At 41.3% G+C, this 238552-nt stretch overlaps 5 protein-coding genes across 10 annotated transcripts; 1 reads left to right on the top strand and 4 right to left on the bottom strand.

The window, feature by feature from the left end:
* Positions 1–15401: 15401 nt before the first annotated feature.
* Positions 15402–18886, top strand: COL8A2 (collagen type VIII alpha 2 chain). The gene is made up of 2 exons (XM_030327677.1): positions 15402–15603; positions 16142–18886. Exons 1-2 carry the CDS (start codon positions 15411–15413, stop codon positions 18058–18060), a joined length of 2112 nt encoding a protein of 703 aa, XP_030183537.1. The 5' UTR covers positions 15402–15410; the 3' UTR covers positions 18061–18886.
* A 2804-nt stretch (positions 18887–21690) lies between these two features.
* Positions 21691–28283, bottom strand: ADPRS (ADP-ribosylserine hydrolase). 2 transcript variants are annotated; one of them, XM_030326497.1, is made up of 6 exons: positions 28067–28283; positions 25020–25116; positions 24526–24733; positions 24238–24422; positions 23168–23268; positions 21691–22534 (listed from the first exon to the last, which is right to left on the bottom strand). In XM_030326497.1, exons 1-6 carry the CDS (start codon positions 28275–28277, stop codon positions 22242–22244), a joined length of 1095 nt encoding a protein of 364 aa, XP_030182357.1. In that variant the 5' UTR covers positions 28278–28283; the 3' UTR covers positions 21691–22241. The 2 variants fall into 2 exon arrangements, with proteins under 2 accessions (XP_030182357.1, XP_030182356.1); XM_030326496.1 differs by having other exon boundaries at positions 24238–24356; positions 28067–28270.
* Positions 28284–29006: 723 nt separating this feature from the next.
* On the bottom strand, positions 29007–32843 carry TEKT2 (tektin 2). Its single transcript, XM_030326239.2, has 10 exons — positions 32744–32843; positions 31715–31923; positions 31507–31632; positions 31111–31316; positions 30439–30582; positions 30243–30357; positions 29980–30087; positions 29708–29851; positions 29470–29549; positions 29007–29303 (listed from the first exon to the last, which is right to left on the bottom strand). The coding sequence occupies exons 2-10, from the start codon at positions 31868–31870 to the stop codon at positions 29090–29092; spliced, it is 1293 nt and encodes a 430-aa protein (XP_030182099.1). The 5' UTR covers positions 31871–31923; positions 32744–32843; the 3' UTR covers positions 29007–29089.
* Positions 32844–53380: 20537 nt separating this feature from the next.
* AGO3 (argonaute RISC catalytic component 3) lies at positions 53381–177685 on the bottom strand. Of its 2 annotated transcripts, XM_030325783.1 has the most exons (19): positions 177397–177685; positions 149617–149788; positions 132344–132464; positions 127913–128121; positions 126963–127099; positions 97705–97839; positions 93307–93394; positions 93030–93177; positions 92297–92416; positions 89301–89423; positions 88845–88978; positions 86126–86310; positions 74960–75119; positions 73416–73506; positions 68823–69017; positions 68349–68483; positions 63455–63556; positions 55323–55522; positions 53381–54801 (listed from the first exon to the last, which is right to left on the bottom strand). In XM_030325783.1, the coding sequence occupies exons 1-19, from the start codon at positions 177413–177415 to the stop codon at positions 54693–54695; spliced, it is 2583 nt and encodes an 860-aa protein (XP_030181643.1). In that variant the 5' UTR covers positions 177416–177685; the 3' UTR covers positions 53381–54692. The 2 variants fall into 2 exon arrangements, with proteins under 2 accessions (XP_030181643.1, XP_030181644.1); XM_030325784.1 differs by lacking the exons at positions 126963–127099; positions 127913–128121; positions 132344–132464; positions 149617–149788; positions 177397–177685 and adding exons at positions 116907–116995; positions 118543–118635; positions 119646–120160.
* A 4983-nt stretch (positions 177686–182668) lies between these two features.
* AGO1 (argonaute RISC component 1) lies at positions 182669–219572 on the bottom strand. 4 transcript variants are annotated; one of them, XM_030325231.1, is made up of 19 exons: positions 219398–219572; positions 214098–214281; positions 210559–210679; positions 209942–210123; positions 209404–209540; positions 209045–209179; positions 208807–208894; positions 208050–208197; positions 204147–204266; positions 203645–203776; positions 203383–203516; positions 200123–200307; positions 193411–193570; positions 193109–193229; positions 191906–192100; positions 190116–190250; positions 189429–189530; positions 188901–189100; positions 182669–188666 (listed from the first exon to the last, which is right to left on the bottom strand). In XM_030325231.1, the coding sequence occupies exons 1-19, from the start codon at positions 219420–219422 to the stop codon at positions 188558–188560; spliced, it is 2613 nt and encodes an 870-aa protein (XP_030181091.1). In that variant the 5' UTR covers positions 219423–219572; the 3' UTR covers positions 182669–188557. The 4 variants fall into 4 exon arrangements, with proteins under 4 accessions (XP_030181091.1, XP_030181093.1, XP_030181092.1 ...); XM_030325233.1 differs by having other exon boundaries at positions 193139–193229; XM_030325232.1 differs by having other exon boundaries at positions 203654–203776; positions 219398–219571.
* Positions 219573–238552: the final 18980 nt, after the last annotated feature.

Genomic DNA, 238552 nt, shown 5'->3' with positions numbered 1-238552 from the left:
TCCAGACCCCCCAGCAGCAGGCATGGGGGGCTCCCCTTATGGGACAGTGGGGCCTCAGATGAGCGGGTCCCATCTGTGGCCCGAGGCACTTAGAGTTGGAGTGGAGAACCGGAGAGGCACAGGGGCCTGTCATATGGGGTGCAGCTGTGTCTCAAAGTGTCCGTCGAGGTACATGAGAGGGAGGCACCGTGCAAGCCAAAGTGCCGGAGGGAGGGCCTATCAAGGAGGCAACACCAAAGAGGTGACTCTGGCTAGGGCTTTCAAGGAGAATGAGAACTTTGACAGGTGCAGGTGGTGAAAAGGGGGAATGGAGGCCATCCCAGTCAGAGGGAACAGCAAGTGCAAAGGTATGGAGGTGGGAAGGTTCTCTTAGGGGACAGTGAGCAATTGGTGGATCACACAGAAGGGGAATGAGTGGGAGGGACTGAGCACTACTTCGGGGTCAGATTTCCAAGAGCCCTGACCAGAGAAAGGGTGTGAGCCACAGAGTGATGCAGTCTGGGAATCACTGTGGTTGCTCCTGGGGCAAGGATAAAAAGGCATCTTATAGGCAAGGAAATCACTGAGGAGGCTGGGCCCATTTGAGGGTGAATGCAATGGCTGCCGAGGTGTGTGGCTGGCATGGGGATGGGATGAAGGACTAAGGGGAGAGACTGGTCAGGCCTCGGTGATTGGCTGTGGGGGTGAGGACAGGGTCAGCCAGAACCCTTCTACTGGGTGATTGTGGCCTGTCTCTAGTGGAGGCAGGTGAAGGAGAGATATGGATTTGGACCCTGGAGTCTGGTATGCTGAGATAGCGAGGGACTGGGTGTTGAGTGTGGTCATGAGTTTGGGGGTGTAGTGTCTGGGAGGCCTGGGGTGTGTACAGAAGCCCGAGTAGGGGTGTGAGGCCATATGTGTATACACAGGTGCCCAGACATCAGCCAGGGAAGTCACACTCTCAGAAAGGGAATTCCGGATCCACTCTGTTCTGTGGGCATTTCCAGGGTCCTGGGGTGTGGGCAGTGGGTCTTGAGTGAAGGCAGTGTGTGCAGTGAGCGGAAGAGGTGGCCTTGGGAGTTAGACAGACCTGGGTTCCTTTCCATGTGACCCTGGGTAAGCGGCTTCCTCTGTTTCCTCATCTATAAAATGAGAATGCTAATGCTTGTCTCCAGGGGTCATTTTACCTGCAGAGAGGTAAGGAGTGGTCCCAAGTCACACGTGTCATCAAGGTGTAGCACCTGGGACTTTCCCCCACACTGCTGATCAGTGTTGGTTGCACCTCTCTGGGCGGATCCTGGGAAGGGACGTGGGAGGACTTGGTCCTGCTTCCAGATTCTTGGAAAGGTCCGAATTGGGAGGCGACTGTGCCCGTGCCACCTGGATTGGCTGAGATTCCTGGCTCTTGGAGGGCAGAAGGGGGTGGTAGAGGGTTAGTGCTTCATGGGGGGAGCCATGCCGGCTTTATCATCTCAGGGGTGGACTCAAGGAGACTCAAAGAGGAACTTGCCTGAGGTCACACAGCAGCCAGTAGCAGAATTGAGACCAGAGGCCAGGATCCTGGCCTCAAGCCTCCCTTCCTTCCAGAGGCCGCTCCACTAGCAGGAACCATCAAGGACCTGGGGTGGAAGGAACTTTATCACCTGAGTTTCTCTAACATCAGTTCTTACTGTCCCCTTGGGGGAGGGTAATAGTAAGAGTTTATTGGGTGCCTACTGTGTGCCCGTTCCTATGTTCACATGTCTCATTTAGTCTTTGTAACAGTGCTGCAAGGCAAGAATCAGCGGCCCATTTAACAGAGGGGAAAGTGGAGGTTCAGAGAGGTCAATAATCTGGCCAAGTGTCAACTTGTTGAGTGCTGAGCTGGGATTCACTCCCAAGTCTGTGAGGATGCCTGACTCATGTGCTTCCCACCAACCTCCCGGGTCACTGCCCTCTCTGGGGCCTGATTTGGTGGAGAAAGGGATGGAAACTTAACTGTTGAGCATCCACAGTGCCCCCAGACATTTTCACAGCACAAGGCGCTTTTTGTGGGGTGGGGAACATGGGGTGTAGCAGGCATGAGAAGGTCAGGCCCAGAGAGCCCGGAAGAGAGGGGCCTAGGATGGTGTTTTCTAGTGCCTAAGAGCCCACAGTGGTTCTGGTGGACCCTACAAGGGAGGGAAGCTTCTGGAAGGAAGGGGTCCTGGTTTTGGGTCTCAGTTCTGCCACTGGCTGCTGTGTGATCTCAGGTGACTTCTCCTCTGGGGCCCCATATCCCATTTATGAGATGGGCCACTGATGCTACCCTGGCTCTCCTTAGAGCCTGTGCCGAGGAGCGATGTAGACTGGGGGGTGGAGGGGTCATTTCTCCTCTCCGGAAAATCAATCCGTGGAGGCTGACTCTGTGGTGCGCATCCCTGCCCTGCGGCCACAGCCCTCACTCCCCAGAAGCTTTCTCTGTGTCTAGCTTTGTTCCCTCCCACCACGGCTGGTGCTGGCCGCGATGCAGCCCTGCGTGGGCCCTTCAGGCCGCGCTCCTCTGACAGGCGACCACGGCTCAGCTCGTGGCAAACATTCTTTTCATAGTTCCGGGAGCACAGCAAATCCGGCCGCTTAGCCAGGAATGCAGAGTCCCCTCCTGCGGCGGCAGCAGGGACGGCAGCAGGGACTTGGGCAGGGGGGAGCTCCTGGGGGTCAGGCAGGAAGGGCTGAGGGGACCCCCTTCTCCCCGCCCCCACTGTGCCTCTGCTCCAGGGGGCTGCGAAGCTGTCCTCATCATCTGTGGGCTCCCTCAGCTTAGGTGCAGACTCTGGGGCTATCCACCACTAACTGGCTGAGTGACCTGGGGAAAGTGCTCCCTGAGCCTCGGTTTCTTCATCTGTAAAATAGGGTTTATAATACTAACCTCACAGGGCTTTGGGGAGGGGTTGTGGTGATGATAATTATAATAATAATAGCAGACATTTATTGAACGTTCCTATATGCCAAATACCACGAGAAGTTCGTTATATGAAATTAACTCATGGAATCCTTACATGTGCTCCATGAATAGGAATTGATCCCATGTCACTGATGGAGCAGCTGAGGCACAGAGGAGTGAGGTCACATGCTAGTAAGAGGTAGGGCTGGGAGACGAATCCATGCAGTTGGGCTCTTAACCCATCATGATTTTTCTTTTTTTCTTTAAAAAAAATTTTTTTTAATGTTTATTTTTGAGAGAGAAAAAGAGCACAAGCAGGGGAGGGGCAGAGACAGAGAGGGAGACACAGAATCTGAAACAGGCTCCAGGCTCTGAGCTGTCAGCACAGAGCCCAATGCGGGGCTCGAACTCGGGATAGTGAGATCATGACCTGAGCTGCAGTTGGACGCTTAACCGACTGAGCCACCCAGGTGCCCCACCCATCATGATTTTTCAAGCAAGACTCTCAGTCTGGGCCTGCTTGGAAAATGGGGACTTCTTCCATGAGCCCATCTCCAGGACAGGCGGATCATTTGCCGATCAGCACCTCAGTTTGGAAAGTTAGGATGGGGATGGGGGCCTGGGACCCTGGCCAGCCTCCTTGGGAGCCCTTTGCAGAGAAGCTGGCAGGGGGCTGGGGGGTGCAGATTATCCCACCCACATCTGGCCTGGGATTTAGCTGGCGACAGGCTCCGTGCAAAGAGGAGATGTCGCCAGGGGAGGGGCTCAAGGAGGAGATTAGGAAAGGCAGCTGTGGGTGGAGGTTAAGAACAGAGTCCCATTGAAGTAGGCCCGGGCACTGCCCTGGCACACCCACCCGCCCCTGCTTCCTATTTTGTAGGACTGAGGGAGCCTTGATCAACTGGAGAAGGTTCCTGAGGCCCTTGACAGTAGCTGCCCATCCTACTCCCAGCCTTGCCTGTCCCCATTGCCATCTGGGTTGAGGCAGCACAGGTGCCGTGGAGGAGAAGTGGGGAGAAAGACCCATGGCTGAGGTCTCCAGGAACCCCAACTATATAGGGGTTTGGCCATTTGGGGGTTGGGCAAGCACCAAAGTTAAGATCTGGCCCCTGTGTTTCCCAGTCCTGTAACCTTGCAGAATGGATGTCACCCCTCTGGATCTTAGCGGTCCTCCTCAGAATGGGACAATTCCCACCTTCCAGGGTTACATGAAAATTGATGACATAGTGCCAGGAACATGCCTAGTGCCATGTCCAAGGCATAAAATGTACTTGGGGTTTAGAGACCATTGTCCATAAATGCTAACGTGGGAGGGGTGGGGAGCCAGCTTTAGGCTGGGCCCAGGGTCTCTGATTCTGATGTTCTCAGGCTGACACCAGCTAGCCCTTCTCATTTCCAATCATCTGTATAATGCGGAGGTTAAGAGCCCCTTTGGAGACAACAGCCTCGGTTCCAATTCAGTCTCCATCCCTCATGAGCTGTGTGTCCTTGGGCCAGTTATTTAACCTCTCTGTCCCTGGTTTCCCCCTCTGTAAGAAGGGAAGGCAAAGTACCCTGCTTCGTGAAATGAGATCATCCACGACAGGAACCCAGAGCCAGGCACATAATAGGTGCACAATAAATGTTAGTTATGATCGGTTAGTTCTTTTGTTTGTTTTTTTCCATCCTCTGGATACGTTTAGGGCTTTCACACCTCCACACCCTCACACGTACTGTTCCCTCGGCCTGGAGTTATCACCTGTCCCCGCCACCCCCCCATTAAATGCATGTTCATCCTTCAAAGCCCAGATTTGACATAAATCACTCCTCCTCCCTGAGCCTCATGGTGGGGCTGGGGGCTGTGGCCAGAGAGGCTAGGGTTGAGTTGGGCAGTGAGGACCTCCCACTCAACCTCATTGGCTGGGCGGGGCTCTCGGAGAGTAGCCTCACGACCCATGTGAAGGGTCATGGCGTTCAGTGGCGGAGACTGAGGCAGGTCTTAGCTGAGTCAGAGGGAAGGCCTAGGAGGTGCTGGCTCTGGCATCTCGCTGCTTGTGCAGCAAGAGACGGGGCTGGGAGGTCAGAGTTTCCATGGGAGCAGGCAGAGGCAAGCAAGCAGCTGGAGGAGAAAGTGACGCTGCTGCTGGCCTCCCTGCCAGGTAGGCTGGCTAGGTGTCCCCTCCCTATCCACCCCAGAGTTACAGCTGGGCCTGGACTACAGCCTCGGCTCCCTTGTGTCCAGCTGTGTGACATGAACTAGACATGATTGATGGAGGCGGAAATGGGGACCTGGCCATCCAGGGCTCTGACCACATCTCCTTCCCACTCAACAACCTTCTGTGGCTCCCCACTGCCTTCCAAAGAAATGCAAGCATGGCATTCAAGGCTCCTCACTTTGTTGCCCTGGTCTTCTCAGCTCCTACTTGTCCTCTCCAGCCCACGGCACTTCTGGACCTTCCCTGTATCTGCCAAGCAGCTTCCTAGTGCCTGAAGTTCCTTTTCTTACTCTGCCTTTCAGACTCCTACTCTCCCTTCAGGATCCAGTTCCAGAGTCCCTTCCTACATGAAGCCTCTGGGGAAACTCAAGGTGGAGGCAATGTTCCCTGCTTTGTGCTCCCCCAACCCAGAGATCTTAGCCAACTGTGTGATGGTCACTTGTCTGATGCCTCCAGATAATTTAGGGTAGGGAAGTGCATGGGGCTGAGCCATTTCTGTGCCCCCAAGGCCCAGCCTCGGTTCCCCACATAGAAGGAGCTTCCTCAGGCAGGAACTGTAGCCTCTAGTAGGGGCCACCCTAGCCCAGGGCGTGGCAGAGAGTAGGGACATCTCCAGCATGGATCCTGGCACACAGAGAAGCTTCCTCAGCCTGGGCCCTAGGGCAGGAGGGACTCCATCAAGCCAGGGCCAGGCACCCCATGGGCATTGCCAAGTGTGCTGGGAACAGATGAAGGCAGACAGTGATTGTGGGGCACTCATCCTGGCTCCCTGAGATGAGGGGCTGAGACTGGGGCCAATTTCCAGCAGAGGCTCCCGGTAAGAGGCCTGCGGTGGGCACTGGGTGGCTGAGCCAGGGCAGGAGGCTTCCCGGCTCCTGGCATCTTCCTCACTGTTTCTCTTTCATCCTCAGGCCTTGCCTTTGCTGGGACCTTCAGAGGCCCCTCTGACCTGAGAGGTAAGCTAGATTTGGGGGCAGGGCTCGCTGATAGCCCCAGCCGGATGAGGCCTGTGCTTGCTGCTATCTAACTTCGCTCCCGCCTGCTGCAGCAGAAGCCCCTCCCAGGCTCAGGGTGTCCTAGCGGGCAGCCCCTCTTGCAGGTGACCTCAGCTCCCTGCGGCCTGGGCTTTTAAAACCCCAGCCCAACTCGGAAGCAGCTTTTTCTCATTTGTGAACTATTTCGCCCCGGCTCCTTGGCGCAGCCTGTGTTTGCTTGGCCTGCCCGGGTGCAGTGGCCTGGCTGTGCTCCTGCCGGGCCCCCTCCCAGCCCAGCCCGACTCCTCCTGCCGCCGCCGCTGCCGCCACCGAGCGGGGAAGCCGCGAAGGCTCAGGAATCTTGGCAGGCGTGAGGCGGCAGCGGGCGGCGGGTGGCGCTCCGGAAAAGGCTGCAAATGTGAACCAGAAGGCGAGGGATTGGCTGCCGTGAAGGCCCTGCCTGGCCCGGCCTGGGCCTTGGGCACAGCTGGGTCTGGGGGGGACATTTCCATGTTCAGTCCTGGTCAGAAGTTCAAGGCCTCTGCTGGGAAGTGAGCGATGTCAGCAGCTGAGGCCTGAGCCCCTTGGCAGGGCAGGGCCAGTCTGAGGACACATACTGCCCTGAGTCCTGCCCACTGCAGGCCTCTTCTGGTTCTTCTGCCCCCAGATGGCTGTTCCTACCTCCCGGACACATTTTTGCCCCAAGATGCTCCTCACCAGGGTAGTGGTGGGACTTCTCCTCTCAGAGATGGGCAGAGGCTGGAGGCCTGAGAGGTGGACCTAACCCCTGGCAGGAGGGAGAGTCAGCCCAAGCACCCTACACCCCAGAGGTGAAAAGGATTCTGGAAGAACCACGAAGAATGGCCTGGAGCTGGAGCACCCAGGCTGCAGACTGTACTGAGCGCATACTGTGTGCCAAGCCTAGTCAGGTAGGGGTGGAGGAAGAGGGACGCAGGGGTAGCTGTTTTGCCTGAGGGAGGCAGGGAAGGCTGCTCGGAGGAGGCGGCATTTGAGCTGTCTTAAATAAGGAATAACATGTTTGCTTGAAGGAGAAAGAAAGGGAATTCTGGGCGGAGAAGGCTGTGTGGCAAAGGTAGGCAGGCGGGTAGAGGAAAACACTAGGTTTGGGGTGCCTGGATGTGAGGGTGCTGGGGCGCCCAGGACTGGAGCGGGCTCCTCTCACTCCCAAGTGTGTTTTCCCCAACGGGGAGTCTGCAGCCCTCGTCCAGGCTACAGCAACCTGGCTGGTGAAGCCCTATTTTTATCTCCAGTCTGTGTCTTGCTCTGTCCAATTCCAGACGTGCAGTTCTCTGCCTCTGGGGTGCCCCCACCCGAGAGGTCCCCTATTCTTCTTTGCCCAGATGTTCTCAGCTCTGCGCTCAGTTTGGAATGTTCCACCATTACTCCTATGGACCTTAGAGCTTTGACCTGTCTCTCCAGCCTGCTTACAGTGCTGCTTCTCAGACTGAGGTCCCTGTGGTCTGGGCGACACGCCTGCAGAGGTGAGGGATATTGGGACTCTGGGCAAATTTGAAACCTGGTAGGGGACACAAGGTGGGCAGGGGCAGTGCTCCTGTCCTGCCATCAACCTGGATGATGAGGTGGCCTCCAGGCAACGCTGCCCTGGCCTGGCTACCTCCCTTCACACCCCCAAGTCCAAGATTCCACGCAGTTCTTTGGTTTTGGAGCAATCCTCATGCCTGTGCATTAAGATGTGAGGGGGGTCAGAGTCTCCTATTGATCTGCAAGCACAGAGAGCTCAGCTTATGGGGCACTGTCTCCACAAGTCTCCACCTGGGGAGGTCAGACACACACCTGATGTTAGCATGAGCACTAAGGCCATAAATGCTGGCCTTTCAGAGGGTCCCATCAAGTGACTGACAGCTAGAGATTATATTACAGAGGCTGGAACTCAGACAGGGATCGAAGTACAAGGACATAGGAGAGGAGAGAGACAAATGGGGTCACAGAGACAGGCAAAAATAGGACAGTGACACAGAGGTGGGATCAGAGAGACACCCGGAAGATGCCTGAGATGGACAGGCGGGTGAGAATCTGGGTTCAGTGACACCGAGACACGGAGGAAGGGACACAGGTGGGCATGGCACACACCCACATGGCTCCCACAGTCAGACTGTCCCGGCCTCCTCCTCCGTCGGACTCTCAGAGTGGGCGCCACCGTTGTGATCTTGGGGTTTTGCCAGGCTCACCATCAATCTCTGCCCTCTCCACCTCCTCCATCTAAATTGGTCCACATCCTGCTGGGTCTGAAGTAGGCCTCCTTCTCCAGGAAGCCACGTGAATTGCGGAATAACATGGAATTTATGAAGTTGGTACTAGGGAGCCACTGGAGAATCCAGAGCAGGGGAGGGCCATGGGCAGAGCCATGCCAAAGTGTGGTCCACACACGGTCAGCATCACCTCACCTGGGAGCTGGTTAGAAATGCAGACGGTGGGTCCTATTCCACACCTACTGAATCAGGATCCCTTGGGGGGGGGTGGCCCCGGAACCTGTGTTTTAACAAACCATCTGATGCACACCAAAGTTCAAGAAGTGCTGTTGGAGTATCTGTGGGAAAACAGAGAAGCTGAGAGTGAGTGTGGGAGAGAGGCTGCTATGATAATGCAGGCGAGGATCTGGCAACTTTATATAACAAACCTTTACTAAATGGTTGGAATGTGTCGGGGCTGTGTGTTGGGAGAGTACAGGGTCTGTGTTAGGACACAGATTATGGGGAATAAGGGAAAGGAATAGAAGTGAGAGAAACAGAGGAGGCAGTCTACAGGATTGGACTGGGGGTGTAAGGGTAAAGGCAATGTACAGTTGTGCATGTTGGTTACTATACAAGAGCACCCGGGAAAGGCAATGAGAGCATCTGAGTCTGCTGGAAGTAGGGCCAGCCTTTTCTAATTGTGGGAAGGCGTTGTACAGGCTAGATTCCTCACTGCCCTGTAAAGAAGGAAGGATCAGAAGTGGTGTCCAGATATCTGGCCTGGGCCTGTGGGAGAGGCAAGGATGTCAGCAATGGGGAGAAGATAATGACAGCAGTTTGGGTGGAGGTATCTGAGGGCCAGCCAGGTGAAAAGGCTCAGCTCAGAGTTGAACACAAGAGTCAGGCTCAAAGTGAGGTTGTAGCTGGAGGCCGACGTGGGAGCCCTCGGTGGTGGGACTGGGGCTGTGGGGCTGGTGAGAGCTGGAAACTGCAGGAGGAACACCCAGAGACAAGAGGTGAGGCCCGAGCCAGCTCCTTGAGGCAAGCCTGGGTCTGCAGAGTAGGCAGGGAAGGAAGCCGAGAAGAATGTGAGGAGGAGCCTTTCCAGGCGGGAGGAGAGTTGGGCCACAGGCAGGATTTGGTGCTGGGGGGAGGAGGCACCAGGCGAAGGGTGAGGGGTAGAGATGGTCCTTTCAAGGAGCTTGGCTGAGAAGGCTGGGGAGAGGTGGGGGTGTCTGGGGCGGGGGTGGGGGGGCAGTCAGGCCCGTGTGGACAGGTGAGGGAGAGGCTGGAGATGGGGTGGGGGTGGGGGGCAGACCCAGACAGAGGCCCCGGGGAAGGGGTATGGAGGTGGCTGGGCCTTGAGTAGGTACCACCCCTTTCATGTGAGACGCAGGAAAGGAGGACTGGAAAGAGCTCCCCAGTTCCCACCCGCTGGGAAAGAGGCAGGGGGCAGAGGGGCCAGGGAGGGAGCCCTGGCTGAGTCCGGAGCTGCCCGGCTGGGTGGGGGTGGGGCGGGCATCATGCCCAGTGGGTGAGGGGGGCAGCCCCTCTGCTCCCGTCTGAGATCCATGACTCCATCCCAGCCCTGAGCAGGCTGTGGGACTCCTGGTCAGTCTCATCTCCGGAGCGGTCAGGGAAAAGGCCTGGGAGGCCAGAAAATTGACTTTGGAACTTTCACAAGGTCCTGGCCTTTGGCAGCAAGCCACCTGAGTTTTTGAAGGGTTGGAGGAGATGTTGCTTTGCAGCAAGAGAAACTGAGGTTAGACTGAAGGGAGAACTTCCTGGCCATCAGGGCAGCAGGACAGAACAGCACACCTGGAGGGGCCAGTGACTCAGATCGCCTCAGTTAATCCTTTCACATGTGAGGACACTGAGGCTCAGAGAGATTAAGTCACTTGCTCAAGATCACACATCTCATAAGTGGCTGTGCTGGAATGGGAGTCCAGGGGCTGCCAGAACCTAGGAGAGCTTTAGGGGTCCCCAGGGCTGGACCCCTGAGAGAGAGAGCCTGAGCAAGAAACGCTGCTCACCTGTTGAGGTGGCAGAGACAGGGCTGGAGAGAGAGACAGAGAGAAATGAGTCCGGGCCAGAGACCCAGGGAGAGAGTAGAGAGGGAGGCTGGGTGAGTGGGGAGACAGGAGGTACTAGGGGAGCGAGCGGGGCAGCCGGATCCCGCAGAAATGTCTCCACAACAGGAAGCGTCTCATAACATACCTGTGGTTTGGCCAGGCCCCGGGGCTGCCTGAGCGCTCCCCGAGCTCCCCGCCCGCTGCAGCCGCCTGCCGCTGCAGCCCGTCTGGGGTGGGGGGCTTGGAGCGTAGGAACCTGTGCAGGGCTGAGCTCCATCCACCCCCAACCCCGGGAGGGGGGCTGCCAGGGCCACACTAGCCCCACCCCTGCATGGTCCATTAGGAGCCTTCTCCCTCAGCCCCCCTTTTTATCTGAACCTCTGGTAGCTCATCTGTGAAGTGGGATGGGGAGTGCGCAGGCCTTTACATTACGTAGGATCGCCCGGGTCCCCTCTGCTGGTCACCCCTGGGACCAGACCCTCTGAGAGAGGGGACTGGTGGGGAGGGGTCACTGTTAGCTGAGGTCTCTTCCCTTCCTGCAGCCATGTCCAGGAAAGAGGGGTCTATATTTGTGCCACTTCTTCCTGCCGGCACCCGGTCCTTCCCCCCCCAACCCCGCATTGGTCTGAAAGACCCTGGAGCACTCTGCACTCCCAGCCAGCTTCCTTGGCCGCCCCGGGAGGAGGCCCAGGCTGCCACAAAACGCTGACTTGGACAAAACGCTGTTTTACGGGGATTTGTTGAAAAGGGGGAAATCCCCGCTAAGGACTTGCAGCTGTCCAAACACCGCGTCTACCCTGCTGCCGCCACCACTCAATCCCCTGAATCAGCGTCTCCTTATGCACCCCACCTCCCGCCCCTGCCAGCCCAGCCTCTTCCCATCTGCCCTGACTCCTGTGTTCCCCCAGAGAGGGTGATGGCTTGCCCAAGGTCACACAGCAGAGCCGGCCTTGAGCCTCAGAGCCCTCCCCTGAACCCCGACACTCCTAGCAAATGAATCGTTCTTTTCTCTGCACCTCTGTTCCCTGTGCAGGCTGTTCTTAGCTGAAGTCCTTTGGGACAATGTGAGTGTTCCCATTTCTTCCCAATCTAGCCTACCTGCACCCCTCTAGCCTGGGGAGGGGGCTCCCAGGGCAGTGTGACAGGTACAAAGTCTGAGGAAAGGACTGAGTGAGTTATTGGCACGGTCTTTAAACTTGATGGTGACTTGAGGTCATCCAACTTTTATGGAGTGTCACTGTGTACCAGCCAAGTCCGGTGCTGGGCATGGAGTGGGGAGAATGTGGCGGGGACAGAGAGTGAAAAGGCCAGAGAGGAACACAGAGCCGGGACCAGGGCAGGCATCCGATAGGCTCCCTGGATGTCCAAGGATAAGTAAAAATCTGGAGACTCGAGTGTTCAGGAGCCACAGAGCTTCAGGGAGCCTGTGGCACGGGAGGGGGGCGAGGGGCAAGAAAGGGGTGCTGGTGGAAAGGAGGCAGGGGGCTTGGAGGCACCCGGGCACCCCTGGGTCTGATGGTGGCTGGGTTGGGGGCAGTCTGTCCCACGAGGTTGCCGCAATGTGCCACTCCAGGGGCATCATTTCTCTCTGCAGCCCTGAGAACAGGCTCAGCACACCCCTTCTTAAGGTCATGGGCTTGCTTCCACTCCCCGGCCCCCCCTGGACTGGCAGAAGCCAGCCTCCCCTCCAGGAGCTGGAGTGATGTTCTCTCCCCAAACCCACAGGCAGTCTGGAGCCTCTCTGTCTGTCTGTCTAGGGGCTGCCCTCTCCTGTCTGCCTCCCCCTGCTGGTTCTCACAGACCTCTGCTCAAATTCTCAGGCTCCCTATCTCCAGAAAGAAGAGTGGGGGGGGGGGGCTCTTCCTTCCCAGGGGCCTTGTGGGAATGAAATCATTTATTTATTTATTTTTAAATGTTTATTTATTTAGAGTGCAAGCGGCGAGGGTGGGGGGGTGGGGGTGGCGGGGGAGCAGCAGAGAGAAAGGAAGAGAGAATCCCAAGCAGGCTCCGTGTTGTCAGTGAAGAGCAAGACACAGGGCTCGATCCCACAAACCCTGATCATGACCTGAGCCAAAATCAAGTAGGATGCTTAACAGACTGAGCCCCCCAGGCGCCCCCCGGGGAATGAAATCATTCATTGAACAAAGCACTAGGCTGGAGGTCTGCTTGCAGTGAGCTGTCATCCTCACTCAGCGCCGGCTCACTCTAGAGGAGACATCAGCTCTGGGGTCCTGCAGCACACCTATCACCCTCAGTGGAGGGGGCACAGTGCAGGAGGTGCTGGGACAGGGCGAGTTTAGGAAGCCACAGGGTGTGAGGCGGGGACGCTTCCCAGAGATCCGCATTGCCAAGGAGGTTGTAAGGTGGGGACTTGGGACTTTTGCCTCGGTGTCCTGCCTGCCTGTGCTCCCGCACAGTCCTTTGCCTTAAGCATCTTTCCAGCTAAACCCGAGGCTGCCTCACCCTCCATCACCCCCTACCCCAGTGAGGCCTCAGCTCAGCATGGGAAGAGGGTGAGGGCTCCCAGAACCAGGGCTGTGCTGACTCCTCCTGTGACAGTGCCATGACCGTGGCCTCTGGCCTACCAGGCCAGAACGGCCCCCTTGCCTCCCCCTGCTTCTTGTTACAAGCTCTGCCCCCTCTGCCTGCTCCCTCACACCCCTGCCCACCCACCAGGCAGAACATTCTGGCTGTGCGCATGGGTGAGCACCCCCACTCCAGGGCCCCTGCCCGGTGCAGGTGGCCTGTGCAGGAGGGCCCTTATTCCGTGCCAGAGAGGTGGGACAATACTGTGGTTAGGGGCTGGGGCTCCAGGTTTAGGTTCGGACCGCACGTGCTTCCTCATGTGGAAAACAGGACCAGCAAGCCTCTCAGGGCTGAAACGTTAGGGCAGTGCCAGCCGGAGCCTCCATCAGCGGGACTTACCTGAGGGCCGGGCCCAGAGGCTGCAGCCTCAGTCCTGGCATCAATCGTGGTGCAGACAGAACAGGTGGCCTGTGTGGAGGGCTGTATCCTGGGCAGGATTCTTCTAGTCCAAGCTTCTGTTTCTACATCTATAAAATGGGGATAATAACTGTATGAGCCCCAGGGGTCACTGAGAGGATCCTGTGAGACGGAGCCTGCAGAGCTCTGGGCTGGGGAGCCCCACAGGTGGTGGACGTTACTGTTACTGTTCTGGGGCTCAGGGGAGCTTGAGGGACCTACGGGCCCAATGTTACAAAACCGGTTGATGGCAGAGCTGGGTTGGCAGCTTCACCGGCCTTCTCCTGAGCTCTGCATCCATTCCTGTGAAGCTCTGTGTGATACCGAGCACCTCTAGACTCAGCCCAGCACCAGGGAGGGCTCTGCTCCCCACACGCATCCTGGATGTACATAACCCACCCCCAAACCCCTCGTGCACTCAGGCACATGTGTGGAGAGGCCCCTGGGGGTGAGAGGAGCCCAGAGCAGGGAGGCAGGGGAGGGACTTGCCTCGCATGTGCAAAATGCTGAGTAATCTCTCCTTCCAACATTGATGGGTGCCCACTGAGAGGCAGGTACAGTATCGCCTCTCATCACGGCAGCCCTGAGAAGCGGGTTGTTAGTCCAGCGTTTTAAAATAACGTCTTTGGCACGCCTGGGTGGTACAGCTGGTTGAGCGTACAACCCTTGATTTTGGCTCAGGTCATGATCACGGGGTCGTGGGATCAAGCCTCACGTGGGGCTCCACCCTGAGCATGAAACCTACTTGAGATTCTCTCTTCCTCTGCCCCTCTCCCCGCTGCTCATGCGCATGCTGTCTCTAAAATAATGAAATAAAAATAACATCTTTATTGAGATACAATTCACACATCGTAACAGTTGGCCCATTTAAAGTGTCCGATTCAATGGTTTTTTTTTAAACGTATTTGCCCTTGGCAGCCTTTACCACAGTTAATTTTAGAATGCTCTCATCACTCCTACCGGAAACCCTGTACCCATCATTGTGGTCACTCCCTTTCCCCCTTCCAGCAGCCCTCAGCAACTACTAGCCCACTTTCGTCTCTTTACATTTACCTATTCTGGGCATTTCATATAAATGGAATCATATACAATTTGTGACTGGCTTCCTCACTTAGCATGATGTTGTCAGGGTTTTCCTGTAATGTGACACGTAGCAGTATTTTACTTTTATTGCTGAATAATACTCCGTCGTATGGTCATGCCATCATCTGTCCAGTGCACATCTGTGCTATTTCTACTTTGTGGCTGTTATGAATAATGTCGCCATGAACGTTTGGGTATGTGTTTTTGTGTGGACATCTTGTCCCATGAGGAAAGTGAGGTTCACAGAGTGGAAACTCTAGCTGGCGAGTGGAAAACGCAGGCTGGGTGTCCACATCTTGTTGGACAGGCCTTGTTCTCAGAGCTGAGCTAAGTGCTGTGACAGGGCTAGGTTAGGACGCAAAGGAGTGAGGGGTTAACTTTATAGAAGAAGGGGTGACGGCTTCCCAAAGGCCTTAAAGGATGAGTAGGAAATTGAAAGAACATCGCAGGTGGAGAAACAGCAGGGGCAAAGGCCCAGAAGTGCGAGGCTGCCTCATGTCTGGGGCAAAGGTATGGTGGAGAGGAGGAGGAGAGACAGGGGTGGTAGGTGATAGGGTCGGAGCCACAGGCACAGACTAGATTTAAAAGGGTCTTGAATGCCATGCCAGACACCACAGAGGATCCTGAAGGCAGAGGGGAGCCCCAGAAGGGCACCATCAACATAATGTGAAGTCAGACAGACCTTAGCCCCCAGTTCTGCTGACCTTTGCTTTAGTTTTGTCATCTGGAAAATGGGGATGACTATAATAATAACTTGTTAAAGTATTGAGAGCATTAAGTGAGTTCCTGTCTCTGGAGCACTCAGCCCAGTACCTGGCAGAAAGCCAGCCCAGCACATGGTAGTGGGTGTTATCAAAGGGTTTTTAGCAGGGGTGTGCCGAGGTCAGATGGGTGCTCTGGAAGGTGTACATTCTGATCTTTTTGTGAGCCCCTGGGTCTGGTGCTAAGCCACCCGGGGGCTGGCTCGATGGCCCGTCTCGGTTCTTCACTGCAGCACGCCCGCGGACGCCATGCGGGGGGCTCTGACGCCCCTATCTTCGCTGCTGCCACTGCTGTCGCTGCTGCTGCTGGGGTGCGGACCGCGGGCGGCTACCGGAGGCGGGGCCGGCGGGGCAGCGGGCTACGCGCCGGTGAAGTACGTGCAGCCCATGCACAAAGGACCCGTGGGGCCGCCCTTCCGCGAGGGCAAGGGCCAGTACCTGGGTGAGCGCCTCCCCGCCCCGCAGGGCCTCAGACAGCTCCTGACACCCACCGGCTCCTCCCTGGCCCTCAGCCACAGCCCCTCCGTCTCCACCAGAGAGACCTTCTCCACTTCCCTTTTCTTCCTGACGCCGGTCTGGGGATTCGGCTCTCCGAGGGGCCGGAAGTAGGCGGCTGGCAGAGGTGATCTTCAGGTGGGGTGGGGAGGGGGAGGGACGGAAGTAGGGGCGCCCCGCTGCAACTGGTTCTAAGGAGGGCTGCTGGCGCCACCTGGCGGCCATTTCTCCCCCTCCAGGTCTTGCGGGGATGAGAGTCACCCAAGTTTTTGGGAAGGATCGAGACCTGGGTAGGTTGGGTGCTAGGAGCCCCCAAGGTGGCCACTGGACCATCCCTAAACTCCATCATCCATGTACACACGAAGGGGAGACGGGGTGTGGCCTTTATGAGCAGATGTAGTGTACCCCATGGGGGAGTGGGTAGAAGGGTCCAACCGTTTCCACTGGCCAGGCCCCTGACTGCCCCTTCTCTCTCTCTCCCTCAGAAATGCCTCTACCGTTGCTGCCAATGGACCTGAAAGGCGAGCCTGGTCCACCTGGGAAGCCTGGGCCTCGGGGGCCCCCTGGCCCTCCTGGCTTCCCAGGAAAACCAGGCACTGGAAAGCCAGGGCTACATGGACAGCCTGGCCCTGCTGGGCCCCCTGGCTTCTCCCGGATGGGCAAGGCTGGTCCCCCGGGGCTCCCGGGCAAGGCCGGACCACCAGGGCAGCCAGGGCTTCGGGGAGAGCCGGGGATACGAGGGGACCAGGGCCTCCGGGGCCCCCCAGGACCGCCTGGCCTCCCTGGACCCTCAGGCATTGCTGTCCCTGGGAAGCCAGGCCCCCAAGGAGTGCCAGGGCCCCCAGGATTCGGAGGGGAGCCAGGGCCCCAGGGGGAGCCTGGGCCCCCAGGTGATCGAGGCCTCAAGGGGGATAATGGAGTAGGCCAGCCAGGGCTACCTGGGGCCCCAGGGCAGGGAGGTGCCCCTGGACCACCTGGCCTCCCTGGTCCAGCTGGCTTGGGCAAACCGGGTTTGGATGGGCTTCCTGGGGCCCCAGGAGATAAGGGTGAGTCGGGGCCTCCTGGAGTGCCAGGACCCAGGGGGGAACCAGGGCCTCTGGGCCCAAAAGGGCCCCCAGGTGTGGATGGTGTGGGGATACCAGGGGCGGCAGGGATACCAGGGCCACAGGGCCCAGCAGGGGCCAAAGGGGAACCAGGAACCCGGGGCCCCCCTGGCCTGATAGGCCCCACTGGCTATGGGGTGCCAGGACTGCCAGGCCCTAAGGGGGACAGGGGTCCAGCTGGGGTCCCAGGACTCTTGGGGGATAGGGGTGAGCCAGGTGAGGATGGGGAGCCAGGGGAGCAGGGCCCACAAGGCCTTGGGGGCCCCCCAGGACTTCCAGGGTCTGCAGGGCTCCCTGGCAGACGGGGGCCCCCTGGGCCCAAGGGGGAGGCAGGGCCTGGAGGACCCCCAGGAGTGCCTGGTATTCGGGGTGACCAGGGGCCTAGTGGCCTGGCTGGGAAACCTGGGCTCCCAGGAGAGAGAGGACTTCCTGGGGCCCATGGACCCCCTGGACCTACTGGGCCCAAAGGTGAGCCTGGTTTCACAGGCCGCCCTGGGGGACCAGGGGTGGCAGGAGCCTTGGGGCAGAAGGGTGACTTGGGGCTTCCTGGGCAGCCCGGCCTGAGGGGCCCCTCAGGAATCCCAGGTCTCCAGGGCCCAGCAGGTCCTATTGGGCCCCAGGGACTGCCAGGCCTGAAGGGTGAACCGGGCTTGCCAGGACCCCCTGGAGAGGGGAAAGTGGGGGAACCCGGAGTGGCTGGGCCTACAGGGCCTCCTGGGGTCCCCGGTTCCCCAGGACTCACTGGCCCTCCTGGGCCTCCCGGGCCACCTGGTCCCCCTGGAGCCCCCGGGGCCTTTGATGAGACTGGCATCGCCGGCCTGCACCTGCCCAATGGTGGAGTGGAGGGCGCTGTGCTGGGCAAGGGGGGCAAGCCACAGTTTGGGCTGGGCGAGCTGTCGGCCCACACAACGCCTGCCTTCACCGCTGTGCTCACTTCGCCCTTTCCCGCCTCCGGCATGCCTGTTAAATTTGACCGGACTCTCTACAATGGCCACAGTGGCTACAACCCAGCCACTGGCATCTTCACCTGCCCTGTGGGCGGGGTCTACTACTTTGCTTACCACGTGCACGTCAAGGGCACCAACGTGTGGGTGGCCCTGTACAAGAACAACGTGCCAGCAACATACACCTACGATGAATACAAGAAGGGCTACCTGGACCAGGCATCTGGCGGGGCTGTGCTCCAGCTGCGGCCCAACGACCAGGTCTGGGTGCAGATGCCGTCGGACCAGGCCAACGGCCTCTACTCCACTGAGTATATCCACTCCTCCTTTTCAGGGTTCTTGCTCTGCCCCACATAACACCACAGGGGCCTTGCCGCCTTGGCCTCCTCCTCTTTAGTGGTAGAGAGACCTTCTCCGTTACAAGAACCTCCATTTAAAGAAAAAAACCAAAGGCTGAACAGACGCGGAAACAGAGGCGGCCGTGGCCTTGGCCCAAGGAGATGGATTCGGTTTCTCCCTCCATGCAGGCTGAGGTGGTTCCTGGAAGAGGCTGGCCTGGGTTCCTCTCCCCCAAGTGTCTGTGCAGTGCTGGGGTTGCACCCCCATTGCAGGCAGGGCCCCAGGATGCTCAGCCTGGCTGTCGGAGACCCCTGCCTCGTTGGGAGTCCTGGGCTCTGCTGGGCGGTGAAGGATGCTGCTTCTCAGAGTCGGAGCTGAGAGGGGCCCGTGCCCCCCCCCCATGCCATTTTCCCAGGGAGACATGGGCCCAAGCCCTGCCCTTCCTGCTGGCCTCTGGATGGCACCTGCTTAAGGAATGAGGCATGGCCACCCTCGGATCTTGGCTGGGGCTCTTCCAGCTCTCCCGGGACCTCCAGCAGATGACGGTGGGTCCCCTGAAGAATTTTTGCTTTCGGGGGAAAGCAAAGGGTGGGGGGCATTGAGGTGGCCAGTGTGGACACCCTGCCAGTGCTGCAATCCCAGGGTGATGCTGTGGCATCAGGCCTGTCCAGGGTGTGTGGCCCCTCCTGCAGGCTCCTGGGAATGGCCAGCCCCCTTTCTGCTCCAGCTGCCGCCACAGGAGCAGCGGTTTGTGACAGGAGGGGCATGGACCTGGGGCAGGATGGCAGCCCTTCACGTTCATCTCCAACTCCCAGCCTGCTCCCACCAACTGGCTCTGCTCAGTGTAAGGGCAGCTGCACAGGCCCTTAGGGACTGCCGCAGCAGGCACGAGGCAGGAGCGACCGTCAGTGAACACGAGTGTCCTCCCTTTCTCTCCTTTCACCTGCTGGCAGAGGGCTGATGTTTTCATACAAAACACACTTTTGTAAGGTGTCCTTGCCACACTCAGCCTGAGTGTCCCCAAGGCAGAGAGCCTCTTTTTTGGCCCTCAGAACAAGGTACACACAAGCTCTGGGATGAAGAAGGCTCCCGCCTGCTTCTCCTTAACAAGAACCATGTGGAGGGTATGTGTGTCTACCAGAGGGGTTAATCTGAGGGGGCTTCCTCTCCTTCTACCCTCTGGTTCCAATTTCCTGTTCTAAGCAGGATTAGGGCCCAGAAGGCTGAGGCTCTGAGAAAAAGGGTGCCAATAGGCCCCTTTGGGATGAGTTGACTCTGGATGTTTCTGCCATTTTCCCCAAGCAGAGCCCCCACCTGTAGGAAATAGGCAGGATTCCTGCCCCTCCCATCCCCTAGTTCAAGCTCAGTAGATAAAGCAGAGATTAGTGCTGGGACAAAGCTGGCCACTTCCCCCGGTGGCTCCAGGCCTGTCCATTCAGCTCTCCCCAGGACAGCCCATTTGTCTGTACCAAGTGTGAACCTGGGTCACCCAGTGTGGTCTCACACTGCTCCAGTACTGGCCAACGCCAGACTGTCCATGCTGAAAATGGGAGGGTGGTGGCTGACTTCTGGCTCACTGAGCTGCGGTGCCCTGGGCCCCTCGCCAGGCCTCCCTCCCCGACCCACTTCTCCCAACAAAGTAGGCCATTTGACTGCTTGCTTTGTCTTTCAAAAGAAGGGAAACCCAAAGCTGCCAAGTGACACTTGAATAGGTTTTGGCTGGGGTTTGTGGTGGATTTCTTGATCCCCCATACCCAAGAGAAGGAAGGAGTCTCAAAACAAGCTTGGTGGGGTCCCTTGCTCAGCCTCCTTCCTGAGCGGAAGCCACCACCATCTGACCAGTCAGGGAGGGGTTCTGATAGGCAGAAATTCATCAGCTCTCGGGGGTGGGGTGGGGGGCATTGCTCAGGGCCTAAGGAGGGCACTGGGGGAGCCAGAAAAAGCTATTTCATAGAGCTGAGCTTCTGCTAAATGTCATTCCTGAAGCCTTTGGGGAGGGGTGGCTGATGTTTCTGAAATGTCTATGGGATTTTAATTCCAGGTGTCCACTTAACTGACCAGCTTTGATAAACAATGCCAAGTTTTAACTATGAAAACTACAGTACCTTGGTGCATTTTTATATTCTGATTTCTAGGGTTTGTTTGTTTTTTTTTTTTTTTTTTGGTTTTTTTTTTTTAAGATTAAGGTTTAAATGTTTTCATTAGTGATTTCATTTCTAACTTGGTATATGAAGCTTAGTTCTCTACATACTTATTATGTGCCCTGTGTCACAGATTTGGGAAAAACGCACTTGGGAAAAAAAAAAAAAAAAAACAAAAAAAAAAAAAAACCAAACAAACCATAGGACTTCTTTTTGAAAAGAAAAACAGCAGTATTGACTGTATTGACACACCTCAATAAAACCTATTGTATAAAACAGTGCTGTGCAGGAACTGGCATTGATGTGGAGGCATCTCAAGCCTCTGGATTTCATAAGGCATCCAGGGAACTCTCTGGGGCTCTCATTCTATGCCTTCTCTCAAGGAGCATGCATTGCTCCCCAGGCCCCCAGCCATGGGTTCTGTCACCACATCGCAAATGCTGGATGCTCCTAAGCTGCCTAAGGCTCTGCACCAAGTAAATGCCAAGAGGCATTTTAAGCAACCAAAGCAAGGCAGTGATTGGGGTTGGAGCTGGGGGAGATGGTTTGAGCTTCCCTGGAACATTCCTGCAAGCTCTTAGGGGTGGGGGAGCATGAGAACTGGCTCAGAATCCCAAGGACCAAGTTGCAACATTTGATACAAATTATGAATGAAATTATGAACCTTTGATCCTGAGGGTGGGGCCAGTGCCAGGCCCGCTGCTGAAGGCACGACTGGAGGTGCTGTCCTGGACTGAAAGCACCTGCCCGCAGCTTCCCATGCTGAGCACTAGGCATTGGTCCCTGGCTCTAGGGATGGGGCAGCAAACCTGAAACAATCCAAGTCCTGGGAAGTCCTGTGGTTTGCCCCTGCCTGGCAGGACACAATCTTGGCTGAAAGCAGACCTGCCCATCAGTCCTCAAACCTCAGGTTAGCTGCAAAGCTGGGCATGCTTCTCTCTCCCCTGAGGCTAGAATAATCTGAAAATATCCCAGAAGTTTGAGGGGAGAGGTCTTCTCCCTTTTAAAATTTTCCTTTCCTCAAAATGGTATACAGAACCATCTTTCAAGCCAAGGCCTTTGACTGGGGCCCAAGATAACAGAATGAGGCACACAGCCTTCAGTCCACGCAGGGCACAGGCACGATGTACCCTCCTCACCCCATGGTTGGCAATCTGGTGAGAGAGACTGCCCTCTGCATCCTCCTACAGGGGTCCTGTTCTTGGGTCCTACTTGGGAAGCAACCTATGAAGAAGTCAGGCTTTGAAACCAGGGACATCTGGCTTGTCTCGCCCACTGCCTGGGCCACTTTGAGTGACCAAAGGACAAAATCATGCTCACTTTGCCCTTCCTGGATGAACCAGCTGTGCAGACAACTGGAAGAACTGGAGGAATCTGCCTGACATCTTGGCAGCCTTGTGTTCCTAGCTCCTGGCAGAGCCGATAAAGAGGCACCAGGCTTGAGAAGGTCAAGGGTGGGGTGAAGTGGACAGAATCCAGGGCACAGGAGAGATTTAGGAACCAGTGGTAGGATTTACCAACAATTTTATTGCTGGGAGTTCTGCTGGAAGCTGTTAATAAGCTCCATGACAGTCAAGGGCCAGGTATGTATCTAGATCAGCTAGATGCAAGTGCTGGTTTCCCTGATCCATGTAAACTTACTGCCCAGGGGCTCTGTCCAAAGACATGCTCTCTGGCAAACTGGCTAAATCCCAACAAGGGGAAATGACGCTACTGCTGATCACTTCTGCCCCCCACCCAACCCCATGTGTTAGATAATAAAGGAAAATGCCACAAATGCCCTTCCAAGATCAAAGCTGTCCAGATCCCTCCCGTGTGCCCGAGGAGCCGGGCTTGCCCAACGCTCTGCAGTGAGCTGGAAACCGAGCATCATGGAGGCACCAGCCCTCCACACTCACTGTCCAATGACCTCCCCCAGAGACCCCGCCCCAGAGGTATGCTCCACCCACACTGCAGGATGACGGAGGCAGCGACCTATGCTGCAGTAAGCCTCTGGGTTTCCAATCTGAGCTGTAGTTGGTCCTGCTGGACACAGTGGAGCCCCAGCAGCTGTGGCCCTCACAGACTCTTCTGGAAGAGCCGGTGCAGGCTCTGGGCCAGGACGTCTGTCTCCTCGTAGCCCTCACAGCTTTGCTGCCAGCTCTCTGGCACCTGTTCCATCCCATAGTAGGCACCAGCAATGGCCCCGGCCATGGTGGCAATGGTGTCTGTGTCCCCCCCCAGTGAGATGGAGTAGATAAGAGTCCTTTGGAGACTGTTGAAGGCAGAGGGAATCTCAGGGTCAGGCTCCATGCAGCGCAGGAAGCAGTAGATGGCGGTGGGCACAGATTCAAAGGCAGCAATGCCATTCCCTGTAGGGAAGCCAACGTATGGGGACACAGCACTCACCCACTCTTTATGTCCCCAGGCTTCTTCTGGCCACTCACCCCAAGCCAATACTCTCAGCTTCAAGCTGGGACATAATTCAGACCACGGGTTCTAGAATTAGATTACCCAGGTTCAAATCCTGGCTCTCTCTCCTATTAGCCATGGATCAGAAAAGTTCCTTAATGGCTAAGATTCCTGTTTTTGGGATTCGACATCTTGGGCAGAGAGGGAATGAAGTCAGAGACTTTCACAGGGCTAATGTGGGGGTGAAATGGGCCACAGGTAAAGTCTTCTGCAAGGTGCCCAGAACACAGGACAAGTGCCGTGTAAATAAGCATCAGTTATCAACACCAACTGTCCAAACCAGCAGCCACCTGCCATTTCTGGGGACATTTATCTGTAAGGCTGAAGGTGCTGCAGCCCTAGAGGAGCCATAGAGCAAGAAGGTGCTGTGCTTACGACCCTGCACAGGGACTGCATAGAGCTGGCTCTGCTGTCACAGCAGCCCCAGGCAAAAACACAAAAGCAGGCATGCCTCCAGGTTCCCGTCCTGTCCCCATGCCCAGGCCTAGCCCTGAGGGTGACGGCTGTGTGTGTGTGTGGGGGGGTCTACCCACCTAGCTCAGACACCACCTCCTCTCTGGTCACTGAGTCCTGCTCTAGAAGGGCTCCAATCTTCTTCAGTCGGCTGGAGTAGGGACGCTCCTCCATGCCCAACCTGTGGGTCAGGGGTGAGATTTCAGGGAGGCCGGAGCCAGCACGGTAGAGATGGAAGGCAGGGGAAGGGGTGTGGGAGGGCGAGGCGGGAGTGATCAGGCTGACACCCAGCACAGATGTCCTGACAAGAAGTGGGAGAGGGCTAGAAGTGAGTTGCTTTTTTAATTCCCTGGTACCCTAAGGGCCTCAAAGCAGAGTCAAGGCAAATGGGCTCTTCCCATCCCTCCTAAGAGTCTGCAATTCAAGAAGGGAGGTTTCAGGGGCGCCTGGGTTAAGCATCCTTTTTTTTTATGTTTATTTAGAAAGACTGAGAGAGAGAAGGTGGAGGAAGGGCAGAGAGAGAGAGAGAGAGAGGATCGAAGTGGGCTCTGCACTGACAGCAGTGAGCTCAATGTGGGGCTCAAACTCATGAACCTTAAGGTTATGACCTGAGCTGAAGTGGGATGCTTAACTGAACCACCCAGCGCCACCCCCCCACTTTTTTAAAAATATGTGAGGTGTTTTTTTTTCTCAATGTTTATTTATTTTTAGAGAGAGAAAGAGAGCAAGAGAGCATGAGCAGGGAGGGGCAGAGACAGAGGGAGAGAGAGAATCCCAAGCAGGCCCCACGATATCAGCACAGAGCCCAACGTGGGGCTCAATCTCAAAAACCATGAGGTCATGACCTGAGCCAAAATTAAGAGTTGGATGCTTAACAGACTGAGACACCCAGGCACCTCAGCACCTAACTCTTAATTTTGGCTCAGGTCATGATCTCACGATTCATGAGATCAAGCCCTGTGTTGGGCTCTGCACTGACAGCTCAGAACCTTCTTGGGATTCTCTCTCTCTCCCTTTCTCTTCTGCTCACACACACGAGTGCACTCTCTCTCAAAATAAATAAATTAACTTAAAATTGTGGCCAGAGGACCCCGCAATGCATGCATACCCATAAGCATCCTTCCAGCCTGTCTCCATCCCACATACTCACTCCCTGGCATCCGAGACAGACTGGGCGTCACTCTCCAGCTCTTCCATGTGGCCCAGGAGTTGTTGGAGGAAATGCTCACTGGATGACTCCCCCTGCAAAGCCAGGTGCACGGCCAGGGCCTGCAGGATGGCGCCATTGTAACCCAGGGAGGAGGCGTGTGTCAGCTGGGCTGAGAGCCGGGCAAACTAGGGCAGAGGCAGCAGAGGCAGAAGACTTGCTGTCACAGAACCCAACCTGCAGAGAAGAGGGAGGGAGGGGAAAGCCCAGCAACCAGCCCACCTGGATTACCTTCTGCACGTCCTGGACACTGCTATAGGCCAGCGAGATGCCGGCCACCCGCATGGCACCCCCATTGCCATAGGAGCCTTTCCCATTAAACTGGGCCCGGGCAGGCTCAAAGACATCACGGCACTTGGGGCTCAGGAGCTTCTTGAAGACAGTGACTACTCCAGCACCGTAACCCCGATCAGGGTCTTTCTTGTACTCCTGAGCAAATCTAGGGGAGAGAACGGAGACAGGATTAGGGTTGAAAAGATGCCTGTCAGGGCTGGGAGAGAATGCTGGCTGCTGGGAAAAGAAGATGGCTTAGGGACCAAAGGAGCCTGTCCCAGCAGGGCTGTCACCTCTGGCTTGGGAAGCCACAGCATTACTGTGTCCCGCTGAGGGTGGGGGTCCCAGCATGCACCGACATCATCACTCTGGCCAAGAAGCGTAGTTATTGGCCAAGAAGTGCAGTTATTCTGCCCACCTGCTTTGCCTCACCCCAGGCCTGTCCCCCTCACCTGTGAGCCATGTCCACCTCGTCGAAGGCCTCCTTGGCCAGCAGGGACTGCACCAGGGCCCTGGCCATGGCTGTGTCATCTGTGTAGTACAATGCTTCTGCAGGGACAGGGTGGGAGTGGGGGTGAGATCACACTGCAGGGCTTGAAGGTGGTGGCTTTGGCCTCCTGCCCCCCTTCTTTATTTAAAAAAAAAAATTTTTTTTAATGTTTATTTTTGAGACAGAGAGAGACAGAGCGTGAGCATGGTAGAGGCAGAGAGAGAGGGAGACACAGAATCTGAAACAGGCTCCAGGCTCTGAGCTGTCAGCACAGAGCCCGATGTGGGGCTCGAACCCACGAACTGTGAGATCATGACGTGAGCTGAAGTCTGACACTTAACTGAGCCACCCAGGCGCCATTGTTTTTTTAAAGTAACCTCTACATCCAATGTGGGGCTCAAACTCATGACCCTAAGATCAAGAGTCACATGCTCTACTGATTAAGCCAGGCGCCCCTGGCCTCCCACTTTTATTTGCCAGTTCTAGAATGCCTTAAGTCAGTCTCTCACTCCCAGCCAGTTTCCTGGGCTGCAGGCCTTGGGATTTTTAGCAATTCTTTATTCTGAGTCAGTTATGACCTGCTGACTTCCGAAGGAAAATCTGTTCCCTTCTGCCTGCCCTGACTGTAGCTCTCCTGCACCACCACCCCCACCCTCCAACCCAGCCTATATGTGCAGCAGAAAATTCTTCCTAAAAGCAGACTATCACTTTCTTCAACTCACTCTCCTGCTCCTAACGGCTGTCCGTTGCTTTCAGGATCAGGCCAAATTCACTGCCCTGGCATCTGAAGCCCTTCGTTGTAGGCCCCTTCCCTCGTCTCTCTTACATCCCACTGCTCCCCGAAACTTGGAGCCTGGGTCGACCCTCCCACCATCTGCCCCGCTTCTCCTTCTCGGTGCCCGGGAGTACGGCTCTGGCACTTCTGACTCAGCAACACTGGTTATATGATGTCTCAAGTGGGCTGTGAGCCAGCAAGACTGGGACTTGCTTTTACTGCAGGAGGAGAGGGCTACAGAGAAGGAAGCATACTCCCTGTGAGCCCCCGGCCCCACTCCACTCTGTGTATTGCCAGCCCCCCCACCCCTTTCTCCCTTTCACTCTTAAGGAGGCTCCCATCCTGGCTTCACAAGGAAGAGGAGTCAACAGCCCTCTTAGCCACAGCCACACTCTTTTGTTACCCCTTGACCAAGTGAGTCCCTCTTCTAGTCCATCTAGCCCAGCCCCTCAGGGGACGTGTTCTTCCTCTTCTCTCCTGTCCCCTCAACCCCTCCCTGTGTGGTAGAGCAACACCCATTCTCCCTTTGTGTGGTTCCTGCGCCCAGCCTGTCCCCAGGGAGCCACTTGTCTACCATCTTCAGCCCATGTGGTTAGGGCATAAGGTTCATACCACCAACAGCCTCCTCAAATAGCACACCCTACTACTCCTTTGTTCAGGGATAGATAGATGGCCAAGCCAGGCCGAGGAGACACAATCTGGGATTTCTGCTGGGGCTGCTGCAGACAGACTTCCTCTGCTGGAACTGCTGAGGTCACCCCACAGGGAGGGTCTGCCAGAGCGAATGAAGCCAACCCGGAAGAATGTGGATCTGAATAAGGAGAGGAGCTGGGTCTTGATGTGACTTGAGCCCCTGGATTTCAGCGCTGCACGAAACCAGACCTACCTCTGGACTTCTCAGTTATGTCACCCAATGAATTCTCTTTCTGCTTAGGTCGTCCTGAGTTTTCTGCTACTTGTATCCAAAAGGTCCTCAAACACCTGCTAACCTAAAATGTTGTCCCTTCATCTTAACATCAAACCAAAGATGAAATTACAAACCATCTCTCCATCTTATCTTTGCCTCAACCATGGCTCCTGGCTCTCTTTCCCATCATACTAAACCATACTCTTTTTCCTCTTTCTACTTCCTCCTAAATCCATTGAAATCTAACTTCCAGGTTTCAACATTCTACTGAAAATGCTTTTTTTTTTTTTAACGTTTATTTTTTGTTTTTCAGTGAGAGAGGGAAAGAGAACAAGCAGGGGTGGGGCAGAGAAAGAGGGAGACAGAATTCAAAGCAGGCTCCAGGATCTGAGCTGTCTGCACAGAGCCCCATGCGGGCCTCAAATCCACAAACCCCGAAATCAGATGCTTAACTGACTGATCCACCCAGGCTCCCCATCGACTGAAAATGCTTTTCGAAACCAGACTTGAACCTCTCTGTAGCATGATACCACTGACTAGTGTCCTCATTTTGAAATTCTCTTGGGCAGTGTCGATACCCATGCCCCCCTGCCTCATTTCCTATCAAACCATTTCGTTCTCTAGCTCCTTTTGCTCCTTCAGCGTTCTGAGTATGGCCCCTTTTTCTTACTGTTCTACATGCTCTCCAAGAATCATCCTCCGCTTGACCTCAGACATGATGCTGGTCAGAAATCTGGATGAGGGAGGACCTGGCTGCACAAGGAGAGCAGTGGAGGGGAGACAGGCTTTATACATACAGCACTGCAAAAGCCTGGGCTAGAGCGAGCTGGGGTGAGAGGAGCCGAGTGCAGAAGGCCAAAGGGTGGTAGAAAGTGAAACTGGAGAGTCGGGGGAGGGCCGGCCAGGTAGGTCACGTTAAAGAGTTTGTTTCTATTCTGAGGGTAAGGGAAAATCACTGCAGTGCTTCCTGCGGTGGAGGCCCCCGTCACATCTGTTTCGGAGAAGGGTTTTCCCTGATGTGTGGAGAATGTGATTCGGGAGAACTGGGTAGAAGGAGCAAAAACGGCAGCGGCGTATACACTGGAGCAGGCGCAATGCAGAAGAGATTGCGCGGCTGATTGGATGGTGTTGCCAGGCCGCGAGCTGGGGCGAGACGTGCGAAGCCGGGGCTCGAATTCCGACGCGCTGAGTCCGAGCTGCCTGCGGTTCATCCAGACCCGGCCCCCGCAGCCCCGGGCGGCCTTATCTCCGATGCCAGTCCCTCCCGCCCCGAGGCCCCCGCGGACCCCCGGCCTCCGCGTCCTCACGTGCACCCGGCCCCGCCCACCTGTCCGCGCGCTCCCCGGCGAGCCCGGGTCCGGCTCCAGGCTCTGGACGTGACGCAGGACTGACGTCAGGGTGACGGTATCGTGCGCCTCGTAGAAGGAGCCCACGCAGTCCCCGAGCAGCGCGCCGGCTAGGCAGCCTCGGAAGCGAGAGAGGGAGCGGGCCGCCCCAGCGCCCGCGCAGCCCGCCGCCGTCATCGCCGCCGCCGCCATCCGCGCGGAGGAGTCGCCACTTCCGGTACGGCCGGCGCGCGCCCCAGAGCAACGCTTCCCGCCAGCTCCACAGTGCCGCCCAGCGGCCCGGAGCCTCGGTGTCTCTCCGCGCCCACAGCGCCGCCCAGCGGCCCGGAGACGCAGCTCAGGCGTCCGGCATCACTGGTTTGGGCCTGGACTCCGCTTTTAGCTCCATAATCCCATAAACGTCACGGCCACTAAAGGGTCCCTGAGGGGAGGGCCCTGAGCCAGACCAGCGGACCACAGCAGCCCTTGAGGCCACTGTCTCCAACCCTCACCTCCCCACCCCGCTCCCGTGGCCTGCTTTTAGGAAGCCTCGCTCTGGGCCCCAGCAATCCCAGCCCTCCCCAGGGCTGTCCCAGCTCTTGGCTCCATCAGGCCTGCCCCTCCACCTCACCCCCACCCCACCCCGGGCCTCTCCTGGGCATCAGGAGGGCAGGCAAGGGTCCAGCTGGAGCAAAGCTGGTGAGCGGTCACGCTGCTAGAGCCCAGGGGATGCTGGCCTAGTCCAGAGAGGACTTCCCTGAGGAGGGAGGAGGGAAGGAATCAGATTGAGAACAAGGAGCTGGGGGGGGGGGGGGCGGGGACGGGATGATGTTCCTCAGCTTTGCTCTTCCACACACAGGAGGGCCAGGAAGCCTCTCACTCCCTGCTGGCTGCAGCACCAGAAAACCATCTGGACTGAGAACCACCACGTTTATTAGATTCATTCTCTCCACGCCACGCCCCCCCCCCCCCCCCCACCTTCCATCTCCCATCTGACCCTCCCCTCATCCCTCAGCCACCTAACACTACACCAGCTCCAGCTGGCAGCTTTTGAGTGGACTCAGGGTGCGGTTTGTGGTACGGCTGAAGGTGTCCACCTCCGGCACAAACTTCTCAGCAGGCACAGTCAGCTTCCGACGGGTGTCCATGCACTTGGTGTCCAACAGCATAGAGTTGGCCTTGCAGGCGATGTCAGCCTGCAGCCTGGCCAGGTGCTTGTAGAGAGCATCCAGAGCATCCCTAGGGAGGAGGCACAAACAACCCCTCACTCCTGCATGATCCTGGGAGGCCGGGGCAGAGCTCTCTGGCCTTCAGCCAGGAAGACATCGAGGAAGCCAGAAGGCAGCAAAAGGCCCCGTGGGTGGGCGGTGTCTCCCTCCCCCTGCTGCCCACTCCCCAAACTTACTGTGCTTGTGCCAGCTTCTGCTTCAGGGCAGCAATGGTTGCCTCTAATTGGTGAACCTCGTCAGTGAGGCCATGTTGTGCCTAGAGGCAGGGGAGTGGGTTGGGAGGCCCAGATCAGTGTACTCTCCTTGAGTTTGGGTACTGCACCAGCACCCCTGCTCCACCAGAAACATGTGCTGGGGGGTGATCCTGAGGAAGCCTTAGCAGGGACCCCGTGCCCCACTGGGGAGCCCTCGCACCTGGTCCCGGCAGAGTTCCACATTGGGACGGTAAGTTCTGGACTCCAGTCGGGTATGGCAGAGCTTCAGGTTCTGTAGCTTTCTGCGCAGATCCTCCTCTAGGTGCCGGATGTCCTCCTGCAGCTCGGCGATCTCCTCCAAGGTCTGCAGGGACAGAGTGACTGGTCTCCACCAGCTGAACCCACCATGGTGCACCCTGTCCAGGGCTTCCTGTGGGCTCTCATCCCACAGCAGGACATCCGGGCCCCAGGGACTCAACAGAGAAGGCTCACATTCTTCTCCTGCCACCTGAGCTCACTGTATACTTTCTCCATCTCCCGCAGCCGCTTCCTGAAGGCAAATTCTGTTGCAACCCTCTGGGCTTCAAGTTCATTGTTGGTCTGAAGGACAGGGGAGGCAGGGCAAGGGGAGGGTGTAAGCTCATGGCCATTGAGGAAGTTGCTCAGGTGAGGTGATGGCATGCCACATGGCCAACAGGAACAATTGGCCCACCAACTAGCTGTGGGAGAACAGGGTGTGGGGAGTGGCCAGGCACCTCGGCAATAGTTAGGGCGATGGCCTCCCTCAGCTCTACTGCTCCTTTCATCTCAGCCTCTGCCCGGTCCTTGTTGAACTGGCTGAAGTCATCCCACTGCTGCAGGCTGGAGGAGCTGTGGGTGGCAGGAGACACTGGGGTCATAAGAGTATGGCCTGTGAGGTGGGGAGGAGAAACTGGGTGACACACTTCTTACCCATTGGGAACACGCGTGGGATTAACCTTCAGAGAGATGTTTGGGGACTTGAGGTTGAGAGAGAGGCAGCCTCTGTCAATGTCCAATGTCTCCATTTTGTCCCGATGGTCAGAGTTGAGCTGCTGTCGGACTTCCTGCAGGAGGCTGGGGAAGGGCCAGATTCGATCAGGAACCATCCCCCCAAGGTCCCAGAACATAGCCCCCATTGTACTGAAGGGACATGAGGGCTGTGCCAGCTGGGCTGACAGTGGAGCTGCTGCAGCAGAGACATAGACCAGCACAGCTGGAGGGGCTCTCTACGGACAAAATGGTGACACCCACATGCTTGCACACACTCACGGGAACACATGTATGTAGCTACACCCACTGAGGCTCACACACCCACTGAGGCTCACAAGAAGGTACTTGGGAGTGGTGGAAAATAGGCTTCATCTCTCATGCTCCCAATTAGTTGGCAATGGCTGCCTAAAGCCGGGTCACGGGAAGCATTCTGAGACCGTGTCTCAGGTGGTGGAAGGAGTGCTAAAATCAGCGAGTGGTTTCTGCTGGGGGCACAGCAGGGGCAGGAGGCAGCCTGAGAGCCAGTTGCTCACTACCCACAATACATGTTTCACACGTAAGACACACAGCCTTCAAGTGCAGGGGAACATGGGAATGATACAGCTCCCTTACCAGAGCTTCTGGAAGGCCTGGCTAATCTTTTGTTGCAAGGCCTTCTTGGTGGCATCAATGACCTCCACCTCTTTGTGCAGCTCTTCCTCCACAGGATCCTTCACCACATCAATGTCACGCCGACTGTCTCGAAGGGTCAGGCACTCAATTGCCACATCCAGAGGCAGGTTCTTGGCCTGCAGGTTTTGCTCTGTTGATTCTTTCATCTAGAAGGGAGAGGGCACAGGACGCTAGTGGGGCCATCCACTGGGAAGCAGCACTCATCCCCACTTTAGCAGAGGGGCCAGTGGGTGACTCAGATGGACATGCTGCCCAGTACTCCCATAACTTTGGGTGCATGGATCCCAAAGTGAGGAGGGTGGGGAGGTCTTTGCAGCAGGGTCCCTGGCTCCCTGCCTGTGTTAGGGCATCAATCTCAGCATCTAAATCTGTCAGACACTTGTCCAGTGTCTCCTTCCAACGGTTGACCGTATCAATCCTCTCTGCCAGTCGAGTCCTATTGTCATGTTCATCCCAAATGGTCTGGAAGAGACAAAGACAGATAAAGAGGGTGTGGGATTGGGGCTCTCCCCATTGCCCACCCAACTAGGCTCTGGCCTCCAACCTGGTTGTTGGTCTCATTGCGGAGGACCCGGGCCTCTTGGCGGATCTGGTGCGAAGCATCTCGCTGCCGCTCAGCATTGGTGGACAACAGGCGGCTGTTGGTGTGCCAGTCCGGCAACTGGAAGCGTTGACTGGGCTTGACGCTTAGCGTGGCCATGGTGCTGGGATTGAAGGGTCAGAACACCCCAGGCCTGTTCCAATCACCCACCTCTGCTGGAGAAGGAAAATGAGGCTGCAGGAGACCACTCAGGGGATCCTGTTCTGGATCAAAAGCCCAAAGGACATGTTTCTGTCCTTATTGTGCCAGCCCCCTCCCTGCAGGAACCCTGCTTGGGAACAGCCTTGACTCTACTAGCTTTGTGGGAGGTATTCACCAAGTCTCCTCCCACCCATCCATCCATCCACAGGCACAAACTCCTGGACCCTGCAGGTCCTGGAAAATGGTGAAAGGGGACAATGGAATCCTTCAGGGGTGTGTGTGTGTGTGTGTGTGTGTGTGTGTGTGTGTGTGTGTTACCAAATGCTTAGTGGGGCTGGTTGGAGGGAGGGCCGTTAGCAGGAAAAATAGCCCTTAATCTATTCCACCCCTACTTCCAGCAACCAAGTTGTGTGGAACTTTCTTTTGTTTTTTCGCCCCAGCTTTGGGCCAGCACCCTGAGGCTCTAAGAGGAGAAGCCCTGTTCTCCATCCAAGGAGAGGACGACTTAGTTTTGCAGGGAACACAGGTTGGCATTAGGGAGTTGGGGCGGGCGGGGGGGGGGGGTGGCTCCCTCCCCATAAGGTCGTCCCACCTCCAACCTCCGCCTTTTGTGGGAGGAGGAAGGGAGGGTGTGTGAGGGCTCAGATTGGGAGGAGCTGGGGTCTGTCTAGGTCCCAGCCCAGCCCTCCCCCCCGCCCCCCACAGTATGTTCATCTTTGGTTTGAATTAATACCCAGGAGCAGGCATCGAGAAAGGAGGAGGCGGGGGACAGGGAGGGAACTAGGCTTGGGTGAGAGCCCTCCCTACCCGCCCCGCTACTAGTCCTCTCACCTCCAGCCCTGTTCGCACTTCCGCCTCGCGTCCCAAGCGCCTCTGTTCGGCGCCCCCGGTTGCTAGGCACCCGCCCTCCGCGCTCGCCTTACCTACACTGGCTGTTAGGTTGGCCGCCGCGGGGCGGCTCCGAGGGGCGGGAGGCTCGAGAAGTAGGACAGCGGGGCCGCAAGGCTGGGGCGGCCGGCGGGCGTCGGGGGTGGGGGGTCGAGAGGAGGGCATCACGATATCCCGTTTACTCCATTTACACGTTAAACATTTATATTTTGATAAAAGTTATGCATCGACATGGTAAAAATATATACCTATTTTATATATGTCTACAGTATGTGTGTGTGTGTATACACACACACACACACACACATACATACATACACAAACACACAGTACATAAAAAAAAGTAATCTCCAGCTCAGGCTCAATCCCCGTCAGGTACCTTCCAGAAATATATATATATTCAACATTATTGACCCACATTCATTTGGTCCTGTCTTGCCCAAGAAGTGCATCCATCTGCTTGATGGCAGAGATGGAATGATGCTTGTATTTGGAGAGGCCGCATCCATGGGGAGGTAACTGGGGTGTTAGAAGCAAAGCTCAAAATCCAGCCATTTTTTTCTTGTTTCAGGTCTTTTAGTTCCAGTATAGTTAACATACAGTGTTCTATTAATTTCAAGTGTACAATATAGTGATTCAATAATTCTAGAGGGGTGCCTGGTTGGCTCAGTAGGTTAAGTGCCTAACTCTTGATTTCAGCTCAAACCAAATCTCCTGGTTTGTTTCTGGGTTCAAGCCCTACATCAGGTTCTGCACTGACAGTGCAGAGCCTGCTTGGGATTCTTTCTCCCTCTCTCTCTCTGTCCCTCCCCCACTCGTTCTCTATCTCTCAAAATAATAATAATAACAAAAACGAAATTCTATACATTACAAAAATCCAACCTTTTTTTTTTTAATGTTTATTTTTATTTTTGGAAGAGAGAGGGAGCATGCGTGTGAGTGGGGGCGGGGGGAGAGACAGAGAGACAAGGATAGAAGGTCTGAAGCAGGCTCCACGCTGACACCAGAGACCGGCATGCAGGGTTTGAACTCACCAACCATAAGATCATGACCTGAGCCAAAGTCTATTGCTTCATCGACTGAGCCACACAGGTACGTCCAAAATCCAACCATTTTTTTTAAAAAGAGAAGGGAAAAAATTCAACCATGCCAGTACTGTTCTAGGCCTTGGGAAATGTTGACATTTAATGTTGATAACTAATAGGGGAGGTAGGCACTATCCCCGTTTTCAGAGGCAACTGGAGACTGGCACTGCAAAAGACAGGGATGGACTGGAGACTGGCACTGCAAAAGACAGGGATGGACTGGAGACTGGCACTGCAAAAGACAGGGACGGAAACTCAGGTTCACCTTCTCCCTGTTACAACTCTACACTGCCTCTAGTGGTGGCTCTGGAAATTGAGAGGGAGGCAAGGATGCTCTCTCTCCCCCATAGGCTGGCCTGGTCCTCTTCTGAGGACTATGCTGAATGATCCTAGGAGGTGGGTGCTATTACCATGTTTGTCTTACAGGCGAGAAAACTGAGGCACAGAGAAGTGAGGAACGTGCCCAGGGTCACATAACATAGTGGTAAAGCCTGGATTCAAACCCAGGCAATCTGCCCCAGAGGCCAAGTTCAGGTTTGATGTTTTTATTTTGAGAGAGAGTGTGTAAGCAGAGGAGGTGCAGAGATGGGGGTGGGGGGGAACAGAGGATCTGAAGCAGGCTCCATGCTGACAGTAGCAAGCCTGATCCTGCGCTCAAACTCAGGTACTGCGAGGTCACAATCTGAGCCAAAGTCAGATGCTCAACCGACTGAGCCACCCTCAATTATCAAACCTGAGCTGGGGCACCAAGCTCAGGTTTGACAGATGAGGGAAAGAGAGAAGTCCCAGAAGAGTCCTCAGTTTTAACACCCCAGTGATTGGTGGGATGGTGTGATAAATACCTCCACAGAGGAAAGGGGAGAACCAAGGGAGCTTGGTAGGTAAGGGGAAGATGAGGTTGGCTTTTCGGAAGTTTGGGGTGCTTGTGGTGGATCCAGGCGCTGCCTGGCAGGCAGTTAGAAATGTGAGTCTGGAGTGCTCCAGGAAGACTGAGGCTAGAACATTTCCCAAACTTCCTGACCATGGAATATATATTTTTTTCCCCACAGAGTATTTTCTAAACTCTAATATATAGCTCACAAACCAGACATGCATGGGACTTTGTGATATTGCTCTTTTACTAGGGTTAAAGAAGACAGGGAAATAAAGGTCTTGGAAAAATTAATTGCTGGAAGAAATGAAGAAATTTTAGTTTATGTTTTGAAACATTTTATAACCGAAAGCAGTAAACAAATATGGCAGAATGGTGGTGGCTTTGGCATGTATCTCTGACGATGATGGTGGCCTTGGTGTTCATGACTCATGAGGTTCCTGCACATCCTGGCCAAAGGAAGAAGGTATTAGCAGAAAAGGTCAGGCAGCTGATGGATTGGACCAAGAAAAATGGAGTGTTAAGAATGAGTGATGCCATGTTCTATCATTTTGGAAATTTTTTAACGTTTATTCATTTTTGAGAGAGAGAGACACACAGCAAGAGAGAGAGAGAGAGAGAGAGAGAGAGAGAGAGAGAGAGAGAGAGAATTAAGAGGGAGACACAGAATCCAAAGCAGGCTCCAGGCTCTGAGCTGCTAGCACAGAGCCCAACTTGGGCTCGAACTCACAGACTGTGAGATAATGACCTGAGCCAAAGTCAGACACTTAACCAACTGAGCCACCCAGCCGCCATCATTTTGTACTAGAAACACCAAAAACCACTGTTATTGTGATGTTTACCATTGCAGTTTAGATCATGTGTAATAAGCAAAACTGCTGAAGAATTTCAGATCTTGGCACAGTCCTGGCAGCACTCCAGGGCATTCAACAGAAAGGTTTTTTTTGTTTTGTTTTGTTTTGTTTTTGTGATGATGGATTATGATGAAAGCCCTGAGGCCTTCCAGATGCCCCAGCTGATGTCATTTCTAAGTGTCCATTTTTCTGCTAAGAAGAAATTTACGTCAGATGACATTTACCATTTGGAGGGAAGGGGTAATCCCAGCTGAGCAAATGGCTGCCTGGGTTGCTGAGAGAACTAAGAAAGGCCAACATCAGAGTCAGGAAGCCCACAAATTATCACGACCCCTCCAAGCAGGGGCTCTTTTTGGGGGAATTGTGCATTTATTGAAATGAAATAGGGAATTTATTTTTAACAAAATCTTGTGGGCAGCTTTAAGCTCTGTGTTTTGTGATCGTGATGATATCTAGTCTCAGGTGGACACATATAAACAGAGCCCCATATGCTCAAAGGGATCCTCGTACAGGTCTTATACATTATATCCATGCAGTGGGTTACTCTCAGTTTCTGGCAGAAATATGCATCAGTTCCCTATTTAATATGTGCATTACCCTGGGAATGCTGCTCTTAGATAAAGCAGCCACATCACGTATGAATATTATGAAGAGGAAGAAAATGAGCTTGACTGGCACATGTCTAGTTGTGGTGTTCCTCAATTGGCTGCTATTTCTCTTCAAAGTTAAAGAACCTAAGTATCCATTCAGCATTCTCATGGGTTTTAAAGGATACTAGAGATACAATGAAGGAAGACATTATTTTTAATGTGAAAAAAAAAAAAAAACAACAAACAAACCATGAAGCAGAAGACTGTTAACTTGTAAGTTTTTTTTTTTTTTTTTAAAGTGATTTGAGATTTAGCCACAGGAGACATGAAGTGGCTTGGCAACAACAAGCCATTTTCTCTCAAAATCTGTGAAGTACTATAATATGTATATTCTCTGTACTCAATTTTCTCCTTCCAGTAAATGTCAGAGACTACCTAATTTAGTGAATTCCAATGATTCAAATCCTCAGAGAGTACAACTTCTACCGAATCAGAACAATGTTCTAAAGTACTTTAATTGGGGTGCCTGGCTGGCTCAGTTGGTTAAGCATCCAACCTGGCTCAGGTCATGATCTCATGGTTCCTGACTTTGAACCCCGCATCCAGCTCTCTGCTGTTAGCACAGAACCTGCTTTGGATCCTCTGTCCCCATCTCTTTCTGCGCACCCCCTCCTGCTACTCTTGTGAGCATGCACTCTCTCTCTCAAAAATAAACTTTAAATAAAAGAATGGTCAGCTGAGCTTCTTTAAAAAAAAAAATGTTTATTTCTTTTGAGAGAGAGAGCATGAGTGGGGAGGATCAGAGAGAGAGAGACAGAGACAGAGAATCCTAACCAGGTTCTGCACTGCCAGCACAGAGCCTGACATGGGGCTCGAGCTCACCAAACTGTGAGATCATGACCTGAGCTGAAATCAAGAGTCGGACATTTAACCGACTGAGCCACCCAGGCGCCCCTGGGTGATCTTATTCTAATACGAAAAATAGCATCTCGGGGTCCCTGGGTGGCTCAGTTGGTTAAGTGTCTGACTCCTGGTTTCAGCTCAGGTCATGGTCTCACAGTTTGTGGGATCAAGCCCATGTCAGGCTCTGTGCTGTCAGTTTGGGATTCTCTCTCTCCCTCTGCCCTCTTCTGCTCACGCTCTCTCTCAAAATATACATAAGCTTGAAAAAAATCTTGATAAGGTACCCCTATAGCTACTGAATGTAACTATATTGCCTGCACAACCAGTTTTGTGTGTTGTCTTCCAAAGTGCAAGTATCTTTCCGTGGCAGGCGCTTCCAATGCCTACACACAAATACAGTATGACTTAGTACGCTTGCCCAAGCCATTCCTACTGAGGTATGCTACTATGCTGCTTGATCTTTGTAGACATTATAAACTACCTGAATGCTGGACCATAATTTCTCCATGATCATTAACTTCCTTTTCTCTGGAGAGATTTTACATAAATTATCTTTCCTTATTTTTTTCTTTCAAGTGGCCGTATCTCTAAGAAAACAGCAGTTCCTATTTTGGTGTTCACTTGAGGTTGTTTTCTATTTAATTTAAATCTAAGAGGAAAATAGATGTAAAGATAATTCACAGGGTGAATGATAATTTCATTCATCTTTTCCTATTTAGTAGCATACTAAAGTATCAGTTGTTGCCAATATGCAGAAAACCAAACTGAACATCTTAAAAGCTGTTCTGTTTTAGCCTTTCTTCCCCTCCTAAGCAGAAAAAACAAAGAACAAATTTGAAGACTTTTTTTTTTCATCTTGTTGTCATACGTAGATAATCAAAGTGAAGTCCTAAGCAGCTTACCAACATGCCTGGCAAATGACAGCAAAGACTGAAGGTGTTTACTAGTGAATTAAACTCTGGAAATCGCTGTTTTAGAATGTGGCAGCCGTGGTTGCGGGAATGTTTTTCAAGCAACAACTTGGTGTTACATTAGAAGAGTTTTGCTTTAAATTGGGACTGGGTCTGGCTATGTACGGTTAAGTAACCCTCCTTCCAAGGTCTGGTGGAAGATCTTGAGGTTTTATATAAGAGTTATTTGCCAACAGAGTTGGGTATCATTGTCCCAGAGGAAATTACTTTTTTTTTTTAAATGTAAGCTCTATGCCCAACGTGGGGCTTGAATCAGGAGTCACATACTCTTAACAACTGAGCCAGCCAGGGGCCCCCCCATCTTTCTTTTTTCTTTTTTTTTTTTTTTAACATGGAGTGGGTGGAAAGAGGTGGCCTCTTTCACTTAGGTATTTCTTTGCTTGTACATTTATTACTTACTCCAGAGGGAACCGTTTGACTCCGTTCTTCTTTCCAGTTTGCTTTTCTGCTGGTCTGGCATTTGTCCTGAGATCCTCAGGGCGGAGACTTAGGTGAGGCTAATAGTTTCGCATAGCACATTAGTCAAAAATGACTACTGGTTCCACTACAGAGCTGCTGCTGATTTGCCCTGGAGGTTGAAACAGGTTTTTGTTTTGTTTTTTCTTCCACTTGATTTTCTCTTCTTATCCTCAGAGCTCACTCTTCTTGCATAAGAAAAAAAATCTCTCGGTTAAAATGAATGGAAAGTAGCTCGCCATACTCAAGGTAAAATGTTACACTTTTGTGCAGGTTTTTTCTTTCTCTTTTTTATTTTAGAGAGAGAATAAGTGCTAGTGGGGACAGGGGCAGAGAAAAGAGAATCCCTCCCAAGCAGGTTGCACGCTCAGCACAGAGCCCGACGTGGGACCTGATCCCATGACCTGATCATGATCATGACCTGAGAAATCAAGAGTCAGATGCTCAACCAACTGAGCCACTCAGGTGCCCCCAGATTTCCAAATCAGTATCTAAAGGGCCTTAATGTAGACAATAGTCATACTTTTTGTAATTAAAGGGTTAGATAGCACCTCCTACTAGATTTTTAAAAATACAATTCAGAAGGATACCACAGATGGCCAACTTTCATAATATAAAATCTCTATGAAAGTACAAAAATAAATTAGAAAAATTAAACTCACAAAACAAAATATATAAACATGGTCAAACAACCTTGTTGGGGTGCCTGGCTGGCTCAGTCAATGGAGCATGTGATTCTTGATCTCGGGGTTGTGAGTTCAAGTGCTATGTTGGGCACAGAGATTACTTAAAAAAAAAAAAAAATCTTAAAAAAAGAACGACCTTAACGCTACATTTGTATAAGATACAAAGGACATTTTGAATGATGCCTGAATGATGGTGGTTACTGAAATCCTGTCTGGTGCAGCATCAGAACTATTCCTATGTTCCCAACCTGGGGTACCAACCCCCCGCCCCCAAATCAAAAAATGACTCCTACGTTGTTTTCAGTCTTGGTGTTTACAAGATAATGTGCAAACTCCATTTAGCAAGATATGTTACAGTAAAGACAGAGTAATAGTGTACATTTAGCAGTTTCAAATACTTTTGGGCTATTTCTAAACCATTTAGCAAGTCTGTTACACTTTGTTTTAGCTGAGAATCAGATGTCATATTAGGCTTCATAATCCTAAGCCTCTAATATGTCTGATTTGTTTATAATTATAGACACATTTTGAACTCAAGCATTATTCTTAGAGGAAGATCTTTTCATAGAGACAAGCACGAGAAAAGGGCTGCTGAGTAAAGGTGTTGCAATGATCTTTGTAAACCGTGGATACTGTAGAAGTAACAAAAGTGATGGAAGATAGGAATCCAATCATCTTCCTTCTACAGATAAGACTAAAGATTTCAGTCCTCCTTATGATAAAAACATCTTATAAAATATCATAAAAATGATCATGTCCTTTCCTGGCATTGACAGATTAACCTAGTTAATTTTCTGGAAGCATCTGCAAGGTATGCAAGTCTCAGCAACTATGAAGAATCTGTCAAGTGATCAGACAACGGAAACCACAAGAACTTAAAGTTCAAGAGGCACGACCCCCCAAAAGCAAAATCACCTTGGACTCTTGGACTGCCACCTCATTTCTGCACATGCTTAAGTGTACTGCACTGAGCACCCCTTTCTATGAAGAAAGTTCAAGCCCCTGAACTCTAATATAATTGGTTATTTGTTCTGTCCAGTTCACGTCTCCCTAAACAATCATAGCAGCAGGCCGACTGAAGTGTGCTTTGAGAACCATGCCACTTTTCTATGCCTGTCTTACATTAGAGCCTCTGTGATTTTTCAGAGCATGGTCTCTGTGTCATTGCTACACATATTTCCATTTAACTGTATGCATTTGGCTATAATTACTGATTTTTAAAAAATTTCCTATACCCGTGTAGTTACTGGGCAAAATTCCCAGTAGAGTGATTCTTTTCAACTGTCAAACTTGTTTACTGACACATACAGTGTCACCTATCAGCATTTGTTAGTAAGCTAGTTTTTTTTAGTGTTGGTAACAAGGTCCTTCAAGAACAAACAGTACTGTTAGGGTTGTACCGAGTCTGGGGACATGTAGCTGGGAGAAGACTGGAGTGAGGAAGACATAAGAGAAAGAAGGGATGTTCTGGAAGACATAAACTGGCTTAGTGGAGATTATGAAGGGACGAGGTTTTTGTTTTGTTTTGTTTTGTTTTTTAAGCTCTGCGCCCAACATGAGGCTCAAACTCATGACCCCAAGATTTCATATTTAAGCTGGACTGTTTCAAAGTAGTGAGTTAGCCGCAAGGAAGGAGCACATTGTCAGAGGGATCATCTCATTTAATGTCCCAAAAGCCCTGTTATCTTCTTCTAATGGAGGAAACTGAGATTTAAAAGCATCAAGCAACCTGTCCAGAGTGTTACACAATCATAGTTTGAACCCAGGACTTCATGACTCTTAGAGTCTCAATCGTTTTCACTGCATCACAACGGCTCCCTTTACCTAAGCTGGGAGAACTGTAATGATGACCAACACAATAAAAGTTTGGAGCAAAGCTTTTCTTTTTTATTGCAATTATTAGTGAAATTTACACTTCAAACTGAAGCTAAGCAACACTAACACCATTAATTTTTTTTAAAATTAAGGATTAAAAAACAAATACAACACAGAACCCTTCCAATATGCAGAATGCCAGAAAAAAGAGGAGTGGTTCTGTCACGGGACATTTTAGTGACAGTTTGGCTCAGGAAGAATTATGACAATTTCTTTAACATAAAATATATAAGTGACAACTGCTTAAAAAGCATCTTCTTTAAGCTTCTCAACCTCAACCCTAAGGTTTTTCTAGTAATTTTTGGGGGGAAGGTAACTTAACTCAAAGTAGAAAATTTGCTACCAAACTTTAAATACCAAAAGAAGCACTTTTGTTTAAAAACTTTATTTGCCTTCTGCTGAGCATAATTACATATAGTCTTCAAGGAATTAAAATGACAACCAAATCCAAAAGCCTGGCCCCCCAAGTACACAGTGATAGGATTCGGCATTTGGTATTTCTAATTGTACACTTATCACATATATATCGTAGTTTGCTCCCACCTCCGCTTTCCTGTTAATAAAACGTGGCAGTCAAGTTTCATTATCATTCAAGATCTTATCTAGTCCTAAAGAATGTTACAAACTCAGACTCCACTGTTTCAACTGATGTTACTGTGTAACCAAACATTAACAAAGGAAGGCTTATAGATAAACATTTTGAAATTCTGCAGTCTTTATATCGCTACAGTAAACTGTTCCTACTTATGAAAAGCCAACAAAAAATAGAAGGCCAGACCAGGTGTAAGACAGGATGGGGAAGATGAGGAAGGAGGTTTTAGAGTCCATCATTTTACCATGCTGAACCTCGGTATCAGCAGAAATATTTGGCAAGAATAGTTAGTGTGGAAAAGGAGGACGGAGAAAGAGGTTACTCTGATTTTATGTAATAATTCAGTTTCAAAACATACTGATATCAACCCCCAAAAATAGTTCACATCTGCAATACAAATAGGCACACACGGTCAAGATGGTTAAAAAGTAAAATTTAAAAGGCTATTTGTCCATCTGCAGGATATTTGCAGGTGGTCCCACCCTCCCCACATGTCTTGTATTTACATTTGACTTTTCAGAAAAGCCCCTTTAAAAAGAGTGCTATTTCCTCCTCCATTACTTAGGGTTTAAAAAAAGCAGCAATTATCTAAAGTGGGAGCAGTTAGCAATGCTTTAGGGGTGTGCATTTGTGTGTAATATAAATGTTCTCTAGAGTGAGTCGTCAGATTACACTGGAATGGTTATATTACAATTTTAGTCCCCAAAACACTAAAGAAACACATTATTTTTTTCTATATAAATTTAAGTAATACACATAGTGTTATAAACATAGTTTACACACACACACACACACACACACACACACACACCATTGCTTCTCACAGCCTATGTATGCATCCATATACTAGTCCACAAGAATGATCTTTACTCACAAGACACAGTAATACTTTTGGGTCCATAACTAAAGAGAAATATTAAAGCGACACATTACAGCAAAAATTGCTTAATTAAAAGTATTCCTGATATATCAATGTTTTTAGCTATCTCACTCAGCAAGGTGGACTTTTGTTCATTTTCCAAGCCTGAATCTCCCCAACTTTCCACTTTCAGTACCTGTAACTCTCATTATCCTATAAAACTAAGATAGATACCACCCATGTTAGTGATGAGTTGGAAAAGTCCAACTGCCACAACAGGAGAGGTCAGCATCTGTTGATTAAAATAAGTGTTGAATGCACCCATACCCTGTGTACCTAAAATGCAGCCTTTTTTTCTTAAAACAAAAAACAACAAAAACCAAGCTTGTCTGTTAAAAAAAAAAAAAAAAAAAAAAAAAAAAAAAGCAATTGCTTACACAACCTGTGATGATGTGCCCTTTGTTACTTCCTAGAAACAGGAGCCCCTTTTGTCCAGAAAAATGGGTAAGCCTGTCAAATGTGAAGGTTCTACCAATGATCTGTAAAGATAACTGGGTCAGACACCAACTACAGGCTACCTGATATCACCTGCAGATGCTCAGAACTGAATTAAAATGAAGGAGAAAACTTTTACTATATTTCAGCTTTTACAGATACATGGTGATTGGAAAGCAAGGTTCAACACTGCAAAGTGATGAATGAAATAAGCACACTTTCTTTCTTAAAACCTAACCTCTACTCCAAAAAAAGGTGCCAAAAATCTGACAAGAAACAAAGGGATAACTATCTGGTTGTACATCAGCCTCTGATGCCAACATGTAGCAAAAATGCCTGAAAGCAAAGGCAAAGTTAATTTCTGATTATCTGATAGTTTCACCACATTAATCTAATTCAAAATACAATCGCAGCTGCCATAGCACCACTAAAAGGAGTTTGGTTTTTGAAGTTACGCTTTTACCCAAGATTATTATAAAGAAAAATTTAGCCTGGATATCTGGCAGGGGAGAAACAAACAGGATTATGTTTGTAAGTGAATATCATACCAGGATAAGTCCTAAGTTTCTCTTATGCCTGTTTGATAAAATGATCCATGGTTATTAAAGATACTCATAGAGGCAAACGAAATGAACCCTTCATACAACAACGTTCTATGGTCTTGGACTTCTGAATATCGGAGAACTCAAACACTGTCACAAACTTTATCCTATTCTTACAACTTTGTGAGGTAGGTGAGGGCAGGTATTATCACTACTATGTTACAAGGAGAAAGGAGACCTGGAGAGATTGAGGAAATTGCCTAAGGACAGAGCAAGTTAGTGGTAGAGCTCTGACCAAACTCCAAGTCTCTGGCTCATGTTTAGAGCCCTTTCTACTCTAAAAGGCAACACATTTTTCAACAGTCTTTTTCCATTTGTGATCTTCTAAAAAGTTCTTGCATTCGAAAACACCTTATACTTTCTCCTTTATAGCTCAGGCTTGACTAGGAATTGGGTTAAAAAGGCTTTTTTTAAAATATAGAATTCTGCACACATCAAGAGGCATATGAGAGATATCTATGTAAATGATATGTACATTAAGGGAAAAGAACAGTCTAGTGTTCATCCAATATAATTTTTATATATTTAAGAAGACACATGTCAGAATGAAAATTACAAGCATTTTAGAGTTTAAATCAGTCTGGCTCATTCATTAAAACCAGAAGCTACATTAATTTGCCTTAAGAATATGGGGATCTCCGTTACTGAAGGTTGAAACAGTACTTTCAAGAATAATTTTCTTTTATCGCTTTAACATATTTCAGATACACATCCTGTTTACTTTATCACTCTCTAGTTGGCAAAAATTAATTTATGGCTAGAGATAATATCTGCAGCATTAACTAACACTTTCAATCTTAATTTTCACTGAACAGAGTTAGGGTTTCTTCCCATCTGTAAACTGAAGTTACGTTCTAATGATTCTCATTATTATCTTTTTGCTTTATCCCTCCCCTTTATTTTTGAGAGAGAGAGAGAGAGAGAGAGAGAGAGAGAGAGAGAGTATGGGAGAGGGTGGGGAGAGAAGAACTACACAATTCATAAATGGCATAAAACATCAATTATGTCACAAAACAGAATGATGGCACTAAAGCAAATCAAAGGATGGTCTGTTTAAAGGAAAAACCTTGTGCTCGCTTCGGCAGCACATATACTAAAAAAAAAGGAAAAACTTTGGAACCCAAACAAAAAAAAGTGCTCAGATAGTCTCTCAATCAAGCTATAATTTGTGTGTGATCCTCCTTCCCTAAGTATGTTAAAGACTCTATTATTTACTTATAGCAGAATTCTGTAAGAAATGACCTTTAAATCCTTTTTCTTTTCTTCCTTTTTTAAAGAGAAGAAAAGGGGGCACCTGGGTGGCTCAGCTGGTTAAGCACCTGACTTTGGCTCAGGTCATGGTTCTTGAGTTCAAGCCCTACATCAGGCTCTGTGCTGACAGCTCGGAACCTGGAGCCTGCTTTGGATTCTGTCTCCCTCTCTCTCTGCCCCTCCCCCACGCACACTCTGTCTCTTTCTCTCAAAAATGAATAAACATTAAAAAAATTTTTTTTAGAAAGGAGAAAGGTGTTGCACCCTGGGCTAAGAAATGAGAAAGCCCCTGAAAAACATTTGAAGAATCTTTTAGGGACAAACTATTAGAAAATTTCTCTTAGTGCTTACTATTCCTGGTTTTTGAATTAGAGAAAGAGCACATGCACATTTGGAGGGTTGTTGTCAGTAATATGAGAACATTCCCTTTCTGTGAACCAGGGAGATATGTGCAATTAATTACCACTGGAGATCCAAATCTGTACCTACCAAAACCAAAGCTTCCTTTTGTTAAGCACCCTGGGCCTAAATTGTATCCACTAACCTAGCTGAACTATGGGAGGTGAGACTTCCCCTTCATCACAATGTATCCATGTTTTCCCCAAAGCTTCTACCAAAAACATTTCCTTTACAGGAAAGGATACCTTGTTTCATTGGTGTTTTCTAAGTAAAGGAGAAAAGCCATATTGGTAGCCAAGCCATAGCTCCATTTAAGGATAAATACTTCACTTAATTTGTTATAATTCAGAAGCAACTTCCAAGACTTCTTTAACTTAACAAGAAGAGATACAGGTTGAGGTCTGGGACAACAGCAGAAAATAAATTTAGGTTACAGAGAACTCTTTCAGGTCTCTTCTGTGAGTTCAAGTCCCTCTTTTACAACGTGGTGTGAGAACCAAGGCAGATACCACAACAGCTGTAAGGTTTCTAAGGATCCCAGCAAAGAAGCCTTTCCCACATCTCACTACACACACCTCACAATCTCACCAGAGCATTTCTTTACAAAGACCTCCTGTTTCCACAGGTTCTCAGAGTAAGGATGGCCATATCTGCAACAATCAGTAGGAAGTCTTTCCTTGTTTGGTTTTTAAAAATATTAAAAGGCCAAATTAAGGAATTTTGTTTGTCCTTCCAATTAAAGCATAGAGTAAATGAGGATGGAAAGTTGCACGCATTAAATACCAGAGTAATCTCCCTCTCTAGTATCTGGCCACTGCCTTTAAACTTCAAACACAAAATTATAGTTAATTTTGGGAAATAATAAAACCAAAACCAGGAAAAAAGTTCTGATGACCAACACATGCATCTGTTTTCTACTCAAATAGGACTGTTCAAGACAGTTCTTTTTCGGGATTAACTATTACTGCACAAGTATTTCTTTCTTAGGAGGTGGACTATAAACCAGGAACAAGTCACCAAGTAACTCCACTGTGGTAATTCAGTACTGATGCCAGGTGCCCTGATTTATAGAGCCAACAGTTAAAAGAGCAAAATAAGCTCTATGTGTCAGGTTCTTATGAGTTTTTGGAAGGAAAAAAAAAAAAAAAGAAAGAAAGGACTATTTCTACTCGAGGTTGCCTTAAAAATGTTGGGGCTACAAGAATTACATGCCTGTCAATCTAGGATGATGTTGAAACATAATGAGTAAAACTATTAATATTAAAAGCATAATAAATATTAAGAGGTGGCTTATACTTGCAACAAAAATATATCTTGACTGCTTGAAACATATTTAATTTTTATTTAGTAGCAACAAATTCCTATAATCAGAGTACCAGTCTTCAATTAATACCTGATGTGGGGGTGAAGGAAGTAGCTTAGAATAGTTCATAATTAAAAAAAAACAACAACACTACTGTAACTGGCAAAAAATGCAGAAAAAGTGATACGACTAATGTCTCTATGAAATTACATGCTGATTCACTTTAAATTGTGAAATTTTACATAATATAAAAATAACATTTCCCCAATTATAATTACTTGAAACTTTCTCATTTATTCCCTCAGTGGAAAGAACAGATTACAGTACAGCAAAATGTCATACACTAAGCCCTGATAATTTTAAATTTAAAATTTGAGTTTTAAATTCTCAGAGGATGGGATAAAGTTTACTTTTTACCTACAGAAAAATGGCTTACCACACAAATTCACAGTGTAAAAATACTATGGAAGTACTTTACTTACTTAAGAGAATTCACTCTTTTCACACGGTTTTGTAAAAAGTTAGTGTGCCAAAACAAATAACCTTGATCTATTTACTAGGAAACGGGAGTGAGCATAACTGTTTGAAATTAATATCCTATAATAAATACTTTTCACTGCCTTCCAATTAATTTGCATTCATAAGCTCTTTTTAGATTTTTAATTAACTGAAATTCTGTATTACTCTGCTGCTATCACTTTTCTACCTAGCCACTTAAATTCTGTTTCTTCACTGATGCTCGGGTTGAATCAGCTTTGAAAGTATGCTAGGGAAAAGATCAAGGTAGCATATCTTTCATATAATATAAATATGGGGGTGGGGAAGGAAATCTCATTTCAAAGTCAATTATCAATGACTTCTGGATCACTTGTTATTTGCTTCCCAGGCTTATAAATATATCATAATCCTAATGCTGGGTGATGTGACCACTTAGTTTCAATGTAATTAAAGGTAAAAAAAGAAACGTAACAATCATTTAATTGACAAGTTGCCCCAAAACGGCAGATCAGGTAAAATAAATCCAATCTGTTAGTGTTAGTTTGCTACCTAAGGGAAAGAAATCTAACTCATAGAAAAGCCCCACCTCCCCCTCCACATTTAGAAATCTGTCTAAAGACTGTCTTTAATGCCCACTATATAAACAACATTAAATATTCTAAGTTAGAAAATAGTGTTAATGGTTTATTGGTAAAAATCCAAATTCTAGACTTTATGGAATTAGTAGTTTTGGTTGGTATATTAACATTCCATCTTAATCTTTGCTAATATCACAAAGAAAGAGGAAAAGCTAGAAATATCTATAAAAATAAAATACCTTAAAACCAACATCTAAGCAAAATATAAAAGTTGCACACAAGTTGCCAATAAATAGAAACATCACAATAGAAAAATTAATACTAAAAAAATAAACTCATAATTGCTATTAAGACATTATAAAAAATGAAAAAGTTTAATGTGCATGTATATTTGCAAACAGACACAGTACACTCCAAACAATCGATATAATCTTACTATCATTGTTACATAATGCAGCATACAAGGTTACTGAGGTGTGGTGTTTTTTGTTTTACGTCAATTCTTTTCTGGAGAAATGCTCACCAAATTCACAAGCAAGAACTGGTTAGGTGATCATTTACTGTTGTCTACTAGGAGAGTAAAAAGCCCAGGGGAAAACTGCTTTCTGGTAGATTACTATGTTTCTAGTAAGTATGAATGGTTCATTTTGCTTAGTTCCTCCAAAGCCCAATTTTTCATGTTGCATTTCTAATTAACTGGTCATGCCCTTTTAGATGCACTGTCATCATATTTCATAGTTGCCCCATGGTAGAAAAAAGAGGGAATCATATATTTCTTGGTGCCTAAAAAAGAAAATTTTCCTAAAGTTAGAGTTATAGTCACTTACTTTTTCTCTTAAACTAATTTCCATGATGACTTGGCTCTCCTTTACATATAAGCAGTCTTCTTTAACAAATATTAATTAGAAAAGGATGCCAAAAGATATTTACAGAAGGCTCAATCTATACTGAAAAAAAAAAAAAGGTAGCTATGACATATAGTTCCCTGGCAAGTTACCTTTCCCTTTGGGCACTTGTTACTATACCCATACTCTTGTTAAAAAGTTTAGCAGATTTGCTGTTTTATGCACCTTACAGATTACCTTCAACACAGCTGAGAACTGAAAGGGTTAATTCTATTAAAAATTTATTTTTCAAACTTGCAAAATACATTTGGTGAGCATTTACCTAGATATTTTACTGAATGAAACCTTTACTTGGTTCCTTGGACCAGATTCAGGACAACGAATAACATTATTTATATGAAACTGTCACACTCTTGGAGTTCTAAAATAATTTACCTTTTAAATTTTTAGTCTCGTGCTATTTGAAAAATAAAAATCTACAGCACCATCTTCTGAAAAGGCACTTTCTAAGAACCGCCTTGCTTTAAAAAAAGATTTAACAATTTAACTCAGCATCTACCCTGAAGAACATCTTTGCTTTACTGAGACACTAACATAGATACAACATTAGGTTTTGGTTGCTTCAGACATTGATTTCAAAAAGGAAGGGAGACCAATGGGTGGACAGATTAATTAATAGGATCTTAATTTTGTCACACTCTTTGTTACCTGATAATTCAACAGGGTTTGCTATTGGTAAATCTCAACCTTCCATATTAAAGTTATTATTTTTCTATCTTCAATCCAAATTAAAATCTTTAGCTTCTCCATACTTTAAGAGCATTAGATTCTTGAGGTTTAATGTACAATGTAAAAATCTAGAGTACTATCTTTGCTGGGTAAAGAAAAATAAAATTCAACTAGCAGTAGGTAATACTAGCACAAGCTTTGACCATTATGTTAGTTAAAAAAAAAAAAATTATTTTGACCGACAGGGAAAATTATAAACTGAAATGTACCATTTTTAAAAGCAGGAAAAAGTCAAAAAATATTTTTTTCCCTTTGAGATATATATGGTAGGGAGGAAGAGGGGGAGAGAGATTTTTTTTCCTCCTGAGAGTCAGCTTACATTTTACTAATCATGGTATTTCTAACAGTCATTGATCAAGAATGTTCTTAGTATAAGCAGGAATTTTTTAAAAAAGATTTTCTGGAGAAAACCCTTACTTTCACATTTCTGTACTAATTTTACACATCAATTCTTGGCTTATTTTTGACTCCTATAGAATCACGAAAGTGCTTTATATGATCAAATGGGAGGGGAATAGGAAAATAAAGACAGACTTTAGAGTCAGGGTTATACCACCACTCAGGGAAGCCTCACTTGATCTATCCATATCTATTATCTATAAAGCCTCCCAACTATTATTATTGAAGCTTTAAGACATCTAACAATTCTCAAAAAGAATGCAAAGGATTAAAACTCTGTATGGATAAAAAAGGCAAAATAAAGATGCCAAGCCAATGATGTCTTTTTGCAGCTTGACTGATAACTCCTAAAAGGTAATTTAAGTAGGAAGTTACTGATAGGAACAACCTGTCTTTTAAAAATACTCAATAGGAGAACATCTAAGAGAGATTTAACCAAATATTTAACTCAGGTTTAACGATCCTGAATAAAAATTATACAGAGTTTTCAGTTAAGCTTTTTGGCAAAATATTTCTATCAAGTTTGAAAAAGCAGGACTACAAAACATTCTAAGCTGAATCCAAGTGGCTAGATTCATGGATTTCATAAAAATCACCACCCTTGGCAAATATATGTTAGCCTCTGAAAACACTCATCAACTTCCTTTACCAACAGTTTCTAATTCCTGGCCTATATAATCCATCTAATTGCTTCAGATCTATTACTGCCACTCTGCTTGTTCACCTCTTCCTTAAACACTGAGATCCTCTGCCAGCCATTTCTACTGAATGGCAACTCAGATTTTATTTCCTTTAAGTCTGTCAGGACTAAGCCTGTCATGCAGTCTGTCATACTAAAATCCATTACAGAATATACAAGTAAACATTAGGCAGTGGTGGGTCATCAAAGAACCTAGTTTGGAAAACTAGTATAGGTCTTTAGAAGGCTAGGAGTCCCTATTCTAGACAGTAGAGATGAATCTTTATCTAGTGCCTTCCAAAACACCCGGTACATTCCTACTAGAATCCCTTCTAGACTCTTCTAGAAAGAGAAATAAATTAATGGATTACAAACAGGTAGATTTCCACATAAGAACTTTTTTTTTTTTCTGAGAAACTTGTTAAAAGGTAAAATATTAAGAAAAAATAAAGGGTAGCTGTACTTCTGTGAAAATATGCCAAAAACCAGTACTGAGGAGGTTGAGGTACCCTTTTGCAAAACAGCTAAAGTTAAAATCTGCATTTCTAAAACAAAGCGTATCCTGATATTAAATTGAAACTAAAATGGCAGCACCCTTTGTTACCTTATTATTTCATGTTCTTAATCTTATTTAGGAAAAAAGGGTGTGTGTCTTAACACTAGCCTCCAATCCTGCTCATCTCCTTATTGTTTAGTGCAGTAAATGTCAGACTCTACTTAATTAAATAAATATAGCAGCTATAGTATTATAAATGTATGGTCCTCAATGCCAGTAACCTGATACTGTCATAACATGTATCAGCACTTTACCCAGACACATTTGCCATCCAGAATATACATTAAACTCCCAACTCTTCTTCACATGAAAATCAATTATACCAGTGGCTGGGACTGACATTTTAAAGTAAATCTTATGCATCATAGAAAACAGCAGACCAAAATTTAGCATTCATTATACAGTTTAGTGAGCAAAGGCAGGAACAGAAAGGTCATTGTTGAGTTTCATGACCTTTAAATTCAAAACAATCTTTTTTTTTTTTTTTTAAATAAAAAAAGATCAGGAATTCTACACCAGAGTGCAATAATAATTAAAACAAATTTCAAAAAGTATTTGCCACTTAGTCTTTTATCTTAAAATTCTAAGCACAAGGTTCCTTTTAATTAAGTTTGATATACCAATTTGTTAGTAAGCAAAATAGAAATATACTATACATATTCTTTCAAGTTAACCAACCTTAAACTAGCAATGTTGAAACTGTAAGAAAGAAACCCTAAAAAAGAACTCACTTCAAAGGTAAAGCTTTATATTAAAAAACGTTTTTGTTTTTTGTTTTTCCTCAGTAAAAGTCCTTCCAAATAGATTTAAATTACGGGTTTCATTCTACCACATGGAAAACTAAGCAACTGAAAATGAAGTGAAGCACTAAACAGGCAAATGGTATCTTATAGTTCTTCCCTGGGCCCTATAGTTTCCCACATGTCTGTGTAGCTCCCATTGGTAAAGGAAGGTGTTTTACTCATACTGAGCAAGCATATAACAATCAAGGATAAACTATTTTCTTCTCTTGTTCATGTTCCTGACTATATTCAGTGAAATTTTAATGTAAAAAAAAAAAAATACATGCTTTATAGGAAATTTTTGGAGGAGAGGGGCAGGGTTGGGAGAAAAAAATGTATATACTATACAAATATTACTTCATGTAAAGAGCTTTGAAACAGTGTTGTAAATTGCATTTCAGATACTTCAGTAATAATAAACATACAAAATACAGTACTTTCTTAGTTTTCTGGCAGAGGAACAAAATATTTCATACCTGTTGGAGGACACGGGCTCAGATTATAGGCTCAAAATACAGTAAATTGGCAATAAGAGTGGATTACAGGTAAGAGAGAAACTAAAGAGCTAATCCATTTGATATCATGTGCAGATGGAACTCTGAAAGGTTTAAAATGCCCACTGGAAACAATCTGTAGTATCTACACTCTGAACCAGTGAAAAAAAAAAAAAAAAAAAAAAAAAAATTAAAATGCAATTTTCATGAGTTACAAAGTGCTAAGCTCCCCTGAATCCAATGTTACTGATGAACTTGATTTTGACAGCTCTATAATATTTTCAATACCTTAAAACAAAATCAATAAAACAGAAGTTTTGTAAAACCTTTTCCATATTTCAGTGATTTAACTCATTTAAAATGATCAGTCCTAACCTCCTTTGCCACCATAACCCTAATTTTAAAAGGAAAGTTACACTGGTGATAAATTGGCAAAAAATGTTTTAAAAATATCATTTTACATTTTCCTAATTAATTTTAGTAAATGAAAATGGGCACCTAACCAGTATGATTGTTCAATAAACATGATCTATTTTCAAAATATTAAATGTCTTCTAAATGTTAAGTTATTCACTGTCATTTTTTAAAAAGTAGGCTCCACACCTGAAGTGGCACTTGAACTCATGATCCTGAGATCAAAAGTTACATGCTCCACCAACTAAGCCCCTATTCACTGTCATTTCTTAAATCAAAGTTCAACTCTATCTCTAATATTTAAGATCAGACTCATTTAGGAAATTTAACTTCCTTCATTTTCATTAGGATTTTTAAAAGACATTCTTTAAACTTGAAAAATTACAAAACTTTCCTTCTGAAATTAAGGCTGTATTACTTTGCCCTTTTAAAATTATGGAGGTGCCTGTTTCTCCCACTATCTGTGGTAAAGAAATCAAACAGACACACCTTTCCTTTAAAACTGCTTATTGCACTAAAAGACAGCAAAACAAGTTGTCAGTTCTTAAAATAAACATGATTACATTTCTATAAAAGATGTTGCCAATACAGTTCTCTAATTATTAAAGCACTATCCTAATAAATATAAAAGGAAGCTGTACTTCAAAACATACATATATGTATATATATATATACATACATATATATAAGCATATATATGTATGTATATATATATACATATATATATATATATATATATATATGAAAATCACATTAAGGTATGAGAGGCAACAAGTAAACTAGCAAAAAAAAAAAAAATTTAAAATAAAAAAAAACCCTCAGCAACCCCTTCTCTCTCTCCACCCAATTTCAGAGGCCTCAACCCTAAAGAGTTTCAATCATTTAAAATATTTGCCCTTTATGAAAGCTGTAAGGGATTTTCATGTATAACCCATAGCAACAGAAAGCTTTAGAATACATATCAGTTATAGAGAAATTTCTGAGTTACAACTTCTGACAAAGTTTTATATTTATAGCAGCTTTAACAAACTAAAGAAAAATAATAGTTTAAGATTGCTACTGCTTATATACACATTGCACAAATGGCAAATGTTAAGTTCAGAGCAGGAGTGGGCAGACACTCTCATAGAAACTTCATATATATATATATACGTATATATATATATATATATATATATATACACACACACACACACACACATATATATATACATACATATACGTGTGTGTATATATATAATAATTTTGTTTAAGAAAGCAATATCAAGAGTTGAGGACTTAGAACTGTGTATGAGACAAGAGACAGGAGTAGGGTGTGCAAAATAAAAATAAAACTCTAGTTTGCCATGCTTCATATCCAAATGAACCAGATACACGAACATCTGAATGTCACTGGTAGCATCAGGAAAAAAAAATGTAGGTGATGAAGGCGAGGGAGGTAGAGAGAAATCAAAGTGGTGGTGGGAGGATGATAAAAGGGAAAGAAAGTTTCCCGATGGAATGAACTATAAAATACACACACAGACACATATATATCTACTGTCAGTGTAGATCCAGATATATATGCATATGAAGTATACATGTATATATTTAAAATATACACAGATACCTTTCACAAGAATACACGAATGCACACTAATTTTTTTGCACACATAATTGTGAACAATCACTTTGATTATTCATGTAAGGTGTGTGTTTTTTTTTTAAACCGTCATTTACTTTTTCTGTACTTTTTTTGCAAAGATAGTTGTGCTGCCAAGCAACTTGAGGTAAAGGCATTAAAAGGGTTAGACTACAAGAAAGTGAAAACAAAACAATGGCGATACTTCCTAAGGAGACCGCACAAAAAAGCAGTTGGCTGGTTTCATATTGCATAATGGTGCTGTGTTCCTTGATGAAGTAAACAATCTTCCTTATATTAACATAAAAATCAGACCCTGGTCCCCACACAGTGTTGGTTGCTGTATGGCTGGAGGCATTCCCACTCAACTGACTCCACTGGAAACATACGCTCTATGTCGATGCATCTTTTCAATTCTTCCTCTCAGAGAATATTCTTGGACTTTTTAAGCAAAGTACATTGTGCGTAAGGTATCTTGGTGAATCTGTACAGCCTTGGCAAGAGCTTGTGGATCTCGTCCATTGCTCTGTCCTGAAACATGACTTCCTTCAGCACTGTAAGAGAAGTGGCAATGAACACAAAAACAAACCCTATTCTGATGTAGTAATTTTAGAAAATATTACTCATAGAAAATTTCAAAACTATTTATATTAAAAAAAGAGAGGCTGGCATTATGAACATTTCTATCACCCAGATTCAATGATTATTAACCCAAGGCCAATTTTGTTTTACTTCTCTCACCTCCCCAGGATTGTTTAGAAGCAAATCTCAGACATCCCATCATTTTGTCTATTAGCAATGATCTCTCCCTTGAATTAACCTGGTAAAGCAACTAAATCACTATACCATTCTAATACTAATAAGCCTAAAGTGCACATTTTAACGGAGCCCTTATCTTGGGTAGTCAGTTCTGCCTATTGTTCCTTTTCATATGGACCACTGAGTCCTCTAACAGCTTGTGGCAGAGAGGCACATACATGGAAACACTTAAAAGAAATTTTGCAAGAAAAGCCTAACATGCTGACCCATACTTGGTTTTGGGTGAGAATCTGTATTTGTTGTGCTTTTATACTACCTGTCATGTTCTTTGTCCACGAGATGGTATCTGGCTCTGAACGCTACCAGGTGAGCATAATACGCTGGTGCAGGTATAGAAACAGATCGTGTACAGCGCACGTAAGTGTGGCAGAGCTGGTAAGTCAGCAGCTGAAGTTCATCTGCAGTAAAGCAGTTATCGTCCCATAAAACATGATAGTGTGAAGGACGGCTGGTACCCTGTAGAGAAGGCAGTGGATGTTCTGTTGGTTTTTAAACATTTAAATAAATGCTCATCACAGACCAAGTTATATTAAAAAACCAGCTTTGCACATTAGTAAAATAAAACATACTTTACTTAATTGATTCTGGGTACATAGCCAAACGAAATGAAAGCAGAGACTCAAACAGATATCTGCACACCCTTGTTCAAAGTAGTAGTATCCACAATAGCCTACAGGCAGAAGCAACTCAAGTATCCAATGATGGGAGAATGGATAGAAGGTGGTATATATATACAATGGACTATTATTCAGGCTTATAAAGAAAAGTCTAGGGGCCCCTGGGTGGCTTGGTCGGTTAAGCGTCCGACTTCGGCTCAGGTCATGATCTCACGGTCCATGAGTTCGAGCCCCACGTCAGGCTCTGTGCTGACAGAGCCTGTTTCGGATTCTGTGTCTCCCTCTCTCTCTGCTCCTCCCCTGTTCATGCTCTGTCTCTGTCTCAAAAAAATAAATAAACGTTAAAAAAAAATTAAAAAAAAAAAAGTCTAACACATGGATGAACCTTGATGACACATGCTAAATGAAATAAACCAGTCATAAAAGGACAAATACTGTATGATCCATTCATATGAGGTAACTGGAGAAGTCAAATTCAGAGAGACAGAAAGTACAGTGGTGGCTGCCAGTGGCCAGGGGTGTGGTGGGGAAGGGGAATGGAGAGTTAAGTGTTTGATGGGTATAGAGTGTCAAGGAAGATGAAAAAGTTCTGGAGATAGATGGTCTTATGGCTGCACACAATGTGAACATACTTAATGTGACAGACTGTACACTTAGAAGTAGTTAAAATGGTAAGTTGTATGTTGTATAATTTTACTATAATAAAAAAACCCAGAACATTTAGTTGAGTTCCTCTGTAACAGTTACTATGTTAGATACTGCAGATTCAAAGAAAAACAAAGTCAAAGGTTTCCTTTCTTTTGGAAAACATAATTTAGTAGAGGAGTTAATGGCATCTATAATTTAAAAGAAACTAACAAAAGCTATAGTACTACTGGCACTTAGTCCTGTATGAGAATACCAAAGGAAGTAATTATAGGGCTAAGCCATGGTTCTTCACCAAGGGGAAGGGGAGAGAGGGAGATTTTGTCATTTTTGGGCAGCCAGTGTGAGAAGACGCTAGAAAGAGTCAACAGCCTTACCAAAAGCACAGGGGGAATGGCTAATAGACCTGTGTGAGCAGAGTATGGTGCACAAGGGAAAAAAGATGAAGTCTGAAAATAAAGTTTGGAATCAGATTCAATGACATGCCTCAGAATTTGGACTTCTACCTGTAGGCAGCAGGGAAAGTACTGCATGTTGGGTTTTTTGGTTGTTTTTTAAACAAGAGAGACTTTAGTTGGGATGAGACTGGGGTTTTATTAAAGTAATAGCAATAGCATGGAGCCTGGATTAGGAATAGGAAGACTGGAGCACCTGGGTGGCTCAGTCGGTTAAGCATCCGACTCTAGATCAGGTCATGATCTCATGGTTCGTGAATTTTAGCCCTGCGTTGGGCTCTGTTCTGACTGCTCAGAGCCTGGAACCTGCCTTGGATTCTATGTCTCCCTCTTTCTCTGCTCCTCCCCCGTTCACACTCTCTCCCCCTCAAAAATAAATAAACATTAAAAAAAAAAAAAAAAAAGAAGAAACAGGAAGAGACTGAAAGCAAGGGGAACATCCAGGAGGCTGCTGCATTAGTTTGAGCACATGATGATGAAGATCTGAACTAAGGAAATGGCAGTAGCAAGAGAGAAAAGGAGAAAGATGAGTTAATACTTTAACAAGTAATTTGAGCATCATTTGTTAGATACTGCATAAGATTCTGGGGATAAAATTCAAATTACCAAATCTTAGCTCCTCCAAATTATAGGCTTATAATGCATTTATATTGTACATTCACACATTCAGTATTTACTGAACACTCACTATATGCCATGTCCCGTATTGAATGCCAGGCGCACAGTAATGCATGAAGAGGAGACATGGATGTGAGCTCTGAATGATAACAGAGGGCTTGTGAGATTGGGGGGAAGAGCATCTCAGGCACAGGGAAGAGACAGAGTAAAAACCCTAAATACATGTGACTCATTCAGTTCTATCACTGTTCTTGTCTCCATCACCATCATCTTTTGCCTGGATTATGTTAAGACTCCTAGTTGATGTCCCCTACACAACTCTTATTCCCCAGGAGAATCTGTTTTCAGTAAGAGTGAATTAAAACACACACATACACACACCATATACCTAACGATGTTCATGTCCAGCTTAAAGCCTCTTAATGGCTTTCCAATGCACTTTGACTAAAATCCAGGTGCTCATCCCTGCCTGACAAGGCCTGTATAATTCAGCCCCGGCTTGTCTCTCTAACCTACCCCCATGTTGCGGTCACAGCCTCCATTTGATTCCTTCAATGGATAATGTTTTTCTACCAAAGAGCCTGTATGTGCCTCTGGCAGGAATTTTCTTCCCCCTTCTTGGCTTAACTCCCACTTATTCCTCTTGATTTTACCTTCAATGTCATTTCTCAAATGTGATCTCCCAACCTAAATCAGTTCCCCACTAAAATCTCTCTTCCTAGCTTTACTTTTCTTTTATTATGCTTATCCCAACTTATAAGTATGGATTTGTGAGATTACTTACTTAATAGGTCTCTCCCCCCACCCCCCCAACAACCTATAAAAGTAAGGGACTGTATTTATTTGTTCTCTCTGTATACCTAGCATCAACACCTATCTTCTAGGAGGCAGACACAATAAATATCTGTTGACTGAATGAATGAGTAGTCTCTGCCTTTTGGGACTTCACAGACTAGTGTAAGGGGGAGAGAAACAGAAGCATGGTTACAACGCTGTCTAATAAATACAATAAAGAGGTATGCATAGGGTGCTCAGGCAGTGCAGAGGAGGGGCATTTGTCTTGGGGAAGGATATAAGAAAGGCTCTGGGAGGAGCTGATCCTCAAGATGAATCTTAAGGGATGAACAGGACTAAATTAGGGAAGGGGTAATTAAGGTAAGGGAGAGACATGGTCAGGAGAGTTATGAGAACTCTGTTTAGAATGGCTGTCTAGAATGGCTGTAGTCCTGTTGTGTTTCTGTGTGTTTGTGTATGTGAAAGGGAGGAGATATAGAGAGGAGGAGAAAAAGAAAGGAAAGGAGGAAGGAAGAGTAGGAGAAAAAAAGCAAAACAGACTGAGGTGTAGCAGAAGTGAAGGGAGCAGGATGCAGACATCAGGAATTGAGTATGTATGCTGTCCTAAGAAAATGAGACTTTACCTTCAATGGACATGTTAGCACGAAATAGATGAATGATAGGGTCTTATGTTTTAATTAATGAGGGAGAACAGATTAAATGGGGGCACTTAGGATCATTTTGCAATTGTACAGGAAAAGTAATAATGAGAGCTGAATCAAGCAGGGGAAGTGAGGATGAGAAGGGTCTGAGAGTGAGATGGTAAATTCTACAGGGTTGAGGGGTGGATTTGAGAAGGGTGGCAGGTGAGAGGGTGTAGTCAAAAACAACCTCAAGGTCTGGAAAAAGTTCTCTCTGTAAAGAGATTTCAAAGTCATAAATATTTAAACTTAAAAATTTAAACTAAATGAAGAACAAATGGAAAGGCAAGATGAAAAGAGAAAAATGTGTATGGAAATCAAATGGTGGATGGTTTCAACGAGTGAGTGACAACAGTATTGAATGTTGCAGAGTTCAAGAAGCAGCAGTGGAAGGCTGCTATAAATTGAAGAGGATACAGCCAATTATAGTCTCTTCTGTTAATATAAACATTTTACAGAAATATAAATACACAGAGGAAAGCACATGGACCATAAGTGTATAGGATGAGGAATGTTCACAAATACCCATGAAACCAGTACCCAAATCAAGAAGTTGAACATTAACTGCAACCAAGAAGTCCCTTTGTGCCCTTCTGTGGTCACCATCCTATCTACTCTGCCTTCAGTAACTGGACTTTTAACATTATAGGTGACATTAAAGATTGTATCTGCTTTTGAACTTTATAATAAATCACATCACTGGATCACAGTCATGTGCCCTTCGGGTATGACTTCCTTGGCTTGACACTGTGTTTGTGAAATCCATCCATATTGTTGCAGCATTCTCTTTGTTGTAGAATATTCTGTTGTATAAATATACATTATTTATTTCTCCAATCTACTGATTGTGGGCATTTGAATTGTTTGTAGTTTTTGACTATGACCAGTGCTACTCTAAGCATTAACGTACTATCTTTTGGTGAACATAGATATGCATTTTCTGTTGGGTATCTTGGAGATCCTGGGTCATAGAGTATGCATATATTTAACTTTAGTAGATAACGACAAGACAGTTTTGAAAAATGCTCATGTTAATTTATACTCACACTGGCAAAATGTAAAGTTTCAGTTGTTCTATATCCTTAATATCATTTGTCTCTTTAAATTTCAGGTGAATGTCTTTAGGCTATTGTTTTAAGAATAGTTTAGTTACAAATGGAAGAAATATACGAGAGAATAACTTGAAGGGAAATACAGGACCAAGGAACTGTAGTTTAGGATGGGGAAGTGTCAGCTAAGGGGATGAGGTCAGAAGCTTGGAAATGACTGAAGGTACAAAAAGAAGGATAACTGGTGAATTGAGACCAACTCGAGTCAGGCGAGAGCAAATTCGAACAACACTACACACTGAACCTTTCCTCCTGTGAGAAAGGGGAGAAGAAAGCAGGTGTGACTGACAGTATAGTTTCTTACTGAGGTAAAAGGAAGGGGTCATGTTCTGAGTGTCAGGGCAAGAGACCAAGGTTAGGGCCCCTTGGAAAATGGTATTAAGAGCTAACAAAAGAGGAGTTCAAGGATTGTTAAGCAATAGTGAAGGAGATCTTTGAAGTTGTGGTGATTTATATCAGGAAATTATAATTTAGGACACTGTCTGCTGTGATTCCTCAACAGGGAGCATTTATCTTTTTAGGCGAACTCCCTGTGGAGGCTCAGAGGGGTCCCAGGCTCCCTTCAGTTAACACATTTCTAATAGTATGTCAGGTGGGTTTTTTTTCCCCCCTGCTGTCCTGGAATTGCAACTAGGGTCTGAAGGAGAGGACTAAAGGTGTTAGGCACCCCACAGTCTAAAGAATTACCAATCTTTGGAGCCAGCCACCTCTCCTCAAGGGCTCACTGAGAGAAGCCAGGTTAGGACAGGTCTTACCATCAATTCCCTGGTGCTGGCCTCTTCTCACCTAATCCCCATCCTCCCAGTAGAGGAAAAGAATGATTATAGGTTTTGTGAAAACATGGAATTGCAGTTGTGAGGAAAGGTACACTCTCTCTCATGAAAATATAGTAAGAGGGACTCCAGGAGAATCCATTATAAAGATAACCTGTTGGAAAGGGAGACTTTTATCTCATGCCCCAGCTGGACACTTCCCGAGCTCAGAGCCCACAGGCCCACTCTGCCATCTCCACAGGGCTGGAATGGTAAGAATTACTATAAACAGTTTTAGGAGCCTAAAGGACTGAAAGTGAGCATAAGTGCAGGAGCTCCTAAATACTAGCAGACTGGCAGCAATATGAGATGAGTTAGAGTACCTGAAGGAGGAGGAGAAAGAGGTATCTCAGAATCAGGCCATGGTCCCCTCCTCTATTCAAAGTTACCAGGACCAAAGCTCTAGCCTGATCTGGGCAGGTAAAGGGCGGAACAGAGTAGTAGCAAGCTTTGACGTGATTTGTAAATTTAAGTTTTAAAGATGAGTGTGAATTTTACCTCAAAATAAAATGCAGAAGGGAGAAAATAATACCAACAAGACCAATAAAAAGCATTAAATGTTATGGAATTTGGCCAAAATGTTGAAGGGTCTGTTAATCACTGATAAAGTTAAAAACAATGACACAAAAAAATAATCTCTTATACTGGTTAGAAATGATTGGGTTTTTAATTTTAGCTGGTAAAAAAACAAGACTCCAACAACAACAACAAAACAAAACCCAAGACTCCTGTTTTTATCTCTGAGAAGTTTGAAAATTCTAATAAAGCTGAGAAGATGTGTAAAAAACCATCCTCAGTCCTTGTGAAATGTTCCTGGTTATTTACTGACTAAAGTTTCAATTTAGTGTTCAAAAGGAAAACTGGTCCCTAAAATTGCTGGTTAAACACAGTATGGAAGTACCTCTGCCTTTAAGATTCATAATGACCATTTGCCTATCAGTAGCATACAAAAAATCTAGAGTAAAAAATTCTGTTTAACCAGCATTTCCAGAATTCATCTGAACGAAAAATCTTTTTTTCTTTTCTATAATATTTATTGAAAAGTCACAGCAGTAGTGTTCCATGGGATACATGGACAGAAACACTCGTTTAAAAAATATGTGCTCCAATTTTACAGATTTTATCTCTGGAAGGTACTTTTAACTTTGTTTTGTTAAATGACTGTTACCACCCACAGTGGAAATGTTTGACATTGATTCACTAACTGTGAAATGGAACAGATATAAGAACACAGATAAATGAGTGGGATAATAATTTCAAAGCTGTAAGAGTGGAACAAGGGGTTAGTGTATGTGGGCCATACAAGACTTTGAGATACAGCTGTTCAGCATAGAACATCTTCCTGAAATTTGTTTTAATCAATGGCAAGTAACCTAAAATAGTTTGGTGCTACATTCTGTCAGACATCCTAGGAACAGAGGTTCACTCTGTCATTGAAAAGTTCGAGAAACACTGAATTAAGCTTATGTTCAGGGCACCTGGGTAGCTTAGTTGGTTAAGGGTCAGACTTTGGCTCAGGTCATGAACTCACAGTTTGTGAGTTCAAGCCCCACATCGGGCTCCATGCTTACAACTTGGAGCCAGCTTGGGACTCTTCCTCTCCCCCACTCTCTACCCTTCTCCTACTCAAGCTTGTACTCTCTCTCTCTCAACATACCTAACTAAATAAATAAGAGGATTCATTTAAAATAAATAAAGCTTATGTTCTACTAAGTAATAAAGCTAACAAATAATGTGATCTTATGAAAAAAGTAAGACTCTTTTAATTTTTTTTTAATGTTTATTTTTTGAGAGAGAGAGAGAGAAAGAGGGAGAGGGAGAGGGAGACAGAGAGTGAGTGGGTGAGGGGCAGAGAGAGAGGGAGACACAGAATCCAAAGCAGGCTCCAGGTTCCAAGCTGTCAGCACAGAGTCTGACAAGGGGCTCGAACCCATGAACTGTGAGATCATGACCTGAGTGAAGTCAGGCACTTAAACGACTGAGCCACCGAGGTGCCCCGGAAAGAGTAAGACTCTAAAATTATTTCACTGAAACTTAATGCTACAAATTGATAAACTCTTTCACATGCTCAGTATCTGCCAGTAAATGCCAGAGTTCTCTATGAAGTATTATTATCAAAAAGAAGCAAATGTCAAAGGAAGAATCAAGTATTTTAAAATTTTTGAAGTTTTAGGTTAAATTGAGGACCTAGTTTGGGAGATTTATTCTGTTAAACTACTTACATTCTGGTATTTTAATAGAAATAAGCCCCTCTCCCCAAGGTAAGAAAGGGAAAGAAATTTATTTACTGAAAGTTTCATCTAATTTCATGTGGAAACAATTTAGAGTGTAGAAAACAGTGTTTCTTTCAATTAAAAAAATACACATAACAGGGTGCCTGGGTGGGTCAGTCGGTTGAGTGTCTGACTTCGGCTCAGGTCATGATCTCGCTGGGTTTGTGAGTTCGGGCCCCGTGTCGGGCTCTGTGCTGACAGCTCAGAGCCTGGAGCCTCCTTCAGATTCTATGTCTCCTCCTCTCTCTGCCCTTCCCATGCTCGTGCTCTGTCTCTCTCTCTCAATAATAAATAAACGTTAAAAAAGATTAAAACAAAACAAAACAAAACACATAAGAATGGAAATTCCTGAATTAGAACATTTTGCTGAAAGTGTAGGCTTACCTGTATTCCAGCATGGCTACAGAGGTAAAAATCAAACTCATATGGGTGTGTAATGTCTGTATCAACTGTTGTTCCAGCTGGGATATTGCCACTTCTTCCAACCTAGATTTGTTCGGCCAAAGTTTAAACAAATGAGACAAAGGTAAAGAATGTATCTAAAAGCACTTTTAAAAATGTATAAATATATCAGCTGATCCTGTGTTTCACTACCTTTAACTTGAAATACTACTTGAGCAGGCATTAACCGGAAACCTTTTTCTAGTCCTGGTTCCTATTCTTACATAGTGCTGAAAGTGAGAGCTGATAAACAACAAAGAGTTACTAGTGTCTATTGGTGCTTAACTAGCAGGTGATCCCAATATGGGTGGAACACGTAAAATTTTTCTTAAAATTACTTTAGGGGTGTCTGGGTGGCTCAGTCAGGTAAGTCTCCAAGTCTTGGTTTCAGCTCTGGTCATGATCTCATCGTTTGGGAGTTCGAGCCCCATCAAGCTCTATACTGACCTTGTGGACCCTGCTTGGGATTCTCTCCCTTTTTTCCCCCTCCCCCAAAAGAAATAAAAATAAAAATAAAAACAAATCTGCTATACACGTTCCAATTTATGGTACCTGTGAACAACAGGCACTCTTGAATGTGTAATTTATGAAAACTAGCATTTTCCTTGGAAACACTGTATTTTTAGAGAGCAAGAATGCTGACAACACACAACAGTAGTAACCATTTGTTAACTATGTGCCAGGCACTTAACGTATACTATTTCTAATCCTAATAATCCTGCAAGTCAGGTGTTATTCCCTCCTGTTTGGGAAACCTAGGCTCAGGAATATGAAATAATTTGCTGTACAGCACACAATAAAGGGCTGAACTGGTAGTGAAATATGGAACTGATTGCAAAGGTCCTATTCCTTTTATTTCATACTAGTAGTTTTAACATCTTGTAAGGAAGCCAACACCATGATGGCGATGGTCTGAATGTGACTGAAATGGTTCAAAATTTCTGATAAGGAAAGGCTTATTTTTTAAAGTTTATTTGTTTATTTTTGCAAGGAGCCGAGAGAGACAGATTCTGATGCAGGCTCCGGACTCTGAGCTGTCAGCACAGAGCCTGACATGGGGCTTGAACCCATAAACTATAAGATCATGACCTGAGCTGAAGATGGACGTTCAGCCAACTGAGCTACCCAGGCGCCCCAAAAGGTTCCTAATAAAACACTTCAAAATGCATATGTATACTCACCTCTACCTCTGTATCTCTAACACATTTAAAATCAGTAATTCTAAGTCTAGGTTTATAAGGTTAGCAAATTAGAAACTATTTTACTGACTCAGACATTCTTTCTGCATGTGAGGGACCACTATCAGGTAGTGGCATGAGTTATATATAGCTATGTAGCTATATAGCTATGTAGCTTAGCCTTAACTAAGCACAAAACAAAGAAAACAGTTCATACTAAGCACAAAACAAAGAAAACAGTTCATAATCAACTAAATTATGCCTATTCTTAATACACAAATCAAATTAACACGTATAAAAAGGTTTACTTTACTTACAGAGACAGCAGAATGGGTTCATATCACAGCTTCACCGGTTTCTAGTTGTTCTATCTAGGGCATGGTATTTTAACTACCTCTCATCTATTATTAGTAATAGTATTTAGAACAAAGGTGAAAGAGAAGCTGACAAATGAAGGACTAACATGACTAAACATCAGATGCTAGTAATCATTAAATCTAACTTAGGTTTTCCTAATCTTGCTTCTGAAGAAACATTTGGTTTTTCAGGCACAAAAAAAAATTACATAGAAATTTGGGGTCAAAGGCCTTTAACAACTGGAGGCCACAATAAAAAACTAACACTACTGCCATCAGAGAGGTTAACAGTGATTATAAGCATTCTGGAGCCAGAGTGCCTGATTTGAGTCCTAGGTCTACCAACAATTAGGCTTGTAAACCTTATTCTTTAACCTCATATGCCCCAGTTTCCTTCTGTGGAAAATGATAATAATAATAAATACCTCATAGTGTTGTGATGATTAAATGAGTTAAATTTATAACAAATACCTATAACAAATACCTAGTCTGCTATGATTATTTCCTTTTCTCTATTATTTTTCTTTTTTCTTTTCCTCTATTATTACCACAATCACCACCACCCTACAACTAGCCAACCTTTATTGTGTGCTTAGCATGTATGTGCCAAGCACTGTTTTAGGTATATTACATATTTTTATTTTATTTTATTTTTTTTTAATTTTTTTTTTTTCCAACGTTTATTTATTTTTGGGACAGAGAGAGACAGAGCATGAACGGGGGGAGGGGCAGAGAGAGAGGGAGACACAGCATCGGAAACAGGCTCCAGGCTCTGAGCCATCAGCCCAGAGCCCGACGCGGGGCTTGAACTCACGGACCGCGAGATCGTGACCTGGCTGAAGTCGGATGCTTAACCGACTGCGCCACCCAGGCGCCCCTATTCTTAGGTATATTACATATTTTTATTTATTTAATCCTTTTAACAATCCAAATAAGGAAGAAATTAATATCACCCAAACCTTGCTGGGATGGAAACAGGCACAGAGACGTTAAGTTACTTGCCCAAAGTTACATGGAGAGTGTAACCAAAGACAAAATATATACCAAACCTAGCATACACTTCTCAGTCTTTTCTGTTGAACCCTTTCCCCAAGGAGACACTAACACTTGCAATTCTCAAATTTCTCTGCTCCACAGTTTGAAGGATGGGAATGGAGCAATGGAAATGACAGCAAGACTGTTACTTGCCTATGCTTCATGCAGACAAGAATACAGATTTCCCTAGGTATTTACACCTCCTCCTCTTTCTAATTATAAAAATACATAGTCATACTACAAAACATAAAAATGAATTCTGTGAGGGGTGCCTGGCTGGCTTAGTTGGTAGAGCATGAAATTCTTAATCTAGGGGTAGTGAGTTCAAGACCTACATTGGGTATAGAAATTACTTAAAAATAAAATCTTGCGGTGCCTCAGTGGTTCAGTCATTAAGTGTCCTATTCTTGATTTCAGCTCAGGTCATGATCTTGTGCTTCTTGAAATCGAGCCCTGCATTAAGCTCTGCAGAGCCTGCTTGGGATTCTCTCTCTCCCTCTCTCCCCGCTCCTTCACCGCTTGCACGTGTGTGTGTTCTCTCTCTAAATATATAAATAAACATTTAAAAAAAAAAAAAGAGGGGCGCCTGGGTGGCTCAGTCAGTTGGGCGGCCAACTACAGCTCAGGTCATGATCCCACGGTCTTTGAGTTCCAGCTCTGCATCGGGCTCTTTGCTGACAGCTCAGAGCCTGGAGCCTGCTTCTGATTCTGTGTCTCCCTCTCTCTCTGCCCCTTCCCTGCTTGCTGTCTCTTTCTCTCAAAAATAATAAACATCAAAAGAACAAAAAAAAAAAAAAAGAGAGAGAGACATTCTGGGGTGCCTGGGAAGCTCAGTCGGTTAAGTGTCTGACTCTTGGTTTCGGCTCAAGTCACGATCTCCCGGTTTGTGAGACTAAGCCCCTGTCTAGCTCCATGCTGACAGTGCAGAGCCTGCTTGGGATTCTCTCTCTCTCTCTCTGCTCCTCCCCAGTGGTGCACGCTCTCTCTCTCTCTCTCAAAATAAATAAACATTAAAAAAAAAATAGACATTAAAAAAACAAAATCTCAAAAAAACTTCTGTGAATTTTAAAGGAAGCATTATTTAAAAGTTGGTTTACATGAATTTCCACTAATCACTCTAGAAAGTCCCTAGGTGTTTTTTTAAAAATATCTATCTATCTATCTATCTATCTACCTACCTACCTACCTACCTACCTACCTACCTATCTAGTTAGAGCACGCACAAGCAGGGGAGGGGCAGAGAGGGAGAGACAGAATTCAAAGCAGGCTCCAGGCTCCAAGCTGTCAGCACAGAGCCCCATCCCGATGTGGGGCTCAAATCCACGAACTGTGAGATCATGACCTGAGCCGAAGTTGATGCTTAACCAACTGAGCCACCCAGGTGCCCCAAGTCCCTAGCTTTTAAAAAAACTAATTCTTACAAGATTATTTTAAAAAAATGAATGTACCTTATTCCCTCTGAACATTTAAGACACACAGGAATAGAAAGAATAAGTTTAAAACTATGAGCTTCAGGACACTTGGGTGGCTCAGTCAGTTAAGAGTCTGACTCTTGATTTTGGCTCAAGTCATGACCTCTGGTCACTGAGATTCAGCCCTGCTTAAGATTCTCTCTCTCCCTCTTTTTCTGCCCCTCCCCTGCTCTCTCTCTCTCAAAAAAAAGTAATAATAAATAAAATTTAAAAAATGCTTCTCCCAGGGGCGCCTGGGTGGCTCAGTTGATTAAGCATCCGATTTTGGCTCAGGTCATGATCTCATGGTCCATGAGTTCAAGCCCTGTGTCAGGCTCTGTGCTAACAGCTCAGAGCCTGGAGTCTGCTTCAGATTCTGTGTCTCCCCTCTCTCTGCCCCTCCCTAGCTCATGCTGTCTCTTGGTCTCTCTCTCTCAAAAATAAATAAATAAATAAATAAATAAATAAATAAATAAATAAATAAATAAATAAATAAAATAAACATTAAAAAAAAAAAAAGATTCTCCCATCCTTAAAAAAAAAAAAAAACAAAACAAAGAATTTCTTCACAATAACAAAAAGCATTAACAGGATTTTGAATACTTGGAGAATAGAACTTGGTTAACAGAAATTCTAGAAAATTAAAAGCAACAACCTATTTGGATGCTTTTATACTCATAATCTGCTAAATTGAAATCTGCTAGTATATATTGGGACCTCTGCTTGGCAGAGAGCCTCTGTTAAGTGTTCTATGAGCTCTGTTAAGAGCTATCTGAGGTAAGTTTGTCTTATAGCATTACAACAGATGTAAAATTACCCTTTCTGTCCTATCAGCACAAAACAATCGAGTGTGATGTCTCTTCTGAACTACAATGTAGGTTATTCCAGGTTGATAGTCTTTTTCCAAACTGATGCAGGCTTCTCGAATTGCTAGTAGTTCATAATATAATACCTAGAGGAGATGAAATGGAAACATTTGATATACTCAGTTGTTCTCTTATATATGCTTCAAACTAAGATCATAATTTAGTTTCAGGACTTCTTAATCTTATCACCTTACAGTTAAATACACTTCTTTATTCCATTTAAACTATTATCAGAGAATGATGTTAGCAATCAAGGCTTACACATCCATAGTAAGCTTTTTAGAAGGGAAAATCTAAGGAACCATCAAATTTTGACTTTTGAGAATTTTCAACCTAATTAAGGCTTCTAACTTTAGAACTAGATACCATATTATAAACCCAGTATCTGATTTAACCACAGAATGATGAGATCCCAGGCAACCAACCTGCCTAAACTGTCCCTCTGAAACACCATCCCGATAAAAGATGATACGAGTAGGTTTGAACCGAGTTGACTTATAAAATTGAATGAGAAGTTCTCGAACCATGGAAGCCAAGTCCTGGATGATCTCCTGTCGGGGTCTCTGAACTCTTACTGTGGCACAGTATCTGCTTGGGTGGGCATCCATACTACCTACAACCTAGGTTGGAAAAAGGAAAGAAAAATAGAAATTAAGACAATCAAAGCTCCATGATTATGAGTTTTACAATAAAAAAAACTGAAAATAAGCACATGGATTTCATTTAAATTTGTAATTTACTATATAACATTATTACTGTTCATTTTCAAAGTAATAAAAAATTGATAATTCCCAGTGAAGAAGAGAATAAAAGATCCAGTATAGGGTCAAAAACTATTTTCTGGGGTACTTGGCTGACTCAGTTGGTAGAATGTATATGACTCTTGATCTCAAGGTTGTGAGTTTGAACCCCACATTGGGTACAGAGATTACTTAAAAATAAAATCTTCAAAAACAAAACTATTTTCCTATGAGTAGGTTGAACTTCACATTAAAAAAAAAAAAATCAGGGCGCTCAGTTGGTTGAGCGTCCAACTTCAGCTAGGGTCATGATCTCAAGATTCATGAGTTTGAGCTCCATATCACGCTGTGTGCTGACAGCTCAGAAACTGGAGTCTGTTTCAGATTCTGTGTCCCTCTCTTGTTCTGCCCCTCCCTCACTCATGCTCTGTCTCTCTCTGAAGAATAAATAAAATATTAAAAAAATTTAAAAAATATGTTTTTAGTTTTATTTATTAAAATTTTTTTAATGTTTGTTTATTTTTGAAGGAGAGAGAGAGACAGAGTGTCGGGGATGGGGGTGGGGCAGAAGGGAGGGAGACACAGAATCCGAAGCAGGCTCCAGGCTCTGAGCTGTCAGCACAGAGCCTGATGCAGGGCTCGAACTCACAAACCATGAGATCATGACCCGAGCTGAAGTCGGTCGCTCAACTGACTGAGCCACCCAGGTGCCCCTGTTTTTAGTTTTAAACTCTACACCCAAAGTGGGGCTCAAACTCACGACACTGAGATCAAGATTAGCATGCTCAGGGGCCCTGGGTGGCTCAGTCAGTTAAGTGTCCAACTTTGGCTCAGGTCATGATCTTGCAGTTCATGAGTTTGAGCCCCACATCCGGCTCCTCACTGACAGTGTGGAGCCTGCTTGGGATTCTCTCCCTCTACCCTCCTCCCTTTCACTCCCCCATTTGCCCATGCACATGCACTCTCTCTCTCAAAATAAATAAATAAATTTAAAAAAGAAAAAAGAGGCACATGCTCTACTGACTGAGCCAACCATGCACCCCTGCACTTTACATTTAACAAGATTCTAATTTATAGATGTTGTTGGTATATATAAAGATTAGTAAGGGAAGAGAGACAAAAAGACATTCTTAAAGAGAAGAAGAGAAAGGAGGTAAGTAATAAAGAAGACCCATTCAAACGCTTCATTTTTCTTTATATCTTTTACTCACAGACCTATGAAGCATAATCTCTGGAACTCAAATATTTAAAAAAAAATGTTTATTTTGAGAGAAAGCATGCATGAGCGGGGGAGGGGTGGGGGGGGGAAGAGGGAGAGAGAGAGAGACAGAGAAAGAAAGAGAGAGAATTATAAGCAGGCTTCGTGCTGCTAGCGCAGGGCTCAAACCCGTGAATCATGAGATCATGACCTAAGCCAAAATCAAGAGTCAGACGCTTAACTGACTGAGCCACCCAGGTGCCCCTGGAACCCAAATATTTTTTAAATGTCTACACATCATTCTAATCAGAGCTGAGTCTGAGAACCAGCTGGTCACTCTGCCTCCAGCTTCTCTTTCTTCCAGTGTAGGATCTATATCAAAGCCATATTTCTAAAATGGAACTCTGTAACCCCATGTTCACTGTACATGTAGTCAAGATGTGGAAACAACGTAAGTGTCCATCAATGGATGAAAGCATTAAAAAATGTAGCATATATAAACAATGGAATATTATATTACTCAGCCATAAATAAATAAGGATGAAATCTTGCCATTTGTGCAAATATGGGTGGACTTTGAAGGCATTATACAAGTCAAAAAAGTCAGAGAGAGAAAGACAAATACCACATGATCTCACTTCTATGTGGAGTAAAGCAAAACATAACAAAATAAAACAAAAGCAACCAAGCTCATAGATGCAGTGACTGGATTGTTAGCTGCTGGAGGCAGGGGGTGGGTGATGGATGAAATGGGGAAGGGGGTTCAAAGATACAAATTTCTAGTTATAAAATAAATTCTGTCATTGAGAGGTACTGTATAGCATGCAGTATGATGACTATCATTAATAACACTGTATTGAATATTTGAAAGTTGTTAAGAGAGTAAATCTGAAAAGTTCTCATTACAAGGAAAAATTTTGTAACTATGTATGGTAACAGATGTTAATTAGACTTACTGTATACATCTTTTTACAATATATACATATATCAAATCATTACGTTGCAATTATGGGTCAATTATACTTCAATTAAAAATAATAAAAAATAGTACTTCAAAAGAGCACCTAACTTCCTGTCAGTAATTTAATGCCTTATTACTTGAAACCAAAATATGGAAAATTCTTATGTTTCTCTTCTGTGTTAGGTCAGACTAGAAAATAATCAAGAGTTTTTAAAGAAATGAACTAGAACTTGTCTACTATGTACACAGGATTTTATCTACTTTATCATCTATAGGTTAAAAAAAAAAAGAACTCTAGCCATTTCGTTCCTCTTAATGGTATCTCATTACTAACAAGTAAATCTATACCCCTTTGTGTATGGCACAAAAAGCCACACAAAAGCTTACTAGCCTCACATCTGCTATACTGCATTCCAATTTCCTACACTGCTCAACGTTCTCAACACACCAGGTTTTTGTGATCTAAATTTTAATTTATATTGCTATTAAAGTAGTATCTATTATACTATGTGGCATTTATTACTTACATTTGTTTTTCACACTGGTCTTTAAGTTCTTGGGAATAGAAGCCATATAGCAAAAAGAATTAATTAATAAATTCTATTTACAAGACCTCTGATAATAATAAAAGAAAATGGATATTTGGCAGAAATGGATTTAGTAGAAAAGGACAATGACTACCCAGAAGTCCAAAATTCAAGCTAGGTTTAAATTTTCTCGGAAAATGACTCCAAGATAGCAAATTCAAAGTAAGTCTTTTGAATTTTTTTTGAAAAAATAATTTCATCTTCTATAAGCATTTTTATGAATATCGGAAGTGGCTCAATACTACCTCTAGGACATGTAAAATGACAATTCATGCGTAACTATAAGAATAAAAAGCAGTAAAATTTACTAACAGATAAAAGCAAGTTTCCTTCACTAATAAAAATAGCTTTGGAATCTTAAGAATTTTAACATTACTATCATTTACATGGACAAATAAAATGTACCAGGTTGTTGTAACTTAAGATTTATGTAAAGTTTATTATAAAGGTAACAGAAAACATATGTAAAACGTTTTACAGTTTAATTTGTGAAATTTATCAAGTATGGATAAAATATGTTGACATTTTCAAAATGTTGGTATTTGTTAAAAATCAAGGAATTTCAAGGTGGGTAAAATATTATCTGGCTTTCTGAAGTTTATAAGAACTACACTTAAAAGAACTGACGAAACTTTACAAACATAGAGGTGGGCAGAGACATAAAAGGCAAATGTTGGGTGTCTGGGTGGCTCAGTCAGTTAAGCGACCGACTTCAGCTCAGGTCACGATCTTGCGGTCCGTGAGTTCGAGCCCCATGTTGGGTTCTGTGCTGACCACTCAGGCCCTGGAGCCTGCTTCAGATTCTGTGTCTCCCTCTCTTTATGTCCCTTCCCTTCTGGTGCGCTCTCAAAAATAAATAAACATTAAAAAAAAAAGGAAAATGTTAAAAGTAGGAACGGTAGTATTAAAACAAAGAATTCAGGTGCAAAGTATTAGACTGGACAAAGGTAGAAGAATTTTACATTGAAAAAATGCAAAGACACTACTGAAATACATAAACTCTTTAAATAAAAACTAACTGAAAATATATAATCAATAGAGAGGTCAAATAGGTAAATTAAAGTAGGAAACAAAAGACTTGAATAATACAACTAATAAGCTTGATTTAATAAATATATGTAACTTGTAGCCCCCAAACCAGAGAATAACCTTTTTTTTTTAAATTTTAAAATGTTTATTCATTTTTTGAGAGAGAGGCAGAGAGTAAGCAGGGGAAGGGCAGAGAGAGGGAGACACAGAATTTGAAGCAGGCTCCAGGCTCTGAGCTGTTGGCAGAGCCCAATGTGAGGCTCAAACTCACAAACTGCAAGATCATGACCTGAGCCGAAGTCGGAAGATTAACTGTGCTACCCAGGTGCCCCAAGGGAATGATCATCCTTTTAAAAATATCCAAAGACTATTTGAAAATTCGTTCTAGATATGTATATTTATAAAAATTGGTTTCAAAGAAAAAATGTCATTAAAATTCAAAAAGCTGAAACCAAAATGTTGATCCTCTAAACTTTAGACAAGATAAACCTAATGACACTCACAGCAGCAATAGAAGGCTTCTTCCCATCACCAGCTGGTGGATGAGTGACATCTGCTCCCAAAAAGATCACGGGTTGCTGGAACACAGAAGGTCTTAAACACATTTTTTAAAAGAGTTAGATAATTCATTTTTTCATAATGCATTTATCTGTTCATACTACTGCCACACAAATACAAGTTGCTGACACAGCACAGAGGAGATCTTACACAGACAGCTTCAAAGGCCTGAATTACTGTTTTATTCTCTTCATTCATGAATCCCTAACTCAATGAAGTAGAAGCTATCACAATAGGTCTATCCAATGTCCTATTCAGAGGAATTTTCTGCCTTAAGCATTGGTGCTGGTGGTTGCAAAGGGCAGGCATTCTTCATAAGAGGCATAAAATGATAAACTGCCTCATATTAATCCCAGTTTGTATCAATCTTTCTGTAATCTATTTACATTTAAACTATGTAATCTCTCAAGGAGAAAAAGAATCATTAACCTTTTCACTGAAAAGGATTACAGGAATCTACTACTCCCCTTCCTGTGGCCAAAAGTATAAATACTTAACAGTCATAAAGTAGTTGGTCAGTCATTTTATTTAAAAAACGATATCCTTTATGGGGTGCCTGGGTGGCTCAGTCAGTTAAGAATCTAATTCCTTATCTCGGCTCAGGTCATGATCTCATGGTTCATGAGACAGAGCCCCTCATAACGCTCTGTGCTGACAGTGCGGAGCCTGCTTGGAATTCTCCCTCTCTCTCCTGCTTGGGTTCTCTCTCAAAAAAGATAAACATTAAAGAAAACCAACAATTATATCCTTTAAGATTCAAATGATTGTCTCTTAGTTGGTGGACTTGATAGAATTCTATACCCATCTCATTTATGATTCTCATCTATTTAACAGACAGCATGGAAAAACAAAACAAAAAGGGCTTTTGTGCCAAACACACATGGGTCTATCCTTATTCTAATGCTTATCTGTGGTGCATTCTAGTCAAGATATTTTTTTAAAGCCTCAGTTGCTTCAACTATTAAAAGGAAACCTGTTGTTCAATTCTCAGTCTCTTGCCCAGCACCTGTTTCTAGGTCATTATGTCATTCTTCCTAAGAGCTCTTAGACATGATAACAATCTGACAGTAACATCTGTTGTCCCACTGAAGGTAGCAGAGGTTGACAAGGCTCACTTAAATGATTCACTTAACTGACATGCCCCACCCAAGACCCTCCATTCTTCCCTTCCCCAGATTAAAGAGGACTATCAAGTAACGAGAAAATTCTTCAAGTTGAGCTCTCCAGTGAGAAATACGTAAAGTTCTCAAATACTTTCTAGCTGGGAAAGAGATTATTTGTATATACTAAATAAAAATGGAGTTGAAAGGGGATTTTTCACAAGGGAATCTCTTAATCTTGCCTTAAATTTTTTTGCTAAAATGTCTACTTATCTCCCATGGCAGGAATTATCAAAAATGTCTCTTACACTGATTTTAGATATAGTGATATATGGAAAAATTAAGATGAAAAGTAATTAACATTTAATTAAGTGATTAGCTTATCTTACCTTTGATGAGGTACAAGAATATTATTGATCCCTCCGAGTTTAACATTTATCTTTAGGCACAAGTTTGAGAGAGTTTGAGGGGATGTTTTTATTACATTCTTGACTTGGACACACTGCGTAGCCATACCCAAAAGTGTATCTCCTACACGTTTCACTTCCGCTATGGAACAAATACAAATACCTCCAGTTAGAAAAAAGGTCAAGCTTCACTGAAAACTAAGCTACTATATTTCCCCCCTTGAAATACATCACTGGATTACAGGACTCTAAAAATTATAACAATACTAAAACAATGCTGTTATAATTTAAAGTATACTGCCTTGAAGATTAGCTTAAATATTTAGTGATAATTTTCCCATTTGTTTTCTTCTTTATGTAAGAAAGTATATTTTTGTCATCATAAAAATAATATAACCATAATAACTGAAAATCCAGAAAGAAAAATATCACACATAATCCCTTGTTAGCATTTTATTGTACTTTCTTCCAGTGATTTTCTCATTTATATTATTTTAATGCAGTTATACTCATAGTATAGTTATAGCATTCAATCTTATTTTGCAACTTTTAACTTAAAATTAGTCTTTACAGTGTATGGGGCACCTTGGCGGCTTAGTTCGTTAATTAAGTGTATGACTCTTGGTCTTGGCTCAGGTTATGATCTCACGGTTCGTGAGTTCAAGCCTTGAGTCAGGCTCTGTGCTGCCAGAGTCCACTTAGGATTCTCTCTGTCTCTCTTTTTGTACCTGCCCCCCCCCCCAAACTCTCCCATGTATGCTCCTTCTCTCAAAATAAATAAACATTTAAAAAATAAAATAAAAAGTCTTTACAATGTAAAGAATAAAAGGTCCCTGTAACTTTCCTTCTCTTTGCCATTATGACAACCATAAAGAGTTCAGTATACATACCTTCTTTTTTATAAAACACATAGAAAACGTTTCTTTTCAATGTTTATTTTGAGAGAGAGAAAGAGAGCAGGGCAGAGACAGAGAAGGAGAGAGAATCCAAAGAGGGCCCTGAGCTGTCAGCACAGATCCCGATGCAAGGCTTGAAATCACCAACCGTGAGATCATGACCAGAGCCGAAATCAAGGGCCAGATGCTTAAGCAACTGAGCCACTCAGGTGCCCCACACATGGACGGAAGGAAGGAAGGAAGGAAGGAAGGAAGGAAGGAAGGAAGGAATAAATAAATAAATTAATTAATTAATTTTAAAAGCAAACCTGCATTCTACTTTGCAAACTGGCATTTTCATTTAATAATGTAGTATATTCTGAATCTTAATATATAAATTGCTATTATTTGTAATAATAACAGTCTGTTTTTAAATGTCATAAAGAATCTAATCAGTCATACACAGATATGTTTATAGCTTGTTCCAGGTCCTCATTATTTCAAACAAAGCTACACAAATAATATCCCTGTACATTTATTTTTGTTTGGTTATGTAACTACAGCTTCAGGATACATTTCTACAAATAGAATTGAGGGGTCAGAGGTATATATATTTAACATTTTTGTAGATACTGATAAATTGCTCTCCAAAAAGGTTTATTCATTCACTCAACAAATATTTAATGTGCACCTAATACATGCTAGTACTGTGTGAGGCTCTAAATACACAATGTCTTTGAAGATGTACAAACGGCTAATAGTCACATTAAAAGATGCTCCACATCACTAATTATTAGGGAAATGCAAATCAAAACCACAACACGATACCACTTCATACCCATTAGGAGGTTATTACCAAAAAGGAAAAAAAAAAAAAAAAAAAAGAAAAGAAAATGACAAGTATTGCTGGGATATGGAAAAACTAGAACCCTGGTGCGCTACTGGTAGGAATGCAAAATGGTGCAGCTGCTATAAAAGAAGCAAATACAGTAGACTTGAACAGCATCATTAAATAACTGCAGTTAAAAGACATTTATAAAATACTTCACTTAATAACCGCAAGAATATACATTCTTCTCAAACTTATACACAACATTCAGTAAGACAGACCTCATTCTGGTCCAAAAACATAACTTAGCAAATTTAAAAGAACAGAAATCATACTAAATATGGTCTCAGACCACAGCAGAATTAAACTAGAAATCAGTAACAGAAAGATAGCTGGGAAATTCCAAAATATGTGTATATTACATTAAAAGTATACAGACTAGGAAGGAAGAAATAAAACTGTTTGTTCACAGGATACATGACTGTCTTGGTAGAAAATCCCAAAGAATGAAAGAAACACCTCCTGGAACTAATAAGTGACTATAGTAGGGTTGCATGATACAAAGTAAATATACAAAAGTCACCTGCTTTCCTAAATGCCAAAAATGAACAACTGAAATTGAAAATGAAAAACACAATTACCATTCACATTAGTATCAAAAGAAAAAAAAAGATACACTTGGGTATAAATCTAACAAAATGTGTACAGGATCTATACAAAATTGTAAAATTCTGATAAAAAGTCAAAGAGGCTCTAAACAGAGAGACAGTACGTCTTCAAGGATGGGAAAACTTAACATTTTTAAGATGTCGATTCTTTCCAGCCTGATTAATAGACTCAATGTAATCCTAATAAAAATCTCAGCAAATTATTTTGTGGATATTGCAAACAGATTCTAAAGGTTATACAGAGAGGCAAAAGATTTAGAATAGCTAACACAATAGTGAAGAAGAACAAAGTCAGAGAACTGACACTACCTGACATTAAGACTTACATTAGTATCAAGACTGTGATGTTAGCAAATAAATAGACATATAGACCAATGGAACAAAATAAAAAGCCCAGAAATAGACACACAAATATAGTTAATCAATCTTTGACAAAGTAGCAAAGGCAACTTAATGCAGAAAGATAGTCCTTCCAACAAATAGAACTGGAAGAACTGGATAGTGACATGCAAAAAAACTGAATCTAGTAACAGACAGTACATCTTTCACGGGAAGTAACTCAAAATGAGTTATAAACCTATATATATATATAAAAAAACTACAAAGCTACTAGAAAGTAACATAGAAGAAATCTCATGTAACCCTGGGCTTGGTAACAGGTTCTAATTTTTTTTTCTTTTTTCTTTTTTTTTTTTTTTACTTTTTATTTATTTTTGAGAGAGACAGAGACAGAATGCGAATGGGTTGGGGCAGAGAGTGAGACACAAACACACAGAATCTGAAGCAGGCTCCAGGCTCTGAGCTGTCAGCACAAAGCCCAACACGGAGCTTGTGTTCATGAGCTATGAGATCAAAGCTGAGCTGAAGTCAGACGCTCATCTGAGCCACCCAGGTGGCCTTGCAACAAGCTCTAATTATAACCCCGAAAACATGATCTGTGAAAGAAAAATTAATGAGTTGGACTTTATTAACATTAGAGACTTTTAGTCTTTATTAACATTAGAAACTCTTTTTTTAAATGTTTATTTTTGAGACAGAGAGAGCGTGAGTGCGAGCATGAGCAGGGAAAGGGCAGAAAGGGGGAGACAGAGGATCTGAAATGGGCTCCATGTTGACAGCCCGATGTGGGGCTTGAACTCATGAACTGTGAGATCATGACTGGAGCCGAAGTTAGACCCTTAATCAACAGAGCCACCCAGGCACCCCTAGAAACTGTTAACAGGATGAAAAGACAGGCCAGACTGGAAGAAAATAAATGCAAAATACATATATGATAAAGAACTTGAAACCAAAATATACAAGAACTCTTAGAACTGAAAAATAAGAAAACAACTTAAAAGTGGGTGAAAGGCTGGAATAGACATGTCACTAAAGAAGATATACAGATGCTCAACGTCACTCTTCATCAGGGAAATCAAAAACACAAATCAAAACCACACTGAGATACCACCTCATGCCAAGTCAGAGTGGCTAAAATGAACAAATCAGGAGACTATAGATGCTGGCAAGGATGTGGAGAAATGGGAACCCTCTTGCACTGATCGTGGGAATGCAAACTGATGCAGCCACTTTGGAAAACAGTGTGGAGGTTCCTCAAAAAATTAAAAATAGATCTACCCTATGATCCAGCAATAGCACTGCTAGGAATTTACCCAAGGGATACAGGAGTGCTGATGCATAGGGGCACTTGTACCCCAATGTTTATAGCAGCACTTTCAACAATAGCCAAATTACGGAAAGAGCCTAAATGTCCATCAACTGATGAATGGATAAAGAAATTGTGGTTTATATACACAATGGAATACTATGTGGCAATGTGAAAGAATGAAATATGGCTTTTTGTAGGAAGGTGGATGGAACTGGAGAGTGTTATGCTAAGTGAAATGAGTCATACAGAGACAGATAGCATATGTTTTCACTCTTACATGGATCCTGAGAAACTTAACATAGAAGACCATGGGGGAGGGGAAGGAAAAAAAAAGTTAGAGAGGGAGGGATCCAAACCATAAGAGACTCTTAAAAACTGAGAATAAACTGAGGGTTGATGGGGGGTGGGAGGGAGGGGGAAGTGGGTGATGGGCATTGAGGAGGGCACCTGTTGGGATGAGCACTGGGTGTTGTATGGAAACAAATTTGACAATAAATTCATATTAAAAAAAAGAAGAAGATATGTAGATGGCAAGTAAGCACATGAAAAGATTCTCAACATTATGTGTCACTAAGGTATTGAAAATTAAAACAACAGTCAGATACACTACAAATTTATTAGAATGGCTAAAATATTTAAAAATTGACAATACTAAATACTGAAGAGGATGTAGTACACAACAGGAACTTTTATTCGTTGCTGTGGGAATACAAAATGGTACACCCATTTTTAAAAAGTTTATTCAGGGGTGCCTGGGTGGCTCAGTCGGTTAAGCGTCCGACTTGAGCTCAGGTCATGATCTCACTGTCCGTGAGTTCGAGCCCCGCGTCGGGCTCTGTGCTGACAGCTCGGAGCCTGAAGCCTGCTTCCGATTCTGTGTCTCCCTCTCTCTCTGACCCTCCCCCATTCATGCTCTGTCTCTCTCTGTCTCAAAAATAAATAAACATTAAAAAAAAAATTAAAAAAAAAAAAGAAAAAAAAGTTTATTCATTTACTCGTTTAAGCAGTCTCTACAGTCAATATTGGTCTCAAACTCATGACCCAAAGATCAAAAGTCTCATGCTCTTCTGACTGAGCCAGCCAGTGCCCGAGTATAGACATTTTGGCAGTCTCACCAAAAGGTAAAGCAATTGTGTTCCTATTTACCCAAGTCAGTTGGAAACTTATTTATGTCTATCCAAAAACCTGCACGTGAATGTTTACAGCAGCAATCATAATTGCCAAAAAACTAGAAGCAATGAAAACATCCTTCTTGATTACGAGGTAAAAACAGGTTAAATGGATAACAAACTAATACATCTATACAATGGAATATTTTTCAGCAGTAAAAAGAAATGACTTATCAAGCTACAAAAAGACATGAAGGAACCTTAAATGCGTACTGCTAAGTGAAAGAAGCCAATTAGAAAGGGCACATACTGTATGAGTCCAACTATACAACATCTTAGAAAAGGCAAAACTATAGAAACAAAAGGGCCAGTGGGTGTCAAGGTTTTGAGGAGAGACAGGGAGGGATGAACAGGTGGAGTACAGGGGATTTTTAGAGCCATGAAACTATTTTTTATGATACTGTATATATATGATGTTTTACATTTATCAAAACCCACAGGCCTGTCCAACACAAAAAGTGAACTTTAATGTAAGCTTTTACATTAATTAAGATTTATAAATTTTATTTATTTATAAATCAATTAATAATGATTTATCAGTATTGGTTCATTAAATGTACCACACCAATACAAGATGTTAATAACAGGGAAAACTTTGCAGAGGAAGGGGTAAATATATAGGAACTCTCTACACTATCTGCTTAATTTTTCTGTATATCTAAAATAAAAAAAAATCTATTAATTAAAAAATTGCACTAGAAGAAATGTAGAGAATGGACTGAAAAGGAACTACAGGGAATGCAGGCAAGAATGTCAGCTAGGAGGCTATGGTAATACCAACTTTCTCTCCCATGAACAGTGTATGAGAGTCAATATTTATTTTTATTTTTGCCAGAAATGGGTATTATGATTATTAGTAAAAAATTACTTATTCAAGTTCATATTTTCTTAATGACTAATGAGGCTGAGCATCTTTTCATCAGATAACTGACCATTTGTTTCATTTGTTTTTCTGTTTTATGTCCTTTGTCTATTTTTCAGTTGAGTTGTTTGTCCTTTCCTTATTGATTTACAAATTCTTTGAGTTCAAGCTTCTGTATTTTATCAGTTTTTAAAATATCTTTTTTTGGGGGGGTTGCCTGGGTGGCTCAGTTGGTTAAGCATCTGACTTCAGCTCAGGTCATGATCTCACAGCTCATAAGTTCGAGCCCTGCACTGGGCTCTGTGCTTTTTTTTTTTTTTTTTTTTAATGTTTATTTATTTCTGAAGGAGAGGCAGAGCATGAGTGGGGGAGGGACAGAGAGACAGAGAGGGAGACACAGAATCCAAAGCAGGATCAAGGCTCTGAGCTGTTAGCACACAGCTCAACCTGGGGTTTGAACTCACAAGCTGAGAGATCATGACCTGAGCGGAAGTTGGTCGGTTCAACTGAGCTACCCAGGCACCACTAAAAATATCTTTTGAATTTTATAACATTGTTTGTAACCACTGCATACTATTTTATTAACATATTATAGCTTACTCATTGTTTAAAGCCAGTTCTCAATAGTCTTATTTATTTTTAAAGGTTTATTTTTGAGAGATAGATAAGGCATGTGTGGGGGAGGGCCAGAGAGAGTGGGAGACACAGAATCCAAAGTAGGCTCCATGTTCTGAGCTGTCAGCATAGAGCCCGATGTGGGAATGGAACCCACAAACCATGAGATAATGACCTAAGCCGAGGTCAGATCCTTAACCAACTGTGCCAACCAAGCACCCTCTCAATAGTTTTTTAATATCACAGATACCATTATGAAAATTCTGTGCATAGAATTTTCTCCATTATGAATTCTTTCCTTTGAACACCTTTTTGTAATTGAAATTACTGAATCACACAAACACATTTTTATACTTTTGATAGGATATTATCAATTTAACTGCCATCAGCAATATATTAAAATTCTAGATTCACTTCATACTCACAAGCACTAAGTATTATAATACTTAAATACATTTGCTAATTTAGTAACATAAAATTTTTCTTTCATTTTTTTTTAAACAGAAAGAGTGAATGTACTTGAGTGGGGGAAAGCAAGAGAAAATCTCAGGCAGGCTCCATACCCAGAGCAGAGTCCAACATGGGGCTCGATCCCACCACCTCAGGATCATGACCTGAGCGAAAACCAAGAGTCTAATGTTCAACCAACTGAGTCACCCAGCTGCTCCTAAAATTTTTCCTTTTATTTACTTGTAGTTTTCTTTAACTTTTAGTGAAAACCAATACTTTCTCATATAACTGGTTTTGTTTTTTCTTGAGAAATTTTGGTTTATATTCTTGCTCACTAATCTATAAGAATATAAGGATTTTTTCTTTGATCACAATAACAGATCTATATGGATATTTTAATAATAAACTAGCCCTCTGTTGTCTCCATTTGCTGCAAACACTTTTTAGATTCTATTGGTTTCCATTTATTTATTATCATTATATATTTGTGAGATATAGAAAATTGAATTTTTATGTAGTAAATCTAACAATTTCTCCTTTGTGAACAGTTCTATCCTTCTTTTTTTTTTTTTTTAAGAGTTAGAGAGAGAATGTGAGTTGGGGAGGAGGGCAGAGGGAGAGAGAGAATTTTAAGCAGGCTCTGGGGCACCTCTGGTGGCTCAGTCCATTAAACATCCAGCTCTTGATTTCAGCTCAGGTCATGATCTCAAGGTTGGTGAGACTGAGCCTCATGTCAGGCTCTGCACTGATAGCATAGAGCCTGCTTGGGATTCTTTCTCTGTGTCTCTTTTTCCCCCTCTGCTTCTCCCTACCTTTGTGCACGTGACTGCGTGCTCGCTCTCTCTCAAAATAAATAAATAAACATAAAAAAAAAAAAGAAAAAGAAAAAGGAATCTTAAGCAGGCTCCATGCTCAGGGTGGAGCTTGACATGGGGCTCAATCCCATGACCCTGGGAGCCTGACCTAAGCCAAAATCAAGAGTCAGATACTCAACCAAATGAGCCACTAAGGCACTTTTATCATTAAAAATTTTTTTTTTTAATTTAGATTTAAGTTTGTTAACATACAGTGCAATATTGGTTTCTGGAGTAGAATTTAGTGATTCATCACTTACATATAACACCCAGTGCTTATCACAAGTGCCCTCCTCAGTACCCATCACTCCACCCTAGCCCATCTTCCACCCACCTCCGTCAACCCCCAGTTTATTCCCTATCATTAAGAGTCTGTTGTGTGGGGCGCCTGGGTGGCGCAGTCGGTTAAGCGTCCGACTTCAGCCAGGTCACGATCTCGCGGTCCGTGAGTTCGAGCCCCGCGTCGGGCTCTGGGCTGATGGCTCAGAGCCTGGAGCCTGTTTCTGATTCTGTGTCTCCCTCTCTCTCTGCCCCTCCCCCGTTCATGCTCTGTCTCTCTCTGTCCCAAAAATAAAATAAACGTTGAAAAAAAAAAATTAAAAAAAAAAAAAAAAAGAGTCTGTTGTGGTTGGGGTGCATGGTGGCTCAGTCAGTTAAAGCATCCAACTCTTGATTTCGGCATAGGTTGTAATCTCATGGTTTGTGGGGTTGAGCCCCCTGTTGGGCTCCACGCAGACAGCATGGGGCCTGTTTTGGATTCTCACCTCCCTCCCCTCCCTCCAACATCTCTCTCAAAATAAATAAACATTAAAAAATAAAGTCTGTTGTGGTTTGTTTCCCTCTCCTCTCCCTTCCCACATGTTTATGTGTTTTGTTTCTTAAATTCCACATATCAGTAAAATTGTATCATATTTGTTTTCCTTGGACTGACTTATTTTGCATAGTATAATACATTCTAGCTCCAACCATGTCATTACAAATGGGAAGATTTCATTCTTTTTGATGGCTGAGTAATTCCATCGTATATAAATACTGTATATTCCTTACCCAGTCATTAGTCAATGGATATTTGGGCTCTTTCCATAGTTTGGCTGCTGTTGATAATGCTGCTATATAAACAATGAGGTGCAGCATGTACACCTTCAAATCTGTATTTTTGTATCTTTTGGGTAAATACCTAATAATGCAATTGCTGGATCATAGAGTAGTTCTATTTTTAGTTTCCTGAGGAACCTCCATACTATCCTCCAGAGTGGCTGCACCAGTTTGCATTTCCACCAACAGTGCAAGTGAGTTCTCCTTTCTCTGCATCCTTACCAACACCTATTGTTTCTTGTGTTGTTAATTTTAGCTATTCTGACAGGTGTGAGGTGGTATCTCATCATGGTTTTGATTTGTATTTCCCTGATCACGAATGATGTTGAGGATCTTTTCATGTGTCTGTTTGCCATCTGGATGTCTTTGGAAAAATGTCTACTCATGTCTTCTGCCCTTTATTTTTGAGAGAGGGAGAGGCAGAGGGAAAGGGGGACAGGGGAAGAGGGAGAGAGGGAGAGGCAGAGGGACAGGCAGAGGGGGAGAGGGGGAAAGGGGGAAAAGGGGGAGAGGGAGAGGGACAGTGCACGAGTAGGGCAGGGGCAGAGACAGAGGGAGAAAGAAAATCCCAAGCAGGCTCCAGCTTCAGCGCAGAGCCTGATGCAGAGCTTGAATGCACGAACCGCAAGATCATGACCCAAGTTGAAATCAAGTCACACACTTAACTGACTGAGCCACCCAGGCGCCTTCTGCCCATTTCTTAACTGGGTTATTTATTTTTTGGGTGTTGAGTTTGGTAAGTTCTTTATAGATTTTGGATACTATCAGATATGTTGTTTGCAAATATCTTCTGCCATTCTGTAGGCTGCCTTTTAGTTTAGTAGATTGTTTCCACCTGTTCTATCATTTCTAAACCTAAATGACTATACTCCATTCAGTAGTTTGAAAACTATACTTTCTTTGTATTTTTCAAGATTCAATGATTTATGTTTAACTTATAATTATGACTAAACTTTTTGTTTACAATAATAGTTATCATTTACTGGGCATTCACTATATAATAGGTACTATTCTAGGCCCTGTTTATATATGTAAATTTATTTAATCTTTACAACTACTCTCTATAGGTTAGTTATTTTTAGTATCCCAATTTCAAAGATGAGGACACTAAAGCCTAGTGTGGGTGGTTAAGTAATTCAGCTATATCACACAGGTAGTATAGTTGGCAGAACCTGTTTTTGTTTGTTTTTATTTTTGAGAGAGAGAGTCTGAGCAGTGAAGGGGCAGAGAAGGGGCCAGAGGATTTGAAGCAGGCTCCGTGCTGTCAGCAGAGAGCCTGATGCAAGGCTCAAACCCATGAACAGTAAGATCATAACCTGAGCTGAAGTTAGATGCTCAACCGAGTCAGCCAGGAGCCCCCAGAACCTGGGTTTTAAGTAGCACAGTCTGACTCCAGAGCCTGTGCTCTTAACCAATATATCATATACTGATACTCAAGTTATCTCAATGCCATTTTAAAGAAATAATTCTTTTTTTTAACCATTTTTTTGTGATGCCTCCTTTACTAAAATTCTTTTCACAGGGTCTCTTCTTGGGACTATTAAAAAAAATTTTTTTTTGGGGCGCCTGGGTGGCGCAGTCGGTTAAGCGTCCGACTTCAGCCAGGTCACGATCTCGCGGTCCGTGAGTTCGAGCCCCGCGTCAGGCTCTGGGCTGATGGCTCAGAGCCTGGAGCCTGTTTCCGATTCTGTGTCTCCCTCTCTCTCTGCCCCTCCCCCGTTCATGCTCTGTCTCTCTCTGTCCCAAAAATAAATAAACTTTGGAAAAAAAAAAAAATTAAAAAAAAATTTTTTTTTAATGTTTATTTTTAAGAGAGAGGGAGAGAGAGAGAGTGCGAACAGGGGTGGGGCAGGGAGAGAGGGAGACACAGAATCCAAAGCAGGTTCCCTCTAAGCTGTCAGCACAGAGCCTGACACAGGGCTCAAACACACGAACCGTGAGATCATGACCTGAGCCGAAGTCGGATGCTTAACCAACTGAGCCACCCAGGTGCCCTTCTTCTTGGGCTAGTTTGCTCTACTGATTTGTCTTTTCCAAAAATATCAAGTACTTGAAGAAAAAAACAATCTTAAGACATCCTTACCATACACTGGTGTCTTCCCTGGCAGGATGACGATAATGAGCTGCAGCCCTGAGTAGGTGTTCTTGAGATGCCGGAACATGGGCTCCACGCTGTCCGCCCCCTGCGCGTATTTGCAGAAGCAAGGCTGGCCCTGGATGGGCATCCCTGCATCTTTAGAAATCTTACGCAGCTGGTCCGTGAAACCCCTAGAAAGAGAAATCACTAAAACTAAATCCTTTGTCTAATTATTCACATCTACAAAGTGGAATGGAAAGTTTGAGAAGTGAATGGAAAATGAAGCAAAGATCTGTGTGCTCCATATATGAAGAGGTCACCAAGATTACTGAAATAAAGGCAATGGGGGGTCAGTAATCTATTTTCCAAACTAAGAACATTACTATAGAATTATGTGGTATTCTGTAGTTTATAAAGGGCATTAGTAATACAGTGTGCTGGTTAAGAGTTCATTTCTAGACTTAGCATGACAGGTTTCAATCCTAATTCTGTCAATTACTAGCTCTGAAATCTTAAGCAAATTTTTTTAGTTTCTCTCATCTGTAAGATGATTACTTCCATTACAGAATTGGTGTGAATAAAGTGAGATAATAAATGAGCTTAGCACACTGCCCAAGACATGGTAAGAACTTGATAAATTTAAACTATTGTACGTTTTCTTTTTTTTTAAATAGTGTTTATTTTTTTTAACATTTTTATTTATTTTTGAGAGAGACAGAGAGAGAGACACACACACAAAGTGTAAATAGGGGAGGGGCAAAGAGGGAGACACATAATCTAAAGCAGGCTCCAGGCTCTGAGAGGTCAGTACAGAGCCCGATGTGGGGCTCGAACCCACACACCGTGAAATCATGACCTGAGCTGAAGTCAGACGCTTAACTAACCAAGCCACCACGGTGCCCAATTTCTTTTTTTTAAGTGTTATTTATTTATATTTGAGAGAGACAGAGAGAGAGGGAGAGAGAGAGCACATACATGAGCAGGGGAGGGGCAGAGGGAGACAGAGAATCCCAAGCAGGCCCTGCACTGTCTGAGCAGAGTCTAAATGCAGGGCTCAAATTCACAAACCATGAGACCATGACCTGAGCTAAAACCAAGAGGATGCTTAACAAAACTGAGCCACTCAGGTGCCCCATTGCACAATGTCTAATTTGATCATGACAACATTCATAAGAAAGTGGTAGGTGAGGTATTATTTCTATTTTACAGATGAGGCAACAGTTTCAGGGACAAGTATTTGACCAATGTCTAATGGCTATATGAATGTAGAGTCAGAAGTATGACCTACTCCAAAATTTCCTTCCACAATATTATGTATCTGATACTAGAACAGCAGGGAAGGCTGTGTCTTCAGAAAAGATATATTAAAAAAAAAAAAAAAAAAAAAAAAGAAACCAACATTTAAGAACAAATGAGGCAGGAAGCATTTCAATGCATTTTATCCACACTAAAAAAACCCCAGAAGACTAAATCCATATTAAAACAAAATTCTGCATTTAACTTAAGATAAACAAGTAATGATGTCATGCTTTAACAATCACTTTACTTGTTTTTAAAACAAATAAGGTCCTAAGCCAAGGATCTGAGTCATCTTTGCTCAAAAACATTCTAATTCCCTTAGAGACAAAGTTTGTAGGAATTCCCTTCTCCTTTTCCTTATTAGTGTTTAATTCAAGAAGTATGAAGTTGGATATTTTCAGTCAGCCTGAACAAGAACTACTAGCTGAAAGATTATGAGATTTCTATCAAGCCATGAATAACAAATGTAAAATGAAAAGAATAAGTCTAAGCCTGAAAAACAACTGGAGGCATTTTCTTTGGTCTTGAGGTCAAGATAATCATAGCATCGTAGTAAACTATCCTTCTGACATTTTACTTGAAAGCAAGGGGATAAAAACTCTGGAGAAAAATGTATATTAAGTGAACCTTAAGACATACGTTTAGAAATTTAGAGTTAATAAGAAGTGAACATAATTAAATAGAAAAAATATTTTTATTTCTCATATGAAGGCAAAGCAAATTCTGAACTGACCTGGTTGGTAAACTGTATCTTTCAAGAACTATTCATTATGAGTATACTTTATAAGATCTATTAGTGGAGATTGAACTTAGACAGTAATCATTTTCTTTCAAGGAAGGTGACAAAATGGAAGTCTGGAAGCCTGTCCACTGAAAATGGACCATTTTTTGTTTGTTTTCAATTTAAACAGAAGCTTACTGAGCACTTATATGCTGAGGAAATGAATTTGGGAAAAAGGGAAGAAAGTGGTGGAGATGGAGGTCAAATTTTCGAAAGTAAGGAAGTGAAAATGAAGAGTTAAATCATTTTTTCAAGGAGCTCAATTGAGAAATAAGGATTTTATTTCATCCTCACCCAAGAGATAGGTATTATTATCTCTAAAAAGGTGAAAACTGAAGCATAATGAAATTAAATAAATTATTCATGATAATATAGCCAGGAAGTGGCAAGGCTAGGAATTAAACATAACCTATTTGCCATCAAAAGCCAATGATGCTCCTTCCATACCACATAAGCTGGACTGTTAAGGTGCCTACAAGCATGAATCAATAACTTTACTAACAAATTCAGAAAGTACTGACAAGAAACATTTTCAAAGGCTCAGTGATTACTCCATATTGAGACAATACAGTTAAAACATTAGCTAAAGTAGTTTAAAATTGAAACACAAAAAAATTCTCAAACCAATGTAATGATATGCCTTACTTCAATATTTCTTCTCTGCACTGCCTCTGTGTGGCGAAACAAGCTATAGCCCACATTTTTATTTCAACTCCTGTATGGAACTGTTTCCCTCGCATGTCCCATACTCCATGGCTTGGTGTTGCTACTGTCCGATTCTACAGAAAAAGGAAAAAGAGAAATAAGGCAAAAAAGAAATACTTAACATACAATTTATTTTAATGAGCTGAAAAGAAAAACATTTCAAATTGCTGAATTGATGTATATCTGACATTCTACATGTAATAGGCTACTCTACATCAATAGTATTTCTATTTTTTATCCTACAAAACCAAAACATCTAAACTCTGGCAAAGATACCCAGAAGAAAAAAGTATTGTTGGAGTAAAACAACACTTTCTAATCTCAGACTTAGTTGGGATGCCCTTCTCTTTATAAACAGAAATTGTTTTTAATTTAAAAACCATCAACAGGTTTTACCCGTCCTCCATACTGCAGCATAGGTGCTGGGAGTACACGTCCGGTTACATGGGCCATTTCATCCCGAACTTTAAATTGAAACTCCTGAACAAATGGATCTGTTTCATAATTTGCACTTCTCACCTAACAACAGAAAAAGTTAGTAGTTATTTTCAAAATTTTCCCCAACCCCTGCTTTATTCATTAGAACCTTCCATTTTCTTCTCTTCACTGTATCAATAATGTTTTAGATCTAGTAATGGTGCCTTAATTACAGGATAGAGAATCTTAACCTGGGACTACAGATCATGCATGGACTGTAGAAGTCTGTGAACCTCGTGGTAATTTACAGAAATTTAAATGTAAAAGGTAGAATAATAAGAAATTTCAACTATTTATAATCCATGAAAATGGCAATTTTATGTGATTAAACCTAATACATTTTGGAGAGGGTGGTCTAGGGATCATTAGAGGAAGAAACTCGTGACCTAAAAAATAAAAACTTCTAATTAGAAGATTCAGGCATATATTATTAAATTTTACTTAGAGTTTGACAGCAGCTATTGATGATTTTGAGGCTTTTTTCCCCTGAATCATTTGATTTACAATTTATATAAAACTACTTGAATATATTCTGACAAAAACTGCCATATTATAAAATATACTTAATGGGATACACTTAAAACATATAAGGAAACCAGTATAAAATAAATAATTTTTACAAAATATATCTGTAGATACGAAGATTAAGATTTTATTAAAAATATTTTTTTTAAGTTCATTTTGTGTGTGTGTGTGAGAGAGAGAGAGAGAGAGAGAGATAATGAGGGGGAGGGACAGAAAGAGAGACAGACAGAGGATCTGAAGTGGGTTCTGCACTGACTACAGAGAGCCTGATGTGGGGCTCGAACCCTGAGATCATGACCTGCGCTGAAGTCAGATGCTTAACTGACTGACCACCCAGGTGCCAAGAATTTATTTTAATTCAGTATAGACTTGGACCTCATAATATAATTCATGTTTATAGCATACTATAGTAACTATGTTTTTTCAAAACATATTTACTTGGTCTCAGTGTAGAGGTCAAATAAGGTTACAAAATGAAGGCAGTATTCAAGTGTTTGAGCAACAATCCATTAAAAAAAAACTATATAATTTAAATATGTAAAAAAAAAAATCTTCCCACAATAAACAGAAGAGTTGTTTTCTAAATTAGGCACTAATGCTTCTCCAAGCTTAAATGCCATTCATTTCTGGTGTGTTTCAGTGTACCTTCATAGTAAAGTTGCAAAGAATAACAACTACTATAAATAAAAACTTGCTGTGTGATGTGCTTGGTGTTAAGTTGTATAATTAATTCCCACAATAAACGTATACCTATAAACGTAGGTCTTTTGTAACTTTTATAATCTTTACGAAGGATAAACCTAAAGCTTAGTTCAGTTAAGTGACTGGCCTAGAACCATATAGCTAAGCAAGTGACCTAGAATCTGAAACCATGTATGTTCTAATTCTAGAATTTCTATTCTCAATCACTGCACTAGTCTTCCAGATGGTATAATTGTAATTTTTTTAATGTTTATTTTTGAGAGAGAGAGAGAGAGAGACAGACAAACAGAACACAAGCAGGGGAGGGACAGAAAGAGAGGGAGACACAGAGTCCAAAGCAGGCTCCAGGCTCCGAGCTGTCAGCACAGAGACTGATGTGGGGCTCGAACTCATGAACCATGAGATCATGACCTGAGCTGAAGTCAGATGCTTAACTGACTGAGCCACCCAGGTGCCCCGTAGATGGTATAATTATAATAATACAATAATGGTAACAGTAAGTAAGCACAGAAGATGGACCCCAGAGCTGTTAGATTCCAAAGCTTGTACTTTAACTACTGTATGATATTCTCTCTTTGGATAGGAAAGCTGAAATAAATGAGTTATAAGTAGTTATTGAGATTTCACAGAGATAGTGAGAAGTTCTAGCCTCTTAAAGGCTTTAAAACCCTGTCATAGATCATAAAAAAATCCATGATGAGAACAAATCTGTATTTTCCTAATTAAGTATCGTGTGATAGCTTTTATTTGCTCTTTATAAAACTATACAGGAATTTCCCATAATTGGCTCACAAAATGAAAAGGCCAGTTGTTAACTTTTTTATAACAATCTTCATTATTACTCAAAGCAATATTCCTATTTCCAGACTATTTCCTCTTCACTTACATAATTTAAATGGCATTCAAGAAGAGAATAAGAGAAGATCCAGGTTCCTTTTATTTTTCATTTTGCCTTATCCCATCAGTTTTATAAAGTGGTACTGCTACTTTCCTTCTCTTCCACTCACAACAACGATATAGCTTAGAGACCCTACATAGTTGGAGCAGTCTTGTATTTCTTTCTTTCTTTCTTTTTATAAAATTTACTTATTTATTTTGAGAGAGAGAGAAAGAGTGGAGGAATGGCAGAGAGAGGGGGGACAGAAGATCCAAAGTGGGCTCTGTGCTGACAGCAGGGAGCCCAATGTGGGGCTCGAACTCACAAACTGTGAGATCATGACCTGAACCAAAGTCAGACAGTTAACCAACTGAGCCACCCAGGCACCTCAGTCTTGTATTTCTTTATTCATCCTATACAGCTACCAGTCTGATACTGGGTACTAAGCAATTCTACTGATAGTTAAGACTCACTATTGCTAGTCATAATACCTTGATTTTTCTTCCTTCTCCTTTACTAGGTGGGAGGTAGTAAAGTTCCAGTTCACTAAACTGAAACACTGGTTCTGAGAGAATCTGCTCTAGAACTACAATTAAAGAGCTTGGGGTTAAATTAGAAGGATCTAACCCTTCTCATAGAACCCATTAAGGCTTACCCCTAGAACACCAATGAATGACTTCCATGATCCCTTTTAATTCTGATAGTCCATGAAATGGTAATAAGTAAGGTATGAGCTGATAAGGACATGGCTCTTCAGTAGTAGCTCATCCTAACATGTTTTTAATTCACATTTCTAGGGTCAAGTACTAACCAATCTGCTAATCTCCTCTTGTCTATCTGGCGCAGATCTTGCTGTTGCTTTGATCATAGTGGAAGTCTGATTGTCCGTTAGCTTCTTGATACATCGTTGCCCGGCCACGATATTACAGACCTACAAATGGAAAAAAGTTTTGTACTAGATGCATATATCTTTTTTTAACTCTCATTGGTAATTACATGTGAAATTAAAATTTCTTAAAATGTCTGTTTATTATGTTTGAGAAAGAGAGAGAGCATGAGCAAGGGAAGGGAAGAGACAGAGAGAGAGAGAGGGAGGTAGGGAGACAGGATCCCAAGCTGTGCTGACATCAGAGAGCCTGATATGGGGCTCAAACTCATGAACCATGAGATCATGAGCTGAGTTGAAATCAAGAGTCAGACACTTAACCAAGTGAGTCACCCAGGCACCCCTAAACTGCTTCTTTTTAATATGTTAAGAAGTAGTAAACAATACTGCTTTATAGTATGATTATAACAGGGTAAAATGTACACTCGATAAAAAGGCTGAAAAGAAGTGTACCAAAATGTTAACAATGGTTACTTTAGAGCAATAAGGATTTGTGGATAAAATTTTCCATATTATTTCATTACTAAAATTTTAAAATAAAATTTAAAACAGTTCAATCTCCAAAATAAATGCGAGAGTCTGAAGTAAGTTATATGCCATAAAAACCCCAACAGAATGATGAACAAGAGGATATTAAGAAACAGCCTAAACACATTACTTCTAGTGGCAGGTAGGTATGTTTCTGTTCCTGCCCCACTTGCAGACAAGGAAGGTGTGGGTACTTCAGCTGAAGAGTATACTTTTCTCTGAAATACTGTGCTACTGTTCTCTCCACAGTTTGGCCATTTTCTAACTGTAAAGGAAAGCTGGAGAAAAAAAAAAAAGGTACACATTAACAACTCTCATCTCATTATGGTGAGCAAAACTCCCAATCCACTAACTACAGCAAGCTGCCTCATATCATCTCTGCTCTGACAAACACCAGCTTTTCTTACGTTTGATGACTGGCAGGCCTTCTTGTTACATTACAAACACGGTATTTCCGTCTCATTGTTCCACAATGAGTCACTTCAACCTTCAGACCTGTTCCCAACAAGAAAAACTGAGGTTATAGAACTGTCACATGTCAAATATTTATAAAGCCTGTTCACTACAGAAAAACTCAAATTCTAAACAGACAGAAAATTTGTGATACAGGCAATGTGAAATTAACATTTTATAAATAACATTGCTAGTAATGATTACAATCATGATATATCTATCTCCAAATATTTTCCCTATCCTATCAAGATCTACACACTAAAAAACAGAATCATAAAAGTTGCAAAGCCTATAGAGCAAGGGACAAAGTTCTCCATCAATTAAAAAAAACAAAACAACCTGTTTATAATAAATTTAGGTATTTATTGCTGGGAGAGGGAATGAGAAATGAAAGAGCTGTAACAATTCTCAACATACTCCACAATTTTCAAAGTATGTGATATGTGAATAGTCTAGTCATCACACAGTGACTGAAGTTTAGAATTTAATAAATCTCAGAAGGAAGTCCTTCAAAGATTTTTAAAGTAGGAAGCAGAAAATTCCAGGCCCTTTAACAGAGGCAGAGTGACAATTTAGTTGAAGTATAGTATAGTGACACAACTCTCTTATTACTATTAGAAATTAAATGCAACCAAACAATTCTTAGAGCAGGTGACCCTGCCTTCCTATGGAATCACTGATCCCTTTGAGAATCTGATGAAAGCGGTAAACTCTCAGAAAATTGCATATACACATAGATGTTCTGGATCCTTTCAATCCATCTATGGACCATAGGAGTATGAAGATCCCAGACCTGCTTTACAAAGTGAAGCAATGGTCTTTTAAACCACTGGTAAAATCTTTGGGATTAATTTTCTTAAGCAGTACTGTCCAACAGAACTTTCTGAAATGATAGAATGTTCTACATCTGTGCTAATATGTAATCACTAGCAATATGTGTTATGGAGTACATGAAATGTGGCTAGTGTGAAAGTGAAAACTTAATTTCATTAATTTAAGTAGCTACATGTGGGTAGTGGTACCATATTTGCCAGTGCAATCTTGGAGCTACTTAGATAGAAAAGAGTAACAAATTGATACAGTTGCTGCTGCTTACAGATAAGCAACTCCATTACTATGGCTTAGACTCCAAAGGCAGAAAATCTAAAAAGGGGCAGATGAAGGACAACTTTTAGTTTCCTGATAGTATTTATGGTTATTATTTTTGCATTGTTTCCCTGTTATATTTGTGATTCCTATTGTGCAGTGGTTTTCAACTACAGGCAATTTTGCTCTCCAGAGAACATTTGGTAATGTCTGGAGACAATTTTAACTGTCAAGACTGGGAGGTGCTATGGGCATTTACTGGACGCTAGATTTAGGGATTCTTGGATCCAGGGATGATGCTAAATATCCTACAATGGACGGGACAGCACTACTTCCCACCCCAGACCACAATAAAGAATTATCCAGCCCCAAATGTTAATAGTGGAAAGGTTGAGAAACCCTGAAACAGTGTAATTTATTTTCCTATGTAATCACTAACTGCAGTACCAAACACAAAGTTCATTCACAGTAATATTTTCTTCTGATTTATCAGCACAAATTAAGATGTTAAATGCACATAGTGTCAACTGTACCAGATTGGTATGGATTTTTCTTGAGAAGTACTCCTAATTGAATCAGTGATATAAATAGTTTTTATTAGTAATTACTATTGTAAGACTAAATTTCAGATCAATTAGAGTATAAAACATGCCTCTATATTATAAAGGAAACTAGAAAATAAAGTACTATCAAGAGAAGGCCTTATAAGAAGAAAATGTGAAGTAAGCAATATGAAGTAAGCAGGATGTAAAAATATTGTTTAGGGAGAAAACACAATATAAAAATTATAAAATTTTTTCTGTTATCTATACCACCTAGCCATTTGTTTTCAAGTCTTCCCCCTGAATTAAAGAAGTTATTAGTAATATTCTAATAGCCTACTAAATAAGTTTATACCAAAAATAAATTGGTTCTTGTATAAACATATGGTACTTTTACTACGTACACTTCCTCTAATATTTCTGTTAAACCGTCATGAATAATTATACAAAGGAACAACCCTAAAGTTACTATTGAATATTTAGGAAAAAGTTCAACTGGAACTAATGAATATACTAAATAAATCTATTCGTTACAGCACAGTGTATATCACTATTTAACAGTTACCATCAAATTCCTTTATGCTGGCTAAAAAATTAAGCCCAAATATATAGCACAGAACATAGAACTTTGATTCTGCTGAGTTTCCATGGTGGGTTACATGATGTATGTTAAAGAGCCTTCTTAAAAAATAATAATAAGAAGAAAGCCTTTTTGAATTTGAATGGAGAAAAAAAATCATCAGTTGATCAAGTAGATCCAACTCAGATTTTTCTACCCCAAATCCAGGGTTATAGGTGCCTAAGGATTAGACCGAACCCAGGGCTTAGCAAAAAGTTGAAATTAAAAAAAAAAAAATGGACTAGATAATTCTCTGCCCAGGTCCCTCCCGAAACCCTCCATCCAACCAAAAAAAAAAAAAAAAAAAAAAAAAAAAAAAAAAAAAAAAAAAAATTTGGCTTTAATAAATCAAATATTTAACCTATAAACTTGGCTTTACCTTCACTCTAACATCAACTTTATAATGCTTTCTAGTCATTTTTTCAGTCATTTCTTTGGGCCCCTGAGCAGTTGAAGTTAAGATCGAGTCCATGCTCTTCGGGCAGCAGTTGAATCCTTGTTCTGTACATCTTGTATTTTCTGTGATAGAGTGGTGATATGAGTTGATTGCATAGTTACCGCAAAATAATGTAAGTGACTTCATGATATCAGAGGTGGTAACTAAGCAGCAACTCCACTGGAAACCATGGTATTTTGATGATCAGACATTAATGGTGGGTAATGCACTAACCTCTCGACAATGCTAACAGTGCAGTTAATACGGATTATGAAAGGACAATGATATGGTTGCAATACACTAATATATGACACTTTGTTATTTTGGCATTTAGATAACTTGAGATAAAATAGATGCTCATTTTCAAAGCAGGAAGAACTTTCCTTTTAATGTTTTATTACATTGACACTCTCTCTCTCCCCTGGGTACTGAATGGCAAAGAATGAATGATTACTGGAGCAAGCAGAATGCACTGAGGTATTCTAACTGATTCAGGGAACTGAAAGATGTTCAGTGAACACTGAAACAGTTCAATGTTTCATTCAAACCAGAAGCTGAAAATTATCTACAACAGTCAAAATCTTAAAATACAAACAAAACAAAACAATTTCTGACTATGTAAGATTTAACACTTACAAATGGAATTTATACTACTCATTCTAATTAGAGAATATCTAATTTTTCTTCTTGCCTAAATAATAAAAAACTAAATACAGTGGAGTCACATCTTTTTATTTTTTATGTAATCTCTATACCCAACGTGGGACTCGAACTCACAACTTCAAGATCAAGAGTTACAAGTTCAACTAAGCCAGCCAGGTGCCCCCAGTGGAGTCACATGTTACATGAGGATTAAGTTCTAAGTTAGGAACAAGGCAAGAATTTTATACAATCAAAATTACTCATGAAAAATACCTTCAATTGCTAATAAAGTACACTGTCAATAGGACTGCATATAAAACTATAAATGTATATTTAAATGTACATAGAAATGTACATTTAGATAAAGATGAATTACACACAAATTTTAGAACAGAATAGTTTTAGAACTGTTAAATTTTTTCTTTTTCTCTCCAGAAGACCTTATAGAGATGAATTTATGTTAGTAAAATATACATAGGATGCAACACCACTGTACAAATTTTAGCTCTAAATAAAATAGGCAAGATCAGTGATCAACTGTATAATGTACATGAAATAATGGAAGTTCCAATTCTAAAATAACACATGAAACAGGCTAGCTAGCTCCATATCCATAAAGTTTCAAAGGAATAAAATATTCTATCATTTCAGAAAAATAAGGAGGTCATTATATTAGAATATATAAAAATAATGACTCCAGTTCTGCCCTAACAATGTTTTTGGAATAAGTTTCCTACTTTTAACAGTATTATAGAAGCATTTTCCCATGAGATACTCTTACACTTTTAGCTAGCAACGCAAAGTATTAATAAAATATTAGCTGGTATCAATATTAATTTCATTACTCGGCATTTCTTTCTTTCAAACAATTATCTAAGATGTAATGGTAATGAATTTAATGTAACATTTCATAATCTATATTCTTACAGATGATGTTACATGAACAGACTTTAAACATTTTTTCAATAAAAGTTTGTTATATTCATGCATTTTATACTTAAGTTGTTCCAAATGCTAATTAATTCACCTTTTATCTCTTTGGTGAATTTTACCCGATGAGAATCAGTCAGAGGTCTTGGTTGCTCATCAATATTATGAATGTCAAGAACTTCACACATGAATTGAATTACAGGTTGTGCTTTGTAGAAGGCAGTGGCAGAAACTAAGAAAAACACAAATGGTACAAATTAATGTTTCTGTAAAAAAATTCAGAAATTTGTTCTCAGTTTCCATGATAATTAACTAATTATAAAGTTATAATTATCCTTTATGCATACTTATGTATATAAAAAAGCATTTCTGAATCAAGCAGTTTCAATTTGATGGCTGTTCGACTAGGAGACAGGCAGAAGAACAGAAAAGCCAAGTCCTATAGTTTTTATTATCTATTTTTCTTCATGGGTAACTGAATAAAACCTTTCTCTGCTACATGTATAGAAATATTCTGGGTATGAGACAAGGCCTGTAAGGGGACACATGCCAGAGCTCCTTAGCAGAGGAAAAGGTTAGGTATTCTTTTTTTTTTTTTTTTTTTTAACTTTTATCAGGTTATTTTTTTAATGTTTATTTTTGACAGAGTAAGAGACAGAGCATGAGTGGGAGAGGGGCTGACAGCAAGGGAGACACAGAATCTGAAGCAGGCTCCAGGCTGAGCTATCAGCACAGAGTCTGATGCAGGACTTGGACCCAAGAACCACGAGATCATGACTTGAGCTGAAGTTGTACGCTTAACCAACTGAGCCACACATACGCTCCTAAACAAAGCTTGCTGTGCCACCCTGGCCTGTTTATTCTAGTGAAAGCTTTTCCTGTCTTGCACAGATTTGAGAAGACAGTGTTAGTAAATGATACTGGTACTAATCCAAATTACAGGAAGTAATAAGTAAAGAGCATTTGCCCGATGTGATCTAGCTACAGTTGGTAGTTTACTAACAGTCAACCAGCATGACTTCTTAATCTTGGGCTTCAGAACTAGAAGAGCTTCACCAATAGCACATCACCATCACTCATTTCTTTTCTTTTTTAATGTTTTATTAAAAAAATTTTTTTTAATGTTTATTTATTTTTTGAGAGACAGAGACAGAGCACGAGCGGGGAAGGAGCAGAGAGAGAGGGAGACACAGAATCCGAAACAGGCTCCAGGCTCTGAGCTGTCAGCACAGAGCCTGACACGGGGCTCGAACTCACAAACTGTGAGATCATGACCTGAGCCAAAGCTGGACGCTCAACCAACTGAGCCACCCAGGCACCCCAAGAATTTCCTTAATTTGATAAAAATTATCTACCAAAAACCTATGGCAAATTCAGGGGCACTTGGGCTCAGTCAGTTAAGCATCTGACTCCTGATTTTGGATCAGGTCATGATCCCAGGGTCCTGGAATGGAGCTCTGCCTCAGGCTCCTCACTGAATATGGAGCCTGCCCAGGATTTGTTTATCTACCTATCTCTCTCTCTTTTTTCTTTATCTCTCTCTCCCTTCCTTCCTCTCTTTCTCTCCCCCCCATCCTACCTCCCTCCAACTGCTCTGCTCCCCCGCTCATGCTCACTTTCTTTCTCTAAAATAATTTTTAAAAATTCATATTAAAAAACATCTATGGTAAATTCAACTTCATTTACTAGGAAGTTCTAGCTAGCACAGTATTGCAAGTTAGAGAAATAACGGGTAAAAAGACTAGAAAGGGAAAAAATTATTCACAGTATGACTGCACAGAAAACCCAATAAAATCTACAGATAAATTATAGAATTAATGAGAGTTCAGCAAGGTTGCTAGACTTAAGATCAATATATGAAAAGAAATTATTCTTATACATTGGCAACCAAATTAAAATGTAATTTAGCAAAATACATGTTAAAATTACAACAAAAAACAGTAGGACTTGGGATGAAATCCAAACAAAATAATGTATAAGATCTAGAGAAGTAGGGGCGCCTGAGTGGCTCAGTCGGTTAAGCGTCCGACTTCAGCTCAGGCCATGATCTCATGGTTCGTGAGTTCGAGCCCCGTGTCGGGCTCTGTGCTGACAGCTCAAAGCCTGGAGCCTGCTTCGGATTCTGTGTCTCATTCTCTCTCTTCCCCTCCCCCACTTGTGCTCTTTCTCTGTCTCTCAAAAATAAAAAATAAAAATGTAAAAACAACAAAAGGTCTAGAGAAGTAAACGGTATCTTTACTATTGAAAGATACTACAGAAGATCTAAATAAATGGAGTAATATACCCTATTTGTATAAATTATTCCCATATTAATCTGCAAATTCAGAGTAATTTCAATCAAAATACCTATCACCTGGACCTCTGGAAATTAAGAAGCTAATCCTAAAACTAATACGAAAGGGCAACAAAACAAGAATATTTATTTAAAAAAAAAATTTTTTTTTCAGAGAGAGAGTATGCAAGCAGGGGTGAGGAGCAGAAGGAGAGAGAGAATCTCAAGCAGGCTCCATGCTCAGTACAGAACCCAATGAGGGGCTGAATCCCACAACTCTGGGATCATGACCTGAGCTGAAATCACGAGTCAGATGCTTAACACACTGAGCCACCCAGGTGACCTTAGCCAAGACAATTTTTAAGTCTAAGGTCTGCCCTATCATTTATCAAGATTTGTTATAATCTTATTCAAGTCAAGAGACTATGGGGATAGACACACAGACCAGGAGAACAGATTTGAAAGCCTACCTCACACAATATACAAAAACAAATTATTATGCAGAGAATAAATATGAAAAAAAAAACATTTAGAAGAAAATATACAATATCTTTTTTAAAAAATGTTTTATTTCGGGTGGGGGGAACAGAGAAACAGGGAGAGAAAGAATCCCAAATAGGCTCTGTGCTGTCAGTGTGGAGCCCAACAAAGGCTCGATCTCATGAACTCTGAGATCATGATCTGAGCCGAAACCCACAGTCAGATGCTTTACCCAGTGAGCCCCTCAGGCACCCCTAGAATATCTTTATGATCTTGGTGGTAAGGAAGAATTTCTTAACAAGATATTAAAACTATAAACTATTGAAATCATAAGAATTTCTTTCTCTCTCTCTCTCTCTCTCTCTTGAGCACAAGCGGGGGAGAGTGGCAGAGGGAGAGAGAATCTTAAGTGGGCTCCATGCTCAGTGCGGAGTCCAACATGGGGCTCAATCCCATGACCCTAGCATCATGACCTGAGCTGAAATTAAGAGTCAGATGCTCAACCAACACACCCCTAAGAATTTAAAATACGTAAACTATAAACTATTAAAACTATAAGGGAAAAAAAAATATGGAAGAGAACTGTAAGAAATGCACCCATAAACAAAGCAAAACAACAAAAAACCACCCAAAACAGCAGCAGAATGAGGCTATAGATTGGTAGAGGACATGTGTAACACCTATAACAAATAATCAGTATTTAAAAAAAAATTTTTTTTTTATGTTTATTTATTGTTGAAGGAGAGAGAGAGAGAGCATGAATGGGGGAGGAACAGAGAGAGAGAGGGAGACACAGAATTCGAAGCAGGCTCCAGGCTCTGAGCCATCAAGCACAGAGCCTGATGTGGGGCTGGAACCCACAAACCGTGAGATCATGACCTGAGCCGAAGCCGGACGCTCAACCGACTGAGCCACCCAGGCGCCCCACAAATAATTAGTATTGAAATATGTAATGAGTTCCTATAATCAAGATACAACAAATGTGGCAAATGACATGAACTAGCATTACATAAAAGAGAAATCTAAATGTTGAAACCCATAAATTTTCATGAATTATTTTATGTGTAATTAAGGAAATACATAACAATATTGAGCTATCATTTTACACCAGTCAAGATGGGCAAAGAATTTTAAGACCTGTAACACAAACTGACAACAAGCCAATGGAAGAATGAATGCTCTCATGCAGACTGGAGGGATATAAACTGATACAATGACGAGAGCAAATAGTAATGTATAGTAAATTTGAAGATATGCTTACTTTTCCATCCAGCAGTTCCACTATGTTGAAATACATACTCTAGAGAAATTCCCTATATGCCAGAGGAGGCATGAGTAAGAATGCTTATTGTAGCATTGTTTTTAATAGTAAAACCAAAATATCCATCAACAGATGGATAAATCTGGAGTGTGTGCACATAATTAAAATGGACTAGCCACGTGTTAGAATTCAGATCAATAAAATTAGAAATCAAGTACAGATATTATTGAGAGGACTTTGGTGGAAAATGAGATATTATCTACTACTTAGATTGCCAGTATCTAGATATATATAATCTACAACTAAGGAAAAAAAATCACCAAAAGAGACTATGTCTAGAATACCAGTAGGATAGTCTTCCAATTCATCAACATTCATCTCCAAATTTATTAAGGACATTTAAATTTCAGTAAGGTTTTGTAATACACTCTACACCTCTAATGTATCTTTATATAGATTGATAAATGATAAATTTTTTTTGCTGATAGAAATACATCCTTTAATTCCTGTCACTGATTGTTTGTTGCACATTGATTTTTCCAAGCTATGTTTATTTTCTTCTTTTCATGCATAGCAGTGTTTGAATAATAAAACAAGGACAAGCTTTAAAATAAAATAGACATAGATTTTGATCCTAGGTCCAACATTTACTGATTATGATTTCTGTGAATTTCTATTTGTTCAGTTGTAAATTTAGAATACCTACTACTCATAGCATTAGTGTGGGGATTCAATGCAAAGTACCTACTTGTACGCTGACCATAATAGGAACTCAACAGAGCTTCTTTTTTCATTTCTTTAAAAAAATTTTTTTTAAATGTTTATTCATTGAGAGAGAGAGAGGGAGAGGGAGAAGGAGAAAGAGGGAAAGAGCGTGTGGGGGGGAGGGGCAAAGAGCTAGAGACACAGAATCTGAAGCAGGCTCCAGGCTCCAAGCTGTCAGCACAGAGCCCAATGTCGGATCAAACCCACAAACCGTGAGATCAAGACCTGAGCTGAAGTCCATCACTCAGCAGACTGAGCCACCCAGGCATCCCTCTTTTTTCATTTCTGAAGAACTGTTCATTCATGTCATTTGTTCACTGATCTAGTGAGGTCTTAATTCTAGGCAAAATCACTTTGTTAATGTAAACTAACTCCTTAAAGAGGTCTTACAGGAGAATGTTCCATTAAGAAGGAACTAGAATTTTTTAAAAATGTTTACTTATTTTTTTGAGAGAGAGAGAGAGAGAGAGAGAGAGAGAGAAGGGGAGGGGCGGGGCAGAGAGAGAGGGAGACACAGAATGTGAAGCAGGCTCCAGGCTCTGAGCTGTCAGCACAGAGCCCTACGAAGGGCTAGAACTCACCAACCAGGAAATCATGACCTGAGCCGAAGCTGGATGCTTAATCGATGGAGCCACCCAGGTGCCCTTAGAATTTTTTTTTTTTTTCAGAAAGAGGGAAGGCGGGGGGGGGGGGGGAGAGATGGGGGGAGGGGAAGAGAGCGAGAGAGCGAGAGAGAGAGAGAGAGAGAGAGAGAGACTGACTGCACACACGCATCAGAAGAGGAGGGGCAAAGGACCCAAAGTGGGCTCTGCATTGTCAGCAGACAGCCCCATATGCAGGGCTGGAACTAAGGAATAATGAGATGATGACCTGAGCCCAAGTCAGACCCTTAACGGTCTAAGCCACTCAGGTGCCCCAAGAAGGGGTTAGAATTCTTAAGTTTGCTTTTCACTATGTCAAAAGACATGGCAGAAAATAACAGATAAGAAAAAAGAAAGTAGTAAGTGCTTGCCATATTTAAAATAACTATGACTATGAAGTAAGTCCAGGTCCAAATGAATAGTATAAAATAGAACAGTAAATAACATTGGAAGCTTGTAAAAACATAATCACAATTATACCTTAATGTACACATACTACCTCCTGAGAGGTTACATGGTATGGATGTTATCTGCTTCAATTTTAATAGGCTTACTCCCATGGCTCTGAAAGTATGAGAACAGAGATTAAGACTACTTATTACACAATGAACGTCTTTTTATGGTTATAATTAGTGAGCACTTTAGAGGCCATGTTAAATATCTTTGAATTTCCTATTATCACCTGGCAAGATATTATTAACATAGCATCCAGGAGATATTGATAGATTAAAGAATTGTTTTATTTTTTCTATTTTTAATATAAAATATCACACATTTAGTAAAGTATATAAAATATGAATATTACTGAGAGTATTATACAATAAATATATACAGAACCAGCACTGGATCAACAACTAAATATTGCCAGTATCTTAGCAACCTCTTTCTTAGCCCCTTCCCAATCCTAACTTCCTCTCTCTCCTTCAAAGGTAATCAAAGTCCTGGCTCATGGTAATCACTTCCTTTTCTTTAAATACACAACATAAGTACAGATTCAAAAACAGTTTAGTTTTCCTGGTTCTTGAACTTTATATAACTGGAAACATAAAGCATGTAATCCTTTTGAGACTGTTGCTAAGGATGGTCTCTAGCTCATATATATTAAATGTAAATAGTTTCTTCATTTTCACTGCACTAACACTCTGGTAAAAAAATATAGTTATCTATTCTAAAGTTGGACATTTGTGTTGGCATTTTCCTTTGGTTACTGTAAGGTTATGAAAATTCCTATAGTTGGTCTTATTGATGCACATACACATATAAATTTCTCTGGTAGAAAAGGCTCCATCTAAAAGTAGAATTGCTGAGTCATGAAGGATCTGTATCTCTAATTTTCCTAGATAATGTCAACTCTTCCAAAATGGTTTTAACAACTGACCCTCTCATGAGCAATGTATAAGTCATTTTTGTGCTAATTTCTCACTGATAGTACTGTCAGACTTGAATTTTAGCCTTTCTGGTGGGTTATGTAGGAATACTTTACTTTTAGAAAAGGATTTTCAGGCTTACATATAATAAAATGCATTTTAAGTGTAAAGTTCAATGATTTTGACAAATGTATATATCTATGCTACTACAACCCCAATTAAGAAGGAAAATTTCTATCACCCCAGAAAGTACTTTCCTGCCTCTACGTAGTTAGTTTCTCCCACATCTGCCCTCGGCAAACACTTATAGTATTCTTTCACAATAGATTAACTGGTTACAAAATTTCATATAAATGTAATTATACTGTATATACCATTTTGAGTTCATTCTTTTGCACATTTTAATTGAGATTCATTCATACTGCTGTATAAATTAATAGTTCTTTTTAATTGCTGGGTAGTATTTCCTTGTATGAATAGATCAAAATTTGTTTCTCCATTCATCTGTTCTTGGATATTTGGGTTATTTCCTGTTTCCAGTTATTAAGAATAAACAAATATATGCACATAAATCTTTGTATGACCTCTTTTTTCTTTTGTCTTGGGGAAAGGCTTAGGAATAAAATTGGTGGGTCATAAAGCCAGAAAATGTTTAACTTTAAAAGAATATGCCAAAATATTTTTCAAAGTGGTTGTACAATTTACACCTACCATTTCCAGTTGCTTCACACCCTAACACTGGTATTGACAGTCTTTTTTTTTTTTAATGGTGGAATTTTTAAAGTTTTTATTTGTTTTGACAGAGAGACAGAGAGAGAGAGAGAGAGAGAGAGAGAGACAGACAGACAGACAGACAGGCAGGCAGAGAGAGAGAATCCCAAACAGGCTCCATGCTGTCAGTACAGAGCCTGATGTGGGGCTGAAATGCACAAACCATGAGATCATGACCTTAGTCAGATGCTTAAACCAACTGTTACCCAGGTGCCCTGGTATTGCCAGTCATTTTAATTTAGCCCACGCAGTGGGTGTGAAGTAAGTACCTCATTGTGGTTATTTGCCTTTCTCAGATGAGCAATGATGTTTAGCATCTTTTCAAGTGTTTACTTGCCATTCACATACATCTTTTGTGAAGTGTCTGCTTTTGACCACATTTTAAAAATTGTCTGGTATAAGTTTTTAATATTCTGGACACAAGTCTTTTATTTAGATAGATGTTTTGCAAATAGTTTCTCCCAGCAGTGCCTACTTTTTCATCTTAAGTGTTTTGAAAAGAGGGTTTTCATTCAGATGAAGTTTCCAGTATATTAAAAAATGTTTTGGGGAGCCTGGGTGGCTCAGTCGCTTAAGTGTCCAATTCTTAATTTCGGCTCAGGTAACGATCTTTCGGTTCGTGGGATGGAGCCCCACGTCAGGATATATGCTGATAACATGGAGCCTGCCTGGGATTTTCTCTCCCTTGCTCTGCCCCTCCCCTGCTCACGATCTCTCTCTCAAAATAAATAAACTGAAAAAATAGATCTTTCACTCCAAGGACATGAATACTTTTCCTGTTTTCTTAGAAATTTCCCAGTTTTAGCTTTGTGGATTAATTTTTGAGTATGGTGTGAAGTAGGGGTTATGTTTATTTTTTTCATACACATAACCAGTTGTTCTGGCATCACTCATTAAGACTATCCTTTCGGGGAACCTGGGTGGTTCAGTTGGTTAAGCACCGACTCTTGATTTTGGCTCAGGTCATGACTCCAGGGTTTGGGATCAAGCCGTGCATCCAGCTCTGTGCTGAGCATGGAGTCTCCTTAAGATTCTCTCTTCCCACATCGTGCTCACTTTCTCTCTAAAATAAAGTATTAAAAAAAAAAATACTACCTTTTTCTCACTGAATTATATTGGCTCCTCTGTCAAATATCAATCAACCACATGAGTGGGTCTCTTTCTGTAGCTATTCTAATTGCTTCTCAGCCTGTGATTAAGATCAAGTATCTTAAGGGGCGCCTGGGTGGCGCAGTCGGTTAAGCGTCCGGCTTCAGCCAGGTCACGATCTCGCGGTCCATGAGTTCGAGCCCCGCGTCGGGCTCTGGGCTGATGGCTCAGAGCCTGGAGCCTGTTTCCGATTCTGTGTCTCCCTCTCTCTCTGCCCCTCCCCCGTTCATGCTCTGTCTCTCTCTGTCCCAAAAATAAATAAACGAAAAAAAAAAAAAAAAGATCAAGTATCTTAAGAAAAAAAATAAAGATCAAGTATCTTAATATCTGTAGCTTTTCTATAACTTGATTAACAGGTCTACCTTCACCCCAATATCACACTGTATTGATTACTATGGTTTTGTAGCCTATCTTTAAAACCAGGTAGTATGGGGTGCCTGGTTGGTTAAGCATCCGACTCTTGATTTTGGCTCAGGTCATGATCTCACAATTGCTGAGATTGAGCCCCGATTTGGACTCAGTGCTGACAGTGGCAGAGCCTGCCTGGGATTCTCTCTCCTTCTCTGCTCTCTCCTGCCAGTGCACTCTTTCTCTCAAAATAAATAAATAAACTTAAAAAATATAAAAACTAAAAAAAATTTAAACGCCCTAAAACTAGGTAGTATAAATCTTCCCACTTTGTTTTTCTTTGAAATGTTTTTGGCTATTTTAGGTTCTTTGTATTCCCATATAAATCTTAAGACAGCTTGTCAACTTATATTAAAAAAAAATCCTGATGAGATTTTCATTAGGATTGTGTTGAGTCTATAGGTCAATTTGGGGAGAACGGACAGCTTAACAATTTTAGTGTTCTGGTCCAAGAACATGGTATCTTTATATCTTTCTTGGGAAGTCTTTGTAGCTTTCATTATACAGACTTGCACATCTTTCTTTAAATCTATTTTTTTTATTATTAATGGTATTTTTTCTTAATTGTTGAATGCTAGTATTATTTCTTGTTATACTGCTTGTATTGATTTTTGTCTATGCTACTAGTATACTGTGTCCTTGCTAAATTCATCTATTAATTCTAGTAGGTTTGTGTGGTTTTTTTTTTTTTTTTTTTTTTTTGGTAGATTCATTAGGATTTTTTATGTAGAGAATAACAGGTCTTCTGCAAACAGGGAGAATTTTATTTCTTCCCTTACAACATTATGTCTTTATTTTTCTTGCCTCGGTGCATTGGTTTGCACTGCCAGCACCATGCTGAATCAAGCAGTGAAAAGCAAGTATCCTTGCCTTGATCTTGGAGTAAAAGCTTTTAATCTTTTTTTACCCTTTAGTACGAAGATGATGCCTCTTATGTTTTCTAGACGCTTTTATCAAGCTGAAAAAGTTTCCTTTTATTGCTAGTTTATTGTAAATTTTTATCATGAGAACGTTAGAATGTGTCTAATGATTTTTCTGTTTGTTGGGAGGATTATACTGTTTTTGTCAAGTGTTGGTATCACAGGTATACTAGCCTCATAAAGTTGGAAAGTCTTTCCTCCTCTTACTTCCTGAATTAGTGAAAGACCGGTACTATTTTTTCCTTAAATGTTAGATAAAATTCACCAGTAAAATCACTGGAATTTTCAGGGGATTATGAATTCAATTTAATAGATACAGAGCTATTCAGATTATTCTTCAGAGTAAATTTCTGTAAAGTCATGTTAAATTATCAAATTAACTGGTATAAAGCTCATAACATTTCCTTATTAACCTTTCAATTCTAAAGGACCTTTAGTGAGACCCTCTTTCATTCCTGATACTGGTAATCTGTTTTTTTCTATTTTTCTAAATTGGTTTAGTCTTGCTAGGAGTTTTTAATTTCATTAAAAGAACCAACTTTTGGGTTCATTCATTTTCTGCACTGTTTTCTATTTAATTAATATTTGCTCTGATCTTTATTATTTTTTACCTTCTTTTAATTTGGATTTGTTCTTTAGCTTAGGACAGAAACTTTGTGTGATACCCAGCCTGCAAGATGTCCCTAATAAGTCTTGCCTTATAGAATTCACAACTTTGTATAAGTCTTTCCTACAATGAATATAACTGTGTAACTAACAGGATATTATAAAAATGGCAAAATGTAGCTTTCAATACTAGGCCTTAATGTCATTACAGCTTCTACCTTGCTCTATCATGGATTACTTGCTCCAGAGAAAGTCAGCCACAATACTGTGAGAAAACTTAACCAGACCTCTTGAGCGGTCCATGTGGCAAGAAACCAGGCCCTCATCACAAACTTGTTACCAACTGAGTTTTATAGCTGTAAAGCAAGACTTAATCATCCCTGTAAACATATTAAGTACCTACTATATCAAGGACTCTCTTATGGATTGAAATTTAGAGATGATCCAGACAAAGACTCTGCCTTTTAAGAACAAATTCTGGGTTATGATGCTCATTTCATTCCTTCCCCAATCCCCAAACTCCGTTATAACTATGGTAAGGAATTATAAAAGGGGGGGGGGGGTGCCTGGGTGGCTCAGTCTGTTGAGCATCTGACTCTTGATTTTGGCTCAGGTCATGATCACAGGGTCATGGGATCCAGCCCTGTGTTAGGCTCCATGAACATGGAGCCGTTTAAGATGATCTCCCTCTCCCACTCTTCCTCTCCCAGACTTATGCTCTCTCTCTAAAAAACCAAAAACATAATCTTAGAAAGAGGGGAGAACAGAAAACAGGAAATCCATCAACACTTCAGAAGACGAAAAGCAAGAAGCGCCAGGTGGCTCAGTTGGTTGAGTGTCCAGCATCGGCTCAGATCACGATCTCACAGTTTGTGAGTTCCAGCCCCACATCGGGCTTGCTGCTGCCACTGCAGAGCCCACTTCAGATCTTCTATTCCCCCCTCTCTCTGTCCCTTCCCTGCTCTGCTGGTGCTCTCTCTCAAAAATAAATAAATAAATAAATAAATAAATAAATAAATAAATAAATAAAAAAAAAAAAATAAAAATTTAAAATTAAAAAAAAGCTGAAAAGCAAGTGGACAGGTTGTAACTGACATAGTAGATCCAAGAAAATGAAATCCCAAGCCAGCTAGGTTGGGAAAGATAAGAACCAACTGCATCTACACTATATAATCTTCAAAAAGCATGAGGAGTGGCAGCACCTCTGAAACTAGGCAGTACCTCTGAAACTAGTGACAGAATGGGGAGAGGTGTGGAAAAATAAAGAGGAAAGCTGTTTGAGAAGCAGGCGGCGTCCTAGACCCTTGTCTAATCCCACATTGCTGAACAACTGCCCTTTTGTCATCCCTACATAAATCCAGAGGTTTATTTTCTGGAAAAAATAAAGGAAAGGCTCTCTGGAGGGAGCATATCAGGCACAGTTGAGGGCACAGACTGTACCAAAAAGAAGGGATTAAATGAATATGAACATTAAATGCTGAATGTTGGCTTCTAGAATGTAGACAACCAGACTGATACCCTTCAGTGTATTACTGAAGTTACTGAAAAGACTTATCTTTGAGTAACCTGACCAGCCAAGCAAACAGACTTGAGGATACAAATGTAGGTCCCCTAACATCAGTCCACTGAAACCACCCTATAATGAAGTTCATATTCAACTGGCCCCAATGATGCATTCGGAGCTTCTAGTCAGTGTTTTAGATCCTAATGAATCATGAGTAGATAACCAAAGATACAATGTATCTGAAGAAAGAAAGACTCTAACATGGAAGGCAGAGATCAAAACATAAAGGAGTAGGAAGGGTAAACATGTACAGGAAAAAGAAAACTCCAAAATAGATTACAGTAAAACCTTGGATTGCAAATAACTTGTTCTGCGAATATTCCACAAGATGAGCAGTACGTGACACTGAATGTCACACGATCACACCTGAGCCGACAGTTCGTCTCTCTCATGAGCGCTGTGGGACTGTGGGTGACTGTCTCCTGTGCTTGCATGCTCGGTCTCAGGCCATGGTGTTTGGCAGAAATCAGGCATTTTTCAGAACGCTGGAAGGTGCCCACAACTGGCACTAGTGTATTTTCTGTCACTTCAGAGTACCTATGGACAGTCCTTTGCTTTTCCAACAAGAGTAAGCTTAGGAATGCTCTGCTTCATCCTAGGTCAGGCTGCCTGTAGATATAGACCCTTTCCTCTGCTACCTTATTACCAGTTATATTAAATACAGTAAGAGTTTATTAACACTGTAGTATAGTCAACATCCATGAGAGTGTATACAATAGCCCCCATGCAGAAAAAGGCTGAAAAGAAAGGCAGTAAGAGGGAGATGATTACAGTGGAAGTTAAGAAGGAAATCATCAAGAAGTACGAACGAGGTATGCGAGTGGCTGAAATTGCAAGATTTTGTAAGAAATCTACGTCTGCATCCTGTCTGAGGAGGAGGAGGAGGCGGAGAAGAAAAAGGCAGAGGAACCCCTCACTTCAAATGAGATTAGGGAGATGTGTAAAATGTGGGAAACAGTGCAAAATTTTGTAGAAAGGCACCACCCAAATAAGGCTGTAGCAGTGCGAGCAATGAATACAATTAACGACAATGCAATGTCACATTTCCACGAAATCCTCAAAAGGAGGCAAAAGCAAGTGTCACTGGATAGGTTCCTTGTTAACGGTGCATGAAAAGAGAAAGATTCCATTGAACCAATAGATAGCATTGATGCTGGTAGTGATGATGAAAGTTGTCCTACACAATAAGCGTCCTCTCTCATCTCTCTTACAACAGCCACAAAGGTTTTCAAAGGTAAGTGCAGGTTAATTTATTTTTCTTTATATTTTATATTTTATTATTTTGTATTATATTACAGTATTGTAATAATTTCTATAAGAATATTTTAAGGTTGTAGAATGAATCATCTCAACTTCATTATTTCTTATGGGGAAATTCATTTTGACATACAAAGTGCTTTGGATTAGGGGTGCCTAGATGGCTCAGTTGGTTAAGCATTTGACTTCAGCTCAGGTCATGATCTCGCGGTCTGTGAGTTCCAGCCCTGCCTCCAGCCCTGCCTCGGGTTCTGTGCTGACAGCTTGGTGCCTGGAGCCTGCTTTGGATTCTGTGTCTCCCTCTCTCTCGCCCCTCCCCCACTCAAACTCTTATCTCTCTCAAAAATAAACAAATATTTAAAAAAAAAAGATTTCTGGGGCGCCTGGGTGGCGCAGTCGGTTAAGCGTCCGACTTCAGCCAGGTCACGATCTCGCGGTCCGTGAGTTCGAGCCCCGCGTCGGGCTCTGGGCTGATGGCTCAGAGCCTGGAGCCTGTTTCCGATTCTGTGTCTCCCTCTCTCTCTGCCCCTCCCCCGTTCATGCTCTGTCTCTCTCTGTCCCAAAAATAAATAAACGTTGGAAAAAAAAAAAAAAAAGATTTCTCTTTATTAAAAAAAGAAACCCAAATGCTTTGAATTACAAGCATGTTTCTGGAATGAATTATGCTCTTAAACCAAGGTTTTACTGTTTCTTAGTGAGCCAAGAGAAGATACTGTAACTGTGAAACAAGAATAGTATCCTACAACACTCAGGAAATAAATAACTACTAGAAAAGAAAAACATGATAGCAGAATGAAAAAGTGAATAAAGGGTTAAAAGATGAAGCTGAGGACATGTTCCAGAAGGCAAAGCAAAATATGTGAAAGACACTAGATATACACTTAAAATGGGTACATTTTATGGTATGTATAAAAAACAAACAAAACCCCTCACTAAAGCTATTTAAAAAATGGAGCACTGCTTTCAAATTTGTGAAGGAAAATTATTTCCAACATAGAAACTCAGTTAAACTGTCATTTAAGTTCACTTCCCAATACGCAAGGTGTCACAATATTTGCCTCTTACATACGTAACGTTTCCTCATGAAACTTTTGAACACTAAAAAAAAAGGATATAGGAAACAGAAGATCAATAAAGGAAAAAGACAAAAATTCTCAAGGGAAATAGTGATGTGCGATTCCAAGAGGACAGCTGTGTACCAAATACGAAGGGCATACTCAATGAGACTGAAACAAATAGGATGAAGACTGTCACTGAGGTTTCTGCTGCCATCATTCTGATTCTGTAATGTGAGGATGGTCTGGGTAAGCCTGACACACACATATTTACTTTGCCTGGCTGGACCATATGTTGATAAAGTTCCTGTCCTGTTGCCTGAAATGAGACTCTCATTATACTCCAAAAAAATGTTCTGCTTTTGTTTACTGCTGAGAAGACTAATTTGACTATCATAAATTATTTCTTAATCTTTGAGATCTTATACCCGTACTCAAAAACAAACATATAAAGCAAGCAACACGAATACTGTGATTAATAAATTACTTTCTAGAAATCTGTTTTCCTTGCAAAGGAAAGCATATTCAGTGCGAACTTTTGACTCTTACACAGAATAAATTACAATCACTAAATTCTACAATTTATATATTCTATTTTCTTCTACGAGCAAAACAGACACTGAATGTTTTGCAGAAAGCTACTTCTACTGAAAAGGACATAAAAATATGTAAATAAAATAATTAAAATAATATAGTAAATAAGTATATAAAAATAAATATAGTAAATAAGTAAATAAGTATATAAAAATAAATATAGTAAATAAGTAAATAAAAATAATATAACCTTTCTCAATTCAGATGTACTGGGTCTGAAATTTGTCTGCCAGGAATCTTGCTTTTTAAGGGATACAGTATAGAGCTGTGAATAATATGGACATAATTTGGAGTCAGAGCTTGACCTCTATAATTTCAATGTAAATTATGTGACCTTGAGCCTTAAATATAAGCTGGCTATATTTAAATATTGGCTTAATAGGTTACGTTATACTGTTAAAATCAAAAGCATATGGGACACCAGCCTTGAAAATTCCCTGAGCAGACAAAACCAGTTTAGTCACACAAACAAAGCTTAATTTAGCTTATCTTACAAGACTAACTTGACCTCGGTCATTTCTTGCTCATGCCTCTGAAAATCATAAGCAAAACTTAAACTGTTTCCCAAGGTTGATATAAGATAAAAATTCTAATATTATAACCAATCATTGAAGAATAAAACAATCATTTTTTTCTCTCTCTCTCTATAAACTGCTTTATAACAATATGCCCCTGAGCCTCATTCCATATTTTGGCTTGAATGCTCCCAGTTTGCAAACTGTTTTTGGTGTGTGCACAATAAACTTATACTAATTACTACTTCAGTAATTCATTGATTTTGCTTCTGTTACTTCTGAAAATCATATAAATTATTTAACATAAATGTTAAATATAAACTATGTGACCCTTAGAAAGAGTCAATTTAGAGAGAAAGTTTATTGAAATTTTCTCTCTCTAAACTTAACTCATGCAACTTTGGTAGAATTTACTTCAAATAATTAATGTAGGGGCGCCTGGGTGGCGCAGTCGGTTAAGCGTCCGACTTCAGCCAGGTCACGATCTCGCGGTCCGTGAGTTCGAGCCCCGCGTCGGGCTCTGGGCTGATGGCTCAGAGCCTGGAGCCTGTTTCCGATTCTGTGTCTCCCTCTCTCTCTGCCCCTCCCCCGTTCATGCTCTGTCTCTCTCTGTCCCAAAAATAAATAAAATTTGAAAAAAAAAATTAAAAAAAAATAATAATTAATGTAATATGCTTACCAATGAGTGATAAAGGTATCTGAAGGGAAATACAACTAATACCACATCACTGTGACAGTCTTAGAAATGCAGGAATTATAATAAAATGCAAGTTGCAAATGAGTTTGGCTTAAATGTAGGCTAAACTAAACATATATTCATCCCACATATCATTGAATCTAAGACACCAGTGATGGAAAGGTACATCAATATTTTATGTATCCTAAAAAGAAACTTGCCAATTAAACTGTGACAAACCATCAACTGTAAGACATCTTCTAATTTCAGAGATGATGAAATGTGAAGAAAAAATATTTTTGAGTCTTAGATTGGTAAAATATGGTAAGTCTACCTACACAGTTGAGAGAATATTACATAGCACAAAGCAATCATTTTGAAGACAAGATTAAGTCACATAATTCGAATTAAATTGCTCTTTTCTTGTTCTTCACTCTTCCATTCTTATTTCCACCACCAATAACACCTAGAGGGAATCTGTCGCTTTCTTAGAGAAATGTTCCTCAAATCCAATGACTAGAATGGATCCCTGTTACATGCTCCCTCTGCATTTAGTACTTCTCCTCCATAATACTTACATTGCTCAATAGTAGATTTCAAGATCAATAGGGCTGTTTTGTTCAGTGCAATATACCAAACACAAGCAATGCAAAATCAAATCACACAGAAACAAAAAAGGAAACATAAGCAAATAAGGTGGTCAGAGCAATATTTTCACTCGTTATTTTTCACAGCAGCACTATATTTTACTGTCAAAAAATAAACTCATTTAAACTTTTAGGCTGTATTTTCATTTCATTAGTATGCCACATATCTTTTTTTTACAAAAGCTATCAATCTTCTGACTTCTTTGCTTCACAGTGCACCGTAAGTTATCTACACACTTTATTCACACAAAAAACATACTCTCACCTTTTTCTTGTAACATGCAGCTTTTAAGGTCTATCTATTCTCTCTATGCCAACCAACCTATTCCATTCCTCTTCCTTCTTTCTTCCTAAAGGGAACTACTATCCTGAAATTGGTGTGTATTTGTCCCATCCATGTTTTGATAATTTTACTGCATTTGTATGCACTCTGTATAAACTTTTGTTTTCTTAAATTTACATAAATAATAACATATCCTTTCAGTACCTATTACCCCCTCCACATTGTTTTTAGTGATAATATGTTGATACATGTAGATCTGGTTCACTCATTTTACTGTCACACAGAACACCACAATATTCTATAACAATTTATGTTCTCATTCATAATGCTTCCCAAAGAAACACGGATAAGGAATTAGGCTACTTCCAATTTTCTGCCATAACAAATAATGCCTCAAGCACAAATGCAAGGTATCTCTATGGTATATTATAGGTTTTCAAACACGTGCAATTTCATCTTTACTTTAACTTTTCTAGAGATTGAAAACTGTTCTCCAAAGCAGCTATACCAAATCATACTCCTACCAACACTGTAACTTTACATCCTCAACAACATCTAACGTAAGACTTTAATTTTTACAAACCTGAAGGGCGTGAAATGGAACCTTTTTAATTTCATTTGCATTTTCCTGATTACAAATGAATTTGAGAATCTGATTTTCATGTATTTATTAGCCATTTGGGTTTCCTTTTTTTTGAAGTACTTGTTTTCCTATTGATCTGTCCTTATATTTTGTAAAGGTCTTGGTTACTTCTCCTAGCATTTTAACTGTTTATAACATACAAGTTTTTGTCAGTATTTTCTTTTATAATTTACACACTTTATATTTTGTCCAACACTGGATATATTCTCTTGTAAGATTTCTTCTAAAAGAGTTTCAAAGTTTGGCATTACATATTTAGGATTAAAATCCACCCAGAAATAAATTTTGGGTGTGATGTGAGTCGGGTCTAATTTATTTTTTTCATGTAGTTAACTGTATGAACACCGTTTGATACATATACACATGGCTTATTTCAAGGCTCTGTATTCTGCTTCATTAATCTTTCAATTCCTGCACTTACAGCAGTATGGAATAGTAATTATTGTAGTTTTAAAACAAAGAGGGCAATTCCTTTGTCTTTATTCTTCTTTAAAATTACATTGGCTTTTCTTAGTCATTATAGTTATTTTTCTATATAAGCCTTAATATTCACTTACTAAGTTTCATGATATACCCTATTGGGATTTTATTTAAAATTGCATTTACAGGGGCACCTGGGTGACTTCAGTTGGTTAATTGGTTGATTCAGTTGGTTGATTGATTGAGGTGAATCAGTTGAATTCAGTTGAATTCAGTTGGTTGATTCTTGATTTCGGCCCAGGTCATGATCCCACAGTTTGTGGGACTGAGCCCTGTGTCTGGCTCTGCACCGATAGTGTGGAGCCTGCTTGGCATTTCTCTCTTCCACTCTCTCTGTCCCTCCTCCATTCATGTTCTCTCTCTCCCTCTCTCAAAAAAAAAAAAAAAACAAAAAAAAAAAACAAAAAAAACCCCTAATAATAATAATAATAAATAAAAAATAAAAATTTTAATTACATTTACAGGTTAATTTTGGGAAAACTGACAATCAAATTGAACCTTCTCAATAAGCCTATTATATTTCATTTCATTTCATTTAGATTTTCTCTTATGTCTTTTCAATCAAGTTTTTATTTTAGAGACTTCTCAAAAATCTTTATTCCTATGTACCTCCTTTTCAATCCAACTCTTGATCTCATGTTTGTTAAAGCTCAGCTAAGGCATCACTTACTCCTCCAAATATTTTTCTAACTTTCCAGGCTCATTTGGGATACTCCTTCTCTATGCTCTTAGTTTTATCTAATTATTCTTTGCTTAGTATGACCCAGAATTGTGCTAAGCATGGAGGATACGTACACTGGTGAATAAGATGGACAGTCCCTACCTTTGCAGAACTTTCATTCTAATAGGAGAAAGAACAGTAAAACATTTATAATTCAGAGTGACACATGCTGTATTATAGGGGAAGTACACTGTGCTATGGGAATACATGAATGAAATAAATACCTAATTCAGACTTGGGGGATGGCTGGATGTAGGGGGGAGAGATGGGTATCAAACATTGCTTCTCAAGGAAGTAACATGTAGACTGAAACCTGTAAGAAGAACAGAAGTTGGCAAACACAATATATCTAAATATCATAGTCCTGACATCCTTGTTTTACTCTTGGTTTTATTGGAAAAGCTCCCACTGCTTAACTGTGAAATCATCCACTCTTTGAATATGTTTCCTCCCTTGGCTTCCTTGACACCATTTTTGGGCTCTCATACTGCTGCGATAATCATTAATTTGCTCACTGGTCTTTCTTCCTCCCTTAAATACTAGTATTTGCCATGGGTTTGTCCTCATTCTGGTTTTTACTCTAAATACTATTCCTAAAGAAGTTTTCCTACTTTGTGGTGCCTGGATGGCTCAGTTGGTTAACTGTCTGACTTTGGCACAGGTCACGATCTCATGGTCTGTGAGTTTGAGCCCTGCATCGGGCTCTCTGCTGTCAGCACAGAGCCTGCTTCGGATCTTCTGTCTCTCTCTCTCTGCCCCATCCCCATTTGCGCTGTCTTTCTCTCTCTCAAAAATAAATAAACATTAAAAAAAAAGTTTTTCCACTTCTACAGTTTCAAATATGGATTTACATACTGAACAGTCTCCAAAGTTTTACTTTTAGCTCCCACCACTACAGATTTTCATATCTGCATTTCCAATGACACACTGGCGTTTCTATCCATATGTTCCATAGGAACTTCAAGTTTTGGATATGTTAACATTTTATCTATTTATATATGGTGTACACTGCCAACTAACCAGCGACAGCAGATCCATCTCTGAATTCAACTGACAGCATCACCATTCACACCTGGTATGAATGAGTCACTACTCTGAGTGTATGTTGGCGAGTATGCCCTTCTTGGAAGCTAGTTTATAATACAGCACAATCACTGAGCCTGAAGGGTTGGTTAGGAACATAAAGGTTATTTCAAAGACTGAATGATCACAGAACTTTGCAGGCTAGGTATGTTTTTGTTTTAATGTGTCAACTTGGCTGGGCTACTAGTTGTCAGCTATTCAAACATTAATCTAGGTATTACTGTGCAGGTGTTTTATAGATGTAAGTAAAATTCATAATCAGTTGACTAAGTAAAGGAAATTATCCTGGATAATCTGGGTGACTCTCATTCAGTTAGCTGAAAGGCCTTAAAGCAGGGCTGAGGCTTCCCTAAGAGAGAGAAAAACTTCTACCTATGAACAGCAGCTTTAGTCCATACCCAAGAATCCCAGTCTGCCCTTCCTGACAGCCTATTCTAAGGATTTCAGACTTGCCTTGCTAACCCCTACAACTTGTAAGCTGAATCTCTCTCTCTACATAGACCTCCCACCGGTTCTGCTTCTCTGGTTGAACCTGACAGATATACCAGGTCTGTAGTTTATTTCTAAAAACAATTCCTTCAATAACCTAGTAAACCTTCTGGTCTATTCATTTCCAGTCAGTACCATGTACCAGTAACTATACCCAAAGTTTTTTTGTTTTTTTTTGTTTTTTTGTTGTTTTTTCCTGGACATGGTTCTGAAACCTATTTTTTCAACTTATTCCTTGTAATATGTTCCTTTCTCTCCACCCCACATTAGACCATCACCATCTCTTACCTGAACTAGGGATTGAAAAAGCCTCCTAACTGGCTCCTGAGATTAGTTTTTTCTCCTCTATCTATTCTCCACACTGCTGCCAGAGGTCTCTTTCTGGAAAACAAATATGATCATGTCACTATCCTTCTTAAAAACTTTTCAAAACTCTCTACCTACAGAATAGAAATAAATTTGTTTTGTATTTCATTAAGTCCTGTTTTTAACTCTTATTTCCTTCTATTTGCTTTGCATTTAATTTTTCTTTATTTTTATAACTTGTTGAAATGAATACTTAGGTACTGATGCTTTTCTTCTTTTCTAATAGGCATTTAAGGTTTTAAATTCTCTCTAAGCATTGCTTTAGCTAATCATACCAGTTCTGATATGTATTTTCATTATCCTGCAGTTCAAATATTTAATATTTTCTTTGTGATTTATTTGACCAATTTATTATTTAGAAATTTAATAATATCCAAAGCTAGACTTTAAGTTCCAGTAGGAAAACAGCAATTTACTTCCAAATTTTCCCCCTTTTCTCCTAGAACCCAATATAGAACAACAAAGAGAATGTTTTTAAAACATTGTATTCAGTGAACCTAGGAGACAATAAAAACCTGAAATGCCAAATTATAACTAAATATGGCCTAAAGTACTTGGGACTGGTAGAACCTAGGCAAGGGAGAAGACATGAAGTATGAAAAGAGCCTAGTTGGGGAACAGCAAATTTTAATTCCCAGAAACAGAGGGTTCTATCATAAGCAGGAACTGCAATGTTTAGAACTGAGGCTGAATGGCAGAATCTCAGAAGGAAGTAGAAAAAGGAGGTGGAGAAAGTGCCATGAGAATGAGTGGAGGGTAGTCTACAAGTGACAGATCTCAGATACTACAACTCTTCTAAAACCAAGGCATGTACTTTTTATCTGTAATTTCAAAGTTACAGAAATGTCCAAAGAATACCGCAAAGAACTCCTGTATACCGTTCACAAATTCTCTGTTAACATTTCAAGCAGGCACTTTAAAAGGCAGGAGCTGTATCCCTTGGGAGCAGAAACTAATAAGGACCTGGTAGCTGACAGCTCACACCTCTTACACTTGTAAATTACTAAGAGGCATAGGAGATGTACCTATATTTTGAAGAAAGAATCCATCAGAACATCTGAGGACAGAGGCCTTGAACACAGAAACCTGGACAACCACCTCACTCCTAATGTCCTCTTCCAATTCTTCTTCCTGACTAGTCTCTTCAAACAGGTGGTTTGGAAAAGCTCATCTCATTAAATATGAATAACAAAAAAGTGGTAAGTATCCATACAAAGACACCATAAAAATGTAAGACAGTACAACATCCTTGACAAATAAAACTCAACAAAAAATTATCACAAAGTAGATGAAAACTGTAACACTACTTCATAACATGAATTCAAAAATTCTTAATGCAGCTATTAAGAAAATCTCAGAGGGGCCGCTGGCTGGCTCAGTCAGAAGAGCACGGGACTCTTGATCTTGGGTAGTGATTTTGAGCCCTATGCTGAATGGAGAAATTACTTAAATAAATAAACTTAAGAAAAAAAAAAGTAAAATATCAGAGCAGAAATTTAACAACTCAGGGAAGAGACAGCCAGTCAACAGGAAGAGGTAAAAACAAAAGTACTGAAAAATTCATGAAAGAAATGGAAGAAAAAGATTTTTAAAAGTCAAAAAATATAAGCACATGGTAAAAATTACACCACAAAAGGTATAGTAAGGAGCAAAGAGAACAGTTACTTTTTAAAAGAAATTAACTTAAATATAAACAAAGAAAAACTGGGGTGTCGGGTGGCTCAGTAGGCTAAGTGTCCAACTCTTGATTTCGGCTAAGGTCATCTCACAGTTGTGAGAACCCTGAGTTGGGCTCTGTGCTGAGCATGGAGTCTGCTTGGGATTCTCTCTCTCCCTTGCTCTCTGCTCCTCCCCTGCTCTGTTCTCTGTCTCTCAAGATAAATTTAAAAATTAAATTTAAAAAATTAAAAAAGACTCAAAACTTCCATTTTCAAAGGGAATCCCTTGGAAACTGACCCAAAATGGTCAACAACAATAAAAAATGTAGTGAAATTAGTGTTAAAGCAACCAGATAAGTTTCAGCAGCCAGACAAAAAAAGCAGGCCCCTCCAAGGGGAAAGAAAATCAAGCAGATATCATACTTCTCTACCGAACATTCAATGTCAGAAGACAGTAGACAAATACTTAGAAGATACTCCAGAAAGTATAAGTCAATAATTTTGTTTTAGACAATCCTTCAGGAATAATGCTATAGGCAAATGGTTTTCAGTATGTAAATACTTAGCTCTTATTCATGAGCCCTTCTTGAAGAAACAACTTGAGGACAAACTGCAACTAGTAGATGACAGGAAAAATTTCAGCAGGACTGACAGCACAAATACATTTAATTGCAGATTTAAGGTTAAAACAAATGGATATACAGGTGACAGAATGGAATGCAACTGTTACATGCTCCAAGAATGCAGGAATAACAGTATATACAAATAAACCAATGACAGTAGAAAAATAAAAAGAAGAATAAACTCACTGTACCTTATAGTAATAGATAGGAGTCACTGTTGAAAGTCAAGTAGTAAAAGTTTAAACAAAATTATAAAGAACAATAAAATATTGCTATATTGGCTAAAAGTAGTCAGTAAAAGAGAGGGAGAAAAAAAAGGAAGAGAATAAAGCTAACTGAATTATTACTTATTAAGGAAAAAAGACACTGCTTTAAAAACGAGAAAGATGAGGGTGCCTGGTGGCTCAGTCGGTTGAGCATCTGACTCTTGATTTCAGCTCAGGTCATAATCCCAGAGTTGTGGGATGGAGTCCCATATCAGGCTCTGCCCTGAGCATGGAGCCTGCTTAAAATTCTCTCCCACTCATACTCTCTCCCTCTCTCTCTCTAAAATAAAATAAAAAAAAAAAAATTTTTTTTAAAAGAGAAAGATGAGTGATGAGCATAGCATAATAAACTTGTCGAATCATTATGTTGTACACCTGAAAGGTAACATGTCAACCATACTACAAAAAAAAAAAAAAAAGTTAAAAGAAAGAAACATGAGTATTACATGAAGGTAAAGGTATAAAGATTTACCACTAGCAGGGAAAAAAAACTCTTCTCAATATCAAAATTATCATTTAAAAAGCACAGAAAAGAGACCACTTAAAGTTTCAAAACATATATAATCAGAAAATATAAAATAATCTGACATAACTAAGACCAAGCATGTATTTCCTTCCTATCTATCTGGCAACTAATCTATTAACAGAAAAAAAAAGCTTTACACTGACCCATAAAGCAAAACCATTCTATGCTATCACCAAGATGCATCTCTGATTCAGAAAATATTAAAAAAGGTAAAGGACAGGAAAGAAGTTAACATATAGGATAAGGTTCACACACACATAAATTATAATCCTTTCATTAGATAATGCAGACTTTTGGCCCAAAGTTAAAAAAAAAAAAATTCATTTTGGGGCGCCTGGGTGGCTCAGTCGGTTAAGTGTCCGACTTCGGCTCAGGTCATGATCTCGCGGTCTGTGAGTTCGAGCCCCGCGTCGGGCTCTGTGCTGACAGCTCAGAGCCTGGAGCCTGTTTCAGATTCTGTGTCTCCCTCTCTCTGACCCTCCCCCGTTCATGCTGTGTCTCTCTCTGTCTCAAAAATAAATAAACGTTAAAAAAAAATTAAAAAAAAAAATTCACTTTATCATGTAAAAGGTACAATTCACGATGAACAGGTGTGTGTGTGTGTGTGTGTGTGTGTGTATGCTCTTAAAAATGTAGCAGTAACATTAAGAAAGCAGAAATCACAGGAGATATGAGGAGAGACACAATAATAATAGAAATTTTTAAGTTATTTCCCCTAGTCTTAGAGAACAATTAAACAAAAGTAACTAAGAAATGATCTAAACAACCTAATCAAAATGGTAAGCACAGATGGATATTCATTTAACTCTATCATAATAAATAAATATACCTATTTTCAAATAGCTATTAAACGTTCACAAAAATTGACTATGTATCAGACTACAAAACATACTTCAACAAATTCTAATAGGGGAAATACACGCCATATCCTCTGATTAACAACCCAAGAAAATCAGAAAATTGGAAAATAAATAATGGATAACAGAAAATAAAAAGATCTTCAACCTGCAAATTTCAAAAATCTCAAGTAATATTTGGATAATAATGAAAATATGAATGCAATTCGTGGTGTTTCTGGACAATAATAAAAATCCTACATATTAGAGGCTTTGGGATGTAGCTAAAACAGTGATCAGAAGAAAATTCATTACTTTAAATACTTTCATCATTAAGAAAAGATGAAAGTAAATGAATTACTAATATAGCTCAAAAAGTTAGAAAAACAACTAAAGTAACTGAAAAAAGTAGAGGAAAACATTTATAAAGCTAAAAGCAGAAATTAAGGAGTTAGAAAACAGAAAGCCAGAGAGCTTAAAAAAAACCCAAAACATTCAAAAGCTCTTTTGCTGGGGGTTTGGGGAGGCACTGAAATCAGTTGTTTAAACTACTCCATCCTAATCAAGAGTAAAATGGACAAAACACAGATATACAAAATAAGAAAGGGGAGGAAACCACAGAAGTAGACACAATTTCAAAAAATAAGAAATGACTTTGTAAAACTTTCTATAAAATATCAAATACAGGTAAAATAATTTTCTGGTAAGATAAAATCTACCAAATCTGAACCACAAACTGAGCCTAAAAAAACTAGTTTTCACAAAACAAATGGAACAATTTTCAAAGAGCTATTATGCATCAAGAAAACAAAACATACCACAACACCAGACTTCACAAGAGAATTCTATCAAACCTTGAAAGAGTTAACAAGTTTAGTACTATTTAAAAACTGTTGTACATTTTAGAAAACAAAACTTGTAAATTCTTTATGAGATATAAGATTAATACCAAAACTTGAAAAAGATCACACACAAAAAAGAAGATTACATACAGATCAGGTCAAACTTACTTTTGCATTTTGATTAAAAAGGCAAAACATTAGCAAGCAGAATACAGTATCACATTAAAAGAATCCAGAAATACAAGTTCGGTTCAACGTTTGTTAAAAAGACAAATATCTTATCAGCTCCACAGACGTTGAAAAGGAATCTGACAAAATTCACTATCTATTATTGATTAAAAGTACTTAATAAGGAGCCCCTGGATGGCTCAGTCGGTTAAGTGTCTGACTTTGGCTCAGGTCATGATCTCACGGTTTGTGAGTTTGAGCCCCACATCAGGCTCTGTGCTGACAGCTTGGAGCCTAGAGCCTGCTTTGGATTCTGTGTCTTCCTCTCTCTCTCTGCCCCTCCCCCATTCATGGTCTGTCTCTGTCTCTCAAAACATGAATAAAACATTTTTTTAAAAAGTACTTAATAAAATAGGAATCATCAGATGCTCGTATACATACACATACATATATATGTATCATAGTTAATGCAGAAACATTGGAAGCATTCCTAAGGTAAAGAGGATGCCTGCTAGTCACTACTCCTTAACACTGTCTAATTAGTCAATATAATTTGATAAGACAAAAATTAGAAGTATAAAAATCCAAAGGAATAGTTAAACCTATCACTATTTGTAGATGAAACGATTATAACTAGAAATGCCAAGAATACCACCTGAATAACTACTATAAACATAAATGTAATAAGGCAGACATAAAGTACACAGAAGTCAAAAGCCTTCATGTATGTAAACAATAACCAGTTAGAATCTATAAAACCCATTTAATAGCAAAAAAGGGGGGGTGGAATATCTAGGAATAACAAGAAGATACGTGCAACTTTCATGTAAGGTAAACTTTAAAACATTCCTGAAGAAAACAAAACTAATGTTGTACCAATAGAAAGGTATAGCATTTTCTTGGACAGAAAAGACTCAGTATCTTAAAGATGCCAATTTGTCCTAACAATTTCTAAATGTAATGAGATTTCAATAAAAATTATAGTCCATCTTGGGGTGCTTGGGTAGCTTGGTTGAGAGACCAACTCTTGATTTTGGCTCAGGTCACGATCTCACAGTTCATGGGATTGGACCCCACGCTTCCAGCTCCACACTGACAGCATGGAGCCTGCTTAAGATTCTCTCTCTCCCACTTGTGCTTTTGCTCTCTTTCTCAAAATAAATAAAAATAAAACATTTTAAAAAATTACAGCCCATCCTCCCACACCCACTGAACCTAGGTAAGAAGTTCCTGAAGTTTACATGGTAAAATAAGTAAGGATAGCCTAGAAAAGCCTGAAGAGAAAAATGAGACTAGCCCTATAGGATTTAAAAAGTCATAAAAGAAATGACTAATACATTTAAGTGTTTGTGTGTATGTATTTACCATCTCCCAACCAAATACAGATTTCTATATGGCAAAAAATAAAAACAAGACTGTACCAAAGGTTAAAGACAAATAATTAGGGATAATATCTACAATTTGTGAAACAAGGAGTTAATCTCCTTAATTTAGAAAGCTCTCAGTAAATGAGAAAACCAAAAATCCAACAGAAAGAAAAAAGGCAAAAGATATAAATAGCTAATAAAAAAAAAGGTGACCCTTACACATATGAAAAGATGGTCAAATGCAAAATAAAAGTAGATAAGGAAACTGTTTCTTGCAAATGCAATTAATAGAATCTAGAGTTTGACACCTCTAGTGGCAAAGACATAACAAAACAGGTAGTCTCATTCTCGAATGCACAGTATTTAGAAGCTCTAAAAAGGGCAATTCGGCAATAATGACCAAAATTACAAACACATTTGCCCTTGACCCATTATGTCCTGAAATCTATTCTAAAGATCTACATATACATGAAATGATGTTCTGAAATGGCAAATAAAAACAGCTCTAATATACACTGAAAGAGGACTTCTGAGATATAGCTCCTCAATGACATATACCCACAATGGTAGATGCAGCTGAAAATAATGCAAAAACTATATAGTGATCTGAAGAGACATAGGGATCCTTGAAGGAATGGCTGATTCCAGGTACAGGGTAGGAAATATAAGATAAGCTTGAAATATCCTACTGTCCCAGAAAGCAAAAAAGCTACCAATGACTACTAAATTACCAATAGGACATTGTGATTTTTCACATAAGAATTCCATCTAATTCAAAAGGAATAAAAGAATGAGAAAAAATACCAGTTGGTAATCCCTAGTGAAATAAATGATTTGGGTAACAATGATCATTAAATAAAATATTAGTCATTGAAAAGTTGACTGGGAAATTTACAATGGAGAGATGAGGCCGACTGATCTCTGAACCTACTGGTCAATCTTAGCATCACTAAAACTGGAACCACTAGATACTGTGCGCCTCTTAATATGATATAACATGAAGCACATATGAAGTATTCTGAACCAGAATTGAATCAAACTTCTAGGGCCAACTTCACTTTCAGGAAATATAGGGGACAGAGAAACAAGGCAATGACACCACAAGAACAGAAGACAAATGTGGATTTTTTAATATTCTTCAGGACAAGTGAATTTCTCTAACAAGTCAATGGCATAAAAAAAAAAAAAAAGAAAAAACAAAACAAGAGGGAGGAAATGGGACTACTACATTAAAAAGGCAGATCAGCCAAACATGATACATGGATCTTGTTTGGATCCTAATTAGGATTGTAACTATAAAAAGACATGTTTGAGATCAAGGAAATCTGATTATGGAGAGAATATTAGAGGCTACAAATGATTACTTAAAATTTTCTTACATATGATAATGGCATTATGACTATGTAAGGAAACACCCATGTTTTTAGAGGTACATACTTAAGTAGCAGAAACAAAAAAACTTGCTATCCGGGATCTGATTTAAAAATACTCTAATTGAGGAGTAAAGGTATTTCTACAAACTTGACAGTTTGCATATAGGCGGTAGTTTATCATACTATTCTCCCTACTTTTAAATATGCTCAAAAACATTAATAGAAAACACCTAAAAATAAGAATGCAATTGGTACTACTATAAGCATCAGCAGTAGGTATAACACCTGGGGTCAAAATGACCAACAGACTTCTCTTGCTTTAAAACATGTATCTCATAATGAAATATTAATAAGAATTAAATGGACAAAAGTGAGATTGTTCAGATAATCATGTCAAGGCTTCTATATTTGCTTTCATGTGCTTACTTCACGCTTAATAGCATTCCAGGACAACTTCTGTGGAAAGGCTTTCTAAATAAAATGTAACACAAAAGTTTTTCCACTTTGTCTTAATATATGTCCAAATATAACTTCAAGACACCAGTACATATAATTATATATAAACTGCGCGCGCGCGCGCGCACACACACACACACACACACACACACACACACACACACAGGTGCATGTGCGCAATACAGGAATCAACTACCCAATACAGAATATGGTTTTAGTTCCCTTACCATCAATATTAAGCATCATTTTCCACATGGCAGGCCGAACAGATTGATGGAATCCAAACCATACTTCCCTGCCCCCTCCCAGAGGGTGGTCATATCCTTCGGGAGCTGAGAAAAAGGAACGCCCCACAGGCGTATATCTACAAAAATTAAAATGTCATGTTCAGTCCTTTCCTTCCCATATAGGTATTTAAATTTGCAGAAGAGGTTAAGTCTAGAGCACACAAACTTAATTTATCATAATGATGCTTATCATTAGGAATATATGAAAATAAATATTCTCCAAATTTGTGAAAAGCAAAAAGCAGCCATTCTAAGAGAAACAAAACAAACCTGTCAGCATCCTTCACTGAAATTCTCTATTCCTAAAACTGTTAGTTTGGGTAAGAATAAATTTTATTTAAAATATTTTCTTAGAAACAGATGAAAAGAAAAACCAGTTCCAATCTTAGAAAATGCTATTTCTACAAATGTGTTTGCAAGACATATTTTTCTTTAAAAGGACACATTGATCCTATATATACAGGCACACAAATACAAACACACACTTGTGTGAAGTATGATTAAGAGAACAGCAATTTCAATACAAATTGATATTATTGTATAAACAGCAAAATTACCTTTAGAACAAGGGGATTTAACTATAGGAATATATCTGAAAACATATCAGTTATTCAAGATTTACAGCTTCTAAGACAAAGGGTTAGACATTTTTCTAAGAGGTATCTATCAGAATAGCTAAGTTAACAACGTGCATTTACTTTCAAAAATCAGAGTTTTTTCTGTAACTTACTTCTCATGTCAATGAACTAGTATGCATGCTATTCTCTAAATGAAGCCATCAAAATATACAACATGTGAAGGTTAATTAAAGGAAGCCTGCACAACTCACTCTTGGGAAAAAAGCCTACACACTTAAAATCTAAAAAGGAAAAAAAGCCAGAAGCACCCACTTCATGGAGGGCAGATGTCGTAGCACCACATCAACAGCATGGACAGGATTAGTACTGATTGGCTTGTCTAATTCCAGCGGCTCAGGCAAGGTCCGTCCTGTCAGTACTTCATGTAGTAGGTGCCAACTCACCCGAGAGACAAACTTAATCGACACCTTGAAAGGTCGATCTTTTCCACCTTCCCCAGGTAAAGTAACATCTAAATCTACCTGTTGATGGGAAAACAGTCAATTGATAAATTGAAAAAGATAAGTACAAGTATTTTTAGGTTTAAGTTATAAAAATATTTAAGAAAAAACAGGGAAAATATAAAAAACCAACCTCAATGCTAAATCAATAGATACTTTCTAAGCTATGCTGTTAAGTACAAAAAGCAAAGTAGAGAAGATTACAAATAATATGCCATCTTTTGTGTGAGAAAGAAGGAGAAAATGGGAAAATATTCATATATCTTATTTCAGCAAAAAGAAATGCAAGAAGCATCAATCAGAAACAAAGAAATGGATTACTTTCAAAGGATGGGAAGGAACAGACCAGAAGAAATAAAGGAGGAATGAACAATTCTGAGTATATTTCTCAGTACAGTTTTGACTTCTGGAAGCATATTAAATAAAGGGTTTTTTGTGTTTTTATTTATTTATTTTAATGTTCATTTATTTTTGAGAGAGAGAGACAGACTGTGAGTGGGAGAGGGGCAGAGAGAGAGGGAGACACAGAATCCAAACGAGGCTCCAGGCTCTGAGCTGTCAGCACACAGCCCGACGGGGGCTCGAGCTCACAAAGCTTGAGATCATGACCTAAGCTGAAGTCAGAGGCTTAACTGACCAAGCCACCCAGGTACCCCTTTTTGTGTTTTTTTTTAATAAAGTTTTATAAGTTAAAAATTAAAAACAAAATCAAGAAGAATGAAGTAAAAAAATTAAAACTAAATATAAACAAAATCAAATGGAACCAAATATGTTTCAAATGAATAACATAACCATACTGAAAGAAGGGGGAAAAAAATACAATGAACTCTTGAACACAGAACATATTGGGGGCTGTACACGTGGGAAAGAACTGCATACAAAATAAAATCTTAAACTCTAATGAGGAAGTTTGTTTTCTGTAGTGGTATGGTGTAGTAATTCAGATATGATTTTATATGTATATGGTAGGATTGAACAAATGAGTAAAAGTGGTGATGTTTTGAGGTTCAAAAAAGAAGGAAGATACAAATAAGCAACATGGGGAGTAAAGAAAGAATCCTGGGGGAAACAGACTGAAACTTGGAAGAATCACTCTGAACTCATGATTTCCAATATATATATTGTATATTGCACAGTAAATAGTATTTGTAGGATACATGTGTTAAGTCCATTACATGACATATAATATTTATGATATATTGTCTCTTTTATTTGTGTATTTTTATGTCCCATCTGTCCATTTTACAAATACCTGCATTCCAGCAGCAATGAATACATTCAGTACCCAGATTTCAGTTTCTAAGTTGCATCCTCCAACCAAAAGAAATCACTGTTCCTTTGACAAAGGGCCAGTTGCATGGGTATAGCAGGGAAAACATAAGATTAGCCTGGAACATCTTGTGCCAGAAAATAAGGAAGTACTCAAAAAAAAGTGTGTCATGTCAAAGGGATACAGGAACTAGCTTAAAGTGGCTCCCAATGGCCAAATCTAGGAAAACTGGGACAGTGAAATAAATAAGGGGAAATATATTAGGGAGAAGAAAATTCTCTCCCTTATAGTCGAATATCAACTAATAAATGTTGAAGGAATGACAGAATTAGAAAATCACCATTACTACATAGTAATAATCCTTCCAAGCAAAAATCATCAATTACTTAAAAATCTAATGAGAGAGGTGTCTGGGTGACCATTCGGTTAAGCATCCGATTCTTGTCCGCTCAGATCATGATCTCATAGTTTTGAGACTGAGCCCTGCATTAGGCTCTGTGCTGGGCATGGAGCTTGTTTAAGATTTTCTTTCCCTGTCCTTTCCCTGCCCCCAAAATGATTCTCTCTCTTCATTTCTCTCTGCCCCTCCTCCACTCACGCAGCTCCCCCACCCCTCAAAAAAATAAAAATACTTTCTCTAATGAGAAAGAAGATCCTTAAGGTATTTCCCATATCAAAATTATAAACTTCTGTGCATCAGAGGACACAATCAACAAAGTGAAAAGGCAATCTACAAAATGTGAGAAAATATTTGCAAATCATGTATCTGATAAGAATATATACAGAATCCCTAAAACTCAACAACAACAAAAACTAAACGCAATTTAAAAAACGGGCAAAGAAGGAAGATATACAAATGAGCTTCTAAGAGCTCATGAAAAGATTCTCAACTCACTAATCATTAGGGAAATGCAAATCAAAACCACAATGAGATATAATCTCATATCCGTTAAGATGGCTACTATAAAAAAAAAAAACCAGAAAACAAGTGTTGGCAAGGGTGTGGAGAATTTGGAACCCTTATGCATTGTTAGTGGGAATGTAAAATGGTGCAGTCACTGTACTAAACAGTAAGGTGATTTCTCAAAATATTAAAAATAGAATTACCACTTATCGACTGAGCCACCCAGGCACCCCAGAATTATCACTTATACACAAAAGAACTGAAAGCAGGAACCGGAACAGATATTTGTACAACCATGTTCACAGCAGCATTGTTTGCAATAGCCAAAAGGTACTCATCAATGGATGAACGGATAAACAAAATGTGGTATATACATACAATGGAATATTATTCATCCTTAAAAAGGAAATTCTGACATACGTGACAACATGGATGAATCTTGAGGACATAATGCCAAGTGCAATAAGTCAGTCACAAAAAGACAAATACCATATAATTCTACTTAGATGAGTCACTGAGAGTAGTCAAAGTCATAGAGACAGAGGTAGAATGGTGGTTGCTAGGGGCTGAGGAGAGGGAAGAATGGGGATGTAGTGTTTCACGAGTACAGAATTTCAGTTTTACAAGATAAAAAGAGTTATGGAGATAGATGGTGGTGATGGCTGAGAACGTACTTCATGCCACTAAACTGACCTAAAAAATGGCTCAGAAGGTAAATTTTCTTTTTTTCTTTTTCTTTTTTTTTTGAGAGAATGAATGAGCAAGGGAAGAGCAGAGAGAGGGAGACGAGACAAAGGATCCAAAGCAGGGTCTTCACTGACAGCAGCAAGCCCAATGTGGGCCTCGAACTCACAAACCATGAGACCATGACCTGAGCTGAATGAAGTCACTTAACCAACTAAGCCACCCAGGAGCCCTCAGCTGGTAAATTTTATGTTATGTGTATTTTACCACAATTAAAAATAAAATCTCCCCACAAGAGTTAAAGAGAAAAAAAAAAAAACTTGACAGGAGAAACCTGGCAGATACCAACTTAATCAAGTGATCAACTTAGTACCATCATTAATGGAACAAACACATATAAATGTATCCTGATATGATCCACTGATAAGAAAGAACACTTGTGTAATTATTCTTGCCAAAAATGTGAAATCAGAATCTAATCAAGAGGAAACACCAAACAAACACAGACTAAGAGACACTCTACAAAATAACTTGCCTGTAATCTTCCACCATGTTAACTTCATGAAAGGAAAACAAAAAATGCTGGGGAATTGTTCTAGAATAATGAAGACTAAAAAGACATGGTATCTAAATACAATCACAAACCTGGACTGAATTCTGTACCAGAGGAAAAAAAAAATGCTAAAAGTCATCACTGGAAGAATATGGGTTGTTGATCAGACCAAAGTATCATACAGATGAAAAATTCAGTGAAGTAGATAACTGTACTTTAATTTTTATCCTTGTTCTTAGGAAATACATATTAAAGGGTGTGATATATGTAACCTACTGTTGAGATGGTTCAGGAAAAAAAGTACATATGTGTCTCTCTCTCTCTAAATAAGTATAGATATAAAGAGAGTAAAAAAAAAAGACAATGATAAGACAAATGTGGCAAATGTTAAAGAACACTGGTGAGAGGCCCTTGGGGGGCTCAGTCAATTGAGCATCCATCTCTTGGTTTCAGCTCAGGTCATGATCTCACAGTTTGTGGGTTTGAGCCCTGCATTGGGCTTGCTTGGGATTCTCTCTTTGCCCCTCTCCCACTCACTTATGCTCTCTTTCTCTCAAAATAAATAAGTAAACTTAAAAAAATAATAATGTGCCTGTGGAGATAATCTGGGGAGAAAAAAGGGAAAATTGGTGAATCTGGGTAAAGGGTCTATATGAGTTCTTTGAATGATTCTTGCAACTTTTCTATATGTTTTAAATTATTTCAAAATAAAAAGTTAAAAAAGATAAATGATACACTCTTATGTATCTATGGACTATAATAAAATGTAGTAAGTGCATTTAAAAGGAGACATCACCAAAGTATAACTTTCCAATAAAGAACTGCATCTTACCCCAGTAGTTGCCACAGGAAGTGGATTGGCTGTGTAAAGACTTCTTTTTCCATCATAAACTGGTCTACGATCCCCAAATATAGTCACTTTAAAATGTTGAACCATTGAGTCAACCACCTCTCTAAAAAAAGGAAAAAAATACATTCACATAATCCTCTGCATGATGAAATACAAGCATTTAACTAAAGTAATTCCTGAACCATTTAAAGCTGCCAAAATTCTAAAAGACAATCATATATGATAAAGATACTACTTTCAGGACCATACTTTAGGACACCAGAAAGAATAATTTCTGGCAAGTGATACAAATTTCACAAAAGACAGAGAAATGAATCTAGTGAATTACTTAAATCGTTCTGGGCCACAGTAGACCTGTAAAATATTACCCCTAGAAAATGATCCTAAAACCCTTTTACCATTTCCAAGTACTACCTGACACATTAATTTCTCTATCAAAAGAGTGATGCTCTTCCCTCTGTGCTCAAATACCACCTTAATACATATATCTATTAGAACATTTACTCCAATGCATTATAATTATTATAGGCTTCACTTCTACTAGACTGTGAGATTTTTGAGAACACACATATACTCCCCTCAATCCTTTCAATTCCCCAAATCATCCTTACGTTATCTAGCCAGTAAGAATATACTGAAGGCTGTTTTTACCTAGCAAACATTTTTATCCTATATATACTTACATGGAAAGATATTCAAGACTTTTACATTTAAAAAAATGGAATATAGTGAGAATAATACTAAATATCCACAAATCAACGTTTATTTTTGTGCACACATTATTTGTAAAAGCAGTAGAAAGATATCTAGAAGGATATGTACCAAAAAGATAACAGTGGTTAACTCTGAAGAGAGAAGTGAAGAATGATTTTTTTATTTTGCTTAAATAATCTAAATATATTATGATGAGAATATACTTACATATTACTGGTAAAACTTACAACACACTTAAAAATGTAATAAATGGGAAAGAAAAATACTGAATTCTAGCCTATGGGTAGGTAGGAGAGAAAGGAGAGAAAAAGGCGTTTTCTGGTACACAGTAAGCTGACCTGATACCTAGAGCAATTTTCCACATGCTCAAAATTTCCATTTTTCCCTTCTTCAATTTCATCTTGCTGAAACCATTTAAATCAAGACCAAGACTCTTCTAGAGTAAAAAAAAAAATTTTACTCTTCTAGAGTAAATTTGCTGAAACTATTTAAATCAAGACCAAGCCTCTTCTAGAGCAAATTCTAGAGCAAATTCTTCTAGAGCGATTGCTTCACTGATCAGTTTTTATATAGAAAACACATTTCAAAGATTTTCTGCCATTTAAGATTTTCTTTTGCAGCCATTATCAAGTCCAGTTTCTTAGGTGAAACTATACAGATCTAATATTTAAGAATGTTTTGACTATTTTGTCAAATTTTTACTCAACAATAAACTGGTATAATTTTAAGCTTACCAAATCCTAGCAACCCAATCAAAGCACTCTCAGGATCAAAATGGTGGAGATTAAAATAGCTGTGACAAAACATCTTAAGGATGTTCTGTTCATTTCCAATTATCACCATTCTAAATTACAACCTCATATCCCAGTACCTGGATTATTTTAAGTCTCTTTGTTTTTATGCCTTTTATTTTTTCTTCTCAAACACAACTTACATATCACTGCCAAACAAGTCCCTAAACTCCATTTTTATTTCCTAGGTATGAAAGGTTATGTTAATCATACTCCTCAGGGGCGCCTGGGTGGCTCAGTAGGTTGAGCGTCCGACTTCGGCTCAGGTCATGATCTCACGGTCCGTGAGTTCGAGCCCCGCGTCGGGCTCTGTGCTGACAGCTCAGAGCCTGGAGCCTGCTTCAGATTCTGTGTCTCCCTCTCTCTCTGACCCTCCCCTGTTCATGCTCTCTGTCTCAAAAATAAATAAACATTAAAAAAGAAAATCATACTCCTCAATTCATATCATTATTCATCTATGTAAGACATCTCTTCTTTCCTTCCACCTCCATTTCCTAAGCACCTGTCCCCTTCATAAATTATTTTCTCCTAATGTGTTTGAACATCCTTCTATTTGTATATATTCCCTTCTTTATTCTCTGGCACTAGGTTTTTAAAATGTATTTATATTGGGGCGCCTGGGTGGCTCAGTTGGTTAAGTGTCTGATTTCGGCTCAAGTCATGATGTCATGGTTTGTGAGTTTGAGCCCCAAGTCAGGCTCTGTGCTGATAGCTTAGAGCCTGGAGCCTGCTTCCGATTCTGTGTCTCCCTCTCCTTCTGCCCCTCTCGTGCTCTGTCTCTCTGTTTCTCTCTCTCTCTCTCAAAAATAAACATTAAAATAATAATAAAATGTGTTTATATTGCTGTGGGACACTTAGTTCATTGTTTCTGATTGATGCAAAATACTTCATATGTTGTCACCCAACGATGCAGACTTTAACTGCAGCCACCAAATATGATATAAGCAATGAAATACCTCTTACTATGTCCCTTTGTGGACTTAAGTGAGACTTAATCTCTGGTTATATACTCAGGAACAAAATTGTTAGGTCCAAGTGAATTTTGTCAACTAAACGAACTGTCAAATTGCTCTCCAGAGTGGCTCCACAACCCACATTCCTGGAGGTTCCCATTTCCCTATATCCCAGACAAGATTTGGCGTTATATAGTTATGCTTTCTAATTTTTGCTAGACTAGCAGGTAAAACTAAAAGGTTTTATTTATTTTTTTAATGTTTATTTTTGAGAGAGTGAGACTACACGGGTGGGGAAGGGGCAGAGTGAGGGAGAGAGAGGATTGGAAGCAGAGAATCCAATGCAGGGCTTGAACTCATGAACCGTGAGATCACAACCTGAGCTGAGGTCGACGCTTAACCAACTGAGTCACGAAGGGGCCCCAAACTAAATGGTCTTGAGATTTCTCCTATTACTAATGAATTTGAGCATCCCTTCATGCATTGGTGTTTCTTCTTTTGTGAATTTCCTGTTTGTTTCCTTTGCTCATTTTTCATTTATGGCCCCAGTCTTCTTGTTGAATTGAAGGAGTTTCTTCGATATTCCAGATATTGATTCATTAACAGGTTTAGTCATTGCAAATATCTTCTTCCAAATGCTGTATGCCTGTTGACAATGTCTATGTCTATGAACTGAAATCCTTAATGTTGTATCAACAAATGAATCATTTTTCACCTTATGGTTTCATGCTTTTTTTTTTTCAACGTTTTTTATTTATTTTTGGGACAGAGAGAGACAGAGCATGAACGGGGGAGGGGCAGAGAGAGAGGGAGACACAGAATCGGAAACAGGCTCCAGGTTCTGAGCCATCAGCCCAGAGCCCGACGCGGGGCTCGAACTCTCACGGACCGCGAGATCGTGACCTGGCTGAAGTCGGACGCTTAACCTACTGCGCCACCCAGGCGCCCCATGCTTTTGATGTTTTAAATACTTTCCTAATACTAAGGCACAAAGATGCATTATGTTTTATTAATGTTATAGTTTTATCTACATTATCTTGGTCATTAATCCATCTGAGGTTTTTCTTTATAAACAGTGTTATATAAGGAGTCTTATTTTTCCCCATATAGTAAGCCAGTTGTCCCATACCATCTATTTATGTCTATACATAAACAATCAAATAAAAATGCCATTTTGGGGGGGCGTCTGGGTGGTGTAGTCAGTTAAGCATCTGACTCTTGATCTTGGCTCTGGTCATGATCTCACAGTTTGTGAGTTTGAGCCCTGCCTTGGGCTCTGCACTGATGGAGCAGAGCCTGCTTGGGATTCTGTCTCTCTCTGTCCCCCCTCCCCACCGCTGCTTATGCACTGGTACTCTCTCTCTGCCTCAAAATAAATAAACTTAAAAAATTTTTTTTAATTTATTATTAATAAGAACTTATTATCTTAATAAGTTCTCAACAAATAAATGAATCTGGCTCTGAGTTCTCTATATTGCCCCAGTAGTCTATTTGTTCTTAAACCAGTATCATTATGTTTTCACAATTACTGAAGTGTTTTATTATGCTGTAACATGGGGCAAGGCAAGTTCCTTTTCTTTTTCTAAGTTAACTAGGACATTCATGGAAACTTTTAACCAGAATAAACTTCTAAAGTGCACCCCCTTCAAAAAAAAACTATCAATACCATAACAAAAGAAATGTGTCCAGTGCCCTACATATAGTAATAATAAAATACCTGTTAAGAAACCCTCAAATTATACACACTTGGGAGACACAACTAGTATGCTAAAAACAAATTAGCATGTTAAAATTCACTAAAAAACTAAAACAATGAGCACAATGAAGATGAAACATAACAGGGGCAATTGTAAAATCTAAACATTTACGTTTAAAAAGCTCAACTGCAATAAGAACAGATTAGAGGATGTGAACTTACTCACTGCTTTTGTGGGAAGGGACTTTAGATGACTCTATGTCCAGAATGAGCTAATAGTGGGATAGAGCTTCCTCAAAATTAAGGAAATTAGGTTGCATATATTTAAGTATCCCAGTATAAAGTAAGTAACCATTGCATCACATATTATATAAGTCACTTCACATTCTGAAGTACTCTGTTCAATTTGGAAAAATTTAAGACCCTAAAAAAAATGAAATATAACCAGAAGAAGGTAATCCTGATAGAACCTCATGTAACATGAGTATAAATAAATCAAACTACGGACCTCAAGTCCAGAATAGGAAAGACTCAAAGGAAATTATAGAAACCTTTGGCTATTTTGATGGACTGTCATGTGATTAACTAAGTAGAAAATCTATCTTGTTTGAAAGGATAGAACTAGGACAAATAGTTGGAAAGATATAAGACGCTAGACTTTGGAACAAAATTTCCCACATTTCCTAACCACCAGAACTATTCACAAGTAGATTACACTATCTTATAAAGTACCTGGGTTCATCTTTGCTAGAACAGTTCGAGGAGCAGTTATGTCAATGAAGATACCAACTAGAACACACCAACCAGAAGATTGAAATGAATGTCTGTAATCTACTCTAACCGCAAAATTTAATTAGGAGAATATCAAATAATGAAACACTGCAGATTTTCCCATGGCATCAGATATAAAAACTTCTTTATGAATAATTACACTAAACACTGATTTGAATTTAAGCTCTCAAAGCCTTAGAAGAATGGTGTTAGAATTCCATATACACTGGGCAATTCTGACATTAAACTACTTTTAAGTTCATAATTACAAAAACCTATATTTCAAAGGGAATCAGCTTTTATAAGGACCATCATTTATCATTATGTCTCTTTACTTTCATCTCTCACTAACATGATGTAACTGAGAGGTTGGTTTTTTTGTTTTTTTTTTAAGGTTATTTATTTATTTTGAGAGGGGGCATATGGAGAGAGAGAATCTCAAGCAGGCTCTGCACTGTCAGCGCAGAGCCCGATACAGGGCTCAAACCCACGAACCATAAAATCATGCATGACCTGAGCCAAAATCAAGAGTCAGACAACTGACTGAGCCATCCAAGCACCACTTTAGAGTTCTAATTAAACTTTAGTATGCAAACTAACAAAATGACAAATCAAGGAACTGCAAAATTTTACTTCATATCTCAAAAGATACTATGGCAAAGGATAATGTGTTTTAGACTGTTCATCAGGCAGGGCACCTGGGTGGCTCAGTTAAGCGTCTGACTTCAACTCCGGTCATGATCTCCTGGTTCATTAATTCAAGCCCTGCATCGGGCTCTCTACTGTCAGCACAGAGCCCACTTCAGATCCTCTGTCTCTGTCTCTCTCTCTGTCCCTCCCCTGCTTGCGTGGTGCTCTCTCTCTGCCAAAAATAATAAACCTTAGGAAAAAAAAAAAAGAATGTTCATCACAGAGGCTGTGGAATTGAAGAAAAAACTCTAAAATAGTGCTTTATCTAGACATCTATTCAGCTATAGCAGCAAAGTTGCTCACTGTATTGTGAAGAAAGTCTGAACTGGGAAACTGCCAATATGAGAAACCTTTGCAACACGTGGTAACATAAGCACTGGAGGAGAAATAAGTTTTTAGTCCCACTTTGCCACTAAGTTGTTATGAAAGTTACCTGGCCTCTCTGACTTTAGTTCCTTCATCAGTAAAAATGGGCTAATAGTCTACAGGCTGTTGCAGGGACCATATGGGATATCAGTGTAAGCACTTTTGGGGGGAAAAAGCCAATATATATTCTATTTTTATTTAAAAATTTAAGCATAATTATCTCATAAATATACTTCAAAACTATGTTGAAATACTGAAGTCTTCCAAACAACAAACAGATGCATCACAATGCATTAATACAAAGAATGAATTCTGGTAATTAACATAAACTGTGAACTGAATTTTCTCTATATCATAGTTGTGGAGCTGTTTTTGTATTATGTGAGGTTGTCTTTATTATAACAATGAGGAGAATTCCTTTGATCTTTTGTTCAAATGTAGAAATTTTAATTTTTTTTTTTTTCAACGTTTATTTATTTTTGGGACAGAGAGAGACAGAGCATGAACGGGGGAGAGGCAGAGAGAGAGGGAGACACAGAATCGGAAACAGGCTCCAGGCTCTGAGCCATCAGCCCAGAGCCCGACGCGGGGCTCGAACTCGCGGACCACGAGATCGTGACCTGGCTGAAGTCGGACGCTTAACCGACTGCGCCACCCAGGCGCCCCCAAATGTAGAAATTTTAGAGCAACATTTAAGAGTAAATTGTAGTATAAAAATAATTATTTTATTTAAAATTTTTAAAAATTTAAAAAAGGAGGGGCACCTGGGTGGCTCAGTCAGTTAAGTGTCAGGTCATGATCTCGCAGTTTCTGAGTTCGAGCTCCGTGTCAGGCTATGTGCTAACAGCTCAAAGCCTGGAGCCTGCTTTGGATTCTATGTCTCCCTCTCTCTCTGCCCCTCCCCTACTTGCTCGCTCGCTCTCTCTCAAAAATAAATAAACATAAAGAAAAAAAAATTTTTAAAGAGTAAATCGTAGTAAGTTTACAATAACCAAGACACACAAAATATTTTAACTTCTAAAGCAATATTTAGGAAAGCAATTTGGGAAAGAAAATCTGAGAAAAGGGAGAGAAGAACTTCTAACCAATCTTTAGTTGCTTCCTTTTACTAATAACCCTAGTCTGAGAAGGAAAGAATTCTTGTATAGTATAATATGATACATTTTTGTAGAACCTCAGGATAGAATTTAAAACTCCTTAAGGATATCTGGTGATCACTACAAAAATGGAACCTACCTGAGTATATTGGTCTTACAAAGGGCTACAGCCTACCTTTCCCACTCTTACCTCAACCACCACTTCCTACATTCTGGTACCAAGTCTTTTGACTCCATCATGCTCTGGTGCACAGACTGTAAAGTAAAATTTAATATTGGTTTCAGTAAGTTCCACTTTACCACCTGACTCATACAGCAGAAAAATGGTAGGAGAGGGAAATTTTAATGTAAAAAAGAGAAGAAATTATTTTTGTTAATTGTTACTATATGCTCATAGAGACCCACCTTCATCTCTTTTCTAGGTACCTCTTATTCTCTGCTCCCAAAAGGTAGAATGGGAAATACTATTCTAGTCTATAAGAGAAACCATGAAATAATATTTTCCCCCAAAAGTGACTCTTCACATTAGTTTAGTATTCACAGCTACAATAAATTAATCTGTCACTATAGTATAGAGAGAAAGAAGGAAGATTGCTAAGGTATAACAAGAAGATAAAATCACCCAGACGCTTACTTATAAAACACAACTAAAACAAGCTGGCAGTCTCTCCTTATATCCTTCCAACCTTGAATTTATCTTCATAACTTCTCAGTAAGTAAGACAGAAGGTAGCCAAATAAACACTTTTGCATCACAATAAAGTTTAAAAATAGAGAGTAGAGAAGGGGTTATACTTCAGATCAAATTTTTAATATTTTATAATATAAAATTTGTAGTACACCAGAGCATTTTACTATAAACTATCTTCATAATAATTTCACATGGGTGTGAATTCTTTCATAGTATTATGTAACCACACTAGCTAAACCAGTGGAGTAAATTTCTAGTATTCACAGATAACTGATAGATTACTTTAGATTGAGCAATCATTTTTTAACTCAAGCTGGCTTACACTAACAACTCTGTTCTAGAACACTTCTCCCTCAGGCCACCAATGACTTCTTAAAAGACATGATCTCTTTTCAACTATTACAGTCCTGGCTTCTCTGAAACAGCTTATACTTTGTCCTGGTTCTCTTATCTTTCCAATCTAAGTGTCTTCATTGGTAAATGTTAAACAACAGAATCCCCAGAAATCCATTCTCAATCTTGACTCTGCATACTTTCCCTAGCTTCTTCCCCGCCTCTAGCTTTTAACTATCACCTATATGCTGACACTTCTCAAATCTCAATCTCTACCTTGATTTCTTGAACTCTAGACACTTATTTCCAATTATCTATTGAATTTCTCTATTTTCATGTTTCTTATGCAATTCTACCTCCAAATATCCAAAACAGAAATAAACTTGGTCCTTTTACCACCTGTATTTCTGTGAAGGCTATCATTATTGCACAAGCTAGGAACTATGAGGTCTTTCCCTCTACACCTAAATCTCTTTTCCCTTTCCCTCTACACCGAAATTACTCATTTTTCTTCCAAATGTTACATCTAAGCCCTCCCTTTCATCACCACTGCCACTGCTGGCAGTTAAGTCTTAGAAAACACTACCTCTAATCTAGAAAAGTAGGTATCAGAGGTACTAGGGGGTATGCTGGAGTATGTGAGAAAAAAAAAACAGTTAATTTTCATCTAATAATTAGAAATTAAGATTTAGAAACATTCATGAATATGAATTGACACTATTATTGTCACTTATCCCATGTCATATGATCAGATATAACATATGGCACACCAGGAACCCTAAGAGAATAATAGGACTTCTGCAACATATAAGAGTTAACAGTGTATTGTAATAATGCTGTATGGTAGCAGATGATAACTACACTTTTATGAGTACAGTGATGAGTACAGCATAATATATAGAGTTGTCAAATCACTATGTTGTATACCTAAAACTAATATAATGTTGTATGTCAACTACACTTCAATTAAGAAGAAAAGAATCAACATTGGAATTCTCATTCATTCACTTCAGCATGTGGCAACTTATTTCAGTTCAAGTGTATGGAATATATTCAATCAGATTTTTGGTGTATTAATCTGAAATTTTCAAATTAGTAAACATATTTTTAAATAGTTTATTTCAGGGGCGCCTGGGTGGCTCAGTCGGTTAAGCGTCCAACGTCGGCTCAGGTCACGATCTCACGGTCCGTGAGTTCGAGCCCCGGGAGCCCGTTTTGGATTCTGTGTCTCCCTCTCTCTCTGACCCTCCCCTGTTCATGCTCTGTCTCTCTCTGTCTCAAAAATAAATAAACGTTAAAAAAAAAATTTAAATAGTTTATTTCAAAATATTGTTTCCCACCTTGAATTTTTCTATAATTATGTAATACATTAGGACACTAGTACATTTCTATAAATTTAAAAACTTTAAACGTGTGTGCATATACATTTATTTATTTACTGTTCAGTCCATGGTCAAACATGTATTAACTAATGGGGATGAGTAATCAAAGATTTGAAGACTATTGATCTAGACTACTGCAACAGCCGTCCCAATGTTCTCCAGAACTCTGGTCATTCTCTTCTCTAATTCATTTGTCACACTGCCATTAGTTATGCTTTTAACTATAGATGTTCCTCATTTGCTCAAAGCCTCCAGTGGTCTTCACGGTTTCTGAATTCATAAGCCTCAGCATGCATGGATTTAAGACCCTTCATAACTTCCCCTCCAGCTAAATTTTTAGATTCGAGCTACTGTATTTATATTGGCCTATTTCTGTTACATAAATATGTCAAGCTTTTGCTATGTTCACTCTATATATTCTTTCTCCTACTCCACTATTTAGTTCAGATACCATGTCATGTATCACATCTTCCTCCCTAACTAAAAGCAGGAATCATTACTCTTTCATCACAGCACATAATGCACAACTCACAGGATTTCTCACTACATACAAACGATGGAATCTCTAGCAGGGATCATCTTATTTTGCCTTGTACCTTATTGTATCTTGCATCTTTTGTATCTTACAAAAAAGGGGCACAGTGAGTGAAACACTTAATGAAAGCAGGATGATCTTAAAATGATCTTTAAGTTTTAAAAGTTACTGCAGAATTTAGAATTGTAATTCCAGTCAGAGTCCATATATTCTTTAAATCTTGTACTAAACAGCATTCTACCTTGGTACAACTATATAGCAAATTCAGATAACTGGTTTACTTAAAAAATTTTTTTTTAAATGTTTATTTATTTTTGAGAGAGAGAGAGAGAGAGAGAGAGAGAGAATATATCTGAAGCAGGCTCCAGGCTCTGAGCTGTCAGCACAGAGCCTGATGCAGGGCACGAACTCACGAACCATGAGATCATGACCTGAGCTGAAGTCAGACTGCGCCACCCAGGTGCCCCTCAGATAATTGGTTTAAATTGATTTAACTCAATTTAAGAAAAAAAAAAAAATGCAGTAGACTAAAAATAAGGAAATTCCACACCAACAACAGAATACTATACAGCTGTTACTATAATTGAAATCTACACAAATAGATGTTAGAAATAAACCCTACCTACTAGTCCCTTTAGAAATATATTTACTTATAAAACTATCTTTGAACTTCAAATATATTGTAGAAATATTAGCTAGGTGACTAAATACTACTGAGTAACTTATCTAGATGCTACTTAAAAGAATTTTTGAGATTTCAGGGGCATCTGGGTGGCTCAGTAGGTTAAGTGGCTGACTCCTAGTGTCGGCTCAGGTCATGATCTCACTCACAGTTGGTGAGTTTGAGTACTACAGAGCAGAGCCTGCTTGGGATTCTCTCTCTCTTTCTACCCCTCTTCTCTGTCCTTCTTTCTCTCTCAAGATAAATAAATAAACTTACAAAAAAAGAATTCTTGAGACTTGAAATAATCACCACTTGTTAGCTTTCCTATCTTCCAAGCGATTAGCAAGGAAAATAAAACATGCTTATTAACTGACATATACTGTATGGTACGGTTTCTCCAAGATAGCTAAATACTCAAAACTACAATTGTTTGATGTTCACCAGCAGTGTTTTCTGGGGTATGTTCTCTAAATCATTTTAATCAGAAGTATACTCCTCTAGAGATATGACACCAAAAGGGCAACTGGCCCAAGAAAAAATTAAATGTTCTTCATCAAAATAAAAAATGTGCTTCAAAGGAAAACGTCAAGAAAGTGGAAGTGAAAGGCAACATGCAGAAAAGGAGAACATTTTTGCACATCATTAGATATAATAAGGCACTTTTAACTATACTTGTAAAAAAATTCCTACAACTCAGTAACAAAAAGACAAAACATCCAACTTAAAAATGGGCAAAGAACCTGAATAGACATTTCTCCAAACATATACAAATGGCCAATAAGTACATGAAAACATGCCCAACATCATCAACCATCAGGGAAATGCAAATCAAAATAACAATGAGACACTACTTAAAACTCCTAGGATGGTTATATTAAAAAGATAGATAACAAATGGTGGCAAGGATGCAGAGATACTTTAATCATCATACACTGCTAGTGGGAATGTAAAATGATGCAGCCAGTTTGGAAAAGAGTCTGGCAGTTCCTCAAAAGACTAAACAGAGTTACCAAATCATTCCACTCTTAGCAATACACCCAAAAGAAATGAAAACACATGTCCACACAAAATCTTGTATACAAACGCTCATAGCATTATTCATACGTGCAAACAACTCATGTCCATCAACTGATGAATCAATCAATAAACAAAATATCCATACAATGGAGTATTATTTGGTAATAAAAAGGGATGAAGTAGTGATACATGCTACAACATGGATGAACCTTGAAAACATGTGAAGTGAAAGAGGTCAGTCACACAAAAGGCCGCACATTATATGATTCCATTTATATGAAATACCCAGAAAAAGCAAATCTGTAGAGACAGAAAGTAGATTAGTGGTTGGCAGGGGTTGTGGGGTAGGGGTGGGGAGGCAATGGTAAGTGACTACTAAGGAGTAATGGGGTTTCTTTTTGGGAGGATAAAATGTTCTAAAACTTGATTGTGGTATATGTTAACTAACTAGAATTTAAATAAAAACTTGAAATAAGCAATTATCAACAAAGTTGTACTCTCTGAACATACTAAAAACTACTGAATTATACACTTTGAGTTGTATACTATGTGAATTTCGTATAAATGAAGTTATCATTTTAAAAAAGCATGTCCCTCTCTTGGCTTATCACTTATTTACAACACTGTGCCAATGACATTCCTAATAACACCAGAAAGGGAGTTCTTTCCAAGACTCTGATCTGAGATTTCCATTTAAAAGCCAAAATGGAATCAATATAGATTTATTTTTTTTCTTCTAAAATTCAATCATCAGTATTACACCACAACCATATGCAACATGCACAAATATTTGGCACTGTATCATGAATTACAACACAACAGTAACAGTGACAATAGTACAATGAGTATAAGATAATGTTTCACTTATAAAAGAAAACTGAACCAAAAAAATTCAACCACAATCTAATACCATCTCAAGATTCCTTCGAATCTTTACTTCATGTTTAACAATAACAGATCTTGCAGTTATAATCATGCTTTTATACAATTTTTCCCATGTATATATTTCACTACTTAATGATTTTGAGTAAGTACATAACAATCTATTTGAGGTTTATCCCAATACATATTTAGCAGTTGGACAAACTAGCATAAAACCTCAAGTTAAGGAATTTATACTCTAGGTCAGTATTTCTAAAAATATTTGATTTTTAGTTATTGAGACCATGCACTTAAAAAAAACTGGAAACATTTAAAGTCTGCTTAACAAAAATGCTCTTTTACCAAATGATCATTTTCAATCAAAATCATTAAGTTGGCAAAAAAACAACACACACATAGCCTAAAGGGGTGAGGAAAGGACAAAACAAGCAATAGACAGAAAATCTGAAGTAGAGAAGTTGACTCACAAAAAATGACTCACAAGCATTTCCTGGGTATTTTTTGTCCAAGAAAACTCCTATGACTAAAGTGGAAACTTGTTTGGCTACAATCCATCATTCTACTATTATGATTAATACCATGGTGCCAAATATTTGAGCATGTGGCATATGGACAAGAAAAACCTCCTATCCGTTGATTTAAATACTGAGGCATTTTGGCCCATATCTGTTTAGCTAATATGGAATAGGAATTGTCTAGTTGTATCTAGTTTCTTCTAACTTCTCGAGTTCTAGCTGTTGAAGAGTAGGAACTGAATGAATTTCAGAAGTCTACCAACAATTTTAACTAACTAGTTATGTAGCAATATTGCAAAAAGTGAGGATAAAAGTTACTCTTTTGAAGGAATAAAGGCAGTAAGTTCTACAAATGCTGACATAAAATCAAGTCATTATTAACAAAGAAACAGAGTAAAGTTGATTTCTATCATTTTAAGAATCTCAAAGAAATCCTGTAGCTCCTGTGAAAACTCAAATTAAAGATACAGGATAAAAAACTTCCATTTGGAAACATCTAAATTACAGATGTTTTACTCCTACTGGCAAACAACATAACAAGACAAAACAACCGTAAGACAAAATATAATTAGGGAAGTAAATTAAAACCAGAATGCACACACCAAATTATTACATACATTTCTCCCAAACTTAACCAATATGTTGAGCATCCACATGTGAAATTCTATGCTATTTAACTTCTCTTCTTTTTTTTTTTTAAGTAGTCTTCATGCCCAACATGGGGCTTGAACTCACAACCCTAAGATCAAGAGTCAAATGCTCTACTGACTGAGTCAGCCAGGCACCCCAATTTCATATACACTTACATAATATACAAATAACTTCCTCATTCCTACCAAAAATAAAAAGTTATATAGGAGAAGGAACAAACCTAATAAATAATTTTGTTATTTTTTTTAACCTAATATTACACTAGTCCCTCAGAACTCTGAAAAACTAAAAAAAAGTCTCAGCTGACATCCCTCTAAGCCCCAAGCCTCCATTTCCCATTATTTTCTAAATTATAACCCATTTTGTCTTTAAAGCAATTTTATTTTCCTAACATTTTCATCATATGATTCTCCTACTTAATCAATAACCAACAACAATTCTTTACTATATACTGCTAAAATTAGGGGTGGCTCTTTTGGGCAGGGCAAGGGGGAAAGACAGTAGTAAGGAATTGAGTTCAGAAATATCTGCCCTAGGGGCGCCTCGGAGGCTCAGTTGGTTGGGCATCCGACTTTGGCTCAGGTCACGATCTCACAATTCGTGGGTTCAAGTCCTGCGTCAGGCTCTGTGCTGACAGCTCAGAGCCTGGAATCTACTTCAGATTCTGCGTCTCCCTCTTGATCTGCCCTTCCCCTGCTTATGCTCTGTTGCTCTCTCTCTTAAGAATAAATAAACATTTAAAAAAAAAATCTGCCTTAGAGAAATATCTACCAACACTCAGTCGGTTGAGCATCTGACTCTTGGGTTCACGTCATCATCATGTGGTTTGTGAGACTGAGCCTTGCATTGGGCTCAGTGTGGAACACAGAGCCTGCTTGGGATTCTCTCTCTCTCCCTCTCTCAAAATAAATAAATAAACTTAAAAAAAAGAATAATATTAAAAAATAAAACAAAATATGGGGCACTTGAGTCCCTCTGTCGGTTAAGTGTCCAACTCTTGATCCTGGCTCAGGTCATAATCTCATGCTCCCAGGGATCAAGCCCCAAGTCAGGCTCTGCTCTAACAGCATGGAGCCTACTTGGGATTATCTCTCCCCCTCTCTCTGCCCATCCTGAGTGCATACTCTCTCTCTCTCTCTCAAAATAAATAAACATTAAAAAAAAAATAAGATAAAATAAAATGTTAGACATCAATCAAAAGGGCCAGGATTATCCTTCAAATTTACAGATTAACACCCCAGTTTTGAGAAACAAGAAAAAGGGAATTTGAGAGTGTGGCATGAAGATAGTTGGGTCCCCATAAGCAGATGGCTAGCAGAAAGACAGATGAGAGAGGAAGGACTCTAAGACAAAGACTAGCTTATGGACCTTAAGAGAAAAGGGTGGGACACTGAAAATCTCTGGGTAAATATAGCCTTTTATAATGTCCAGTTCTCTTTGCTGCCCCCTCACCATCATGTTCATCTCATTTTACTTTTATAAGCTTTCATTCACTCTACTATTTATTATGTGCCAATCATCAAGCTAATATCAGCACTACAAAGATAATGAAAAAGAGTATTCCTTTTCATGAAGAAATTATACTGTGAGAAGAGGAAAGCAACAAGTAACCAATATACACTAAAAATACTATAACAGCATTGTACACCAAGTACTATAAGGTCACAGAAGAATGAACTACCTCTGACTACGGAGTTCAAAAGGTGTGTCTTGAAACATAATAGAAGTTTGCCAGATAGATAAGGGCAGAAAGGGCATTCTAGGTAAGACTGCAGAATATGGTAAAGGATATAGATTAGAGCCAAACAAAGAAGGGTATATTATACTAAATTTGAGATGTCATTCTGTAGGCCACAGGGAATTAAATAAATTTTGCAGTAGGCGAGTGACCTCAGAAAGAACTCTGCACTCCACATTATTACATTCATATGATGGTTTTTTGTTTTTTTTTTTACACATTATAGCAAAGTCTCTTAGTGCTCATTCACTTCATATTTCTTATGTGTCTTATCTAAATGATGGATTTCTTTTTTTTTTAATGTTTAATTATTTTTGAGAGAGAAACAGAGCAAGAGCAGGGGAGGGGCAGAAAAAGAGGGAGACACAGCAACTGAAGGAGGCTCCAAGCTGTCAGCACAGAGTATGACATGGGCCTCAAAACCATGAACTGGGAGATCATAATCTGAGCCAGAGTCGGACGCTCAAACAACTGAGCCCCACCAGGTGCCCCTAAATGATGAATTTCTTGACAGCAAGAACCACCTATGTCTTAAATGAAGACTCTTAATAATACTTATTGAATAAGAAAAGGCTGGGATATTTGATAGCATAAATCAAAATGCTAAGTTGAGTATCACTGTTTTCTAAGTGTTTTGTCTGTATGTCTTGTTTTGTTTTGCTTTTTTAAAAAAGTTTATTTATTTATTTTGAGAGAGAGAGAGAGAGAGAGAGAGAGAGAGAGAGAAACAGTAAGCGGGGGAGGGGCAGAGAATCCCAAGCAGCCTCCATTGCCAGCATGAAGCCCAACACGGGCTTGAACTCTCAAACTGTGAGATCATGACCTAAGCCAAAACCAAGAGTCAGACACTTAACCAAATGAGCCACCCAGGCGCCTATTTTGTTTTTTAAAAGCTCCTTCATGGTGTACACCATGTCATAAGTTCCATTTATCTTCCCTTATTGCCTAAACCACAACCATACATATATGTATATACACATACATACATACATACACACATACATTTGGGGGAGGTTGAGAGAAGCAGCTTACTAAAAGCATATTGATAAATTTTCTATATCATTATGTACTTGTTCCTACATAAAAGGAAGGAAAGTCAGGAGTTGAGGACCAGAACAGAAAGCATGAAACATGACAACCACTATTTCTACCCACTACTGCTACCATCCCATCATTTTAAAGGGATAAATAAGGTGGGCACGTAAAGGGGAGAAAAAAAGAAAGCACAAATATGTTAACCAACAGCAATGGAAAAGATATGCTTAGTCTGATTTCAAGAGCATGTAAAAAGGAGCTGGACCTTCTCTATTATCACAGAGAAAACATGTGAGCTTATGCTATATGAGAAAATTTCAAGGCTATTTGTTGATTTTTCCCAACATCACAGCTCTGAAGTACAATTTCTTTTTTTTTTAATTTTTTTTTAACGTTTATTTATTTTTGAATAGAGACAGAGCATGAATGGGGGAGGGTCAGAGAGAGAGGGAGACACAGAATCTGAAACAGGACCCAGGCTCTGAGCTGTCAGCACAGAGCCCGACGTGGGGCTCGAATTCATGGACCGCGAGATCATGACCTGAGCCGAAGTCGGACGCTTAACTGACTGAGCCACCCAGGCGCCCCTGAAGTACAATTTCAAAACAAATTACCATGTGTGCTTGGTCAAACTGTTAAACATTATTATTGTTATTAAATGTGAAAGGTAAACATAATTACTAAAGCAAACAAATATCAACAGCAAAATAATCTCCATGACTTCACGATTCTTACCTGTTCACTCTCCTAGGACACTTGTCTGGTTTAATATCTACCTCATAGAGGTAGACATCAATCTTTGGGATTTCAACTTGAAAACAGTTAGCCAGCAATTTAATGGGTTTGCCCATGGTGCCATAGCCAGGTCTTCTGGGCACCATGAGTAGGGGCTGGGCCCCAACGGGTCCTGCCAAAGAGAGGGTAAAAAAAAGAGTAACACGGTTATAAGCTGCATTTGATAATCTTGTCAATCAGAGTATATGAGAATTCTTAGTACAGCTGATAATGGATGAAGCCTAGTGCTAAAAGATGCTATCATTTCTAACACTTCAACTTTTTTCTCCCCAACTTACTCTCCTCATTTAAACATACAAACAAAAAAATGGTACCTGTGAAAACTTGTTTTCAAAGGGGTAGAAAGAAGGGGAGAGCAATCACACAAACCCAGACGAGCATGGGCAAACACAAATCAGACCCGAAGAGTGTGAGACCAACAACAAAGTACTAAACTTAAAGTACGACATAATAAGGACAAGAACAAATGAACAAAATACCTTAAAAGATAAACACTATTTTTTTTATTTTAGAAAGAAAGAGCAAGTGGAGGAGTGAGGCAGAGGTGGGTGGAGGGGAGAGAGGGAAAGGAGGATGGAGAGAGAAAGAAAATCTTAAGCAGGCTCCACACTCAGTGCACAACCCGATGCAGGGCTCAATTCCAAGACCCTGGGATCATGATTTGAGCCAAAATCAAGAGCTGGATGCTCACCCAACTGAGCCACCCAGGTGCCCCCAGGAAACACTGATTTTTAAAAGAGGAGGAAAAAGGCTTAAGTGACCAATTTAAGTGAAAAAAAAAATGATATCACTACAGATATTGAAGATACAACATTATGTCAATAAATTTTCAAGTTTGGTGAAATAGGCAAATTACTAGAGAAATACAGGTTACTCACATACCAAAGTATATAAAATTTGAAGTCTTCCGTTGCTATAACTATAAAATGGAAAACAATATTGTGGCTCCTCAAAACATTAAAAATAGAATTACTGTATGATCCAGCAACTCTAGGGTATACACCCAGAAGAATTCAGAGTATTGAAATAACTGTACACATTATTATTTTTTAATGCTTATTATTTTTGAGAGAGACAGAGACAGAGAGCAAGCAGGGAAGGGTCAGAGAGAGGGAGACACAGAATCAGAAGTAGGCTCCAGGCTCTGTCAGCACAGAGCCCCTTGTGGGGCTCCAACCCACAGACTGTGAGATCATGACCTGAGGTGAGTTAGTCACTCAACCGAATGAGCCACCCAGGCACCCCAATAACTGTACACCTTTGTTCATAGCACCATTATTCATAACATCAAAAAGGAAGAAGCAACCTAAGGGTCTACTGATGGATGAATGGATAAACAAAATGTGGTATATACATATAATGGAACATTTAACCTTATAAAAAGGAAATTCTGACACACTACAACATAGATGAACCTTGTGGATGTTATGCTACATGAAATAAACCAATCACAAAAGGACACTGTATGATGCCACTTATTTAATATCTACTGTGGCCAAATTCAGAGACAAAAAATACAAGGGTGGCCAAATTCAGAGACAAAAAATACAAGGGTGGTTGCCAGGGGCTGGGGTAAAGGGAGGGTAGGGAATTGTTGCTTGGTGAGTATAGCTGCAATTCTGCAAGATGAAAAGAGTTCTGGAGATTTGTTGCACACAATGTGAATATACTTAAATAGTACTGACCTGTATGCTAAAAAGTTGCTAAGATGGTAAATTTAATGTTATGTATACTTTATCAAAGTTTAAAAAACGCCTTAAGTGATATCTAGAAGATTTTAAAGCTCAAAATGTTGTAACTTTGTTAAATGAAATTCAAACAATAAATTCAGTTAATTAATAACTGTTACCTGAATGAACTTACATTTAAAATATCTGAAAAGTCCTGTAATTATTTGAAAAAATGAAATCCACAATTAAAAATAATTCCAGAGGGCACCTGGTTGGCTCAGTTGGTACAGCATGCAACATTTGCTCTCAGGGGCATGAGTTTGAGCCCCACAATGGATGTAGAGATTACTTAAAAATAAAATCTTTAAAAAATATATATATTTCTACACATACACTAAGAGATTCCAAATCCAGATAGTTCCACTAGAGAATTACAGCAAAAATTAAAGGAAAAAATAATACGGACCTTATACAAACTCTTTCAAAGATCAGGAAAAAAGTAAATATTTCCCAATTCAACTTATGATCCCAGAAAAACCCTGATAGTAAAACCTTACAAGAACATTATGAAAAATAAATAAAATCACAGAACAGTATCATTCACGAATATACATGCAAAAATCATAAAAATTTAACAAAGTAAATCTAGCAATGTATCAAAGGGATAATGCTTCACACAAAAATCAAGTTTATATCAGGAATTAAAAGTTGGGTTAATTAACTTGTTTTCATTGGATGAAAGTACATTGAAGTGCTGCCTATATCAGGTTTTTTTGGGGTTTTTTTTGTTTTTTTTTTTGGTAAAACCTCTTATGAGGATATTACTCTTCCTGTTATCCTAGATAATACTGATAACATCATAGCTAACACTGAGTAATTCTAGACCAGGTCATAGTTGTGGTTCTGCCATTTATCTAACCACTTGATCTTTGTCAAATATTAGTAGCCCTGAAACTTCTATTTTCTGATCTATAAAATGAGAATAATACCTGATCTGCCTCTTTCTTTTGAATCTTGTCAGGATCAAATTAGAAAACATACAATAGCAGGGCACCTGGCTGGCTCAGTCAGTAGAGCACGCAACTTTTGATCTCAGGGTTGTGATCTGAACCCTACACTGGGTGTGGAGATTACTTAAAAATAAGATATTAAAAAGAAAAGAAAAGCGCCAAAAGAGACGAAAGAAAGAAAGAAAAGAGACAAAAGAAACAAAGAAAGAATGGAAGGAAGAAAGATGGATGGATGGGAGGGCCTAGGTGGCTAAGTCAGTTGAGTGTCTGACTCTTGATTTCAGCTCAGGTCATGACACCGAGCAATGTCAGACTCTGCACTGAGTATGGAGCCTGCTTAAGATTCTTTCTCTGCCCCTCTCCCCCACTTGCATGCTCTTTCTCTAAAATAAAAATTAATTTTAAAGATAATAAATATAAATATATTAATTTATAGGGTTTCTTTGATTACTACCCATCCTTTACAACCCCAGTAGTCTCCCTTCTTGAGGTTTCAAATTTGTCTTGTTATTCTAATGTTGTCATTAAGTAATGTTACACAAAAAGGCATGGGGAGGGCAGATTTCCCAAGCCCTTGCACATTTAAAGAATGTCTGTTACCTTCATATACAAACAACCTAAATTGAACTTATATATTTAACAATTTGATCTTCAAATTTCCATCTAAATTTTCATCTAAAATTTGCTATTATGGATTTCTTTTTCTGTATGCGTTCTTTATATCTGAGACTTGAAAATCCATAAATATGTCCTCATGCGGTTCTGTTTTTGTTAGGTTTGCTTGGAACATAATATATGTTCAGTTTTCAGTTGAGATCAGTATTGCAGAAGGGTTTCTTCTGTTATTTCTTTATTCATTTTTTATTTTTGTCTTTTTCAAACACCTCTAAAATTTGCCTTCAGTAGCCTGCACGCATGGATTCTACAGCCAACCCAGTTGTAGTAACAGGCTGTAGTAACAGCCCTGTAAATACAGTTGTTTATAAATATTTGCTTTATAATTTGCAACCAATAGCTTCAATATCTGAAGTCTATGATTTTGTTTTCATTATTGTCTTTCTTGCTCATGGTATCTTGTTAGCATGTATATCTAGATGGGCCTTGTACTCGAAAAGTAGTTTGCACAAATAATTTGAGAACTAGGATAAAAATATATTCCCCAAGAAAAGGTCTGCATTTGTTTCTGTCAGGTACCTGGGAATACTACCTGTCCAGTACAACTTAAAATAAATTCAAGATTACAATTTAGGCTTCCAGTAAGGGTTGTCCACTTCAAGATTATTCTCACCCTGAGCATAGCATTCGAGGGTCTCAGCTTATGGCACAGAAGTCTCCTGTATACTCTCATATGCAGACTCTGGACTTTAATTTCTGTTCACTCCACACCTTCAAGGCATCAAAACTTAATGTTTCCAAAACCAGCAAATGCCCTCAGGGAAAAAGTGGCTTTTAAGGTCATTACTTTTCTAGGTTTCCATTTCTCTTCCATTTTGGCCCGGTAATTACAGGCATACACCACAGAACTGAATTTTTTTCCTATGAAATACCTCTTCGTTTTTATTTTTATTTATTTTTAAACATTTATTTTGAGAGTGAGCACGTGCATGCAAGTGGGGGAGGGACAGAGAGCGGGACAGTGAGAATTCCAAGGAGGCTCCATGCTGTCAGCACAGAGCCTGACGTGGAACTGGATCATACTAACTAGGAGATCATAACCAGAGACAAAATCAAAAGTTGGAAGCTTAACTGACTGAGCCACCCAGGAGCCTTAAACTTCTTAGAATGTGCTTAAACATCTTCCGATATAATTTTTTCAAATTATTTTTATACAGCAAACGTTTACACTAAGTCCCCCAAACTCAATACAGCCTTTTTTTAAAAAACATTTTTTTGGGGCGCCTGGGTGGCGTAGTCGGTTAAGCGTCCGACTTCAGCCAGGTCACGATCTCGCGGTCCGTGGGTTCGAGCCCCGCGTCAGGCTCTGGGCTGATGGCTCAGAGCCTGGAGCCTGTTTCCGATTCTGTGTCTCCCTCTCTCTCTGCCCCTCCCCCGTTCATGCTCTGTCTCTCTCTGTCCCAAAAATAAATAAACGTTGAAAAAATTTTTAAAAAACATTTTTTTTTACATTTATTCATTTTTGAGACACAGAGAGAGAGCACAAGCGGGGGAGGGGCAGAGAGAGAGGGAGACAACAGAATCCGAAGCAGGCTCCAGGCTCTGAGCTGTCAGCACAGAGCCCAATATGGGGCTGAACTCACAAACCACGAGATCATGATGCACAACCAACTGAGCCACCCAGATGCCCCAAAACAGCCTTTTTTTTTTTAAAGCAAGACAATGTGTAAAGAAGTTTCAAATTACACTACAATGCAATTGGTAGAATACCAGACATCACACATACAAGATTTAAAAAAAAATTTTTTTTAATGTTTGTTTCTTTTTGAGAAAGACAGAGAGACAGTGTTTGCAGGGGTGGGGCAGAGAGAAAGGGAGACACAGAATCTGAAGCAGTCTCCAGGTTCTGAGCTGTCAGCATAAAGCCGGACGTGGGGCTTGAACTCACAAAAGGCAAGATCATGACCTGACTGGAGTCGACGATTAACCCACTGAGCCACCCAGGTACCCCCAAGATTTTTTTTAAGTAATCTCTACACCCAATGTGGGGCTTGAACCCACACCCCAAGATGGAGAGTCGCACACCCAACCAACTAAGTCAGGGGCTCTACACAAGTTTTTTAAAGCCTGCTAAGTACCTACGAAGGGAATGCACTGCTGGTGCTTAAAAAAAAAAGAAAAAGTCATGAAGCCTTGTAACCACAAAGCAAAACCCTACAGTAGATACACAGAAGATAAAAAGAAAGGAATCTAAGCACCCATTAAAGAAAATCATCAAAGGACAAGAGCAGAAAAGAAAGGAAGGAAAGAACTACAAAACAGCCTGAAAACAATTAGCAAAAGAGCAATTAAGTACATACCTATCAATAATTACTTTGACTGTAAATGGACTAAGACATCGAGTGGAGGCTGAATGGATAAAAAAACAACAAAAAAAAAAAAAACAAAAAAAAACCCATCTACATGCTGCCTACCAGAGACTCACTTCAGATGTGAGGACACACAAAGATTTTAAGTGAAAGGTTGAAAAAATATATTCCATGCAAATGAAAATTTAAAAAATCACCTCCAAGACTGATGTCAAGTTTACTACCTATGTATTCTTCTAGGAGTTTTATGGTTTCAGGTCTTACGTTCAAGTCTTTAATCCATTTTGAATTAATTTTTGTGTATGTCATAAGATAGGGATACAATTTCAGGGTGCCTGGGTGGCTCAGTTGGTTAAGCATCTGACTTTGGCTCAGGTCATGTTCTCAAGGTTCGTGGTTCGAACCCCACGTTGGGCTCTGTGCTGACAGCTCAGAACCTGGAGTCTGTTTCGTATTCTGTGTCTCCCTCTCTCTCTGGCCCACCCCTGTTCATGCTCTGTCCACTCTCTCTCTCAAAAATAAACAAACATTAAAAAAAAAAAAAAAGATAGGGATACAAATTCATTCTTTTGTATGTGGCTGTCCAGTTTTCTTAATACCATTTATTGAAGAGACAGACTGTCCTTCCCCACTGCATGTTCTTGGTTCCTTTGTCGAATATTAATTGACCATATATGTGTGGGTTTATTCCAGAATTCTCTATTCTATTCCATTGACTTATGTATCTCTTTTTGTGCCAATATCATACTGTTTTGATTACTACAGCTTTGTAATATAATGTGAAATCAGGGAACATGATGCATCCAGTTTTGTTCTTTCTCAAGACTGCTTTGGCTATTTGTGGTCTTTTGTGGTTTGTGGTTTGATACAAATTTTAGGATTGTTTGCTCTACTTCTGTGGAAAATGCCATTGGAATTTTGATAGGCATTGCACTGAACCTGTAGACTGCTTTAGGTAGTATGGGCATTTTTACAATGTTAATTTTTCCAATCCAAGAGCATTTTCCATTTATTTGTGTTTTCTTCGATTTCTTTTATCAATGTTTTACAATTTTCAGTATACGGGTCTTTCATCTCCTTGGTTAAATTTAGTCCTAAGTATTCCATTCTTTTTGATTTAATTGTAGATGATATTGCTTCCTTAATTTCTTTCTGGTAAACCCTTATTTAGCATGATCTCGTGGTACGTGAATTTGAGCCCTGCATAGGGCTCTCTGCTGTCAGAACGGAGCCTACTTGGGATTCTCTGTCCCCCTCTCTCCACTCCTCCCCCGCTCGTTCTCTCTCTCTCTCAAAAATAAATGCTTTAAAAAATGAGATAAAACTATACATTCTAGATGTGCTTGGCACTAAGTCATAAAAAAAACTATAGCTTTTCAACAAATATTAACAGGCATGTACCACATGTCACACAATATACTAAGTGCACCATCCTGTATTAAGCACCTACTATTTGGGGGGGGGGGGGGAAGTACAGAGGGAAACAGGTATATAGAAATTTTGCCCCTTCATATCAATTTCAGAAGTAGACTTACAAAATCAAAGGGTAGGAAGAGAACTGTTTTTCTGACTCTTGATATTTACTGCCAAACTGTCATGGGAACACATCATTATCCCCAGCTCTCTCTCTCTTACCCTCTCTAGAATTAGGCATTACATTTTCTTTTTTTCTTCTTTTTTTTTTCTTTTTTTTTCAATTTTTTTTTTTTTTTTTTTTTTTTTTTTTTATTTTGGGACAGAGAGAGACAGAGCATGAACGGGGGAGGGGCAGAGAGAGAGGGAGACACAGAATCGGAAACAGGCTCCAGGCTCTGAGCCATCAGCCCAGAGCCTGACGCGGGGCTCGAACTCACGGACCGCGAGATCGTGACCTGGCTGAAGTCGGACGCTTAACCGACTGTGCCACCCAGGCGCCCCAGGCATTACATTTTCAAAATACCTTTTATGTGTTAAAAATTTTTTTTCTGCTATTTTATTTACATGTGGTTACTATCAAGATTGGCTTAAAAATAGTATTTTGCTGTTCTATATCCCCAATTCTCATTAATCTCACTGCTCCTATAGATAATTCCTTTTCTTTTTTAATTTTTTTTAATGTTTATTTATTTTTGTGAGAGAGAGAGAGAGAGAGAGAGAGAGAGAGAGAGAACAAGTGGGGGAGGGGCAAAGAGAGACGGAGACACAGAATCTGAAGCAGGCTCCAAACTGCTGTCAGCACAGAGCCCGACACAGGGCTTGACCCCACCAACCGTGAGATCATGACCTGAGCAGAAGTTGGATGCTTAACCCACTGAGCCACACAGGTGGCCCAGATAATTCCTTTTTAATTTTTTTTAAAGTAGGCTCTATGCCCAACGTGGGGCTTCAACTCACGACCCTGAAATAAAAACACATGCTCTACTGACTGAGCCAGGCGGGTACCCCCGACCCAGATAATCTTTAAAAAAAATCAAAAACAGAAGCGCCTGGGTGGCTCAGTCAGTTAAGCATCCAACTTCGGCTTGAGACATCTCAGAGTTTGTGAGTTCAAGCCCTATATCAGGCTCTGTGCAGACAGCTTGGAGCCTGGAGACTGCTTTGGATTCTGTGTCTTCCTCTCTCTCTCTCTCTCTGCCCCTCCCTGTGCATGCTGCCTCTTTCTCTCTAAAATAAATAAACATTAAACATTTTTTAAAAAATAAAAAACACGGGGCGCCTGGGTGGCGCAGTCGGTTAAGCGTCCGACTTCAGCCAGGTCACGATCTCGCGGTCCGTGGGTTCGAGCCCCGCGTCAGGCTCTGGGCTGATGGCTCAGAGCCTGGAGCCTGTTTCCGATTCTGTGTCTCCCTCTCTCTGCCCCTCCCCCGTTCATGCTCTGTCTCTCTCTGTCCCAAAAATAAATAAACGTTGAAAAAATTTTTAAAAAACATTTTTTTTTACATTTATTCATTTTTGAGACACAGAGAGAGAGCACAAGCGGGGGAGGGGCAGAGAGAGAGGGAGACAACAGAATCCGAAGCAGGCTCCAGGCTCTGAGCTGTCAGCACAGAGCCCAATATGGGGCTGAACTCACAAACCACGAGATCATGATGCACAACCAACTGAGCCACCCAGATGCCCCAAAACAGCCTTTTTTTTTTTAAAGCAAGACAATGTGTAAAGAAGTTTCAAATTACACTACAATGCAATTGGTAGAATACCAGACATCACACATACAAGATTTAAAAAAAAATTTTTTTTAATGTTTGTTTCTTTTTGAGAAAGACAGAGAGACAGTGTTTGCAGGGGTGGGGCAGAGAGAAAGGGAGACACAGAATCTGAAGCAGTCTCCAGGTTCTGAGCTGTCAGCATAAAGCCGGACGTGGGGCTTGAACTCACAAAAGGCAAGATCATGACCTGACTGGAGTCGACGATTAACCCACTGAGCCACCCAGGTACCCCCAAGATTTTTTTTAAGTAATCTCTACACCCAATGTGGGGCTTGAACCCACACCCCAAGATGGAGAGTCGCACACCCAACCAACTAAGTCAGGGGCTCTACACAAGTTTTTTAAAGCCTGCTAAGTACCTACGAAGGGAATGCACTGCTGGTGCTTAAAAAAAAAAGAAAAAGTCATGAAGCCTTGTAACCACAAAGCAAAACCCTACAGTAGATACACAGAAGATAAAAAGAAAGGAATCTAAGCACCCATTAAAGAAAATCATCAAAGGACAAGAGCAGAAAAGAAAGGAAGGAAAGAACTACAAAACAGCCTGAAAACAATTAGCAAAAGAGCAATTAAGTACATACCTATCAATAATTACTTTGACTGTAAATGGACTAAGACATCGAGTGGAGGCTGAATGGATAAAAAAACAACAAAAAAAAAAAAAAAACAAAAAAAAACCCATCTACATGCTGCCTACCAGAGACTCACTTCAGATGTGAGGACACACAAAGATTTTAAGTGAAAGGTTGAAAAAATATATTCCATGCAAATGAAAATTTAAAAAATCACCTCCAAGACTGATGTCAAGTTTACTACCTATGTATTCTTCTAGGAGTTTTATGGTTTCAGGTCTTACGTTCAAGTCTTTAATCCATTTTGAATTAATTTTTGTGTATGTCATAAGATAGGGATACAATTTCAGGGTGCCTGGGTGGCTCAGTTGGTTAAGCATCTGACTTTGGCTCAGGTCATGTTCTCAAGGTTCGTGGTTCGAACCCCACGTTGGGCTCTGTGCTGACAGCTCAGAACCTGGAGTCTGTTTCGTATTCTGTGTCTCCCTCTCTCTCTGGCCCACCCCTGTTCATGCTCTGTCCACTCTCTCTCTCAAAAATAAACAAACATTAAAAAAAAAAAAAAAGATAGGGATACAAATTCATTCTTTTGTATGTGGCTGTCCAGTTTTCTTAATACCATTTATTGAAGAGACAGACTGTCCTTCCCCACTGCATGTTCTTGGTTCCTTTGTCGAATATTAATTGACCATATATGTGTGGGTTTATTCCAGAATTCTCTATTCTATTCCATTGACTTATGTATCTCTTTTTGTGCCAATATCATACTGTTTTGATTACTACAGCTTTGTAATATAATGTGAAATCAGGGAACATGATGCATCCAGTTTTGTTCTTTCTCAAGACTGCTTTGGCTATTTGTGGTCTTTTGTGGTTTGTGGTTTGATACAAATTTTAGGATTGTTTGCTCTACTTCTGTGGAAAATGCCATTGGAATTTTGATAGGCATTGCACTGAACCTGTAGACTGCTTTAGGTAGTATGGGCATTTTTACAATGTTAATTTTTCCAATCCAAGAGCATTTTCCATTTATTTGTGTTTTCTTCGATTTCTTTTATCAATGTTTTACAATTTTCAGTATACGGGTCTTTCATCTCCTTGGTTAAATTTAGTCCTAAGTATTCCATTCTTTTTGATTTAATTGTAGATGATATTGCTTCCTTAATTTCTTTCTGGTAAACCCTTATTTAGCATGATCTCGTGGTACGTGAATTTGAGCCCTGCATAGGGCTCTCTGCTGTCAGAACGGAGCCTACTTGGGATTCTCTGTCCCCCTCTCTCCACTCCTCCCCCGCTCGTTCTCTCTCTCTCTCAAAAATAAATGCTTTAAAAAATGAGATAAAACTATACATTCTAGATGTGCTTGGCACTAAGTCATAAAAAAAACTATAGCTTTTCAACAAATATTAACAGGCATGTACCACATGTCACACAATATACTAAGTGCACCATCCTGTATTAAGCACCTACTATTTGGGGGGGGGGGGGAAGTACAGAGGGAAACAGGTATATAGAAATTTTGCCCCTTCATATCAATTTCAGAAGTAGACTTACAAAATCAAAGGGTAGGAAGAGAACTGTTTTTCTGACTCTTGATATTTACTGCCAAACTGTCATGGGAACACATCATTATCCCCAGCTCTCTCTCTCTTACCCTCTCTAGAATTAGGCATTACATTTTCTTTTTTTCTTCTTTTTTTTTTTCTTTTTTTTTCAACGTTTTTTTTTTTTTTTTTTTTTTTTTTTTTATTTTGGGACAGAGAGAGACAGAGCATGAACGGGGGAGGGGCAGAGAGAGAGGGAGACACAGAATCGGAAACAGGCTCCAGGCTCTGAGCCATCAGCCCAGAGCCTGACGCGGGGCTCGAACTCACGGACCGCGAGATCGTGACCTGGCTGAAGTCGGACGCTTAACCGACTGTGCCACCCAGGCGCCCCAGGCATTACATTTTCAAAATACCTTTTATGTGTTAAAAATTTTTTTTCTGCTATTTTATTTACATGTGGTTACTATCAAGATTGGCTTAAAAATAGTATTTTGCTGTTCTATATCCCCAATTCTCATTAATCTCACTGCTCCTATAGATAATTCCTTTTCTTTTTTAATTTTTTTTAATGTTTATTTATTTTTGTGAGAGAGAGAGAGAGAGAGAGAGAGAGAGAGAGAACAAGTGGGGGAGGGGCAAAGAGAGACGGAGACACAGAATCTGAAGCAGGCTCCAAACTGCTGTCAGCACAGAGCCCGACACAGGGCTTGACCCCACCAACCGTGAGATCATGACCTGAGCAGAAGTTGGATGCTTAACCCACTGAGCCACACAGGTGGCCCAGATAATTCCTTTTTAATTTTTTTTAAAGTAGGCTCTATGCCCAACGTGGGGCTTCAACTCACGACCCTGAAATAAAAACACATGCTCTACTGACTGAGCCAGGCGGGTACCCCCGACCCAGATAATCTTTAAAAAAAATCAAAAACAGAAGCGCCTGGGTGGCTCAGTCAGTTAAGCATCCAACTTCGGCTTGAGACATCTCAGAGTTTGTGAGTTCAAGCCCTATATCAGGCTCTGTGCAGACAGCTTGGAGCCTGGAGACTGCTTTGGATTCTGTGTCTTCCTCTCTCTCTCTCTCTCTGCCCCTCCCTGTGCATGCTGCCTCTTTCTCTCTAAAATAAATAAACATTAAACATTTTTTAAAAAATAAAAAACACGGGGCGCCTGGGTGGCGCAGTCGGTTAAGCGTCCGACTTCAGCCAGGTCACGATCTCGCGGTCCGTGGGTTCGAGCCCCGCGTCAGGCTCTGGGCTGATGGCTCAGAGCCTGGAGCCTGTTTCCGATTCTGTGTCTCCCTCTCTCTGCCCCTCCCCCGTTCATGCTCTGTCTCTCTCTGTCCCAAAAATAAATAAACGTTGAAAAAATTTTTAAAAAACATTTTTTTTTACATTTATTCATTTTTGAGACACAGAGAGAGAGCACAAGCGGGGGAGGGGCAGAGAGAGAGGGAGACAACAGAATCCGAAGCAGGCTCCAGGCTCTGAGCTGTCAGCACAGAGCCCAATATGGGGCTGAACTCACAAACCACGAGATCATGATGCACAACCAACTGAGCCACCCAGATGCCCCAAAACAGCCTTTTTTTTTTTAAAGCAAGACAATGTGTAAAGAAGTTTCAAATTACACTACAATGCAATTGGTAGAATACCAGACATCACACATACAAGATTTAAAAAAAAATTTTTTTTAATGTTTGTTTCTTTTTGAGAAAGACAGAGAGACAGTGTTTGCAGGGGTGGGGCAGAGAGAAAGGGAGACACAGAATCTGAAGCAGTCTCCAGGTTCTGAGCTGTCAGCATAAAGCCGGACGTGGGGCTTGAACTCACAAAAGGCAAGATCATGACCTGACTGGAGTCGACGATTAACCCACTGAGCCACCCAGGTACCCCCAAGATTTTTTTTAAGTAATCTCTACACCCAATGTGGGGCTTGAACCCACACCCCAAGATGGAGAGTCGCACACCCAACCAACTAAGTCAGGGGCTCTACACAAGTTTTTTAAAGCCTGCTAAGTACCTACGAAGGGAATGCACTGCTGGTGCTTAAAAAAAAAAGAAAAAGTCATGAAGCCTTGTAACCACAAAGCAAAACCCTACAGTAGATACACAGAAGATAAAAAGAAAGGAATCTAAGCACCCATTAAAGAAAATCATCAAAGGACAAGAGCAGAAAAGAAAGGAAGGAAAGAACTACAAAACAGCCTGAAAACAATTAGCAAAAGAGCAATTAAGTACATACCTATCAATAATTACTTTGACTGTAAATGGACTAAGACATCGAGTGGAGGCTGAATGGATAAAAAAACAACAAAAAAAAAAAAAACAAAAAAAAACCCATCTACATGCTGCCTACCAGAGACTCACTTCAGATGTGAGGACACACAAAGATTTTAAGTGAAAGGTTGAAAAAATATATTCCATGCAAATGAAAATTTAAAAAATCACCTCCAAGACTGATGTCAAGTTTACTACCTATGTATTCTTCTAGGAGTTTTATGGTTTCAGGTCTTACGTTCAAGTCTTTAATCCATTTTGAATTAATTTTTGTGTATGTCATAAGATAGGGATACAATTTCAGGGTGCCTGGGTGGCTCAGTTGGTTAAGCATCTGACTTTGGCTCAGGTCATGTTCTCAAGGTTCGTGGTTCGAACCCCACGTTGGGCTCTGTGCTGACAGCTCAGAACCTGGAGTCTGTTTCGTATTCTGTGTCTCCCTCTCTCTCTGGCCCACCCCTGTTCATGCTCTGTCCACTCTCTCTCTCAAAAATAAACAAACATTAAAAAAAAAAAAAAAGATAGGGATACAAATTCATTCTTTTGTATGTGGCTGTCCAGTTTTCTTAATACCATTTATTGAAGAGACAGACTGTCCTTCCCCACTGCATGTTCTTGGTTCCTTTGTCGAATATTAATTGACCATATATGTGTGGGTTTATTCCAGAATTCTCTATTCTATTCCATTGACTTATGTATCTCTTTTTGTGCCAATATCATACTGTTTTGATTACTACAGCTTTGTAATATAATGTGAAATCAGGGAACATGATGCATCCAGTTTTGTTCTTTCTCAAGACTGCTTTGGCTATTTGTGGTCTTTTGTGGTTTGTGGTTTGATACAAATTTTAGGATTGTTTGCTCTACTTCTGTGGAAAATGCCATTGGAATTTTGATAGGCATTGCACTGAACCTGTAGACTGCTTTAGGTAGTATGGGCATTTTTACAATGTTAATTTTTCCAATCCAAGAGCATTTTCCATTTATTTGTGTTTTCTTCGATTTCTTTTATCAATGTTTTACAATTTTCAGTATACGGGTCTTTCATCTCCTTGGTTAAATTTAGTCCTAAGTATTCCATTCTTTTTGATTTAATTGTAGATGATATTGCTTCCTTAATTTCTTTCTGGTAAACCCTTATTTAGCATGATCTCGTGGTACGTGAATTTGAGCCCTGCATAGGGCTCTCTGCTGTCAGAACGGAGCCTACTTGGGATTCTCTGTCCCCCTCTCTCCACTCCTCCCCCGCTCGTTCTCTCTCTCTCTCAAAAATAAATGCTTTAAAAAATGAGATAAAACTATACATTCTAGATGTGCTTGGCACTAAGTCATAAAAAAAACTATAGCTTTTCAACAAATATTAACAGGCATGTACCACATGTCACACAATATACTAAGTGCACCATCCTGTATTAAGCACCTACTATTTGGGGGGGGGGGGAAGTACAGAGGGAAACAGGTATATAGAAATTTTGCCCCTTCATATCAATTTCAGAAGTAGACTTACAAAATCAAAGGGTAGGAAGAGAACTGTTTTTCTGACTCTTGATATTTACTGCCAAACTGTCATGGGAACACATCATTATCCCCAGCTCTCTCTCTCTTACCCTCTCTAGAATTAGGCATTACATTTTCTTTTTTTCTTCTTTTTTTTTTCTTTTTTTTTCAACGTTTTTTTTTTTTTTTTTTTTTTTTTTTTATTTTGGGACAGAGAGAGACAGAGCATGAACGGGGGAGGGGCAGAGAGAGAGGGAGACACAGAATCGGAAACAGGCTCCAGGCTCTGAGCCATCAGCCCAGAGCCTGACGCGGGGCTCGAACTCACGGACCGCGAGATCGTGACCTGGCTGAAGTCGGACGCTTAACCGACTGTGCCACCCAGGCGCCCCAGGCATTACATTTTCAAAATACCTTTTATGTGTTAAAAATTTTTTTTCTGCTATTTTATTTACATGTGGTTACTATCAAGATTGGCTTAAAAATAGTATTTTGCTGTTCTATATCCCCAATTCTCATTAATCTCACTGCTCCTATAGATAATTCCTTTTCTTTTTTAATTTTTTTTAATGTTTATTTATTTTTGTGAGAGAGAGAGAGAGAGAGAGAGAGAGAGAGAGAGAGAACAAGTGGGGGAGGGGCAAAGAGAGACGGAGACACAGAATCTGAAGCAGGCTCCAAACTGCTGTCAGCACAGAGCCCGACACAGGGCTTGACCCCACCAACCGTGAGATCATGACCTGAGCAGAAGTTGGATGCTTAACCCACTGAGCCACACAGGTGGCCCAGATAATTCCTTTTTAATTTTTTTTAAAGTAGGCTCTATGCCCAACGTGGGGCTTCAACTCACGACCCTGAAATAAAAACACATGCTCTACTGACTGAGCCAGGCGGGTACCCCCGACCCAGATAATCTTTAAAAAAAATCAAAAACAGAAGCGCCTGGGTGGCTCAGTCAGTTAAGCATCCAACTTCGGCTTGAGACATCTCAGAGTTTGTGAGTTCAAGCCCTATATCAGGCTCTGTGCAGACAGCTTGGAGCCTGGAGACTGCTTTGGATTCTGTGTCTTCCTCTCTCTCTCTCTCTCTGCCCCTCCCTGTGCATGCTGCCTCTTTCTCTCTAAAATAAATAAACATTAAACATTTTTTAAAAAATAAAAAACACGGGGCGCCTGGGTGGCGCAGTCGGTTAAGCGTCCGACTTCAGCCAGGTCACGATCTCGCGGTTCGGGAGTTCGAGCCCCGCGTCGTGCTCTGGGCTGATGGCTCAGAGCCTGGAGCCTGTTTCCGATTCTGTGTCTCCCTCTCTCTGCCCCTCCCCCGTTCATGCTCTGTCTCTCTCTGTCCCAAAAATAAATAAACGTTGAAAAAAAAAAAAATAAAAATAAATAAATAAATAAATAAATAAATAAATAAATAAATAAATAAAAAACAAAGCAGTGCCTGGCTGGCTCAGTCAGAGGAGCACATGATTCTTGATGTCAGGGTTGTGAGTTTGAGCCCCATGCTGGGTGTAGAGATTACTTAAATAAATAAAACTTTATAATCAAAAACATAAAAAGTCATATCTACTTTAAGTATTTATTGAACGTTATGTTCAAATTATTTTTTAATGTTTTTATTTTTGAGGAACAGAAAGACGGAGTGTGAGCGGGGGATGGGGCAGAGAGGAAGACACACAATATGAAGCAGGCTCCAGGCTCTGAGCTGTCAGCACAGAGCCCGACACAGGGCTTGAACCCAAGATCATGACCTGAGCTGAAACCAGACACTTAACTGACTGAGCCACCCAGGCACCCCATATTCAAGTTTTTATAGATACACAGATTAAATAATAAGTCAGTTATCTGCTTTAACTAGTTCCTAATATATTGTGGGGGGGGATATTCCACCTTAATATTTAAAGTTAATATTAACAACAACAATAGTTAATCTGTGTTATTAATATTTGAAATGCATTGTGATTTCTCATAATATAATTTTGAGGCAAGTACTATATTATGAAGAAACTGAAGCACAGGGAGATTAAAAAACATATTCACACTTATAAAGTGATAAAGTCAGGATTTGTAAATAGTCTGATTTAGAGACTGCATTTTTAATCATTACACTACACTACAAACTAACATCTGGTGAAAGTCTATCATTCATCGACTCATTAATTTGCTCAACAAATATTTATTGCCTCCAACTATCAAGTATTGTTCAGGCTCAGGTGAACAATAATTTTCATAATATTAATAAAGACCTGGTCTTCATGAAGCTTTTATGGGAGGGTTGGGGGGAGCAGATTACACTGCATTTCTTTTTTGCAAATCAGGTAGTAGTAAGTGCTACAAAGAAAAATAAAATATGTTAAGGGGATAGAAGGAGGGGTTGAAAGCAAATAGGTAGTTAACCATTTTAGACAGGTTTGTCAAAGGCCTCTTTGAAAGGGTGACAAGTAATCAGAAAACAGAGGAAGTGAGAAAACAAGTCATGTTTTCTCATGTCCATGGACATCTGGAAGAACATTTCAGGTTGAGGAAAAATCAAATATAAAGGAAAACGCAGAAGCTTGCTTGGTGAAGAACAGCAAAGAGACCACTATGCCTGGAGCACAGTGAGCAAGAAGAGAGTAAGAGAGGAGGTCAGAGATAATGGGAGATCAGATCACACAGGATTTGTAAACCATCATGAGGTCTTCGGATTGTATCGTGAGACATGAGAAACCAACAAGGGTTCTGGTTCAAGAAGCATTATGATCTGACTTAATTTTTTTTTTTTTTTAAATGATCACTCAGGCTGCTTTATTAAAAACTGCCTGTAAAGGAACAAGCAGCGAGACCAGTTAGTAGGCTAGTTGACAAAGGATAATGTTGGCTAGGGCTGGGGAAGTAGCAGTTGGGGGAAAGATGCTGATGTGGAAAATACTTACAAAGTAGACCTGATGGGAACTGCTAATGGAGTAGGTGTGTGGTATGAGAGAAAAAAGCTCTCAAGGGTTTTGTTTTGTTTTTTGGTCTAAGCAACTGAATGAATGCAAATGTCATTTACTGAATTAGGAAAGAGTGATGGGAGCAAGTTTGGAGAGGAAATCAAGAGGATTTTTAGGACATGCTAAATTTGAGAGGTCTATACAACTAGGTGTCTAATAGGCAGTTAGATGGGTATAAAGTTCAAGGAAAAGGTCCAGCTAGAGACATAAACGTGAGAGTCCTTAGCATATTAGCAGTATTTTTTTTTTTTCAACGTTTATTTATTTTTGGGACAGAGAGAGACAGAGCATGAACGGGGGAGGGGCAGAGAGAGAGGGAGACACAGAATCGGAAACAGGCTCCAGGCTCTGAGCCATCAGCCCAGAGCCCGACGCGGGGCTCGAACTCACGGACCGCGAGATCGTGACCTGGCTGAAGTCGGACGCTTAACCGACTGCGCCACCCAGGCGCCCCTCTATTAGCAGTATTTGAAACCACTGGATTAGTGATTACCCACTCTGTGGTGGGATACAGAAGAACTCTAAACCCTGGGATACTCCCAATGTTTAGAGATTAGGGAAATGAAGAGGGCATAGCAAAGGAGACAGAAAAGTGATATCCAGTAAGGTTGAGGAGGACTTGGAGAAAGTGGGAAAAAGAGGATTTCAAAAAGGAAGCAACTTATAATCAAATAAAGCCAAATAAAACGAAGATTTGGGAACTGATTATTGGGTTTAGCAAACTCTCTTGACCTTGATAAGAGCAATTTCAACAGAGTGGTAGGGACAAAACCTTGACTGGAGTAACTTCAAAAGGAATGGCCCGAATATAATCAAGACTTTAGGTCCTAGTAGTTTACAGTAAATTCAAAGGAACATGTTAGGGGAGCCTGGGTGACTCGGATGGTTAAGTGACCAACTCTTGATTTTCGTTCAGGTCATGATCTTTAGGTTCATGAGATCAGGCCCTCTGTTGGGCTCCATGCTGACAGCATAGCCTGTTTGTGATTCTCTCTCCCCCTCTCTCTCTCAGCCCCTACCCCACTGGCATGCTCAAACTCTCTCTCCTAAAATAAACAAACATGAAAAAAAATTAAAAATAACAAAGAAACATGTTAAATTACACCATGAAGATGGAACCAACAAAATCCAGACTGTGAGAAACTCTAAAAGGACAAACAATCCATAAACTGAATAGGGAAGAATTATAGAACACTTACAGATTAAAAGACACTTAAAAGACATACCAATCATGAATGGATAAAAAAGGTAGTATATATACAATGGAATATTACTCAGCCACATAAAAGAATGAAATCTTCTCACTTGCAACAACACAGATGAATCTAGAAGGTCTAATACTAACTGAAAGAGAAAGACAAATACCTTATGATTTCACACATATGTGGAATTGAAGAAACAAAACAGAGACAAAAAAACCAAACCTTAAAAATATGTTTTTTAGTTTTTTTAATTTCTTTTAAAGTTTTTTTTTTTTTTATTTAAAAAAAATTTTTTTTCAACTTTTTTTAATTTTATTTTTGGGACAGAGAGAGACAGAGCATGAACGGGGGAGGGGCAGAGAGAGAGGGAGACACAGAATCGGAAACAGGCTCCAGGCTCTGAGCCATCAGCCCAGAGCCTGACGCGGGGCTCAAACTCACGGACCGCGAGATCGTGACCTGGCTGAAGTCGGACGCTTAACCGACTGCGCCACCCAGGCGCCCCTAAAGTTTATTTTGATAACCACAGGTGAAGTAACCGCTTGAGCTAAAGCCAACCCTTAATGTTTATTTTGAGAGAGTGATAGCATGTGTGTGTGAAGGGCAGAGAGAGATGGTGAGAGAGAGAATCCCAAGCAGGCTCCACACTCAGCACAGAGCCTGACGTCAGGCTCAATCTCACAACCATGAGATCATGACCTGAGCTGAAATCAAGAGTCGGACGCTTACCTGACTGAGCCACCCTGGCGTCCCAATGCTTTTTTTTTAATGTCTATTTTTGGTTTTTTAATGTCTATTTTTTGACAGAGAGAGCGGGAGAGAGAGACAGAGGGCAAGGGGAGTGGGGCAGAGAAAGAGGAAGACACAGAATCCAAAGCAGGCTCCAGGCTCTGAGCTGTTGGCATAGAGCCCAACGTGGGGCTTGAACTTAGACCATGGGATCACAATGTGAGCTGAAGTTGGACGCTTAACTGACTAAGGCACCCAAATGCTCCTTTTTAATTTTTCAAAAGTTTATTTACTTTGAGAGAGAGAAAGAGAGAGAAAGAGCACAAGTGGGGAAGGAGCAGAGAGAGAGAGGGAGAGAATCCCAAGCAGACTCTGCACCGTCAGTGCAGAGCCTGATATGGACCTTGAACTCATGAACCAATGAGATCATGACCTGAGCCAAAGTTGGACACCAAGTCGGAGGCTCAATCGACTGAACCACCCACGTGCCCCCACAACAGACTCTTAAATATAAATAAAGAGAACAAACTGGTGGTTACCAAAGGGGGGGAATGGGTGAAATAGGTGACAGGAATTAAGAGCATACTTATGAGTACTAACACACAGAATTGAATTACTATGTTGTACACATGAAATTCATATAACACTGTACATTAATTATATTGGTATTTTTAAAAGACATATCAATCACAATGTGTGAAACTTACTGGATCTGAATTCAAAAATGAAAAAATAAACCAAAGCAAACTAGAAACAAAAGTATAATATACGAGACAAGTAGAAATTGAACACTGACCAGATATTTGATATAAAGGAATATTATTATTTTGCAATGAGAATGGTACTATGGTTTAAAGACTCTGTATTTTTTTTTTTTAAAGAATTTTTTTTTCAACATTTATTTATTTTTGGGACAGAGAGAGACAGAGCATGAACAGGGGAGGGGCAGAGAGAGAGAGGGAGACACAGAATCGGAAACAGGCTCCAGGTTCTGAGCCATCAGCCCAGAGCCTGACGCGGGGCTCGAACTCACAGAGCGCGAGATCGTGACCTGGCTGAAGTCGGACGCCTAACCGACTGCGCCACCCAGGCGCCCCAAGACTCTGTATTTTTTATAAGCACTTAGCAGACATTTATGAATGAAATAGCATTATGACTAGAATATGCTTCAAAAAAGTACAAGGTCATGGGAAATAGGAAGGGACACAACTGGATGTGGATGAGGATTATTGGGTTTAAATGATGGGTACATAATAGCTTATTATGTAATTCTGCCTATTTGTATACACCCTTAATTCTCTATAATAAAAGGTCTTAAAAAGTAGGAAGAGAAGTACCATTTCCCTTGCATACTTTTTTTAGCACCCATTGTACAGACAAGGAAATTAAGGTTAAGGAAGATTAAATGCACTGCCCAAAGTCAGTTAATTCTTTTAAATAGACTTAGCCTGCCTCAATCACTATTAACACCCCACACCAGAGTGGTACATCTGTTACAATCACTGAATCTACAATGACACATCATTATCAAGTCAGTTAATTTGAGAGCCAGGATTTGTCTCCAAAACCCATGCTTTGTGCACTATATCACACACCCAAATTGTTTTCCATTATTTTGCTGGGTGTTATTTATACAAACTGGCAAAAGACCAAAATTGTTTCATGAATAAGCAATGTAACAAACTACTGTTATTATAAAATCAAGTTTAAGTATCCAAAAAATATTTTAATGTAAATTAATGAAGAAACAATTCTGTCAACACAACAAATTATACTTCCAGTGAAGCACATTTATTTAACAAATACATACATTGCCTACTAGATTTGAAAATATATGGGGTGCCTGGGTGGCTCAGTCAGTTAAGCGTCCGACTTTGGCTCAGGTCATGATCTCACAGTTCTGGAGTTCAAGCCCCACATCAGGCTCTCTGTTGTCAGGATGGATCCCACTTTGGATCCTCTGTCCCCCTTTCTCTATGTTCTCCCCACTTGTGTGTGTGCTTTCAAAAATAAACATTTAAAAAAATAAAATAATGTTTTATTTTATAGTCAGGAAAACATTCGATTTTTGTTTTGGAAAAATAAACATTGTGTTGGCCTCAAAATTTGACATAATAAAATGACTGTTTACTACATATACCCACAAGGCTAAGCAGTAAACATTAGCAAGAGATTTTCGTAACCTCCCACATACTAATTCTACCTATTCATTCGATGAACTTATACAAACAGTGCACTTATTACCATATTACATTTATTATATTCACTATAGCTTAATAATCACTTGTAGAAGATTCAGCCTGCTGAGGGTAAAATTTCTCAGATGGCAGTACTGGGGAACTATTTTTAAAAAGGCATTGTGCCCCCTGAAAACAAGGGAGGACATGGCCCAAGTAGGTCCTGCCCTATGGAAATGTATCGAGATTTATTTCAGAATTAAAGGCTGGGTAGCTTTTGAAAAACTTTTTGAGTACCCAAGCAAAAATTTTAGAAAATTTTTGGGGCGCCTGGGTGGCTCAGGTCATGATCTCATGGTTCGTGAGTTTGAGCCTCACATCAGGCCCTGTGCTGACAGCTCAGAGCCTGGAGCCTGGTTGGTTCTGTGTCTCCCTCTCACTCTGCCCCTACCGGGCCAGCAGTCTGTCTCTTTCTTAAAAAAAAAAAAAAAAAAAAAAAAAAATTAGATAAAAAAGTTTTGAGTAATTTTAGAGTAATGCCATGTTGATGTTAAATATACAGATAGATCAAGTCCTAATTTAGAAGGCAGAACTTTCTTGTTCAAAAAAAAAAAAAAAAAAAAAAAAAAAAAAAAGACTTCATTGCTAAGGTATTAACCCATTTTGCAATCTATTTTTTAACCTTTTTTTTTTTAATTCTGAGACACAGTAATGAACTTCAGTTAAAATATCAAGTAATGATTCAAAAATAGTATTATGTAAATCTACAATTGAGAATATTTTCTTGCAAAATTCCTTCCACAAATGAAAAATACAAAAATATCTCATGTTTATATTCTGTAGATACCTTCTCATTTCTCAAAAACTTGACAATTTAGAAATAATGTAGTTTTATAATGTAGAAAAAACTGGATGATACAAAACAAAGAATTCTTATAAGTTACTTCACTATTATTTCATAATAATGTATTTCATAAAATAATTTTTTATTTTAACCAAATCACAAAAAGCCCACATTAAGAAAAAACAGTTTAACATGGTTTTGCTAAATCTCAATAGTCTTTTTTTTTTTAAAGCAATGATTAGTCAAAGAAAGTTGTTAATATTAACACAGATAATGGCAGAAAACTACAGAAACTCCAAATACAGAAAGGCTGTTCATGTATCCTAACAGCATAACCATTATGGTTGAAAAACCACACAATATTCTTTCTCACATCTGTTTTGTTAATGAGCCAAGAATGGGGGTCTATTGGGTATCCTAGACAACTGAATTAGAAGTAGGAATGTCTGGTGAATACTGTTTATTCCAACAAATGAACACTAAATAGGTTTGGAAAGGATACTATTCTTAAGTTATATTTTTAGTTTTACTTTCCCAAAAAAAGAACTATCACTCGCCTTATTCCCTCATCTATTAAAAAAAAACAAAAACAAAAATCCCCTATAAATTCCTTTAGATTCTAGTTTTAAGTATCATAAATGTTTTGTTAGATTAACAAAATATTTACTTACTTCATCTTTCAGATAGACCCTCAAGTATTTAAATACTATAAAAATCAATGTGAAAAAGATGCTTGTGATAGAAAGCAACATAGTATTCAACTAGAATACAATAATTTATGTCAGTTTAGCAAGAATTCTATTCTAAACTAGGGTTTTTCCATATACAACAGAGAACTCTTCCAGGAAATATCCCTTTACAGGGCCCCAGGCCTCTTTGCATGCTCTCAGGCCAGGCTTATAGAACCAAACAAATACAATGTTCCCACTGGAAAATATAAATTAATATGAATTAAATCTAAGTTGACAATTTAGTACATAATAGTCTCCAAAAGAGCAAAAGGGAGTAGCATCTTGAAATCATTTCATTCATTCTAGCCACTTTCCTCAATTACTTAATTCCTTATTTTTTTAAAAATAGATTTACTAGTTTGAAATCTGGCTTAGAAATTTAAAAAGTGATCAGGGTGATGGAATCACGGATAATTTTTAAAGGTCTTTATTATGTTAATCAAATTACATTTGAGAGTTACCTATATGTTCTTTTTCTCCTTTAAATCTTTGTTGAGAAGAACAAAATTGTTTCTTGCCTCCTTTTCTATATTCCCTCAGGGTGTTCTATCACTATCAGAGAAATTAAGTTCTAAAACAAATCAAAATAATCACGCATATTTTTGTAAGTCCCACTGCCAGTCAAGAGCAGCAAATACTAGGGAAAAAATTATCATGGCCACTCAAGAACAGCACAAGCTAAAATTTAAGTAGCAACCAAGTAGAAAAACCTTTTCTACCTCCAAAATTCATATTCTCCAGACAGAGCAGCATTTTGACATTTTTTTTTCTTCAAGACAAAAATCTACAAGTGAGAAAACTTACATCCCAAAGTGATTTTAAAAAGATTATTTTAGTTACTAAACTGAGAACCTAATGGCATTATATATTTTAGTTAATTTGAATCTACAACTTTAATTCATTTCATTCAAATCTAGTTTCCATACATGCAACTTCTGTTCCTTTGGAACTTGTTCTTGAATGATTTTTCTAGATTTTTATTATTAAAGAAATGTAGATCCAAACATGAATTTAAGAGTATCATTAAGATGGTCTAGTCACCCCTTGTATAAAACAACTACCAAACATGTCAAATCATTTTGCCTATCATTAATTTAAAGTAACAGTGTTTTTCTTCCATTGCAGCTAAGTACATTTCCTTCTACCCTAAACAGTAGTCTGACTTTACCTAAAAATACAGACTAGAGTATTAATGTCCTAAAAATTGCTACTCATGAGAACTCATATCTCAATGTACATTTCTGCTTCTATTCACACTTTATTTGGAATTAAAACATATGCTTTTAGGGGTGCTTGGCTGACTCAGTAGAGCACACGACTCTGGATCTCGGGGTTGTAAATTCAAGCCCCGCGTTGGGTACAGAGATTACTTTTTTAAAAAAACCTTTGTAAATAAAAACAAAACGTATACTTTTAGTCCAAATGTAACTAAACCATAAAAAACAGGGTTCCGTCGGAAGTACCTCTAGGAAAAAATGCAAAACTACTGTTATAGCTAAAAACCCAACTGTGCCACCTTTTCGGGTTAAATCAAAGTTCACATAGTACTAAATCAGTACATTGTACAGGACACCCTTAAGAGTCGCTTTAAGTATTACATGCAAAAAGGAAGTACAAATATTAACTTTTAGTGAGAAACAATTATATAGTATTTGTATCCTAAGTCTTCCAATGTAAATTTTAAGTTTTCTATGTATCTACCTAACAACTAGCATTTAAAATATCCTGTCATAGGGGCGCCTGGGTGGCTCAGTCGGTTGAGCGTCCGACTTCAGCTCAGGTCACGATCTCGCGGTCCGTGAGTTCGAGCCCCGCGTCGGGCTCTGGGCTGATGGCTCAGAGCCTGGAGCCTGTTTCCGATTCTGTGTCTCCCTCTCTCTCTGCCCCTCGCCCGTTCATGCTCTGTCTCTCTCTGTCTCAAAAATAAATAAATGTTTAAAAAAATAAATAAATAAAAAATAAAAAAATAAAATATCCTGTCATAATTCCTAAGAATCTACACACACACACACAAAACTTTGAAAAAAAATTGGTACAAAGATCCAACACTGACTCAACAGACTATCAGAGAGCATTTATGTCCAAAAAAAATTGTTTAAGTAATCTCTACACCCAAGGTGGGTCTCAAACTCTTGACCCAGAGATCAAGAGTCACATGCTCTACTGACTGAGCCACCGAGGCTCACCTGTATTAAAAAATTGTAAACCAAAATACATACTTGTCTAATTCTTTTTTTTTTTTAATTTTTCCTTTTAAAGATTTTAAAGTAATCTCCACACCCATGGTGGGGCTCTCCCTCACAACTCTGAGATCAAGAATCGCACACTCCACTGACCCAGCCAGGCACCCCTCTCTATACCTGCCCAATTCTGGATTTAAAACTTCGTTGCACATTTTGCCCAACTGTGCTTTCAATTTCACATGCAGCATAACAATTACATGTAAGTCTCAGGAAGAATGAAAATTTTGTTTTTGATGATGACAACCTTGAGACAGACTATATTTTAACTTCATTATTACAGTTAATCATGTATAAACATCCTTGAAGAACAACCTTTTGAGTTTCAAGATATCTAAGATGAGATAGACATTATCTAACTCTACCTCCCCAGATGTGAAGACAATTTAACGGGTATAAATTTCAGCAATGACACATGCAAAAAGATGTAAAACTTATCTATAGCTCAAGAATTCATAGGAGCATTTACTGAATCGTACCTGGCTAGTTGGACCAGTCGGCTAGGTGGTTGGACTTCAGAAATATTTTCTAAGATATTGTCCACGCCCTGAGGCATAATTTTGTATGAAAAACCCAAAGGACAAAAGAAGTTTAAAAAAAAACTGAACTATTTTTTAAAATATTAGGACAATCAATAAAGTGTTTAACTTTCACGTTTTGTTTTCCAGGCGTGACGAAAGGACAGTTATGTAAAAGTTATCTATAGCCCGAGATCATCATATTCACTAAACAGTACAGTAGAAAATTAAAAAATTAAAAAGGCAGGACATAGTTTCAGAAATACACAAACCAATGATTAACAAATAAAAGTCTAAAACTCTTCACAATCTTCAAAGCTTCCCTTTTTAAGAAAATATGAAGATTACAGAAAAAGCACACGAAAGAGAAATGGGAGAAACCGATTACAGAAAATTTCATACAGTGAAACTTGTAATAAGCCCCTCTCCTCACCCCACCTCTACAAATCCTAACTGCTGTTTGCATCTACTGACAATTCTACTTCTTAACCTAATCATAACAAACCCTTTGTTATCATTATGTCACTGGTTTCCTTATATTTAAGTTCTTCTTATGTTCAAGCACTTCCCAAACTGGCAAAATGAGATGTGAACTTCAGGGACCTGCGGTCCCATGAGTAACATGACGCCCCCTCCCACCAATATTTTGAAAATTAACTTACAAATTTGTTACTGTCTGAATAAAGCACACTTTCAAATTTAACATATTAAGTATTACCCTTTGGAAAGCAAACGGTTATGTAACACCTACTTTATGCCTCTCAATTAATTACTTTAGAACCATAAAGAAAGCTTTTTCTTTTTTCAAGGTAACTACTGCCCATGTTGCAATTTTCCTTAAAGACTGCAGTTTTCCCAAGGAGAGAAAAGATTTTTTTTTAATTCTAAATTGCCAAGAATATAATATCCGTTTTCCTAGGGAATGAGGAATGAGAAAAATATATTGTCAGCAATTTTAAGATCCACCTCCTCACGTAAGCTGTAATCTGGGCCGATATGACATTTCCGAAATCCTCAGTAACTACATACCATGCGGCCGCAAATATCAGAAGAGAAATCGGGGATGGATGAAATGCCATCTTGCATTTGACGCTGTAGTAATACCTATTTCAAACTTAACACTCCTCCGTTATCTCCATGTAGCTTCACAACTACCTTAAGAGGTAAGAGAGCTGACCGCCCAGCGCCTCCATGGGACACACAACCCGGTTAAAGGACGCGCACGCCGTTACACCTTCAATTGGAATAACAAAAAAGGACGACAAACCCTTCTAGACTCCAGAAAAAAAAAAAAAAAAAAAAAGAGTAATACCGCCTGGAGATACCCAAACTTCAATCCTTTAAGCAGTGCCCCCTCCCCGCAGTTTCGCCTACTCAGTGGCCCCGGGGAACTGCGGCGGGGCTGCGGGGCTGCGGGGCTGCGGGGGAGGGGCCGCGCGGGGGGCGGGGGAGAGCCGCCGGGCCCGCGCACACTTCTCGCACCTGGGCAGGGGCGGAGGGAGCGACGATGCTCTGGGGACACCCCTACCCACCAGGCCAGCAGCTCGGACTCGCTCACCTGCGGAGCCGATTTCCATTCATGGAGCTGGGGGGAGTGCTTCGAGCGAGAAGGGCGCCCACCACTGGGGGCAAGGAGGCAGCGCAGGGGGCGACGAGGCGCGACAGGCACCCTCGTTCGGCCCCGAGGCGAGGTGGTGATGGCTTCTCCTCAGCTACCGCACTCCGAAAGCTCTCGTCAGGAAGAGCCGCCGTGGGGAGGCAGCGTGCGACTAGGCGAGAGGAAGGAGAAGCGTGAATCGAGGAGAGGAGAACCCCGTGCGGAACTTGCGTCGCCCGCGGCCGCTTACGCTCCCACTGCCCCTCCACGACTGCGGCGCCGCCGCCGACCTCCCCGGGGGCCGCCCCCGGAAGCCCGCTGGCGTCAGTTCCGCTGCCCGGACTCGCCCGACGTCCAAGCCTCGCCTCTCCGCCCCAAGCCGTGCGGGCGCGACGTCGGTGCGGGCGCGGCCGGCGCGGAGGAAGCGGGGGAGGTGTCAGGGAGCCGGCGCCGAGTCTGGGCGGGGCGTGGGGCACGCGCGACGGGCGGGCGGGCCCTCCCACGGTCTTCAGCAGTACCGTACCGGCCGGAGACAACTCGAAGGGGCTGGACTCCTAGCACCACCCTAGTGCTGGGCCGTGCCGGCTGAAGGCGACAACGCTGAGGGGGTAGCTTACCTGGGGAGGAGCCTACCTGGAGCGTGGCCGGTCTGAGGAGCAAAGCCCGGACCTGCAGCTGAGAGTGACTAGGGCAGAGCACGTCTAGGGCAGAGCCACCCTCCTTAAGGAGCCCCTCCCGCCCCGCCCAGCCTGGGCGGCACCACGCGCCTCCTCCTCAGCAGGCGGTCAAGTGACCACCATAATTGATCACTCCAAGTCCGTGGGTTGCTTTGACGACCATTTTGGGGGGGGGGGGAGGGGGTGCAATTTAGCTTGGGAAAAGAGGATTGAGAGGACATTACACAACGTATCGGATAATTTCCTTGTTTGAAACGCTTTAATAGCGTCTCATCACGCTGAGATCACGCTTTCCCGGTGCCAAAACGCACCGCGTAAATGGGCCCTTCCTTTCTCCTCAAGCAAGACTTTTCCTCATCACTATGCTACAGCTATACTGATCTGCTAATTCCCACAACAGGCAAAGCGCTTCCCTTTCCGACCTGGCGCCCCTCTTCCCTTGGCCAGGAACAGAGCCTCTCCTTTTTCTTCACACTCACCTTTTCTTCCCTCTCCAGCCCCGCGATGCTTCCTTTTATACCTCAACCTAAGACTTATTTCAGAGAGGTCTTTTCCGGATCACCGATCTATGATGGGGGCCCGTTTTTCTATCACAGCATTTCCTTAATAATCCTCCCAATCTGTAATTTGTTTTGCTTACTAGTTTGTGTGCCCCCCTCCCGCACTAGTTTGTGAGCTTTGTAAGATTACGATGGCCAGCACACTCGCTAGGAAATAGTAGGTCCTTCATATGTTGCCTTAATGAGAGGTGATAACTATTTAAGGCTGAAGAATGATTCCTGATTTTTGCCTATATCCCAAACATCAGTAGGAACATCATTTAGACTTTTAAAAATCAAAGTACTTTTGCTTTTTAAAGCTTGAAACAAAGAGGAAAAGGAGAAAAAATACCCTATCTTCAGTGCCACCCCCCCCCCCCATCACTTAAGTCACTGTGGGACTTTGCATCAATCACTAAGCCTCTGGGCTTGTTTTCTTATCTGAGAAATGGAGAGAAATATACCTTATATAATGGTTAATGAAGTTAGGGAATGTATATAAAGCAGAGAAAATCCTCCCTAACTACATGCTAGTGAATAAAAAAAGTTTAGTTAACATTTTAAAGCACTTATTACATGCACCTATTACAATAAACATTTCATAAATGGATGGGATTCAAACCCACCTCTGACTTCAATTCTGCCTTTCTTCTTCAAACCATTAACCCTTTTACAGAAAATTTCCATTTCAAAATATTAAATGTCACCAAATGAAACACTGTATCCTAAATTTTCAATACCTGACTACACAGAATCCAAGTCAGTAGCAGCACCCCAACAGGGTAAATACTAACTCTTGTGCAAGGTTCTATCACACCCTCAACTTCCCATTCTGGAACTGATTCCAGACTAAGTGACTAAGTGACTGCAGGCTTCACTGTCATCTCCCAGAAGTGATGAGCACTTGAGGGGCAGGCACTGTCTTCTTTGTTGACATTGATGAGGCAGGATTTGGACCTCCTAATTCAGTCCAATTTAATGTCAATAAAGCCTTCCCATCTGCTTCTGCTATTCAGGGACTTCACCACCTCTTTAGAGTGAGCCCATGTAAAAGGTTCATGAATTGTAATATCAAGTAGGAAGGCAAGAGGTCCAATAATTCCGCCAAAAGCAAGCTGTAAGAGGCTCTCCCCTGACCACATGCATACCCTATTTTTGGATAACCTCATTCCCAAATGAGTTGGCCCTTAAGGCCATAGAGCAGGGTCTTTGTGTATTTAACTGTCATAGCCCCAGTGCCTAGTGCTTAGCCTATGTGCCCCAATGCCTGGCACATAGCTACATTCCATAAATATTTGTGGGACGGATGGATGAATGAATGGGCTTCAAGAATGGGGCTCAGGCTAAAATTCTGTCCTTATCCCTTGTGGCACTGCTTGCTTTCAGAAGGGAGAACTATAAAATACTACAGGCATTTAAGGAACACGGAAATCCATGCCCTCTGAAAGTTGCATTCCTAGGCTTCCTGTACTAGATAAACATCACTGGATGATCCTCAACTTGACTCAAGTTCAGAAATATTCTCCTGGACCATCAGTTTTTGTTTTTCTTTCTTTGAGACCATCAGTTTTTATACAGCAGAGAGAAAGCTATTTTGTACTGCAGGAGAACACAGTATAAAACATATTGGCCTTTGGGACAGAGCTGAGACTGAGGCCCACTGCTACTATGTATGATTCCAAGAAAATCACTCTCTCTGAACCTCACATTCCTCATCTCTAAAAGCCAGAGCACCTAGGCAGAGCAGACACTGCTGAATGCCTACCCAGGAGTCCTTATCCCCTTCTTTCTTGCGTAGCAGTCAAAACTTGTCTTTCTAATCCACATGACTCAGAGGATAACTCCTAATCTAAGCCACTCATGATAGATGATCTCATTTGCTTTGCCAGTGGCAGGAGTGGGAAGATGACCCATTTCTAGTGAATGAGACAGGCCAGATCTGCTGGGGCTTCCAAGGATTGCCTTATTTGCACTTCCTTCCTGGAATTACAGTAGCCACTTTGGGACACTGAGGTGAACTAGTATGCAGATAAACCAACACAGAATAGCAGAGGAAAGTGATTGTAAGAATCTGGTTTGTTGGTATTATCACTGAGCGACTGAATTAGCCAATCTTGGAGCCATATTAAATCAAGACTTCTTTGTAGTAAGTTTCTTATTTAAGCCAATATAGTTGGGGGTTTGTTATGTGCAATTGAATGTGATAATGTTATGTGATAAACTACTTCACATGAATGCTGTGAAGATACATAACAACATACTGTACAAAACACCTACTCAAATACTTCAAAGTACCCAAGCACCTCCTCCTTTTCAGGTCGCGTCCATTAACAAGCCATAGGCCTTTTCCAAAAACATGGCCGGGAACTCCCAGTCTCTTCTAAGAGGAAAGTTCCTCGCCTTCAGAAGGTGGGGAAGAGGGACAGAGGGCTCCCTAGAAAGGTCCCAATTGGCTTCGTTGTCCCAAAAAGACATTGCCAAGAGGATAGTGCTGAAGCTTCTGCAGTCTAGAACAAAGGGACAGTCTGTTCCTACAGGGTAAACCACAATGGTCTAAAAAAACCTTGAAATGGTATCCTGGGGAAGGCAGTTGTGGTGCTAAGTGGAGAACTTTTAAATGTACCTCATCCCCAGCAAGTCCACTTTCCCAGTTCCTCCTTGATAGTTTAAAGGAATGCTTCTGTCATGCTCTGCAGCTTCTAAGCTTACCACATTTCCTCAGCCTATAGCCAGAGGAATAAACTGGCTTGAAAGCTAGAAACAAATAGGTGAGCTATCTGCTACAATTTAATGCTACTTTCCATTCAAGCAGTACAGGCAGCAGTCTGGGGATGGCCCAGGCTCAGAACTTGAAACCAGTCCTCTCTTTGCACTACATAACTCTTTCATTTAGCCACCAAACCCTAATTGCTGGGAGATTTTGGGTTTTGCTAAGCCAAGAGATACCCAACAAATAGCCTCATTTTGTTACAAGGCACTTCCTAGATAAGAATGTGCTACAGTGTATGTTGCCAATTGCCAGGGCAAAGGAAAGGCTGCTCAACCAATACTAAAGAGGGATGTCCAAGGATGTTAGGACAAGCTTTAACTAAAAAAAAAAAAGCTTGAGCTCCAGGACCAAACAAATTAGGCCTTTGGTTCCCACTGTCTTTTTCTCTTGAGTAAGCAACCAAGAGGCAAATTCTGAAATCTTTGAACATCCATTTCTAAAACTGAAATTTGTCACAAAAATGTGTCATAATGATCATCCTCCCACTTACTCTGCTAAATACTTTATTTCTGCTTCATTGAGGGGCACAGATTTACTTTAAGTTTTATTTTAACTGGGACAACTCTCCATGTTCCAATTTCCTCAAGTTTGATCAACCTCACTAACCCTCGTTGCTGAAAAGGAGCTGGGTACGGTCGGCTTGCTCTCAAGGGAATCTGACAGGTGGTAGACACAGGTTAGCTTTGCAATTTGAAGTCTCAACACTTGGCCTCCAGAGGAATGTTAGGCCCATTTATGTACACACTAGCTGCCACTGAAAATTTCTCACTGGGCCTTGTGCCAGAATCCATCTCTGAGCCATCTTCCCCCATTACACAGAAATAGTGCTCTAGCACTACCAGGAAGGAATGCCAGAACTTACATGCTTGACAATTGTACCATCAGCTTGAGGTACAAAACCACAGAATCACCAAGTTGGGACGAGAGTAAGAAAGATGATGGTAATCTGGTTAAGTTTCTGCTTACCTGAAGAGTCAGGAATGCTGAGTCCATCCTGTGCACTCAATATCACTTCTTGACTCCCCCCTCTGTACTCACAAACCAAAAATTTCTAGATCATTTCAATTCTATTCACAAATATTGATCCCTAGATATATATTCTATGGCCTTGAGATGACAAAAAAATGAACAGAATGTAGTTTCTGCTCCTAAGAGTTCATAGGCTCTGGAGAAAGCAAGTCATGAAAATAAATAGAGCAAGCTGCTAAGTGCTATCGAGTGCACTGGAACACCATCTATGACACTGGTTAGGAACAAAATTAGGTTTGTTTATTTTATTCTTTTACAAGTAACTCCTGAGGACAGGAGGAAGCTGGAGGTGGAAGTGGTGGTTGTGATGAACAACTCGAAGTCCTAGACTTAGCTTTATTTAAATTAGGTTTTTCCAATGCTCATTTTCAAGAAATACTGAATGACCATATAGTTATAAGATCCCAAAGAAGATGGGGTGGAGGATGATAAACTGAGTAGAAAAAAAATACCTCCTCCTCACTGCAGCAGTTCATGTTGTTGATTATGCCCTTCTTGGATCCTATTCCATTCTCTTTTTTCTCCTACCTCATTAAGTAAAAAATATACAAGGTATCTACTAGTGATTTGACTGTCTTCTTAGGTTCAGCTTCCTGTCTTCATCCTTTAAATTGTGTTTCCAGAACTGGATACTATGTTTTTCTCGCTCTTTTTCTAAGCTATTTTGTTTATTCCTATGGCTTTACCTACCATATATAGGAGTATGAATCCCATTATCTACAACTACAGTTTTATAGTCTTCCCTGAGCACCAAAATATAAGTGTTTACTGGAAACCTTAAAATTGTTGCCTCATGGGAACCTCCAAACTCCATCTATACAAGGCTAACTGTCTTCACAAAATTCACCACCTTCCATCTAGTCTCCCTTCTCCCCTAGTCTTGGTTAGAAGAATGTCCCGATATACTCATTGCTCAAGCAGAAACCTGAGCATTAGTGTCTATTCCTCTTTCACCATCTATTGAGTCCTATTAATTCTTTCTGAGTGTCTCTCAAAAATCTTCCCTTTCCTATCTTCACTGGTGTATAGCCTTATAGCCTTGTTTCAGTCCTTCATCATTTCTCTCCTGTACCAGGGAACCATTTGGCCACTCATACCCACCCACCACCACCAAACTTTAAGCTCCTTAAGGAGAGAGACATGGTTTTCCTCCTTTTTGAATTATGTTTGCCATCTCCCCTAACAACACTGCTGGACACAGTGCTTTACATGGTTTGTTGAATGAAGAATAAATGGAGGCCTTGTGACGTATGATTACATACAATCTGCAGTTTCAATACTCTGGTGTTTTTTATCCATTTTCCTCTAGAAGTAATGGTTCTGCTCTTATAACAATCTATTACTCTAACCTAAAATCTATCACATATAATTAATCCCAACAGTTTGCTTTGCTAATGGGGGTGGGGGAAAAGAGAGAGAGAGACCGCACTTTAGAAATAGAAGCCACTGTTGTCTTTATAAAACACAGAATTGTGCTGCTGCTGTTGCTTGCTTTAGAAGGAACTGTACATTACAGCTGCTGGGATAATTTTACAATGGACTGGACAAGGTACAGCTCAAAGCAGGACACAAACACAAGTCTCAAAGGGAAACAAATGCAAACAAGTACACAGCTGTGGGGCTTCAGGGACATTTCCCCATCCATGCTGGACTTGAGAGGGATAAAAAGTTTAGAAACTAAAGTGAAACCCAGAGTAGTCACACATGCCCACCAGATGGCTGCTAAGTGCAACATCACACACCAATCAGGTTGGACTGTGCACAGGAAAGTCATTTCATTATTCCTTATTGCTACTACACCAGGGGACTCAGTGCATTCGACACATTGTCTTTACTTGCACAATCCTTGGAGAGTTTCCTATTTTCCTTTTTAAAGAAGGAACTTTGCCCTCCCCACCTTATTCTGTTTTGTTTTGAGCCCATTACCTCCACTCCCTTTCTTAGGCTCCCAAACAGCAGCCGGAGGTTCTAAATCAGTAGGAATAGAGTAAGGGGAGAGCACCAACCTAGCCTCTCTCCCTGCCCAGGGAGAAGGCAAGTCCTAATAAAAGGAGGGGGTGGGGGGAGGGAAGAGAAAACCAGAGAATCCCTTCTCCCCAATCTGCTTAGAAGGCTAAATAGGAAAGAGTGCCCTGCATATCCCTGCCATGATCAGACGTTAAGAAGGAAGGCATCCCAGCTACCATCCTAGATTGGCCTAGGCCCAGTAAATATAAAAAATAACTTCCCCCAATGTAGTTTCCAAAACTGCATTTTGGCTAGTTTGAGAGGACTTTCCACCCTGAAAGGGAAGGAACTTTCCATTCTTCTTTGTTACACACGATGCCAGGTTTAAAACACTGCCTCGCCAGCCTTGTAGACAGATAACCCATGGGCCAGCTAAGAAGTCAAAATGTCCCCTTGGCTGCCCATCCTGAGTGTCAGCCTCATTTACTGAATTCTGGACAAAAAAAAGAAAAAAGAAAAACACCCCAAACTATCCAAGAACATTGTTGTTTAGCCAAACAGGAGGCCACAGAGGAGCTATCTAGTACATGGGAACCAGGAGCTTTTTAGGGAGGTTTCACGCTTTTAGATACTTTCTTCTTCAACATTATTCTAAGCCTAAATTCCCATGAACAACAACAGCTCCAGGCTTATCCTGAGTTCAGCAGTAGCACCTCAACCCTCAATGGGTCAGACTGGACTAGAAAAATGATCAACGAACAGTGCTCTTTCCCATCTTTTATCCAAATTCTCTCCATTCTCTTCCCATCACTCTCTTCTTTCCCTATGTCCATCCCCCTAACCCTCCAACCCTGGAAACCAAGTAGCTCAACTCTAGGATGTCTTCAGAAAAGGGAGGTCCCATGTAGAGAGAAATGGAACCAGATCCAGAAAAAGCAATGAGAGAAACCTACTCCAAGGAGTGGACACGTGTGGAAGTTATCAGAAGCCCCCTGATTTCATGCCAGGTAGGCATGCCTGCTGAGTAACTTTGATGGCAGTCCAGCCCAGAGAGGACATTACTGGGCTTGGGGAACAGATTCTTGGTCGTCTGTAGCCAAGAAGCTAAGCCTGACTGTGCTAGCTAACAGTGGGATTATCGTAGCCATGCAGAGAATTCATCATCACATAGGCAGGCAGGCCAGCAAACAAGCTTAGTGAATTGAAAAAGGGAAAAGGATCCCAAGGAAAGAGAAAAGTAGAAAAGAGAGGCAAAACAGTAAAACGAAGGAAGCAAGAGACCTGTCCAAGAGGATGAGGCTGGGGTCCCCCAACACTTCCTCAGAGCATAAGTAAGAAGCACCACTTAAACCAAATCCAAGAAAGCCAAAGCTTGTTGCTAACACCACTTCTCAATCTGCATGCACCATCTTTCAAACAAGAATAATCATCAAGGTCAAAGTATTTTTCAAGTCTCAAAGATTAAAAAAAAAAAAAAAATTCAGAGCAAGAGGTTATTTTCTTGCCATCGCCCAAATTGCTTCTCTTGCTTTTTTATTTCTTGAACAGCATGTGCAATGCCAAAGGGCTAAAAAATGCATTGCAAGCCCCAGCTCAAAACCCAAATGGAGAGAGTGAGGCAAAGAGAGAAAAAGGAGAGAACATAAACTTGTTGCTGAGAGTAGGTGGCTACCACCAGCTCCCTATGGATATTTGCAAATGCTGGTGAATGACTGGACCCTCCAGGAACAGTGCCCTGATCCCAGCCCCAAAATGCACCCAAGAAGAGAACATGCAGAGCCCATTGTCCCAAGAGAGCTCCCCTCCCCAAAGGGTGACTGAACACGAAGTAGACAGTATATGAAGGCGATGGACAGGGCAGATGGAGTGTTGGCATCACTCTCTTTAGGCACTTGTGTAAGGAATGTAGGCTCTCCAGTGAGCTGCCTCCTCCCAGAGCCCTCCATTCTGTTCTTCAGCTGGGCTGTGCCCATGGGGCATCCCATACTGTAGCCAGTAGGAAAGAAGTAAAGGAGGAGTTACTCAACAGTCCTGATGCCTTCTCCATAATCAATGTTTGTGCTACGTTTTGTGAAGTTGCTGAACAAAGTAGCCAACCAGAACAGAACCTGGGATAGACTGTTTTGCATAGCAAATCTGGGTCTGTACAAGGGCTGCTGGGGAGGGGAAATGGTAGCTCTAAGCGCACAGGCCTGGATCCAGACCAGCCTCCAAGCCTGAGCTAGGTCTAAAGTGTCATGGCTTCATCACCAGATTGGGGTAAACCCAAACTCAGGCTCCTTAAAGAGGAACTTCCACACTGAAGCTGCAACTCCTCATCCCAAGCAGTGGGACAGGAAAAAATTAACAGTTAAGGAAAGAGGGGGCCTTGCCTCAAGGCCAGTAGGCACCAAGCTAGAAACCCCCTACTTTTCCAGTTCTGCAAGACAGCCAAACCCAACCTCTATCCAGGGAGACAAAAAACAAAAAACAAAACAAAACAAAGGCCCACGCCACCCACTCACATGCCCTAGTGGGAAACCGGGAAAAATTCATTTGTGTAAACAGAAGCAATAGGGAGCAGCAAAATCCCCCAGCCTGTCCACAGGACACACTGGAATCTGTGATGAGCCAAAGTGTCAGAGGACCAGAGAAAGGAAAGATGCAACTTGCAGGAAAGAGTGCAGGGCAGTGCAGAAGAGGGAGCCTATAGCAAGAAAAAGATATTATCTGCACAGGGGAAGGATGGAGCCTGAGCCCCACCTTAGGGAGATAACCATCCCCTACCTAGCCAGGCCAAAGAACAAGTCAGGTACATAGTTCCTTCTGATGGCTCAATGTTTCTGGGATGTAAACTTATTGGGCATGGGAGGGATTTCCAGATTTTGGCAATAGACTCAAGTTATGGTATAAAAATAACATTTAGTTTTTGCTCTTTTTTTCTTATTTTAGACCTAAAGATCATTTGTTATAAGACACCCCAGTTAAGAAATATTGAAACATAAGCAACTTGACCATCAGGGGAAAAAAGAAGCCAAGAGTGAGAAATGCTGTGAAAGGAACTCCAGATCCAGGCAGGTGGGGAAACCGGGGGGACAGGAAGAACAGGAGGTGTAAATGGAAAGGCCAGGGGCCAGTCATCTCAGCAGCTCCAAGACTTGTCATGTCTGAAAGTGCAAATGTCAATGGATTTTAACCATCTTGAGGTTGTGGTCTTTTTAAAAGCTTAATGAATATGGAAGTCAATTCCTTCGAATGCAAAATAGCTGGCGCTCTGGTTGGAGGCTTGTTGGGTTAGGGGTATTTCTTCCCCACCTACCTCCTCTCCCACCCCCACCCTATCCCCCCCAAAGAAAGGTACAAAAGGTTGCAGTTCTGCAGCATTACCGTTACAGGGAAGGCACTGGTTACCCACCAGTAGGCGGAAGGAAGACAGGGTCGTGTCACTTCAGAGCTAAGTGCCATAGTGCCTTAAGTCTTACTAGGGGCTGGATGTCTGTCAGGGAGGAGGTGTAAGGTGGGGTAGAAAAAGTGGAGAGAAAGGAATAATGGAAAGGGGGTGGCAGCTGGGGGAGGAGCAACCAAAACCATTAGCATTAAAAATCTTCCTACAAACTGGATTTTCAACCCATTAAAACATCTAGTATTCTAAAATATTGATCTGGGTCTGGTTTCGTTTTTCCTCTTAAACAAATCTAGACCTTTTCTGATTAAGGCTCCTAAAAAATCCTTCCCTCCTCCCACCCACTTTTTTAAGCCCCTCACTCTCCCATCTAAAGTATCAAACCCAAACCTACCAGCTTTTGTCCGCGGGGCTGCAGAGCCGACCTTACCAAGCTGTCAGGCATGAGTCTTTAGCACTGTGAGTCACAAGAGACACCTGTGTGTATGGCGGGCACCAGTGCTGCCCCTCTTGGTCCAGTGGGGTCAGGGCCAGATGTGACAAGATGGGTGAGGGGTGGGGGTCATGAGGTGGACATCAGAAATTTCTGGCTGGTGGTCTGGCTTACTGGCCCTGTCCCCCACCCTTTCGCCCCCTTCGTAGAAAGAAGGAAACAAGGCCTTCTGAGCTCCTCCCTACCCTCCCTCCTCCTCCTCCTTGCTTCCTCTGGATTTGGGCGGCACAGCTCTTGGGGCTTGGAAAGCTTTCTTCTATCCAGTGAGGTAACAGCGTTCTGCCTTCAAGCGAAGTACATGGTGCGCAGAGTATCCTGGTGAACCTGCACGGCTTTGGCCAGGGCCTGGGGGTCCCGCCCATTGCTCTGCCCCGATATGTGGCTCCCCTCTCCACTGAAAAGCAAAAATGAAACAAGTCCTTCCTGGTGCACTGAGCTACTGCTAATCCATTCCCCCAGGTACCAATTCCCATACCACCTTATGAGAAAACCCCAACCCAGATCTGGGCAGAAGAGCCCAAGGACGTCAAATTGTACAATATTCGTTTCCTTCTGCCCAAGGAATGTTGAGAGGGTCTGGTACCCGAGGCTGAAGCAAATGGGAAGCCAGCTTGATCCCAGGCCTCACCTGTCATGCTCCTTGTCCACTAGGTGGTATCGTGCCCGGAAAGCCACCAGTCGGGCATAGTAGGCAGGTGCTGGGATAGAGACGGAGCGTGTGCATCGTACATAAGTGTGGCACAGCTGGTATGTCAAGATCTGGAGCTCGTCCGCTGTGAAACGGTTGTCATCCCAAAGGACATAGTAATGGGATGGTCGGCTGGTACCCTGGGAAGATAGGAAGGTGAGGGGCCCCAGACTGGGCAGAGGGGACAGCCAATGCTAAGGAACAGGATCACTGTTACAAGTGTAGTTGGGTTGGAAGATCCACTCAGGAATAGGCAGACACAAAGCCACCTATGTCATAAAATACCCTTGTTATGGGCAACCTGCCTAAGACATTCAAAACGTACTTCTGTTCAAGTATGCTAAAGGCTTATTAAGAGAATAATCCTGTTCTGAATGCCACTCAGTGATGACTGATATATTCTACAGGCAGTGGGAATAATCAATTCATCTTTGACCCACTGGAAACCCCAGGACATAGCCCGACTACCTGGATGCCTGCGTGGCTGCAAAGATAGAAGTCAAACTCAAATGGGTGGGTGATGTTGGTGTCCACAGTTGTCCCAGCTGGGATGTTACCACTCTTCCCAATCTGTACAGAGAAAAGACAACCAAGATCCCAAGATCTGCTTGGCCCTAAGAAGGGTTCTGACTCAATCCTACTCTGGTTCCACCAAAATCTCTGTTCCCAGAGGGTACTAGATCTTAAAATAATGGACTTCTCCTGTCACACAGACCTGTGGTTAAGTGCTGGTTTCACCATTTATAAGCTGTGTGATCTCAGCAAGTCATTTAACTTTTCTGAGGTTAAACTCCAGCTAATAATGGTACCTAACTCACAGGGCTGCTGTGAGGAAGACACCTTTGTGCAATGTCTGGCATATAGGACAAGTTCAATGAATGGTAGTTCCCTTTCCTTTCTCTGGGAGCTGGTCTATATAGGGTCTATAGGCCAGAAAGCTAGAAAGAGGAAGAGAAAGTATAAGGGAAGGAGGGGAGAAAGAGAGAAAAAAGGGAAGAAAGTGGCAGAGGAAGGACAAGAGCCCTAGGGGGAAAGGGCCAGGGAGGATAGACAGACCAAGGACTAAATCCCCAGATTTATCTCAAGGCCTTCTTCCACATTAAGAGAAGGGAGACAGGACAAGGGTATGGATGGTTTCCTCAATTTCTCACTCACTCGCTCATTCTTGTCAGCACAAAAAAGGCGGGTGTGATGGCGTTTCTGCACCACAATATAAGTGATCCCAGGCTGGTAGTCCTTTTCCAGTTTGATGCAGGCATCACGAATGGCCAGCAGCTCATAGTGGAGGATCTAGGCACAGGGTAAGGAGAGAGACAAAGAGACATACAGCTCCTCTTGAGTCACATTTTTCTGAACTAAGTGGTTGCCATTTGTAATATGGCTTTTTGCTCAGCTTCCCTTTATAAGCTAACACCCAACCATTAGTAAGGACAGCCTCTTCCTGCCAAAATCAGCCTTATCCTCAGTTCACCTGATATGCTGCTATAAAGCCTTGGCTGGGAGGCTTGGTATCAGCAGAGAATACTCACCTGGTTCCTATGCATAAAGAGACCTAATGTCAAGACACAGAAACAAAGTACACAAACATCACTATAATCACAATGCCCAAAGTAAGGTAAATTTCAGGTTTAGAAGGATAAAAGGAATTCCCCTGTGAGCTCCAAGAACAGAGCTGAGACCATCAGAGAAGAGCAGACACACAGTTCAGGAATTGGTACAGATGTAGTAGATGAATTCAGTCCTACAAAGAAGAAAATGGACTAGCTAAAGAAGGTAAACAACCATATGCAATAGTTGCCTTGTGGCCTTAGATGTCAGGTCATGATCCCGTCCGTGGTTCTTGAGTTCGAGCCCCACATCGGGCTCCATGCTGACAGTGCAGAGCCTACTTGGGATTCTCTCTCTTTCTGCCCTTCCCCGACTTGCATGCACTCTCTGTCTCTCTGTCTCAAAATAAATAAACTTAGGGGGAAAAAAAGCTTTAAAAAAAGAAAATCTAGTAGGGGCTTCATAACTGCTGACTGCTTTACTAAGCAGTTTGAATTTTAACCCAAGGCTAGGTGAAGCCACTAGATGTTCCTGAACAGAGAAATGATAGGAAAAATTTGTCTGCTATTTTAGGGAACACTGGATGACTTAGAGAAAATTGAGCATAATAGTTAAGAGCACAGACTCTGGAATCAAGGACCAATTTGTCTGAATTCCAGTTCCATCACTGTTTAGCTTGGCTGACATTGAAGAAATGATTTAACATTTCCGAGCCTCAAGTTTCATCTGTCAAATGGGATAATAATTATTCTTATTTCATAGAATTATTCTAGACATTAAACAGAACACATATGAAGTGCTTACTACAATTCATAGTATGTAAGTGGTACCCAATAAATGACAGTTGTATTACTATTAAACGGTAGTCAAGGAGACCAGTTCATTATACTACTCTAAACAAGAGAATATGAAGGCTTGGCAGGGAGAAATAGAAGGAACATTATGAAGGTCAACAGCAGTGGTTGTCAAAGTGTGGCCTCTAGACCAGCAGCATCGCCTACCTAGGAATTTGTCAGAACTACAAATTCTAGGAACCATCCTAGACTCACTGAATAGGAAATTCTTAGAGCCCTGCAAACTACTGTAACAAGCCCTTCAGGTAATCTTCACACATGCTAAAGTTCTGAGAACTACCAGTCTAAAGAATCAGACTTCAACATGAACCAACTAGTATACAGGCACTGAGGGTCTTCTGTTAAAAGAAAGGTCTATAGATGCTTGTACATACCACCTCTCAGTTGTGATCTCTGCTCCCAAGCCTATTGCCAATAAGCAAAGCTCTCAAAGAAGTAGCCCCTCCTGATGCCAATAGCCTAAAAAACACACCAGTGCTCTCTGCACCCATTAGGCCCTCTGGCCCCAACATGAAGGTTTTCACCACCTACTTTGGACCCTACCTGGGGGAGCTGGCCTTCAGGAACCCCATCTCGGTAGAAGATAATGCGGGTAGGCTTGAAACGGGTGGACTTGTAGAACTGGATGAGCAGCTCACGCACCATGTAGGATAAGTCTTCAATGATCTCTTGCCGGGGTCGCTGCACCCGCACAGTAGCACAGTAACGGCTGGGGTGGGCGTCCATACTACCTACCACCTAACAATCAAAGAGGCAGGATCAGCTCCCAGAACCTCCACTCTCCCAATACTGTCAGGACATAGATTTGGAGAAATGTTCTTAGCAAAAACAAAACAAAACAAAACAATGCAATCAAATTGTAGGTTTTGGATTCAATGAGTCCTGATTTCAATCTCCATCTGATCTTTTTCCTCCTCTCGAATGGAGATAAGAATGCTACCTGCTTACAGTGTTACTGTGGTACACATAAAACACCTTGCATAGAACCCACAGTAAGTTCTTACCCCTTGCAGGGGAGCATGTGAAGGCACTACTAGCTCAAAGAGTGGCCTCAATGAGCCATAAGTTTGTCCTTTTCTCAATTCAAGTGTGAATCTACCCAGGAACTGTGGTGAAGAGTGTTCTTGCAGGAGGTACAAACAATATCATTTTCAAAGTGGGTAGGGGCCAGAGCCTAGGATGGATGACCACAAGGAAAACAACAATAAGCACATTATAGGATTTCCCTGCATTTACTGAGATTATCCCAATCTGCCTAGAGAAACTTGAGAGTTGAGGAAAGAGAAGTGGGAAGGTAAGCCTGATCCCTCTAGCAATTTGTAATTCCCTGCTCCAGGGACAGGGAGCAAAGAAGTCGGGAGAGGGACTAGAAAACCATCTAATCTATTAGAAGGATCAGGGGTAGGGATAGGAAAGAGGAAAGGACAATCCCAGCAACTAAGTAACCACCTTAAAAAGGATCTCAGAGAAGAGACATGGTCTTTCCCACATCCCCAAAGTGGGCATGGAGAGAGAGAGAAATTTGAACACAGAGCAAGAGTGATGTAGACTAGGCAAAGTCTCTGGCCACCACCTACACTCCCACTGCTTTCTCTGAAAAACAGATACCATACAGAGTTAGTTTTATGAAGATACCAAGGGAGTGGTTAATGGGGATGATCAGCTGAAAAAAAGTTCTTCTGAAGGGTCAAGCATAAGAGCTGAGGGAAGGAGATTATATGTAGTCTTCAGAGCTAAGATGAGAACCTTAAGAAGAAGCTGGAGAGTATCACTCACTGCTGTGATAGAAGGTTTTTTCCCATCCCCTGCTGGGGGGTGTGTAACATCTGCTCCCAGGAATATCACTGGCTGTTGAAAGACGGCAGAGCTAAACAAAGAAGAGAAAACAAATAGTGAGGAGTTGAGTCTTCTCCTGGCACCATCTAGCACTCATTTTGGTCACCTCTCCTTTGTGTCTGATTGATTCTCCCTGGCCAGGGTCCTATCTCTTTGTCAGTCCCCACCATGATACCTTGCTTGGCAAGGCAAGTGGGCAATAGAGTTCATACCGCTGGTGTGGGACTAGGATGTTGTTAATGCCACCAAGTTTGACATTGATCTTCAGGCAGAGGTTGGACAGGGTCTGAGGCGAGGTCTTGACCACATTCTTCACTTGCACACACTGTGTAGCCATTCCCAAGAGTGTATCTCCAACACGTTTCACTTCAGCTATGAGCAGGGAGAGAAGTGATTAGTGCATTCAACAAATATTTACTGAATGCTGATTAGATGTCAGGCAGTATATGAGGTGGTAGGAACACAATGATAACCAGAAACACATAGGGTCACTAATCAGAGGTTACTTTCTAGTGACTAATCTTAAGTCATGAAAAGTAAAATGATCAATGCTACAACAGAAAACTTCATGAAGCTATGAGAGCATTTAATAGCAGGCAATAACCCAGTCAGGAAAGGATTAAGTAAGTAATGATTGAAATGAAACCTAAAGATAGAAAAGGACTTAGAAGAGAGGCGGAGTGGGGCACCTGGGTGGCTCAGTTGGTTAAGTGTCCGACTTCAGCACAGATCATGATCTCGTGGTTTGAGCCCTATGTCAGGCTCTGTGCTGACAGCTTGGAGCTTGAAGCCTGCTTTGGATTCTATGTCTCCCTCTCTCTCTGCCCCTCCCCACTAGCACTCTGTCTCTCTCTCTCTCAAAAATGAACATTAAAAATTAAAAACAAAAAACAAAAAGAGAGAGAGGCAGAGTTGGGAGAGAACATTCCAGGCAGAGGCAACACCATCCAAAAATTCACTCTAAGAGATATGTTTGAGAAATTGAAAGGCCAACGAAACTAAAAAGGAGACCAAACGAACCATGGTATAAGAGAAACAATGTGGTCATTAGACTGATCTAGCAAGAAATGAGGGTAGCGTGTACTAAGACAGCTGCTTAGATGGAAAGAAACTGATTTCAAGAGATATTTAAGGGACTCAGTGATGATATATGTGAGCAAGGAAAAAGAATTTTTATGGTTAACTTCAAGTTTCTAGCTTTTGTAATAATTTTGAGATAGTTTGAGTTTGAAGTGCTTTTGGTCATCCCAGTGGTATCAACTAGACAAATGAGAATAGTAGTTGAAAGCTCAACAGTCTGAAAGGAGATGCAAATTTGTCAGCTGTTCAGGTACAGGCAGTAATTGAAGGCATGATCTTGATGAGATCATCAAGGAAGAGAACAGATGAAAAGAGGGCTTAGACCTGAATCTTGAGGAACTCTCAATATTTGCAGAACGTTTAAGAAGATGAGTCTGCAAAGGAGAAGCATACAGAGAACTAGGAGGAACACAGTGTTGTATCATGAGTGCCAAGGGGAGAGAGTATTTCAAAAAGGAGCAAGTGTTCAACAAAGTCAATGCTACTAAAGATCAAGTAAAATAAGGACCAGAAACGCCCTTTGGATTGACATTGGTAATGCATAAAGGCAAAAACTATTTAGGTGTTACAAAGTACCAAGGAGGAGATGTGGGATCAATGAAGGATTTAGCATGTTTTCAATGAGAGAGACTGAGCATGTTTAAAAAGCTAAAATGATCATTTCCACTGTTAAGAGAGATGGAGTAGTTAGTGGCAAACCAGTGCTTCTGCAGAGAACATTCAGAAAAGCCAGACAAAATACAGAAATCCTCTTCTGAAGGCAGCAGAGAGGTGCTCAGACAAGAACTGAAGGGCAAAAACTCCAGAGAGGAACAGAATCTCACCAAGGTGAGCTGTCTTCTGCAACTGCTTTTACCCTGGGTACATTTGCTGATTCTAGGTATGGACAGGAGGCTGAGATTCTAGGCTTTGCACCAGCAGAGGAACCGCTGCCAAGAGATGAAGAAAGCAAGAGTTTCTGAAGGAGATAGACCAGTTCTATATGTGAAAGGTTAAAATCATATATATATATATATATATATATATATATATATAAAATACATATTATATAATATTTATATATATATAATTTTTTTAAAGAAAACATAGACCATTATTTTATGATCTTGGGATTTCTTAAACAGAATGCAGAAAGTACTAGCCATAAAGAAAAAATATTACACAAATTGAACTACATTAAAATTTTAAATTTCTGTTCAACAAAAGACTCCATTAAGAAAGCAAAAAGACAAGCCACAAAGCACAGAAGATATGTATAATGCACATACGTATTAAGTAAAGGAATTATAAAGAACATCTATTAATCAGTAAGAAAAAAGTAGTTAAGGCAAAGGAAAAAAAGGGAAAGACTTGAGCAGGCACTTTACAAAGGAGGCTACTGAAATAGCCAATAGACATATAAAAAGATATCCAACTTTATCAATCATCAGAGAAATCAAATTAAAAGCACAACACAATTATTATGGAATACCACAAAAACGGCTAAAATGAAAGAGAGAATACCAATTTGGGTAAGGATATAAAATATCTAGAAGTCTCATACACTGCTGGTTTAAGTGTAAAGCGTACACTTCCCTCTTTGAGTGCTTGGGTGGCTCAGCTGGCTGAGCATCTGACTCTTGATTTTGGCTCAGGTCATGATCTCATGGTTGTGGGATCAAGCCCCATGTCTTTCTGCACTGGGCAAAAAGCCTGCTTAGGATTCTGTCTCTCTCCCTCTGCCCCTCCTCTGCTTGTGCACTCTCAAAAAAAAAAAAAAAAAAAAATTATATATATATATATAAATCCCTCCTAGATACACACCCAATCGAAATGGGTATATATGTTCAAAGGATATGTACAAGAATGTTCACTGAGGCATTATTTATAATAGTAAAAACTGGAAACAATGCAAATATGTCCACTGACAGTAGAATGGATAAATACATGTAAACTGTATTTTACTCAATATGATGGAAAAACTGCAACAAACTACAACAAACATGTTGAATCTCACAAACATAATAGTGAGTAAAAGCCAGACACCAAAAAGTACATAATAAACAATTCATTTCTATAAAGTTCAAAAACTGTCAAAACTAATCCATGATATTAGAAGCCAGAAAAGCGATTACCACTAATGGGGAGTTGTAGTGACCAGCAGCCTGAGGTTATAGTAATGTTTTGTTTCCCAAACTGGGTACTGGTTACCCTGGTGTGACATTTTGTCAAAATTCAGTGAACTGAACTCTTAAGATTTCTATATGTATACTACAATAAAAAGTTTACGTTTAAAAAAAAGGCAATAGTATCAATTTAGTGGAAAGTATGGAGTTGAAAATGCTAAGGACAGGTTGAGATACAGTACCAGATCAGAACGGGGCAAATGTCACACTGTCCTTCTATATTCTTAGGGCAGGCACAATGCAACTGACCTTGCTTTGGCCTCCAGGGAGGGAAGGTAGGGGTCTTTAGAAGAATCTAACTGCTCTTCTCATCTGCTGGCTTAATTCCTAGACAATTGGCTAAGTTGTCCAAGTGGTATAATCAAGAAACAGTATGTAAGTAGAAGAAGCCCAAAATCCTAATCAAGTCTGAGACTGGACAGAGGTATAACATTACTGAGCCCAGGGTGGGGAAAATTCTCTGAGTAAGCACTGACCTCCCCAAGCATGCTATACTACATTATACTACTTTCCAAGCAAAACAAATACTGGATTCTCCCCTTTGCTGGAGGGAACCAGAAATGTGGATAATTACTCAAGGCAGTTCTCCTAAAAAATATCCTTATTTTGCATCCAAGGGCCATCAATTTAATGGCCAAGAGAGACTTGGATTGAAGATCAACCAACTTCACTACATAAGCAATTATTAAGTATCATGTCAATGGAAGGTTCCACCTTATATGTGCAGAGGAAAGAAGGTTTCAGAGCAAAATAAGATCTACCCTATGCTCAAAATAATATCAAGGTAGGTAGTAACTGATCAGCAGCCTGATACAATTTCCAGAAAGATTTATCTTCTAGGTAGGATAAGAGATGGCTTCCGGGAATAAGTATATTTATTAATAACTTTATTTTTGTGAGGAAGAGTGAGAGAGACAGAGAGACAGAGAGAGCACGCACACGTGGGGAAAGGGGCAGAGAGAGAGGGAGACACAGAATCCAAAGCAGGCTTCAGGCTCTAAGCTGTCAGCGCAGAGCCCGATGTGGGGCTTCAACCGTGAAATCATGACCTGAGCCGAGGTCAGATGCTTAACCAACTGAGCCGCCCAGGTGCCCCTGGAATAAATACATTTAAACTGGGACTTGAAGGATAGAGAGAATTTTAAGGGCAACATGGGGAATAAGAAGAGTAATTAGATATTTTAGACAAAGGCAAATGAGGTAAGCAAAACCAGAGAATAGAAAGCACAGGCAAGAAATGAGCATCTACAGTATCTACAGTGTGGTAAGCACTGTTACATGTTGCTTTATCGTTTATTTATTTTTGAGAGAGAGAGAGAGAGAGAGAGAGAGAGAGAGAGTGCACGCACAAACAGGGGAGGAGAAAACAGAGAATCCAAAGCAGTTTCTGCACTGTTAGCACAGAGTCCGACCAGGCACTTGAACCCACAACTGTTGAGATCATGACCTGAGCTGAAATCAAGAGTCGGACACTTAACCAATTGAGCCATACATGCTGCTTTTTTTTTTTTTTTTTTTTTTTTTTTTTATTAAATTTTTTTTTTTTCAACGTTTATTTATTTTTGGGACAGAGAGAGACAGAGCATAAACGGGGGAGGGGCAGAGAGAGAGGGAAACACAGAATTGGAAACAGGCTCCAGGCTCTGAGCCATCAGCCCAGAGCCCGATGCGGGGCTCGAACTCACGGACCGCGAGATCGTGACCTGGCTGAAGTCGGACGCTTAACCGACTGCGCCACCCAGGCGCCCCTACATGCTGCTTTTTATATAATTAATTCATGAGGCTCAGAAAGGTTAGGTAATTTGCCTATATCAGTAAACTGGCATCACCAGGATTAAAATCTATTTCAAATTCTATCTAATTCCAGAAAAAGTGATCATTCCAGTATGTGTGGCAAAGGGAACAATACAAGATAAAGCTGAAAAGTTAAACATAGATCAGGACCCTGAAAAATTTTTATTTTGTGAATTTGAGCCAATGAAGGTTTTTTTAGGAGTAGAGTCACAAAAGGTCTCATCAAGTAACCTATTCAAGAAAGACTTAAGAAGAGGGGCACGTGGGTGGCTAAGTCAGTTAAGTGCCCAACTTCGGCTCAGGTCACAATCTCACAGTTTGTGGGTTCAAGCCCCGCATGAGGCTCTGTGCTTACAGCTAGGATCCTGGAGCCTGCTTCGTATTCTGTGTCTCCCCCTCTCTCTGCCCCTACTTGTGCTCTCTTTCTCTCTCTGCTCCTACCCCACTTGTGCTCCTTCTCAAAGATAAATAAACAAACATTTAAATGAAAAAAGAAAAAGGAGAAATGTTAAAATTAAGTTGAAAAGTATGGGTGGAGACCAGAGAATGTATCTTAAAACTGTAAAAAAGAACACTGGAGATGAAGCAACGAGAAGACAGACTGCCTCCAGAATTTGGATAAAGGTACTCAGAAGCAATTATGATGCCAAACACAGAAGAAGTAAAGATAAGAGCTTACTAATAAAGACAGGAGAAGATACTAAAGACATGGTCCACCAAAACACATTACAAGAGGAGACAATATATCCATTTTATTCACCAACGCATTTAGGACCTAGCACAGTATTTCTCACACATAGTAGGTAATCAATAAACTCCTATAGAAGGGAAAAAGGTCAAAAGCAACAAATGAGAGACAGAGGTAAAGGATTGGATCAAGATTTTAATAATACATGATAGCATATAATAATAGGTGATGATTTAAGCAACTGAAATAAATGAAAATTTCACTAGAATGTAAAGACAGAGAAGGCAGGATACAGAAATCTGGAAAATACCAGGCATATCTGGTAATGACAAAAGTAATTCGAGAGAGACAGGAGAAAATATCAGAAGTCAAGAGAAGTGAGAAAGGTCACAGATAGCTTTCTGCAAGGGAAGTTTAGGAGAAAGTTAGAAGACAGATGAAAGACGCAAAGGAGTAAGTAGCTGGTGAGGAAATGGCCTAGAAAATGTAGAGAACACATTCAAAAGGTATGATGAAGAAAATCAAGAAAATAGGAAGACAAAAGCTAAAGGAGATGGCATGATTGTGGTAATGTGCTCTTGGGTGGGGAAACTGAAGAAGTTGGAGGGTTAAAGGGTATGAAGTCCCAAAAGTAGCAGGATGAGATAGGAATAAGCGCATACAAGGGTTGAACAAGGTAAGAGGAGGAACAGCTCTTCCTTTGAAACTGGAGACGTGGAGGGAAAAGAGAGTAAAAGAACTGTGCCAGAGTTATATATTGTCACCCCTCTCCTTAAAAGTGGGAGAGAAGAAAGCTTCTCAGAAAGTCCAAGTCATTCCCAGGCAACAGACCACTTACAGAGCCACCACAAATTCCACTTGAGTGTGCTTTACGATGTCCTGGTAGACAACACACTCCTAGGAACAGGAGTCTGGACTGACCCATTTCTCTATCTGGCCCAGCTTTGCCTGGCATAAAGACCAGAACCCAGAGGATCCCAGTAAATGTTACTGGGATGGAGTGTGAGCAGGTAAGCAGGACCTGGGATGATTCAATGGCTCATATAGGCTGATATTTCTCCTATAAAAGGAATAATGACATTAAGGAAGAACTCTGGCTAGATCAAAGAACCCACACTGAGTCCTCCCTGGGAGCCTCCAGGGAGCTACCCTGAGAAGAGTCCTATCTTCATTATCACTGTCCCCAGAGAACTGTACCATACACTGGCGTCTTCCCTGGCAGGATGACGATAATGAGCTGCAGCCCTGAGTAGGTGTTCTTGAGATGCCGGAACATGGGCTCCACGCTGTCTGCCCCCTGCGCATATTTGCAGAAGCAAGGCTGGCCCTGGATGGGCATCCCTGCATCCTTGGAAATCTTCCGCAGCTGGTCTGTGAAGTTCCTGCAGCACAAGTATGATCATGACAGGAGGCAGTGAGTCCCACTTTAATACCTCTGAATAAATGCCTCCATCTTAGGTACCTAGCACTATGATAACCACTGAGAGATTCTGAGATAAATGAGATATGATCACAGCCAGTGTAAAAAACACATTTGTAGTTGAGTAGGACAAAACCAAGCTTGCTAAGTATTTAATGGTGCAAACAGAGAGCCAAGGGAGCCCAGAGAAAGAATCTGTGGGAATTGAGTCTCCACCTTGTCCCAATCAGCAATTGATTCCTGTGCACTAAGTCCATAGCAATAGGCAAATGCCCAAGAGAAAGGCTTCTGCTCATATTAAAAGAAGCTCCAACAGTGATCACAGCACAGGAGGTGCTCAGTAAAAATGAATTCCCTCCTCCCCTACTGATTCTTTGAGACCTAAGAGCAAATAATTAAACAAGCTTCTTTTCTTTGGCTTTAGGGCTTTGCCCTACGAAAGGAAGAAAGGGTACATGTGTAGTAGATTTTAAAAAATCTAACTACATAAATACAGTAACAAATTGAAATGGGTAGCAGGAAATTTAACTTGTGAAAATCCTACATTCAGATTAAAAGCAATATACAAGTAGACAATAAAAGGAATTGTTTAGGGGACATTATATACCATACAAATAGCAATACGATAGATTCAAAAGTCTATATAGTAAGAAAATAAATATTTTTTAACATATTTAGTAAACACACACACAAAATAAATACAGTATGATACTATTATATAAAATTTAAAAGCATATATATATAGGTTTACAAAATATATAAATTAGATAGGAAGGTCATGATAGTTCATGACAGTGGCTACATCAGAAGGCAGGAATGGAACTAGGATTGAGGATATAAAGGAACATCAAATTTAATAAGTCAAATTTAGTAAGTGGGTCTCTACTTCAAAGAAAGTGGTATTCCCAATCTTCTCTCTACCACCAGATCACACTTGGTATATTGTGTCCTGTGCTGGGGACCACGATGTGTTTAAAGAAGTCTAGAATGGAGAAGGTCTTGAAATCCTGTCCTAAAAGTGATATAGCTGAGGTAACAAGACTTCTTTAGCCAGAAGTAAAATGCTGAGGGTTGACCCTAGGACACCCTCATCCATCCCCAATTACCAATTTATACACCTCCATAGCCACCTCTTCTCCCTCTGTCTCAGTAGAAAGGATGCCTTTTCCTGTACTCTGGGGATCCCATCCCTCATACACAGTTAGGAACTTTGCTCTATTTCCTTTCTAGATTCTCAGAGTTCTGTCTTTAGCTTCTGTTCACTATTTACATTTTCCCTGGACAATCTCATCCACTGCCATACCTTCAGACTCCCAGATTTTAATCTTTAGCCTAGAACCAAACATCCAACTAGGTACCACTGACGCAGGTATACAAGCCATATTCTTACCCCTTGCATCTGAGGATACTGAGAGAATGGGATGTCTGATGAACTGACTCCCAATTCCAAGATTCTAGGTTTATTAGTTTCTGTACCCCAAAATATCCAAAACAATGGATTGTTTCTCGAACTGGACATGGGAATAAGAGAGAAGCACACAAAAGCATTTATCTTCCAATAAGGTGACACAAAGGCAGAGAGCTGGGAGCCTTTCCAATATTGCTGTGGGCCAACTCTCCAATGTTAGGCCGAGGCTAGGAATGGCTTGACCCAAATGGTGCTAAAGTCCCAAAAACCCAGGAAAGGAGACAAGAGGAACTCATTTAAAAGAAACTGTAAGTATGATGGTAGTAGTCGTGCATCTGTGAGAGCAGAGGGGAGAAGGACAGGCAGGGCAGCCAGAGTCCCCACATTCATCAGGTGCTATTGTAACTAATTCTCATTAAAATCCCAAAGCCAGCTGAACCTGCCAGGGAACAAAGCTCTATCATCCTTGTCAATAACGAAAGTGGTCAGCTCCACCAGCTCTTCCTCCGCCTAGGAGTGCACTGACCCTATTCTGGACGCAGAGTGAATAAGAAGGCACTGCTTCAAAAGAATGCAGGCACTAATCAACTGTACACTTTAAATGGGTTAATTTTGTGGTATTTGAAATACCGCATTAATAATAAGACTGCAGGGGGAGTGCCTGGGTGGCTCAGTCGGTTAAGAGTCCAACTTTGGCTCAGGTCATGATCTCACAGTTGGTGAGTTCAAGCCCCACATCAGGCTCTGTGCTGACAGTTCAGAAAGCTTTGAATTCTGTGTCTCCCTCTCTCTCTCTTTCCCTTCCCCACTTGTGTTCTGTCCCTCTCACTCTCAAAAATAAATAATAAAACATTAAAAAAATAATAATAATTATAATAAGACTGCAGGGAAAAGTCAGTTACTTCTTTACTATTTACTCATTCACCCAAGACCATTACTCCCCTAAAATGTTCCTTTAAACCATTTGGCTGTATCATTTTCTTCATTGCTGTCATCTATTCCTAGTCTCTCAGCCACAGGTAGCTAAGAGGCCCTTACAACTCATGTTCATCTAATTCAGGTCACTTGGACTTGAATGAAAAAATTGTATGTATAGGAGAGAATAGCTCAGAGAACCAGATGAGCTTTTGTTTCCAATGAGGAATAGAAACTTAGAAACCTCAGATCTAATTTGATCCCAACTCTGACACTTTCTTGATATGCAAACCTTGTACAAGATACTCTTTGAGCCTCAGTTTCCTAAAAATGGAAATACCACCACCTACTCACTGTGAAGATGAAATGAGAGAACATAAAATTAGGTATGGTGCTGGTACAACACTATGGTCATCACTACTATTATTTACTACCAATGTTAATAATTATAACAATAAAATAATTCAGGCCCCCCTCAGGAGATTCATGCCCTGAAATCATCTCTGACACAGATACAGCTCTTCATCAAGACTTCTGACCGCAGATGGACAGAAAAGGAGCAGGTAAAAGTTTGAGCCAGAAAGAACAGGGAAGCAGGGTCAAAAGTCAGAAAGAAGAGACTACAGAACAAATCTTGGCTCTTTGTGGGTAGGGGAAGGTAGGCAGCTCTAAGGTCCTTCCCACCCTTCCACCCATACACCCAACCCTCCTTACTTGAGCACCTCTTCTCGACACTGCTTTTGGGGTGCGAAGCAGGCGATGGCCCAGACTTTGATCTCAATCCCATTGTAGAATTGTTTTCCCCGCATGTCCCAGACACCCTGATTAGGTGTGGCAATGGCCCGGTTCTGGGGATAGGCAGAGGGGGCGTCCAGGTGAGCCTCAGTAGAGCCAGGTGAGTAGGGGAACAAAAGCCCCTGGAAACATAACCCAACTCCCCCCACCATATGCCCCAGAGATGTTGTCTGGCCCTGACCCTGCTCACCCGGCCGCCGTACTGCAAGATGGGCGCCGGCAGCACTCGCCCTGTCACCTCCGTCATGTCATCCTTCACTTTGATCCCAAATTCCTGGATGTAGGGATCTAGATTGTAGCTGGCATTCTTCATCTGTAAGACAAAAGAAGGGGATCTCAGGGGAGCAGCAGCTTGGCAATACTGCTCACCCTCTGGGTCCCAAGGAGAAAGCCCTGAAGAGCAGCTGGGGCTGGCAAGTAATAGCCCTAAAAAAGGGGGGAAAGTGGAAAATGAAGTAAGTGGGAGTGGATAACACAGGGAAGTAATACAGGAGGGAAAAAGAAATAGGAAGCCAAGTAGCTACAGGGTCAAGAAACAAGAGCAGTCCTATGGAATCCCAGGCAAGAAATCCAGACTTGTGTTCTCCTGAGGATCCTGCCAAGGCAGAAAAGCATCTATGCTACCAGGGGCCCCAATGACTGAGCAACCAAGCATACATTTATTTCTCTGCAGCCCTACTGACCAGGCGGCTAATCTCCTCCTGTCTGTCTGGGGCCGACCTAGCTGTAGCCTTTATCATGGTCGAAGTCTGGTTGTCGGTCAACTTCTTAATGCAGCGCTGCCCAGCCACAATGTTACAGACCTGAGGAAACGAGAAGGACAGGTAGCTCTGGCTTGAGTACAGTCCACCCTGTACCCAGAGCCCCACAATAAGGGAAGAGACCTTGGCTGTCAGCCCTGGGAAGGGGACTGCAAAATCCCCTGTGCAGAGATAGGTAAGTTAGAAAATATCCACTTGCAATACAAAGGCAATATAGCCACTTTGTCATTAAGAGGTTGGGATCCAGAGCCAGATCTGGGCCCAGGTCTCATGTTAATTGGGGAGAACAGAAACAAACTCATAGGGCTGTTTGGAGACTAAATAAAATAAAGCACTTAAAGGACTGAGTACAATTCTGGAACACATTAAACACTCAGTAAACTCTAGCATAAATTATTATTTACCAAATGACCCAGTAAACAGCTCTTCTGCATACTAAAAAACTCAATATACACAAACTGGATTCTTAAGGTAATAGACAGCTCTCCAATGGTGACAAGCAGTCAGTTGCTCCCCTGCAACTCACCAGGAAAACTAGAAATGATTCTTAATGCTTGAGCCCCAGCCTATAGATGATCACTGAGCCCTGGACTACAGAAATCACTGTCTCAGTTGGCTGACAGCATCCTCTGTTGGTGTGAGGAATATCCTGTCATGTGTTCCTCTGTTTGAGGCCCAAGAGAACACAGTGGAGATCAGAAAAGACTTTCTAGCAATGTGAAAGACTTCCATTCCCCAATATAGTATATTCAGGATGCCATTGAACAGGAAGCCTTTTTGGAGAGTAGAGAGAGCCAGCAGGTTGGGAAGATTTGAATCTGAAGCCCAGCTTTGCCATTTCTAGGTGATATTACCTTGGGCAGGTCTCTTAACTACTCTGAGACTATGCTTCTTTAATTTCAGTCATGGGAGAAAGCATTAGCTATCTATGGGGGTTGTTGTGAGGATTCAGACAAAATGAAATATATAACTTGTTCCTACAGGGCCAACACTATGTAAGTGCTGGTTTTCCTTCTAATTTCCAAACTTCATGCCGAACAATGATAGGGAAACGCAGAACAAAGTCACCTGCCTTTAAATTCCATATCCCAAAGAATACACAAATTAGTCAATTCAATTAATAAAAATCCAGAATTGTCAAAAATTACGAGGTTGCTCTCTTAAAAGCACCTTAAAGTTGTAGCATTCTTGATTGATGATTTCAGCTACAGAATCAACACTAGGAAAAGACTAAAGCAAGGATGTGGAGAAATTGAAACTCTTGTGCATTGCTGGTGGAATGTAAAATGGTACAGCCACTGTAGAAAACAGTATGGGGATTCCTCAAAAAATTAAACACAGAATTACCATGATTCAGTAAATCCACTTCTGAGTATATACTCAAGAAAAGTGAAAGCAGAGACTAGAATGAATACTGTACACATATAATCATAGCAGCATTATTCATAACAGCTAAACAAGTAGAAACAACCTAAGTGTCCATCAATGAATGAATGCATTTTTTTTAAAGTGGTATATACATAGAATATTATTCAGCCTTCAAAAGGAGGAAAATTCTGACACATGCTACAGTATAATGAACCTTGAAGACATTATGCTAAGTGAATATGCCAGTCAAAAGAAAGCCATATATAATTCCATTCATATGAAATGTCCATAATAGACAAATGCACAAAGACAGAAATAGATTAGTGGTTACTAGGGGCTGGTTGGTAGAGAGTAGGAATGTAAGTGACTGCTAATGGGTATGGGTTTTCTTCTGGGGATGATGAAAATGTTTTACAATCAGATAATGATGATGGTTATACAACTCTGAATATACTAAAAACCACTGAATTGTACATTTGAAGAGGGTAAATTTTATGGCATATGGATTATATTTCAATAAAGTTATTCTTAAAAAAATCCCACCTGGCTATAAAAGCCTACATAATAAGACCCTGTACCTCTCTCTGAAATCATCCCCTACTACTTTTCCCCTCATATACCATACGCCAGCCACTATGGCCTTCTCTCTATTTCTCAAAAAATCCAAGTTCCCTGCTGCTTTAGAGCCTTTGTACTTATTATTTACCTCCTGCCTGAAAGGTTCTTCCCTCAGGTTATTACGAGGTTGGTTCTATCTCATAGTTTAGGACTCAAATGTCTCCTACAAAAGGACCTCCCTGAGTACAATGACTAAAGTGGCTCTCCAACCCCCTCCTCCTTTACCTCTATCCCCTTAATCTGTTTTATTATTCTTATACCACTTACCACCATCTGAAACTATCTTATTTATCAATTTATTGTCTATCTCCCCCTTCTAGAACGTAAGCTCCGTGACAGCAGGGACCTTGTCTGTCTTGTTAATCTCTACATTCCCGGCACCTAAAAGAGCATATGACACACGGTAGGAGCTCAATAAATATTTGTTAAATAAACAAACAACAAGAATAAAAATATACATTATATAAATTCTTCCCCTTGGAAACTAATGTTTCAACAAAGTAATGTTAATTTGCTGACAATATATTTAACATAATTTAGCTTACAGTAGATAGCCTAAGCTGGGATTGTCCCTGAAGACTCTTGTTTACACCTCAAAAGAACATACTGCCTTCCTCTCACTTTCCAGGTATCATCAGCTATTAACTAAAGTCAGAGTTCTTGGGTTTTGGGATCACATCGCTTCTCAGCCTAATTCCCTCTGGCTAGTTCTAAAATCCTAGGGGCTCCTGGGTGGTTCAGTCAGTTAAGCATCTGACTTTGGCTCAGGTCATGATCTTGCAGTTCACGGCTTTGAGCCCTGCATCAGGCTCTGTGCTGACAGCTCAGAGCTTGCAGCCTTCTCTGAATTGTGTCTCCCTCTCTCTCTGCCTTTCCCTCATTTGCACTCTGTCTCTGTCTCTCAAAAATGAAATCAACATAAAAAAAAATTTTTTTTTTAATCCTAGAAGCTCACAGAAGGCTTGAGCTTTGGTCCCAGCTATCTGACTCCTGCTATGGGAACAGAGTAAGATGTCATTCTAGGTTAGTGCTTCTCCAATTTGAATGTTCATGAGTCCTCTTTGGATTCTGTTAAGACAGATTTTGATTCAATAGTTCTAGGTGGAACCTAAGATTCTGCATTTCAAACAAGCTCCTACCCAGGTAATATCTATGCTATTGGTCTACAGACCACATTTTGGGTAGCACTAGACTAAACAATGAAGTAGTCAGCAATAATTTCTCCAAAGACATTTTGGCTAGTGTGTGTATACCAAATCAAATACAGCCCAATGACTCTGCATTTGTATTCTATGGCTTAAATAGCATTACTATTCTTTAATTGCAGGATTTCAAAGGTCTGAAGCATAAAAATACGATCAATCTTGGGACTAAAACTTTTTCAAAAGGACACATTGATCATCACATTGATAACATGAATAGAATTCACATTATAGGTAATACCTATCTCCATTTTCTGCAAAATAAGGTATACTTACATCTCTAGGTCATTTAGGATCCCCAGCTCCAGACACGGTAAGAGAAATTAAAAGGACATGAATGTGGGTATCTGAAATATCTGTCCTGAATGAACTAATTATTTATTAAATAGTAAACACAGCTTTTACCTCTGCCTGGCAGTCCTGAAAGAACATGAGAGCAGGATGAGGGATAATGAAAGAACGTAGCAGGTAAGAATGGGGCCTACATTTCACAGAATGACCTCATACCTCTCAGAATGTCAATTTTCCTAACTTCAAAATGAGAGTAAGAGACTACGAATGGAAGAACAGAACTCTTATGATCAGTGCGCAGGTACAATGCTTGTTCTCCAGCCCAGCCATTACTTGGCAGCCTCACCTCTAGGGGCAGGTAGGTATGCTTTTGTTCCTGGCCAACTTGCAGGCAGGGCAGGTGGGGATACTTGAGCTGAAGGTTATATTTCTGCTTGAAATACTGTGCCACTGTGCACTCCACAGTCTGTCCACTCTCCAACTGCAAGGGAAACCTGTTTGGGTGAAGGGAAAAAGGTGTCAGGGCCCAGCATTTAATCCCACCTCTTTAGACTTACAACCATGGGAAGTCCCAGACTTGGCTTCATCCCTATCCAGACTCTTTGAGCATTGCCACTCATGGGAAAGCAGGCAATACAGGGCTCCCAGAGTAAAGCCAAAGATTTGAGAGGCAAGTTCCACAACAGTCAAGACCATATCTGACTCATTTGCATTTCTAGTGCTGAGCATAAAGCCCAGTATCCAATAGGCACTCACAGACCAGTAGTCTAAGGTCAAGAAGGTAGATGGAATGAGCCCAGGAGCCTAGCTTTCTCTTTCAGGTGGAAGAGTAAGTTGAGAAAGAACAGAACTGAGACAGCAGTCAGGGGAAGACTCCTGCTCCATAATAAAGGACCAAGGAGGAGAGGTGGAGACCAAGAAGGTAAAAATGGTAAGGAGAGTATCAAGGATCTGGGAAGGTTGGAGGAGGGATACCAAAGTTTATCTTGAAAAACAGGGCTCATCCTCAGGACCAGTGGGGGAGGGCATAGGAAGTGAAAGGAGTATGCTGAAATATCAGCTCTCTTCCACTAATGGTATGGCTTAGCAGCCTGTCAACTCACGTCTGATGGCTGGCAGGGCGGCGGGTAACATTACACACACGGTATTTCCTCTTCATCTGTCCACAGTGGGTCACTTCCACCTTCAGACCTGGGATACACACACTGCCAGTCAGGGTTGGAAAAGGCTGTTCATGCAACAAGGCTTGGCCTCTCCCCTGAACATATCCCAAGGGGATTTCCTTTTAGGACTAAAGAGAAAGTAGTGCCGTTTCCCTTCCCCACCTGGTTGGGTCCTCACCTTTGATCTCCTTGGTGAAGCGCACACGCTGAGAGTCCGTGAGGGGTTTGGGCTGCTCATCTATGTTCCTGATGTCCAGCACCTCACACATGAACTCAATCACTGGCTGCGCCTTATAGAAGGCAGTGGCTGAGACTGTGGGGACAGGGTGGGTAGAGCTCAACTTAGGTTCAGTCTTTCAGTATAAATGGAGGCACTGTTCTTTACACCCTCTTCCTTATAGGGTATCGGGATGGGGGAGGGGTACCAGGGCTTTAGGGATTAGACTAGGAGTGTGGTTGCAGAGCTGGGAGGGATGAGGCTGGGAGTGTGGTCACTGGACTCAGGGTGCCCCTGGCTCCATAGCTCTCCCCACTCACCGTCAATGTTGAGCATCATCTTCCACATGGCAGGGCGCACAGACTGGTGAAAGCCGAACCAGACCTCGCGCCCACCCCCCAGCGGGTGGTAGTAGCCCTCAGGCGGTGAGAAGAAGGAGCGGCCCACGGGGGTGTACCTGGCAGGGACAGGCAGAGAACTGGTCCCTCGGGCACAGGCCCCCACCCTGTGAGGCATCCTGGGCACGGAGGAGCCCTGGCCTGGAAGGCAGGACACCAGGGCTTTAATTCCAGCTCTGATCCTTTACTAGTTGTATGACTGACCTTGTGCAAGTCTCTATCCTTTCTCTGTCCTGCAGGGACAGATGGGGTGAAGGTCCAAAGATATCTAAAAGGGACAGGGCCAAGGCTTTAAACCACCTAAATGTATATGCATACCACTTGGCATATGGTAGGGCTTCAAAGAATGTTTTATTTGAAAGGCATACTGTGGGACCTTAGTATGTGCTCATTTTACCCCCCAACCCCACATAGCAGTTCTGCCACCACTACTAGCCCAGATACTAACTACACCCAGTACCTCATGGATGCCAGGTGCCTCATGGCCACATCCAGGGCTTGCACAGACTCCAAGGGAACAGGGATCTGGCCACTAACCAGGGCCTCATGGAGCATGCGCCAGCTAACAATAGCTAGCCACTTGATGGAGACCTTGAAGATTCGATCCTTCCCTTCCCCAGGGATTGTCACCTCAAAGTCAACCTTCAAAAGAAAGGAGTGAAGGATTGCCAATGCTTTCCAACAATCCAACATTCCCGGTGTTGCCCCAACTGTCCCCAACCACACAGATCTGCCAAGAATCTGCTCCTTAAACTGATAGGGGCTCACAGTGAAGACTTCAGAGGAAATTCAGCCGTTTAGTCTCTAGCCACCTTAGTTCAGTGCTTCTGTCCCTCTCAACCACACCTAGCAGAAGTCCTTTAGGTCTATTTTAAGTCTAATCTCAGTCTGTTTGGGTAGGGACAGACATACAGTAAGCTAAATAAACATCAGCATCTACCCATCCCTCACCCTAATACACACTTTCTCATCATAAAAGATGAAAAGGATTTCTAGACTGCCAAACTCTAATAGGCTTAAACGAGTTCTGTCCCACCCCAGACCCCTGACACAGGTCTAGTCTGACTCCCATCTTACCCGTTCATTGCCAATGGGCAGTGCTGTGACAGTGTAAATGTTCTTCTTCCCATCATACACAGGCTTGCGATCACCAAAGATCTGAGGCTTGAAATGCTGGACCATGTATTCCACCACTTCCCTGTGGGGGATAGGAGCAGCCTGTAGAAGCTGAGAGACTACTACTTCAAGCTCTTGGAAGTAATTCAACGTTCAGGTAATGTCCATCCCCTCCTAACAGCTACTCTAATCTCATCTACTCTATAGCAGTGCTTCTCAAACGTCAACATTCATATGAATCACCTGGAGATTTTATTAAAATGGAGATTCTAATTCAAGTCTAGAGCAAAGCCTGAAATTCTACAGTTCTAACAAGCTATCAAGGGATGTTTCTGGTTCTCAGATCTCTAGAGGATCTCAAGACTCTGAAGGATCTAAAAGAGTAGGTAGGTACGAGTGCCTTCTGAGCAGAGAAAGAGGCAGAGGGGAAAGAGGATTACTCCCAGGGTCTATCTAGAATCAGGAATAGAATCCAGACAGCTCCAATCCCCGAGCTGAGACATATAAAAGGTAGATGAGGGACGCCTGGGTGGCTCAGTCAGTTAAATGTCCGACTTTGGCTCAGGTCATGATCTCACAGTTGGTGAGGTCAAGCCCCATGTCGGGCTCTGTGCTGACTGCTCAAAGTCTGGAGCCTGCTTCAGATTCTGCAACTACCTCTCTCTCTGCCCCTCCCACACTCATGCTTTATCTCTCTCAAAAAATAAACATTAAAAAAAAAACAAAAAAGGTAAAGAGGAAGAGATCTGAATTAGAATAGGACTAAACTATGGAAGAAGAACCCCATCTCGTCCATCTCTCTGAAGCCCTTAGTCCTACCACCCCACTATCACCTCATTATCATCTCTTTCTTGATTTCACTTCCTGTCCTCTGCCACTAAGATCCCAGAGTGCCCATCTAGCCTTCAAAATACCATCCATCCAACTATCTGACCTCTTCACTTTCTAAACCAAAGCTCTTAAATACTACTGATAAAAAGACTCAAATTGTACATTGTAAGCAACTATAAGCACATGGTTTCAATCCCAATTAGGCTTTAGTGTTACCGAGCAATCTCTTTAATGTCCCTAATCACTTTCATTCCTTACATACTGCCAAACTTTCTCCTCTACCCTCTAACCCCAGAACCCATTCCTACCTCCAATCAAAAAGCAACTCTAGGGGCACCTGGGTGGCTCAGTCAGTTAAGCCTCTGACTTCAGCTCAGGTCATGATCTCACAGCTCGTGAGTTCGAGTCCCGTGTCAGGCTCTGTGCCAACAGCTCAGAGCCTGGAGCCTGCTTCAGATTCTGTGTCTCCCTCTTTCTCTGTCCCTTTCCTGCTCAGGACTTCAGCTCAGGTCATGACTTCACAGTTTATTGGTTCAAGCCCAGCATGGGGCTCTGTGCTGACAGCGCAGATCTTCTGTCTCCCTCTCTCTTTGCCCCTCTCCAGCTTGTGCCCTCTCTCAAAAATTAACAAACATTAAAAACAACAACAACAAAACAAAACACCTCTAATTACTAAATAGTATAGCACAAAATAGGCAAGGATACCTTTAAGTTCCCAGACATATAAACATACGTACATATGCACACCTCTTTTCCTATTTTTCCTCTCACATTTGAAATTTCCCTTCCATATATAATTTTTAAAAATATGAAAATACGTTCAACTTCACTCATTAGAGAAACACAATTTAAAATTAGACCAAGACTGGGGCACCTGGCTGGCTCAGTCAGTAGAACATGCAACTCTTGATCTCAGGTTTGTGAGTTCAAGCCCCACAATGGGCACAGAGATTACTTTAAAAATTTTTTAGAAAATAAAACTGGATCAAGATATAATTTTCTACTTATCATAATTCCAAAGGTCAAAAAATCCAATATACTGGATGGGTGCAGTTATGGGAAGGGGCACTCTGATACTTTGATGATGGGAGTATAAATTGGTACAACTTACTCTAAAACAAAAATTGGTAATATCTCAAAATTTCTTTCTTTTTTAAGTTTATTTATTTAATGGGGGTGGGAGGGGCAGCGGCAGAGACAGGGAGAGAAAGAATCCCAAGCAGGCTCTGCACTGTCAGCACAGAGCCCAACGTGGGGCTCAAATCCACAAAACATAAGATCACAACCCGAGCTGAAATCAAGACTCAAATGCTAACCGACTGAGCTACCCAGATGTCCCTCAAAAAAATTTTTTTAATGTTTATTTTTGAGAGAGAGACACAGCATGAGCAGAGCAGAGGTGGAGAGAGAGACACACACATATACAGAATCCGAAGCAGGCTTCAGGCTCCAAGCGGTCAGCCCAGAGCCCAATGTGGGGCTCAAACTCACAAACCTCCAGATCATGACCTGGGCTGAACTCGGACGCTTAACCAACTGAGCCACCCAGGCACCCCTCAAAATTTTTCAAAGTATTATGCCAGCAATTCTACTCTTAGAACTTTATCCTATAGATACATTCATATTTGAGTGCAAAAAATGTATCTATATTTAATAATATCCAACAGTTTCACTTTTGTAGCAAAAGTTTAAGCTAAACCTAAATGTTCCTCAACAGATTTATTAAATAAGGTATAATACATCCATTCAATGGACTATCTATGATGCTATGCAAAAGGCAGATATGCATGTACTGATACATACTGTTCAGTGGAAAAAAGGTACAGAACAAGGCATATAGGATTCTACATTTTGTGCATTTAAAAAATGTTCTATATACACATATGCTTGCATATGCATACAAAAATATATGGAAACATACTCAAGAATGGTAACAATGAATGTCTCTAGGGAAAGGGACTCAGGGACTAGAGACCAGAGTATAAGAGGAGATATTTTTCACTGCTATTCTTTTTTTAATATTTTAACTTTTTTCTTACTTTGTACATATGTAGTTTTCAAATAATAATGAAATTAGTTAATTTGGTAAAGAAATATTGCTTCTTCTAAGGCTAATTCCTCCAACTATGTGTCCTGTAATGTCCTCCTGACTTAGCAATGAGTGGAAACTCATTCATCTCCTCTCTGTCCTGTACCTTTAACCTCTTTCTCCAACAACTTCTCCTCAGTTTATAAGCATATCCATGTCTCGTTCTTAAAAACTTTTCATTCATTCATTTTAACAAACACTGCAACATGCAACACATTGTATTGACCTCTATAAATCCTCTCTAACCAACATATTCTCTCTCCGCATGCTTCACTGTAAGCTATCTAGAAAAGGCAATCTGCTCTCACAATACCTACCACATTACCTTCCATTGATCCCTCAACTGACTATAGATTACTAGCCCAACTAATCTGCTAAAACTGCTCTGCAAAAGGCACCAATTATCTCCACAGAGCCAAATTCAATATTTTTCAACATTTACCTTACCTAAACCTCCTCAAAAACTTCCTTGAATCTGGTGATATCATACTCTACCAGTTTTCTCTGGATCCTCTCAAGATTCTGAGACTCAGGAAAGTAAAGACTCCTGGACTTGGTGGCTTAGATGTGTATCACTTACCGGTTGACTCTGCGAGGACACTTATCCGGCTTGATATCCACTTCGTAGTGGTAGACGTCAATCTTAGGGATATCCACCTCAAAGTAATTGGCCAGAAGCTTGATTGGTTTCCCCACAGTGCCAATGCCAGGCCGGCGAGGTGCCTGGAACACCTGCTGCAGGGGGGGCAGGTAGGCGCCTGCAGCTACAAGACAAAGAGGCTGGTGAGGGTAGAGTCTGGCATCTCCTTACCATTCTGATCAAAGAAGGCACAAAGCCTCCCAGAAGAGGAACAGGAAAGTATAGGGGAAGCTTCTTTCTTGCCTACCCAACCCAACTGAAGGGTTCCACTGGCTCAGTCAATCCATGTTTTTTGTTTTTTTGGGTTTTTTTTTTTTTTTATGTTTATTTTTGAGAGAGAGAGAGAGCGAGCAAGGGAGGAGCAGAGAGAAAGGGAGACAGAGGATCTGAAGCAGGCTCTACACTGCTCAAATGGAGGACTCAAATTCATGAAGTGTTAGATCATGACCTGAGCTGAAGTTGAACGCTTAACCAACTGGGCCACCACGTGTCTCTCCATATTCATTTTCTTAAAAACCTCTCTCCAGTTAGGAAAATTATCTTTGTCATCTACCTTAAATTCATGTGAATATTTAATACGTTCCTATTATATGTCAAGTAGAGAGGCTAAATCTGGCTCCCAATAATAAACTTTCTTCCTTATTTTAGAGTAAGACACCTGCCTCCACCAGGTATCTAGTAGACCAAGAATTCTTGTCTTCTCTGCCAGCCAGATGCTCTCTTCACTCATTACCATCCTGAACATGAAACAGCAACATCTTAATGCTCCTGTGCAATGTAGGTGGGAGGAAGATCCAAAGAAGGTCAGGCTAGGGAGATGTGAGGGGAGACAGTGTTTTAGAAAGGATTGAGGCCACTGAAAGGCTGAGGTTGGAGAGACAAAAAAGCAGAAAAGGCTTAAAAAAAACAGAGTTTGGAGACAAAAGAAAGGAGACAGGCTGAAATAGGGAGCTGACAAAGAGCCACAATTGGAAGTCAGAGCAGAAAGAGGCTTGATCTAGGAAGGGGGGAAGGCTGGAGTTAGGGCCTGGGCAACATATAGGTTAGAGTTGGGAAGGTGAGTAAGAAATAAGGCTGCAGTTGGGGAGACAATAAATAAAAAAGTTCAAAAGAAAAAGCTAGGGAATGAAGACTGGCAGAACACAGGAGAATGAGGCAAGAGTAGGCTACAGTAGAGGACTTGGGAAGGAGAGGTGGCCATTAGCATGCTAGAGAATAATGAGATACTTGTTTCAGGAAGGAGAATACAAGGTGCTCTCCACAGCCATAGCTCCTTCCACACAGAGGGCCCCGACAGTAGCAGAAGGGATCAATTTCAAGATAGAGCAGGCCCTTTGGGAAAAGGCTAGGGCAAGGCCAGCTCCCACTGCTTTTCCTCTCTTCCCACCAGCTAGGTTGCTGCCCCTGGTTTTATTTTCTAGCTTGAGGGGAAAGGGAGTAAAAAGGGAAGCTGTCTAAGAGAAGCCTTTGTCCATAGCTACTATTGTCCTTGCCATTAGAGGACCAGCCCAGGTGGGAGGAGAGAGGGATAAACTAGCCCAGAACCTCCCAACACCAGAGCTCTGCTTTCACAGTTGGCCAGGCTGGGGGGATGGGGCATATCCTCAGCTAGGGGTCAGGAAGAGGTCAGAACCATTCACGGGAGGGGCACGATTCCCAGAGCTAAGCTGCTGTGTCTCCTTCTGACCACCTGTCAAGCCCAGCCCCACTCTGCAGACAGGGAAACACAGACAGAAAAATGAAGGCTCAGCCTGGGGGAAAAAGGCCTTCAAGGACTCAGCCATATGGGGAAGTGAAAGCCTAACTACTAACCAGCACCTGGGGGTGCCTATCCCAGAAGGAGCTGGACAGAAATTGCACACAAGCAATAGATAGATGCAGACACATAGTAAGGCACATTCCTGTCATACACACCTAAACACACACTTACACCTAGACAGTTTACCTTTATATGCATACCCCACACCACCCTAGATTGTGTGTTATTCAAGAGCAAGGACTGTATCTTGCCTCCTAGTATATAGGTGTTCAACATACAGGCAATAGATGAATGAACAAACAGATCCTCAGACACACCACAAAGAACACACAAGCATGTATAGCACACAAACACAAAACACCTGCAAACTGCTCAAAAACAATTATAAACCCTGAACAAGATAAACATCCTGGTGGATGTAAGAGACACCCTTCCCCTCCCCAAGTTTTCATGTTCCATTCATTTCCTTAGCCTCCCAGGCTGAATAATCATTTGTGGAGTCTTGGGAAAAAGACATACCCTAGAGTTGGGGGCTGGGTAGAAATAATGGGGGATGGGACAGACACTCTAGCCTCAAAGGCTTCTCTTCCCCAGAAATAGGACTACACACCAAATTCAGCCTTAGGCACCCTCCACTCCAAGGAAGCTTTAGGAAAACAGGAGAACCCCCACCTTCCCTTTTATCCCCAAACTAGGGAAGGCAAAAGGGAGAACCTCTCTCCCATCCCATCCCCCTGCAAGCCTTAGAGCTGTACAAAGTCCTCCCCTTACCCCACCCTGCCCCCAGCTTTTAGTCTGAGAAAGGGAGACACTTCCCTTCAAACCCAGACAGGGACAGACGGCCACTTTGTGATGCAGATGAGGGCCCCAGCACAGAGGACAAAGCTTGGGCCTTGGGGGAAAGGGGCGGGGCCCTTCCTTGCAGACAAAAGCAAGGAGGGAGGGGCCATGGAAAGGACACTCCTCCTCCCCCATCCCAACCAGCCCTGAGAAGGAAAAGTAACAGAGCTGAAAGGTCTGGCTCAGAGATTCCTTCCCTGTAGTTCTGAGGCCCACATACCTCCTAAGGAGCCAGACTGCCTATTCAAAACACAAACTCAAGGCTGGGGTAGCCGTCCAGTAAGCAAAGATTAAGAGGCCAATCTCTCCGAAAAAGAATTTGTCCACACATGAGTATACGCAACTTATTAGATATCCATATATGTGCTTAACCATTTATGTTCACACTGGAATGTGATTCAATTACTAAATGTGTACTTCGTTTCAGGGCCTAGACACTCACTATTTCCACAGATAAATCAGACATTACCTCTACCCTCCTGGAGCTTCCAATCCAGTATATGTGAGTGGAACACACCTGAGCACAGAAAACACACTGGGACATAAGTCCAGTGAAGCCAGCACCAATACCTTTAGTTTTGTGTACTGTGTCCTCCAACTTCCAAGAGAAAAGTCTGGGCCTAGGAAGCAGGCAGTTATAGGCTCCTGCCATTCACAGCTTCCAGAATGAATTCCAAATACACCTTTTGAAGAGGCAAAGCCTGTCCCACTAAGCTACAGCCAACTCCAGATACCAGGCTCTAGTCCCTTCCCAGAAGTTTATCTCTTGTAACAAACAAAAAAGTCCATTTCTTCATCACCCCAGAGTCCATTAGGAATTCATCAGGAGAAATCATGAGCAGTTTGATATGAGTGCCAGCTCCCAGCAATCCATCTGGACCTCTGTGACCTCCTCCTACTCTAGTACACAGGTTGCTGCAAATAGTCTCCAGCCTAGAAAACCAGGAGAGTTCCTAGAATGGAGAAAGAAGCCAGAGGGAAGGAGGAAGTAGTTTTCTGAAGTCAGTTGCTCCCTGCACTCTACCTGAAGACCTACCTACATAGCCTTTACAAGGTTGCTTTTGTTTTGGGGAAAGTGGTCACAAAGTACTTGCAGATCACTAAACGGATAACTTGGGTACGTTGGTAGGAGCTATTTCCTTGAGGAAGTTAAGATCTGGCATAAATGAGATTCTTCCACCAGAAATGAAATTCATGTCCTAAATAGAAATCCTATATCCACCTCTAGAGCAAATGGAAGGAGGTAGTGAGACAAGACCTAAAGGATTCCCAGATCCAGAATGCTCCTCTGATCAAAGGGTAAAAAGACCTAGGACACAGCAAGTCCCACTCCAGCCTATCCTGGAGACTCTGGTCTTCTTGAGGCAACCCTACCCCAATTTCTCCTGTTTTTGTCTCCTTTCCTCCTGATTGCTTGTGAATACCAGGGAGTTAAGGCTACCACCTGGGATTCCCCCTCCCCCAAACAAAGGGCAAGCTTGGCAACCTTGGGTCTAATGTCATGGCCTTGACAGTTTCTTGGGAGCAGAGAGAGGAAAAAGAAAAAATACCCAGTGGGGAACAGAAGCCACAAAATATAGAAAGACATTAGGCTATCACCTGAGGAGACATTTCAATGGAAAAATCATAATCTTTGGATTAAAAGATCCCATGTCTACAAACTATTGGACCACAAACGAGGAAACCAGGCAGACAACCCCTTTCAGGTAAACCTGGTCCCGGCCTTGGTCCCTCAGTAACCAACACCTTTTCTAAGGAGGACTCGCCGCCAGAACATTGCCTTGGTCCTAGTCTTTCCTCATCCCAGTGACATAAGGCGGCACTTTGGCAGTTTCCTTCAACCCGTTCTTGGCAAATTGTGACTGAGGGTTTCCAAGATCAAGTGTAAGAGCCCCAAAGATGGGGAAGGGGATAATTTCCATTTACACTCTGCCAGCTTAACCTTAGAGAATGCATCCCATCAGCGGGCTCCTTTTTCCAAGCCAAATCAGGCGGGGTGGGGGGTGGGGGGATTCGGGCAGCCACGCCCCCACCACTTCGGGCAGCCCCTTCAAGTTGCCACCTTCGCGCATGCTCAGGCGCCTCCGCTCCAGCTCCCCAGACTCAACGGGGGGAATCCCGGGACTGGATCCCCACCCACCGCCCCCTGACCCTCGCCCCCGCGTCAGGCCCGGCTGGGGCGGAGCTCATAGCCCAGCTCTGGCGCCTTCTCCCAAGAGACAGTAGCCCAGCCCAGCCTGGATGAGCCCCCGCCCCCGGCATGCAGCAGCACTGGGCCCATCTGTGTGACCCCCTCCTATCCTGGACACCTGGAGCCCGCCCCCTGCCACCTGCCGGGCCTCTCCCTAGGCCTCCCAGGATCTCCCGGAGTCCTTACGTGCATTCAGGCCCTTCTCCCTGATCACTTCCCACCTCTAGGAGTGGGATAAACGGCTTTGATAAACGGCCCGCGTCTCAGGGCTTCCTTCACAAGGTTTCCCCCGGAACTGCACACAGCCACCTTCAAACTGGGCCCCCCATCCCATAAAAGCCCCTCTCCTCACTCAGGAAACCTCCCCTCACTCGGAAATCCTGCTCTTCACGCGGGAATTCCCCCGGTCCTTGGGGGCACTCACCGTCTCCCACTCCCAGGGGCCCTTACCTGCTCCCGAGGGTCCCGCTTCCATCCCATATACCCGTGTGGAGGTCAGGCGGCCCAGAGACTGTGGAGTCCAGAGTGAGGGGCCTAGGTACCCAGCACTCTAGCTGCTCGGGCTTCCGGGCCGGGCTCGGCACCCCCCCCAAGCCCGGCCGCTCGCGCCGCTGCCCCCGCAGCCTCCGTTGCCGCCGCCGCCGCGGAGCCTGCAGCAGCTCCCCCAGCGAGCGCCCGGCCAGCTGCCAGTGCGCAGGCGCGACCGCCAGGCCCAGGGGGCGGACGGGAACGAGTCAAGCGGGGCGCTCCGACGGCAACAAAGGCCAATGGAGAGGGGCGGGAGCACCGGGGACCCGAGGCAGCGGCCCCTGGCGGTCACCCATCGCCATGCAGCCTGGCGGGAGGGCTCCGGTAGAGGCGCCGCGGAATCGCGCAGCAGCGTAAGTGGGGTGGAGCAGGGGAAACACCCCCCCCCCACCCCGCAGCAGCTCTGGCCCTGTGTCTTTTACCCAAATAGGTCTCTCCAAATCTACACACAGCCTCCTCCCATTTGCACACAACCACACGCACATCACAGAAACCCCACCTCATTCCCAGGTCCCCCTCACACACTCGGAGCACCCCATCACCCAGGGGCCCTGCCTCCCACCTCTCCTCCCAATCACCCTCATCCTTCGAGCCTCGGCTGCAAAGAGACTGCCTCCGCGAAGCCTTTCTCCGTCCCTAGTCAATGAACTCACTGACGCCACCCTCTCTTCCAGGCCGTGTGCTGGGCGCTGGGACCACAGATGCGAAAGAGACCCTGCCTACGCTGGAAGATGTCACAGTCTCAACTTAAGCGTGGCTACAGAGTTCAATCTGTGGGACCTTGGAAGAACCTGCCTCCGCTTTTTCATCCGGAGCTCACCCCTGAATTCGGTCAATCTGCTTCTGCACTCACCACGTCACTTAAAATACTTTTAGTGTCAAAATCCAAAAGATAATTTTTGATTATTTCTCCGTGGCATCTGACACTGGCCTCCCCTTCCTTTTTGAGCCTTACATAGACTCCATAATTTTCTGAGGTCTCCTATTGCCTAAATCCTTTTCAGTCTTCTTCAAGGGCTCCCTGTTGCCTTTCTGCCCCACTGAATAACAGTGTTCACTGTGGTTTCAAATCCAGCTCTCTTTTCATTTCTCCCTCCACTTTTCCCTTGAAGGTCTCATCCATTCTTATGGCTCAACTATCTCTCCAAATCTCTATCTCCAGCCACGTCTTAGACTCATATTTTCAAGTGTATGCTGGACAGCTCCACCTGGATCTCCAGCACTTCAAATTTGGAGTCCAAAATCAAACTCTTTATCTTTCCCCCACAAATGTGCTTGTTCTATGCCTCCTTTCTCTGCAAATGGTGCCTTCATCCCAGAACCGACAGTTTCTCCTCCTTGTTTCTTGCCCCCATTCAGCTGTTCACCAAGTCCTGACATGTTTACCTCCTGACTTGCTCTCACATGACTCTGCCATTCTGAAGGCTCCTTGTGCTACTGCAGATCCTTGGTGCTAGTTCATACCTTGCCAAAAGTAACACAACTACTTCCATGCTAGTCTCACAGTGCCTGGGACAATTCCTCCCATTCAGTCGGCTGCAGTTGAGAAGTGGTAACTTTCCCATATATTCATATGTATTCACCCATATATATTTTTTGATGCCTACTTTACACTAGATACGGTGCAGAAGGCTAGGAACTTAAGAGAGAGAACATACCCAGTCTCTACCCATAGAAAGGTTAATTTCTGACACTAACCATAGTGTGCCTTGCTTCTCTCTAGCAGAGGTTCTCAAATACAAGTATCAGAATCACCTGGAGTGCTTGTTAAAACATAGATTGCTGAGCCCCACCTCCAGAGTTTATGATTCAGTAGGTCTTGGGTAAGACCCAAGAACGTGCATTTCTTTTTTTTTTTCAGGGTGCATTTCTAATAAGTTGCCTGATAAGGCTGATGCTGATGATCTAGGAACCACACTCTGAGAACTATTGCTTTACAGTATAAAGAAAAAAGACTCTAGAGCCAGACTGTCTTGGCTTTAATCCTGGTGCTGCCATTTACCAGCTGTGTAACAGGGGGCAAATTACTTAATTTCTCTGTATTTCAATTCCTTCCTCTCCCATTTTAGGGGGTGAAATAGCATCTACCTCATTGGGCTGCTGTTAATACATATAAAGGACTTAGAACAGTACCTAGAAGGATCCAGACAAAGTATTAGCCACTATCATAATCACTGTCTGCCTCTTGCACTATATTCTAAGCTCCTGAAGAACAGGGACCAAATCAGATGCATCTTTGTCCCCTGTTAGTGCCTGGCGCAAGCTATGCCTAGAATGATCAGTAAATATGGGTTGATCTGACTGAAACAGATGGCTTCAAAACAACCTCAGAAATAGCAAGACCTTTGCCTTGGCACAACTAAGCTAGAAGCTCAGCATTCCATTAGAAGAGTATGAATCCCCTGTTGTAAATACCAAGCCTCACACTTAACTTTATGGAAAGCCATTGGTTACTATTCTGACCCATCTCCAAAGTGGCTAGTGGAGTCAAGCCTGGCCCTGGCCTTTCTGCAGACTGTCTCCATCATCATGAGTTTCACTCTAGGGTAGGCAAAGTAGTAGAGTATAAAGGAAATCCTCACAGCATTTTGGTATTTTTATGTAAAATTCTTCCAGTAATTCCTAATATACTTTCCCGGAGAGTTATTGGGTCCTTGGCTATTTGCAGTTCAATCCTTGCATCTCTGTGTACCACCAACTCACACTCAAGGGCCTCTGTTGTGTGGGCCAGAGCCCAGGTCTTTCCACTTATTATATACCTTTCTCTATGGCCTGACTTTCCTGGCCACAAAACAACAAGAATGACCTGGGGAAAAAAAGAACAAAAAACAAAAAACTGAATCTCCATCTATAGTTTGCTCTTTTTCTATTTAAAATACAGCCTGGGAACAATAAGATCAAGGTATTAAAATAGACAAGAAACAAATCATATACCCTACTATCTGAAATGAATCACCAACAGCTCTTGCATGCACCATCTCTTTTTATCTATAGTAAAATATAGGAGTGCCTGGGTGGCTCAATCGGTTGAGCATCAGACTCCTGATTTCTGCTCAGGTCATGATCCCAGGGTCATGAGAAGGAGCCCTGAGTCAGGTGTCATGCTGAGCATGGAGCCTTCTTAAGTTTCTCTCTTTATGCCCCTCTCCCCACCTCATGCACTCTCTCTAAAATAAAAAATAGCAATAAATAAAATATATTTCTCATATATTTCAGGACATAATTTTAAAAATCAGAAATTGGGGCGCCTGGGTGGCGCAGTCGGTTAAGCGTCCGACTTCAGCCAGGTCACGATCTCGCGGTCCGTGAGTTCGAGCCCCGCGTCAGGCTCCGGGCTGATGGCTCGGAGCCTGGAGCCTGTTTCCGATTCTGTGTCTCCCTCTCACTCTGCCCCTCCCCCGTTCATGCTCTGTCTCTCTCTGTCCCAAAAATAAATAAACATTGAAAAAAAAATTAAAAAAAAAATCAGAAATTATGAACAATAGAATTAATAAATGTCAACTGGTACCTTGAAAAGACTTATGAAATTGGTAGACTTTTTAAAAATTATCGTTTTTTTAAAGTTTATTTATTTTGAGAGAGAAAGAAAGAAAAAGAAAGTGTGCACACAGGGGAGGGGCAGAGAGAGAGGGAGAGAGAAAATCCCAAGCAAGCTCTGTGCTGTCAGCGTGGGGCCCAACATAGGGCTCAATCCCAGGAACCACGAGATCATGACCTGAGCGGAAATCAAAAATCAGGACATCCAACCAACTGAGCCACCCAAGCACCCCAAAAAATTAATCTTTAAATTAAGGTATAATTGGCATACACTAAATTGGATGCATATATATATATAGTGTACAATTTAATCAATTCTAACTTATGTGTCAACCTATGAAACCATCATCACAATCAAAGCAGTGAACAAATCTATCACTCCCAAATTTTAAAGCTTATCACAGAGATTTAATAAATAAAAGGGAACTTTTTACACAACTATAGACTACTGAATTTGAAACCCTGAGTAAAATTTAAAATTACATATTTTTTTCTTTAAAAAATGCAAAACAAGGACTCAAAAGCAAGAACTGAGCAACAATTACAGAGGACACTGAGAAAGTTATCAAAAATGACAAAAAAAATCTGGCCCAGAAAGTTCACTGTTTAATACTTCCAACCATTCCTGAAAGAAATAATTCTGTTCCATGTTATATGAATGGATCTAGGACATGGGAGAAAGAGGAATTTTCCTAGTCTGTTCACAATTGCAGGTATAGATCTTCATCTCTTATCAGATGATATTATAAAAAGAGATCTCAAGAATATGGATGCAAAAATTGCAAGTCAAATACTAGCATGTAGAATTCTATGAGATTAATTAAAATTATGATAATAAGAATAACTTTTTTTTAAGTAAACTCCATGCCAAAGGTGGTGCTCAAACTCACAACCTTGAGATCAAGGGTTGCATACTCTACCAAATGAACCAGCCAGGCACCCCAACAATAGCTAACCTTAAGTGTTTACTTAATATTAAGTGCCAGGTACTATTCCAATACTTCCCATATGTTAACTCACGTAATCTTCCCAAAAATCCTGGTGCATCATAGAACAGGTAGGTGGGTTTGGGCTGAGAAGCAATAGGTAAATAACCAGCAAAGGCAGGTACTATTACTAAAAATGGAGACACAGATAAGTAATATGCCCAAGATCATACAACTTGCAACTAGCAGAGGCAGAACTTGAACTCAGTTGGATGGCTTCAGGGTCAACACTCTTAATCACAACACTATATAATATTATTAAAATAAAAGCATATCACAAACATAAGGGTAATTCAGGGATAGTTCAAAAATAAAGAAATACCGGGGAGCCTGGGTGGCTCAGTCGGTTGAGCGGCCGACTTCAGTTCAGGTCATGATCTCGCGGTTCGTGAGTTCAAGCCCCGCGTCAGGCTCTGTGCTGATAGCTCAGAGCCTGGAGCCTGTTTCAGATTCTGTGTCTTCCTCTCTCTCTGACCCTCCCCCGTTCATGCTCTGTCTCTCTCTGTCTCAAAAATAAATAAACGTTAAAAAAAAAAAACTCATTAAAAAATTAAAAAAAAATAAAAAAATAAATACCTTAATATATCATGTATGTAGATTAATAAAAAATAAACATGATAATAGTAATAGATAAAAATATTTTATAAATTTTAATACCCATTAAAATAAAATAATTAAAATCACTCATCCTTGATAAGATAATATTTTTAGCTAGTGAAGAAGCAGTAGATACTTTCCCTTTAAAACAGGAACAAATAAGGTCAGTCTACACCACTAACACTATTTTAATACTGGTTTAGATATTCTAACCAGGAAAGAGAGAGGAGGGGCAGGAGTGGTAGAAAGAGAAATATAAACTTAAGTATATAAGAAAATATCTTTATTGTAGTTGATGCAATTATGTAACAAGAAAATACACAGTCTTACTAAAACTAGTAAGACTAAGTAAGTGGAAAGATTCAGGAAAATAAGCAAAAATCTGTAGCATTCACTGCTGGTGCAAGTAATAACTAATTAGAAAATATAATAATACAATATCCAATTCAAAATACTTAGAAATAAACTTAATAAGAAATATTTGTGGACTATGAGAAAATCTGTAAGAATCAATAAAGGACATATAAAAAAAGCCTGAGTAGAGAGAGGTCAAGCTCCCGGATGGAAAAAGCAAATAATGTAATAATGTCTGTTGGACCCTTGCTACTCCAGTACCAAGTTCTGAGGACTAGCATCAGGTATACCCACCCAACCCCATGTATTGTGCTCCAGAAATACAGAGATAAGGATGGATTCCGGCCAGTTCCTACCCCTAAGAAGAGATAAATATATAGATCAGTGCTATCCAATACAAATATCATGCAAGATGCATACATAATCTTAGATTTTCTAGTAGCCACGTTATAAAAAATAAAAAGGAAACAGGTCAAATTTATTGTAATAATATATTTTATTTAACCCCAAATATTATTTCAACATGTCATCAATATAAAAAATCATTAATATTTACATTCTTTTTTTTATAGCAGTCTTTGAAATTTGGGTATATTTTACATTTGTAGCACATCACAATTCAGACCAGTCACACTTCTAAGTGTTTAATACATGTGGCTAGTGGCTATTATACTGGACAACACTAACGGTCATTTCAATGCAATTCCGGGTGTAATGACAGAGGCAACATGAGCACCATGGGAACTAGGAAGATATATATCTAACCCAGTCTGGGGTAATCTGGGTACGTTTCCTAGAAGAGATACTACTTAAACAGGCCTGGGAGGGTAAGCAGGAATTAGCCAGGCAAAGGAAGGATGAGAGGAAGGCATACTAAGCATCATTAGTAGAGAATAAAGGTGAGAAATAGCCATGTTCCAGGAACTATCACTACTAATATTCCAGCATAAAGATGGAAACAAGAACAGTAATAAGAGCCTAGAGAAGTACACCATGCCCAAATCTGCCCACTCTCTCCCAGGCAGAAGCCAAAGGAAGGGTAGCTGGGGGAGGGACAAAAGGAGCTGTCCCTGGTTCTGACACCCAAGGCAGAGTCACAGTGTAGTTCCACTTAGATTCATAGTTCAGTTCCACTCAGGATGGAAGTGAACTAACCCAGATGGAGGTCCCCAAACTCTAAACTTGCCCTAGCATAACAGGAGATCCCTTTGGACAGGCTAACCCTGAGTGGGTTGGAGAATCTTAGGAACATCCAAGTCTAGAAAGAATTATAACATATCGAAGTCAGGTATGACCAGGAAAGGCATGGTCTCTGATATAAAAATAGATGTAGATATACCATAACATATGAATCCCAAAGATGGCAGTCAACCTGTGGTGTCCTGTCATTACTGCTAGAAAATGTAAACTAATAATTTGACTTTCAACCCAGAATCTATCTGGGTGGATGTTACCAGGCTGTTGATTAGTGGAAAGGACATGTGCAGAATTAATTCCTACTATCTTCCTTCCTTCACCTTCATTAATCCATAAAGAAGCTCAATGGAAAAATATTTACAATAAATATAGTGTCAGTGTATCAATGCACCAAGGAAAAAGACAGCCTCCACAAGTACAACTATATAATTAACATTCATTCATTAGAAAGTCAACACAGGGGAGCATGGGTAGCTCAGTTGATTAAGCATCCAACTTCGGCTCAGGCCATGCTCTCACAGTTCATGGATTCAAGCCCCACGTCAAGCTCTGTGACAGCTTAGAGCCTGAAGCCTGCCTCAGATTCTGTATTTCCCTCCTCTCTGTCCCTCCCCTGCTCACACACTGTCTCTCTCTCAAAAATAAACATTAAAAAATATTTAAAAGAAAGTCGACACAGAATAATAATTATATACCCATGAATTTAAAAAATCTTATGGGGCACCTGGGTGGCTCAGTCAGTTAAGTGTCCAACTTCGGCTCAGGTCATGATCTCATGGTTCCTGAGTTTGAGACCCACATCAGGCTCTGCGCTGACAGTGTGGAGCCTGCTTGGGATTCTCTCTCTCTCCCTCTCTCTCTGCCCCTCCCCCCATGCACACACACTCTCTCCCTCTCTCTCTCTCAAAAATAAACTAAAAAAAAAAAGTCTTATTACTTAATGATCAAGATATGGTGATGGAACTGGTACACTGGCATTTTATACGATATATTGGAAACGATATATTGGAAAGCAAACTGGCAGTATTTATCAACAGTCATAATGATGTTTCTACTCTTTGACTTTTAATTCCACCCAGTTACATACTGAAACACTAGGAATTAGACAAACTTGGGTCAAATCTCAGCTCTACCACATGAGGATGTGTGACCTTAAGCAAGCCATAGTACCATTATCAACTGTCATTTCCTCATCTGTAAATACCTCAGAGTTGTGGGAGAATTAAATTAATTAATAAATGGCCAACACCAAAGAACTTAGTACTTATAGGTGCTGAATATATGATAATTCCTGTGATTCTCTGCTCTGTTCCTGGCACAGGTCCTTATTTTTTTCTTTTCTCATGGTTTCACTTTCCCTTATCCTTTTAAAAAATAGTAAATAAGATAGAAAATGAAGAGGAAAGTAAATGAAAACAGAAAATGAGCCACATTGCATCAGATATGGTGATGGAACTGGTACACTGGCATTTTATATGATATATTGGAAAGCAAACTGGCAGTATTTATCAACAGTCATAATGATGTTTCTACTCTTTGACTTTTAATTCCACTTTTAATTCCCCTCCCCTGCTCATGGACTGTCTCTCTCTCTCAAAAATAAATAAGCATTTTAAAAAATGTTTTTAAAAAGATTTAAAAAGGGGCGCCTGGGTGGCGCAGTCGGTTAAGCGTCCGACTTCAGCCAGGTCACGATCTCGCAGTCCGGGAGTTCGAGCCCCGCGTCAGGCTCTGGGCTGATGGCTCAGAGCCTGGAGCCTGTTTCCAATTCTGTGTCTCCCTCTCTCTCTGCCCCTCCCCCGTTCATGCTCTGTCTCTCTCTGTCCCAAAAATAAATAAACGTTGAAAAAAAAAAATTAAAAAAAAAAAAATAAATAAAAAGATTTAAAAAAAAGAAATACGAAGGTACCAAGGGGGGCGGGGAAGGTACCAAGGAATAAATCTGACAAAAGCTATACAAGACCTGTATAAAAGAAATTACAAAAATTTTATTGAAAAACAGGGTTTCTGGGGGGACCTGGATGGCTCAGTGGGTTAAGCCTCTGACCTCAGCTCAGGTCACGATCTCCTGGTTCGTGGGTTTGAGCCCTACGTCAGGCTCTGTGCTGGCAGCTTAGAGCCTGGAGCCTGCCTGGAATTTCTGTGTCTCCCTTTCTCTCTGCCCCTCCCCTGCTCATCCTCTGTCTCTGTCTCTCTCTCAAAAATAAATAAACATTGAAAAAGTTAAAAAACAAAACAAAACACGATTTGTTATTTTTTTTTTAGAACAAACATTTTAAAACACCTAAGGGGCACCTGGGTGGTTCAGTTGGTTAAGCATCCGACTTCAGCTCAGGTCATGATCTCACAGTTCATAGGTTCGAGCCCCACGCTGGGCTCTGTGCTGACAGCTCAGAGCCTGGAGCCCACTTCAGATTCTGTCTTCCTCTCTCTCTGCCCCTCCTCCACTCACACTCTGTCTCTCTCAAAAATAAACATTTAAAAAAACTGTTTTTAAATAATAAAATAAAAGACCTAAAAAATGGAGGAAAAAAATTCTGCTCCTAGAAAACCTCATTATTTTATTCTCGAATTCATCTACAGATTCAAAGCAATCATAATAAAAGTTCCATCAAGTCTGTGTAACTCTGTGTTTTAGAACTTGAAAAGGTTATTTTGAAATATGTATAGATGAATAGAGTCCCAAAGAACAGAAAAACACTTATGATGAAAAATAATAAGGTGGAGGAATCTGTCCTATCAGATACCAAGTTTTATTACACAACTACAGTAACTAAAGACAGTGAGGTAGTTGCTTAGGGTTAAATTGGCTTAGGGTTAGATAACTCTACTCTGGAAACAGACTCATGAACGTATGGACACAATATTGAGGTGGAATTTCAGACCACCAAAGGACAAATTTGTCAATAATGGTACTTAGACAACTGATTATCTATATGGAAAAATTAAAAATTGGAGACTTATGTCACTCTATGCACAAAAATTAACTCCTGTGAACAGCAAGTTTTGAAAAATATGTAGGAAAAAATATAAGTAACTTGAGAAAGAATTTCTTAAGCACAAAATAATAACTAAAAACATACTAACTGGGGTGCCTGGGGGGCTCAGTCGGTAAACGGTCTGATCTTGATCTCGGCTCAGGTCATGATCTCAGGGTTTGTGAGTTCGAGTCCCACGTTGGGCTCTGTACTGACAGCTCAGAGCCTGGATCCTGCTTTGGATTCTGTGTCTCCCCCTCTCTCTGCCCCTCCCATGCTCATGCTCTGTCTGTCTCTGTCTCTCAATAATAAATAAATGTTAAAAAAAATTTTTTTTAAAAACATACTAACCATTTTTTTAAAAGACTATGAATTCAACTAAATTAAATTTAAAATCTTTAATCAAAAGATTATAAAGAAAGTGAAGACATGGCAAAAACAAATATTGACAATATATATAACCACCAAATTGTGAGTAGCCAATATATATTAACTCCTACAAATCAGTATGAAAAACAATTATATATATTTTTCTTTTTTTTGAGAGAGAGAGAGGGCACAAGTGAGCGAGGGGCAGAGGGAGAGAGAGAGAAACAGGGCTCACCCAAAGCAAGGCTTATGTTGTTTTTTTTTTTTTTTTCTACCCAAAGCAGGTCTCAAGCTCACCCAATGTGGGATCTGAGCCAAAGTCAGATGTTTAACTGAGGTGTCCCTATATATTTTTTTGTAATTTTATTTAATTTTTTTGATGTTTATTTTGAGAGAGAATGTATGTGCATGTGCACAAGCGGGGGAAGGGCAGAGAAAAAGAGAGAGAATCCCAAGCAGGCTCCCTGCTATCAGCACAGAACTATCCAGGCGCCCCAATTTATATATATTTTTAAAGGCAAAACTCATGAACAGCCATATCACAGAAGAGGAAACATGCAGAATGAAAAACCATATAAAAAGTTCAGCCTCATTATTTTTAAAGAGAAAAATACAAAGTAAAATCAGGGTGAGACATCAATTTTACCCACTAAATTGGGTAAAACATAAGGAGGTAGAATAATGAGAACTCTTAGATCCTCTTGGTGAGTATATATTGGTACAACCAACACACTATTTCGTAAAACTGAAAATGTGCATACCCTACAACCCAGCAATTTTGGTCCAGAGAAACTTCTGCTTTTGCCAAGAGGAGATATGCATAAGAATGTTCTTAGTAGCACTGTTTATAACAGCAGAATACTGAAAACACTAACTCCAACCATAGTAGAATAAAGTTGGATATATATAATCTCAGAAACATAATATTGAGTGACAAAACAAGCTGCAAGAGAATGCACAGAGTATGAGTCTACGTAAAAATTTAAAATATGCAAAAGTAGGAATGCCTGGGTAGCTCAGTCAGTTAAACATCCAACTCTTGGTTTTGGCTTAGGTCATGATCTCACAGCTCATGAGTTTGAGCCCCATGTTCGGCTCCACATGGGCTCCACGCTGCGGGTTTGGGGCTTGCTTGGGATTCTCTCTCTCTCTCCCTCTCTATCTGCCCCTCTCATGCACTCTCTCTTTCTCTCAAAATAAATAAATAAACCTAAAAAAAAATATTCAGGGATGCCTGGGTGGTTCAGTCAGTTAAGCATTCAACTCTTGGTTTCAGCTCAGGTCATGATCTCATGGTTCATAGGTTCGAGCCCCACATCAGGCTCTGCACTATCAGTGCTTGAGATTCTCTTCTCTCTCCCCCATCCTGCCTCTCTCTTTCAAAATAAATAAATAAAATTTAAAAATATGTTTTAGATATGCAACATGGTTTTATATGTGGGGTGCCTGGGTGGCTCAGTCAGTTAAGCACCTGACTCTTGATTTTGCCTCAGGTCATGATCTCACAGTTCATAAGATTGAGCCCCAACTCAGGCTCTGTGTTGATAACTCAGAGCCTGCTGGGGATTCTCTCTCTCCCTCTCTCAGTCTCTGCCCTCACCCCTGCTCTCACTCTCTCTCAAAATAAATAAATATGAAAAAACATTAATAAAAGAACAAAATTATATGTACTAAACAACATAGAAAAGCAAGGGAATGGTAGACCCAAATTTCAAGGTAGTAGTTACATCCAAGAGAGGAAAAAATAGGACTGGATTTTGAAGGAACACATTTCAAAAGTTAAAGTTAAGAACAAAATAAAAGAGGGGGGCACTTGGGTGGCTCAGTTGATTAAGTGTCCATCTTCAGCTCAGGTCATGATCTCAGTTTGTGGGTCTGAGCCTTGCATCAGGCTCCGAGCTGACAGGTTGGAGCCTGGAGCCTGCTTCAGATTCTGTGTCTCTGTCTCTGTCTCTGTCTCTGTCTCTCTCTCTCTGCCCTTCCCTTGCTTGTACTCTCTCTCCTCTCTCTCTCTCAAAAATAAATAAACATTAAAAAAAAAGAACAAAATAAAATAGTACAAAGCAAAAAAAAAAGGTCTAAGTAATATTCTCCCTTTTTCTTTTTTGTGATAAACTAAATGGTAATAGGTGTTCACTATAGCATTTTTCTTTATACCATACATACATTATGAATATTCTTTTGTAATTATCTGTGTGATCTTAGACAACTAATTTAATTTCACTGTGCCTCAGTTTTCTCATCTGTAAATCTAGGAAAAACAACACCCACCTCTATACAGATGTTGGGAGAATTAAATTGTTTACTACACATAAAACGTTTAGAGCAGTGGCTCAGCTTAATGTGTATACATTCACTTACTGCCTATATTCAGTGCGATACTTCTTACCTCAATTATACTTAATATCTCCCAGACTAAGATTGTGTTTTATCCTCCCCAGAGAATAAACCTTCAGACTTCTTTGAGGTTAGATATAGCCCAGATGAGCAGTCAGCTGACTGCTGTAAAGTGGAAAAAGATCTGGGCAGATTTTTACCATTCTTTCAACCTATCTTCCCTTTTTAAGACCCACCTTTATCTCCAGGCCAACAGGTTTTTGGTTCCTCCAATTCCTAACCTGTGGGTGTCTGTGTCTGTGTGAGAAAGAGGCTGGGAGAGAGAAAGAAGGTGGTCTGCAGGTTAACCTGGTTTGCCTTTTGGTTTTCTCCCACATCACTTTAGGATATAGCTTTCTAGGATGTGCAAAGTCAGCTACCACTGATGCACAGGATTTCTAACTTCCAAAAATTTGTTCCTGTTTACTCCTCTCCTCTATTCTATGCCCTTATGAGTTTGTACCTTTTTTAAAATATCCACTTATTATTGTTTTTGTGGGGGTAATTGAGGAAACAGGTTAATGTGGTTGTGTAATCCACCATCAATAACCAGAACCCAAGTCTCACTCTTAAATATGAGGCAGTATACAATAGTGGTTTAAGAACACATGCCCTAGCACATGCACCCCAATGTTTATAGCTAAGCTATTGACAATAGCCAAAGTATAGAAAGAGCCCAAATGTCCAATGATAAATGAATGGATAAAGAAGATGTGGTATATTTATACAATAGGGTATTACTTATCAATCAAAAAGAATTAAATCCTGCCATTTGCAACAATGTGGATGGAACTAGGTATTATGCTAAGTGAAATAAGTCAGTCAGAGAAAGACAGATATCATATGACTTCACTCATATGTGGAATTTAAGATACAAAACAGATGAACCTAAGAGAAGGGAAGCAAAAATAATATAAAAACAGGGAGGGGGACAAAATATAAGAGAACAAACTGAGGGTTGTTGGAGGGGCTGTGGGTGGGGGGAAGGGCCAAATGGGCAAGGGGTATTAAGGAAAACACTTGTTAGGAGGCACCTGGGTGGCTCAGTCCGTTAAGCATCTGACTTCAGCTCAGGTCATGATCTCACAGCTCGTGAGTTCAAGCCCTGCATCAGGCTCTGTGCTGATAGCTCAGAGCCTGGAGCCTGCTTCAGATTCTGTGTCTCCCTCTCTCTCTGCCCCCCTCCTGCTCACGCTCTTTCTCCCTCTCCTTCAAAAATAAACGTTAAAAAAACACTTTTTTTTAAAAAGGAGGACACTTGTTAGGATGTTATATAGGTGTTATATGTAGGGGATGAATCACTGGATTCTACTCCTGAAATCATTATTGCACTATATGCTAACTTGCGTGTAAATTAAAAATAAAGAAAAAAAAAAAAAAGAACACATGCCCTAGACTGCCTTGATAAATATCTTCACCACTTACAAGCTGTGTTACTTTTATTTAAAAAGCTATGCATGCTCTCATTTCCTTCATTTTAGCATTCATAAATTGAGGGTAGTGACATCCACTTCATTAGTTGTTATGAGGATTAAATAAATTAATATTTGTAAGAGCTTAGAAATTTGCCCATAACACTAAAGTACTCAATAAATGGTAGCTAATACTATTATTCGAAGGTTCCTCAACATGAAAGTCAGAGAACAAAGCAAACAGTAAACACAACTCAAAGGAAACAGAGATCACACAAAGGGAATGCAAGAAAACTACCCTCCCAATTGCATTTTATACTCTCAGAAAGATAAAAGATACTGCAGTGATCAAACTACAAGGAGATTCTAATGGGAACAATTTAGAGAAAATGTAAATATAGCAAAAACTTTAAATTCATACATTAAAGAAAAGGGGGAAATTATCCCAGAAAGTAGAACAACAGCAACAACAACAGAAAAGAGAGTCGGAAAACAAAAGTGAAAATTTTAAGAAAATTAGAGGAGCCATTCATTAGGTCCCACATCCGAACAATAAAAGATCCAGTTTAGGAAAGAGGAGAAAAAAAATGGAGAAGAAATCATCCAAAATCTAATACAAAATAGTTTCTCAGAACTAAAGGACACAAATTCCCACAAAGGGGCCATTCTGTGCTTAGTACACCCAAAGGAAAACAAACAAACAAACAAACAAAAAACCCGAACAAGAGCACATGATGGTAAAATTTCCGGGGGGAAAAAAAGAGCTTAGAACTTACTCTCAGGGCACTTGGCACCCCTTTTTGTTATTTCTTTGTTGTACAGGACAGCAGTGACAATTTCGCTGTCTGTTGTACGAGAAAGACAACAGTGACAATGTCCTCATTGACACATTCCGCGCCAAATGCAGGGCCTCGAAAAGGCAGGTGCCCTAGTCTGACTCAATCCTGCTGTGTCAATCTTGTGTTTTATTTATTTATTTATTTATTTATTTATTTATTTATTTATTTATTTTAACGTTTATTTATTCTTGAGACAGAGAGAGACAGAGCATGAACGGGGGAGGGTCAGAGAGAGGGAGACACAGAATCTGAAACAGGCTCCAGGCTCTGAGCCATCAGCCCAGAGCCCTACGCGGGGCTCGAACTCACGGACCGCGAGATCATGACCTGAGCCGAAGTCGGCCATTCAACCAACTGAGCCACCCAGGCCCCGGGCGCCCCTCTTGTGTAGTTTTCAAAACACGCCCACCCCTCCACAGAGTCTCGGAAACCCCTCATAATTTACAATGGGCATTTCACGGCTGGCAAAATCGTTGCACCGACGACACGGACGAATCCCCAAATGAAAATCGAATATTGTCTAGATGTTCATTACGCTTGGCAAGAAAGGCCTCAAAGGCCGGGAGTCAAAAAGCGCTACTTCTGAATCCTGGCTCTTGGGAGCTGTGTGACCGTAGACGACACAATCCCTTCCACAGAAATTCAGTGACCACCAGCCACGGGGCCGGGATGCATGTAGGGGTCACGTTGGCGACAAATGCGAAACCGTCCTTTTCGTCCAGAATTCACGGTTGAATGGGGGAGACCAACAGCGAGAGGGAAAAATTACCACAACCTCCCGACAGGTCGTTCCCCACTCTCGAGCCCATTTTCCACACAGCTTCAAAATATTAGTTCAAACTGAACATGGGTTATACCACTTGCCTGGTTTGAGTCCTCCAATGGCTCCCGTGGGCCCTCATGATAAAAAGCCACCGAGTTTCGAGCAGGCCTCAAGCAAGCTGGCAGCGCGCGCTTCGCCAAGCTGCCGTGCGCCGTGGCGTCCCCTCGCTAATGCACACCGCCGCAGCTGCACCAGGTCGCCCAACAGGGATCTGATTGGTGAGCATGAAAGGAGGACTGAGCCTGCGCGGCCTAGCTCCGCCCCCGCCCCTAATTCCCGCCACTGAGGTCTCCTGAAAGCGTGTTCTTGCTTACCCCCACCTCACCCCGTTCAACTGATACTCAATAAACTGCATATATTGGAAGTGTGCAATCCAGTGAGGTTTGAATAAAATACATGTGGTGAATCTGTCACCACAATCAAGACACGGAGGAACATATCTATCCCCTTCAAAAGTCTGCTCCCGCGCATTTATAATCCTGCCTCTGGTTCTTCTTGGCCTCCCTGCCACCCCAAACACTGATCTGTTTCTCTGTGCCATAGGTTTTAGTTTTTCTACTGTTTTATATAACCAAGATAAATTCTTTTTTTTTTTTTTTGGTTGTTTCTTTCACATACCGTAATTATTTTATAGTTCATCCATGTTGTATCAATATTCCTTACTTTTAATGCCGCAGAGTCTTCCATTATATAGACATATGACCATTTGTTTATTCATTCACATGTTGATGGGCATTTGGGTTGTTTTCAGCTTTAGGTCCTTAGAAACAAAACAGCTATGACAAAAACACTAATTCAAAAAAATATATGCACCCCTATGTTTATTGCAGCGTTATTTACAATAGCCAAATTATGGAAGCAACCCAAGCGTTCATCCATAGATGAATGGATAAAGAGGATGTGGGGTGCGCGCGCGCGCGCGCGCACACACACACACACGAATATTACTCAGCTGTAAAAAAGAATGAAATCTTGCCATTTGCAGCAACATGGATGGATCTGGAGGGTATAATGCTGAGTGAAATAAGCCAGAGAAAGACAATACCATATGATTTCAGTCATATGTGGAATTTAAGAAGACAAAAAAGAGATAAACAAACAAACAAACAAAAAACCCAGACTCTTAAATATAGAGAAAAAAACTGGTGGTTGCCAAAGGGGAGGTGGGGGGCAGGGGAATGGGTGAAATAAATGAAGGGGATTAAGAGTACACTTACGGTGATGAGCACTGAGTAACGTTCAGAATTGTTGAATCACTATATTTACACCTGAAACTAATATAACACTGTACATTAATTATATTGGAATTTAAAAACAACAACAAATGAACAAATAAAAAGCTATTAGTATTTTCCTGCAAGTCTTTTGGATATTTACTTGAGAAAACACCTGGGAATGGAATGGTTAGGTCTCACAGAAGGTGCATAACTTTTAAAGAAGATCTTAAAGAACTTTTTAAGAAACAGCCAAACTGGGGCGCCTGGGTGGCTCAGTCGGTTAAGCGTCCGACTTTGGCTCAGGTCATGATCTCACGGTCCGTGAGTTCGAGCCCCGCATCGGGTTCTGTGCTGACCGCTCAGAGCCTGCAGCCTGTTTCAGATTCTGTGTCTCCCTCTCTCTCTGCCCCTCCACTGTTCATGCTCTGTCTCTCTCTGTCTCAAAAACAAATAAACGTTAAAAAAAATTAAAAAAAAAATAGCAACCAAACCGTTTTCCAAACAATTGCATTATTTTACACTCTCACCAGAAGTGTGTGAGGATTTTTGGTGCTCCGCATCTTCCCAGATACTTGGTGTGCTCAGTCTTTCTAATTTTAGTTTTCCAGTGGGAGTATGGTGGTATCTCATTGTGGTTTCAATTTACACTTTCTTAATGACGAATTATGTTTATCATCTTTTCACGTGCTTATTTGTCATTTGTATATTTTCTCAGTTGAAGTGTCTGTTCAGATATTTTAGCCATTTTTAAATCGGGTTATCTGTCTTGTTAAATTGTAAGAATTCCTCATATATTCTCGATACAAGTCCTTTAGCAGATACATGCTTTGCATATATTTTCTTTTGATTATGGCTTGCCCTTCATTTTCATAACAATGTTTTGAAGAGCAAAAAATTTTAATTTCCATGGAACCAAACTTATTGACATTTTTTTTTCTGTTATAATTGATGGCTTTTGTGTTATGTTTTAAAAATCAGCGGGCACCTGGGTGGCTCAGTCGGTTAGGGTCCGACCTCGGCTCAGGTCATGATCTCATGGTTCGTGCGTTTGAGCCCCGCGTTGGGCTCTGTGCTGACAGCTTGGAGCCTGGAGCCTGCTTCAGATTCTGTGTGTGTGTGTCTCTCTCTCTGCCCCTCCCCCGCTCACCCTCTGCCTCTCTCTCTCTCAAAAATGAATAAATATTTTTTAAAAAACTTAAAAAAATAAAATATTTGCCAAATACAAGGGAATTTAAGGTTTTCTTCCATGTTTTCTTCTGGAAGTTTTATAGTTTTAGAAGTTTTTAGCTTTTACATTTAGGTCTATTATCTACCCATTATGAGCTATTTGTTGTATATAGTGAGAAGTAAAGTCAAAGTTCTTTTTTTTTCTTTTCTTTTCACAAGCCTATACAGTTATCGAAAAGATTGCCCTCATTACATTGTCCTGGCACTTGTGTTGAAAATCAATTGACCATATGTATGGGTCTATTTCTGGACTCCATTCTGTTTCATATATCTATCTGTCTATCTTTATGCCAATACCACACTGTTGATTATTGTAAGTTTATAATAAGTCTTGAGATCAGGTATTGTACTAGTTATCTATTGTTGCATAAGAATTGTCACAAATTTAGAGGCTTAAAATAACACATATTTATTATGGCACAGTCTCTGTGACTCAGGAGTCCAGGCAGAGCTTAGCTAGATCCTCTGCTTAGCATCTCACAGGGTGCAATCAAAATGTAGGCCAGGCCTGGATTCTCATCTAGAAGCTTGACTAGGAAAAAAATCTACTTTCCAGCTTGTGTGCATCATTCAGTTCATTGCGGCTGTATAACCAAGAGCTCCCATTTTTTTGTTGGCTAGCAGCTGGAGGCCACCTAGAGGCTCCAGAGGCCCTTCACAACTCTTTGCCACCTGTGTCTCCCCAACATGTTTAAAAGCAGTGGGAAGGGGGGTGGAGATAGAGAGAGAGAGTCACTTTAGAGTGAGTTGGCTAGCAAGATGAGTCTTATGTAACTTAATGTAATCATAAAATGACATCCTGTCACTGTGTTCTGTTGGTTTGAAGCAAGCCATAGGCCTTGTTCACGCTCAAGGGTAGGGGATTATACAAAGATCTGAACACCAGGAAGTGGGGATTGTGGGACCATCTTAGAATCCATCCTCCACAGGTAGCATAAGTTCTCCAACTATGTTTTTCTTTTCAAAGTTGTTTTTAGCTATTTGAGGTCCTTTGCGTTTCAATATAAATTTTTAAAAATCAGCTATAAATTTCTAGGGTGCCTGACTGACTCACTCAGTAGAGCATGCAACTCTTGATCTCATATCATGAGTTCAAGCCCCACATTGGGCATGGAGCCTATTTAAAATAATAAATAAATAAATAAATAAATAAATACATACATAC

This window comes from Lynx canadensis, chromosome C1 (assembly GCF_007474595.2).
Source record: "Lynx canadensis isolate LIC74 chromosome C1, mLynCan4.pri.v2, whole genome shotgun sequence".
Classification (NCBI taxonomy): Eukaryota; Metazoa; Chordata; class Mammalia; order Carnivora; family Felidae; genus Lynx; species Lynx canadensis.
Note: the sequence above shows the minus strand (reverse complement) of the source record. Positions and strands in the feature narration are given on the sequence as shown.

What these genes read in the sequence shown, in the direction of transcription:
- COL8A2 (XM_030327677.1), top strand. Translation starts at nt 15,411, where the DNA reads ATGCGGGGGGCTCTGACGCCCCTATCTTCGCTGCTGCCACTGCTGTCG. An exon ending in GGGCAAGGGCCAGTACCTGG is followed by an intron (nt 15,604 to 16,141) that starts GTGAGCGCCTCC and finishes TCTCTCCCTCAG; the next exon opens with AAATGCCTCTACCGTTGCTG.
- ADPRS (XM_030326497.1), bottom strand. Translation starts at nt 28,277, where the DNA reads ATGGCGGCGGCGGCGATGACGGCGGCGGGCTGCGCGGGCGCTGGGGCG. An exon ending in GAGGTGGACATGGCTCACAG is followed by an intron (nt 24,734 to 25,019) that starts GTGAGGGGGACA and finishes TCTCTCCCCTAG; the next exon opens with ATTTGCTCAGGAGTACAAGA. An exon ending in GTGTCCAGGACGTGCAGAAG is followed by an intron (nt 24,423 to 24,525) that starts GTAATCCAGGTG and finishes CCTCTGCCCTAG; the next exon opens with TTTGCCCGGCTCTCAGCCCA.
- TEKT2 (XM_030326239.2), bottom strand. Translation starts at nt 31,870, where the DNA reads ATGGCCACGCTAAGCGTCAAGCCCAGTCAACGCTTCCAGTTGCCGGAC. An exon ending in CAGGCCTTCCAGAAGCTCTG is followed by an intron (nt 30,583 to 31,110) that starts GTAAGGGAGCTG and finishes GCCCTTCCCCAG; the next exon opens with CCTCCTGCAGGAAGTCCGAC. An exon ending in TGGAACTCTGCCGGGACCAG is followed by an intron (nt 29,550 to 29,707) that starts GTGCGAGGGCTC and finishes CCCTGCCTCTAG; the next exon opens with GCACAACATGGCCTCACTGA.
- AGO3 (XM_030325783.1), bottom strand. An exon ending in AAGAGGAGATTAGCAGATTG is followed by an intron (nt 89,424 to 92,296) that starts GTTAGTACTTGA and finishes TTCTGTTGTTAG; the next exon opens with GTGAGAAGTGCAAATTATGA. An exon ending in GTGCTGATAGGACAGAAAGG is followed by an intron (nt 63,557 to 68,348) that starts GTAATTTTACAT and finishes GAACAAATCTAG; the next exon opens with GTTGGAAGAAGTGGCAATAT.
- AGO1 (XM_030325231.1), bottom strand. Translation starts at nt 219,422, where the DNA reads ATGGAAGCGGGACCCTCGGGAGCAG. An exon ending in AGGCACCTGGCATCCATGAG is followed by an intron (nt 209,541 to 209,941) that starts GTACTGGGTGTA and finishes TGTCCCTGCCAG; the next exon opens with GTACACCCCCGTGGGCCGCT. An exon ending in GATGATGCTCAACATTGACG is followed by an intron (nt 209,180 to 209,403) that starts GTGAGTGGGGAG and finishes CTGTCCCCACAG; the next exon opens with TCTCAGCCACTGCCTTCTAT.